The sequence below is a fragment of the Agelaius phoeniceus genome, chromosome 2 (assembly GCF_051311805.1).
Source record: "Agelaius phoeniceus isolate bAgePho1 chromosome 2, bAgePho1.hap1, whole genome shotgun sequence".
Classification (NCBI taxonomy): domain Eukaryota; kingdom Metazoa; phylum Chordata; class Aves; order Passeriformes; family Icteridae; genus Agelaius; species Agelaius phoeniceus.
The window spans coordinates 65,073,170-65,356,273 of NC_135266.1; the positions used below are offsets into that span (position 1 = coordinate 65,073,170).

A 283,104-nucleotide genomic window follows, 5' to 3' on the forward strand; every position below is an offset into this window, starting at 1 on the left:
GAAAGGTGTGTTGAGTTCAGAGACGTAAATCAGCAGAGATCTGGTCTGTAAACATTCCACCTGCCTTTAAGGGAACTGCTCTGTCAGGGAAGAGGAAAAAGATTAAGGGAGAGAAACAATACCTGTTGCAGCCTCCTTATGAGAGCTGTTGGATCAGAAATTAAATGTTAGGCCATGCTTGCTGGACCTCCCACAGACCTCTTCCAAATTACCTGCTTACATAGAGACATCCTCATAAAACCTACAATCAGTGGTACTTAGGACAGTCAAAATATTTAAATAAAAACATCAGTAAAACAACCAATAAATTTCTGAGCTTCCACATTTGCAGTTTCACCCCCCAGGGTGAGTCCTCCTAAATGGAAAACTCAATCCAGGCGGGTCAGAACCAAATAACCATCATTTAAGCTGGACTTTTCTCACTCCCATTAGAGCAGAGCCTTTGTCTCTCTGCTTCTGGTTATAGCAGTGGCCACATAAATTAGTGATTTATCATTTTCCAACCTGCACTCTTCTCATGCAGAAGACACAGGATGACTTTCACAAACATCCGTATCACCTACAAGACCTCAAAATGCACAGGTGACTAGAACATGAGTTACATCATGCTGACCTCAAAGAGGCTGAAGGATCACAGGTTCTGGAAAGGTCTTGTTTAAAGAAACAAAGTTTGAAACTCCCTCAAATTTTGGACAGCCTCAACTCTGCAAGAGACTGAAGAATTAATTATCTGGATCAAACTTCCCACATAAAGCATTTTATTATTTTAAAATGGAGAATGTGGTGGGGGGAAAAGAAGCATGTAGCAATGTCACAAAGATCAGAAATGTTTTGGATTGTTCTGTCAGAGTCCCTCCTGATCTAGAGAGTCTGGTAGTTTCACCCAACAATGGCCAGGACCTCGGAGATCAGGGTGAGTTCCTTATGTTGTTCCAAGGATGACATTTTAGGAACATGAAGTCTTGACGTGGACTAACACATCATTAGTAGTATTTCAAAAAACCAGCACCATTCAGTCTTACTGCTCCACTGACCCTCTGGTCTGTGCATATACTCTCCAATAAAGACAACATAGGCCAAAAAGCATGTAAGACAGAGATAACCTCAGTGATAACTGTCCCCATGATGGTGTTCATGGGATTCTTTTGGAGAGGGTGCCAGGCACAGCCTGTGTTGGACACCCTGCCCTCGGCCTCACAACATGAACCTGCACACAGTCACTGTCAGCTCCCTCCCCATAATGAGGGATGCATTGACAAGCAGGGCTGCAAGCCAGGACATCGGGCTCATCGAGGACATCCTCTCCTGGCCAGCGAGAAGGACCAGCATTTACACAGGCAAAACCTGGGGGAGTGTGGGACACAGAAGAAACCCCCGTGTCCCCGGGAGGCCTCCGCCTCCTCACAGCGCCCTCCCTTCCATCCTGCCCAAGGAATCCGAGGACGGCACTTGAGGAGGACGCAATGCACTGCAAGGAGCAGCACGCGTTACGTCTGACTGAACAGCGCTGGGAATGCGCTGCTCTCCGCTCTCTTCCGGCACCTCTGGGAAAAACGCCTCAACACGGGGCTCCTCCCAACAACCGACTGCACTCCACGCCTTCCACGGGCGGCAGGTTCTGTGTTTGCTGGGTGGGGCCAGGGCAAGCAGGAGGCGGAGGAGGAGGTGAAGGAGGAGGAGGAGAAGGGAGCAGCAGAAGGCAGCGGCGGCGCCGCTCCCGCCCCTCCGGGACGCTGCCAGCCGGGAGCCGCTGCCCGCCCCGCCCCGCCCCGCCGGCTGGGAACCTCCCTTTCCGCCAGGAAGGCGACGCGGCGCTGCCCAAGATGGTGGCGGGAGGGCTCTGCCTGTGTGGGCTCCTCAGGTACCGGGGCGCGGGGGCGGTGCGTCCTGGCGGCGGGCAGGGCGGGCGGAAGGCGGCCCCGGCCCGGCCCGGCCGCGCTCCTCCCGCCCCCGGGGCAGGCCCTGCCCGGCTGCGCGCTGTGCCGCGGGCTCGGATGGGTTAATGTGCTTTTCCGCCACTGCCGGCCCAAAATCAAAGTGCTTCCTTAGGTGTCAGTCGTGAGGCGTGGGTCGCTCCTTCGGTAAACGGGAGCGGCTGAGTAAACGCTGTTTGTCGCAAGGCTTAGCGGCACAGCGGGAGGAAGCAGGCGCTGTCACTGTGGGGCTCCTGCGCCAGGAAAGCTCCCGCTATTATAGGGTGAGCAGGGCTGTCAGGGAGGCGGTGCAGAGCGAAGGGAGCATCCCTGGCAGTGACTGGGAGAGCAGAGCGAACAGCTCTCTGCACAGAGAGACGGCTCTGAGCTGCTCGGAACAGCTGGCATCGCTGTTCCTGCCTCCGGAGAGTGGGAAGTGCAGGTTGGAATGGGCCATGCCTGGCCCCAGTAACCCGACACCGAAGTAGAGCAAGCCAAACAGGAGATTGGGTGGGAAAAAACTCTTTAAAAATCTCCTTGGAAGTCGTTCTGCTGGTTGTGTATTGCCAGGTTGCTAAGGGCATGCAACTTTTACAAAGTGCACGTGGAGATAGATAACACATCTAGGGCATGAATAAACAATAATAAATGATTGCAAGGTAACAGCAGGGGAAAAAGAGATCTTTGGATAAACAGTACAGAGTAGTGATTTCATTTCTGTAATTTTCAGTCATACACAGTGATGATTTCTGTGATTAGAAGAACTCCAGAAGTTGTCAAACTCCCTGTAGCTCTACTTTCAAGCCCTTCTCACTCAATGCCATACACAGTAATTCTTTAAAGCAGTTATGGATTTTGAAATTTCTGGCTTGTTTCAGATTGCTGTGCTCATTGTTACTCCCTGCATTATTTCTAAGTGGAATTTTGTGCATCTGCTTGGTGGTACTGCTGTGGGGAGTACGGCTCTGGATACAAAGGAAGAAACAGTTGAGGTCTGCAGGAAGAGATGGGAAGCGGCCACTGCTGGTGGCCTTTTTTCACCCGTACTGCAATGCAGGAGGTGGAGGGGAGAGAGTCTTGTGGTGTGCCATAAGAACGCTCCAGAAAAAGTAAGCATATGTGTTTATCAAACACACCATATTTCATTCTCAGCTTCTGTTGCTATTCTTTGTGCATATGTTGGCATTTTACATATTTAAGTAGGTGTCATTAATCTACTGGTCTTACATTTTATTTTACATCTAAGTTTCATGTGCTTGCATTTTACTTCATCCTTTTAGATTTTGATATTCCTGCTGTGGCACCACTCACTTTTTTCCTTTCTTTCCTTGAGAAAACGTCTTCTTCCTGCTCCACTAGTTTTCCACTACTGGTATGGAACTTTGTACAGTCATAACTCCTCAGTAGATAACTGATCATCTTTATACTTGCCTCTTGGTGCAGGAGGCAAAACAAATTAATACCTAAAGTGGATTTAACATGGGCACATACATTGATCTGCCACCATTTGTATTTTGCTCATGCTGTGCACTAGACAGGTATCTCCTAATGTAGAGCAAGGAGTTCTGAGGTCTGTAGAATAATACTGAGCTCCTTTTATGTTTTACTCAAATTAAAATATTCCCCAAGTTCTCAGCCATATGTTTTTCTGCAGATCAGAAGAAACCTGTGGAAGTATAAGGAAAGGTATTATTTAGTTAAAATGATTTCGGGCCAAACATTTGTTCTCACATTCTTCTTGAGTACTTTTAAGTGGATTGTGTTTTAGTTTCTTGCTGAAAAATAGGAAGAGAAGAATATATGAAATTATTTTTCTTTGTTCTTACAGGTACAGAAATGTAACATGTGTTGTTTACACTGGTGATAGAGATGCCACTGGAGAAGAAATAGTAGAAGGCGCTTTCAGAAGATTTAATATTAAATTAATCCATCCTGTGAAGTTTGTATTTCTAGAAAAACGCTTCCTTGTGGAAGCTTCTCTTTATCCTCACTTCACTTTGCTGGGACAAAGTTTAGGATCAGTGTTCCTTGGCTGGGAAGCTCTTCTAAAGTGTGCTCCTGATATTTATATTGACTCCATGGGTTATGCCTTCACAATTCCCCTCTTCAAATACCTGGGGGGTTGTCGCGTTGGATGCTACGTCCATTATCCCACTATCAGCACGGATATGCTCTCTGTCGTGAGGAACCAGGATACCAGGTTTAACAATGCTGCCTTCATTACCAGCAGCCCTCTCTTCAGCAAATTTAAACTTGTCTACTACTACTTCTTTGCTTTCATGTACGGGTTGGTTGGTTCCTGCAGTGATGTGGTCATGGTGAATTCTTCTTGGACACTGAATCACATCCTTTCCCTCTGGAGAGTTGGGGCTTGCACTAGTGTCGTGTATCCACCATGTGATGTTCAGGCTTTCCTGGATATTCCACTGGAAGTGGAAAAGAGCACCAGTGAATATTCCATTGTTTCTGTCAGCCAGTTCAGGCCTGAAAAAGATCATCCTCTGCAAATCAGAGCCTTTGCTAAATTGCTGAAAGAGAAGAGAGTGGGGCAGCAGCCATCACTGAAGCTGATCTTAATTGGCGGCTGTCGGAACCAGCAGGATGAAGAGCGTGTCAATAACCTGAAACGTCTGTGCGAAGAGCTGGAAGTTAGTGATGATGTGGTGTTCAGGATTAACATTCCCTTTGAGGAGCTGAAGAGACACCTGGCCGAGGCCACCATTGGCCTGCACACCATGTGGAATGAGCACTTTGGGATAGGTCAGTACATTTCCTCAGTGTTCAGCTGCTTGTCCCTAGGTGTCTAAGCACAGAGGTCTGCATGCCAAGCAGGTATCCAGCTCCTGTTCCCGTTGGAGGCAGTGTAGGTGCTGTAAAGTCTGCAGGACTAGTGCAGATGTGGTGCAGATGATGCACCACTAGGTGCTACTGTAGTGCAAGCTGAAGTGCTGTAGTCATAGGCTGTTAATTCTGTGCATCCTCTGGGCACCTGAGCACAGAGCTAGTCCTGTGCTGCCCAGGATGTCCTGCTGACCTCCAGGTATTGCCCTGCAAGCTCCTGGGTCACCCTGTTGTCCTTGGGTTAGGTTTGCCAACCTTCCAGAGCTTCAAGAGGCTGCAGGTGCTTCTCTTCCACACCTTAAATTGTGCCCTGATGGCTCCACTAACTGCAGGGGAGCTTAGAGACAGTTCATGTGTAGACATCCATGTTAGAGATTTTGGTTGTGTTTCACCTGCCTCAAATGCCACTTGAAATGTCCAGGGCATGTCATGGGGCTCTGGCTGCTGTTTCAGGACAGGATCTGTGAGTCTCCCACAGATCCTGTCTGGTACAAATAAGCCCTGTGTAGATGCCACCAGGTACCTTTGGTCATCTCATTGCATAAGGCACCTCTGCTGAGGCAAATGTATGAAGCCCTTAAATTGGTGGGTGTAGAATGGAGCAGAATGTCAGAGAGGAGGTGGGACCCAGAATTAAGGTATGGGGCTCCGTTTATTTAGATTAGATTAGTCCTGACCTTGAAAGGGAGTTCCAGCTTGCCCATCTGTTACAGATCTACAGCAATTTACTAACTTACTAACAAGTAAGTTAGTAGCCAAGCAGATGGATGCCATAGTCTGCTATAATGTGACTAAACTGCAGCTAATGTCTTCAGACTTCAGTAGAAAACAGCTTAAGTATCAGGAGTAGTAGTTTATGGTCTGTAGGAGCTTGATATAAAAAAAATTGACACTGAAGTGTCTCAGAAGCAACAGCAAAATATTGGAAATTATGTCTTCTCTTTTTTTTTCTCCTACAAAACAGTTTAGTTTATTTTTTTTTTAAGTGATATAATCACACTGATTTTGAATTTGAGCAGGACTTAACCCTCATCTAACAGGCTTTTTTATGTGTAAAAAAACATATTCCAAAACTTCGGAGCACTATTTATAGTAGGCAATGTTTGAGCTGAAGGAATTGATAACAATCAAATCAGAACTGAGAAGAATCAGCATTTTTGAGGTCTGTTCTGGAACCATGGAGGAGAATTGAAGTTGCTGTGTACATTATACTTTGTTCATATCCCACAGCTTTTGGCTGAGGAAAGCTTACTGATTCCCATTTCATTAAAATTTCTTCCATCAAAAATACAGATAACAATTTTTACTCATGTCTTGCTGAGTTGTCAGAAGCTATTAAGATTTGTTCATCTGCAAAATACTGAACTTTGGAATATTTTATGATTGAAATGTGCGGTCAACTATTTTCTCAGTATCTTTCCAAACATTTAAAATCAGGTATGTTACAAGACCCACAAATTAACCAGTTGTATCTGATGCCTAATTTCAATTTTATGTGTTTAAGAGAAAGTGTCATTTTGGTCTTTAGAACTGAAAAATTTAAATTTGTGTTTCTTATGGGACCATTTTCACTGTATTTTTTCCAGCTGATTTGGAATGGCAATCTGTTGTGAATTTTACTGTTGGTTTAACTTTCCAGTGTTAACTTCTGCCTTTTACAGAAGGTCAAAGCACATGATGTGCAGACTCATATCAGCATTTTCTGTCTCTCTTACAGGAGTAGTTGAATGTATGGCAGCTGGCACAGTTATCCTGGCTCACAATTCTGGTGGCCCCAAACTGGACATCGTGGTACGCCATGAAGGACGTGTTACAGGCTTCCTGGCAGAAGATGAGGACAGCTATGCTGAGACAATGGCTTACATCTTTTCTTTGCCTCCTGAGAAAAGACTGGAGATCAGAGAAAGCGCTCGTCGCTCTGTGCACAGGTTTTCTGACCAGCATTTTGAAGACACATTCCTGTTATCTGTGGAGCCGTTATTTAAATAAGTGTATAGAAGTCAAAATGAACTTGAGTAAAATTAACTTTTTATATTTGATTGTGTGGCACATGTAAATAAATATATCTAAGCTATGATCCCTTGGTTCCATTCAATAAAAAGGTTGTTTTTCTTTCTGTCAAGCTGCCTGCTTATGTAACAGAGACTTTTCTTTTTCTGGGAAAGAAATGCTTCTATGTTAACTACATGAGAGTTTGGTGCACTTAAAAACCATCTGGATTCACAACCATGATAGTGCTTTGGTAACAGAACTACATCATATTCTTTTATCTATCAGGAACCTCTTTTATTTATTGAATATTTTCAGTCTTCACCTGTTCCATGACTTTCTACCTTTCTAGCCTTTGTACCCAGAATTTTTTTCCCCAGAATCTACAGTATGCCTGTATTTGGCACTGGTGAGGCTGCACCTCAAATCTGGTGATCAGTTTTGGGCCCCTCAGTTCAGGAAGGGTGTTGAGGTGCTGGATCGTGTTCAGAGAAGGGCAATGGAGCTAGGAGAGGGTCTGGAGCACAAGTTCTGTGAGGAGCATCTGAGGGAGCTGGGGGTGTTTAGCCTGGAGAAAAGGAGGCTCAGGGGAGACCTTATCACTTTCTACACCTGCCTGAAAGGGGGGTGGAACCAGGTGGGGTCAGTCTCTTCTCCCAGGTAATGTGATAGGAGAAAATGGCCTCAAGTTGCACCAGGGGAGGTTTATATTGGATATTAGGAAAAATTTTGGCATAGAAAAGGTTGTCAAGCATTGGGACACACTGCCCTGGGAAGGGGTGGACTCACCATCCTTGGAGGTACTTAAAAGATAGGGTACATGGGGACATGGTTTAGTGGTGGACTTGGCAGTGTTAACAGTTGGACTCTAAGATAATCTTATTTTCCAAAATAAATGATTCTTTGAAAAAAAACTGCTAGAATCAGACTACAGACTGTAGTTTTCCCTTTATTTAAGATTCACTTGGGTTGTATGAAATTTTTTATGTGGAAAAATATGGTTGGAAGAACCTACATACCTACAAGTTTTATTAGAAACTGGGGAATGCACAATTCTCATGGCACTAATAAACCATTTTACTGCTACTATATAAAACTTCTGAGCAGCTGCTGTTACTACATAGGGTCAGTACTGTGTAATGAAACTAGATTACAAAGCTGTACTGGCAGTACACATTGATTATGAAAAGGTGGAAGAGATTCTTAAAACAAGGAGTTGATTTATCTAGGGCAATAAAATACACAAACTAGGAGACTCTCTTACATGATACAAAAACAGTTAAACAGAGTACACAATCAGAAATTTGCTCAAGCAAGACTTGTCAGGTATGTCCACGTTAAGAATAATGTCCAGTTAGGAATAATAGATGAAACAGCATTTCAGTCTGGATGGGGATTTTTCAATGTTCAGACATCTGAAAAGTACCCTGCTTTGTTTTTCCTTTAAAGAAAAAGAATGACAGCCTTCTTTTTCATGTGATTCAACACCAAATTACCCATGATTACTTTCTAAATCATCATCAGATTTTCCAACTTTGTCAGGTAGACTCATCTTCTCTTCATCTGTTTCACCTTTATTTATTGAAAAGATGTGATACTCTTCTGCTGGAGAAGTTGACAATTTTTCCAGAGATTCCTCCAGCTCGTGTCTGAGTTCATCTTCAGAATCTTCAAAATTTCTGCACAGTAAAACAAGAGAATTATATTAATTAAATAAATATAATTTCATAGCAAACCTTTCTCCATTCAAGGCCTCCTAGGGTTTTTTAAAACACTTTATAAATAATATACAAGTAACACACCCAATGTGAACTGTCTCTGTCAGATTGTTTACCTATTTTTAAAAGGCAAGAGAATGGAGCTGTAAGGCCATGTTAATATTTCTGCAGTAATTTTTAATGACAGCATTGGCTGTGGCAAATTCCAGAATTAAAAGTTAAATTAGCAGACTCTCTAAGTTTTCTTTATTTATGAATTTTTAAGAACACAGTAAAACTTTAGGCAATGTCCAGTTCTGGATTTTTCTCCTGATGTGCTTGACTTACGTGTCTTCACCATCTGATCTTGGCTCAAGTCTACCTTCATCAACATCAACAGCAGAGTATGTTTCTGAATCATCTTCCTTGTTTTCTTCTGGAGGCAACAGAGTTAATCTCCCTTCTGTAAAGAAAGAGAAACTTTCCTTCAGCTGTATAGTAGAAAACTATAAAAGTATATGTAAAGGAATAGCAAATAAATAAATGCTTGAAGTGTTTTGTTGTTGTTGAAATTACAACAATGTAAATGTCACACTTCTGGTGATGCAAAGTAAATGTAATTTTTAAAAAGTCTGTTACCTTAGGAAAGTGGGCTGCAGTGTAGGTGAGTTTGAATCAATTGCAGTGTCAGCTGTCTCAGCATGGACCCATGTTGTAAAGTCATCACTGTCATTTAAGTCACCATGTATGTATTTGAATAAATGCTTTTTACAGGGTTCTTCAACCTCAGCAGTTGCAGGTGCTAGCTCCAGGTTTGTGGTACCTACCAGCCTGCTGGCAGTAGTGGCTTTCCTTTGTCTACCCAAGCAAAGGTAAGAATTATATATGAAAGTAATAGCCAGTGAGTAGGGCTTGCCCCTTTCCCTGCTTTTGAAAAGATCAATGCTCTGGAAGAGGCCTCTCAGTGCTTCAGGTACAGAGCAGAGGTTCTGTCCCTGCTTTTCTAGGTTGCCAACTGCTTCAAAATGTTGTTTCTCATCACAGACGCTCTGCCAGAGGTAGAAGAAATATTACATTAAAGAAAAACATGCAGAATTTACAGGAAAAAACATCCTACCTTGGTCTTCCTCAAAACAGATAAAAGAATCATCGGATAGCTCTGCTTTTGCTAAGATGCTCAGGAGTGTCTCTGGTGGTGTCTGTTTCCACTGCTTCCTGTTTTCTGGGATGTCTTCAGGCAGAATAACATGGTGAGCTGAAGAACAGCAAGGGTCTCAGGTCACTAAAGCATGGGTGTAGCTCGGCACTGTCTTTTGTCAGATTCAGACTTTCTAGTCTCAACACTGATTTCTTCCTTTTGTGTAATTCTGGAATATTTATGGAATACTCCTGATTTTTTTATAAGTACTTGATCTGATGGATAGGGGAAAGTGGTCTGGACTACTCATCACTAAAAATGTTTTAACACAGGTTTTAAAGCTTAAGTAACTTCTTATTAAACCTGGAATAGGCAGGTGCAGCTTCCCTAAGCAGTCCTAGCTCTGAAACTTGTTGGCTTCTTGGTTTGAAAGAGCTTAAAAAAAGTTCCTGTTTCTTTTGTGCCTGGTGGCCTTTCATCTAAGGCAGCATGAGCAAAAGGCAGTGTATTAATAATATTCTGCTTTGTCTTTACTATCCATGGAAACTCTTCTGGTTATTTTTTGTCTATCTCAGTGTGTGGAGTGTGCTGGAATGCTGGAAGAGCTCCTGTTTGCAGAAACCAGTCACTGGAGATACTTGTCTGCCTGGCAATGTACACAGTGGTACTGTAAAAAGCCCAGGGATTTTCTCAAGTGGAGCATCTCCACAGCCACAGCAGGGTGAGGTGGCACTTGTGACAGTGGTGGCACCACCACTGTGTGCAGAGGGAAAACAGAACTCCACTGTCGCCATGGTATTTCCTGAAAAAATCCCTTTGCCAGGATTTTTCTCCTGAGAAGCTGAGAAGCCTCAGAGGAAAAGAAAAACAATAATTATCTGCTGCTCTGGAATGCAACAGGTGCATCTTTGATTGGTCCAGTGGTTGTTTTTAATAATTGGCCAATCACAGTCCAGCTGTCTTGGATTCTCTGGTCAGTCACAAGATTTTATTATTCATTCCTTTCTATTCTTTGCAAGCCTTCTGATGAAATCCTTTCTTCTATTCTTTCAGTAGAGTTTTAGTATATCATTTTCTTTTAATATAATATATATCATAAAATAATAAATCAGCCTTCTGAAACACGGAGTCAAGATTCTCATCTCTTCCCTCATCCTGGGAGGCCTGCAAACACCACCACACTCCACCATGCTCCAGGATGGCACTGGCACTCACTGCCCTGTTCCTGTGTGGCATCAGCTCAAGGCCTGAGAAAGTGCTGATGATTAATTGAATAGATTGGCATTTTGAGCCAGGCCACAGAGTGATTGATAAAACACAGTGCTCTTGATACGTATGAGCAACACAACGTGATTGCAGTGTGAGAGGGGAAATGCAATTAAAAGCCTGCTGGATCATGTGAACATTCAGGTATGGATGAATTCAGTCTGAATTTGAGGTGTCCACTGAAAGCCAAAACTTTCTCACCAAGTTCATTTCCAGTCATAGTAGGACATGCAGATGTGACATCAGCACCAGCTAAAAAATTCAGAAGAGTCTGAGGGGCTCCAGGTTGCCAATGTTTTCTGGGTTTTTTCATATCATGTATGGACTCTGAGGGGAAGAAAAAGAAGAGGCAAAGTTCTTTGGATTTTTTTTGTAAAGTAGACATCCATATGATTATAATATTATGTGATATAAAGAAAGAGCTCATGAGATAAACTTGCTATAGCCTGAGTTACTGAATTTACCTAACTCCTATGCAATTTTCACGATTAATACTCAGCATTGCATTTCCCCAGTAAATACCTGTTGGGTAGTCAGACAGTTTTTCCAAAGCCCTGTCTGTATCATTTTCATAAACTTCCACCGATTTCTCCTTAAGATTCTCAGCATCCACAAAAGTTAAAGTCTCATTGAGTTTATCTAATACCTGAAAAAATAATAAGTTACTCTGGAAACACTAAACAAATATGGTACAATAGCTAATCCTTTCTCATTTTACTGTGTTTTCCAGCCAACCTCAGGTATGCACAGGAAAATTGTGTAACAAAAAGTGAAGCAGCAGGACTCAGAAGCTACATTGTGATTTGTGCATCAGAGGGCTGCATGGGGCTCCACAGAGATGTGAAACAACAGAAGGACAAAACAGTGCTTTATAAATTAAAAATATATATACTAAAATAATTTTTTGTTGCTGTTTAGGAATTTTTTTTTAAATTCTAATATACAAATAAAAATCTTAATAGCTAGCTATTATATGCTGATAAGCCACAAATATAATTTTACTAAATGAAAACATATTGCCAGTAGTTGTTCTTGGTTAGTGATACAATACAATACTGCTTCATTTCTGAAAAGAAACAGAAATGTACTAAAACAATCTCCAAATTAAATTTAGCATTTGCAGAATGACTCAGTTTTGAGATAGTTCCATTTTATGAAATTTAAATATCTGCACTCCTTCATATTTTACCATGTGAAAGACTGCCCCAAGTATCACCCAATTTTCTCCAAAGCAATTATCCTCTTGTAGAAGGGCAGGCATATGCAACATGACAACAAATCCTCAATAGGAAGTTTCATTATAACAAAGACAGAGGATGATGGTAATGGAAACAAGTCTTAGATTATGGAGCTGTCATGGTTCCAGATTTCTAAATGCTGTGAATATAACTAAAACATACCTCTGCTTCTTGAATGCTGGCTTCCTCAGGAAAACACACATCTAAATTAATTTCAAATTTTACTCCTCCCTAAAGAAAATTCACATGTTATTAATTTTTTCTAATCAATAGAAGCATTTAATTAAAAGCACACAGATTACATGGAACTACGAATTTGAAAATTATTCTTCTATTGAAAATAACTTCTATTTTACAACATTTTCCTTAGGCTTAAGAAGATCAAAGTTGAACACATTGGACAAAAATAGACTTCCTTGAATATAATCCTTTTCCTTTAGTGATATTTTAAAATTACTGCATTCACTTTTGATTTTAAGGGCCTTTGATAAACATTTAATTCAAATCGTTGCAATACACAGAGTTGGTTCTTACAGCTGATTGTCATTCAGAACTAAAACTGAATACTGTACTGCTTCCATGCAACATTTCAAGAAATACTTTTAGTCCACTTCACAGTGGTCTTATGGTCAGAAACATTCCTGGTATCTTATGTGCATTTCTAATTCAATTCCCATCTCCTTCTACGATTTAAAAAGCAGTATAGGGAATCACATTTTATAACAAAATATTTTAAAATTAGCATTCTGACTTGACTTTACTTAGACTTTGAATAAACATGAGTTCCCATGCACTGCTAATGCAGTTTGATATAAGGAGGAGGAGGTAGAGATTAGTTACTAGGTGGGAATATCTAAGGGGAATAACCCTCAAATGGTTGGAAAAGTTCATTTATTTTCCTCTAATATAAACTTTTAACAAACAGAAAACCAGCACTCTTAATTGACTCTCAAATAAGTTCATTTCCAGACCTACCACACTAATACAGTAATTTGAAATGTACAGATATAATAAGAAAATTTAAAAAAATACAACAGTAAAGATGGATACTTTTGTGTTATGTCTCTTTTCTAATATTATTTGGTCTTGCCTATCCTGGAATCTGACTTGTTTAAAGTTTTCCTCCATATCCTGGAAGGAGAGAAAAAATACAGTTTGAATTGCACTCTTTGTAACTGAATATATGTATACCACATAAAGAAAGAGACTTCTTTAAGTAGCAAATATAGTCATGAATTTCATTTACAAAGATCTTTAAGAATATTCCATTCTTTATTACTAATTCTGGCTTCTCTGGCAAAAAGAAAAACAGAAATTCTTGCATAAATTGCAAGCTTCTGATTTTTCAAAAACCCATGTTAGAAAGATTCAGTACTGTGTCAAGATATAAATAATACAGATTTTTATTTTTTATGATCACATGCAAGATGACTCAGACTCATTTCATTCTGGAAAACTTTAGAAGTGATTAAAATCAAGATTTTAGTGGAAAACTGTGCCTGTAAAAAGTATAGCCCTGTTTTGCAACATCTTGTTTTCTGGCAACACCTAAAAATATTTAATTACTCCTTTTCATATTATAATGACTCCTATAAGAATGTGTCAGAGAAAAGCAAAGTAAATAATAGTATACAGCTTCCTCTGTGATCTGTAGCAATCAGTGCATGCCTTCAGCCTCAGGAGAAACCACAACAATTTACATATTTTACTTTTATTCTGTTTCTCCAAAATATGGAGAGCCCATGAAATATAGTGACACCAGGCAGGCCCAAAATCTAATGTTTCTTTATCATTATCATGCATTTCCCATTACATGACTGGGAATCCAAATTCTCTCCTAATTTGGCTGCCTATAACCCACTTAATTTCATCAAGTGGTGTGAATTCATTTTATTAAAACTCAGATCCAGGATCACTGAGGAGGATGCTACTGATATTGGCAGATTTGTCCCAGAAAATGAATCAAAGACAGTGTGGGATTCACTCAGAAATATCTATTTAGATGGAGATGGTACTGATACCTGAAGTGACTCTTCTCCTGTTCCAGATATATCTTTGTTTTCAGACAGGTGCTCAGCTTTCCCTTGCCTCACAAGATAGGTCTTATCTTGTATTTTCTGGTTCTCCTAAGGAATGTTTTTTTAAAAAGTTTATTTCATTTCCTAATAAAGTATTCTAGCATAAAAAAGTAAATATGAGTACCTACATGTCTGAGCTTTGTTACCTGTAGTACTCCTGCTCTAACTCTGAATTCTTTTATATCACTGTGGTATTCTTCCCGAATTTTCTGCAATTGTTTCAAATACTCCTGTTAAAGAACAGCAGGGTAGAATATGTTTTTAATAAACTAAAGATAGAAATTTATATATGTTCACATAAGATAGAAGTATCTGTTTTCTCTGTCATCCAAAAGCAAAACTATAGAAGTATATTGTTTCTCCATTAAAAAATGGGAAAAGAATGGAAAAGAATCAATGATGGAAAAGAGAATCTGATGAAAAAGAATTCTTATGCTAGGAACACTACTGTCAAGGGTATAAGAAGAGAGTTTTAGACAATTAAGGAAGAGATTCATTTACCTGTTCTTTCATTTCATTCTTTCTAGACATGTTTTGCTGGTGGTTTTTGAGATGCTCTTCCTTTGTTTTCTGCTGTTGCATTTGGTCATGATATGGGTCAGCAGAGGATGGTCGTAGTCCCTATGGATGTACAAAGGAATCCCAGAGCAAATGAGTTTTCATTTAGAATCCTTCCCTTCAGTGCTCACTCAATTCACTCTCCCTGTTCCACTGAAGAATGCAGTAAAGGCAAGTGTACGTTTTTGGAGGAAAAAGTCACAGTAGAATGTTACATTGTTACAGTTTTGTGTGAGGAAATAAAACCTCAGATGAACATTGCAGAGCACATCAAGGAATTTGCTAGAGCAAAACCTTCCACCTGACAGTGTTACAGTTTACTATTCAAAATACATCAATTCATCTTTGGATTTCCATTCTTCTTTTACAGATTTTTTTCAGTGGTTCAGCATTTACCTACCATCTGTTTTTCCACTTTAATCTTGTACTGCTGGGCTTCAAACCGCCTTTGAAGAAATTCTGCAGTCCTGAAAGTGATATACATATACTATGTTTTATTTCACAAACTCTGCTACCTTTGCACAAATAATTCTCTATAATTCTACCACATATGACAAACAGAGCTTTCTTTGTACTACATGAATATATAAATATGCATAAAATATGTATAAATATGGCACAACAGCAAAATAAGGAAACATTCTTTCCAGGCATTCCCTTTCTTATTACTTCAGTTACTTAAGCCTTTAGAAGAGTGCAGCAAGGCCCTTCCACCTTTTATTGGATAAATGGTATTGAAAGCATTAATTAAAACAAAATTGATTTCTCTGGTCCTCAAAATGAGTGAAAATTGTCAGAATGCAGGTTGTATATTCAACAACCCTTTTATTGTCTTTCTCCTCTGTGTCTAATTCTATCAGTCAAACTTTGTGTAGTTTGTAAACTTTTCCTTTGCTTTTTGATATAAAATAACCATCAGTCACTTGTAAGCTTCCTGTTTCCCATTTATTTCATTTCCTGCCTTGGGAATCCACTTGTGCCACAGGGAGGCAAAACTGAATTGACTCTGTCCTTAAATAAGGCACCAGAAATTCAGGTCAGGAAAGATGTTCTGAATCTGAAGATCTGTAACTGAAACATTCTAAACACGTTCTAAACATCTCAACTGTTGTTGTTGAATGAAAATTAATGATTCTGTCAACTTTAAATGAAAGCTTTGGAAGCATTCAAAATTTCCTTCTCAACATTTTCAATGTTCATCCACACCTAAAATGTCCAGTAACAGAATGGACAGGAAATCTCCTAAGGTTGTACCTCTGCTTAGTAACAGAAAAGCTTTGAAGTAAATAAACTGCTAGAGAAAGGGTCTTTATATCTGAAACAGAAATATAAGTGCTGCATGGGGAAAAAACCACTTTCATAGCCTGCTCTCAGTTCCCTTCAGTGCAGAACTGCTTCTGATCTTTGTGTTGTTCTCATCCTGGTGTGAAAGACAGGCAGTGCTTATCCTTGGTATAATCAGAGATCCTACAGAAAGCTTATGTTTTACTTTTTACCCAGTAAAAGACTGGGCTGGGACTTGGGACACATTTTGACAATGAAATGTCAAACACTAGGCCAATCCAGATGGAATTTCTAGATGAACAGGAACAGGAATTGTGTTGTTGTGCAACAAACTTATGTAAAAAAAAAAAAAAAAAAAAAAAAAAAAAAAGAAAAGTTATCAAAGACAAAGCAGAGGAAGTGGCATTCCACTAAATCAGCTATGCCAATGTTACTCAGGAAGGCTGATAGCTCAAAATACACAAGACAGACATAAACAGAGTGATGTGTTTACCAGTCAGGTGGTGGAGGTGGAGGTGCAACTCGTCCTTTTAGTTCATAGTGATCTTCAACTCTTTGGCTGACATGAGAAAGGTCATAATGTTCATTAGCTCTCCTTTGCAAGTTGTCAAGCTTCTCATAGTAGTGACCATAATGACCATGTACTCTAATGCTTCCTGGCCTTTCTGACATATTAAATCTGGAGGTTTGTGGCTGAAAATATAGTAAAGAATGTTATTTTACCTGTACTCATTTGTATCAGCACAAGTTTGAACATGACTGTCTATGGTATAGTTAGTGTAAGTTTTCCAAATCCTTTCAAATATAACCCAGAAACTTCCAAACTTGTCAGGGCTTATGTGATCTCACCACTGCGTTTTCCTTTTCCCCTGTTCCATCAGCTCCTGTCATTAAGCAGCAGCTCACATTGTTGTGAGTGAGTCAGCATTGGGCTTTGTACTCTGTAGTGTCCTGGCCCTAGAGTCACTTCATTGTCCTGGAGCCTAAACCACTGAATTATTTCCAGGAGAGCCTCATTTTGACATGTGATAGCAAGGGGAAGCTGGGATGTAGCTTTGGACAGTACAGGCATTGATGGCTGCTTTCAGGGGAGCACTGTGCTGCTTCATTTCTCATCTCTTTGATTACGCGCATGTGGGAGTTGGGCTTTCATTTCTCAAAGCCCTTCCTGTGATGAAACATCCCTGTATTCCTCCTTTGAGACAAGACTGTCATTTCCATTTCTCATAAGAACAATGGAGACAAGATGATCACCTAGCTGCCACTGCATGATATAACTGTGGTCAGACATCCACAAACTTTTCCACTGTGGGAGACTATACAGTGCATGAGAAAAATGCTAAGTTTTGCTTACTTTCTTACATAAATGGAAATGCATCTAAGTATCACTTTCACAGTTAAATACATTAACTATCCCTCCCCATTTTCCTTCATAGATACTCTGAAAATAGACTCATGTACCTGTGGTACAGTCCATATTACAGCTGAATATAAATTCCTATCTGTATAAGAAGAAAGATTCCAACTGTTAGCAAAGTTCCCAAGGAAGAAGTAACCCCAAGAAGTGTTCATCTCATTCCTCAGTGAAGTAGGTTTTACAGTATGGTTTCCAGATGGCAATCCCAAGCAGTAGGGAGAACAAATTAGGCTATCCAAATAAATGCCAGGGGACTGAGAACTGTGAGTAGTGAAGCAGGCATGCTTGACCAACTCACTAACATTCTACAATTAAATGACTGGCTTGAAAGACAAGGGGAGAGCAAGGGGACATTTCCTATCAGGCAACTGCCTTCATGCAGGCTTTTGACACTGTCTGCCATAAAATACTCATAGGGAAGCTGATGAATTGAGGGTGGGATGAGCAGGCAGTGAAATTGCTTGAAAAGTGGCCCAGAGGGTAGTGATCACAGGGTGAAGCACAGCTGAAGGCCAGAAACTAGAGTTCAACATCTTCACTGATGATTCAGATCACGGGGAAGAGGAGGGCAGGGTGCACCCTCAGCAGGTTTGCTGATAACCCAAACGGGGAGGAGTGGCTGATACACCAGAGGGTTGTGCTGCCAGCCAAAAGGACCACAAAAGGGCTGGAGAAATGGGATGACAGAAACTTCGTGGAGTTCAGCAATGGAAGTGCAAAGTCCTAAACTCTGCACCAGTATAAGCTGGGAGCCATCCAGCTGGGAAGCAGCTTGGCAGAGAAGAAGGGGGGGCTGGTGGACAACAAGTTGACCATTAGCCAACAATGTGCCCTTGCTGAAAAGGTGAATGACATCCTGGCCTGCATTAGTAAAAGTACTCCCAGCAGGTCAAGGGAGGTGATCTTTTTGCACTACTCAGCACTTGTGAGGTCACACATGAAGTGCTGTGTCTAATTCCGAGCTCTCCAGAACAAAAGAGACAGTTACAAGCTTGAAAAAATCCAATGAAAGGCCTGGAGCATTATTCCTATGAGGGGAGGCTAAAATAGCTCAGACTGTTTAGCCTGAAGGTGGGATCTTGTCAATGGTTATAGCTACCTGAAGGGAGGGTGCAAAGAGAATGGAGCCAGACTTTCCACTGGTACCTAGTGACAGAACCAGAGGCAATGGGCACAAATTGAAACACAGAAGGTTCCCTCTGAACATCACAAAACATTTTCACTGTGGGGGAGAGTGACTCAGGGTGAGGCACAGGTTGCCCAAATAGGACTTAGAGCCTCCATCTTTGGAGATATTCAGCAGCCAACTGGACATAGTCCTGGACAACTGGATCTAGAGGACCCTGCCTGAGCAGGGGTGTGGACAAGGTGATGACCAGAAGTCCTTTTCAACCTCAACAATTCTGTGATTCTGTGAATCCTGAAGCAACATCTTCAAAGCATGGCACTATGCAAGTGTCCATGAAACCCTGCACATTGTTTATTTGGATGTTGAAAGAATGTGGAAACGTTCTGGGAATGTGTTCCCAGGGTAGATCAAAAGACTGTGGACAAAATTCTGCCTTTGATTATAGCAGTGCACAGTGAAAGGAAACTATCTTTCCAACTTAATCCATCTCTGGATTTGCATTGGCACAAATGTAACTGCGAGGAAAACCAAGTTCTATGTTCCACACAGGACCAGTATTAGTCATAGTTAGTGTTAGTGATTGCATGATGGATGCAGTTCTGGGAATTCCACGTTCCCTATCAGCAGTTAAGCTCATGTAACTGCAGTGTGCACATCTGGGGGCTCCCAGATCCTAAATGTGCAGTGCTTATGGGTAAGGTACTACTGCATGCTCTTAGAGATAAACAAAAGTGTGTGCAGTGATGCTAAGAAAGGAGCTGGGCACAGCATACAGCTGATACCCTGCCTGAGGAAAGGTGGGGGTGGAAAACAAGCGAGAGACAAAGTGATTGTGAAAAACTGGGCTTGCATTTGGGAGAAAGCTGTCAGTAACAAGTATCTGAGGCAATGGCAGTGAGTGCTGGTGATTTTGCCCATGAATGAGCTGTCAGAAGGGCTGAAGTAACAGGATCAGTGTATTTGCTTCTATAGCAAAAAATGCAAACACAGAGCTTATTTGCCTTTGTGCAAACATAAATGCAAAGCATGCCTCAATCCTTTTGTTACAAAGGACCATACCAAAGCAGCCTAGATTCAGTATTTCCCATTTAGGCTTTGAAAACATGTCTTGTGAGGATTCAGGCACGTTTAACTGTCTCTGCTGTCTTAGCATAGGCATTAAGCTAAATACTTATTTTATATATATATTTATATATATATATATATATAAATATATATATAGCTAAACACATACTATGTCTTAAGCCTTTTAAAGTAACCTTTTCAAGTGCAGGCATTTGCTTTCTGAAGATTATATGTATATATGTGCGTGTGTGTGTGTGTAATAATGCATAATTCTGAAGATGATTTTGTGTGTGTGTCTGTGTATAAATTTATATATATATGAGAATGTGGATACACAGTACCTGAATAATAGGCTGTTGTACTCTTGAAGGAGGCTTCCATTCATTTCTTTGAAATAATTCTTGTTTCTTGAAAGGCATCACTATTCCAGATTCCAGAGAAACTTGGTCCTGGACTCTTGTTTTCTGAAGTTTATATGCTTTTTAACAATAAGAGATTAAAAAATTGCATTCTGTGCTCTATTCGTGATTAATGATCATGTGGTTACAAACCATAGTAGGATGCCCACACCTAACATTGACAGGTTGGGTTAATAAACATTCTTTATATCCTTTCACCATCATCACCATACCACACATAGTTTTGCAGAGCACACTGAATAAGAGGGAGACCTTAAAAACTGAAGCGTTGATTTCATGCTAGTTCCAAGAACAGAAAACAGGAGGTTTAATTCACAGGCTCTGGATGCCTCTGCTTAGGCATTCCCTTTCTAAACCCAGCCCTCCATACTCCACAAATCACTAGGCAATGTTGTAGTGCTTGTGAAATTTAAAAAGAAAGGCTAAAAAGTGAAAAATCTACCTTATCAGTTTCCCATGTAGGAGAATACAAGTATAGACCATTTCAATTTGGTCAGTCAGTATTTTGCAAGTATCTTAGATGCAGTAATGAAAAGCAGTGTCCTTTCTTGGGTTAAGTGTTTCTAAGTGATTTTTAAATCTTTCATGAGTATTGACTGTTAGAGTATCATGTTTGGGAGATAAAATGTATTAAAACTATGATTAAAATGATCAGATATTTTTTTCTAAAAGTGCCTAAGTTGTTTAGTTGTTTGGCTTCTGTCCAAATCACATTGGTTGTGCGGGCAGATAAACCTCATTTAAAGTCATTTTCAAAATAACATGGGTTCCTACACTACTGATGAATATTGTTTTGGGGGAGAGGCAGGGAGGAGGGGAGTCCAAAGTGTTGTTAAGTAATTACATAGCATATTTTCACAGAACTATGTTAACTGTTTTGATATTTCAAAGATAAATTTGAGGACTCATTGTGATAGAATGAAGAAGATAGAATTAGAACAAAGTTACACTGCTAGAAACATGCCAGATATTCAAAAGTTCATAGACATATATTTAGTCTCATTCATGTTTTCTTAGAAACTGCATACATAATCTAGTCTATCAATGGGCACCAAATCAAAATAGAGTTCACTGTCTCACAATTTAGAAAAATTTGTAAGACTTTGTAAAATTGTTTCATATTGTTTTGTAAAATACTGTGGAGGATGTTTTGCAAGATTTATGCTTTTTTCACACAGTAAGGATGTTTTTCATGTGACGGACAAAAACTAGACCAAAGCCTCTCACTTTTGGAAATTCTGTTTTTTAAAGAACTAAGATTAATGTTTCAGCACTTTCCTATGGCAGCTCTTCTAGATGACCATAGCTGATGAGCTGGTGTTAAAGCTGTCTTTCCCTGAACAGCACAGCAGTGCTTTTGCCTGGGTGAATGGTTCTGCTGTTGCAGTTCTCTCCTCTATTGACTTTTAGGTTTAGGTGAAACCCTTCATCCAAATGTGCAGTAAAGACTGCTGGAGAAAGTTACAGCCAACAGCTGTATCACAACTAACAAATGTTACTGTACAACTAATGACACATACTATTATTATCATTACCTTGTATCTGCTTGGCTCTAGAGTGAGATGCTGAAGGCCTTTTTCTATGTACCACAGTGTGACTGAGTTCTTCCCGTGCTACCTATCAGAAAAAACAGTATCTGATAGAACTGTTTATGCTACTTCCATACTTATTTTCTCTCAGCAGGCAGCAGCACAGTCACTCACCTCAGGGGGCAGATGCCTGAGAACAAGTTTCTGCAGGAAGGGCTTCTTTAGAATAGAATTGATGGATGGTCGATCTCTGGGAGATATTTTAAACAACTGGGAAATCAATATCCTCAGGTCGTAGGAATAGTTAGGAGACACTGGTTGAAAACGTCCTCTGCAAATCTTCAGCACCAGCTCATGCAAACTATTGCCTTGAAACTTAATTAGGGAAAACAATGAAAATAGGACAGTAAGTATTGCTGGTTCAGAATGATGGACTAGACACCCCAAGCTGAATATAGGTACTTGTTGACATAGTCATAGAATGGTTTGGGTTGGAAGGGAGCCCAAAGATCATCTCATTCCAACCTCCCTGCCATGGGCAGGGACATCTTCCACTAGACTGGGTTGCTCAGAGCCCCATCCAGCCTGGCCTTGGCTCAGGGGTAGGGCATCCACAGCTTCTCTGGGCAGCCTGTGCCAGTGCCTCACCACCCTCACAGCAAAGAATTTCTTCCTAATATCTATGTTTACCTTATTTCAGTTTAAAGTCATTCTCCCTTATCCTATCATTACATACCCTTGTCAAAAGTCCTTCTTCATCTCTTTCAGGCCCCCTTTAGGCACAGGAAAACTGCTTTAAGTCTCCCTGGAGCCATCTCTTCTCCAGCCTGAACAACCCCAGCTCTCTCTCAGCCTGTCTTTGTGAGAGAGGTGCTTCAGCCCTCTGATCATTTTTGTAGCCCTTCTCTGGGCTCATTGCAATAATTCCCTGTCCTTCCTTTGTTGGGGGCTGCAGAGCTGCTTGCAGCACTCCAGGTGGGGTCTCACAGAGCAGATTAGGGGAGAGAAGGCCTGTGCTGTGGAATCCCTCCACAAATCCTTCCTTGCTATCCACAGTTTGCTGCAGAAAATTAATATAACCACTCTCTGGTTGTGTTTTCTGGTTATGTTCTCCTGGTTTCAGCTGCACAACTAAAAGGTCTAATGACTTCTGTACCTGAAAGAGTTTTATTCACCCTCTGCTGTCAGACAGTAACACAGAAGCCCATCTTTCCAGAATGAAACAGGATGTGTTTTGCCAAAAGCTGTTCAACAGAGATCTACATACATATTGTCTTCACAGGGTTCACCTTCAAAACCTCACTTCACCCAACAGCCTCTGCATTCTGTGCTCCCCCCAGCATGAAGACACAATCCTGATCTTTTAACAAGTGATGCCAGCCAGATAATTCAGTCCTCTCAGTTCACTAGATCTCTTAAGAGACCAGCATCAATATAGTTTTTCAGGCCTTAGGCAAAAAAAAACCCCAAGTTCTTTCTAAAATCACACTTTTATTTATGTGGCTATTTTGAAGGTGGTAGAATTGAATTTACCTTAGCTTTGCTTGCATTTTCTGTCTACATGTGCATTGAGTTATTGCCCTCACACTGAAACAGTGGGCAGCAATACAGAATAAAACACCTAATAGTCATACAAAATAATATTTCATGTTTTGCTACTTTGTGAAATCAGCAGTTTTCCTCAGCAGTATCCCCCTTGCTCCTAGCTCAGCACAATTGCTCTGTTAGGTCTGCTCTACCTTCTCCTATATCCAAGCTCAGCAAAAAGTCAACATCTGCTGGTCTCAGGAATCTGATCCTTTTTCTTTTGTCAAGATTAGTTTCTGCTGTGTTCCCTTCTCCATGTAATAGTCACAGGCTGAGGCTCAGACCAGGCTGAGGACAATACAACTTCCAGAAGATGCTATCTCAGTTTTTTTCTAACATAAACATGCTTTCAAACAAAATATATTTCCTCTAGGAAAATTCTTCCTGGGACTCAAACCACTTTCTGGGAAAATGTGGAGTTTAGGTCCTTTAGCAAGTGTAGACTGGTATTTTCAAACAGAAATGAGTAAAATTTTATACCTAAGCCTAACCTTGAAGCTTGTCTTTAATTCTTTCCATTGTTCATCTGTCTTGAAAAAGTTTAGTAATTTTTAAAGAGCAAATATATGTTCAAAGTGTGTACACACATGCATATATGTAAGTTATAGGACTACAACATAATACTTTTTATTTTATTACACACAAAACAGATACAATATGAAAAGTTAAATACTAGCAGTCATTCTTTAATATCAATAAATAATATGAAAATAACTCTTGTAGCTGACCGTGAATACTATTACTACTACAGGTTTTGCAAGGTCACCACTATATTTTCTAATAATATGATAATGAGCTGATTGTACAGTACTTACAGGATGCTTTAGTGCACACAGCTCATAAAGCACACAGCCAAGAGACCAAATATCTCTGTGAATAAGAAGTAATTAAAGTTTCAATGAAAAGTCTATAATATTTCCAGTCATGTAATCAGTACCCCTTCTCAACTCCCAAATTTATTACCATTATTCTGTCACAGACTGGTGCAAATTTTATTTTTTCTTAAGGTGCACTAAAAAGAACAACTAGAAATTAATTTTTAGTTGTGGCACCAATGTTTCTATGGTATCTAATTAGTTTTTTTTAATTATAATTGGAAAAAGCATATTATATGGGAAGTCTGCTTAATATTTCTAGCAGGATGCAGGACAAAGCTGATTTGATAGCTGGGGAGACAGTACAGGAGTAAACTTGTCTAAATAGCAACTGACAGCTGAGATGCTACTGTGAGCTCCAGAACAGTTGGTGTTGATCATATTCCCCACAAGGAGAAGGGGGTCTAGGCCCACTCACCTCCTGACTTTGCAGTGCTTCTCATCTGGCATTTCATGGTAAGCCTCAGACCTATTCGTCTTTCCTGCAACTGGCTACTGCAAATCTCCAAAGCAGCCAAACTAGCAGCTTTCATTTTAGTGTGTTTTTATGAATAATAAATGAATGTATTAAAAAATTCATGAGCTTGGAACTGTAAAGATGCATTGGTTATTACATCTTGGAAATGAGATAAATTTGGTATTTGATGAAGAAGCAGATTAAGCAAAGGGAAAATACTGGTTTTCATTTCCCACCTCTACTAACAAGAAGTATTAAAAGGGAGTTTAAAGTATAAGCAATTTTATAAAGCCAAAACATATAATTATATTAAGCCTGTACATTAATCACATCAAAGTCATAATTTCTATATTTGGGACATTGTAAGTCAAAATACTACTGACATTGTTGTATAGTATAAGGTAGTTGTTGTGCACAATGATGCACCTAATCATTGTACACAATAATACAGAACTTCACAAAGGGTGACCAAGAGAAATTCCCATGCTCTGCACAAATACTGATTTTAATCACATTACTAAAATATTCTTTAAAATATTTCTATTATTCTTTAAAATATTCTAAGAAGTTCTTTCATGCCTTCACATCCTCACACACGTAGGAAGGAAAGACAGAGACTTACGTTTTGTTGTTGTATGGTCGATTTTCACATATCTCAGGAGAAAGGTAATAGGGGGTCCCTACACAGGTATGGGCAAACTCTGTAGTACTAATGAAACACAATGAACAGAAAGGCTTGCACACTGAAAAAGTTGACAAACAACTGAACTATGATACTGAACAAAGACTTCTCTGCCACAGGTTAAAATGGGGGACATTACTTCTGCTCTCCAAATAGCTGAATAGTGGAACACCCCACAAAAAAGTACAGCATTTCCCAGTTCTGTGTAAAACGAGCCACTATTTTAATAGTGGCGAGTTCAACAGAAAGCACAGCAATTCCCTGTCCCTATCTTGGCCCACGAGCCTTTCCTTGTATTTTCTCTCTTCTGTATAGCTGAGGAGGGGAGTGACAGAGCTTTTGTGGACACCTGGCATCCAGACAGTGTCAACTCACCACAGAAACTTAATTCACTGGTTACAGGAGGAAAAAGTACTGTCAAGGTCCAATTATATTGCTGTATAAGCCTATTACATATTTTTTAAAATGTATATCTTCAACACTCAAATTCTGAGGTTTACTTTCTGTCTGCTAGGTACTGTTCTACTGTGTAGAAGCAATCCTTACAGCAGCTATGCCCAGAACACTTCCAAAGGAAGGCACTTTGGCATCAGAAGTTTACATGCTGAGAGCTCAGTTCTGTCAAAGATAATCAAAAAGCACAAAAAGAGATCAAATCTAAGCATTTTCCTGTTGTTATCATGCCCCCGGCATGTTTTGGCCACACCTGGTCACTCTCCAGGATAGACCAACCTTGTTCCCAAAGTCACTAAAGATAAGGCCTCCCTTTTTGGGAGAACAATACAGATGCAAGGCCAGCCATGCTATGTTCTCAGGCCCAGGTGGTCATCCTGGGTATTTTTAAATAATTAACATAGGCTCTGTCTTGGGGGACACACAGCGTATGTCCAAACTCTCTTCCTTCAATCTCTCTTTAGTTTTAAATGCTCTTCACTTTTATTTTTAGGAGGTAACAGAAGCTATTGCCAGCAGCTGCATGAGCAGGAACTGTGTCTCCAGAAATAGATCTGGGGTTCCATGCAGGATGGCATGTTTTAGGATAACAGGAGAAAATGTAGTGTCAGACCCTTTGTAACCCAGACCCCTTCAACAAGTACAATCCACAAACAATTTGCACGTTCAGGCTGCATTCTGGACATTCACAAACATTCCTTTGGATGTTTGGTGCAGGGCACAGACTGATTAAAAACCATGCTTACCTGTTCAACTGTCTCGCTATGCCAAAGTCCCCAAGCTTTGCTACCTTTCCATTATTGCTAAGAAAAACGTTCTGCAAATAAACCCAAAAATAGTATGTGATAATGAAAGATGGCAGGCCTTCTCAAGCATATGCTTCACAGGACAAAATAAGCCCCTCTCTAGTACCAGTTTTACTACCTGTGCTTTTACATCTCTGTGCAAAATCTTCTTGTCATGAATATGCTTCAAGCCCAAGGAGATCTGCACAAACCAACTGAGAATCTGCAATGAAAGTTACAGAGATAGATACCTATGAATTTGTGTGACTCTAACGGGGCATCTTACTGAAATATATAAAATAAAGACAACAAAATCTAAAATATATAGAACATATACAATATGAAACAGTAAAAAAGGTATTTTTAAAGTTAATGCCATAGATTTTTCCTTTCCATTTAGTGCTGTCACTAAACTAAATGGAAATAGATACCTACCCTACTTCCCTTATCCCCATCAAGTTTTCCCTGACTGTGCCAGGACATGCACTTGAACAAGGACTGAAGAATCATGCCAAAGGAAAGTAAGAATAATAGACCTTTTTTAAGAAGTGAGGGAGTGCAAATTACTAAGACAGAATTGGGAAGTGGCTTCTTAATCCTCAGTGATGGAAGTCACACCACCCAGCTGTAGTACTTGTAGTCCTACTGAATGTGATCCAGGAACCAAAAATAAGGAAAAAAAAAAAAGAAAAAAGATGAAGGACAGAAAAGTGGTGAAAGAAGTGAGCTATAAAGAAACTTGTATAATAAGTAAGCACATGTGTTTATCCTTTATCCTTGGCCCAGTACAGCTTTTAAACATATATTTAATTTCTAATATACACGTCTTCTTAAGTAAGGGCCTTTGGACTAAATTCAGAAACAAAACTACAGCCTGCTGATATACTTCTCTATTTAGGAAAACTCATGCACACGAAAGACTTTGATTTAAGTAATAACCTTCTATTTAGCAATGCTTGACATTAAATAGATAATTTCCTGATTAGGGCTGATGCCACAAATGAGGCTTTCTCAGAAGTACATTTGAAAATATAAAGATATTTTAACATTTTTATGTTAAATTGGGAAAATTTGCTTTCATTTCTTTGATCAGCAGATGTATCTTTAGTTTCTATAACTCATTCTTCTGTCTGTATTTCTTTTGCCTTGTATTGGATATGTATTATTCTGTGACATTGTCAAGGGATTTGTGTGTTGGTTCTCTCCTTTGTGCTTTCATGATGTGTGTGTTTGTCCTCTCTTTATTTTTTTCGTGTTCTCTCTGCCTCTAGTATGACTCCCAATAGGATCCTAAAATTCATTATTACTGAACCAGTAATTCACTTTCAACTGACTTCTCCATAAAGGAGTTCCTCTTTTACTACTAAAGAAAAAGGAAAAGTCACAATACATTTTTTTCCTCAATTTTCTGCCTTAGAGTATATTTCCACCAGCAGGTTGACTACTATCTACTTGATTTCTAAGCAAAATTTTATTGTTCCTGAAAAAGTAGATTTTATTTATGACTAAATAACCCTAGAGTTCAGTCCACTAATTCCTACATAAAGAAAATTTCCTTCAGAAAGCTGAGTTAGTAAAAAAATAAGGGAATCAATAAGGAATAGTGGGAAATTCTACTTCTGTGAATTGCAACACTTATCATACTCACCTATTTACAAAATAAAATGTACATGAACATGGCCCAAAAGCAGTCATATATCTGGGCTTGTTTCTCTGTGCTGTTAAATTGCCCAACAATTTAAATGGCATCAGAGACGTTTTGACCAAAATGAAATGAATGAGATTTACCAGAGACTTCAGTACAAAGGAGGATATGCTGTGATGCAAATAGCACCAACAAATTAAGAATTTGTATATAATACATCCTCCCCATAACTGGTAGGCACTATGTCAAAGAAGGTCTTCATGGCTTAATGGGTACATTACTAACGTAAATAAAAAGTACATCTACAATGCAAGGAGCAATAGGAGGAAAGGGGCATTTAAAAAGTCATCCTCATACTGCTAAGGAATTAATTTCAGATCCTAAAGAGTGCTAAAAAACCTGCCTATACTCCAACTAAAATTACCAAAGTTTTCTTTAAAAGTTCAGTTATTACTTAATAATTCAAACCATATGTTTCACAGAATATGTTCTTCCCTCTAAAGAAAATGTATTTCACCTGGTCCTCATCAAACAGCACTCCATGCTGCATATTTATCCTCTTCATTAAATCTCCACCATCACAGTATTCCATCACAATATATAGCTTGTTCTCTTCTGAAAGGAAAAGCATAATTTTGCCTTTATTCCTGTATTATTCATTAACACAGCAACAACTTATTTTGATTTTTACGATCCTTCTTTCAAAAGGTAGCAGTTAACCTCTACCTATTCCTCCATTTCAAAGACTAACTGAGAAAAAATGGGTATTTCCAGTGAAACCTGACACAAAAATAAAATGTGAAAATATATTTAAATGGAGACTCAACAAAATATTAAATACATGATGAAATCCACAAGAGACCCCACTGATAGATGTTCTTACAGTAATGTAGCAGAATTCTTCAAAGTTCAGGGTTTTTGCTCAATAACTAAGTATGCAGTAAGGCTTAGGGAAAAAGTTAAAAGTAGACAATATTCCAAAAAGCAAAATAAAGAGCAGGGCCTGATTAATAGAAAAATTCAACCGATTCTTGCCTCTCTGGGGTTAGAAGACTATCGGATTTACATGTCCCCTAAAACATTCACAGTCCTGGTCACAGAGAACAATTTGAACAGAAGCTGCAACTATAGCTTTTATGACATAAGGCACTGCTTATGGCAGATGTCAGAGGAAAAATAAATACAGGGAATTAGTTTTCATGGTGAATAGAATTCCTTCTATCTCTTTTAGTTCTGAAGAATTCTTTATCCTTGAGTGATAATTCAAAATACATCTGAAGAAAGAAGGCTATGAGACCAGCATTATGAGATTGATATTGGATCACTGGAAAGACAGTGCTGTATCAAGGTATGAAATGTCAATACTGTTTTTTACATTCCAGATGCTGAAAGACAATTTCAGAGGTACTAACAGATTGCATTTCTATTTAATGGCCTCTTTTTGTGCTTGCCTGCTTTGTCTGTGTGTCTGTAGATGCATATATAAGTATGTGGATATGTGTGCATGCATATATGATGTATGTGACATAATCATATAATGTCATACATATGGGATGTGTATAAACAAAATATGAGGAACCCGAGGTTAGATCAGATGAAATGAACATTCTATTTCTTGCCTATTTGATCAGCCTTTTGTCCTACTTGATCACTCTATTCCTTGCTATACTCAAAAGTTCTCATCTATTGAAACTCCTAGAAAATTCCCATTAAACTCAGGACTTCCATAAAAATCAAGACTAAAGTTCAACTAGTACAGTACAGACAGCTCAGGATCTGGGATTCATGCCAAGTACCCACTCACACAGGTGAAAAAAACACACGTAAAGCCTGAATTTGATGCCTTGTGTCCATTTCTAGGAGTTGGGAACCTTTTCCCACATTTAAGTAAGGCATTAGGGACAGGGGTAAGGGTGATCAACACTAACAAGGTAGGTTTTCTGCCTTCCACTCCTTCCACCACAATGAAAACAGAAATGTTAAAAGTAAACCTTGCAAAGAAGCATAGAAAGTTACAATATTTGCATGCTTCATCTTGGCCAGCAGAATGACTTCTTTCTCAGAGGCTTCTTTTTCTTTCACAGGCATCTAAAAGAATTAAGAAACTAAATGCTAGCAGTTATATATTTAACCCTTTTCAAAAATAGTTACATCATTACCACACTATTCCCACTAATACAAAAATACAGTGTACCAAGACAATGTAGAAATATCATAAAATAAGATGTATATAGAACATTTAAAAAAAAATTTGCAGTGTATGTTTGAAAGTGTATTGGAACATTACCAAAGTCAAACGCAATTTTGACATTTTACAAACAGGCAAATGTCAACCTTTAAACTTACTTAAGTTAAAGAATTTAAACTCTAAAGTTAAAGAATTCCCATAAGAATTTGAAGAGTTTGGATGTAGATGACTCTGTAATGCAAACAGGGGTGATGTCAAAAGATCAAAGTAAAAAGAAAAAAAATCCTTCATTTTACTGGTGTTACTTGTTTTTGTAACATTTCAGGCAAACTCTTTGCCCTGTTACATCAATGGAAAACTTCTATTTAGTTTATTATGATGACACTTCCATCAATACTACTTAAAATTTCATTTCTCTGAGTATCTATCCTTCAAAATGTCCTCTTGTACTGTATAGTAAAGTTTCTTACCCTCATTCTTGAGAAATATTTTTGAAATATAATCCTTAAAGATTAAAATTCAGTAACTGAATAAAACACACTCTACTATATTAAAAAAAAAATCTTTTGACTTCAATGTAGCAATTTTCTGTCTCCAGCTTCTGATTTTTGAACAAGTGGGATTCACAGTAATATTTCATTATCAGCCATTCTTCTAGTTGTACATCAAAAATCTAAGATTAGAAATGCAGGGGGGTTATTGGTCACGAGCAGAGAGAGAAACTATTCATCTTTTCATTTAGCTGTCATTACTCATGTATCAGCTTTTCCGAGTTTGAATCTGGAAGACATACAGCTCTTTGTAGAACTCATTCTTCTACTGTAATTCTCTAATATATTAGAAATTCTCTGGGGTGGCCCAGAATAGCAACAGACCTGTCAAAAGCATGTAGGCACTCATTGAAATTGACTGTTAAAACCCTTGTATTGAAGTCACGGAGATTTTTAAGTGCCTTTATGGAACCAGATCCAGGCGTGGTATTCCCCCAGCACCCGAGCACGTGGCCCTAAGCTGCCTCTGCACTCAGTGGGAAGGAAGGCAGAAGCCTCATGGCCCAACCGAGCTCGTTCTAAATCAGAAATCTAAAACAGATGTGACCAGCAGCTTCCTAAAAAGACTTAATTCTCTTGTTCTCCTTGAAAGGCCAAACATCCCAACTGCTGACAGCAACAGAATGAAAACTTAAAATCAGACAAGATTAATCGAACTGCCATAAATATAAATGGGAATTGGAAAGATCCCATTGTGAATTACTCCTGTCTGAAAATATGGATGTGGGGAACGAGGAAATTAAAAAGCTTAGAGAAATTTACCACAGAATTGTGATTTGTTACTTTAGTAGCAGTATTTTCATTGTAGTTGAACCAACTATTACAGAATTTGAATTAGGCAGTGCCACACATTGTAGGCAGAAACAAGCTTTAGAAGGAACAAAAACACAGTAAAAAGCAAAGCATTTCATAGTATTACATCTGTGCTTTTAAAATAATAAATTAGAAAGAATACAGTCTTTGGAAAGCTTAGCTCTATATAATTGAGATGGAACTACAAAGGAGATAAAAAAAACCCTATGTTCGTACCCAGCTAAATGCAAGTAGCACAATCTGGTAAATATAAATCAGGTTTTGTTGTTTTACCTTAGTTAAATTGATCTCTTTGATAACACATGGCTCATCATCCATTTTTCCTTTTGCCAAGAATATTTTCCCAAAAGATCCTTCTCCAATTTGTTTAATGAGTTCATATTTATCCATGATGTATTTTTCTTAGAGCAGTGGCTAAAATAAAAATTCCCCAAATTAGTACTGCACATAGTCAGTGCTTTAACACCTGAGATGGTACTACTGAAATAGGCACTACCTTTTAAGACTGTACTTTTTATTACTTTTTATAACACTACTGCTGTTGATTCTTCCTAGAAATATCATGTCCTGGATATCATATCATGTATGCAAATTATTGCAGATCTTAACTTTTAATAAGCAGCAAGTTTATGAGTGTCTCATAAAGAAAAGCATAGTGCACCCTAAAGGTAATGCACGGGAAGGAAGTACAGAGTACTGCATAGGATTATGATATGATTTTGTAAAATGTGGCATTATTTCGTGAATGGAACAATACTGTAGAATTGACCTTTAATGGAAAAAAAATAATCTATTCCATATTGATTTAGTTTATACTAGTGTGATCTACAGTTGTCCATTAGATCACACTAGTACAGTGTGATCACACTATTATAGTTAGATCTCACAAGATGAGAAGCTACAGGAGACCACGGCCAAGTGAAGCTGGAGATCAGCGGTAATGCAGAAACCTCTGTGAGGAACGCTGAAGTCACTGGGTGCTTTCAGTGGTTCCACAGGCAAAGCTGCACGCCTAAATATGAGCAAACACTACAAAACCGTTCTTATTAGTTGTCTTGAGCTTTAGCAAGGGAGACTTGCTCCGATACCAGACGTTCCCTGCCAGGCAAGCTCTGCAACAGGCTCCATCGCTGGCGGGGCACAGGGGCGCGCTCCGCCCGGGCTCAGCCCCGCATCCACAGGCGACAGCCCGGCCTCCCGCGGCCCCGGAGGGCAGCGCCCGGGCACGGGGGCTCCGGGGAGGGCAGCAGTGCTTGCCCCGAGTGCGGCGGGGACAGAGCGCTGCTCGGGCCGGGCCGCACACAGCGGTGGCACTGAAGGGCCGCCCGCGGGGATGCCGCGCTCCGGCCGCCCGCGTCCCCATGGCGACGGGACGCGCCAGCGGGCGGCCCTCGCCGGGGCCTGTCTGCCCTGCGGACCGGCCCGGCCCGGCTCGGTTCGGCCCGGCTCGGTTCGGCCTGGCTCGGCTCGGCTCGGCCCAGCCCCGGCAGCGGCGGGGGAACGCGGTACCTGCGTGCGCTCAGCCGCCTCCGGAGCCCGCCCGGCCGCGGGGAGGAGCCGGCCCCGCTCCGAGCGCCGCCGGAGGAGTGGCGTTGGCAGAGCCCTGCGGGAGCGGCGGAAGCTTTATTTCCCTGACACAAACCGCCCCTCCCTCCCACGGACAGGCACCTGAGGCTTGCACGGTCAGTGGGAGGAGTGGGGTGGCCCGAAAGGAAATCTCGACTGCCTCAGGGTCTTGAATCCTTGGTAGAAAGTCACCAGGTACCAGCCTATGTGCAATGGGGGAGGTGAGGTATGACCTGGCTCCACACCAGAACTACAGATTTCCTAAAGCTTTCCTTAGGTATTATTCCTATTATTTATTACAGGGACATAGTCCGGGACCGCTTTCCCAGGAGAACTCTGCCAAGAGCATTTGTGCTCTCCTGTGTAGAACGCAAATCACTTTTTTTTTAAATTTCAGAAGTTTAATAGTAATAAAATGGTTATAAAAATAGGAATATAATTAGAGTAATAATAATTTGGACAATTTGAATTAGGACAATACGAGACAACAGGAACAAAGAGTTACGGACGTCCGGGCACCTTTGTCTGGGCAAAACAAGCCCAAAAAAGGACCCACGTTAACAGAGGATTAACCCTTAAAAGCAATAGCCTGTTGCATATTCATACACCTCATAGATGATACAGAAATTCCATTCAAACACAGGATTCTGTCTGGTCATTGTCAACTTCTTCCTCTTAATCCTGACGGCATCTTCATGGCTGAGCAAGGTGGGAAGAAGTTAGTTTCTTCTGATAAGAGAGCAATAAATTCTTTTTCTCTGAAAGATTTAGGTGTCCTGTGGCTGCTATCTCACTGCGAGTCCTTTCTTTAAAAAAAGTATCTTACATAGCATAGTTTCTATTTTAACATTTTGTTATAACCTAAAACTATATTTAACACACTACTAAAAAAATTAATACAGCATAACTTTCTTACGTAACACATATAATATTCATTTTAATATTTGCGAAAAGCCAATCATAAAATACCCATTTTTCACATCTCCCTTGCCACATTTTTCTTGTAAAGTTTCTAGTTATTACCCAGTAACCAGAACAGAGCCCAAACTTGACATTGCCCATAGCACTCTCTGCAGTAAGAGCGTGTCTCCAATCAAAGTCAGAAAATTTGTCCTTATTTATGAATACATTTGCTTCCTTCCACAAATGCAGTGGCATATAAGAAAACTCCTTTAATTGAATCAAGACAAAAGTTCAGTCTCAAAGAATTTTCAGGGGACTAATAATGGCACGAACTAAAGCCTCAACTATTTATCATAGCTAAATGTTTCCATAACATGCTCTTCAAAGATGATTTATACATATGTATGTATTGGGTTTGTGTGGCAGGGTTTTGGTAGCAGAGAGGAGCTACAGGGGTGGCATCTGCCAGAAGCTTTCCATGTTGGACAGAGCCAATGCCAGCCAGCTCCAAGACAGACCCATTGAACTGCGTCCCCATCCATGCCCCGCCCCCTCTCCTTCTCTGATCTGTTATCTCAGAGACCACCATTGCTGATGGGATCAGCCTTGACCAGTGAAGTGAAATTGAGTCCAGGAAGAAGGGAAAGTAGGAGAAAAGTGTTCTAAGGTTTGCGCTTATGTTTCATTACTCTGCTCTGATTTGGTTGGTAATAATCCATTTCCTCAAGTCAAGTCCATTTTGCCTGTGACAGTAACTGGTGAGTGATCTCTCCCTGTGCTTATCCTGACCCATGAGCCTTTCATTAAATTTTTTCTCCCCTGCTCAGTTGAGAAGGGGAGTGACAGAGAGGCTTTGGTGGCACCTGATATCCACTCAGCATCAGCCCCCCACCACAATGCTGCATTTCATTACACCTTTACACCATCTCCTTGAAATATTGCAAGAGGACAATTTGAACAATGCTATAATTTGACTGAACATTTCTGCAAAACTATTACCAACTCCAAAAATATTTAATACATGGACTTGTTTAGCTATCTGCAAGTGTTCTAAAAAAGTTTATTGTGCATTTTCCAGCCTCGGTTTTGTGATACAGAAAACATGCCCACGCAGATTTTTTTGATGGAAATTATTTAATGAATAACTAGTTATTAATAACAACTTGGACACCAGCACACCTAACTTCACTCATCACAGGTAAATTCAGGTTTTCAGTCACTCTGTTTCAATACTGTTTGCAGCTCTGACACCCAGTCTGGCTCATCTTCCTCAAAGTCCCTAAAAATAGATTTCAAAAAAAAATGTTATTTTGAAAACCAAAACACAACTTTACAAATATTTAATTGCTTTTTTCCCCAAAAGAAATTACATTGTAATTAGGATAAATTATGTTAAAAATATCAGCACAAGAGACTTACTTCCTGCCCTACTGTGATTAAAGAACCTAAATGTTTCTTTACGATTCTCTATGGAATTTACAAAAGTAAGTTTCAAAAGCAAAGACAAATTAATATATTAAGAGACTGCAAATGTGTTGATAATTGACAGCCTGCAGCTGAACTGCAGCAATACAGGCTTAGGTAGTCATCTCTAGGTGCCACAAAAATAAACAGTGACACAAATTGAGATTCTGAGAATCTGAGAACCACCCCCAAAACATACACACATCAAAAAATCACAGCATTTTTGTTCATACATTGTAAGTTATCAAATGCTAATAAATTTCAATTTCATTATGTAAGAGAGGGATGAATTTAGATGCTGAGAAAAATACTATTTTTTTTCAGGGGAATGTTGTTATGGAAAAATCTCTTTGAGGAACCAAAGAAAACGTAAATGCAAGGACATCACTTGGACTTACGTGTCATCGTCATCAGATCTAGGTTCAAGTCTCTCAGAATCTATGACAAAAGCTTCATGTTCACCATCTACTTCATCAGACACTTTGCTTTCATCAGAAAGTGGACCTCTTAATATGTTTTCAGAAGCTTTGAAAATATAAAAATTAAAATGTCATCAAAATATTTTAATTTTTAAAGTAAAACTATTAAGAATATAAATACAAAACAGTGTAATTCATCCCCAGTTTGTAGCGGATTCCAGGATAAGCTGTTATCTATTTCAGGTGAGAAGATAAACTAGTAAGGCAACTGAAGTGCAGAACAAACACTTGTGACTGTGGCTGTACACATCTGTAGACTGCAGCTGTCTTCAGCTGTGCCATCTGCCCATCCTGCCCTCAAACCAGGGCACCAGTGCCCCAGTGAGGGGGGATTTACCTGATGGGGCTACAGTGCATTTCCTGCATCTGCCTAACACACACACCACACAGCTCAGGGCAGGGAGCACATAGCAGGTGTCTGTGCTTTGTCACGACCTCATTCAGCTGTTGAGCTGCAAGTGGAAGTCCATCATGAAAAGCTGTAGTGGAGATGTACAATCACTCACGAATTCCAAACTTGGCTTTTTAAGTCCCCTTTTCATTTGGTAAACTTAAAAAAACCAAAAACTAGTCTGTTGTGATATGAACTCAAGTGAACGATCTGTATACATAGGGGCTATGTATGGGGAAAAAAGAAAAAAAAAAGTCTTTAATAAAACTGTTTGCAAAAATGTTTGCCCAGAAAATAGGGATTTACCTGGTGTATAAATTGTGTATGTTTTAAATGCTAAGCTGACATCTGCATTGCTGAGCATGTCCATCAGGGTCTGAGGGGGTTCCTTGTTCCACTGCTTCCGTGGCCTATTTTCACTGTAGTTTATAACACCACCACCTGGGTATAAAATAATTCACAAACACTATTTACAGAAAATTGCATTAGCAGTGTGGATTACATTCAAGGTCACATTCAAGAGAGAAATGAGAAACAGGAAGAAACAGAAAGAAAAGAGTCTAGATACCTCCATCTGTCACAGCACTGTTCTCTCAGAAAACAGTGAGGAAACAGTGGAACCTCCTTGTGGCCAGGGAGCCCACAGGAACTGGCTGAGGGGTGTGAGGAGGCAGTGTCTCAGCAAACTTATGTGGTGGCTCTGCAAATCTCAAAATGAAGCCTGAGGCTGCTTCTGTGCCTTTTAATAGCAGAACACTTAAATACATGCATTCCTCTGTCCACTCTCCTTGCCCAGTGCATAATTATCATATAACATTCCTACCACAGCTTGGCAATTTTCTCACTACTCATATCTTGATTATTTATTTCCACAACATTTATTCACATTTACCTAGAACACATATCCAGAATCACATTAAATAATCGTAACAATTGCATCAGTGAGGGGCATTTTGAAATTGAAACCTTTCTCAGAAGAAACCTCATTATAAGTATTTTAATCAAAAGAAAGAAAAGTCTCTGCCTCACATCAGAGGTACATCATTGATAGTTCTTGTCACTGGCCTTAACCTGTATGTTAAATCACAACAAAAGTAGAGCTGTAGATGTTTTATGCTCCCAATAGTATGCTGTACTTGAAAGACAGGTGGTTGCATTCTGCACCAAATTAATTCCTCACTGCTACCTCCACAAATGATGTATTAAAAGGAGGATTGTAGGATAATTTCTTAGAGATTATTATAATTTTAAGGTTGCTATTGTTATCTGTCAGTTTCATCACTCTTTGCAGTCTTCCTGTCACACAAAAACACATAGAAATTCTCTTCAGCACAGTGAACTTTTTGAGTGTTCATCAATGAAGTATTTTTAAATTATTTTAATGTAATTTTAAACAAGTCATGTAAAGTTTTGGCTTTTAAAATCTGTAAACAACTACTGACATTACTTGAATTAAAAGCACATTTAATTAAATCTTACTTTCAGTCTCTTCAGGTGTAAAACTGGAAGAAAGCAAGGATGCATTTTCCAGGACATCCAGCACAGTATTGGATATCCTCTTTTCCCATTGCCTTCTGTGGGCGTGTGACAGATCAGTACTTCCTGGGAGGACAGCAGAAGCTGATATTGTAATGGTAACAAAAAAAACCCCATGATAACCAGCATCTAACTTGATTCCATGTCCAGACTGCCCTGTCCAGGGAAAGTAGTACTAAGAATCACTTAACTAGCAGCAATGTTTGATTCTGTGGGTGCAAATCTCAACTTTAAAGCGTTCCCCATACATTTACTCTATTCTAAATGTTTTCAAACAACCATTTTTTATTACTTTGACAAGAGAATTTTAATTTCTTTTAATCTCAGATGAGCAGTATGAATCAATGTACTTGCAGATGTTACTGATGGTGGCATGGTTTTCTTGTCTTGAGTAACCTGAGACTAATTTGAGCCATCTATTTAAATGGCTATATCACTGACATGTAGATACCATACACAGAAGGAAGTGCATCAGCCTTAAAATTGCCAAACTTACCTTCTTGATAAGATTTCCTTTGTTCCCTTGTGTCTTCACTCAAACCCTCAGCATTTTTCCTTTCTAAGGGGCTATGCTTGCTGCTTTCATCTTTCCTTTGCTTTAAAAGAGTAAAGTCTTCATTAATTATTATCCTTGTCGTCGAGAAAGACAAAGCAGTCATATTAATGTGGCATTAATTATTTCAGTTTTGCTATAAAATACCTTGCCTAAAGACTGGAAGATTTGAAAACTAAACCAGTAACATTTTGAAGCCAACTGCAATTGCACTCTACCTGTTACTGCACTGTATTTCACACTGTGTGCCATGACAGACAACTTCAGTTTCTGAAGCTAAGCACACATAGTTATTTAATATAATATAATTTCTCTTTGGGGATTTTTTACATTTAAGAACACAAACAATATAAATTATTTACATTCCCAGGGAAAACAAGATGCACCCAAATACTAAACTTCTCAGATTGACAAGTCTATGAAAAGAAAATAAAATAAACCCCAGGGCAACATACTTTTTAAAAATATACTGAATATGGCTGAGTCAGGCTATGGTAATGTACCTATAGGGGACATCTTGGCCGCCTGTGACTTAATTCTCCTCTCCTGAAATCTCATATGGGCCCTAAAAACTGGTGAGAACTATGTCCAGACTAGACTGTTTCCACAGCAGCCAGTTCTAAATTTGTCCCAAAAGCAAAGAAAATGGATCTTTTGCAGTATAAAAAAAATGGAAAGACAAGAGAAGTTTTTTTTGGTTGGGTTTTGTTTTGACAGGGTTATAAAAAGATCCACTTTGGAACTAAACTAAACATGGAAAGAATCAAAAAGCCTGGTGGGAAACACACAGGAAAACTGCAATTTGAACACTAATAGGCTGCTTTATGGTTTAGCATAGGAATAATTTTCATTAGAAACTTTTCTATAATACAGAATATTCTAAATTACTAAAATACAAATGTTATATTTATATTTGAATACTTACTCTATTTTCTGTCTTATTGTTTGAGCTTCTCCCAGCCATGACACTACCTGACAGATTAACAAACAGATCCAAGAGTTAACAACTCTAGCAAACATTTGTAGTAAGGTGGTATTCCAGAGGAATGACAGCAATTCCACTGAACCAAGCAATGACAATTATGTGACAGCTTCTTCACACTTCTGACAGCACAGCTCATTCTCAACAGTCCTGCTACTATTCTGTTCCAAATGGGCACTAATTGTGGTGTAGCTAAATTTATGCAGAAGAAAAAAGTCCAACATTCTCTCTCTAAAAATTAAATAATGAACATAACATGCTTCACCATATTCTGGGAAAGAAAGAACTGTTGTATTTAAAATAAATGCCACTGTTAAAAGCTTTGCTGATTCTAAAACTTTATTTTTATTTCTAGCAAAGAAAAGTTTATTTCTAGCACAAGTCTTAAGACTTACAATACATATATTGCAGCTTTGCACTCCACTTATGTTGGAATATAATTTACACCCTTCAAGCATTTTTCCATGTAAGTTCAATAATATTAGATTTTGAAATAATTAAAAGTAGATTTGGACATATAATGCTAATGTTTCATAGCTGTATTTAAGATCTTATACTTCGTACTCATTTTGTCATTCCTTACATCAAAAAAATGTTACTGACTTACCCTTCTGTCTTGCTGCATTGCCCTTAGGTTTCTTGGTTTCCTTTACTATCTGCTCAAACTCATTTGCAATCTGAAATGTGTATGAAGAGATGCAAGCAATGTATCATTTTAAACTTCTTAAAATTATTGCATATACAATTTGTTAAAAATAGACTCACTATACAAGTGCACTGTTCCAGCTAACAATATCTATTTTTATCAGCATCAGGCCATTTTAATTTTCAGAAGAGACACTTTTAAAAACTCAGGTTTTCTGGTAAGTCTACAACTGTATGTATTTTAGAGTAGGACTTACACAACACTATGTTTTATAGTTATACACTAACAAACTAGAAATGAAAAGGATTTATTATCTAAAATGTAGATAGTATTGCTGAAATCTAGAGACAAAGAATACACCGTACCTCAGAAGGCAAACAATTTTTCACAAGTTTGGTTAGGCAGCCTCTTGCAAGAATAGTACTGGCTGATGGACGATTCTGGGGATTTCTCTTGAACATCTGTTTTATTAAGTAATGAAGCTCATAGGAATACTGAGATGGAAGTGGATCATAGGACCCTTTGCATATCTTGAGGATGAGATGTTTCCAGCTGTTGGCTTGAAACTGCATTTTAAATAAATTAATATTAGAGTACAGTGTTTAAGCATAAGGTAAAAAGTAGCTGTCATAATTTAAGATAACTTCTACAACTGAAAAGCAGATAGGAATTAGTCCTATAAATTTATGATTGTTTGAATTTTATTTGTATAGAAATCAAATTAATCAATTCATATACTTGAGATCAGACACGAACTGCAAGTGTGAAACAGTAAGGTCAAAAATATGAAGACTTTGATTAAAAAAAATTCGTCAAAAGTAGCCTGTAAAAGCACAAACATCCTCTTGCAAATCTAATGTCTGAGAACTTCTAGCTGCCATGCAGGAAGTTTCCTTGGATTACACCTCTCTGGCTTGGCTGCAGGGTGCCAAGCACCCATGGTGTGTCATCTTTTGTATGACCTCTCATAGATTATGCAAGAACATACATGACCATCACATCAAACCAGACACACAACTTTTCAACACTGCTAATAAGGGAAGAATACTGCCCTCCTTGGAACCCCAGCTCTGAGCTCTGCCTCAATAGCCCTGATACTGCCAAAGACTTGCCACAGATCTACTTAGGCTAACACAACCCTATGCACAGGCTCCCTTATCACTCAGTCACATCAGTGTAAGTTTCCACACTCTTGCACAGCCAGCACCTGCAGCTGTGGAGAACTGCATACACAGGTTTTTTTTGCTGATACACAGGATGTGAACAATGCTCTCAGGCATAGGTGTCGTTCTTGGGCCTGTCCTCTGCAGGGTCAGGTGCTGGGGCTTTGATGATCCTTGTGGGTCCTTTCCAACTTAGAATATTCTGTAGTTCTCTGATTTCAAGATACAGTATTAGCTCAATGAAAGGAAACTGCTGCTTATAAAAAACTAAGACAAAATGACCCTCAATTAGGATCTCATTTTGCTGCAAAACAAACATAAGAACATAAGAACATAAGAACATAAGGGTTCTTATTTTACCTATGAGTCTGTATAGAGAAGCCAGAGGATGTTAACACATACGAAACACAGCAACAACACTGTAAAAGACAGTGTCCCAGAAATGACAGAAAGACTGAATTATTGATCAAGGTCCCCACTGTTCCAAGAGGAAAATGGTGCTTGGACAGTGATTTGTTTGATTTGAAGAACAGGCATAGGTGTATCACTGATGCAAGCAATACAAAATGCCTACTGCTTACTACATTTTGCTGTACTTGCACACAATATATTTTTATTAGCAAAGATTTTGAGTGTCTTTGTCACTGTGTCCTGGGATTATCTTGATCCTGTAAAATGTAATGCTCCTGAAACTGCAGGTATCTGGAACCAGCCTGGCAGCTGCTGGATTGAATATGTCCAGATCACCCCACTAATATTGAGGAAAATTAACCAAATTAAAAAAAACAATTGTTTTCTAACAAATTTGAAAATAGAGTCTTCTACAGAATGGTCCAGTAGGTCCCAAGAACTGCTGAAACAGCAGCATATAGTGGAGGAGGCATAGGAAGGGTGGAGCAATACTTCCCTCTTTTGGAAGCAGCAGCAAGCACTTCAGTCAACTCTATTGTACAGCTAACTGCTTATTAAGTTTCAAGGAATTCCAAAACTTTTCTCATGGCAATCAAGCTGTACTTACCGGGTGTTTTAGAGTGCACAGCTCATAGAGAATACACCCCAGAGACCATATATCACTGTAGATATAGAGAGAGATGAAAAATTTTCAGCCAGAAATTGCAATCTAGTGTCTTGTTTAAAAGCATGAGATTTAATCTGTGTACATAACTGAGCTAAATAAGCTAAAAATAAATGTAAGTAACCATAAAAGACAATATAATTTTGCGTTTAACCTCTCCTGTGGAAATGTTCTTCCTTATTTTATCCTAACCTGATGTAAAAGAAGATGACTGCCATACAGTGGTAGTTGGCTTTTTATTCCTAGGATGTCTTTCAAGTAATTTGCTCCAACAATATTTATCCTTCTGCACTTGAAAGCCTTTGCATTCTATGGCCCTTAACATCAAATGGCAGCCACATAATCCTAATTCTGAGAGCTGGAATACTGGCCCTGCCCAAATGAATTCTCTTACTGAGAAAAAACTCCATTATTTTCTACCAAAAGTGAGTACTGCCATTTGCACAAGAAGCAACTGAAGCCTTTCTTGCAAGAAGAAACAACTCGAACTGTAGAAGGTTTCTTACCTCCCCTGGGAAATCAATCACAGTTCTTGCATAAGGACCAGAATAACTGGGCTCTCTAAGTAATCCATTCTGTGCCATTATCCTTACATTATCAAGACTGGCATGAAGAGGTTAAAAATCATCCATCAGCCATCATCCAAACAACCATCCCCCAAAAAATAAGATCAGCAAAAAGATACCAACACATACTTATGTTTGTGGATATGTACACACTTAAAACATACACACAAGTATGTATGTATTTACTCTCCCAAATAAACAGAGGTCTGCACACTGACTTTCAGACTTCTAGGACTAAAGATACTGTGCTCTCAGCTACCTAAGAAAAGAGGAATTTATGCACTATAATCTTAAAAAAATTGTAAATACCTCTTTGTAAATTTCCTTCGTCTCAGTATCTTCTCTGAAACAAATATGGATAAGACATATAGCCAGATTGAGATAGCAAGAAAAAAAACCCATCCATTATTTGTGACCACTGAAAAAAACAGTACCTTTTGTTGTTGTATGGCAGACTTTCCCATATTTCTGGAGGTACATAATAGGGAGTTCCCACATAGGTGCAAGCGTATGACATTGGACTATGAAACGACAAAGAGGAAATGCCAGGTGAGAAGTAATGATTTATGAACTCTGTACTGTTTGTCAATGGTAAAATAAAGCTTGACACCACTGAGATCAGTTGGGATGTCCACATACTGTGCAAGAAGGCGTGCAGATCCAAAATCTCCCAACTTGACTTTTCCGCTTTGAGTGAGGAAGACATTCTGCATTTCAAGAGCAAAGATTAACATACTTAAATATTCTTCTATGAATCATCTCTGCAGTTTGGATATACAGAAAATACAGCAATACCCACTTCTGATATTTTGTCTCCGTATTTCTTTTCACTTGCTTCTCCTAATACTTCTACCAAAACAGAAAGGTTTTGTGGGCCTAAGGCCTCAGCATCAGTAGCAGAGGAAGAACTGAACTTAGAATTGTCTTAATCTCTATGCTATACTCAAACCAAGGGTCCACTTTCTTCTGAATTTCCCTCTTTCTGACAAGGAAGAGCAAAAAAGAAAAAATTGTGAGGCAAGATATTTGCAAACTGCATAATCCATACACTTTTTTATAGTTTTGTAATTCTTTTAAGTTATATGCAGTGTCACAAGCAATTGGTGCTATCAGCAGTGTGGATATGAAGAATACAGCTATACTGAGATGATGTTTACATCCACAGTATTACACCACGCCATGCACTCAACAATTTCATTTATATTATATACTTAGGCCTAAATAAAAACCACAGAACTTAGCAGTCATGGGAAATTACAAAAGAGAGGGTTTAACTTTTGCATGCAGGAGAGTTTATTAATGGCAACAAAACTTGCTCTGTTCACCTTGGATTTTATATCCCTGTGCAGCACACGTTTATCATGGATGTGCTTCACAGCCAGGCACATCTGCACAAACCAGTGAAGGATCTGAAAAAGAGTAGCCAAGAGTTATAACACCTCAGTGCTCAATATAATGAATACTTTACTAATAGATTTAAAAACATTAAGAAAGGAAAAGCATATTCAGAACATTTGGGTGTAAAAAGTAACCCCAGCATAACAGCCTCCAACCAGCATGAAAGACTGAGTTCTTTAAAACAGATTATATTTTAACATTGCAGAAGGAATGTTTACTACCTGTGTCCAAAAAGCTCTAATAATACATAGCAATAATGAAGCTGGGAATCACTACCTGGAGCTTTAGCTCATGGTCATTTTAAAACAAGTTAACTAAAGTTACAGAGTAAATTGGCAAATAGATAAAAACCCCAAAGCACCAAATTACAAACAAAACCAAAACTCACATGGAAATAATGTACAGTTTCTAAAAGAAAATGTGCTCCTTTCCAAGTACAAAAGAAAACTCTTAAAGGTCATAGAAAATATAAATGTTCAATTAGTTGAGGTTTCTGGTCCTTTCATTTTGATGAAGGTGATGCTCCTAACTGTAGCAGGAAGTAGCTTCTATTCACTACAATGCCCCTTTGAACCTTCTCCTAAGTAATTTTATAGCTGCTCAGGTAAAAGGAGTTAGCACATACTGAATGGTTTAAACTAAATGGTTTAATTGCTACATAAAAAGCAGGCATTTATTCTCCTGGTTAGCTTTATTTATCTTACCAGAGTTGTTTGTTCACTTCCCGTTGGCAGTGCTCTTACTATGCTTTAAATCCTACCTGAACCGTTGTGTAAAATTCCTACTTAATTGCATACAAACCTGACTGGTTTTCACACAATGTGAACAATTTTCAGATACATGTAGCAATTTCTTTTTTTATTCATTTCAGTCCAATTCTTGTCCTGATCTGCTGGAAACTATAAAAGAATTAATTCCCCAATTCTATCTGTAAGTGACTTTGTTTCATCAAGATGTTAGCATATTTCTAATTTGGTTTATGCAGCATCCTACTGTTTACATGGAAAAGGATTCCCAGCCTCCTTGGTTCAAAACAATGTCTTTTCTTACCGTGCCTTCAGGGAACAAATTTCCTCCTTGGTGTTTAATCTTTTGCATTAGATCTCCATCATCACAATATTCCATCACTATATACAGATGTCCATCAGCTAAATTTTTGGTAATTTAAGAATAATTAGTATTTTCATTAGCAGGATATGTATTGATTATTTACTACATGTAATACTTTTTACTGGAAAGCTCTAACTGCATGCTATGTGTTATGTTACAATAAATATGTATTTTGTTTATAATACACACTATAAACAAAAAAAAAGAAAGTAATCTCAATCCCTGAGGAGTATGCAACTTCAAACAAATGAAGGAATTTAAATTTTTTATACTTACCTTCAAATGATTCTTTAAAGGCAACAATATTTGGATGTTTCATTTTAGCCAAAAGAACAGCTTCCTTCCTAGAATTCTCTACACCAGATGAAGACTGAAAATATAAACATACTTACTATAAATTTCACACTAACAAATGTTCAAGTATACACATAAAGTGCCTCACTTTCCAAAGAAAAATATTTTAAAGAATTGATATTCAGTTATTTCAAGTCATTTAGAAAGTTTAAAAGCTCCATCTTTTTAATCTATGGTTTATTACTAGCTGAAGACTTCTTCGGGTTTTTTGGGCATGTGGTATTTTGTTGGTTTTTTTAAAATGGAGAGAATCTTTTCCTATTTCAATTAATGACCTCTTCTATTTTAAAAGAGCAGAACTATATAACAAAGTAGCACACACTGACTTCGAAACAGCTGATAGTCTGCATGAACTCAATACAAGGCCAAGTGCCCAGGTCTTGCTGAGCTTTGGCCTCAGAAAGCCAGTGCCTCCCATTTTGTGACTTTTAGCTTAGCTGAGTGCAGAGAATGTAACCCAAAGAGCTGATTACCAGCAGTAATATGACACTAATTTCCTCATTAGACATTGAAGATGAAATTTGCATTTTAGTGAAATCAATCGAGCCAAGGGCATCAGTGGGAACAGGGAACATTCTAAGCACCTTCATACCTGCTATACTTCTAAAAATTCCAGTATCTAATAATGTACTTCACTTAGTACCAACAACATCAGCTCAAGATGTAGTTATACAGTAACCATACCACATACCTGTCTAATACACAAAACTCTCAGAAAAACTGTTCAGTGTTTCAAAAACACACCCAGAATTAGGATTTTTAAATTTTATCTTTTTTAAGTGGTGGGTGAAGCCATGTTTGTGTCACACTTACCATTGGAAGCCTTATTTCCTTCATTACATACTTTTGGTCACTGATTCTATGATGAACTAGGAGAGCTCTGCCAAAGGATCCTTCTCCTAGTACTTTCAACACGTTGTATCCTTCCATTTTTTATAAACTCAGTTCCAACACTTTTCTTCATTCACAGGATTATCTTCTAAACTTTGTCAGTACCTTAACACTTTTTAAATTTTTCTCTTAATATAACCTGCATGGAAAAAGACCCAAACAAAATACCAAGAAGGGGTGATAAATGTGGTTACCTAACTGTCCAGCATTACCATGACACAACTTCCCTGCACAGTTACCTTGATTTTACTGAAGATGAGGCCTCCAGAAAGTCAAATTTGAAATATTATAGTGCTATTTCTGCATTTTTTAATTTAAAATGCTCAATCTCTTCAAAAAATGTCAGTTATAGACTTACAACTTTGCATCTCCTTTTTGTTACCTGCACTCCTGCAGGTGGTTTCATAACACTAAAGAAAACTCACAGGCATATTATTAGAAACAAGCTTAAATCTTCCAGTGACAATTCTCACCTAAAACAGCATAAGCAAGATCAAACTGGTAAAAGTTACTGTGCAAAGACTTCAAGAACTGGCAGATAAAGAATAAAATATTTTAGTTGCAAGGAACCTACAATGGTCATCTAGTGCAACTGCCTGACCACTCCAGGGGTGAGCAAAAGTTGAACTAGCGTGACAGTGGCATCATGACAATGTTTCTTGAACACTAAGAGGTTTAGGGCATTGACCACCTCTCTAAGAATTCTGTTCCAATGTTCAACAACCCTCTCAGTAAATAGACGCTTCCTAAAGTCTAGTGTAAACCTTCCCTTGTGCACTTTTGAAATGTTCCCAGTTGTCCTGTTGCTATGTTTAGACTATATCAGGGGATCACAGAATCAATGAGGTTGGAAAAGACCTCTGAAATCATTAAGTCCAGCCCATGAACCAACACCATGTCAACTAGACCACGGCACTGAGTGCCACATCCAGTTAAACACCTCCAGGGATGGTGACTCTACCCCATACCCGAGCAGCCCATGCCAATGTCTAATCACCTTCTTCTGGGAAGAGAATCTTCCCGATATCCAACCTGCAAGTCCCATGGCAGTGTGAGGCTATGTCCTCTCCTCCAATACTGAGCTTAATCCCTGCCTTCCTGAGAGCGCACACAGATGCTGAAATTCGCACATGATCCCCTTTCCAGCCACAAACACATCTCCTGCAGGATGTCTCATGCAGCAGGGGGTTGTTATCCTTTTTTTCAAAACCTTGGTGCTTTTAAGTCATCCTCTGTGCACTGCGTGCACACACGGTGTTCTAAGGGGTTGATGAGCTCTCTGTGTCCTCCGGCTCCTTTATGCTGAAGAGGAGCAGCCCAAGCCCGCCCCAAGCCCCTCAAGGCCCGCTGGGGACTCACCTCAGCGGGCCGGGCCGAGACCTGCGGGAAGGCCCCAGCTCTCCGCCGTCGCTCGGCCCGGGATGCCCGCGCCCGCCTGGGGGGGGGGCGGGCTGGGCAAGGAGGAGGGCGGTGCTGGCTCCGAGGCTGGGGAAGGAGGAGGGCGGTGCTGGCTCCGAGGTCGGGGAAGGAGGAGGGCGGTGCTGGCTCCAAGGTTGGGGAAGGAGGGCGGTGCTGGCTCCGAGGCCGGGCGGCAGCGCTGCCCCCGCCCGGCCCTCATGGGGCTCCTGGCGCTGCTGCTCCGCTGAAGGGGCGCAGACACGGGAAATACGGCAGTGTTCTGCTTTGACAGCTCACTCTCAAGAACAGACTAAGTAGCTTTAACCTTTAAATAAAGAACAAATGTTGTACTGCACTAAATAGTTATTTAGCTGATTTGCACTAGGTTCTGTATTATTGCACAGAATGGCATGTTTGTATCCTCATGGGAGTCCCCGCTTGTAACACACGGCCTTTCCCTCCCCCAAACGGCCCCGGTGGTGCTGGTTTGTCCCAGGTTTACTCCTCCTTGGCCCCTGCTCACTGGTATCCCCGTGGGCTGTGGTCCCCTTCCTCCGCTCGCCATTCCTCCAGCTTTAATAGTCTCCCACCATGACGGATCTGGGCTCTTCTTTTTCCACCTACGGGGCCACCTGGAAATAAATTTAGGACTTTGCCCCCACGTGGAGAAGACCACTTCTTGTCTTTTGCCTTTTGTCCTGTGTAAGATTGTGTGGGCTGGGGTCCATAGCGAGCCAGATTGGACCCAACACCAGACACGAATTCGTATAAACAAACACAACTAAACTGATGACTTTAATAAGTAGAGCATAGTACAGATTAATACAAACCAACATAGAAATTGTTACATAGTATGACCTCATCTAAGATTATTTGATAAATGAAACAAACAGGGCAGGAGACATTCTCTCCTTTATAATGCTTTTAATATAAGTGATCAGCTCAAGATTGGGAATCTGACGGGTCTGCAGTCTCTGTCGTCCCTCCCTCAGCGACTCGGAGGAGAACTTGCGCAGCTTTGTCCACTAGAATAGAGCTGGGGGCCAATCCCTGTAAGTGCCTTGGACGTAACCCCAAATTCGGCAGCTGCACTCTCTTGGGTCCCCGTTCTGAGAGGATTTTTGTGCTCAAGGTGAGGGAGAACGAAGGCCCCCAGCATTTCTGCAGGCCCAGCACTCCACTCTTCACGTCCAGACATCACTCCAATTTCTCAACTCTATATTGGCTCGTTGTTTTGGGGGTCTTTCCAGTAAGTTTGGAGCAGCACCTTCTCATGGGATGCTGGTCCTGAGGTTAATTTGCATGCTCCCCCTCCCAAGTCTTTTTTCTCCTCCCTGTCTGGGGATGTCCCCTCCCTTCACTGTCTCGGAGAAGAGCCATTAACTTAGCCCTAGCCAGGGCCTTTACTGATACAAAAAAAGAACTATTAACGACAACGACTTGCAATTATCATAACAAACAGGTAGTGCTTTAGCAGCAACAACGGTCTGACTAGTTTTTGTAACCTTTTTCTCACAAAAAAATTGGCAGATTTTTTGTTTATAACAATAATGTACAAATCTCAGTAACTGAAGAGATTAAACTCTGTTTTATTGAAGCAGCCCTAAAACTAGATACAACAGTTTAAATTCAGCGCACACCTTATTAGCTGGCTTCAGTTTTCGAAGCTAAATCTTGTCAGAGTAGACATTGTATTACTGGAACAGCTACATTACTTTGTTTTCTTAAACTAAAAGATTGCACGTTTCTAAGGTATTCATAGGAATTACAACAAGTAAACAGTAGGTATTAACAATATACTACCATGAGCTAATAACATGAAGCATTATACCTACCTAGTCCTTAACTGAAAATTTAATGAAACATAGTCAACATAAAGACAACAGCGCTTAGTCTAGTACTTAACCCAGGACAGATTTGTTAAAATTTTGAAAAGGCAGAAACTTAAAAGTTTATTTAGTGACACAGGCAGTCCATAAAAATTTTAGACAGCTCCTTTCCTCAAAGCTGCATAAAACAAGTACCCTTCAACTCTCCCTAAAAAGTATCAAATCTTTAACCCCCTGCAGCAATAGCACTACTTTTACTCTTCTATTTCAGCACTTGTTTCTTGGAGGGCATTGCTCTGTTTGTGAATAAACACAGTAGCTTTAGATTCCAAGTCTCCCAGCTGCTCAAGTGAAGAGACACATGGATCTTGATCTTTAACAGCATCAGGCAGCTTGCACATCTTCTCCCGAATGCGTTGAGAATATCGCAAAGGAGTTATGATTTTCAGATCTTTAGAACTGCAGTCATTTGCCTCAGGATGCATCTTCACACTTAGGAAAAGAACACAGCAAACCAAAAACATAAACATAGTCATGCCATCATACAAGTTACCTCTGCAGCAACCAGCAGAAACAGCAAGTCATGATTCCTCTTCAACTCTTTCCCATTCCCATAGCTAAAGGAAACAGGTCCCTTTCCATTCATTCAGTTAAAACCAGATGAGAAACTCTTTTCTTAGGCAAATATTTTAACCCAGAAAATCTCCTGAAAAGAGTTTCCAAAGAAGGATTCTTTCCTATTCCATCAGGGGAAACTGTTCTTCCTGCTGCAAGGGACAGTGGACAGCTGCCAGGACTCCAACTCCATCAGATGTTAAAGCTGAGCACAACTTCCTTAAGTCTACCGTCTTAGAAAAAAATTTATGGCAAAAAAAAAAGCATCAGTTGGTTTGTATTGAGGTTACTACCCAGGTTTTGGCCTCAAGATACAATTAAAATTATCTTTACAGGCCAGTTACATCTTGTTCACTAATTCTGTGTTATGACATATAACCTTATCTACATTTGAAAAGGGGAGGAATGGAGACATCTTTCTCTTTACCCAGCTCAGTATAGAACTGCTACTGCCATGTTGGCAGTGGAAGGGAATCCTAAATCTGGAATTTACATCTGTCACAAAAGTCTGGTTACTCTGTAGTGAACCATTGAAAAAAGCAAAACAGTTTGGGTAAATAGAGAAGCTTACTTTAAAATACTTCCTACCGAAGGAAGAGGAAGCAATCCTAAAAATGTGGTTCTTGAGAGCTTTTAACTAAGTATTTATAAATGCAGTGCCTGTTTTAACAGGACACAGTTACTGCAGACACTACAGACTTTCCATGGTTACCTGAAGTAATCTTACCTTTCCAAATATGGTGTGGTAGGAGGGTTGCATCTCCTCGAATAAGATGTGTCATTCTCTTTCTCAGGAGAATTAATTGCTTGGGCTGTATTTTTTATGCCATCCTCCTTCTGTTCTCTCTCACATTTTCCTTTCTTTTTTGCCCGTTCTTTAGCCTTGTGCCTTTTATTCTTTTTTGGCAAGATCTCTCTTGGTTTTAAGTCTAAATCATCTTCTTTTTTGATAACATCACTGCTTGTCTCTGCCTTCTTATTATCACTCTCTTCTTTTTGGTCATCATCTGGGCAGAGATCTTGGAGGGTTTCCTGAACTGGTTCTACAGATGGATTTGGTTCCTTGCTGACTTCCACTACCTCGCTTAAATGAGCTTCTATCATGGTTCCCCCTAAAAATGCAACATTGAAGAGAGTACACCTGCAATTAGTTACAACTAAAGAGAATGTTTTTAGAGAGATAACTTTTATTCTCATGTAGAATTCTAAGATTTCAGGTAAGTGTGTATTGAAGTCTGAGCCACAATAATTTAAGTTGGTGATAATTTTAGCCACCTTTACAAATCTGCAACCTGAAAGCTCAGGCTAAGTACACATCCTGAGAAGTCATCCTCTTCAAGTGCAGCAGGTCTCAACAAGTATTTCAGCCAGTTTCTGAGTTCAGATACTTGTCAGGTTATGTTATATTGAAAGGAAATATTTATGGCTACTTTGCTTCCAAAATTAGAATATTTACAACCTTTAATTGACACTATGCCATAAACACAACCAGGCTTCTGGTAGTGAAGGAGTTTGAGTCAGAGGCACTGATTTTTAGCTCACAAGAGTATTTTTATTTACTCTTTGATTATCAGGCTGAAATAGCTAGATGACACAAGCTTTTATAAATTTTAATTAACAAGTCTGAATACAAGAGCACCTCCAATTATTTTAACATGCTCACTGTTGAAAAGGATTTGTTTAGCCAAGATTCAATTGGGTATAAAATGGTCACGGAAAATTTTCCATGAATTAAAATTTTATATCAGTACAAATAGTTTAAACACCTTTTGTTGGCTATCAAATCAGACATATAACTAGAACAGAGTACTCACACTTACCATTGTCAGAGTTAAAAAGACCTTCAGTATTTTTGATTGTATCTACTAGTGTGCGTCGCAATTCCTCTCTGGGCTGAAAGAAAGTTGCACTGTTTTAGAAAAATAATTCCAAAATGAATTATCATCTCAGCTTATTTGATTGGTATAATAGTTACAGGGAAAGTGAAGCAGGCCACATGATTTTCATATTACAAATCCTTTCTTTAATGCTGTTCAGTGTTAAGTCAGAACACAAGTGAATCCTGTATTTTCAGTATAAGATGTATTTGATGCCCTGAAATCTTGCTGATAGTAAAGCACAGAAATTGAGTCCATCAGTAGGTATAAAATTAAGTTCTATTTTGGGTTTCTAGTGGTACTAAGGTAATTTGATGACCCTAAACCTTTCTTCTTCAAATTAGTACCTACAGGGGCTACAGAGCAAACCATTATTTTTATGGTCAGGTAGGTCATGAGGCTCTCCTCCTACTATAAAGGTATTTAATAAAATCAGAAGCAGTTGTATTTTACAGGCCATACTTTCATGTCTTTCTTTTAATTGTTAATCTCAATTTTTAAGAAAAGTTGCTTACCGTTGCTCCTGCCAAAATGGCCTCCTCATAGACAGCAATAAGCTTTCCAAGTTGGCCCATCTGTTCAAGACGCATACAGCAGATCCAATATTTTGCAAGTTTTTTAACCCCAGGAATGCTGCGTATCAGATCCTCCAACATGGCACGTGCTTCATCACTGTGATGTCCCTAAAGTCAACACAAAAGTAGAGACTTCAATGCATTTGACACATTGAGGTGCTGTAGTTTTGCTGCTTTTGAACTAGAATGCAAAGGGTTTTTCCTTTGGCAGAATTGTTATTCACCTATTCTTCAAAATTAGAACTATTTATATGGTATTGTAAGTAGAAGAGGTAATAAGATGTTCAAGCATCTTCAGAACTTCATGAAACAGACTTTTTCAGAAGTACAGACAAGTTTCTGCAAATGCAAACTTGTTTTAGGTTAATTCCTCCTATCTACTCTCATTACATTATAGTTCAATTACTATTATTACCATTATTGCCTATACTTACTCAGTAGCTCAGTGAGTTAGTAGAGGTTAATTTCTTCAGCTGTTGGCAAAAGCTATGATATTGCTTAACTTGGGGAACACTTAGTCTCCTAATTGTTGTATTGTATCTGACTCACGTGGGTCTAACATGCCCAGAGGATTTTCGTGTTGTCAAGGCCTATATGATCAGAACTCATTAGGTAGGGGTCCAGGTACCTGTTCTGTTAACTGCAGGCATTCACTCAGAGTCTTGTTGACCTTTTCTGTATCAACAGCAGAGGATTCTTGTTCTTCACTTCTGGACTGGGGTCCCAGAAGTGCATGTATAGGAGGTCGTCTCATCACTTTTCCTCTAGATGCCCTCCATTCATCCAGGCGAGCTCTGCATTTAGGAATATTATTAGCTGAAGTGACAGATGTTTTATCAGTTTTTTTACATTGACTGACACTAATTAGGGGAGGTCATGCCAAGATATACTTTCCAGGTAGTCTGAATCTTCTTTTAATCCCAAGAGGAATAAAGCTGCCTTTTAGATCTGCACGGAAATTTCAGAACTACACGTATCTACCAGGTTAAAGCACATTATTGCTTCCTTTCCAGCTGCAACAAGAGACTTAGGTTACGGACCCTTGTTTTCAAAAGAAGGTGAAAAAAGGTTCTAAATTATTCATGTGTTACCCTCCCCATCCCATCATACTTCAAAACAGAAAACTAGAAACTAATATCATAAGACAAAGTGTGGAGAAAAGCCCAAAACAACCTTATTACACAATTTATAGAATCTGAAACTGATGTGAAGTATAATTCAGTTTTAATGTTTCATTTTAACCCCACCCCCTAGACCATAAAATTTTAGTATATGTGACCTACTACAAGGACCTCTATATGAGGAATATTAAATAACTTTTAGACTGTGAATCATATTCCCACCCATTGTCTATGCTGCACTCACCAAACTGAAAAATGTCATTGACAAGTTCTCTCCTTGAGTCTGTAAAGATGCTTCTGCCTCTATACATCCTGCCTCAGTCATTTTCTTTTTTTAATCTGTGACATGCATGTGAAATAAATTTACAGGATTATCTGTCATCCTTAAGGCTGTCACAACACTTAGACTAAAAAACCAGCTCCAGCAACATATATTTTTTAACTCTGCGGGAAAAGTTGTAAGCCTGGAAAGGTCCTGCAATCAAATCCTGATTTCTCAGTTTAAGCCTTAAATTTTAGTCTGCTGTCCTTGAGCATCAAGTTCAAACACTTGTTTCTCTGTTTTTCAGAGTCGATACAGCAACAAATAGATCAAACTAGATATTCTTGGGGAAAAAGGCATGAATAACTCGCAAGAGTAAGCCACAACAGTAATTTAGTTACCTTCTCTCTTCTACTGACTCTTTTGGCAGAATAGATTTTCTCTTTTCATCCATTTTAGAATTGTGTCCTGATTTTGTACCAGGAGGAACAAAAGTTGATCTGGCTAGAGCTTCTGGTTGTGCATCTTCGCAAAAATCTGCGCATTTCTTCACACCTCGCACTTTGCGATCAGAATTGCTAGAAGGGGCCTTCAGTGGCTGTGGTCGCCTTCCACCAACCACTTTTGGGACTGTTACTTTCTTTGGTGCCACAGCAAACGTCAGCTGTTTCTTCAGACCCGACTGTGAGTTAATAGCAGCTTTATCAGATGGTTTGCTCTGAAATGGCAGGACACCATTTGATTTTACAGATTTAGTGTTGTTTGCGACTTTGACGGTCTTCAGAACTGCATTACAGCTTTTCATGGACAAAGAATTTGCTGCTTGTTTGGTGGTAGAAGTAAAAGGCTTCTTGTCTGGCAAAGAACTCTTTTCCCCCTCATCTTTTGCTGCTTTCCAGAAAGAATTTATCTTGGATTGGATAACTTTGCCACGATATCTGCCAAGAGCTGGTTTCTTTGGTACACCGATACTTGCATTTTGTTTTTCTGCTGTCAAATGCCTCTCTTTAATTCTTTTGATTTCCAAGATGGCTTTGCTAAGTGATACATGCTGAGATTTTATATCAATTACTTTATTCTGTGGAGCTTGATTTTCAAGATTACAGTTTGTCCCTGCTATGTAACTTGTCAGTGGGACTGTAGAAGAGTTTAAAGTAACACTTGTTTCTGAGTTTACACTTGATTGGTCCCATGACTCTTTATCAGCATTCTCTTTATTTTCCTAAAATCAAAAGCAAATTCATGGAAATGTTAGAGGTATGTTCATGCTGCATATTACTTGTTTCCAAAGAGGCTTCCAATGATTCACAGGACTAAAGTGCTTAACCATAAATGCCAGTTTAAAGGTGCCTACAGAAGTTACATCTAAATATTAAGTAGATTATTTGCCAACTATTACTGCAGAATTCACATCAAAAATCACATAAAAATTGCTTAAATTCTGCCTTGGAAGTAAGAAAAAAACCTCTTAAAGCAACTGCTGGCTTTAAACTGCCCCAATTACCTCCTTAGAAGAGTTATAAAGCAGAAATTTGCTTTAGGTGTATATAATCAAGAGCAGTATCTCTGTTTGCATACCTCATCACTTAAAGGCAGCACCATTCCTCCACTTAGTGTGAATAGCCTACTAGCAGAAGGTAGTGAGTAAAGTAGTAATTAGGACACTAGGAGATGTCAACAGAAGAGAACTTTTCTTACTATGGAGATGTAGGATGCTGCAACTTGAGAATGGTTACATCGGTTTTACACAGCTTTATTGAAACTATCAGCTGTATGTTCTCAGCACAACCCCTTAGGAAAAGTGGAATCTAGTCTTTTCTTCCAAAAAAGTTGCTCTACAGCAACTAATTCAGCATTGTCCAAGCAGCAGCTTTTGAAAGAGTAAAATATCCAAAGGCAAGAAAAAAACTATGTGAATGACACACAAGTCTGCATGAGCAGACTTTAAGGAAGATGCTCCTGACCCGAAAGAAAACTCATTTCCTGGTCTGTCATTGAGACTTAGTAGTTAGATTTGACAGACTAGAGTTTGAGTGTGAGGACTGTTATTTCAGGAAATTATGTAGCTTGACTCAACTTTAAATGATACAAGACATTTATAGAGAAAGATATATGTACCTTCAGGAAATTTCTAAAAATACACTTGTTCTCGCTTCTGCAATTTTTCTCCTCAACATTCAGTTTTGAAGTTTTAAGTTTTTTACTTTTCTCCTCAAATAACTCCACATCTCAAATCTTCTGAAACCCAAACTTTAAACCATCTAACATGAACACAGCTCTTATGTCTATTTTCTCCTCACCTTTCCCTGAGAATAGGTCTGGAGAATCTCTATTTTGCCATTTCTAAGCAACACAACCATTTGCATCTTAATTCCAGGAAAGTGACATGAAATGATGCACAGAACATGTTCCCTTAAACTCTGATTAGGTATTGGCATCTACTTCTGATTACCTTAGTTTTGCCAGCACACCACTGAAAAAACATACACACTCAACAGCTTGTTTTGTTAATGGTTTGGCTTTCTTTCAAGTGACAATAAACTTCTTTACTGTGACAGAAGACCTTACTCAGATTTTAAATGACTTCTCCAAAGACTCAAAATGTATCAAAAACCCCTCTGAGATTCTTAAGAAATATTGTTAAAATGTAAGCATTATTTCAGCAATAATGGCATCCTCTTTAACTCACTCTCCCATTGGGCACAAACTGAACATCAATATAATCCATTTCCTACTGTAATATGGCAGCTTTCCAGAAAGCATATAATAAGCAGTGACTAAATAAAGTTGAAACAAACCACACCTCTGCACCTGCAAACTTCTCATGCTCTGGAAGTCATACAACATAGACTTAAGTAAGTGGAATGTTGTAGCCATAGAAACAGAGTGCCATCAGTATTTAAGTATCAGTCAAAAACTTACCATTTCTGGCTTGGGAGATGTTGAGAGCTGTAACTTCTCTTGCAGTTTACTGGTAGTTGCTCTCCTAGTTCTGCTACTGCTTAAAAAAACCAAACAAACAAACAAACAAAAACCCTTAAATCATGCAACAAAGGGATGTATTTTTAGAGGATGTTCACATGTTTCAGTTGGTAGCCTGCAGAATGTACTCATACTGAAGCAATTCTGATTAGCTTCCACTATTCCTCCAGCAAAAACAAGTGGTTAAGCAACCACTGATCAGGACCCAGGCTGGAAAACATCCTTCTTACATCATAAAGAACTAACAGATTGGAATTCACTGCAAGTGTAATTTCTCATGTTTAAGAATGAGTACCAGTTTGTCTGGTCTGATGCATCTGCTACAGAAGGTCAAGTTTCTAAACACTGCAGTTGAGAGAAAAGGGGGAGTAGCACAAGAAGCTGAAGTTCAGCTACGGCAATCATGAGAGCCCAGGCCGTCTGACACAAGTCTGAACAAGGACAAGTAGTTCCTACCACACTGACAGGTTCCAAAACCTTCAGTCAGGCACCAGAGCTGGCAGCAGACTACCCAGAAAGTTACAAAACCACCTAGAGCAGTATTGTCTCCTAGCAACTATGAAAAAATGTATTGACAACTCAGAAGAAAAACATCTCAGTTTAAAGTTACAAATCCAAATTCTTCCTCATGTGCTTTGTGACGTGTTATATAAGAGATATGACATAACTACATGTGACTGAAGATTAACATTCTAGTTAGCAAGGGGTATCTTTGCATCAGAGGACCTACAGAAGCCAGCTGAGATGAAAATGAAGGAACATTAGTGAATATGAACATAAGAGAATATAAGCCATAGCAGAAACACTACCTGATCGATGTCTGGTTTTCTTGAATGGTCACACCAGAAAAAGTCTTCTTTCTTGACAGATACTCCTCGACTTTCTGTCGTCTTTGTTCTAACAAATTTTAAGACAGACAGACTTGTTACATTTTCAGCTAAAATATTAAGCTAAACTTTCTTAGTCAAGAAGGAAATTAAGTTAGAAAAGCATCAACATATTACAAAATATAGACACTACGGATTAAGAAAGCCTTAGTTTTCACATCTCAATGGCTTACACATTCTCACATTTCTTGAGAAAGGGAGTATTCAAGGGATGGTTGAATCAACCAGCTGCACAAAATTGGCTGGTTTGCTGTATTAAGCTAAAAGAAACACAATTTTGTAACATGAAGTCAGACTTGCTATCTTCTGTATGCCTGCCCAGTATTTCACATAGTTGGTTCAGCAAGCGCACTTTTCATTTGTGGGAGTAGCATAAAAAGCATCACACACGTGAACCCAACTGACCAGTTGTAAAATCGTTTGCTTCTCTTCCACTGTCACTTGGACATCTGTGCAAATGTTAGACTACTGGGAGTGTTAATACCAGCATGAAGTGATCCTGAAAAGGCCGTAAGAACAGCTGTCACAATTCCTCCAGGGATGGCGACTCCACCATCTCCCGGGACAGTTCATTCCCATGCCTCACCACTCCTTCTGTCAAGAAATTCCTCCTAATGTCCAACTTAAACCTCCCCTGGCACAGCTTGAGACTGTCCTCTTGTCCTGGGTCACCGGGGAGAAGAGGCCGGTCCCCAGCTGGCTCCACCCTGCTTTCAGGCAGTTGCAGAGAGGGATAAGGCTTCCCCTGAGCCTCCTTTTCTCCAAGCTAAACACCCCCAGCTCCCTCAGCCGCTCCTCACAGGGCTGGTGCTCCAGACCCTTCCCCACCTCCCTGCCCTTCTGTGGGCAAAGCTCCAGAAGGCAGTGTCCATCCCGTGCTTCGGAAGGAGATAGCACAGCTCGTACAGCAGCGCTGCCCCTGCCAGCAAGCTCGGCGTGCATCCCAGAGCTTCCCAGCACCTTCTGCTTCAAACACGGCTCTCACCGCCCTCGCACGAACAGCAAAGCCCCACTAAGGCGACTCCCCTGCTTCAACTTGCAGCAGCCGAACCGGTCAGAAAGTAAATAAGCACAAGAGCGCCAGGGCTAGGTCGGCGCCGCGCTTGCTGCTTTCAAGAGGATGCGCTTAAAGCCAGGGCGTCCCGTTTGTCATGAGGGAAGGTTTCCAGCCCAGGAGCTTACCTGGGGCAGGGGATAGGATAGGATGGGATGGGGTCCGTACCGGCCCCAGCCCTGCCAAAGGAGGGTGAAGTCTCGTACGCCCACCCGCAGGCTGTAGGACCACAACAGCGAGCGCTGCCACCAAGACCTGCCCGGTCTCCGACCTCGCCTGGAGCGCCTACCCTGCCCTCCCACTGTCCGGAGGGACCGACCGGCTCCTCTCTCTCACCGCCTCTCCCGCACCCGCCACAGCCACGCGCGCGCCTACAACGGCGGCCGGTAACGTTCAGCCCCGCGCGGGCAAGCGAGCGAGCGGCCCGCGGCGGGGAGCACCTGTGCCCCGCGGTGCCCCGGTGTCCCTGTCCCCACCGGGTGTCCCGGCCTTACCGCGGAATGCAGGCTCGGACCTGCGGCTGGCCGGGAGCTGCGGAGCCGCGCGCGCCGCCATAGCCGCCGCCGCGCAACGAGCGTTTGAATCGCCCGGCGCCGCCCCGGTTGGCCCGGCCGCGGCGCTTGAACTGGCCAATGGCGGGCTGCGGCACCGCCCGCCCGCCGCCCCCCGGGGCAGAACATGGCGGCCGCTCCCCGCGCCGCCGCTAGAGGGTGCGGGTCAGCCGCGCACGGTACTTGCACGCCCAGCGGCCGCGGCTCCGTGCGGGAGGGGAAGGCGGCCATGGACAGGTTCTCGTGGACCACCGGGCTGCTGGAGCTGGGAGAGACGCTGGTGATCCAGCAGCGCGGCGTGCGCCTCAGCGACGGGGAGGAGAAGGTGACGGGAGCTGGAGCCGCTCCGCGCGCGGCCTGGCGGCGTGGCCGGGGCGGGGAGGAGGGTAAAGGACGCGGCAGCGGGCCCTAGGCAAGGGGGGAGGGCAGGGCTGTGAGTGCGGGCCGTGTTGGGTGAGAGACGCGATGCAAAGTGTGTGAAGGGCTTGGGCTGCAGGCGGAGCATCGACTGGGGGGGTGGGAGGACGTTCTGTGCTAGGGTCTGGCAGGGTTTGTCTCTTTGGGGAGATTAGGGCGGAGTTGCAGGCTTCGAGGGGCTGTGCTGGTTGACAGCTCAACGCGAACCAGCAGTGTGCCCAGGTAGCCAAGAAGGCCAATGGCATCCTAGCCTGTATCAGCCATAGTGTGGGAAGCAGGACCGAGGCAAGGATTGTCCTCCTGTGCTCCCCACTGGTGAGGCCGCGCCCCGAATCCTGTGTTCAGTTCCGGGCCCCTTAGCTCCGAACAGACATCGACAGCTGGAGCGGAGCTGGGGAAGGGTCTGGAGCACAAGACGTAGGGAGAGCAGCTGAAGGGGCTGGGATTGTTTAGCCTGGAGAAGAGTAGGCTCTGGGGGGACTTTACTGCTCTCTGCAGCTGCCTGAAAGAAGGGTGGAGCCAAGTCAGGGTCGGTCTTTTCTTCCAGGCAACAAGTGACAGGAAAAGAGGAAGTAACCTTAAGCTGTGCTAGGGAAAGTTTAGATTGGCCATTAAAGAATTTCTTGACAGAAGGGGTTATTAGGCATTGGAATGGACTGCCCTGGGAGGTGGTGGAATCACCATCCTTGGAGCTGTTTGAGGAAGGACTGGACATGGCGCTCAAGGCCATGGTCTGGTTGACACGGGGATTTTGGGTCATAGGTTGGACCCGATGATCTCAGAGAACGTTTCCAACTTAATTCATTCTGAGAGAAAGGCCTTGGACAGTGTGTGTGACATGGGGTGAGGGTTGGGACCCCCACAGGGTGTGTGTAGGCAGTGTCACTGTGCTCAGGCTGTCACTCCTGTATAGGGCTGAGCTTTGGTGTGGTACAGGGCAGGACGCACAATTCACACTTGAGCCATCCTGGGTGCTGACATACCCTCTCCTCTTTTCTGACCCGTGCTGCTCATTGCTTCACTTCACTGTGGGACTGAATCTTGGTCTCTCCTTTTTTGTACACCATGGTAATTGCATGCCCTCACAAAAAGCTGTGAACACGTGCCTCCGACTTTACAAGTAGGAAGCAATTTGCTAATGCAGATTTTTCAGGTACAGTTTTTGCTGTCTGATAAGTAAAGAGCTTTTCAACAGCAGCACAGATAGAAGCAATATTCCTGTGTGATAGGATGGAAGATTTCAGACTGTGTGCAGCATCTTTTTATTGGGTTGCTTTGCCTTTTTGCATAGCTTCTACCTTCTTTGTCAGCATACAGGGAATGTTCCACAGCCAATAGCCCTGTTTAAAATACATTTAGGAACTTTAATATATCTTGCAGATTATATGGCGGGAGGATCCCTCAGGATTTCTGGGGGGAAAGTTTATACATTTGAAGAAGGAAGTTGGTGTTTATCCATCAAATCCTTTTATACTATTTTTCTCCATTGTTTCCTAAACTTCATGTATTTTGTTTTCTGGAAAAAAGGGAGTGTTCTCAAAATACTGGCTTGTTAAATCTGATTGCTGTGTTGTGGTAAGGTGTAATGTTTCCAATACCAGTATTTATGTAACTTACTGGTTCAATGTGTTGTTGATCTGTTTTATTTTTCCTGCCCAGGTGAAATTTGATAGTGGAGTTTTACTGCTGAGCACACACAGACTGATCTGGAGGGATCAGAAGAATCATGTAAGTCCCAACCATTCAGTTGTACATTTCCTAATAAACAAGTAGCATGCAATGAAAAGCCTGTACACAGAGAGGGGATTATTCCTGCCTTTATGTGTGTTTTGTTTTACAAGTATAGTCCACTTTTTGGCTCTCAACAGAAAGGAGATTATGTAGTGTTCTTTCATCCAGTCCTGCTTTAATAAAATAATCATGCAGACATGAGGAGGGATAGGAATGTATCCTATAAATTTTTCTTTTTGACTGCACAGAAATAAAGGAGAAAAGAGCCTGGTGTCATGCACTAAAAAATACTGAGTTTGAAAAACTGAAATTGAATGTGTCAGGCAAATCATAATATGAAGTTCTCTCCTGTGCTCCTTGTCTAGTAAAGCCTTTTCTTTCTTGTTGGTTTCAAGTCCAAGCCCCATCATATATTGTGCTCCCACCATATAGTCCCGGACTATGATTTGATAACAGGATGTGTTTGGTGGTGGTGTTGTTTTGCACACATGTTGCCCTCCCAGCTGCCTGTTCCTGCCATGAGCCATCCTTTCAATCAGCCAGAACTTTTACTGCACTGCTGTGGACAGCTGGTCACCAGTTAAATGGCCCTGCCAGAACTACAGTGTGGTAACTGCAGTAAAGCTGCTGAATGCTTTGTGCCATCAACCACAGCCTGGGAGTGCAGGCTGGAAGTGGGAGAAAGAGACCACAAACACATAAAGCTCTAAGCATAGACTGTGACAATGGACACCACTACACAGATGCAATTGGAGGAGAAGTCTTTCTCAGACCAGGCTGGATTATGCTTGTTTTCGACACAATAATTGATAATTTTAACCTTGGAAGTCAAAGTTTAGATGGAGCACGTTCAGATGACAGCTTTTCAAAAGCAAATTGTATTCCAGTGGAATTGCTTTTGTGCAAGGGCAGCTGAAGCACCTCTCACATTCAAAGGCTGACCCCTAGCAGATACCACATCCTTGCTTCAAAGCAGGGAGCTACTAAGAGCACTCTGAAGACAGTGTCACCAAGGATCTTCTTAATTTGGCAGAGTAGTATGATGTTTTCTTTAGGGATTCTTTGCTGGAACTGTAGGCCTGTTTTTAATACACATTTTTTCAAAATGTTTAAAGAGCTGTTACCCATGGTGGGTTTACTGTTACACATATTGGGGCTTGATTGTCCAGACCAGGAGCTGCTCTGTATAAATTAACATGGGGCTTTTTTGCCCAGCCATCACATTATCACATGAGATAACGTGCTAAACTCTGTGTTAATCACCTTATATTTCTTCATCAGCATCACTTTTTGAGAGCTGAGCATGTACTACAGCAGCCACTCTGTCTAATCTTGTCACTTGGACTTTTTGCATGCTTGCAGTAACATTGGGCATTATGGCTTCATCAAGTCTTAGAAATCCATGCTCTCCTTTCCAACAAAAAGATTACATTGGTCTCTTTTCCCTGATTTTTCCATCTGCTCCTAGGCCATGTGATTTCTTGTATTCTTCCAAGGTCATTAAATTTGTTAAATCAGCAGAGGAAAACCTTGGAGAAGAAGAAAAATAATTTTATTTTAACTAATTTAACTCAGCAAAGATTCTGAAAAGCTCAGGCTTGATTAACACAAGGGACAGAAATGTGGCCCGGAGATGGGCAAAAATTACCCCGTTCTGGTTGGGAGATGTAATTAACTTTGTTAGTGGCGTAAATAAAGCTGATTAATTTTCAAGCTCTCAGTATTGAAACATAGGGAGCATGGTGCCCTTTTGTTGTCTTGGTAAGCTGTTGTCTAAGCTCAGCTGTGGTTTAACATCAGACTTAGAAACCTTAGCTAGCTCACCTAGAAAAAATTTGTAGAGTCCCTTTCGTTTTGTGTCAGCAATGTATAATACTTAATGGGGCCCGTGTCATTAGGTTAACATATCTTACAGAAACAGACACTTGGGTCCTATAGCTGCTGTTCTTACATGCCATCTGCAGTTAAACTGTTTAAAAAAACAAAAAAAGGAATTCTGTAAAGTTTGTTACAATGCTAGATTTGTACAAATTTTTAAATTATAAAATCATGCATAATGTGAGCATGAGGCATTGGAAAACAAAATTCAAATAAACACACAGCATATTTAACACATTTTTGGTGTCCCTTCCTGTAGCATCTCTCATCAGGAAAGGGTGATTCTTAGTTCTTGTACTTAAAATTTGTTCATAACTTTTTATCTTGGAACTAAACTAATCAGTGACTTTGACAGTGCACATACTATGTATAGTTGAACTCTTTTTGTCATTTTCAAAACCTTTTTTTAAACGGAAGTATCATCTTGCCTATCTTTTAAAGTGTCCAGAAGTTTGTGGCTGTTTTACAAACATTAGCTGTTTGTAATGGCTTTAAAAACTAGAGTCATAGAAGAGCCTAGATAGCTTGCATTAAGAGTTTTTAGAAAAGGAAGTACAACCCAGGTTGTTTCCCAATAAGAGATTTACTGAATATTTGGAGTTCCTGCATGTATACTTCCCTGCTCTCAAATTTAATGGGTATTTAATTACTCCATACAAAGAGGAACAGTTTTGGTAGTAAGGATTGAGAGGGCCCTGTAACAGTGTCTATTGTAAACTGGTGCTAGAAGTGGCAGGTGGAAGAGAGAAGTTCAGAGGGGGAATGCAACCTGTGTTTCCTGCATTCTGTCTGACTGTCACTCCCCAAGGTGTTGTGTGGGAGATGATGTTCCTCAAAGGATGTTCACCAAAACAAGACCAGGCACCTTATTAGATGTTTTGAATCATTCCCATAGCAATTTCTGTCTCAAATGCATGTAGAAAGTTTAGCCTGGGATAGGTTAGTTTCCAATAGATGGATACAGCCTTGTTTCTTGCTCTTTGTTTGGTTTAAAGCACAGTCCAATAAATGTGTGGTGAGATGCATCAACTGCTGGATTAAGCACTCCTTCACTGTAGGATGGATGGAAAAATTCCTATTGCATTCAGACAATAGTGTAGATTTTAGATATTCAGCATTTAAAAAGTATGATTGGTTTGGATATTTTTTTAGCTCCCAAAGTAACATCAGTATGAAAATGTCAAGAACACGTGAATATTGTACACCTGCAGAGATGAGGTGCAGTAGTGTGCAAATTTTAGTCTTTAAATTTTTACCTGAGACCCAAAGATTTGTTAAATCTCATAGTCCCTTCTATGAATCTAGCTTGAGGTTTTTAAAGTTGACACATTGACACTTAAATTTGTTGGGTTTTTTAATTAACTAGAACTCAGTTGTTGGGTTTTTGTGGGTTTTTTTTGTTGTTGTTGTTTTTCTACATATATTTCACTGTAATACATTGTTTCTGTTGCTACCATCATATTTCACATAGAGTGCTTCAGGCAGCACCTGTAAATATCCATACTGTTTGTGAAATGGAGAAAGAGAACACTTGGGTTTAGAGAGTGAATAAACAGGATATGGTTTAATTCACCTGTGTTTGTGGTGTTTATTGCAGGAGTGCTGCATTGCCGTACCTCTGTCTCAGATTGTGTTTATTGAAGAGCAAGCAGCTGGGATAGGAAAGAGGTATGGCCATCCTCATTGTCTTTTTCAGATGGATCCTTTCACATGCATGTTATGTGAGATGCCCAATATTGTAGATTAATCCATAATAGGTTCCGTGTGCAATCTTAAGTTTCCATCCTGACAGTCACAAGGACCACTGAGGAAGGTCAAATGTGCAAGAGAGTCATGACTGATGTAATTTGTTAACTGTCATGTAATCACTACTGATGATTTTAGAGGTCCTTTCTGACATAAACAATTCTATGATTTTAAGTTTCTAAAGAGAGAAAAAATTTTGGCTGGAGAAATACATCCACAATTAACATCCGCTTGCAGCCTACAGTCAGACTGGCAAGGTAATATGCTGGAGATATTCAGAAGAAATCAGTTTATTCATTAATGCTGGAGAAGTAAGTAAAGACCAGTGCAAAGATTATCAGTAAAATGAGATGGGAATGGAGGACTTGCAGTCATGTTGTGATAGCAGTCGGTTAATTTTCCTAAAATCATGCTCTCCCAAGGTTTGTTTTGGTAGTGGGTGTCGTTTTAGACTGTTATTTTCATGCATGTTGGCTTTGAATGTTGGTTTTAGATAAGTTCACACACAGTGTCCACAAGTGACATATAGAAGTCAAATAGGTTACATATAATATTGACACCTTTTGTTTTCCTGTGTCAAAGGTAGCTTTGACACAGGAAAAAACATATCTTGGCTTTTGACCTGCAATAACTAATGCCAAATTAAATTACAACTTGATAGTTTTTATCCTAACTAAAAGGTTTTTTTTTAATTATTGCTTGAATTTTTAAAATTTTTTATGTTCATTTCTAAAGGATTGATGGTAAGTACATTTTAAATTTGTAAAATGTTTTCGCTTTAGAGGCTGTTATAGTTTTTATGTTGTAGTTTTTAAGATCTACTTCATCAAAACATTTAAATGTTGATGCATAAATATAAGCATTCTTTGATGATCTTTAGCTCTTATGTGAGATAGTTAATAGAGATTTTGATGAAATGGCTAACTTTGATGCAGAAATAGTTTATTTATAATATTTATAAATATTACAGAAATATCTTCTCTTTCCTTCTCCATAGTGCCAAAATAGTAGTTCATCTTCATCCTGCTTCTTCAAACAAAGAGCCTGGTCCGTTTCAAAGCAGCAAATATTCCTATGTCAAGCTTTCTTTCAAGGAACATGGGCAGATTGAGGTAAGTTTGTACCATGGATGCCAAGCACAATCAGGTCTTTGGACATGCTTTTCTCCTCTTGCTGTGTTAGTGATAATTTCCCATGATCTTTCCATGTTTACTTTTGAGGTGGAGCTTTTTCAATACATCCTTTTGGGACACAAACACTATGAGCCTCCCATGTTCTATACTGTCATTAAATACTGCACATAGAGTTCCAGAAATGTCAAGAGGCATTACTGGGCTAGTCCTTATTTTAGGGTGTTTAGTATAATCATATATTTCCTTTGCTAATCTATTAAATTGAACATGGGATTTTCCAAAATGACATCTCTGAAATCTGTTAAATGTTTAACAGAGTAAAAGATATTTCTTTTTACCTAACCCTCTATTAAATAGGCATCATACAACTTACTACTAATTTTCTCTCTAATTTTATTGTTGAAACACCTTTTCTTTCCTCAGAACTTTTGTTCATTTTACACTGTATAATTTTTTTTTAACCTATACTAAATCCCAAAGGCTTTGAGCATTCTAAGAAAAATTTAATATATTCTTAAAAGAAAGCTCATCCTAAAAACCTAAGAAATTGCACTCTGTAAAGAAATTTCACAGTGGAAGATCCTCATTTGACGAGACTGAGAACTTTAACTTTGTGCTGTGGAAAAAGCTGTACCCGTTCACTGCAGAAAATAAGATTTGCAACTCAAATTAGTTAGAAATGTCTTAAAAATGCATGTGCTTGATCAAACTCACTTTCATTTCTTTGTAAGCAGTTTTCAGATTATGATGATTGTAGGTTTATGCATAGTATAAATGTGTGTTTTTCGCGATCATAATCATATTTATTTTAATGTTGTGTCTGAAAATCAAACTTACTCTGCTTACTGATTGCCTAGGACATCAATTAAACCCCAGCCTTTCTTTATGACTTCAGAATGCTTTTCTGTGAACCTGAACAATGAAAAGGGTGGAATAGATTTTCTTTCTGGATATTGGTCAGTGGGACACACTTAGTATTACCTAATGCCACCTTCTGGTATTAGCAATAAACAAATTGGTGTAATTGATCTCTGTGGTTGTTTTTATATTGTTGAATTAGCAGATCAATAGCAATTGGATTGCTCAGCTTTCCTTCCTTTAAAAACATGCCTTTGAGTATACCTCAACATTTAACATGGCTTGGGACATTTCGAATATCTGAAGAAATATTTTACAATGGAAGTACTTAGTGACTGCATGGCTCCTCTTCTAATATGAATGCTTTCAAAGGCTGGACATCAAGAATTTCCATATAATGAGTTGTGTAGGTGTTGTCATGTTTTGTCTCCATACATTGTGAAGTTCATTTCATCAGCAAGATGCTAAAAGTACACAGAGGTACTCTGCACAGTTCATGAAATGTCTGTTGTCACTAATTTAATGTCTGTTGTCACTAATTTAATGTTTGCAGTTCTACAGACGATTATCAGAAGAAATCACACAAAGGAGATGGGAGAGCATGCCCACTGGTCAGGCCATGCAAGTTAACAAGGATTCACAGGTATGTGCAGAGCTTCTGAGCAGGATCTGTGTGTAATCTCTTACTGTCACTTCTTGCCACCCCCATATAACACATCCAGCATGTAACTCTAACCAACATCATGGGCCTGTGCAGGAATTCAGCTTTTGTTTGCCTGTTTTTTCACTGGCGTAAATTAGTTTGTCCTTTGCATTTTTCACCTGATAGAACACAGTAGCCTCTCTTTCTTGAGTATGCTTAGATAATGAGCTCCTTTTTTTTTGTTTGTTTTAGTTAGGCACAAACACACATAATTGTGAAAATTCAATGTTTATTTGCACATATTTTTATTCAGCATGTGAGGTCCAATGAAGCTGGAAAATTTTTTGTCTTTATTGTGATTCCTGGTTTATTTTTTTGTGGCTGGAAGTCAAATATGTAACATGTGACTTTTATATAACTCTTTGAAACCAATATATATTTGATTTAAATGTGTATTCTAAATGGACAGTTGTTAGGGAGAATGTCATATGTTAAATAAGGTTTATCTGCCTACATACTTCTAAGTTATTAACACTGATAAACATGTAGGTGTTGTTTCTATATATTAATGTGCTGAATATATGAATATATAGTATTGTATGAGTGAAATAGGATGATTTAAAGATTGTTCAATATGAAATTATGCATGTCCCCTCTGGTAAATGTACTACCTATAGGGACAGCTGCATTTGGAGTAATGCATGAAGAATCTAATCAAAATGCTGTACCACTACTTATGTCTTAGCAACTCTTTAACACCAATGCTAAGCTTTGCAGTCAGAGGTGAGAGGCCTGGCACTGCTGCCACTTAGGTACCAGCCTTTCTAGAACACATTTGGCATCTGGTAAAAGTTTCACCATCACCCACATTCTAATACCTCTGAGGAAGGTAAATGAGACTGTACTTAGCATTATGTGTCTATGTTTCTGTTTCTTCAGACTGGATTTCTTGAAGTAATACACTCAGGCATTTCCACAGCTCTAGTATGGATGTTCACATGGACTTGAGAGGCTAGAATTGAGATGAGCTGCAATACTTAGTCTGGATATTAAGCCATATTAATAGCTTCAAATATACTATCAATATCATTACTTGTCTAGTACAGCAAATTCATACATGGTTCACATTTCTTATTTTTTAACAATGATTTTGAAAATTACTGTCAAGAAATGCATGAAATATTGTATCAATGATATCTGATGTTTGGGGGAATTTTTCTGGTCCTCTAATTTTCACAGTGAGGCAAATGAGAAAACTTGGCATTTCCTATTTTGACTCTTTCCTTGTTGTTTTTTTTTGTTTTGTTTTTGTTGTTGGTTTTTTGTTGTTGTTTTGTTTTTGTTTTTTGTTATTTTTTTTTTTTAGGCAGGAAGAATAAGGGCTGTAGGAATTGTAGGTATTGAAAGGAAATTAGAAGAAAAAAGAAAAGAGACTGACAAAAACATTTCCGAGGTAGGTACTTTTGAAGTTTCAAGGTCAACCACCTGCCTGAGCTATTTACATTCATTCACACTTTCTTTTAGGGACAGCTGAGACTATTTACTGTTCTTGTTGAGAAATCTGAATTTATTAAGAGTGTACAGTTATTTATTTCATTTAACTTGCTTACCAATATATGTAAAGGTTCTTCATTTAAACAATTCCTTTCAAGAAGATTGTTCTTTGAAACCAACAGTGTGTATTTATTAAACTAATTTTGGTTTCAATTAAAAATTTAATATATATTAAGCAGAATATGCTGATCCAAGTGTCTGCACATAACTGTGATGAAGCTAGATTTTCCTCTTATAGTCAGGTTTTTAGATGTTACATTTAGGCTTATAATTACAATGATTTGCAGTCCAGGCATCGACAAGCTGTTCTAAGTACTTTGCAAAATACCTGGCCTAGATGGAGATCATTCTTTTCCATAGAACCAGCACAATAGTTGAATTCCAGATATCAATACTAATGGACAGCAGAGGCATTTAATTTCTTCATATATACCTGAGAGCAATACCTTCAGAAATAGTCTGATTCTGTCTTGTTAGTAGAGATTAATACAAAAGTATTCATAAACTACATGCAGCAGATTTGTTCTTGTGGCAAAGCTTTGTGGGATTCAGTGTGCCACAAGAAAAAGGCATTCCCTTCTCTAATACTTATGAAAATTAGAATGCCTTTGCAGGCCACGTGCTGTTTCAGATGCTGGGAGCATTAAACTTTCTTGGTTTCTGTCTGTGAGGAATGTACTGAATGAAGTTTTGTGTGTAGTTCAAAAGGTATTGTGGTTACATGCGTGGGTATATAGTTCAAAAGGCATTGTCTGCATATTTTTTCCTTTAGTAGCTTTGTCTGAGAGTAAAAGAAATCCATTTATACATGTTGTGTGAGCAGAGGAAAACCATGACTTGTAAAATCCTGCCTTCCTCCAGCTTTAAATATTATAAATGACTTAATTTAAAAAATGGTGCCCTGGCTTCCAGGAAAAGGCTTCCTGCATCTGCTGTTCAGTGCTGATAAGAATCCAGTTCTTTAGCCTTTTGTTTATCTGAGGAAGTTCCTGTTAGGTGTGTGCACATTCCCCTTTGTTTCCAGGCCTGCCCTGGGTGAGTCAGGCAGAGGAGGAGTTAGACACAGCATACTGTTTATTTAGCTAAATCAGGGGTTCTTTTGATGAATGTTGTTTTCATGCAGGTATAGAGATTAGAAACAAGCTGGGAAAAGCCCTGTCAGAAAACTTATTGTTGATATCATATACAAGTAGAGTAGCAGGACTTTGATTTACACTAGAGATTGGGAAATCTATTGTAAATTATTCAGTTTGGCAGATTAGGGAGTAAGAAGAAGTATTCCAAATAGAAGCTTTTGTTTTCTTAGTGGTAAATTATTGTTATATAGTGACATATTTTCTTTTCTCCCTGTGGACTACCTAATTTTGGATATCTAACTCAGATACCAAGTGTTAGGGGGCTAAACTTGTCCAGTCAGTAGAGAAACCCTGGCACTATCAGGAGGTGAAAAGCAAACCTTGTCTCTTTCTAGAGGCATCTCCTTTTGGTCTTTGCATGTTGAATCTCTGACCAATAAGCTTCTACATAAGGCACCTAAAAGTATATGGGAACAATGGGGTCTTCCTGCAAAAACCCTGCTAAAGTGTGTCTTTCTAGTGGGGGATTAGTCAGAGTAAGGCAGAAATGACATAGAGGCAGTGGCTAGAAGCTGTAGGCAAGATGTCTCTCTGGCTATTTGACAGTGTAACTGAACCTACTTTACTTGAGGCTGGAGAGCTTTGGGGCTTTGGGGATGTCTCTCTGGCTATTTGACAGTGTAACTGAACCTACTTTACTTGAGGCTGGAGGGCTTTGGGGCTGCTGTAAGGCAAACTTTAGATTAAAAGGTTCAGGAATTTTTCTCATACCAAAAAAAGGTTTTTTGAAAAGGTTGATCATCTGGACATGTTGTCATGTATTTGAGAGTAGTGAGGAGGCTGAATGAATGTGTGCTGATGAGGGTGGGAGAAAAGAGGGTTGCTTTATAATACAGTTCCATTAATGGAGTTGCTAGCTCCCTTTTTTTTTAACATGATTTTTTTTAATGCTAGTTTATAATTACTAAAAGTTTGGAATTTCAGTAAACCTTCAGCTGTTTTTAAAGTATGTTTTATTTAAGCCTAAAAACCCTTTGTGGGTTGTTAGAGAGTTGTTGTATTTGAGACCATAGCATTTTATTGGAGTACTTAAATGACAAGATGTTGCCACACGTTTCCGAGGTTTTGTACCTCAGATATCCTCTTTCTTGCTCATTTGAAATGAGTGTTTCTTACTAATTAAGTAACATTCACTGATTAAAGTTGTCTTGTCAGGAGGAGTACCATCTGTAGCTTTACAGCTGTCTTGTAGCTGGCCAGAAACAACAGATCTCCTTGAGTGATGGTTAATTGTTGGAATAAACCTTCCCCCACCTTACAGAGAGCATAATAAATCTGGAGAGTTTAATCTTTTCTTCAACTCAGCATCTCATTGTCCCTTCCTATCACATGGACATCATAAATCATACTGAAATTCTGTTCATATACTGGAAAAGTATGTGGTTGTTTGATTCTCTCCTTTGTTGTTTATTTCAATTATAAGACATGCTGTAAAACAGTTGTATGAACAAATGAGGTGTGGTATCTCCTTTTGTAACATACTCATCTAAAGGGGCAGCAGCTCTTATGAATAGCTTGGTTAGGTGGACAAAAGGTGTGTCCATAAAACTGAATGATGTAATTATACTGATCTGCATTGTCTCCTTTTCATTTCAGGCTTTTGAGGACCTTAGCAAACTAATGGAGAAGGTATGGATGAATGGCATGTGTCACTTGGCCAAGTAGACTTAGGCTTGTTTTCTCAGTTTTAAGCACACTTTTTTCTCTTGTGCTGGAAGTTGACTTATCTGTGTATGTTTCTTGATAGGCTAAGGAAATGGTGGAATTATCCAAGTCAATAGCCAACAAGATTAAAGAAAAGCAAGGTGACATCACTGAGGATGAGGTAAATTAATTTAGTTTTTAAATTCTACAAAAATGTTCCTATGAAAAGCAAAAAGCTATCTGTTTAATAATGTAGTGTTAATAAAAACCCTTGCTGGTTGATTTTGTTGTGTTTAGTCCCTTATACTTGGTGTAGAGTTTACTTGCTTAGTGTTAACTTTTCTTTTAACCCTGCTTAAAAGCAATGATTTAGCTGCTTTTGTATAAATTTTTCTCTTTCTTTAACTGTGCTGGTCAAAAATAAATAGTGCAAAGTTTTGCTTTCTCTTTGCCTAGTAATTAACTTTATTTGTAGTAAACTGAGGGATTTATTCACCAAAATATTGTTATAGTAATAAAATCAAAGATTTTTAAAAACCAGAATCACTCATTAGCTGATGTACTTTTAAATTTATTTATTTGTTTGCTTGTTCAGACCATTAGGTTCAAGTCCTACCTACTGAGTATGGGTATAGCTAATCCAGTTACGAGGGAAACGTATGGATCTGGTACACAGTACCACATGCAACTAGCAAAGCAACTAGCTGGAATCCTGCAGACACCCTTAGAGGTAAAGCACCACATCTTACACCAGCATTTTCCATGTGTTGCTGAATTTTGATGTAAATGTGTTTTGGCTGTAGTAGTCTGCCTCTTTTTAAAGCAGATTTAGCAGCACAGCCTCCTATTCAATGTTAATGGGAGGAATATATATTGCCTTTTTGAATAAAAAAGTTCAGTATGAATTTTTCTTTGGACTAATGGCATCAACTTCTGATTTGCAAAATGTTGATGAGATTTAGAAAATTATTCAAGTGGTCTTTCTTGTATTTGAATAGCTCTGTATTCATCCCTTGCTGTAGAATATTTCATTTTTTTAAAGAAAGAGTGAAATGACACTGACTGAAAATAAAAGTAATGAATCTTTTTAAACTGCCTAAAATTTATATATTTTGCAAATATAGGACAGAATTATTAAATAGATTACCAGCCCATAGTAGTATCTCCTGTTTTAATTTATCTCAAGATATTATAGATTACAGGTTTCTCACCAAACAGTTAAATTTCATATTGCAACTTATAAGGCTATGTTCTTCCTAAAAAGCATATATACTACAGTATTTTTGTGAAAGGTACATGCTACCTACTGTGATCAGAATGGAAAACTGAGTTTTTTTGAAAAGTAAAAACAGTAAACTGACTGATAGATTTAATATATTGAAATTCCTTGTTCCTATGATTTATTCTCTGGCTTAAAATCAAAGTAATTCATGGTCCTTGGGTGTAGTGTCACTATTTTGCATTTTAAAATGATTAGTGAAAGGTACAACATGCCTCTTTAGTTTTTTTTCCAGTGGGGCCCATCATTTAGCCCGTCTGTTTTACCTGTTTAATCAGCACCTGCAAGTAGAGATGATGAGGTTCCTGGGCTGTTTCTCTCACCAGTCTTGTGCTCGTTAACACAGGAGCGAGGGGGGATCATGTCTCTGACAGAAGTGTACTGCCTGGTGAATCGTGCTCGAGGGCTGGAGGTGAGACACTGCTCTGGGTCCCAGTGTTAGAACAGGACTTCAGTTATAAGGACATTAAAGGGTAAAAATGTTCCCTACCAATGGCTCATTCTACTTGTCTACAACACAATGTGATCAGCTCTTTATTAAAATTAGAGGGGTTTTATCTTTCTCCTTCTCGTTTTTCTTTGTAATACTTATGTATCCTTTACAAGTAGTAATAACATATGCTGCTTTTTATGATACCCTGTAAAAGGGGAAATCCATACTTATCTGGAAAAAAAACTTAAAGGTCAGAAACTACTAAAGAATGGTGAATGTTCTGGGAATTTTTTTAACAAAATACAGCAATTCTTTCTGTGAACAAGGCAAGGAAGATTATTATAGAATACATAGCAAGGGAACAGAAAGGAGCATAGAAGCCAAGAAAATAGACTGCACAACAGAAAGGAAAAAGGATTAACAATAAGTGTAGCCTGGTGTATTTTTTAGCTTCAGCTACTAAAACTTTGTTTTGATGTTATACTATACGCCTGAAATGCAAGCTGTAAATAAATATGTTTTACTATTTTAATAGTTGCTGTCACCAGAAGATTTAGTAAATGCCTGTAAAATGCTGGAATCACTGAAATTACCACTAAGGTAAGAGCTTTACAGATTTATTTATAAAGCATGGCACTCACAGGTCAGACCATGATGATTTAATTTTTACTTGAAGTAGAATTTTTTGTCGTTGTTGTGGGTATTTTAACAAAGTCATTATTTGCTCAAAGGATGCTGCCATATGCACCAACATCCACTCTACATTAAAACATTAATTTTTAGCTAGGAAGATGTTATTTTTTTCACTTAGAATTTTTTCAGACTGGAAAAGGGTTTAACCAAGACCAGACATATGCCCTGCTCTTTTCTGTCTCTTCAGATTTTGAATATGCTGTTAAGCTTAAGTTCATCTTAGAGAGCTTGCTTGGGTTTGGGGGGATTTTTTTCCCCTTTTGTAAAGTGGTTATAGATGTGGATGCATTAGAAATGTTACCATAAGCAATGTGCACTTTGCCTCTCTTTTTTGATTTTAGGCTTCGGATATTTGATAGTGGTGTGATGGTGATTGAACTCCAGTCTCATAACGAAGAGGAAATGGTAGCTGCTGCCTTAGAGACAGTAAGTGTACTTCATTTCCTTCAGTGTTCTGACCATGCTAGGGAAATTTAAACACATTAGGTAAAAAACTTGAGGTATGGGATTTCCTCTTGAGGTTTCAAATACAAAGCATTCCGCTCCGTATCTTCTAAAAGAAATATTTAAATAGCACTCCTCAACTTCAAAGTTCTGTGCAGGCAATAATCTTAGTCACAACTTTCTCTTTAAGGAATAAATCACTTTTCTATCTCTTTTCAAACTTCATTAACCTTCAGCCTTCCTCCAAATCTTTTCCACTGTAGACTGAAATTCATGGCATTTATTGAGCACCTAATTAAACAGAAGTGGACTTCAGACACTGTACTGCTTGAAGGCAGTGGAAACAGCTCTTAAATGTTGATGTAGGTAGTTGTTTGGGTTGGGTTTATTTCATAGAGCAGTACCAAGTATGTGTACCAAGTTTGCTGCTGTGAAGAGCACTCAGTGGGAGAGCTGTGTGTATAGAATTAAGCCAGCCTCATCAGGTAAAATAATACTATGAATTGCTCAGTGTCATAAACCTTTGTGGTTGTGCTGCCTCTGGACACTATACAGTCCTGTTACCCCGTATTTTGTTACATTTTTCCATGTCTTTCTGAGTGGAATGTAATTTTTTGATGTTCATACATTTGAGAAAAGGCTGATCCAGTGTATCCAAAGTTAAAGAGGAGGCAGTTGAGAAAAAGTAGAGCTATCACAGACACCTCCTCACTTGACACAATGCATGGTTGTCACCATAAAGCTTTTGTTCACAGAAAGACTTTTAGATAAAAGAAATAGATAAGATAAATGTTTACAGTGATTTAAAAGACTCCATTCTAAATTAACAACATTAAAATGCTTAAATTTTTCACTATACATTAATATTTTCAGTTTATTTTCTTAAATGTGTAGAAAAATACTAAGACCATTTTAGGGCTTTTTTTCTCATTATTTTTGGTTTCTAATGATTTTTTTTGTCTTCAGTAAGAGTGCTTATGTCTTTGAAAAGAAAAACCTTTCTTGATAACAAAGGAAGTCAACTGCAAAAAGTAGCAGATGGTGGATTTATTACCAAGGTGCCTTTTTTCTGTTATTTCATAACATGAAACTTTGGCTCCATAGAAGAATGGAAGGGAGAGGCTTCAACTGAGGAAGACTACTTGTATGGAAAAGGGAAGATCAGACTTGTGGCCAAAAGCACACATAATTTAATGTTACTGCACATTATGCATTGAGTTCTGAGATGTGAAAGGAAGCCATAGGGTTTCAGGCAGGAGAGGGATGTGGTTTTGAATGGCTGGTGAAGACAGGAAATGACACGGACATCAAAGGAATCCAGCATCACCCTTGATGAGCGTAGTGGTTTGGGGAGGAAAGATAATTAATCACCAATTGTATAGCTGACATCCATTACTCAGATTTGATCTCTTAGCCTCCAAAAATCTCATGTTATGTCTGATTTAATCTGAGTTTCTGTAAAAGGACTACTGCTGAGAATGATGCAAAATAGACCCCTCCCCACCCAGTTATGTGGGAAGCAGGAAATGGCAACTACATCCGGATTTACAACTTTGCTTGAATCTAAAGCAATGAAGAAATAGAAGGATAATTAATTTTTAAGGAATAAACATGTTTATCTGGGAAATTCAAGGCAATAATAAATCTAGACTTCATATGTAGTATTTATATGGTATTTTGAATGTCCACATATCCAACGTGTGTGAGAAGGCTTAATTTTATTGAGTCCCAAAAATGAACTTGTCTTTTATGTCAGCTGAATGTGATGCTGGCTTTTAGTTACTCCTCTAGTATGTCATAATGTCATGTGAAGCACTAAGGTTTGGGGATTTTCCTCTAGGCAGTGGGTGTATTTTAAATGCCATAAAACTCAAATTCTTCTCTTCCACCTGAGATGAGATGACATATTTCTACACTGATGACCTGCCCTCAACAGGCCTCTTATTTCCTTGTCTAGGCTTCAGTGTTTGCAGAATCACTTAGGATAGTTCTGCTGTGTAAATACTGATGGAGACTGTATTCTGCTGTCTGAGCTATTCTGATTTTTCAGTTCATTTGATTCCAAGGCATCTTTTAAAAAAATTCCAAAGGAATGGGTACCGTGTGATTTTTTTTACAGATTTAACTCTTTTCTCTCTTGCTTTTTTATACTTAGCAATTTTCCCAGGACAGTGAAGAGATTATTTAATTTTTAAGGGGAAATAATCATAATTAGTTGTACTTTTAAAAAAGCAAACAAATTAATTCTCTTCTCAAGGGATTTTCTACCAGTTTATCACTTCATAAGGCTAGACCTGATTCAGTAGCTGAAAGAACTTTGTTGTTCTTCTAATGCCATGGTTTGTTTATTTGTGTATTTGTTTTTTTGATAGGTATCTGAAAAGGGTTCTCTCACAGCTGATGAGTTTGCTAAGCTAGTGGGGATGTCTGTTCTCTTAGCCAAAGAAAGGTAGGTAATAATTGTTGTGTTTAATACTTTAGTTACCATGTTGTCCTCAAGTAATACAGGACATCTTCTTTTGCTTTTTCTAGGCTGCTTCTTGCTGAAAAGATGGGCCATCTTTGCAGAGATGATTCAGTGGAAGGCTTGAGATTCTACCCAAATTTATTTCTGACACAAAGCTAATAGCATTTGTGTACAATTTGTTATGTAATAATTGAACAAGAGAGCAGAATCCTTCCAAGAACTGACTTTAAAATTCTTATTTCGTTAGTCAACTGCAAGAGACATGAACATTGCAATGCTTTTACAGTTCTCAGGTATTTCAAGTGCTGAATTGTCTTACGTGGAACTGAAAGGAAATAGAAATCACAAAGTCAGAAGCATGTCTATTGTCTCAAGACAACTCACTCATTTTTCAAGTTTTATTTGATGTGCTGTGTAGTTTATTTCAAGAGAAGATTCCACACCAGTGAAAGTGGAGAGAATATTGCTGCAGAGTGCTGTGAGGGTCAGCACCCAGAAGCCAGGTTACTGCATACTCCAACTCCAGTTTGCTTATGTCTGGAGCAACAAAGCAGACAGATGTATCCACAGTGATAAGAAACGGGACTCTGGTGTGTACTGAGGTATAAGGAACAAACTAGTGTAGAATAATCCCTTCTCCCAGAAGTGATTAACAGTTTTCTAAGGGAGGATCTTGGGGATCTAGAATTTGAGACAGAAAGAACCTGCTGCAAGAGAGATTGTTGTATTTCAGGCGAATCTAGAAATTACCATGTTTATTTTGTCATGTCTTACACTAATGTCTCAGATAGAAGCATTGTTAGCACAGACTTCCTCCCTTCTCTTTCCTTGCCATCTTCCTTCCTGTCCATTTATGTTGCACTTTGGGTGCCCCTTCTCTGTCCTTTCTGTAGCAGAGTGGAGCAGCCTCCTGTTACTTTACCAGACTCTGTGCTTTAATGTGCTTGTGTTTTATCTTGTACTTCTAACAAAAGATCATTTGTTTGTTTCATCAGCCTATTACATGTTTTGGGGAAACAGTTCATTTGCTTACTTCTCATATGTGAAAATTAATATGCTTTCTATATTGAAGGGAGGAAGAAGACTATCACCCTGTGTTTAATAATCACAAGGTATCATTGTTTGGTATTCTTCACCCTGTGTTCACACTGAATGCAATATAATAGCCTCGGTTTTCATAACTCCAGTGGAGTTGCTACACTACTTGAAGATCTGTCATGATAAAAACAGTTAAGTGGATGTTTATGATCCACATTACCTGAATCTTTGGCATTTTGAAGTGACTATTTTTAATAAATAAAGTTAATTTAAGGTATGGGCAAGGACATCATACAGGTAACTACACTGTGGTTGTGATGACCAGATCAATATTACAAGAAAGGGCAAAAAGGCTTTTAATATGAGCCTGAAGATATTTTCAGAACTATTTCAGTGTTACCATAGCATGAGTTAAGACATGAGTTAAGGTCCTGCCAATAGTTCAGTGCAGAGATTCCTACAGTGATCATGCCTGTGGCTTGTAGGATGTCCTTTATATCCAGGGGATTAGTAAGAGGATCCATCCTCTTACTCTTGTCACAAGCAAACTTTCATGCAGAGCTTTCTTTAAGGCAGCTTTCCTCTGCTCCACGAGGGTGCTAAAATTTTTCTCTTTGACATGGCTGAAGGAACCAGTTCCACACTATTATTACAGTTTAGTTACCTGGCGTCATCTCTTCAGGAGCCTTACAGTTGCTGCTTTCCTTCATCCTCCCCACAACCCAAAGGAGAGATCCATGCCAAGTACACTGAGCACCACATATCTAAGGAGGGACTGAAAAGTGAGAAATTTGGAAGCAAAAAGCTGTTTTGTGACAACTGTCTCTTTTGCCCAATAAAAGCCTGTCATGGAAGGCCAGTGGTTTGTGGGCCTGAACCTCTCCCCACAAGGGGGCACGTCGTGTGCAGGAAGAACAAAACCTGAGAGGAAATGCCTAGTGTAAACTGCCAGCCTCTGTTCCTCCAACCCTGAGTGTTTCATTATCTTACTTAAGCAATAATAATACAGCCTGTTTAGAATAATGGTACCTTCTCAAGCTTTTCTTTTCCAAGATGTTTCTTTGACTTTGTTTTTCTTCCAGACAAAAAGGCTAGAGGGGAAATTGTATTGCTGGTTTAGAATTTAAGCAGACACATGAGAAAATGGCTACTAGAAAGTAAGAAAAATTAAAACATTTTCTTAAACAGATTGTTCTGTTGAGTTTTTTTTTTCCCTCTGAATGTTTTAAATGCTTTAAAATGCTTTACACGTTAAAATCTTGTGGTTCCACCAGGCAGGTTTTTGAAGCACATCCTATTTTTACTGTCTCACTTTGTAACTAAAAGGGTACAATATAGTTTTGATTTAAAGGGCAGAATTAAATGTAATTAGAAGGCCTTGCTTATGTTGCTGAGTAGCCTGTTACCCATCTCAGCCAGAATAGTCAAACTGTAGGTGTCTACACAAGCACTGCTTTCATGAGATCATATTAATTTAATACAAAAGGTACATATATGAACCTTTCCTGTTTTGATTATTCCTAGGATATTTGTATCATGATATATGACAATTTTGCCAGGGCTGCCTACACAAATAGTACTTGTCTTTTTATGGAGCAGTCTTAAATGATGATGTTTTTCATTTGAAACATGGGCCTTTTTATGTCTCAGACAGGAAAACACTCCTCAGGAATCTGTACATCTTTTCCGTTTCTCCTTTGCCTTTGTTTTCAGGAAAATTACATACAGCCTATGGAAACATAGATCTAATCTGGACCATATTTCTGAAATGCAAATCTTTTTTCTTCTGAAAAGTGTATCGATGTGCATTTGGAAGTCCTCAGAAATGTATCTTTCATAATCATTTATGGGTGCATATTGATTAGCTCAGTTCTTGTAACAGGACTTCCATGGTTTGTCCGAAGAGCCTGACTGTGCTTCTAAAATTAGTGCAAGTATTGTCCCTGAATTCATGAGTACAGCAGTGGGAGACAGTAGGAGCCTGTTGCCAACAGCAGAGGTTCCTGCTTCCTGAAGCCTGGGAGACACTTATTTACAACTGGACAGGTCTTTTTGAGCTGCCTTTTCAGTAAGTATTCTCAATTATTTGTGGATTTGATAAGAAATCATTATCTCCAGGAGAAGCTCCCTCACCAATGTATTTTCTGTTGAGTTCTACTGACACATCTTACAATTTCGTTCCTTCTGCTATTCTAGCAGGCCCCGTTTCATCCTAACTCTCAGCCCTTCAGGCATTCATGTGAAATGCAAGACCCTATAGTTCCAAGTCACCTGCTGGGAGGACTTCAACTAACATTTTGTTCTCCAAAGAATGAGCTACAGGTACTCATGCTGAGAGAATATTCTAGACACGTCTCTTGGCAACATTTGGCTGCATTTTAAAGATCTATTTAAATACTTTTATTGGAGCAGAAGTTCAAATATCTGTCCTCCCAGACACCTCCCAGGTAGTTGTTCTGTCCAGCAGCCTTGAGAGTAATTTTTCTTTGTGGTTTAGAATTAAGATATTATTAAATAAAATTAAAAAAAAAAAAAACCAAACCCAAGCCCCAAACCAAAAACACACATCAAAACAAAAATTCCAGGAGTGACAGAGACATCTTAAGTTTCAGAAAACCCCACAGCCTACTAGTTAGCACACGCTCATGGAGAGGCAGGCCTGACAGAAACTGCACTACTTCATATCCTTGCTACACACCAAAGACCAGGCAGGATCTGGGGTGTCCTGCTTTCCCACTGGATTCTGAATGCTGTGACTTCAAGTTTTCTAGTGATGAAAGAGCACATTAAACCCTGCCCTGCCATGCTCACAGCAGAGATGGACAGCAGGTTCCAGGTAAAAGGGGCTGGTACTGATGGAATAGTTGATACATATCTAGTCATGCTCTGAGGACAGGGCTCAGACTAGACTTTTTGCATAAATACAATTCCAAGTATTTTACATACTTGTATTATCATCAGTATTATCTCAGGAAGTTGTAAAGGTGGGGACTGATCTAACATAAAGGCTGTTACACTGTATGTTTCAAGCCAAAGGTCAAATCAGTGTCACTTGCTCCCGTGTCACTTGCTTCATACATGCAGAGCACTCCCAGAAACTAACAGACAGGAGTTTCTATTTTAACGAAAAAAAAAAATTGTAGGAAGATACATTCTGTGTGAAGCAATCTCTTTTTACAAAGAACAAAAAAAGCCAGCACAGTTCTGTAGAATACATTTGTGTCTGTTGCTGGTATGGTGTTTTTTTGTGGCTGTATAGTGATTCACATCATGTAGGTAGAATTCTTTCTAAATTATGCCTAAATCAAACAGTACTGGACATGGGATATGAGAAACATCTGCTTTTCCAGCCAGGCTCAGCAGCTGTGTGTGTGTGTGGCATAATTCCCCTGAGTTTCACTTAGCATTGGACAGAGGATTTGAGGTGTGTTCTTAATTGCAAAGATCTGGTTTGATCCACCCATTAGATGAGAATGGCAAAACTCCCACCGACTTCAAACCCAGGCTTTGTTGTGATTATCAAATGTTGACTAGTTAGCAGCCCTGGAAATTGGTGTATTGGGTATGGCTGAACTCTGGCAGAGAGAAGCAAGAGCTTAAAACACATACTGGAATAACAAAATGTATTGGTCTTCTCAGTGGAAATATCAAACTGTTTGGCACAACTGTTTGCAAAGTGACTGTTTCTGATCTTTCTGCATTCTTACTGTTTTATCCACAGTGTTTTGAGAAAGTCCAAGATTAGGATAATTTTTTCTTTTCCACCAGGACTCTATTTATAAGTTACAAGGCCAGAAGAGACTAATGATAATCTCCCTTGACCTTGGGTAACAGAAACTGTAGGACTTCCCTCATTCAATTTGTGTTTGAGGTAGAACTCCTCTTTAGGAACAACAAGAGATTGCATGTTCTGGGAAATCCCCTTGCAGCCCTTGGCAGATTATTCCAGTGACTATTACCTGTTGGAAAAATTGTTTTGCTGTACACAATCAGAGTGTGTTTAGCTTTGTCTTCTAGCCGCTAGACCTAATATTCAATAAGTGCTTTATGAAGCATGAGTTCCTGTCATGCCCGGTCTCCTGGAATATAAGAAATTAAATATAAGAAACACTGATCATTTGGGGTCTTTTTGCCCACCTTATTGTTCTTTTTTCTGCTCTTCCACAATTACCTAATAGCCCCCATAAATTGTGAACACCAGCACTGGGCCAAGGAAAGCTACAGTAGAAGTGTTAATTGCAGAGGTAATTTGTTGCCCCAGTTTTTATTATGCCAGCCATGCCCACAGAGGGCATTCCTGCACTATCAAACACATGCCTGAGCCTGTGCTGGTGCTCAGTTCACTCCCCATGCACATAGCTCAGACTTGTCAAAGGAGGGTGACACCGTGCTCTGCTCCAAACCTGTGGGCAGCAGCAGCACGAACTCACGGATGTGACAGCGGGAGCTCAAGATTAGCTAACAACTCCATCTGATCTCCAGAGCTTTGTGAAGTAATGACTCCCCAGGAGGGAGCTGCACATCCTACAAAGTTCTACAGTCCTTGTTCCTACATGTGTCATTTTATGGGAGCTATATTAAAACAGGTATTGTTGGCTAAAGCCCAGCTTGCTCAGAGATTGGTAAATTCTGAAAACAAGTCACTATCACTGAACATTCTCCCAATCTGTGTGTTATCTGAAAAATTGAGCAGTGATGATATTATATCCTCTTTTAGGTCTCTGAAAAATTTTTAAATTGCTAAAGCCTAATCTGCATTTAAATCTTTAAATTAATATGTCCTCCATGAAAATTACACATTAAAAGGACATTTTGAAATCAATTAGTCAATGCCTAATCTTTTTAAAGCACAATGTGCTAATTCTACACAAGCATCCTTCATGGAAATATCAGGTCATACCAATCCAAGTATTTTATGGAAATGTTAAGTATTATTCCATTATAACATTACTTCCTCTACTCACCAAACTTGTACATTTATCTAAAATACATTTTCCACCAACTTCTGTCAAGTTGGTCAAGTGGTATTGGTCATGCTGCTCTCCCTTTTATTATCAGCTTTTCCATCCCTGTTTCTGGAATCAGGGCTGTTCTCTCTTTATAAACCAACTGAATCAATGAAAACCCACACATGTTAATTCATCGAGTCGTCTGAAACCTCCACAGCATCTCCAGACCAACTGATTGGGAAAATAATATTTAAAACTGTTGGATGAACATCTATCCAGAGCTGCTGATTTTGAGTTCTTTAACTAGAGCTGCTCTTATTTTACATTCTCAGGCTTGCATTGGTACAGAAAGTATTTTATTACCAATCTGGAACATGGCTTTATTGTCTGTTTTTCACCCCAAAAGAGAACAGAAATATTTATTGAACATCAGTGTTTCTTTTGCACTCCACTTGATTAGTCAAATTTTTTCACATAGCAGTAGAATAGCAACAATTCTTTTGTTTCAAATTTATATTAAAATTAGACAAATCTTTGTCACTCAGCATTGCTGACTGCAGATCTCATCTTTTACATTCTTTACCAGCTTTATGTTTCTCATTTTGAATTTCTGACAATTTTAGCACTTTTTTCCTACTTATTTTTATTAATTTACATGTCTTTGGTCATTAAATTGTTCATATTCTTGTTAGTTCTCCAACCAAGACTACAGTGCAACCTCTTTCTTTTTTTTTTTTTTCTTTTTTCCCTTTTTTTTAAAGAAATTTTCTTGAACATTGCAGAGATATAATTTCCAAAAGGACATGTTTCAGTTTCTCACTCTTTCCAGCTTTCTGAATTTTCCCCCTAAACCACCAAATATTTATATTACCGTTTTGGCCCTTACCTTGATTCTCTGTAACAGATGACTCTCTTGTATCCCAGCCAGCACTGCTTTGGGGGTTTCACAATTAAATCTCCTTTACCAGTGTGGGTGAGGGCAAACAGATTTCTCTGGCATCCCTGCTTATTATTAGTGCTCCCCTTAGGAAGTTTGAGGTCAATTTAATATCAGCAAGAGAAGGCTTTTAGCATATTTTGCACAGATAGAAATCACAAACAATGTCACATCTCTCCCCACTACACAGAGCAGAGAGGGAATTTAGTAGCTAGCCATTCTGCTTTCACACCTGGTGGTCTCTGGACAATATGTGCTACTACACGATCTTGTTTTTATGCCAGCATAAGAAAAAGACATTTTCTTCCCAGCCCAACTGTGCTGGCAGTGGGGACAGAGCCAGAAACAAACACACCACCTTATGCCCACTGAAAACCACCAACACAGCCAATCTGGTGATTGTGCCCTTCATGTAAGTACCCTTAGTCTGGTTTGGGTAAAATCAAGCAGACTGGTTTCTCTCCTGGCTGCAGTCAAGGTGGCTGCTCTGGCCTGGCTAAGCAGAGGCAGCTGCACCACCCATCACCACACGTGCAAGTGATTTCTGCCCAGCTGCCAGCAGCTGGAGAACACATAATCCCATTTTTACAGGCCATAAAGCTTTTTCCTGTTAGACCTTCCTGCCATGGCTGTCTTCAACATTTCAGCCCCATGGGCTGCCTCAGCCCAGCAGCTACCTGGGATCTGTGAGCAGGTGGGATCGTCTGCACTCCCCGCTCGCTTATCACATCGGCAGCTGGTGCTGGAGATCAGCAATTAAAGGGTACTCTCTCTTTGTATCCTTCAGTGTCCAACTTAATTTAGATCTCAACGTTTTGGTTGTGGGCTAAATGGGCACTCGTCTGCTCCCTTGCTCTCCCATCCCTTCTGTTATTAGTTTCTTGCTCTCCTGGGAGACCAACTTTAATGGCAAGGATTTTATCCGCCGCTAGCCAGATGCCTGAGAGACCAGCTCCGTTGAAGTATTTTAATGAAAAATATGTTCCTGATGAAATTTGGATGGCATGTTAACAAAGACAGATCTTAGTGCTCAGCATCACAGCAGGTGTATTATGTGCAAACATAATCCACTGTGCTTCAAAGGGTTTAATAAAGTAGCCTGTCTATTTATCCTGTGCTCATCCTCCTGTTATCTGGGGTCTTTACAATTTCCACCATACAATCATAGGGGCGACTTGTGATTTCTAATCACCATTTTTTGGACTCTGTCCCCTTTGGAAGTGTTGCCACAAAGGCGATACAGGTCTGAAAGAAGGCACTGAGGGGGAGTGCAGTGACCTGAGCTGCTGTCTTGGCTTTGTTTCTGACTTTACAGTTTGAGCATAATGTCAGCAAATCCGTTTAGAAAAAAAATAAGGCAAAGCCTTTTTCATCAGCATAGGGAAACAAAAGATCAAAGATCACTTGTAACTCATAAAATACTGCAAGGCCATTGGATCAAAGGCACTATAATAAGTGCAAAATACTGTGATACAAGTAAAACATCTTGCCATGTGTTCCAGGCTCTTTCCTGCTTGCATGGATTTCTTTACTTTCTCCTCTGCATTACAACAGGGGAAAGAGATTTTTTTCCTTAAATTTTTTTTCTACTTTTGAAGATTAAATCTTCAAAAGATTGTGCTCATAGTGGAAAAAAGCCTGGCAGTAGGTCCACCAATGTAAGATTTTTCAGATGTTAAATACAGGCAGCAGGTGAGACTGGAGTTTCAATCTGGGATTTGAGCAGACATTTCAGAGCAGACATTTCGTCCACCTCACTCTTTTTCTTCTCTGAGCTTCTCCATCATCTGGAACCTACTTACAGTATTGTTTTCTTTATTACCATGTGTGATTTATCTCCTGGTTCATTCAAACCAGACCCAGTGCCACAATGCATTCACTTGTGCCAGCTGATACCTTCCATGATCAGTGGGAAAGATGCTCCTGGCAGGAGTGCACACCTCTCACTTAGCCCCTCTACAGTGGCACTGCCTGAAGCTGAATTCTTGCTGCCAGAGTCACACAGACCAGGACCAGACATGGACACAGGAAACTTCTCAGCATTCAAAGGAAGTGTTGCCCAATGTCACCACAAGAAATGTAACAGGTTATGTTAGCTGCAAGTGTCTAGTGAAAAAATGCAGCATCCTTCATTTATTAGACCAAATACACACATGACTGTATCCTCCAGAACATCAAACAAAATCCTACCTACAATAAAAGACAGGCAAGTTAAAACCCCCAATTGTACATGCTTCTATTAAAACAAACAAGGAGAATATTTAGAATTTGGATTGTTCAAAATAAAATGTTTAAAAACAGCCCAGAAAATGTTTATGCTACACAAATAGTTCCCTTTTTGCTGTCCAGAATACAGTCTGAGTTGCTCAGCAAGGGTTTGTCTTGCTCTCCCAAAGGCTTTGTCAGTACTCCAGATGGCAGCGTGGCTGTGAAGCATTAACCACCGCAGACCTCAGCTAGCATATGGAAAAGAGGTTTAGCAGCAGGTTGATCAGAGTCCCGCCACAGTGGTGGGAAATAACCCTAAGCAGCTGCTTGGTCTCAACACTCACTTGGTGCAGAGATACCCATGTAGTGTGGAAATTGAATTTCCTCAGTCATATAGATGATACAAGTTAACTAGGAGGGACTTTTAGTCTGTTTTTAATTCTGAACACCAAAAACTGACCCTTCCTTTTGGGCCTTTATGTCATGCCCACACTTACCATAAATGAATGAGGGAAAGCAGGAGAATTCATTACATGTAACACTGTCTGATGTAAATGCTCCATAAATCCTTTCCTATCTTTGTGGGTATGTAGGTATCCACTGGTCTGCATTTAAATCACAGACTTCATGTCATGCAAATAAATTTAACAACAGTCTGAGATAAATTAGTCTGTTGTATAAAAACGGATAGAAAGGGCTTTTCTTAAAGCAGTCTCTGCACAAGGATAGATTCATCATGTAACAACAGTCCCTGAACATTATCCATGAACACTGGACATGACAAATACCCACATATATGTGGCCCTCAGCTGCAGACGGGCACATTAAGGAGCTGGTGCTGCTCTTTGCTGTTGGATGCTCCACCTCCAATGCTGCAAGCTGACTCGCTGACTCTGGAGAGCGGCCTCCTGCGTGCCCACTGCTCTCTTCTCCAGTCATCAACCAGCCTGGCTCCGACGTGCTGGCCCGTGCCTGGGCACGTTGCCCTGACCAACGCCCAGCGCGAGGGGAGTGATTTTCACGGATTATGCTGAGTTGGAAAATCCACAATGGTCCACGAGGATCGAGTCCAGCACCTGGCCCTATACAGGGCCATCCCCAAGAGTCACACCATGTGCCTGACAGCATTGTCCGAACGCTCCTCAGCTCTATCGGGCTGGTGCTGTGACCACTTCCCTGCGGAGCTGTTCCAGTGCCCAGCCACCCTCTGGATGAAGAACCTTTTCCTGACATCCTGCCTAAACCTCCCCTGCCACAACCTCAGGCCATTCCCAGGGGTCGCATCACTGGTCACCACAGAGAAGAGATCAGTGTCTGCTCCTCTGCACCCCACCCTGAGTAAGCTGTAACTGCCATGAGCTCTCTCCTCAGTCTCCTCCAGGCTGAACAGACCAAGTGACCTCGGTCGCTCCTCGTAGGGCTGCCACACGAACGGCACGGGGAGCGGGGAGCTGCAGGGCTGTCCCAGCGCCCTCACCGGGGCCGGCCCAGCCCGGGGGCGCACACGGGTCGGGCGCGCCCCTCACGGGTCTCCTCTCCCGCAAGGCCGCCCCAGCCCGGCGGGCGGGCGGGCGTGTGAGGGCGGCGCGGCCGCGGCGGGGCAGGGCTGGGCTGGGCCGGGCCGGGCCGGGCCGGGAGAGCCTCGCCGCCAGGGGCGCGGGCTGCCCTCGCTCGGCGCCCGCCGCCGCCGCCCCGCGCCCGCTGACAGCCGCCCGCAGCCGCCATTTAACCCTCCTGCCGCCGCTGCCGCCGGCGGGCAGTGAGCGCCCGCCCGCCGCCCCGGCAGCGCCGGCAGCGTCTCCTCCACGGGAAGGATCGCGCTCTATCCCCGACCCGCCGGCCGCTCCGCCCGCGGTGTGGAGGTGAGCGCGGGGCGGGAGCCGAGCCCGGGGGTCCCGGGGCGCGGGCGGGTCGCTGGGTGCCGAGGGGTGGGGCGGTGCGGAGCCCGGGCCGCCCCGGGCTCGGAGCCGGCCGGGGGTGGCTGCCGGCGCGGAGCCGGCGGGCACGGGCGGGGAGAGCCGTCGGTCGGAGCGAGCGGTGCCGCGGCGTGATCGCCGTGATCGCCGTGACGCGCCGTCCTGGAGGTGTTTTAAAACACCCTTGCGCCGGCAGGTCCGGGTTTGCCCTGCCCCGTATCCTCTGTGGTCGCCTCTGCCCCGGAGGCAGCGGCCGTCCCGCCCGGAGCCCCGGTGCTGCAGCGCTCTCGGAGTGCCGGGAGCATCGGCACGGGGAGCGGCTGCCCGGGTTCCTCGCCCAAGTCCGTAATAGGTAGGAATAATTTTAGTGTTGTTTAATATGTTTGGTGATTTCTACTTTATTTCAGTCGCTAGACCGGTCGAAGCCGTGTGAGTACACGGCAAACCCAGGGTAAAGCGTAGGAAACCTTCGCAATTCTCTTTTTAATACTGATACTTCACGGTATTTCAGACCTGCTTCTCTAACAAACTTCTGATTGTATCAGCTGTGCCATGTATGTTCTCCATACGAGGATCTTCATTATGAACTCCACCGAAAGGGGAATTCCAGTAATAGTGGTATATATATATATATATATTTTTTTTTTTTTTTTTTAAAGAAACTCTGAAGGGGAAAGGAAAGAATGGATGACTGCATTCCTTCCCTTATGCCATGAGCTCTCATCTGATGTATATAATTCTTTGCATTCTTTATTTATTATTGCTCGAACATCTTCCCAAATCTCCTTATGCTTAGTAAACTTGTTTTCATGGTACATTTTCCAAAGTAAATATAATATATCCCTGTACGCTGTTTATTGTAAGCCCTTTGGTTTCAAAGGACAGATGTTGCTGGCCAGTCTGCTCTTGAATTGCTATGTTAATATCAAAAAGAGCTGAGAAATCTCAGGATTTTGTGAGATCTGACCCCAAATATTAATGAAAATAGGCTTTACCAGCTAATTCTTTTTTTTTCTTGTACAAGGAGGATCTGGTGCTGTCAGTTTCAGCCTAGTGAATTTAGATGCATAATTTTAATAAAGTCATTATCTGATAACAATGTAAAATTGTTGGATGTGTAAATAAGAATGAAAGATGCCTTTGAGGATGTCAGCTCCAGCCCCCTGCTGTGGCACACATCACACAGACACTTTCCTGGCTAAACTAAATATCTTCCAAGAAGTGGCATATTTTTGGCCCTGACCACTCTGGCTGGTCAGCAGTGATTAGATTTTGATAAAATGTGATGAATAGTTGAGGTGTTCTCTCTTTACTGTGAAAGTGAAGAGATTATATGGAAGGTTCTGAAATTCCCAGCAGGTGGTAACACTTCAATAGCTGCCTAATCCCATTGCAATAAGCATATGATGGTTGAAAATAATTAATCTCTTTTCCAACGTACAGATAAAATATGAAGAAATCCATTTGAGGAAATGTTGCAGATACACATTTCTTTTTGCTGTTAGTGCTGCTTGTGAAATGTAGGGAGGATTTAGGGACTTTCGGGCATTTCTGTCTGTAGCCTGTTTTGCCATCAGCCTCTCATACATAGCCAGAACTGTGCAGATTTTGGGCTGCAAATACAACTGAAAAATGTTTACTAGTGAACAGCTAAAAAGGATTTTTTTTCCTCCTTAATTCTAATAAATATCCAGACTGTGACTGGTTGCTGGGTCCATCAGAGTGCCTGGGTAGGTGCTGCTGCCTGGGGCAGGTTGGTTCCAAGAGAATCACTCCTCACACCCACTCCTTTCCCAAGCCCTTCTCCCACCTTGCTCTCCCGTGTGCCCTAGGCCAGGGGGGGTTCTGTGCCATGGCTGGGTCCATCTTCTCCTGCAGCTGTGGGGCTGGTGGGACAAGGAGAGAGCAGGGCTGTGCTCAGAGGAGGGATGAGCAAGAACAGCCCTGTCACTGAAGGAGGATGGGAGCTAGGGCAGGGGAGGGCTCAGCTCTTGGTGGGGATTTGCAGAGGAGGGGGACTGAGGGTATTTGTGGGTAAGCGAAATATGGGTTCCATCAGTGGCACTTCTCTGCATGACTGAGGCTCCAGAGCACAGAGGTTTTGAGTGCCATGGATTTGTGTTCTCATTAAACTCCATGCTTGGTCATGGAGTGTCTGATTAATTCCTGATGGCCCTTTCTTAACTACAAGGCTTATTTGCCTCTCATCTCCCTAATGAAGGGGGAGTAGGCACTGAATGCTGTGCTGTTGCACTTGGTGAAGGTGGTTACTGCCAAATCAGCAGGTGACAGCTCTCAGAAGAGATGGCTGGTGTCTGAAATGTCATGTCTGTGCTGCAGCCTTGGATACTGCTGCAAAAATACCAGGAGTCCTAAATCCAGCTGGCTTGGAGTTTTTTTATTTATTTGGTTTATTTTAGGGGTGTTTTTTTTGTAAAACCAAAATGATCCCAATATATTTTATGGTTTTAACAATGTAGGGAAATAGGGATATTTTTGAATAGATTAATACATATGATTCTAATAGGCAGTATTATAGCCTATTCTGTTACTTATTTGCAAAAGATATTGCAAGTGCAATTTCAAATTTCACGTCTGGCTCTTACCTGGTTAGTGACACTGTGTGCCTGCAAACCACACAGCTGATGAGGATTTATTCTTGTAGCCCCCATACCAGATAGTGAGATACAGTCTCCAGTGGAGAGCTGTGCCACAGGAAAAGTAAGAGATGTGACCAAGATAGCACAGGAAATCTGCTGCAGAGCAGGGACTCAAAGTTTTCCTGTGTCATTTGCGTTGCACACAAGCCTCTTCGTCTTTGCTTCCAAAGCGCTTTATGGCTTATGCCCTCCTCATCTGTCATTTCAAATTCCCTTTGGAGAGGAAGTCTTCCACTTCCAATCAGACCATTACACTGTCTCTTGGAAGAAGAAAGCATCTTTTTATGTTGCTGTGCTTCTGCTGCATTTTGCACAATAGAGCCTCAGTTCATGCTTGTCCACGAGAGCAATAAATTAAAAAAGCCAATTATTTGAAGTCTGATAGCCTTCTCCGTTCCATCATTTTTCATCTCATTAAGTTAATGAACTTGAGGTAGAAGATCTGAATAGAGCAAAAACCATTTAAATGTACTGTCTGCATCAAAACCCAATTTTATAGGAGTGTGAAAAGAGGAAAAATATTTGAGCAGGGGGCAAATATATGGAGAATTTGGGAGAAGACCTAAAAATGAGGAGAAATCTAGAAAGAAATTGGCTTAGAGAAGATAGAGAGGCAAGGGGAAAATTCTGAACTGAACTTAGAGGTCAGTGTAAGGCCTTTCCAAAACTGAGATGAGGCAAAAGGAAGAAAAGTGAAGGAGGGGAGAGGAACAAACCTGTGCAGAAAGAGAGGAGTATGGGGGCACTGCTACACCAGAAATGGGCCAGCATTGCCTTTAGAGGTGCTATTGGAACTGAGCTAGCAAAGGTGCAAAAGCTCAGGGAGGCTTTGTGGAGCACTTTAACTGGAGCTTTGTTCAAAGGCAGGGCTGTACTGCAGCTGGTAGCCTGAAGTAGCTGTGTGTGTGTGAGGTGGGAGGGCTCCTGCTGCAATCCAGTGCTGCAGAGGCGTGCAGAGGGTGAAGTAGCCCTGGGCTAGGCTTCCAGAGGTACCTGATCTCACTAATTGGAAGTTAGTTTTGGTACAGTTTCAAACACTCCAGTTCTAGCCTGGGTGTTACCCGCGCTGCACACAATCTTTTCTCAAGAGAGCCAAGATAACACAGGAGGAAGGGTGAGAGGGAAGGAGATTTTGGTGTGACAAATGATTGGTGTTACCAAAACACCCAGGGGCTCTGGCGCTGGACTCCATCTCCAGCTTGGTTAGAAAGAGTCTCTGTCCTGAAAAGTCTTTCCTATAAATACAGAGTGTGAAAGATGGGGTGGAAAGGAGGGGAGCAGATTAATGCTGCAGTTGGCTGACATTATGTCTGGCAGTGGCAGGAATAGGAACAGAAGTCAGGTCTGGTCCCTGTGCCTCCCGCTGGCGTGCTGTCTCATGAACCATGCTGCTTTTTGCTTGGTTGGGCTGATGTGCAAATTAAGATGTAAGGCAGCTACCTCAAGAGTGCTCTCCTACACAGGCTTTTTTCTTTTTTCCTGAGCATTTATTCTCCTTTCCATAGCTTCATTTCCTCTGTGCAGTGTGTCGCTCATTAGACTGAGATTAGGATTATTTGAATTTCATCTGTCAATGTGTGACTTTCTGAAAGAAGTATTTGTAAAAGCCATTTGAAGAATCTGCAGCTAGGAAAACTAGGAATGGAAAGGACCAGTTAAAGTCATCCAGCACAATCGTGGTAGTGGCCCACAAAGCAATTTTCCCCCACTTTATTTCAGGGCAGTTTACAGCAATTCCACATATCTTCGAGTTTTCTTTGAGCAGTTAACTCTAGAGGCCAAGACATCCATCACAATTATTTTTTTTAAACAAAGCCTGCTTTTTCTTCTTTGGACTACTTTGATTCCTTGTTTCGACTAACTGATTAGTGATCAATAAGGATACAGGCAAGGAATGATGTTCCTGCTGTGATGCTGCGCCCGCCGCCGGCAGCTGGAGGAGCTCGGGAGCGGCTGTCCCTGGAGGCTGGCTGGCTCCCCGCCGCCCTCCGTCAGCAGCCGCCCCTCTCCTGAGGCACAAGGTTTGTCTTCCTGTAATTTACAGCGTATCAAGTGAAATTGAGGGTGGTGGCGGTATCACTGTCCCTATCTAATGCTTTCTGGAGCCCTGTCAAGTTCCTGGGCCAGATGATGATTATTCCTTTCAGATATGTGCAGCTATTATTATAATGGGCTTTTACTGAGCAAGGCTGTGCTGCTAGTCTTCTTAGAAATTATTCTCTCCAGCCACTTGGCGCAGAGAGCAGTTCAAAAAGCTTTCAAGTAACACGTCTGCTGCATCTTAGTTCAACAAGCAGAGCAGTGTAATTGCTGAAATACCTTATTTGTGATTCCTAAAGACATACATGATATTTGGTTCCTATGTTTTACCATTATCCTCCACAGTTCTGCTCATTCCTAACTTCTCCCTGCTCCAGTGCCAAATTTCTCTCATAAATTAGGTTGTAAACCTGTTCGAGACCTTTCTTGCATGTTTGTGTGAAGGTGAGCACAATGACACTGACCTACAGGTGCTCAGTGAAATGCAGGAGAGCAACTCTTATATTTTGAAATGGCCTCTGAGTAGAATTTCTCTTTTTAGAATCCCTCCTACTTACATTTCTGAAGGAAACTGTTTGGTTTTGCTGCTATCATTGTGCTTCCAACCTCTTTTATCTAATTGTTATGAGACTCATAAAGACTAGTTTAAACCACATGGACATAAAACTGGGAAGCTTGCCAAAAGAAGTCTATTTCTATTGGCTTAGCAAAGGCTCTAGTGATTGTAAACTTAAAAAATTATGGAGGAAAAAGTGGAAGTTGGCACCTTTTTCATCTGATCAGTTGGAGTGACATAAAAGGCAGTTATAGATCTCTTATAAATCTAGTAAGATCACTAAGTGTATTACTAGACCTGAATAAAAGAGGGAGTTCGATGACCAAAAGGTTGGTTTGATGACCAATCAGTTTGCTGCTGAGCTGCTTTCATACTTGAAAGTAGCTGACAGACAATATGAATTGTGCACCAGCAATAAATCTCCAATATCAGTACGTCCTGAGCTCAGAGTTATATTTTGTATAAAATACTCATTATTTTGCTATTGTGAGCCTTGGTCATAATATAAGATATCCATAGCAGCAGTTCCTGCAGTGCAAAGATAAAATTGTTGTTATCTGTCTTTGTTGTTCTGGCTCAGGAGCTGTATTTCAGGATAGAAAATTATTGTACAGTGAATTGTAGCTGTCCTTATTCAGATGCATTGATACAGTGTTAGTAGTTGTTAAGTAAATGAGAGAAATGTTAATTAATAGTTAATTAATATTTTTTTACTTATTAATGATATGTCTTTCTTCTCATATTTTATGAAGCAAAGTTGACACAGCTGTAATTTTTTAACTTTTAGGTGTTCTTGGAAAACGTGCTGGCACTTTGGAGCTGAAAAAGGACATGAGGAGTAAAAGGACCCAGGATCTCACTGGTCAGAATGAAACATATGTTGAAAGATTTTTCAAATCTATTGTTAGTAGTGCTCTGTGACTATGGTGAGTATAAGAGCTGTCAAGGGAAAGCTGTGATGTGCATTCACAAGGTGGTTTTGAATGGTGGTGTTTCCAGGTGATCTGTGGAAATGAGATGCTGTGGAAGCCACCACTGATAGGCACAGAGTTTAGTCTAGATCTTATGCAATAGTTAAATGCAACTTGCATAAACTGTCCCTTTAGATCAGTGTCAGGATTCTTTCCTGATATAAATTTGCTCAGGGAAATGAACAAGACAAATTAACAAATTTCCATGAGCATCAAGGGACTGGCTGTGCTAGAAGCAGTAACTGGAACACTGCTCTCTTTTAGACTTATATTTCATAATATTTAATGAACATCATGGAAGATAGGTCTGGTTTAGGTATCCATAGTGGGATGGGTGGAAATATGTACAGAACTACCTGTTTCTCTCCATTACTAGGAAAGGAACCTGGGTGGTTGGATCATGTGTAAGCATCTACAGTCCAGCCAACCTCCTATGGCTGAGTGAGCCCCCATCTGAGCTCCCCATCTGCCACCCAGAGACCTTTTGTGTACAACAGAAGTGTTCTTTACTCTGATTGTATAAGAAGCCAAAGGATGAGGTTCATACTCATTCAATCTTAGTCACATAAAATTAGACAGGTAGTCAGAGACAGTCAGTCTTGTTTGATTAGTCCATGCATAAATCCATACATATTGAAAGCAGCTCTTACCCATCTGCAACTGAGATGTGTAGAATGAAAAAGCCTCCTTCTCACCATCAGCTGCCAAGAAGGGAAGTTAGGCATCCTAAGTTCAAGTCAGAAACCTGCAAGATGTCTATGAGCTGAGGGGCATCATATCTATGGTGTCTTATCCTTTCCAAGAATGTACTAAGTAGGAAGTAGGTTTGCAAATTACTTTCTTATTGCAGAGTGAATTAGAAATTCTGAAAATGGGACTCTTAATTCCTAAGCAATTAATATGTTTTAGAAAATTTCATTCCTAGTTTAAAAGTCAGCATTGTTTTGACAGCTGCAGTACATTGTCAAACCATGCTGAAGGATTAAGCTGTGCACTGCAGAAATAAGTACAGCATGGAAAACATGGGAAAAGAAGTGGTTAATCCCCACTTATGGAATGAGCTGTAGCAGGTAGTTCTTGTGTCAAACAGCTGAAGATGTCTTATGAAAGAGGGAAATGGACAAAAACATATGCAGTGTGCTGTCCTTGTATAAGTGAGAAAAATGATAGTAAGTAATGACTGGTATGCTACTCATTCCTCTGTGCATACTCCATCTCTGCTGCAGAACAAAGATGTAGAGAACCTAGAATTGCTGTCTTTTAGATGAACTTGGTTCTAGTAGAAGTAAAGACTCTTGTCTATGGCTTTTAGTACAATTCCTTTTTTTAATAAGACAGCTAACCAGCCCGGGTAGAAACACTGCACTGAGTAACACAGTGAAGGTAAGTAATAAATTCACTGGAGCCAAGATGTGAGATGAATGATTACAATATCCACTGGTTCTTGGTGAGCCAGTCCTCTAGACATTCACTCAGAGGTAAAAGCTATTATTCATGAACTTTATAGAGTGTGGCACAGCAAGTAATTATGAGGTACAGTTAATGAGCTGAATCTCTGCTGCAAACTTTAGGTGCATCAACTTTCACCTTATTTTCAGTTAAAGGGCAGCCCATAATTCAGAAAATTGCTTCCAAACAGTTCTGCATATACATATTTTTGAATATTACTGTGTACATCGATTTTAGATAACTATTTCATTTATATAGTTCTCTGTTTCAGGCAAGACTATTTTTAAGTGATCCAGTATGCTCTGGAAAATTACTGAAGTGCTATAAAAAGCTCTAACATCCAACTAAACTGTATTCTCATTTCTTATCAGTTTACTGATGTTTTTGTTCTACTTAGCTCTGTGTTACCGAAGGCTGACAAGCCAACAGCGCAACCCAAGCTGGCTTAAAAACACTTAAAAATAAATAACTTCCTGATTAGCACCCTCAAGTAATTCTTCTTGCTTTTCAGTGAAATCAAGGACTTTTCTTTTAATCTTTTAAAGTGTGAATTCTTACAAAGACTCCTCTGGCAGGTTGTTGGTACCACAGCCAGACTTCTTTCAATGGGATACAATTGTAATGACAATGAAAATTATACATGTGCATTGAAGGATGCCCCTGACTGGCTGTCTGAACGATTGGGATGAAGTTTTGGCATGTAGCAGTCATGGGCACGTAGTAGGCTGGAGGGCAGCTGAAGGAGCTTGCAGTGGAAGCTGTCTCCTGACTGGTGTCTTTTGGAGCATTGTGAAAAACTCCTATGTGGGCTGTCCAAAAGTGCAAATTTCTTGTTTACCAGACTGGAGGAAAGAATGCTGTGAGCTTGGGTGCACTAGCCAGAGCTCTGCAGTGCTGGAACTGCATCCTCCAGCAGTGCTCACTTTCCTCACTTCCTGAGTGATCTGCACTTAGGGTTGGTGGACTGCTCCACAGCAGTGCCCTGCCCTCCTGTCCTTCCTCCCTACGTACAGAGTGGTGTTACTCCTCGTCTCAGCCATTCCAAATGATAAACAGTGCAAGGAGGTCAAGACAGTTGTAAAAGAGAGTAAGAACAATAAAGCAGTAGGTAGAAATATCAGTGCTTTTCATTACTATTGCTTGAATGTTTTTGTTGTAAGTTTAAAGCTTAAAATTGAAATTTTTCATGCTGGGTTTTTGCCATGGTCTGATTTCCTTTTCCTTTAATGTTTCAGCTACATTGAATCTAGCTGATTCCCATGTAGAGAAATGCATCATTTTGCCCGCTATCAAAGAAAAAATATCCCAGCAACTCACAGCCATTTCACTGGGAAACTCTAACACATCTGTGGGAACTTCATTTTTGTTAGAGATTTCACAGTGGCCTGGGACATGCTTTCTGCTGTCCTTATAAAGACCTAGATCTGGTCCAGATCTAAATCCTTGCAGATGACTTAGAGATGAGATTCTCTGAAGGGTCAAGTGTGCCCCAACTCCCCCTGGCTCCTCTTGCCAGCTTCATACAACACTGTGCATGCTGAAGCCCAGGGCAAGAATTCCCCAACATTATTGGACACAAGAGTTGATTGTCCTGTGCTCCCTTATGGAATTAGCAAGGAAGGTGGGAATGTGCTGGAGTTAATTGCAGGCCCAAGGAACAGCAGAAGATAAAAGAGCTATAAGGTAAAGAGATGAGTGCAGGAGTTTGAAGAACTGTGGTAACAATAACGGAGTTAGGCTAGTACCCAAGAGATACTGAAAGTGGATGATGGTAGAAACAGGACTGTAAAATATGGGCAGGCACACGTGACAGAGTCAAAACATGAAGAGCAAGGACAATGTGTTGCTGGTCAATTCAAAGAGACACTTTTTACATGTCTGTCTCTTACTCTCTGGCTGTCCAAGTTGAGATCAGGTTTGCTGCAGTGCCATGTGCTCACCACAGCTGTGATGAACGGGATCCTGCTTTGGATGTCTGAAGGACCATTGTACTTAAAATCAGGTCCTGGCTTTCACAGGGCACCACACTTAGTTGATACTTGACAGTTTTTACCTTCATGCCTGTGCCTTGGTTCCTAACACACTAAACAAGAATAGTGACCTCCTCTCATTTTTCAGGGATTTTAGAAGGATTAAGTCATTAATATTTCTAAAGCACTACAATAAGGGCACAATAGAAGAGTCCATGGGGGAAATGAATAATTCTGTATTATCAGGATGGATTTTGGATGGTGTGCAGTCAATAATACATAGGACCACCAACAGAAGACTGAGAACAAAAGAACCCTCTGATAATGAGCACTGTCCATCTGCCAAATGAGGCAGTGTCTTGTGGGAATGCAAATGAAAGGCTGGAGTTATAGTACATACATGGAAGAGTATATGTATGATTTATATGTGTAAGGCTGTGCGTGCCACCTTTACTCAGACTTTATGTATGTATGTATGTGGTTGGAGCTGGTTATTTAAAGGACATGTTATAGCTGGTGGCAAGTAATAGGCTCTTTTTTTCTAGTGCACACTGCACCCCACCCAGATGTAAATGTCTGTACCCAGTCAGATGAATTTCTTCCTGAAAATCTTTCCTGCTGAGAAGAAAGTGAATCCAAGGTGACTAACTCAAATTGAAGCTTAGAGTAGTAGGCGTCTAATATTATGTGAGATGAGTCCTGCTACTCCTGACTGCTAAGTGCTTGCCTTGGCAGTTGCAGTGTTTTTCCAGCAAAGCTTTCTTTGAGGTAATCTTAAGACATGTGTAACAGATTTAACAAGTCAAAGTATTGTTAGTTGATACTATGTATGAAAGGATTGCTTTAACTGAAGTTTTACACTTCCATGGCACCTTCCATCTAAGACTCAGAAGCCTTTCCCCAGACAATTAATTTAATAAAGATGTCTCACAGCACATTCTGTATCTGGAATAGATATATGCAGTTTCCATTTTTTCAGATAACCTTTCTGTGTCTGAAATCCTTAAGGTTCAGGCAGTGCAGAGAAGGTAGCTGAGCTAAGAACGGAAATGTGATCTTCCAATTTATTGCTTTAGATATCATCACTAGTTACAGCATGTCTCAGGATAATTTGGCGACTTGCACAAACATGGTCATGCAAGAAGTGAATTTGAAAAGACTGCACCATTTATAATGAAATGATGTCATTTAGACATGTTGCACCACATCTGAGACAAGAAAAGTGCTGCAGTCACCATCACTGTTATTTTCAGCTCTTTCACTCAAGTGTCTGCGATGCAAATGAGCAAAATGAAAGATTCATAAGACAGAGCAAGAGAAAAGGCTTCAAAAAGCATCATGCAGACTTCCTATTCTATTTAACTTGGGGGACATTTTTCATCTGTCTGTATAAGAAACCACTGTCCTTTTTTTGCTAAATTACAGCTGAAGCTGAAAAACAGCTGGCCTCTGGAGTTTAAAAATCTGTAAGTCAAAGAAGTTGAAAGTTTGAGAATCTATTCTGATAAATTAAGGTTTCTGTTAATCTTTTGGGTGGTTTGTGGTTCACTTTATAATAGTGGTTTTTACCTTCCTGAATGTGTTACTGCAGTGGATTTTGAGCTGCTCCAAATCACATCCCTGCACAGAACAGAGCTGTTGAGCTCTAATTGCTATTGCTAAGACCTTTTCTTTTTTTGTCATTTGGTTCACTTGAAAAAGATTGAGAACCACTTTTAATATCCATTTAAAAAATATTTATTTTCTTCCATAGGAACAATTACTTGTCTGTTTCTTAATACTGTTGTGGAACTTTTCCTTTCAGTTCTCAGCGAAGTGGAGTATCTCCTGTTGGAGCACCCGGATCATGTAGCTTTCAGCAATGACACAGTGTCTGTGGAATATCAGTACTACAGTGGTGGTAATGTGACAGCAGAGCATGTGTCCGTCCTTTTATTGGATGCCAGCACCAGTGAGATAATTGCAAGAAAACAGCTTCCTGCAAATCAGTCCCAGGGGACGGTGGTGTTTGAGTGCTTCCATTTCAAGAGTGCTGGTGATTTCTTGTTCAGAATGGTCTCTCCCAGTGACAACAGCAGTGCTGCCCAGTGGAGCACAAACAGCATGTCTACCCTCCATGTGGAATGGCCTGTATTTCACATTGATTTGAACAGGAGTTCAGAGGTGCTTGGGAGCTCCCTTCAGGTTGGACTTTTTACAAATGAGCAGTTATGTGCCATGAACAGGACTGTGATTTCACTGGATGTGATATTCACCAGCACCCTTTATGAATTCAGAAGAGTATGCTCTGATGAGACTCTGGGCATTAGAACTAGCAAAGGAATCCCCCTGTCTAGATCCCAGTGGGTAGAGTTTGATTGCCCACCTGTCAGTCAAGAAATATACATCACTGTGTTACTGAAATCATTAGAAACACATTCCATCATTGCCTCCATAGGACCTGTAGATCTCCTTCACAAATTTGGATACAGACTAGTTGTGGCTGCAGAAGACACATGCAAAACTTTGGTTCAGGTCTTTGTAATCTCTCCACCATGCACGTCTATCAGTGGAAAAATTGTTGTTTATAAAGAGGCTCTCAAGCATCCAAGTCAAAGAACAACTTGGCTGTATGAAAACATCCTTCACCCTGGAGACAACAGGACAGAATTTAACTGCACTTTGTTTGATGTGGGGAAGAACAAATACTGCTTTGACCTCCTCATCTTCTCAAACCGAAGCTATTTTCCAGCAAGAGTTAAGGAGTGTATACTGATCCAAAGGAATATGGGTTTGTACTGATTTTTTTTCTCTTTTAGCCAAAATCAGCACTCTTTCCAGCCAACATGGATAATGATTTTGGGTCTCCTGCACCAGACAAAATAGTTGTAATGTCATACTCAGGTGGGAACAAGATAGACTGTAGAGGACACAAGGACATTTGATAACAAGTGCCACTGTGGTACCTTAAGGCTGCACTAAGTTAATGCTAGGTACCAGCTAGGACCACTTAGGGCATTCTGAATGATGTACCTATCTCATCAGGCTGGAAATGAAACTTGTTCCTCTCAGTGAGGTAAGAAGCTATTGTGGTAGATGTGGCCCACTGGAGACTCTAAAGGTAGGATTAGTCTTACCTGCATTTAAGTGTGTAAAAGCCAGGGGCCCAACATTAAGTAGTTGTGTATCTTTTTAGTTGAGAAGCATCTTGCAAGGGTGATTCATGAGTGTTGAACATGCAGGGGCTGAATCCTCACATGGGTGTCTTTCTCTACCCATTTGGTGTAGAAGTTTAGTGCTCTTCCTGTTAGATGCACAAACTCTGGCAAGATGAGTCAGGATTTGGCTACAGTGAAGGGCACAGCTGTGTCACTTGGACAGCTGGCAAGTTTTCTAAAGAAGTGTTTCTAGAGATGTGTTTGCTGCTTAGAACTGAGCAGGGTGCATTTTCTGACCCATGAGGCCTTCTGGCAGATCATGGGCCATGTTCATATAGCCAAACCTTTCCTTATAGGAAAGATTAGAATAGTGCAATCTGCCAACTGTGAACAGCTGGTGGTCCATATAATCCTTTGGACCATGATCACGGATGGTCTGAGAGAGTGCTGGTTGGCAGAAGCCAAAACTGTATGTTTTACAGCCATGGTGTTAGAAGTGGCAGTCCATGATTTGACAGTCTACAAACCACAGTTGCATGGCAGAGGAAGCAGATGAGCCAGATATCCTTCTCATCACTCATCTGTGGAAGGCAGCCATATGTGCACAAGGGAATTGGGATTGGATTGGGTTGGGTTGCGTTGCCTACACCCTGGAAGGTAAATGTTCTCATTTGAAGCAGCTTGTGTCTACAGGTAATGAAGTAGTCTTTTCCAACTGCACACTTCAAAGAGTTTGGATTGAAAGGTTTAACATGTGCATCATTTTCTTTACCTTCCCACCTTGGTTGCCCTGAAAAGAAAGTGCAGTATCTCTAGCTAAAAAATGGCTGTTGAGGTTCATGGACAGGTATCTGAGAGGCATCATGAGAAGACCAGGAGTGTAGGACATGCTCCAGAGCACACCGTCTCAGACACAGCCTACATTAATGACGTTCCTAGCATCATGTGGTCTTATTTTGTGCTATTTCACAAATTCTAAAACTGTTAGCTCTTTAATTAACTCTCTGTACTAAAAATGACCTCTATTTTCAGCACATGCCAAACCCAGTGCATAGTTCTCTTCATCTTAACTTCCTATCTGCATTCTCTGTTGGCATTCCCTCTCTTCCTCTGGCATAAAATTCCCTCTTCCTTCTGTCTAAAAATGAAAACATACTATTTTCTTAATGGAGGTAATTCACAAGGAAAAAGGAAGACAGAATCCTAGTTTTTCATCTGTACCTGGGTGGTATGTTACACTGATATGATCTAGATAATTACCCTAACAGATAATTCATTAGCATATGGTATAGATATGATACTGTGCCCAATATTTAACTGGTTTAATTGATGACATCTCCATTAAGCAATGGTTCCCTCCAGTCTGCTCTGTTTCCCTGGGTTTCTCAGCAGCCCCATCCTTACAACCACATTGGAAAGAATCAGGCTATGCCTATTGAAGAGCAGAGTTAGGTCAATAGCTGCCAAGTGAAGAGTATTGCATCTACAAAGCCGATGAAAGCAAAGCCACACCATGTAGTTGTAAATAAAATGTCAACCTGAAATTAATTAGGCTGCTGCACATCTGACTTTGTGCCTGTATCTGTGCGACTTCAAAGCCTGCAGGCAGCGTTTGAAAGGAGCAGGGTGTTCTGGGAGGGGCACATCAGCCTGAAGCCATGACAGAGCAAACCTGCACTGTCTGTGATGGCCATCAGCCTTCTGGCTCCTTTGGAAGGGGCTTCCCTGAGTCCCCTCCTGCTGCTGCAGGGCACTGTGAGGTGCCCTGCTTACGGCAGACCCCCATTAGCTGTTTATGTCAAAACACACGACTGCTGCAAGTCTCCTAATTTTTGTTTTGGTCTTCCTGAAGTTTAAGGCCAGGAGAGGTGATAAATCGCAAGTCTGGGCTCCTGTACAATCTGGGCCATCATTTTTCATTCAGTTACCCTGGCGTTGAGCCCCACAGCTAGTCTTTGCCTCTGACTGCTACTTACCCTCCAGGGTGTTATCCAGTCTTCTGCTGAAGACACCACAAAACAGACTTACCTGGTAATTTGTCTCAATACTATGCTCTGATTTATTTATTCTTTTGAAAAGGGAAACTTTGTTTGTTTCATAACTAAAGTTAATCAAGCTTCATCCTCTGGTGACTGAATTTTACTCTGCTGCTTTCTGATAGCTGTTTCCTATCTACTGTCTTTGCCTCACAAAGACATTTGCACATCCAGGTCATCTCACTTCTACCAGATTTTCTCAGTATTCTTTTTAACAAACTGAAAAGATTAAGTCTTTAATTGGAAGACATTTTCTTCAAGATTTGATAAATCTACTGATTCTGTTTCGCTGCCTTTCTGTTATTTTAAACGCTCATGTTTATTTGACAGCCGGGGTACCAGCTTTGTGTGCTGCCTTCAGACATCCTTCTCACTGATGCTGCTTGATCAGTAGCACTCTCCCTACCTCTACCTCTGCTTTCATTCCACTGATTGCATTTGCAATTTTCCATAAAAAACTTTACTTTTGCCCTGTAAACTCCTCTTGAGCTGTTCAGTATGGAGTCTGCCATCCTGCAGTTGCAATTTTCATTCCTTCTTCCTACACTTCCTTTTTGCTTTGCTGATTTAGGATCTATTTCCCTTTAATTTCCTAACTTAGCAAGTACCCTATGTTGCTCCATACAACTGCACTGTCTGCTTGTGTCATTACAGGAGGGACATATTTTCTCAGTAATGGTTTATATTTATTTTCATGTCAACTAGGGAAGCACTGAGCCTTATACTGATCCCTCTGGAATCTCTCCAAATGCATTCTCACTCAGTGATGGTTTTCTGTTGACAGTTGCATATCCAATCTGTCACTCAGCCAGTTCTTACTTCATTTAGCATATGCTCTATTGTTATGAAGCAGAGATATTGTTTTGTAAATGATCAAAGTTCCTAAATCATTAAAATGATCTTCATCCAAACCACAGATGATGAGATAAAATATGATTTTGCCACATCTCTTTTCCATAAATCAGACATGAGTTATATTCCTGGTGCTTTGTCAGTCCTGCTCTTTACTCCTCATTCAGGCCAAGTTTAGTACAGCTTTTTGGAACAGGAATCTGACTCGTGCTTGGAGTAGGAAGCAGAAAGCTGCCAGTGGCCCTGGGTGGGCCAGGTCAGCAGCTCTTCGAGCCCAGGCAATCAGCTTCAGAATAAGTGTCAAAAAACTTATGCTATCCAAGACTGTGAATATGTCTATTAAAGGTGGGGAATACATCCATTAATTGTGAGACAGCACTTGTGCGGTTTTCTGTAGACCCTAACTGGAGAATCTGTGAAAGTCAGTGAAAAAATTAACAGTGAGATGTGAGTCACTTCATTCATCTTGATGGGCTCTTCATTGTTTTACAGAGGAACATGCAGCTCATTTTTTCCCCAGTGTTTGACTGGATTATTGGGATGTCTGAGGTAGGAAACTCTCTTAGATCATCTTATCCAGCAGCAGATGCATTGCAGGCTCGTGCTTTTGCATGCTTAATCCTGTGCTTTTCTCACCTGGGATTTAAGTGTTCCCAGCAGTGAGACTTCTGCTCTCCTTAGAAGGTTGTCCCATGTTCTAGTCTGTATCCTGCTTGAAACATTCAGGACAAGACTGATAATATTAATCAGTAATGATAGAGCATAGAAAAAGGTGTTTTTTCATATTTCTGGTGTTAATTAACTCTCTTTTCCAGTTCCTATTTGAACTCTGGAGACTAATTTCAACTTTGGTGTGACTTACACTGAAGTCTCTTGCAGTTGCCTACAGCACAAATGAATTTTGTTCATCTGACTTTTGCTTTTGGGATGTTGGCAGGGCATAAGAAATGCATCTATTGCCTGATAAGGGAAAGAGGAATGTGGGGAAAGACCTTCTGAAGAAAAGAGTGGTCAGTAAGGGAGGAGAGGAGCAAATGGAGCATCTGGAGATCAGGCAGGGATGTACAATTTCTGTCAAATTTTCTCTTCCTGAATAAGACTGTGTGAGTCAGATCTGCTCGTTGGTAGGAAATTCTGAGAACCAATTAGCTCTGTTGCCTGAATCCATACCTGGGTTGGGTGTTTATTTAGAAACAGGTATATGCAGGGAATTGGGTGTGCAAGGGCTGGTTTCTACCCCATCCACTTTTTCTGTGTCAGTAAATACTTCATCTCCACACATTAGGAATAAATCAAGTTTTACAGACTCACTTACAGATTCAGCTTCTGGGAAAAAAATATTTTTAGGCTGTGCCTCCCCATTTCTTAACAATGCCTGTTTGTGGGGAAAAGACTCTAATTTTGCCATAGTCTAGGATTTCTTTCTTTAAAGGATCCTTTTCCTTTTGTTGTCCAAATTAGCCTGTTGAAACATGCCACCATTTCAGTGCACCCAAGCTTCATTTCCATGGAAGGGTGAGTGGCTGTTTTCAGGACCTAAAAACTGATCTCAGCTTCCAAAAATATCCTTCAATCCCCTAGGCTAGCACAGATACTTACACGAACCTGTCAGTAATTAATAATTTGTCCCACACCACTGGGCTGGTTGAAGTGTTTAAGACTGGTCATGTGTGTCAGGCTGGAAGCATGGTGCTGAGTGTCCCTTGCTGACTGTGCTGATGGACAGTGCTGCATGCACAAAATCTTGTGAACATGGAAATCTGAGGGGAGAAATTTATGCAGAGCAATAATTAACACAGTTAATTGCATTTATCTTTCATGTTGGCAGATCTGCCAACTGTCAGCTATTTCAAAATAACTCATCAGTTAGATGTCTTCACATTGATAATTGATTCCTCAATTGTGTTTGAAGAAACCTCATGCTTATTAGAGCTAGTTTGCAGTGCATACCTTCTGGTTTTTCCCCTGGCATTTTCAATCTGTTTGTCTTAAATGGAGGTTAATAATTTCATTTCCTTGGGGGAGAATAACTGTGCTTCATTTTCTTTTACATCCTGGTAATTGCAGGGGATTGCAGAACAAGATGCAGGAGTTTAAATCTCCCATCTTTCATGGGAGCTGGAACATTTCTTGCTCTCCTGCTGTTTGAGGCACATTTCTTAGCCCCAAAGCTATGGATGCCAAGTGTTTTTGCTAAGGAACTCTCTACCTTTAGCCAAAGTCCAAGTCAGTGAAAAGTGTCCTGGAGCAATGGGCATGTCAGGTTTGACGTCAGTGTTGGGAAATTACTCATCCTAAATGTTCTTGTATGTTGAAACCCACAGGCATCAATGTGGAGTCTGTTGAGCACCCTCTACTATCACCAGTGTTAGCACTGGAGGCAACCAGAACCTTTCTGAGCTTGGCTCTGCATCTGACTTTAATTAACAGAAGTTTAGATGAGCAGGAAATGTGGAGAGAGGGAAACAAGTTATCTCATGCACTGGAAATTATGACAGGAACTCACCAAGCTGCTCACACAAAGAGTCTGTAGGTCTGCAAGGAGGTAGGTCCTTCAGCTAGCCTTTCTACCAGTGGTGAGGGACACTGCTGGAGTCCTTCATGATCCTCATATGAAGAAAACTGTTGGGAGATCCTATGATATATACGATACTATGAAGTCTTTTTGAGAAGGTATCAATGAGCCCTTTATTAACTCTTGATTATGAACATTTTTTCTTCCTGCCCTCAGTAATACCTTGGCTCGCTAACTGATGTATTTTTGCAAACTTTCCATGGTTTGTCCCTTTTTGGGACTCCTTATCCCAACAAACTTCCTCAGTTACCTGCTTGTTGGCATCCTCTGATTCTCTTTTCCCTTGACACCATACACTTGCTCCATTTTGCGCTTCTCTGGGAGCCCACATGGCTGCAAACTGAAGGAGGAGTCTGAAAGCTCAGCCTGTCTTTGGGCTCATCACCATCTCCAGAGACAGAGGGGTGAAAGCAGAGAGGTGCACAAAGAGCACAAAGTGAAATACAGCCTGGGGTCTTGGATGTTGCAGTATTGTGGTGGAGTCAGTGACAAACAGCCAGGGTGGTCACTTGATGTTGTGTGGGCTTAGAACCACAGCAGCACCAGGGTGTGTCGCCATGCCCATCTCTCCTCTGCATTAGGCCAGGCAGATGTCCTGGGGCCTGCAGGCACACAAATGTGTGTGAGTGTGCACCCACATACACTCTGCAGCTGTGGCTGGCAGCACAAGTGTTAGCTCAAACTCTGGGGTCCCATCCTGCAGTGCAGGTGAGGACCTGCACACCAGGAGGGCAGCTCCACTGCTCCTCTTAGGCTGATCACATTAACACTGACATGGTCACAAAACTGTGTAGGACAGGGCCCAAAGCAGTTACAATTTAATGTTTATTGAAACACAGCTGTATTTATTCTTGTTAGAGACATTTAAAAATAATAACACTTTAGGAACAATACAGCAACCAATAAAACGTGAGATCATAAAGCCATTTGCAGTCATGCAACATTCTCTAGTGCTTGGACATCATAACTTGGTTAAGGGCTCGGGGCATGCTAGCAGCAGTAATAAAATTAAAAATCACAGCTTGTGTTGGCAGTAGCAACACCATAAATTATCTAAAAGAGCAGAGTTTAACCTGGTCTACTTTTTAAAAAAAATTATTTAGCTGTTTTTCTACTTTATCTGTGGGCAGTGAAACGAAGTTAAGAAGTCTATTGTTCTTCTTTCCGTCAAGGTCAGCTGATCCATAGGAGCATCCCCAGGGGTTTTATCTTTTAAGATTGCACCTGCGCTCATGCATTCATTTGGAATTTAAAGTGGTGGCCCTGCCTCAGCGTCACCACTGTCACACAGGGACAGGAATGGTCCCATCTTTACCTCTCTGGGTTCTCACTGCTGTAAAGTTTGAATGTGGAGATCACTGGATGAGGATGTTGTCTAAGAAAAAGAGGGATTTTATTACACATTAAAAAATTATAATATAGTGTTAGAACCTGCGTCTGCCTCCAGTTAAATAAATGAACATGCAAAATTCCATCCATGAGTTAATTGCCTAATCATAAGCAACAAAACAATAGAGACCTATAAGTTGCCAGATGAATGATTCAATAACACGCTTATGTGCTGGAAAGAAAATAAAGAGTGAACCAATGTTGCCATTTCATTAGGCCTTGTAGGCTTATCATCCTGTCACAGTCATATAAATCAGCAGTAACTGTACTTTAGTCAATCAAATTATCCTGCTGTAAATGCACTGTTTGTCAGGCAGGAATTGGATGAATATATAAATTACCAGCCCACTTCAAAGATCTGTGGATTCATTTCCTTTTGCTGTTGTTCCAGGCAGAACCTGCCTGCCAGTTGACTGACCACTGTGTTGCAGGCTGACAACTGGGTGAAAAAAGGAAAACAGCAAGTGGAAGCTTTGGCTCATCCCTGGATGCCGCTTGCTATTTTGGTCTTGCTGTTTGCATTGTGTGGTCATTTATCGCTGTTTTTCTCAAAAAGAGGACAAATGGCTGTGTCATTAAAGGTAAGGAGGCACACACGTTCCTCATTGCTGTGAGCTTGTGTGTTTGTAGAAACGTGGAGCCGGTGGCAGCCCTGGAGCCCATGCAGCGTCACCTGTGGGGACGGAGTCCGGGAGCGCTTCCGAGAATGCCTCAGCTCCTCACCGGCAAAACCAGGCTGCGCTGGATCGCCGAGGGAGACTTCCCTATGCTCGCTGGAGGAGTGTGTGTGTATGTAGCTCTGCTCTCCTCTTCCCCCGGTGCTGTGACCGCCCTGGCAAAAGCAAAGTGTAAAATGGAAACATCCCATCTCTCTTTCAGTCATACTGATTTGGGGAGCTGTCACATTCCTGTGGTTGATGGAGTAGGGCAGGAGCCTCTGCGCGTCTGATTGTGGGACACTGGAGATAGGGCTCCAAGGCATAATATTTCTGAATGCCATGGGTGCAGTTTAAAATCCCCAGGATGATCAGAGAGTGGAGAAGTCCTGAAAGAGAGATCTTGGGGCTATCAGAACACATTCAGTAAAAGCCAAAGACTCCAGTGGAAACCTACTAGAAAGCTAAAGTCAGTTAAAAAAGGTTGCTGGTTCCAGCTGGGACCTGTGGTACGAGGTTGCTGTTCTGTTTTTGAGGTGGTAGTGCCAGATCTCCCCCTGCTCCAGCCTGCCATTGCTGCTGGCCTGTGACAGGGCAGGCTGGCTGGCACTGATAGGTAAGGCTTTATAAAGCTTTTATAAACCCTTACCTATTGGTAACAACTGGCCATGGCTGCTGAGTGGCAAGTGGGTGCAGATACAAGAGACCTGAGCCTTCTATGAGGTGGATTACAGCAGCTATGTGGCCTCCAGGGGGGCTGGATGAGGCTGTGCCAGCACCATAGTTGGGTGCTGACATCCACTGTTGAGGGCATGAGAAGTGCCCTCTTTCAGCACGGTACAGGTGCTTAATCTGTACAAAACTTTTGCTTTCTGCAAACGCCCTGCTGAAATGGAGTGTGCTGATGCCAAGAGAACAGAAAGCTGATCTACAAGATCCAGTGCCTTTGTGTCCCGCAGGTGCCACAGGGAGTGGGGATGGGGAAGGAAAGATACCTGGGAACTGTGCAGGCTGCTAGGATCTCAGACTATAGTTTAGCAGATATTTTAAGCTATTACAAAGCAACCAGCAGGCCTTACTCCTTGCTTTGGCTGCTTGCAGGCACTTCTTTCTGCTGCAAAAGTGCAGTGTGTAGAACTGGAATAGAAGCAGCTAAAAAGATGGGCAGCTTGGGGATGTGGGGAGTTGTTTAGCCTGTGGCCACTGTGGTGTTTATGCCACTGAAAAGGAAAGGACGGCAGGAGGAGAGAATCTGCAGCTGGAGCAGGAAGAAGAGAGGACTGTGTTTTTCGTGGAAGTATTGGCTTGAACCAGCTTCACGTGTTGGGGATGAAGGCCTCAGAAGTATACAGGCAGGACTGAAATGTGTTGTGGAACACTGCAGGAAATGGGTTGTATTTAACGAAAGTTTGGGTGAATGGAAAATACTAAAACTTATATTCCATCAAACCAGGTATTACATGTTGTCAGCAGTCGTGAAGCACTGGGAATGTTTTAACAGGTCTAATGTTTTTAATGACTTGAAAATGCTGGCCCTGTGGGTTTGCTTATTTAGTAAAGCTCTGAGTGAAAGCAGAGAGGAATAATTTAGATGCTTTGGGTCCCCAGTTTAAACCAGCCCTGCTCTAGTTGTCTTCTCTATGCCAGACTCTCTGAGGCTGCTGTGGGCAGCAATGCCACCGCCAAAATGCAGTGGGGTTGTTAGTGTTTTTCCAAAGCTGCTGTTGAGCTGTGCTATCCCATGCCTTCTGTCTTTCTTCTGGAGGGGTATGTCTGTAAGTATGTAATTTGGTTTGTCTCCTTACCAGCCAGTTTCATTCCCACCTCTGGAGCTCAGAACTCAGAGAGCAGTCCTTATGCAGGGAGCTTGCTGGAGGGGGTTTCCTGCTTGCAGAGCATGTGCTGGAAACACAATTTGTGTGTGGACCTTGCTTTGCCTGCATGGAGGTGACATGCCTCTGGTGCTTCTCAGAGGGGTCACTCCTCCCATGCAGGTGTGCAGCTGTAAAAGGTGTGTGATGCTCTCCAACCATCCTGTGCATACACTGTGCACACAGGTGTGGCAGTCTGGTTGGACTCAGCAGGTCTGGACAATCCCCAGGTTCCAGTGAGGTGTCTAGGTTAATAAGAAGGTTAATGCATAGAGAGCACGGGTGCAAAGGAGGCCTGCGCCTGCACCCACTGCAGTGGGATCATCCGGAGGAAATACCTCGCTTCTGTCTTGCACACGCTTTCTAATCCTCCTGCTCCCACATGGAGCAGCTGCCTCTACAGAATCACATACATGGTCACATCCCATTGAATCTCAGCTTGCTCAAGGAGGGGTTTGACACTCTGACTTTACAGTATTCATCCACTGCCTAATCTCAAGCTGGGAGTGTCACCCTCACCCTTCCCATTCCAGCTGTCTGCAGCTTTCAGGAGCAGACGGGTTCTGTTTCCAGCATAACTCTGCAGACATTAGTCCAGCAGATGGAGCAAATGGCTGAATGAGCAAGGCCTGCATGTGGTGCAGGGGCCAATGAGGTGCAGGGAGAAATGAACCACAGGGACCCAGTCCTTTTTGGAACCTCTCAGTTCCTTGCTGTTAGCTGTGTATCCCAAACAATGCAGCACAGCATGCATTACAAATAGAGAATGGAGTATTTGGAAAATATCCATAAGCAAAAACGACTGAGAGAAGGATGAAGAATGAATTAATTGGTCTGCTGCAGTGGTGCTGAATAGAGCAAATGCTGGCCCTGCCTGCTTCCCTGAGGTCAGCTTGTTCACTCCCCTCTCAGGCATCCAGAGCAGCAGTGCTCTGGGCTCTGGCACAGGGGCATTGGACTGAATGCAGATTTTAGAAATCCTCCTATAAGATTCAGCAGGCAGTGTTCTTGTTCTTTAAGTTGATTTCAAGCTCTCAGAGTGACACAAAGATCAAAGTTAATGCAATGGCAGGATTTTTTAGAGGACTTGGGATTGTTAGGTAGCCCTGAAATAGGGAAGTGGATCTCCTTCTCAGCCCAGCACCCTGCACTTTTTCTGTTCTGTAGCAGCCTGAGACCTTCTGGCCTGTGTTCATCAGTGCCTTTGTGCATCCTGCCCACCTAACAGCTGCACTACCAGCTTGCTGTTGAGTGTGTGTTCTCCTGAATTATGGGAAGTACATGGTGTCCAGTTCTTGTTATTCTGCAGTCACATTTCCTGTTCCTGGGCAGTCGCTGTGGTGCAGGCAGGTGCACCTGCCAAGTGTTACAGCTGCTTGTCTGTCAGTCTAAAGGAAGGCTTTGGGTTCTGGATAAAACTAGAGACTAGGGCAGGGTTGTTCAGTGGTTTCGTTTGAGCTCACACCTTCTTGGCCACCTCTTGTCAACTGCAACTAATCAGCCTTGTCCTCCAATAAAATCTTCATGGCTTTAGAGAGCTCATGTCTGACCAGAACAGAAGAATTTGGGCAATGCTAACAGATACTAAAATTAGCTACTGGGCCAATTAATCCACTTCTTACCATGCTGTATTCTGTTCAAGATTGCCCATGAAATACTTGAGACCTCATTCAAAACAAAGAATTACCAATTTGTCATTGGTTCAGCCATCTGTAATGTGGTGGAATGGGCAAGTGAGAGGTTTAAACAGGGCTGTGGACAGCTCTGAGATTGTCACATTATGGGTTAGAATCATAGAATATCTCAAAATAGAAGTGGCCCATAAGGATCATAGAGTCCAACTCCCTGCTCCCCCAGGACTACTAAAGCTAAACCATATGACTGAGAGCATTGTCCAGACAGTCTGTGAATTCTGGACGTGATGACTTCCCTAGGATGCCTGTCCTGGTGGCTAATTACTGTCTCAGTGAAGAAAAGTTTGCAGAGTACTCTTCACTGTTCAAAGTCCATCTCCAGTCCACAAGAGAAGGGTATCAGAATGGTAGTAGAATGCTGGAGAAAGAGCAATGGCACTTTCAGTTGAAAGCTTGCTGTGGCATGGGAAGGTTTTGTCCTCTGGAAATATGGCACCAGACAGTGATAGAAGCATCCTCAGAGGACTGCTTAGAAAAGTTGCATTGCCTCTCCTGACACTGCCTCTCTCTTCAAATTCATTTCAATTCTCACACCCACTTAAGCTCTCCTAAAAATAATTTTAAAGTGATACCTGAAGTACTTGCCTGGGTTGAATTCTTTTTACCCCTTTTCTGTCACTTTTCAACAGGGAATCTAAATGGACTCTATAAAGAAAGGCAAACAGAGTTCCGCCATTTTCCAGGTATTCAGTAATACCTTATGGAAATAGCAGAACAGGAAAAAATAACTATTACATTTAAAACGTCTGTGGCAGTCTTGGTTTAAAGTAAGTAGATGTTCATGCCAGTTTGAAGTCATCAAGTAGTAAATCATCTCCAATGAACAAATTTTAATGGCAGACAACTTCCTGTACTGTATTAATGACTTCTTTTCCTTGGTAGTGAAGTATCCATCCTCAAATACCAAAATGCTGCTGCCAGTCCAACTCTGACAGATGTGTGTGCTCTTTCTTACAGCTGTCCAGCCTCCCACCCCACCTTCTGTTCAGCCAGGAGAGGACCAGAAAGCAAATAATATAGTTACCATCACAGGTATCTCGCTGTGCTTGTTCATCATCTTTGCCACTGTTCTTATCACCCTCTGGAGGAAGCTCTGCAGAGCTCAGAAGTGCAGCACCGCTGTCCGACGAAACTCCGTCCATTCCCCCGGCTTCCGGAAAAACTCAGATGAGGAGAACATTTGCCAAGGCAACAAGCAACGGGACAGCTTTGCTGAAGGAGGGGATGCTCCTGTTAACATTCCCCTAACCTACAGGCGAAGCCTCCAATTTGCCCAAGAAGATGATGCCTCTGGAAGTGAAAACTTTCAGCCAAATGCCCAAAAAATAATCCCTCCAATTTTCAGCTACCGCCTGGCACAGCAGCAGCTGAAAGAGATGAAGAAGAAAGGCCTGACAGAGACCACTAAGGTGTACCATGTCTCTCAGAATCCTCTCACGGACACGGTTCTTGGTGCCACCACCATGCTTCCCCTGAGCGGGGAAAACCAAGAGGAGGCAGCGGCAAACAAATTTCGGATCAAATCTCCATTCCTGGACCAGCCAGCCAGTCAGCCCAAGTTCCTGGGAGAAGGCTCTCACCCTAGGCTGGATTTTCCGTTCTCACAGGCCAATCCTGCAATGAGCCCTACCCAAACCTTGGTAAGAAGAGGTCATTTCAAGCACCAGGATAACAGAGCGGACTTGCCTGAGAGGGGCTGTCACAGAAACTCGCAGTTCAGAAGAACAGCCAGTTTCCATGAAACTAAAAAGGCCAGGCCTTTCAGAGAGAGAAGCATGTCCACTCTCACACCCCGACAGACTCCTCTCTACAACTCCAGGACCAGGACATGGGACCATGGTCTGGAGGACAGGACACGGCCAAAATCAAGAAACGCTAATCCAGCTTCTGAAAAGCTGGATCAGCCCCACGGCACTGTGCTGGGGTGTGAACCACAGGGCCATGGCACAAAGCCCCACAACAGGGCAGGTCCCCCAGTGAGGAAGCTGGACCTGATCACAGATCGCCAGCCTGCTGGTCAGGAGAGGGCAGCTGAGAAGCCTGAGCCCAGCCGAAGTAAGAGGGGCCCTTCACCTAACCCCAAAGGTGTGTGGCGGAAAGAAACCGGCCCAAATGGCAAAGATAATTCCCAGAGAGGCCAAAGCATCAGCCCTTCCCAGTATCGAAGGGACAAGTGCCAGAGCTTCCCCCTGGACCCTGAGTTTGCCTTTTATGACAATTCTACTTTTGGCTTAACGGAGGCGGAGCAGCAGATGATCGACCTCCCTGGGTATTTTGGCTCAAATGAAGAAGATGAAACAAGCACTCTGAGCATTGAGAAGCTGGTGATCTGAGTGACTCATCGCAGCCCTGCAGGAGTGGCGTGCGTGGGAGAGGATCTGCAGGATCACTTGGCTTCTGGTGAAAGAAAGAGCAGGAGTCATGTTACCTCTACACACAGCAGCAGGGAGTAATGCCCCAGGTCTGGCTTGTGGGAACATATTCCTTTCTAATTACTGAAAAGTGCTTTCATATAATTATTTTTTGTATGTATGGGTGTACAAGACACACAAAGTACCCTGGGAAGGAACACATTAGTTAGGGTGTGGCTCAGGAATAGCCAATAGATTTTATTGTGTAAAGCATCATGTTTTGTGCATCATACATGAAGAGTGCCGCTGACATTTCCCACCTTGTCCACTGCGTACTGGTAGACTGTGAGATACTGAAGTATCCACTGTCCAGCACCCTCAACCATCTGCCCATATTAGTGAATCATTTCCCATCTAGAAAGCATTTCCCATCTAGAAAGCACAAAGCTCAATCTGTGGGCAGTTTTCATCATTTTTCTGATAGTCATCAGTGAACTTTGTTGATTTGTAGGTGTTGCTCAAATAACTCATATGGTGGCGGGTGTTTTAGCTGGTTGCGTGAAAGTGCAAACAATTGATGCTGAATATTTGAGTGAATTTAAAATTGAGGAGACATTTTCATCATTCAAGACTTTGATATTTTCTTACTGTCAATGTTTATATCAAGAAAACAATGTACAAATATTTGCAGGAAATTAGTACAAAAGGCATGCTACAGGGAGGGCAAAGAAAACAGGTGATCAGATTTTAGTCCTCACAGAAATGTTACCCCAGCATGTTACCCAGCATTTCAAAAGCAGTGAGAGAACTGTTGAATTATGCATCCTTTCCATAGTCATCCTTTCCTTTATTAAAATTTTTAAATGTAAATACATTGACAATAATACTATGGCAAGCTCAAAATAAATTATGAACAACACCAGAAAACAACAAAATTATTTGATTAATACCCGTTCTGGGAACAAAAAGTTAAAATGGCTTGACCAGATCTGGTGATTCACAGGGAATCTTATAGAATCATTTACATTGGAAAGACCTCTAAAATAATTAAGTCCAACCATTAACGTAACACCACTGTGTTCACCACTAAACCATACCCCTTAACTGCCACATCCACACACCTTTTGAACACCTCGAAGGACAGTGATTCCACTGCTTCCCTGGGATACCTCTTCCCATGCCTGACCACTCTTTTAGTGAAGAAATTTTCCCTCATATCAAATTTAAATCTCCCCTGGCACAACTTGAGGCCATTTCCTCTGATCCTGTCACTTTTTACCTGGGACAAGGCGCCAACTAACTCCCACCTTGCTACAACCTCCTTTCAGAGAATTGTAGAGAGCAGTAACAGTGAACTACAAAAAACATGATGGGCTTTTTTGTTGTGTTTTAAAACCAGACATCACAAATTTGCCATTAGATTTTGCTGTAAGTATTCAGACTTGGGTGGGAATTCCAATTAAAAGCAGAAGCACAGCTCAGGCCTTTGTGGATGACTAAGACTTTTCTTGCCATTTGTTAGGATAACTGTCTCTCTGGGGACTTTGCCAAGACCAGGGGAATGCTAGTGGGCAGAAACAAGAAAAAATGAGATGCTTCCCATGGAGGTTGGTGTAAGAGAAGAAAGGTTTAGGCAGTGGACTATTAGACTGAAATCAACTCTCCCCTAAGGAGCCTAACCCTGCATGCCCTTTAACCTGCCTTGTGGGTGTGAAAGCAAAATTAGCCTGTGCTCCATTGTCATGAAGTAGGCTGCTGTCTTTCTCAAAACTGGCTTTCTGAGCAGAGAGATTTCCCAATCCCACACTTCTTCCACCCCAGCCCTGTTCCCCCCAAAACCAACAGCAATATTAAAGGAAGAGCAGCTTTGCTGTGTGTAAGCGATGGCACCCTGCTGCAGTGTCCAAAGCTGGCACAGGTAGCTTGACAGGCACACGGTGTTACTTGCTGTGACAACATAGGAGGAGCAAGCCTCAGCATTTGGCCACCAGAGTCAAATCTGGCTGTTTGAATGGCCTTCCTGATGGGTAATGCTTTGCAGCTGCTGCTGGAGTGAGGGATCTGACTCGATGGGTGATGTGAGCTCCCTCTTTCCCGGGAGCCATGCCAAGATGCTGATGTTCAGCCCTTGGCCCAGCGTGGTGTTGGTACCAGCAATGCATTCCCATGAACTGTCAGCTTGAAAAGCTGTTTAAAGCATCTAAAAACATGTTCACACTTGAAGAGTTATCCAAAGGCAATCAAATGTAATGAGCCTTTAAATTGACTTTAGTGAGCTGGAAATCGCGCCTCTGAAACAATTGCTGCTCAGGTTACTTACCCTGCCTGTACTAAGGTAAGGTCTGTGGTGTGAAGTACCTTCTCCCTGAAGCAGTGATCCATCATCATTGGAGCTGCAGGGCTACAGTATCTGTTTAAGCTTTGTTGAGCCTCTCAGCATGGGAGAGAGACCCTGGAGAAATGGGAGATCAGATGTGCAGTGCAGCAACATTCAGCAAGCGTTCCCCTAGGCTTCAGCGGGAGGGATCGCAGCTTGGCGCTAGCCCTCAGATCCACTAAGTACTCAGCTAGTGCCATTCTACCCTGTTTATTAAGATTAAAGGTGGTTCTGAAATGCTTCCTGAGGTGTGCTGTGGGATTTGCAGGCTTCTGTGCAAAGCCCTGTGACCCTTGCATCTCAGAGGGGGTTTCCTTTGCCACAGGAGGGCAGAGAAGGGGCAACGTTGCTCTAAATCAGATGCTGCTTTCTGCAGAGTTGTCCCAGTGTTGGGCTGTGTTATGCATTAGATGTACTTACGTACATTTTACATCAAAGGCAGCAGGGCAAGCCCCTTCCCTCCCAGCTTGTCGTGCCTTGGCCTCCCTTTCTCTCTCAGAGACAGGAGAAACACCCTGACACTGATGTTGGCTGAAGGCAGTCCAGCTCTAATGCCTGCCCCTCCATACTGACACACAGGGAAACAGGCTCCATAGTCTGAACTTTACATCGCTCATTGCTCACTCACTGGGGAACTGGACTGGGTGCTAGTTGTCTGATTAAGCCCTGCTGACTTCATCTCCAGCTTGATAATGCATTATCAGATAGGTTACCAGATGCTTAATGAACTGCCAGACCACAAATGCTGTCCCCTAAATGCTGTAGTTTCCACAGTCTTTGCCCTACTTCCTTAGCTCTCTGCTGAAGGATGGGATTGTGCATCAACTGCCAGAAGGCATGAACTTATTTCACTCACATTTCTCTGTGTCTTCAAAACAACAAAAATTATCCTTTCTGCCCTCAGCGCTCCTCAGAGGCCACACAGTTTTAATGTGTGCAAAGTCATTCCTTATGTCCCAACATGCAGTTACAATCTTGCACTGAGATTTTACCGTATCAAAATACAGAAGCAGTGATCAGAAGGGAAAGGATAAGTGCTGCCTTTTTGCAGCCCTTTCTTCACAAGGGCAATCTCATTTCAGACATGTTGGTGAAAATTTCATCCCACATGAGCATGCTTGAGAAGAGGGCAGGGGGTCTGTCTAGCCAAGGGCACAGGCTCTAGCAGCACAGCTCCCTGGAGTGCTGCCCATTACACTGGGATGTCTAGAAAGCAGAGGAGCCAAACCAGGTTTTAAACTCAACCTTCACGTCATGCCTCTGCATTTTCTCCAGGACAGCTTGAGCCATGAAAATTAAACTTACCTTACAGACTCTTTCAACTACCCAAGACAACAGGTGAAAAAGCACCAGAGCCAACACTGAAAGAATACATTTCTCATATTATGAGCTTTCCAAGATTTTGATCCAGATTTCTGTTCACATTCTTATTGTTGAAAACAATAAAAAGTATTAAGTCCTACTCAGATGGTTTTATTTCGCTCTTTGTCGATATGTACTCAAATTACAGTATGTATGGATATAAAAGCAAGTAAATGGAAAAGAAATACCAGTTTAAAAATTATTATAAATCAGAATAAAGGGAAGCAGGTTTATTCTACAGCATGGTAGTTAAATTATTTGCATCAAGCTGATTCTGCTGTTCATTTTTAATTGTTGTTATTTAACAGCTGTAGAAAATAAATTTTCAGTATTCCATTTCTTTCAGTCATTTGTGTTGCTCTTTCATTTCACCCAGTGAGACAATGAAAGCAGTGTGCCTGGTGGTTCAACCACTTTCTGATTCCTCTTCACTAATGCAAGGTCATCTGGTAAATTACTGGAGAATGTACAGGAGAATGACTGCATTTCAGGAACTCCTAGGAATATCTGTGTTCACCTTAATTTTAGTCAAATCTTCATAATTTTAATCTGAGGTTTAAAACTGGCTGGCAGGATTGTCTTTTTCTGCTTTAATATCTTGTGGTATTCTCTAGCAGTGGATCTGCAGCAGGAAGCTGTTGGAATGGGATTCACACTGTCCACATTGTGGGTGTTTACTTTGAAGCAGCCTTCATCTGGGTGCAGATTAGCAGTTGGAGCATGTCCATCCACAGGTTTGGTTTCACACACTCCAGAAGCACTCTGCAACTGAAGTGTGGCAATTAGAACCATAAGGAAAGTTGCTTAAAAACATTCTCCTGAAGCAGATCAAAGCACTAACAAAGGCATACCAGATGAAGTCCAGTTCCCCATCCCCTTGTTCTTTCTATCCTGATGTTCTCATAACTGAAACACTGATGGTTAAAATCAAGATGAGAAATGTTTAGATCTTGAAAAGTATAGATTGATTAAAGGACATGCTTGATCCTTCGAAGTCCAGAGAACTTTAAAGAAACATTCTCCAACAAAGTCTTGAAAACTGCTGAAAAAGAAATCTCTGGTTATTCCATGACTGTGATCCAAATGTTTTTTATTAAAATGTTGTCTGGCTGTGCTCAAACAACTCGTGCTGTTAGCTTCAGGTAGCAGAAGCAGGTGCAACTCCAGCTATCAAGTGCAGGTTTGGCGATTGGCAGCAGCAGAGCACTGGCTATCAACTTACACCACTCTTTTCAGCCTGTGCTTTTCTCTTTCCAAAGCAGCAGTTTCAGCTGGCCTGACTGTTGTCACCATCTCCGCTCTCTCTGTCGATAAAGAATGGAGCCCTGATTTTCATGGCTGAGTATTTCAGTGAGTACCACATCCCGTGCCATGTAGACCAAACCAAGCCATCATCATGGGGTCCACTGTACCTCCCTCTTTTGTAGTATCGGCCATTGAGGTTTACAGCATGGCACCTTGGAGCAATGTAGGAAAGACAAGAAGGGAATTCAGTTTAGCATGAGAAGATCTGCATCATTGCAGTGAAGTACCGTTCTCACACAACAGATATCTAGATATGCCAGGGCAGGATGGTCTAAATGGTTAATGCTTTTAGTGGAACACAAGAATATGTGGGTCATCCTAAAGCATCCTAAAGCAGACACCTACACTGGTCAGATAATTCTGCCTGTTGACTCCTTCAGGTGTATTAACTACGGGCATTAGAACTGCATGGCCTGAACAAAGGGGTGTAGTGCCATTTGGTACACTCTAGCTCAAGTGTAGGCAGCTCCATATTGACACCTAAAAATGCAGATGTCTTTTCATCAAGGTAAATCCTGCTATTGATGTACATTTTTTAGCTCCACCAATTTCAAGTGGTATGTGATGAGAATCTGGTCTAAGAGGCTCCTCCTGTACTAAAGCAGAGAAAATCTGAGAGTGTTATATCCCAGATTCCAGGGCTGTTAAACATGAGTCCCTATCCATTGATGTGTGGCATATGCCCAAACAGCAAACACACCCTTATAACTGTTGTGGGGTAGCTCTGCTCTTAGACAGAGGGTCCACTCTAGGGAAATGTTCTTTGTACACACTTCACCTTACCATGGCTGCAGTTGTTTTCTTCACTGGAGCATAACACAAAGCACTTTCAGGAATTTTAACTGAGCTCTTTTCCTTCCAGGTCATTGTCCCCTGTGCATTTGTTCTGACCCATTTTCTTAAAGTGAATTCAACTTACCTGCTTTGCTCTAATAAAAGTAGTAAATTGTTTTCCTTTGAGGATCTGTAGGTCTGAACATCTAGGTTTGGCTGTGAGAGGTGGCAAGTGCACACAGCAGCCTCCAGCTGCTATAAGGCAGGCAAGTCCTCTCAGCTGTGCAGCCACCCACAAGCTACACATCCAAGAGGAATCAGCTTTTTTCCATACCTGTTAAACCACCAGCCACCCTTGTTCTCTGATGCACAGTTGCCTGCCAGGAACTGATCGTGATCCTTATCAAATGTGGTGAACTGCATCCCTCTGTGAGAAGCTGACCACTGATCTTCAAAATTGCTCCCACCAGACAGAGCGTCGCCAGCATTACCGGAATAGGTGCCAAACCATAACCTGTAATTTTCCTGCAAGAATATGTGAAACATTTATTTTATATCCATTCTTTCTGCCTTTCCTCACAGTTTTGAGGCCAAATTAGCTCTGGATATTTCATTCACAGTCAAAGGCATGACTGTTGAAGTCAAGGGTGACTTTTGTCTCCATGCTTTAATGATCCTAGTGTAGATCAATGCAGGATTTAAACTTCTAGAAGGGATTGGTAATTACTGCTGCTGCTACAAAAGGCTCCAGGTTTATTGTCATTCAACAACCATTTAATACACTTTACAGCAAGATGGAAAGCTCTTTCTAGCTGATCAAGAACAACTTAGCAAAAACTGCCAAGTGTCAAGTAATTGCCTGTAGAGAGCTTTTTGGCTGAATTGGTTAGCTGAGAAAGGACATTCTGATGTGATGCCGATGGATAAGGGTAAGAGAAACAAGCTGGGAACTGAGCAACAGGTGCCCAATTACTGACGAAGGTCACAGTGACCTTCTCTAAAACGGGAAGACGGGGGAGAAAATTGCTTGCTAGAAAATGTAGTTATCTCAAGGTAGAGAAATTAGAAGAATGTACACATAGAAGCAAAATAATTGTTAAGAAATAGAAGTAGGTGTGTTTGATTATAGTGTGCTTTAACCAATAATGAGCTCAGATTTTGCAATATGCATAAGCTTCATTAACACTAATATAAAAATGTGTAAGCTTTCAATAAACTTCGAGATTTGCTATTCATCGCATATGGTGTGTCGCATCTCTCCCGCCGTTACGACAAATGGTGACCCCGACGTGATACCTTCAGGACTAGCCACAGTCAGAAGCATAAAAGTCAAGTTCAAGTCCTATCGCAGCCGAAGACAACAATAAGCACCGCTGAAAAAGAGAAAGTGCCAGCCCCGGGCGACCTGATAGCAGGGCCCGGCTAATACGTGCTGCCGAAGCTAAAAAAAAGCTGCAAGAAACGCACAATCGTCGTTGAAATAGATAAAAACAAGCAAGCAACATATGATTTATTTACTGACTTTTTACAAGAGCGTCAAATTAGAGAGATAGATTTACAAAAAAAACTTCCTGAGTTGTTAACTTATAAGTGTGCACAAAAGTTTTTTCGTAATCCACATACAGTGCATAAGTTGTCAGAATAGCCTATGTTCAAAGATAAGCTGTAGCGTACAATCATAAATGAAAATAAGACCGCGAAAGAGTTAAAAAATTTATAGCGAGTCGTGCATACTAAATTCTTAGAATACCAGACAAGAAAAAGAGCTACCCAGCAAACTAGTGCAACCCGTGAAAGCAACAGGAGTTGCAGAAACTAGTTTAAGTCCCCGCCGATACAAACTCCTGCTCTAAAAAGCAGCTCCCTGCAACTATCAGCTGCTACCGCGAACAGTAACCCCCCTGCATGTATTCCAGCCGTGCCGTCCGCGCCGCCTACCCCGGTGTTAAACCCTGCACCGCCTCCGCCTCCTCCCGCTCCAGACCCGCACCCTCAGCCTCCCTGCCGCAGCGCACAGCCCGCATGGATATCTCCTCCACTTCAACAACATAAAACCCTTCTTCAGAAAATTGACATTTTAACTGATTTGCTCAAAAAAGGTCGTGATAGGACAGTGGAGTTAGATTCAATGCCCAAAAAGATCACTAAAGCCCTTATCGGATGCTATAACTGCTTACACAGATGCAAGAGGAAAATCCAAACAACTGTTACTCATTATATGTTTAGAAAACTGAACTGGATGTCATGTAACATTTAGAATTATAATTTAACCTGAATGTTAGTTTGCACAAAAAAAACAACTCCCTCCAAACAACAAAAACAACAAAACTTCCACTCAAAACAGATACTAAAATATATAATAGACTTCCAACCATAATATTAATATTATTATTATTATTATTGTAGACAATTTTGATAAATAATTACCAAAAAGAATATATTCATCCCTACTGTTTAAGCATCAATTGACTTTTAAAACATAAAGCATAAACACTGATGTTTGAGGCCTAGAAAACATTCATTCTATTGTTTGAATAATGATTTCAGTCTACAAGAAAACTGTTGCTTAGCTTTTCCTGTAACATCGAACAAAGAGTATTTTGTACTTAGTTGTTATCCTTTTTCTTTGTCCAAGTGAGAACACAATATGTCATTTAAAATATTCTCTCATTTAATTTACATTTTAATCTGAAAGAGAATATGAGTTTAAAAAATCATACCACAGCAGTAACGTCCCTTTGTACTCAGAAACATATTTCTTGTACCTGTTCAATTTAAAGCAAACCTGCAATACTCTAAGCACCTGACTCAACTTGTAACTTCTCCATCACTTCTTATATTTTTTTTCCCTCTGAAAATAACCAGTGTCAGCTGTAGCTTGTCTCACATGTGTTAAGTTCTTCACTAGCTTTGCATAAGGAGATTCACAAGCACATGAGTTATTCTACACTGCTTATTTTTCTTAAATATCCGATCTAAAACACATCATCTGATTTGTATTTCTTAATATTTTATAGGTGAGTTAGTTCTGGGTTATTTTTCTCTGTTTCCTGTGTTTAACCAAGATGCTGAAAGACTTTGTTGATACGTTAGACTTCACTGAAACAAAAGCTTCACACAGATCAGGCCTTGGTATTGATGGATGGCTCAAATCTTTAAACTTAGGATTATAGTTACGTTCTATTATTAAGATGAGCATTGTAGTAGCTATTGTAGTTTTGCTGTTAGTATTAGTTTTGCCTTGTTTTTGTATATGCTTGCAGAATATGGTGAGAAAGATGATAACTACTGCATTTAATCAAACTATGCTTGTTCAACAGAAAAACAGGGGAGATGTAGAGAGCTTTTTGGCTGAATTGGTTAGCTGAGAAAGGACATTCCGATGTGATGCCGATGGATAAGGGTAAGAGAAACAAGCTGGGAACTGAGCAACAGGTGCCCAATTACTGACGAAGGTCACAGTGACCTTCTCTAAAACGGGAAGACGGGGGAGAAAATTGCTTGCCAGAAAATGTAGTTATCCCAAGGTAGAGAAATTAGAAGAATGTACACATAGAAGCAAAATAATTGTTAAGAGATAGAAGTAGGTGTGTTTGATTATAGTGTGCTTTAACCAATAATGAGCTCAGATTTTGCAATATGCATAAGCTTCATTAACACTAATATAAAAATGTGTAAGCTTTCAATAAACTTCGAGATTTGCTATTCATCGCATATGGTGTGTCGCATCTCTCCCGCCGTTACGACAATTGCCTTCATAAACAGAACAGTTCTTCAGCTAGAATAAATGCTTAGGCATTTTGCTCTTCCAAGGACTAGAAGCCATCTGATTTCTATGATCTGGTCCTGCTAGGAATATTTAGAATAATAGTTCCATTGTGCACAACTAACAGGTTGAAGAGATATTAGATATTAAATGGATGGTCACATTTGTGTTGTGGGCTTTCTCCTGTCATCACTGGCCTCATTTCTTTATGAAAAATGGCAGTAAGGTATTGAAATGCAGCTGTTCAAACTTTTCATAAGAAACCTCTAATTGCAAACTGAGTTTAATGTAAACATTTCTGGAGCGGTGATGGAGTTGGAACTAGGACTGGTCCATGCAGTATCCTTGGCTATTTGGGCTAGTTACATGTGGTATTCAGGAAGGCAAGTCTGCAAAGAACAGCACCTGTATGGAGCTGGACACTGTCTACAGCTAGAAAGCACATAATGAAAATACAGGGTGTGTCTGTCTCAGGGCTTTCTGTGTCTGTAGCAGTAGGTATAGTGCTACAGGTACCTCTCTTCAAGATAGGAACTTACAACTGCTCTTTCAAAGCTTTGATTAGAATTCCCTGTTTATTTCAAAATAAAGTTGAGAGGATTTGCTCTGGCACTTGCATTTTATGTGACAGTCTGAAACACTCTCTTAGAAAGCAGGAGAACAGGGTTCCACTTAGTTGCAGAGTTTCAGACACTAAGGGTCTTCTCACTCACAGAAAACTCTTAATCATGAGGCCAGAGGCAAATATATGTGGGAATCCCTGTGCCCTGTGGCCAGGGAACTGCCCTCTGTTCAGCAGCACAGTTAGCAAGAGGGCACAAACATGTGATCCTGTCACCCTCTGACCTGGGCACTCAGTAGTCAGGAAAAAGTCCCAGATTTATGTCCCTGATCCCAGGGCTGTTTGTCAGTCAGACAAACTAGGAAGCCCAGGAAACCAGAGCAGGTAAGTTTTGCAGAGCTGTAGATACAACCCTGATACTGGTGTGATGCTGTGTATGCACTGCCCCACCCTCACAGACCAAAGCAAGCAAATCACTGCTCTCTCCATTTCTTACCTGCTCATTTGCAAGCTGGAAATTTTCATAGATTGCATAACGTCTTTCCCCATGCCAGTCCATCAGGTCAATCTTTAATGAGTTCTCTCCTAAACATAAAGTTGTGTCATGTTAGATGAATACCTAATGCAAATTAGAGAGAAATCTATGGAGAAAAAAATACTTGGACCTCTAGCAAGCAGGTCATAGATGTGGTCATTGCCCAGCCAGTATTCATCATTCTTGCCCTGGAATTTCCCAAATCCCAGTTTGTAATCATCCCATTTCCTGCACAGAAAAATTTATAGATATAAATTTCATCATGAGAGGGGATTAGACAGTTTGTGACACTTGAGAATGGTAACAATTAAAACTTAACTTGGTCTAGATACTGTTTTCTAGAAGTATCCAACTCATCTAGGAGTAAATACAACTCACAGCTTACCTTTTCCCCTGATAAACCTGTGCACACACATACATGAGGATCAGACCTTCAAACTGCTAGATGCAGTGCTTGCAGACTGATGTTTCCAGTTAAAAAGAAAGGGAAAGCAGCAGCTGTCACATTGGTCTTCAGCAAAACATCTGATATTGTTCTTCAGCAAGTCATAATTCACCTGCTCTATGTATTACCTTTGACATTCTCATATACTTCAGTGTGTGTCATCATTTCGAGTTTTAGTAATGCTGTGTTTATTCCTTCTCTCATGTTGTTATTATGGATATTCATTCTGCCTGACCTTCATACTAGTCCTCTTCAGGATGTTTTTATTTCACCTGAACCACCATGGCTGGATAGCTACCACTCTCTGGGTAAGCTGGCTTAGAGTCACTTGAGGTAGCTTTGCAATGCACTGCATAGACTTTAGAAGGCATTAGATATGCCCTGAAATTGTGTGTGCTGTGATAGTTAATTAACATTCATGAGGACGTTTCTTCCGAACTGTGCCACCAGAGCATCTCTCCTCCTATAAATTTCAGTATGAAAGTCACCTCTCTGGGATTTTGCATAGGAAAAGGACAATCTGATTTGGCATTTTTAAAAGTTATCTGAATACGATAATAAATGTTACAACATGCTGAACATAATTCCTCATATCAGAACAGATCTGTTCAACAGGTCTCAGTCTGTGCACTGGTAGCAGACACCTGCCAATTTGGAGCCTTTGCCAGTCTTCAATAATGATAAAATATGCATTCAAATGCAGAGAACCCATGGAAATTCTCACCAAGTTGCAGATCCATTTTGCAAATGGCCCCCTACTGCCAACAGGTACCACCAGATTGTCCTAATCCTAAATTATCATCACTAACATATAGTCTTGCACATCCTGTTTCTCAAGGATGGGGGTTTGCCTGGTAGCAGGACAGGGGTAGGAGCTGGTGGCCAGACTGCAAGCCCTGTTGATGCAAGAACAATGCACCCACCTGTTGAAATTCTCCCTGCCGTTACTGCGCCGCTGAATGACGGTCCAGCCCCCGCCATCGGACATGTCACAGAATGCCAGGAAGGGCTCTCGGTCTGCTCTGGGCCTGATGCGGTAGTAGCCACTCGTGGTGCTCTTCCTGCCATACACTGCAGAGCAATCTGGGCACAACAGTACCTGTCTGTTAAATGGGCTGGGGGCAAAGCCAAGGGCTGTGTGCCACCAGGAGGAGATGTCACTGAGAGGCTCTATGGGACAAGGACACTTGGCCAGCCTGTGCATAGCTCTGCAAGCCCTGTAAAGTCAAAGGAAATGGTGCAGCAATGTAGGAGCTACACCAGTTTGCAAACTGCCAGCCTGACAAAGAGCTTTAAGGCTTGAAAGCCTTTACAGCCATGACTTCTGAGGGAATAATGCCCAAATCTTTGGTGAGATGCAGGATAGCTGCAGCTTAGCCTGGGGCTATATCATGAAAGCCTGGGACTGAAACTTTAACTGTCAGCAAGATCATTTGCAGGGAAGCTAATTTCCATGTGGAAGGTAAGGTACCCTCAGCTGTACTTCTGATAAGATCAGGGAACAATATTTGTAAAATAATAGGCTAAGCTCCTGTGTCCAACTCTACCAGGAGTATCAGGAGAGAGCCTTTCAGGATCTCAGTGCTTCACACTTCCAATGTAATGCCTAAAGGCTAAAATCTTGGCTACAGGAAATGATGTCATTTATGACCATGTTCTCAAAGTACCACCACAGGACAAAGTATGCATGCCTGTTCCTGTGCCACACAGGAACTATTGGGGGAGCTGAGGAACAGGGAGACTTGGCTCATTCAAACAGCTGCAGCTGAGCCAGGCACTCTGGGCTCCCCTAAGCCACTCAGGGAATATGGGCTCTTCAAGAACAGTCCCATCTCTTTGTAAAGCAGATGCCTAAAGCAAATCTGATGGAAAACATGAGAAGTGATTGTTCCTCTCTGCAGGCAAGAAGCCCAGCTGAAGATGTCCATTTTGTACCTGGGTAATAGCTGCCTACAGCTGGAATAAGTGACTCTAGCCCCAAGGGGTATATTTTAGTGTCAGGGCAACCAGTCAGCTCTTCTCCTTCCCATGCATCTGTATTTTAAATCACAATCCACTTAAAAATTTTTAAACTTTTAGCAGACATAAAATATGACACATGGGACACTGCAGGAAGAAATAAACATTGTGGCACACTACTGTAAACTGTACCTTGGTCATACACTATCAAATTTCCACTGGTTGTGGGTAAAAGTGTCTCATGCTGCACGCTCCTGTTGCCCGAGAACAGTTCACTTTTCGTTCTGTGGTAAGTGTTCTCCAGTATGTCCTTCAGCTGCAATTCGTATAAGTAAAGCAAATCTTGAAGGTGTTTTAACCTTTGCCTTAATTTATTGTTGTCTAGGAGGCAGATATCTTTGTCCTATGGAGAAAATAAAACAAAACCCCCCACAATTCAGTCAGTGGTAGGGAGAGACACAGAGAAAGGAGTACCTGTCTCCTCTTGACCCTAGGATGTCACACTGCCTATGTGGATCAACATGATTTCATGGTGATCCCTTCCTAAGATGTCCAAATCTTGCACAGCACAAGCTGCTGAATTGAAACCAGTGGAAAAAGGGTTTCTGTAACAACCTTGGCATTGATCAGAACATGCCATAATACGATCAGATGCACAAAAAATTTGCTTTGGACAAAAATAATTTGTCTTGACCCCACTTGATGAGCTCAAGGGGAAGGTTTGCAAACTATGAAAGTGCTCAGGTTGATAAGAGAGGGAAAAACTTGGCTCTTGCACTGCAGATGGGTGAAACCAGCAAGGTTCCAGAATTAACTTTGCGTAAAACTGAAAAAGAGTTGATATTTTGGCTACAAAAATACATTTTTAAAAGAGATTTTTGTTGTTGTTTTTGTTGTTGTTTTGAATTCTTACTAATGTCAGTTCAGTCTCCCAGACAGCTGTACAGCCCTTAATGCTATGAAAATCCTCTATTATCAGCACAACATTCCTTTAGCTGCAGGCAGCCGCCTTTTTACTCTGCTCTTGCAGCTCTCCATCCCTCCTGTGGGGGAGCATCCATCTCTGCATGACTGGGATGACTGGGAATGGGGAACCATTGAGAGAGTACAGAAACAGTTAAACGATACACACCGAAAACCTGGGTGCAGGTGAGCCAAAGCTGACCAGAAGGAGCAGCAGCAACCAGTGCATCATCACACTCATTTCTTATCACCTGAAAAGAGGCATTGACAGGCTGTAATTGAAGCTTTTTTACTTCCTCTTGCAACTTAATCCCCTCTCACACTTATGTTTAATTCCCCAGGAAATGCTGCAGGATTTATTAAGGAGGTTGCTTGAAACTACAGGCAAGACAAAGTCAGGGTAAGATGCATATTAAGGAGAAGCTAAAGCACCAGTGCAGTATGCTGACAGGGATAAAGGCTCAGGTCTGCTCCTGATTCCCCACAGAAATAAATACTCTGTGTGACTTTCCAGCAACCTCTGTATTTCCTCCCAGGTGTCCACACAGGAAGTTGCTCAGCAATCGTGTCTCCTTGAGGACTTTTCATCAAAATCCCACAGAGTTTATTCAGTTCAAACTTCTCAAAGTGGAATTAAGAGGAATTTGCCTCCTGGTTAAGTGACTGTAGACATTCCCCTCCTCATCCTTGGAGTGGTCTCTGAGGATGGGATTACCTTGGAGGCCAAGTCACACATGTGACAAACTGGACATGAGATAGTTTTTCCTTGGATTTCAGGGCAAAAGATGTCTACTGCAAATCTGCTCCAACACACAGATGTGGTTTTGATTGAAGAATCTTAGCTAGAAAATATGCTAAGGGACTGCCATTGGGAACATGCAGCTGAATGTGAGTGAACAGTACAAATTGTTTTCAGTGTGCTTGCATCATGCTTTTTTAAAAAAACAACAAAATCAGAAAGAAAAAAAAATCTGAAAACTAGGCTAAACCCAACTCCCCTGCTTCACATCTGGAAGTGCTGCAGAAACTTGGCTTCCCAGCTCTGTGCTCTGAGTGATGTGCTTTGTTTCAGCTATAGCTCTATCAGCATCCCTGCAGCAGCTGATGCTAGAGCTGCTTCCAAACCACCAAAGCTGCTGCAACAGAGGAGCCCTCTGCCAAGATGGGCAGGCAGGGCTCAAAGCAAGCCAAGGGAAGAAGAGCTCCACAGAAATTGCCCATAAAAGACGACATGCAGGTGATGCCCCAGTCTGTGGCAATTTTTCAGCTCATGGAGAGAAGAGTTCAACATTGCAGCAGGGGAACCCTGCGAGCCCAGGAGCACTGGTGCTGTTCACACCACCCCACAGTGGGGCCAGTGGCTGCAGCACTGGTGCTGAGGTCAGATTCAGACCCCCCATGGATGATGGCAAAAAGCTACCAGGAAGGGTGGGATGAGTGACAGCTCCTGGAAACCAGACAGTGCAGAGCAGAGAGAAAGAAAGCAACTCCATCTACACCTTTACCAAGACACATGAAATGCACGTACCTGTAACTTGCCTTCCTTCAGACCTCCTCCCGGAAAGATTATCTCCCTTAAAAGTCAGCTGCAAAAGAAAGTGATCATAAACCTGGCTGCATTTCAAGGGGTTGATGAGATTTTCCTCTGCAGATGACCTACATCAAGAGCACAGAGGAAGAATGTTTCACAGCACTAGGCAGTTTCACAGAAAAGACACTCTCAATTCCTAGTGTGAAAGAGTTATCCAAACCCCAAGTTTTCTGTTGTTACCCAGTACTCATCTTGCTGCTTCCCAGTGAAAGTAAACAACAGGAGGCTTCTATCAGCAGTGTTCTCTAAAGGAGAGGGGAGAGGGGCTCTGCTGCTGGTGTACTATTACCTACCTTGACTAGGAAGCTCAACCAAGACTGACTTTGAGTGTTTATGTGAATCACTCAGAATAATGCTCCCTGTGGGAGTTTCAGCTCATGTTTTAACCCAGCCAAGATCATTTCAGTAAGTCCTGCAAGGTGGAAATAACACAGCTTTTCCATTCAGCATTCCTTTCGCTGTTTAATCTGTTTTATAAGAGCACAGCCGTAATGCCAAAGAAGCTGCAAATCTGAAGCAAGAAGCAAATGTGGGAGTATTAAGCAAGACTTGCTGTTAGACTGAAATCTCAGGAGGGTTGTGTAACTCTCCTGTGAGCTGGATGATTAGATTTGCTGGTTAATACAAACAAGGACATTTGTAAAAAAGAGAAAAAAACCACAAAACCAAACAGATGGGTGCCTCCCTTTGTATTTTGGCCAAGGAATTACTGATTATTTTACAGAAAACAGCAGGAATGTTCCATTTTACAGAGCTTTCTTCAGAGGAGAGACCATGGTCACAAAAGACAGGCACATAAACCCATGGTAAATGTCTGTGCTGCTCTTCAAGAAAGCAGGACAATCCAGCTACTACCAGCTACAGGAATGTGCTGTTTATTCCTTTAAAACTGCATTCCTCTTCTCCCACAAGAACCCTGATTCATTCCACTGCCAAAGGATTATGTAAGCAGTGCTTTTCTTCTCACTTGTTTTCTAGCTCCAGTTTAAGACTGGTTTTGACAGCTATGAAATTGAGTGAAATGTTTCCTCTTCTCCCTAGTGGGTACTTGGCTCTTTTTTCTGCCCCTTTGGCCAGGAACTGCTGCTGGCAGCAGGGTGTGCAGGTACCATGCACTGGAGCACAGGGAGGCTGCACATCATCCCCTGGGGCTTTCACCAGCAGCAGCAACTCTTTCTCAGCTGGACCCATCCAGACAGCGCTCAACCTGCTGTGCAACAATTTATGCTCTTGTCAAAAAGGTGGCCAAAAATCTCATTAGCCTGTGAGCATCTCCTGATCCCAGGTGGGATCAGAGACGGGGCCGAGGCTGTGGTGTCCGTGTTGGAGTCGCGGTGTGGGTGTACAATCAGTGCCTGCAGCTCTGTGCAGGGCCATAAGATAAAGGAGCATCAGGCCTCATAGCATTAAGTTCTGCTGGTCCCAGGGCAGAAGGGAGTGGTGAAACTGCAGTGCCAGTGAAACTCACATGTGTGCTCTGTCACTGCAGCTTTGCAGGAACAGGACTCAATCTCCAACTCTTGTTCAGTGGCTGCCAAAACATCTCAGAGCCAAGACATCTGGAGCACTTTCACTGCCTCTAGGCCTCTATCAATGTTCGCCTCAGCAACATCTGCATGTGAAAATTCTACTCAGCTGGAACATGGTTCTTGCATACCTGTTTCATTATTAACTTATTTTCCCAGGCTAGAGAAAGCTTTAGGAATATCTGAAGCACAAGAGAGGGGTTGCCATGAGGTTGGGTTCACATGAGGGGGGGTCTAGCAGGAGAGTGTCTTCAGGTACTGCTCCACTGGCTCAGAGCTAAAATAATCAAGTCATCATAAAGAATGTGGACACTGTGTGATCACCAATGTTTCCTCACAGATGTTGAAATCCCTAGGCAATGTGACAATAAATACTGGGTTGTGGTTTTTTTCCTGGAATACGCAAGCTTCACAAATATTCTGGAATGCAAATTCCTGTTTAGTTTCTTGGAAGGAGATCAGATTCCCTTTTCTTAAGATACTCAGTGATCTTGTCAGCAAAAAATAACAGTCTCATCAACTAAAAACTTTCCTACCTTGCTGTCCTCCACCTTCCAGCAAAAGTATGAAGGTGCTGAAAAAACTATTATTCACACATTAAATGCAATACCAGCACACGCAAACTGGTGGATAAATGTGACTGAAGAGCATGGCTCTAGGGTAGCTCTTGATATTCCAACAGTTATGGGGGAAAAATGGCTTGGAATGAACACAGGAACATGACACCTGATGGATATTAACATCTTCAGAGCCTAAAGGAACATCACTGCAGCTGGAAGACAGTAGTGGCATCTCAAAACTCTCCCAAGACCAGTTTCTTGTTGGTTGATTGATCTTAAAGGGGAAAGGCAAGAAATGAGGCAGACTGCTCCAGGCTCCAAAGGAGGTAGAGAGACCTGAGGATTTCACAGCAAGAGTCTGACTGCCTACCTGTGCTCTAGGAAAATACAGGGTAGTCTGGACCCAGCTCAAAGACAAACAGATTACTTGCAATGAATCCAGGTGCACTATGCATTTGCATTATTTTTATATTTTCCTATCACATGCCACCTTCCATGAACACCCTGCTCACTGGGAGAGACTGCAGACCAGGCTCCTGTGCAGGCACTGCAGGTGTGGAGGTACCTACCAGGGGCCTGCACGCCCTTGATGTTTGAGCTAGTGCACATCTCTGCAGGAATCTGAGCTGCCAGCTTTTTTAAAACAAAGCTAATATATGAGATCTGAAACAAATATTTATTGTTTCTTAATCTAACAATAAAGGGTTTCATCAAAAGTAAGCTGAAATTAAAAGACCAGGATGACATCAGCCACCATAGTTTCAACCTGTGAAATAACCGAAACCGGCATTTGCGCATGAAAAGCCTGTGGTTGGTAAGCCAGGAGTAACCACAGAAATCTGTGTACAAAGCAGCAGCAATGGTGGCAAGCCACGAAACATGCTAGATCTGAATATTTTGATAACATTCAAGGAGCAAATACCTAATTCAGTTTAACTAATGAGTCTGCATGCAGCCTGTATCTAATGGGTTGACACAACAAATGTAATTATTTTGTAAGTTCTTGAGGGCAAGCACAGGTCCCAGCAATCCCATGTCAGGAATAGCTGTACCAAAGGGAATTAAGACTAGAGGGGGTATGTGGATTCCATGATCTTCTACCTACTTCAGGTCAGAGAACTTCCCTGACCTAATTCACTCCCATTTGAACTGGAACACCCCTTTGATTTTGCTGCAAAATATTTAGTGCAGAAGAACCAGCCACAAACCTTAGCATGTTCTCCCACTTTTTAATTACTTGCATTGTGCTTTTTTTTTTTTTTTGCCCTGAGTTTGAATCTTCCAAGTCTCATCCTGCAGCCTTTTAATTTCATGATGCCTTACTCTGAGAAGGGGAAGAGCCCTCTGCTGCCAAAAGCCTTTTTCCCTCCTAAAGGCTAGGTCCTTTCACAGAAGCTGTGTGATTGCTCCTGGCTGGGAATCCAAACCCCCATTATCTGCTTTGGCTGAGGGTGTGTGTGCAGGAAACCCAGCAGGGTCATGGAGTGAGGAGCTGCTTTGGAGCTTTTCCTAGGCAGGGCTGAGGAACATGGCACAAGCACATCACACTTGTGAGCAGGGCACTTGGGTGGCATGGAGAGGAAAAGGAGGAACAAGTTCTGCTCCTGGAGAGATTTCATTTAATCTCTCCAGGCAGTTTAATGTAGAACAAGTAGATAGAGGTGAGAAGAGCTGTGGGTGGTGTATGACAGGGTGTGGTGGAGGTGGTCTCACTGTTGAGAGGGCTCCACGAACTGCAGTACTCTGCGTAGATTTGGGAGCCTGAACCACCTAGGCAGGGACAAGCAGCAGAGATATGTGGTCAGGACAGGAGCAGAACTGCAGGTTCTGGAGGGATCCCTGCAGCACAACAGAGAAGTGCCACATCAATTTAACTGCCTCAAAGGTTAGGCAATTCCTGAACAAACACCTTTGTAGTCATGAATGTTGATGGTGTGAGTCTGTGTACACCCCTTCTGGGGCACCTTGTCCTTTTTCCAGATCCAGCCCTGTCTGACTGTGATTAAGTCACTCACATTAAGAGCCATACAAAGAGCCCAGACAATATTTCCAAAATCTTTCCTGCTTGTGGATCCAAGGATCTGACTCCTTTTGTCTACATGCCACAATCATCTGTCACTGGCTAATCCCTGCTGCTGTTGCTCCAGGACTTTTCAGGGTTCCCTGACTTCCTCTGTCACTGATTCTCCAAGTCTGACCTGCATGGTGTTGCCTGGTGCAGTCAGGATGACTGTGATTCACAACACCTGAGAAGTTAGTCCAGAAATGCCTGCCAGCTTTTTGATGTGTGCACACACAGGCCATGCAGGTGGCAGGGAGTTAGAGGGACTGTCAGCAGACCTAGAATGTTTTTAACCTATGTTGATGGTCCTTCAGGTACCAAAGGTACCAAACATCATCCTGAGGTCTTGTGTTCTGAGATTGACAGTGGATGTAAGTCACACTTTACTCAGTGCCAGGCAGTCATTTCTATTCTATCTGACCATGGTTACAACCTCTGTGTCAGCTGCAAACTTCATCACTCAGGATCTTATCCAGGCCATGGTTTAAAACAAAACAACACAACATTTAAAAATGCAAGACAACACCCAATCCCTGCAGAATCTCTCAGGAAAATAATTGCTTAAGTATGGTTTATATTTTAGTTATTTTAAGACTAGTGTGCTGCACTTACATCAATGTAAAAAGGGTTGATTGAACCTTTTTAATCAAAGCTATTTTCTAACCAGTCAATTGCTTACAGAAGCAACAAAATATTTATATTTTAGCAGTAAAACATGCAATCTTGTTTTAGAAATATAGTGAACACAGGTATTTTCCCTAATCACCGTGTTGATTTACAATTATTATTAATATAATTATTTTTGCTTCTACTATTAAGCTTCTTTAATATTTTATTAGTCTAAACCCTCTGTCTAATCTGCTCCCACTTCTCAGGGAGCAAAGCGAAGATGAAAAGCTATCACCATCAGGTCATCTGGTCTACCTGTTTTTAATATTGGCAGAGAATTCATTTTTTACCCACTTATCTTCATATTTCTTCTATCTCAAGACTCAATAAAAATGTAATTATTTTTCTTGTCTGTCTTAAAAGAATCAGATACAGAAGAGCAATATCTTCCAATTTTAAAGTCTGTCAAGTTAAGAGATTCTGTTTACCACCTTCTCTGTTATTTTTGGAATGCAAAGTATGTCATCACCCCTCTGAGAAATGCGTACTTAATCCTGCTCTTTAGCCAGCATGTAACTGGATTATTTACTAAATATTTAAATATTTTTTGCATTTTTGACAATTCAGCTATTTTACACTGATGAAAAATTGTCAGAGGATCAGAACTGGATTCTCAAGGGTTATTAATTATCAGTATCATGACTCAACCAGCAAAATATAATAGAAATATTTACAAGTCTTGAATTTAAAAAACATAACACTTTCAATGCTTCCTTTTTATTTTGGCTTTATGAACCTTGGATCTTGTTCCTATGCTTTACCAGCTGAGAGATAGAAATTTAATTTTATCAGTAAAAATGTGGTGTTTTTAATTTAGTCATCTGAGTCCAGAAGTAAGGGTCTTAAGAAAATAGACCAACCACCAGGAAACTCATGAAACTCATGAAACTCAGTATCACTGGCAATGCAGCATCTATCCATGTGATGAAAACTGGGAAGAGCTGCTCTTCCTTTTGAAGTGCACCTTTAGCTGGCCAGCCCTGGAATTCAGCCCAGGTACCAAACTGGAAGCCTCCCACCTCCAGCCCCTCCTTTGGCTGTTTTTTACAGGTTGTCTGGTGAGAAGTCCAATACCTAAACTGGCTTCACACCTTGATGCTTCCAGAGCCTAGGACAGGGGAAACTGGACTTTTGTATTTCTACACTGTTCCCTGATGTGGGCCTGCCCTCACCACTTCCATCGTGAAGGTGCTCCACAGGTGTAAACTCCTGCCGAGAGTAACTCACAGGATCCTTGCCCGCTCCACGGGATCAAGCCTGTCCTAAGTAACCTGCACTGCAAATGCATGAGAGAAACACGGTCCCCCATCATGGTATAACCAGAGATGTTTACTAAAAGTGTACACAGCTTCTATAATATTTTCACCATTGAGTTAGAATAGTATGAGCCTGGATAGCCAAGAGTATAATAATTAATAAGCTTGCTAACAAGTAGTATTCATGATCAAGTCCCTAATAGCAACATCAGACTTTTCTCTCAAAGATAAACACTTATGGAACGGTCCTTTCTACAAACTACTGTGCACCTGCTACTTGTTACATTTTCACAAACTTTGTTACATCTTTCCTGCCTTGACTGAATAGTCTTCTCTAACGAAATGCTCTTTGTTCTCTCAAAAGTTCCCTTTGTTTTATTTCCCTACACTGCACATGTAATTTTTTAAAAATAACTAAGAAAAAAATTAATTGAATGTTTCTTCTCATCATCAAACTTAGTTTCCATCCTTGTTTAGCTGCTTCTCAAATACATAATTATCTGAATATACCAAACATACTTTGCACCAACCTCATGAAGTTTAACGAAGACAAGTTGTCAGAGTCTATGCAGGGGAGGGGTCCTGGTCGATGGCAAGCTGGATCTGAGTCAGGAGTGCCCTGGCAGCCAGGCGGGCCAACCCTGTCCTGGGTGCATCAGGCACAGCATTGCCAGCCAGGAAAGGGAAGGGATTGTCCCTCTCTGCTCTGCACTGGGGCTGCCCCACCTCGAGTGCTGGGGGCAGTTCTGGGTGCCACAAAATAAACAAGACATTAAGCTGTTAGAGAGTGTCCAAAGAAGGGCAATGAGGATGGTGAAGGTCCTTGAGCGGAAGCCACATGAGGGGTGGCTGAGGTCACTTGGTCTGTTCAGCCTGGAGGAAACTGAAGGGAGACCACAATGCTGTCTACAGCTTCCTCATGAGGGGAAGGGGAAGGGCAGGCACTGATCTCTTCTCTGTGATGCCCAGTAACCAGATCTGAGGGAATGATCTGAAGGTGTCTGAGAAGGTCTAGGCTGGATATTGGAAAATGTTTTTTCACCTAGAGGGTGGCTGGGCACTGGACAGGCTCCCTAGGGAAGTGGTCACAGCACTAAGCCTGACAGAGCTCAAGAATGTGTGGGCAACACTCTCAGGATACTTGAAATGTCAGGAGTGAGGCAGCAGCTGTACTTTGATGATCCTTCTTGATCCTTCCAACTACAGATTTTCTATGATTCTATATTTCTGTTACTTGCTACCACAGTGCTAGAAATTTATGTATTTATACATGTTTGAAAGGAAAACTTTCTCTTCAGTCTAGTGCTCAGAAATGTTCCCTATTCTCAGCATTCACCTTAAGGATTCTCTTTTGGGCAGGGAGCATCCAGGCAGGCTCCTGCCATCAGTTACCGCATTTTCACCTGCCAAGCCCCAGCAGCCCTGGGAGCAGCCGCTAAAAGCTCGCTTTGGGCTCCCTCTGGTGTCCATCGCCCTGCAGAAAGCCTCCCCAGCGCAAAGCAACCCTGGCCTCAGCAGCGACAGCAGCACTGCTGCACCGCGGGATGCCCGGGGACTCGCTCCTCACTTGCTTGTTGGTAACGAAGTAGGCGTGAAGCCTCTGCAGAGCACAGGGTAACACATCACATTCTGGAGGCTCCGATCCTGCGAAAACCTAAGTGCTCGATGCCGTGTGAAAATCCAAGCGGTCATTGCGATGCTCTGCCCTGGATGATGGCAAGAACTGCCCCAGGCTGTGGGGACTGGCTGGCCTGCAGCCCCTGCCCGACCTGCGCTGGCCCTGCCTCGAGTGCAGCCCCTCAAAGCTGTCATGCCATGGAAAAGGCATTGAGAGGCATCAAACCACAGCAGCAGAAAAGTTTACAAAAACTGCGAGGCTGGGACTCAGAAGTAGATGGTGGGGCTGACTGGGGTCTGGTGGGCTGGGGGCAATGTGGCCCCACACAGAGCTACAGAAGCAATTAGAAAATACTTGGAAAGTCTTGGAAAAGACTTCAGCAATCATCAAGCCCAACCTATGTCTGAACACCCCCATGTCAATTAGACAATGGCACCAAGGTGCCATGTCCAGCCTTTCCTTGAACACCTCCAGGGATGGTGAATCCACCAACTCCCTGGGCAGCCTGTTCCAATGTCGAATTACTCCTTCTGTGAAGAGTTTCTCCCTAATGTCCAACCTAAACCTCCCAGCTTCAGACTGTATCTTCTTGTCCTGTCCCTATTCATTTGGGAGAAGAGGCTGACCCCCACCTGGCTTCATCCTCCTTTCAGGCAGTCTTGAGAGCGATGTCTCCCTTGAGCTCCTTCTGTTCAGGCTAAATAACCCCAGTGCACCTTGTAGGACCTGTGCTCCAGACCCGTCACCACCTCTGTTGCCTTCTCTGGACACACTCCAGCACCTCAGTGTCATTCCTGAATTTAGGGGCCCAGATCTGGATGCATTACCGGAGGTGTGGCCTCACAAGTGCTGAACTCAATTCCCTTGGTCCTGCTGGCCACCCTATTGCTGGTACAGGCCAGGATGCATTGGCCTTCTTGGCCACCTGGGCACACTCTGGCTCATGTCCAGCTGCTATCATCCAGCACCCTCAGGTCCTTTTCTGCCCGGAAGCTTTCCAGCCCCTCTGCCCCCAGCCTGCAGCGCTGCCTGGGCTGGTTGCGACCCAAGGGCAGGACCTGGAATTTGGCCGTGTTGCACGTCATGCTGTTGGGTCTCAGCCCATCGTTCCAGCCTGTCCAGATGCCTCGGCAGGACCTTCCCACCCTGCAGCAGATGGGCACTCCGACCCAGCCGGGTATGGCGCACGAACGCCCCGTCGGGGGTCTGGGGAGCCCCGCTGCCCGCCCGCGGCCTGTGCGGCCTGTGCGGGCGGTGCGGGGGCGGCGCGGGCCGCCGGGGCCGTTATCATGGCAGCGGGCGGGTCCGCCCAGCCCAGCCCGGACCGGGCCGGCCCGGCCCAGGGGCAGCCGGACAGCACCGCCGAGTCCCTTGTCCGCGTCCCGGGGGCGGTGAGGCGTGTTCGAACTCCGCGCCACAGCTCGGTGGGTGAGACGGGGTGGCGGCTGGCGGCGCGACGCGGAGGCGGGAGGGAGGGACGGAGGGCCGGCCGGCCGGGATGCAGCTCTCAGGAAGTTTAACCCAACTTTCCGCTGAGTCCGCGGGGCGCCGGGGGCGGTGTCCAGGCTCGGCTTTGAGCCCGGTGGCCGCGCCGAGGTGAGGTAGGGGGAGGGCTCCGGGGGTTCTGAGCTAGCGGGATGCAGCGGGAGCAAGTGCGGGCCTCCCGTCCGGGCAGCTGGGGTGTGCCGGGAGGCAGCGCCCGGAGCGGCTCCCTGCGGCTCAGCCCGCGCCCGCAGCTCCCCCGGAGGTGCCGGCTGGGGCTCCTCTGTGTTTCAGAGCTTGAAGCAGGGCGAAATGCTTCATGGTGAGGTATAGATGCTGTTATATGTATGCTGTGGTATGTTTGGTGTAGTCAAAATCCCTTCATAAGAGGGCTGAGTGCCTTGACTCTCACCAGTGTTACAGCTGAAAGATTGAGCTTTGTCAACCATAGGGGGAAATAGTTGAAAATGAAGCAGTAGCCTGGCTGTTGGGACTGTGAGGCTACTACAGGATGCTGCTATTCACAGTTTCTTGTACTGTCTCACTTCAACTCGGTGCGCTTCTCTTCAGGTCAGCAGAACAACAACAACAGCAAGCAAAATGACAGCTGTGAGGTATGAACAAGGGACCCAGCCAAGAGAATCATCTGGGTGAGTGAAATGAACTGTGCCAGCAAGGGGGTTTGGGATTGAATATGTGGTGTGTCTTTAGGTTCTTAGTGTTTAAAATATAACAAAGGGAATAATGATGGAGTGTCTGAATGTTATGTAGTATAGTCTTTTTATCTCCCCTCTGCCACCAGTGCTGTTGTCTGAGAGGAGAGGTATCTTTGGGAGAAACACGCTGTTTTGATTCACTTCTTGTAAGTAGTTAGTAAGTGATTAGTGAGTACAAGGTCTCCATCCCTGATATAATAAGTCCATGGCATTAAAGTGTGTTCTCTTTTAGCATCCAGACTGTCAAGAGACTTATAAGAGTGTCAAGGTCTCTTGTAGAGCAAGGCTCTTTCTGTGCTTGCTTTAAAAGTTGCTAAAGGCAACCCCAATCTGAGGTTGCCTTTAGCTATGAGCAGTCAGAAAAGCTTGTGCTCTGTACGGAGTGTATGTGCGAAGGAAACAATTTCTACTATGTCCTCCTTTTGCTCTCTTCCACCCCCATAGTCAAAGCCTAAGTGTAATAGCTTGTGCCTGAACACTTGTTCTGTCTTGGGCAACAAGTAGATGTAGAATGATCAGCAAAACAAACTCCCTCTGAGGAAAGCATTATCTAGAACTGAATTTTTGTGTGGGAGCACTATGGAAACAGTGTACTTGGGCTTCTGTTTTATCTTTGTATTAAGGATTGTCTTCCTAACTGAAAACACTTTTGTTTCTCATTCTTTTTGTAGCATATTTTAATCACAGTAGAGGATAAGAAGGTAGCATTTGGTGCACTTCATGTGTCTGCAAGTATAAGCAAGTGACCTGCAGCAAAATTGCTGCAGCAGTAGTAGGCTTTAATAAGTGAAGCATTTCTGCTGTTCAGTAAGTGTAAACAACCAAGTGAATATTCTGTAAGAATACCTGGGAATCAAACCTGAATGCCTATCCATCACTAAAGCTTTGCTTCAGCTCTAGGAACAAAATGAGGCAGGTTTCACTGGAAACACTGGAGCTAGGAAATGAGGCTTGAGTGTTAAAATTGGTACATCAGAATAATTCTTCTACTGAGCCTGATACTGAGTGCAGGTGGTGAAGCATCAGTACTGGCTCCTGAAACTAGGAGCTGGGAATGATGCTAGGAGAAGCATCATTAAACTTCGTGCTTAAAAGGTGGTTAGCCCAGACTGCAGCAGCAGTGCTGGTGCATGGGTCTGTTGCAGAGGATGAAGAATATTTGAATCCTCAAAATTATTACACTAATGCTTCAAACATGCTAGGCTGCCTCAGAACAGAGTGGAAACATCAATATTGAATATGTATGTGTAGCTGTTCCTGCCCACAAAGCTGTGAAACCGGAGGCAAGGCTCCAGCAAACACTGTGGCTGTGCTATTATGCATCACAGTACTTCTGTGGAGAAGACTGAAATAAGGCTCCTGGGTTTTGATGCTGTACTTTTTCTCTGAAATTGTCATGTGGCCTTCAAAAAAAACAAAAACTTGCTCTGAAGAGACCCTTTTAAGGAAGTTATGGCAAGCAGCCACTACCCCAAAAAACTGCTGTTCTAGCACTAGCTCAGCTGCTGCTCTGGTCTTCCAGTTTCCGGTCTGGTATCCTGCTCTGTGCAAAAACATCTCTATGGTATGGCTTTTCCTGGTGAAAACATTAATTCTCTGTACAAGAAGGTCACTGTAACAGCATTAATGTCACTTGGATGCTCTGAAGCCATTTTGTATATGCATATTTCTGGCACTTCTAGAGCCTGAACTGTTGAGTCCTTAGCAGACTCGTGGATGCCCTGCTTCAAAGCCCTTTATCCTACTGCTGAACTCATCTGTCTCTTTTGGAGGGGAAAACTTTTGAGAAAGGGGCTGCTAATAGGAAATAGATCAGCACTAATCAAGGGGTTCAGCTGTGCCAATATGGGGGAAGTCTGTGCTGGGCCTGTGCTCTGGCTTAGGCTGCTGTTCACTTGACGGTTAATTCTTTTTTTTGGAACAACAAATCTTAGCAATATACAGAGTTGACACCTCTATCAGTGTGTGACTTGTATTATTTCTTTGCCAGCTCTACAACAGCTGAAGAGGCCACAGTAAAGATTGATAACGGTCGTGATGAGAGTAATGGACCAGACAGCTGTTCCAAGTAAGCTAATGATAGACTCAATTTCTTTGCTTACCCCCAGAAGTGGAATCTGATGAGGCAAAATGAGAAGGCAGGTGGCTTGTTGAAGTAGAGATAAGCCCAGTAAAATGCTTAATATTGACATTTCTTCTAGTACATAGTGAAGACAAATAAATTGTGGAAGCCTCTTTATCCCTCTAGAGATAAAAGTCCAACCCAAGAACACAAGTCCATCATATTATGGAGAATGGGTAGTCCAAACCACATTGATTACATTTTTCCAAAGGAATGAGTTTGTGGGAGCACAGAAGAACAAGTGCTAGTGAGACAATGAGGTGAATGAGTACCTGGGCATAAGAATAAACATTGTGGCACACATCAAGACTAAGTTGTCTGAACCTGCAAGTAGGTACCTCTGTTCTTGAAGCAGTTATTTCCTGACAGTGTTTACCTCACTGTTACTCTTACAGTAAACTTAGTCGAGTCAGTGGCAAGTCCTGCAGCTCAAGAACAATAAGCCTAAGCCTGTTATTTCAGTTATTCTGTGTGACAACATGTTTTTCTAGATTTCAGAATTTACAAATGTATTTCACAAAAGCTCTAAGCTAATTATGTAATCAAATGTGCCATGTTTCCTTCAACTGATTTAAGATGTTGGCAGGCCAAATTGGAGTGGTGTGTGTATATATTTTGGTCTCAAGTGTACCTAGTTAGAGGTACTTGGCCATAGTCTGTGGAAGTTGAAGTCTTGGTGTCCACACTACAACTGGAGGTTTGACTGGACAGACATAGACCAGGAAACCATTAGTGTCACTATTGCAGTGTTTCCTTAGATATTTGGCATTCATAAATAGCAGGAATACCCTTCTATATGTTAAGCTGCCTTCAGGACAAGACATGGTATTACATACTTCACTTCTGTAGGAATAGTGTGTACTTCCAGCTTAAGAATGCAAATGTTTGCTGGTTAGACCTTGTACCTTAGTTTAGAGTAAGAACCTAATAATGAAAAATGTGGGTTAATTCAGTAACCCCAGCAAGATGCTGCCTCAGCACTTCAAAGGTACCTAGCCTTGTCTTAAACTGGGTTATTGAAGTGCACCAAGTTAAATGCAATGTTTAAGTTGTTCTAAAGGAAAAAGGTATTTTGGACAGGATCACTGGGGTGCAATGCTGACAAAAACTTCTTGTAACAGTGCAAAATAAATCTATCAGTACTTTTTGTCAGTATGTTAGGACTAATGGAAGTCCTGCTGTTAGTGATATGCTTGAAAAAAGGTGTTTTCTTCTAAGTGTCTAAGAAAAGATTTGATGCTTACAGTAGTTAAGTAATCTTGGGATTTTTACTGTCAGCAATGGAGTTTTGCAGGTTCTACACCAAGAACTTCTACCTTAGTTCTTGGTGTAATCTAAAGAGGCTTTGAGCCAGAAAGAGTTACATAAAAGCTTTGTTCTAAACCAAAGGGCTTAAAGCATACCAAAAAGGCAACAAAATCTACTGTAATTGGAAACAAGAGCTGTGACCTTGCCAGGACTGAAGATAATTCTCACAATTGGAATAACTTGGCTTCAGAAACACTTTTTCTTAAAAGACTATTTGGATTTTTAATCTGAAAACCAAACTGATGTTTTTTTTTAAAGTAGAAATGAGATTTCTATTCCTCTATTCCAAAGGCATGGGAGCTGTTAACAAGTGCAGCTCTTTTCAGGCCTGGGGAAAAAAATTGGTCTGATACAATAAGCTAATATAAGGAATGAAATATATTAAGAGATGTTTGTCTTCCAATCTTCCTCTTGACCAATATAAACCCACTTCTTATAGCTTACTAAGCCAAAGTTCAAGTGTCACTGGATTTGTGACATGGAATAATGTTAGAAATAAGTACATACTGCTGTATTTCTAGGGTCTGGAAGCTGATTAATACTTTTTCTAACAGGTGATCAAAGCACTGTTTTCAAGTACTCTCTTAACCAATATAGTTCATGAATGCAACTGAGTAATCTCATTTTAGAGAAGCCACTACTATGCAGAATACTAAAACTAAAGGAATATAACAAAAAATAAAACAAACAAAAGAATATAACAGTGCCCTCATGGCTGATATCTGTAGCAAAATGTCACTTGTCTTGATGTCAGTTCTCTTCTCTTGCAGTGCAACTAGAAGAAAAATTGCACCGTTTGTGATGTCATTTGGATTCAGGTAAAAACTTGAGCTTGTACTGATGTGGGAAAGGTAAAAATAGTCCTCATTTCTGGAGTAAGAACTTAAGAACTCCTTAAACATCAGTAACTCCAGCTTGTGTGAAAGTATTGAATCCTTTGTGTGAAAGTATTGAATCCTTTGTCACCCCCAGGGAGGTAACTTCAGAAAAGTACTAGAATTGAAAAATAAGACTTAAACAGATTCTAAAACTACATTCTCCAAGAAGGGCTGAAAGTAGAGCTGTAAATGCCATTGACTTGGATAAAACCTCTTTAATGGCTTATTCTTGCTGGCAGCCTTTGAGCCAACAGTTGGTCAGTTGTGTGTAGTCTAGGTGCTGGGACAAGGCAAGCCATTAAAGACAGGTATTTTTAAGGGACTGTATTAAGTCATGAGAGGAAGGGAAGCTGAGTAAGGTGAAAGCAGAAATGATACTTGTATGTCTTAAATCATTCAAGTTTGCACTGCTTCTATGTTGATGTGAAATCATAAACTAATAACTACAGCTGTGTCTGAGATAAATGTATGGTTCCACAGAGATTATGGCATCTGTACATATCACTTAAAAATGCAGTTGGAAACCTTCAGCTTCTAATGAAGCAGGCTTCAATCTATGTCAGAGATTACACTCTTGCTGAAACAGCTTAGAAATCAGGGTTCGTGCTGTTCAGTTGATAAGCGTTCATTCCTACCTCTCAAACTCTCTTGTATTTTTCTCTTTGCAGAGTATTTGGAGTTGTACTTATCATTGTGGACATTATAGTTGTGATTCTGGATCTGGCTATCAGTGAGAGGAAGAAGGGTACAGAGATTCCTGAAGGTGTTTCCCTGGCAATAGCATTCTTCTTTCTCATTGATGTTCTCCTGAGGGTGTTTGTTGAAGGGTAAGACATAGGCAAAAATTAAGTCCATGAGGCAAGTCCTCAAGCTAGGAAGGAAGCAGAACTTCAAGCTTGAACTATGAACCTGGTGTCCTGTAGGCTAATTGTCTGGTCATGGATAATAGCCACGTCTTTTCTTGCCTGTGTATGTTGGTGGCTACCCTTCTATAAAACAACCTTTAAGTATTTTCAGTATAAGTGAGCACTTGGGAACTACACAGCTTTGCCATAACCTGTGTGTAAATCAGGGCTAAGATTGCTTTCTTAGTGAGACTTCAGTGCTTAGTGTTAAGAAAAACCGCAGGAGAGCTTGTCTCGAGCAGTAGCTCTGTATAGATTGTTCTCTTCTTGGAGATATATTTCAGTCTTTGCTACCTATAATGGCATCTATCTAAAACTCTCCTTGGTTTCAGCTTCAGGAACTATTTCCAGTCCAAACTGAATATTTTGGATGCATGTATAGTGGTGGGCACCCTGTTAATTAATTTGACATACTGCTTCTTAGATGTTGATGCAGCAAAGGAGATACCAAGGTAAGAGTTGTATGGCAGCTGGTAAGTGTGAGCTCTTTTCTTGATAATCTTCTACGAATTTTCTTGGGCACCTCTAAGCCAGATTTGTGCATTTGAGATCACAGATGGGACTGTGATAGTGTGTCATGGTACAGACCAAGGAAAGATAGACACACAGCTTTGATCTGTGGTTATGCTGTAGGCTGTCCCTGCCTTAGAGGCAGAGGGGATCTGAACATACTAGTTGAGGTAACTAAAAGGGGGGCCATCAAATGCTCTGACTCAAGCACTTTTTGGGGAAAGGTGTGCAGTAGCCCTAATAGAGAGGAGGGTCTGAAGAAGGCAGAAAGAAGAGTTGTATTATTGTAGCAAATGGAAGGGACAACAAAGGGAAGATCTCTGTCTAAAGGATCTTGCAATAGAAAGAGTTGCCAAACTGTCTTGTTTCCTTTGCTTTGCTTTCCCAAAAGCCTCATGGTAATATAATGCTGAATTTTTCAGCCATGCTCTGGGGAGAGGAGACTTGCTGTTTATGTGCATAAGCTGCTTCAAGTCCTGTTTCCTTCTGATTTCTGTATCTTGATTGGATGATAACCTGTGAGATGAATCCATTCCTGATGGAGACAGAACTGCAACTTTAAGATGAGTTTATCTGCACTAGATTTGAGTTAGAGAAACTTTCTTACATCAGCCAGGGAAAAGTTGAGCTCTTAAAAAAAAAAAAAGTCACCCCCTGCTCCAAATTCAGCTGACTAATGGGCATAAGTGGGGATCATTTCTTCTGGAACATTATTCCAGAAGAAAGCAAAAAGTTTAGTTACTGAAGAATCCAGAGTTGGACAAATATCTGTAAATAATAATTTTCTCTTAGAGTGCTTGCTAAACCTGGATATCAAGAAGTAAAACTGTCAAAGGAGTGGCTTTTGCAACCTAGTTTCCTCCTAGGTTGTCTTAAACAGTGATTGGAGTTTTTAATTATTGCTTTCCATTTCTATGGCCACATTTTTCTAAAACAGCTTTCATCTTATAGCAGCACCCAGATAAAGGAGGGGAAAAGAGCAGTGTGACAGGGTAATCTGCACTCTTACCTCTACCAGGCTATGCTAGCAGTAGGCCTGATCCTACCCTGGCTGTAGAGCTGTGTGTGCAAGTTCTTTGTATTCTGACTTGCTGAAGTTGATGGGAATGTAGTATAGGTTTTTGGCTCATATGAAGAGGACCTCACACTGCTGCTCTCAGAAGACACTCAGCTGGGGCCTACCATCTTACCCGTTCAATTTTTGAGGCCTTCTGTAAGGCTTCCCTTGTTCAAGGCTCTAAAATGCTGTTCTGACCAAAATATTGCTACCTGACAGTAGATGATACCTCAGATTTGACCAAATCCCAAATCTTGAGATGGTGGTCATCCCACCTAACACAGCAGTGGTGTCCACGAAATCCAATTAATTCCCAGTAGCCTTAATGGGGTTTATCACTTTTCTTTCCTGAGTCCTTCATTGAGAAGTAAACAGTAATCTTAAAGCATCTGATACATCTCAGAAGAATTAGAATTTGAGCAGATTTTTTGTGGATAAGAGCTTATATACAAGTGAAATTTCAGTGACAGACCATAACGTGCCCTGAGGGAGGAATATGGTTTCTCTTTCTAATCTGGTCTAGCTGGGTGTGTGTAGGGGCGAGTTAACTATTTCTTGAAGTCTGACCTATAAAAGGACTTAGAGGAATGAGAGCTGGATATCAGTCTGGGAGCTAATGCTTAACAGGCTGACTTCTTTAAGGGTCTTTTATCTTGAAGAGTTGCTTCTCAGAGTTGTGGGGAGAGGGGTTATGGAGGTTTCACCCCAGTTTTGGTTCATCTCATTTGCTGCTATCTCCAAGGAAATTCTGTTTTGAAAACAGGAGGGTGATACTGAATTTGGAAAAAGCTCAGGGAAAAACTGAAACTTTTCTCCAGGTATTCAGGACGACCTTACCTTGCTGACTTTAAGCTCCATATCAGTGGGGGGCAGACTGTGAGCAAAACTGGAGTTTCGTCTCCCTTACTGTTGGTATTCACCAGCATTTTCACACAAATGTATCAAAACCTAGAATGTGTGTGTGCTGCCTAAAATGTATGCTCATTTACCTCCTTAAGGAATGAATTGAATGTTAGTTTGTCCTGAACCAGGACAAACCCCCTAGGAGTGTGGGAAAGCAGCTGCTCCTGTTCAGTTGTTTTGATAGAACCGCTCACCTAAGCTTCTTTCCTGCTTCAAAGTTCAACAATAGTTCAAAGTTCCTCAGACCAAACCAAGTGTTCAGGTTGCTGAATGATTAAACCCAGGATATATACTGATTTGTTCTCAGATTTCTTAAATCAAGTCATGATGTACTTAGCCTGTCTAGGTTTTTTTTAGTGATTTTTCAGGTGGCTACATATGCTTTAGTGTGGCTGCGTACACTTAAATGTATAGTTGAGAATAAGCTTCAAGGAACTTGGTGATAATAACATAGGTAATGTTAATGGAATGTATTGCTTTCTAGCCAGAGGTGCCTGTGGAATTCTGTTTGAGCAAGTAGGGGATTTCCTAGTTCTGCTCGCTATTGAGAACATGTGCTCACAGAAAACCTTTAACAATAAACCCATTATATTGTATTTGTTCCAAAATCAGCCTGAGATGTCCTAGTTCAACATATGAAACAACATTTTAAACTTTGCCTGAAACAGCTTTTAAACAGCTTTAATCTTTGCCTGTAAGTTTATTTGTGTCCATTTTCTTCCATGCTGAATCTGTCCTCTAGAATGGTTATTTTCCTCCGAATCCTGAGAATTGTCATCTTGATAAGAATATTTCGTCTGGCTTCACAAAAGGAGCAACTTGAAAGGGTGACCAGGAGAATGGTAAGTTGGCATCTTAACATATCTAGACTACTTATTAGTAGTTTTCAACTCTTTATTCAGGCAGCATCAGTGGTAAGTAGCAAGACTGACCATGGCCTATTGGTGTGCTATTGCTAGTGTTGCCCAAGCAGCACATCTGTTCCATGTCCCTGACAGGGCTTTGGGGCTTTGCCTCCAGTCTCAGTAAAGCCTTGTCATTCTTGGCTTTGTTCAAGTAAGCAGCAACTTGACCTGGAAGGCTGGCATGTCAAAGTGATTGCAACACCCCGTGTGTCTCAGCTGACAGTTTCTAGCTTGTGTGGCACATAGACTCTTTTCCCTCACATGGGGGAAGGTGAGGGTTTTAACGTATCTGATGCTTTATTTTGGGTACAAACAAAGCAATCTAGCTGAAGCCCTATCCACTGTCAATGCCTCTTATTTTCATTCGGGGCATTGAAGTTGTGCTTTAAGCTTCAAATATGTCCTATTGTTTAGGAAGAAGCAATCCTTAACTTTATTCTTTTTTCCCTCAGTCTTCAAACAGTCAAATAACAATGACAGATTCATGCTGCAGTATTCACAGAATCTGCAGAGTACTAGAATAAATTTTGGTATTTAAGGGTGAAAATTCTATACAGTGCTTCTACCTAGAAGTTAATACAAGGAATTTGCTCTTGGATAATGCTGTAATGAAGTGAGGCTCTGCTACTCAAGCTTAACAGGAGAGTGTACATGGTTGAATTTTCCTAGTAAAAGGCAACAGGTGGTGATTGTTGGCATTCTTGTGGAAGATTAGCTCTCTTTTTTTTTTTTGTCAGGTCTCTGAAAACAAAAGACGTTATGTGAAAGATGGCTTTGATCTGGATCTCACTTATATTACTGGTTTGTGGAAACAAATGTCACTTCGCAGCATGTTATGTCCTGTGAAGACCTGTTTTACAGTTAATAAGAGCTTGCCATGAATTACAGACAATGTTTTAGACTCATGAAATTTAAGTATGAAGTCAAACCAGGCCTACTCCTTTTCTGTGGGATTTTGAAATATGGATTCCTGACTGACACTAGTCCCCAGAATTAGCCTTCTGGGAGAGTTGTACCTGCTGTATGTAATGATAGAAATTTATTCTAGTTCCCTAGACCTAGGGAACCGGTGTTAGGAAACTATTTACTTACAGTATTTTTGCTTCTGATTCTATGGAGACTGACACTTGATGGTGGCTGATGCTTTGGGAAGCATTATTTGTCTTGCTCTAGCTATGCTAAATGTAGAGGAAAGCCTACCAGAAGTGGTAGATTGTTCTTATAATTAGGGTAAGAATAAGACACTTCATAAGGATGTTTCTCAGTCATGTAGTTCTTATGTGCAGGGGGGCTTCCTGCTGTTCCTTGGTTTCTGCTGTTACTTGATTGCTGTCTTCTCAACAGATCGAATTATTGCAATGTCATTTCCATCTTCTGGGAAGCAGTCTTTCTACAGGAATCCCATAAAGGTAAAAATCTTACCTACCAAATTCACTGCTTCTGTAACCTGTTTCTTTTATAGGTTCCCACTAATTTATATGTGGCCTAAATCATGTCAGTCCTAGTTTTGCTGCCTTTGCTGGTTGGAATGACTGATGATCTGCACTGTGCTGCCCTGCTTCTGTTGTAGTGTCTCAGCTAAACCTAGTGGTTTTCTCTCACAGTGGGGACACACCAGTGCTTTGATGCTCCTGTTCTTTGGGAATGTTTTGAAGAATCAGGGTGCTTCTGTCCCAGGCTAGTAATGGTGATAAAATCTATTCACCTAAATAAAGTTGCTTTAAAGGTCCATATACATAATGTCCTTTTCAGAGCTCTGCTTCCTGATATTGTAGAAACATACATAGGGCCAGGAAGATAGCTGCTGCAGTACTTTTATTCCAGATGAGAATCTGAGCTGTCAGGTTGGAAAGGCCTGCTTTCCAAGTGCTGTTCATGAATGCAGTTGTTGATTCCACCTGGGGGGGTGGGGGGTTGAGGTGGCAGTGGAAATAACAAATAGAGCACTAACTACTCTAAACTCATTATTGCTTAGGAAGTTGCAAGATTTTTGGACACCAAACATCCTGGCCACTATAAAGTCTATAATCTCTGCAGTAAGTATGTTTAGCTGCTGACTATATTTGAGATAAAATTTAATGTATAAGTGAAAAGTATGAAACCAGAAGCTAAGCATGCATGGCTTTAGCCAAGTTACCTCTGTTTTTTGTTTTTTTTTCATTTTAATCTGTCTATTAACACTGCTGTATTTTAGACACTAGTACATGCTCAGACCAACCCTTGCGTGTTACAAACCACTTTCTTTGTTACAATCCTTCTCCTTCCTGGCATAACTTCAGATCTTTCCCCATAGGTGAACAAGGCTATGACCCCAAGTACTTTCACTACAGGGTGGAAAGGATCTTCATTGATGACCACAATGTCCCAGCACTACAGTAAGTCTTGTCAAGAAATACATACATTGTAATAGTTCTATGTAGGCATTTGCTTTGATCCACTAACTTTCCTCTTATTTAGGGACATGCTGAAATTCACTGCCAGTGTCCGTGAATGGATGAGTCAAGATGAGAAGAATGTCATAGCAATTCACTGTAAAGGGGGCAAAGGTAGGATTTCTCATGTGCAATCTGTGTATGCTACAAATCATGCTTCTTTGTTATTGTAGCTTCTTTGATAAAAGTTTGGCCTTAAACCATACTATGAGATAGGTTTGTGATGTAATTTGACAAATACTGCAGACACTGTGATGACTTGCACAACTACAGTACTCTGTTTAGTATAAAACAACCCCATTTTTAGGTAGTCTAAACTGGTTCTTAGTCTAAGCTGTTATTATGTCTCCTAAAATGTTCTTCAATAACTTTTTGGTGTTCCTGCAGCTGGGACAGCAGTCCCCCATGAGAGACTGGGGATAGGGAGGCTACTGAAATTGTTACTAATAAAAGTGTTAGGCTGCTGCTTTGGCTTCTGTTAGCCAGTCACCCATGCTGAATATTGTGCACTGTAACATGGCTCAAACTATCCATTGTTTAGGCTGGAAAAACACCTTTAAGATCAAGTCCAACTGTTAATCCAGAACTACCAGATCCGCCACTAAACTGTGTCTCTCAGTGCCACATCTGCACATCTCTAGGAATACCTCTGGGAGTGGTGATTCGGCCACTTTCCAGGGCACCCTATTTGACCTGAGCTTGATGACCCTGTTGGAGAAGAAATTTTTCTTAATATCCAGTCTAAATCTTCTCTGGAACAACCTGAGGCCATTTCCTCTCCTCCTATCGCTTGTTATTTGGTGGAAGAGACCAACCCCACTTCACTATGACCTTTACAGTGAAAAGATCTCCTCTGAGCCTCCTTTTCTCTACGCTAAACACTCTCAGCTCTCTCAGCTGCTCCTTGAAGACTTGTGCTCCAGACCTTTCCCCAGCTCTGTTCCCCTTCTCTGAACACACTCAATATCTTTCTTGCTGTGAGGGACCCAAAACTTAATGCAGGATTCAAGGTGCAGCCTCTCCACTGACAAGCATAGAGGGACAATCATTGCCTTGGTCCCGCTAGCCAGAATATTGCTGATACAGCCCAGGATGCCATTTGCCTTCCTGGCCACCTGGGCACACTCTGATTCATGTTCAGTTGCTGTCAACCAGTACCCCTCAAGTCTTTTTCCAGTGGGCTGCTTTTCAGCCAATATTCCCTGAGCCTGTAGCACTCTGTGGGGTTGTTGTGACCCAAGTGCAGGTACCAGCCCTTCACTTTATTGAACCTCGTACAGTTGGCCTTGGTCCATTGATCCAGCCTGTCCCTGCCCTCCAGCAGATCAACATTCCCACTCAACTTGGTATCTTCAAACTGACTGAGGATGCACTCAGTTCCCTTGTCCAGATTGTTAGTAAAGGTATTTAACAGAACTGGCCTCCATCCTGTGCCCTGGGATCACCACTAGTGACCAGCTGCCAACTGGATGTAACTGCATCCACCTCGATTCTCTGGGCCTGGCCTCCAGACAGGTTTTTACCCAGTGAAGAGTGCACCTGTCCAAGCCATGAGCAGCCAGTTTCTCCGGGAGAATGCTGTGGGAAATGGTGTCAAAGGCTTTACTAAAGCCCAAGTAGACAACATCCACAGCCTTTCCCTCATCCATTAAGTGGGTCACCATCTCATAATGGACCTGCCCTTCATAAACCCATGTTGGCTGGGCCTGATCCCTGGTTGTATGGCTGTATTTGGCTGTATTTGTTGTGTGATACGACTCAAGATGATCTGCTCCATAACTTTACCCCTCTAGAATGTTCCAGGTACTGCTGGATCTTAAGTCAAGATACACATGATACTAGGTGCTAGAGTACAATGAAATTTTATGGAAACAAGAATAGTGAAAGCTACCAAACATATGAGCTAACCTGCAGGTGCTACCTGAACCAACAGTGGTGTGGGAGCTGTTGAAATGCATAAATATCTGCAAGTAAGCCAAGTTTCCCTGCAAATATCTGCCACACCTTTAGCCACCTGTGGTTACTACTGCAGCAAATACTTGGCTTGAAGTAGGTGGTTACTTAATATTAAATAGTTGCCCCCAGGTGGAGCTCTGTCTTAAAAGGTTTTGCAAAACTGAATGTTGAAATTACCTGCAGGTCAAAACCAGCTTGAAAAACAAGTGTGGGGAGGGTGACTTGACCTCTGAGATTTTTAAATAAAGAACTGAAACTGTATAGGCATCTTCATGCTAGCAGACTTGATGACTTCTTAATAGGGTTGCAGGGAAAACAGTTGGGGCAGAGAAACAGCTCTCAACACTTACAGCATTTCACTTACAACTATAAACACTTAAAAGTTTCAGTTTATAGCCTCATTTAGTAGAGCTTGACTCTATTTCTTGCTGGAGTATGCAGATACTGACCAGCTGCCTAAGTGTCTCTAGTAATGAAAATGTGGGGACAAGGAACAAGTTGATACTGTAAACAATACTACATATTGGTGTCTTGTCTTTAACTCATTCTTCTCAGAAATACTTGACTACTTGTTTGTCACTTATAACTCTTGAAATAGATAACAGGAGATGACTTCACAAAAATAGTCCCAAATACCTTTGAACTGCTCTAATTTAACTTGCATTGTATGTCTTATACAGGCAGGACTGGAACAATGGTCTGTACTTGGCTCATAGACAGTGACCAGTTTGAGAGCGCAAAGGTAAAAACTGCTGTTTTTTTTTTTTAATTTGTTTAGTATTCAAAATGTCCTCTTAGGATTTACTGAATTGGTGAAATGCACTAATACTCTGCAAAAATTCTATACTAGAAAAAGGATTCTCTGAAAAGTCTGGTTTTAAAAAAGTTCATGAAGGTCTCGCTACAGTGTAAATTCTGATGGAGACTATTTGTGTTCTGAAAGGAGTGAGAAAATAGCATTTAACAGGTCACCAATTTGAAGGGGTTTTTTTGGAGGAATAATGTGTCAAGGGTCTTGAGCAACAACTTAAGCTGTAGATGACTTCTGAGCAAACTCTCCCAAAGATAGTATCACTAGTTTTAAGTGGTTTTAAGCAATTTTTTTCCTAGTCTCCCTCCAAGTAGTGTGAGGCATCAAGAATTGTCTTGTCTTGACAGCCAGCATTACAAAAGGAAGCTCTTCTAGGAAAAGGGAGAAAGATCAAGTCCCAGCCAGGACAGGTGCTGATGCTGCTTTAGTATCCCAGGTCTGATATGTCAGCTGGAGGCTGGGGATGCAGAAGGCCCAGGACACTCAAGGTAGTCTGGGCAGACTGTATATCCATTTAATCACTTGTTTTCCTCTGAGTTTGCTTTGTGAAGATTATGAGCTAGTGTTCAGCTTGGTCTGCCACAGACCACTTGAAAAATATAAATGATTCTAAATCAATTGCTTGAAAGTTGTATTGCTCTCCTTCACTCTTTCATGAATGACAGATTTATATGTCTGACCGCCTAATTAGTACTTTTTTCTTGTAGTTAAAAGTCTCCTTTAGAAGGTACCAAAATAATGATTGCGTATTTCCACTTGCATTCCTTGCATTCCTGGACTTGAGTAGTGTAGTTCTAGTTTACTGTCTGCTTCTCAAGAAGGAGAGTGGTGGTGGGATGGATAGCTTAACCCTTGAAATTATCATTCTGTGTAGGAAAGTTTGGACTACTTTGGGGAGAGGAGAACTGATAGAAGCACAAGTACCAAGTTTCAAGGAGTTGAAACACCCTCACAGGTAAGCTCATGCAGGTTCAGAGAAGTAGTCAAGCCAATACTAACCTTGTGAATGCTTATGCTGCCCTACCTCGCCTGCCTTGTTTCAGAGATGTAGGTTCCTATTACCTGCTTAACTCCTGAACTTTCTGTACTCTTTCTTTCAGAGTTGGAATATGAACAGCTGACAGGGTTGCCCTGCATCTTTCCCCTTCCCCTTACACGTTTCTCTGATCTGAAGTATAGTATCTAGGATAACAGAATTTTTGAGACTGGAGAGCTTTCTGTCCAGCCCTGCTATTCAAGCAGGGTGACCTGGACAGCTGTGTCTGGTCAGGTCCAGAATATGTGCACAGATATTCCACAGCATGTCTGGGCACCCTCACAGGAGTGTGACTCTGTGAGGCAATTGGACTGCTAACAAGGATGCACAGCAGCCTGGGGTGAGCCTGGGACGGGGCCATGGCGCTGATTTGGCTTGGGTGGAGAAATCCATCTTCTGCAGACTGCATTCACTGGGAAATACTACACAAATTTCTGCCTCAGACCACATTTTTGCACATCTTGATTTACTGTTCTGCGTGATGCAGAGCTGGGAAGTGAATCTTGTGATGGGTACTTGAAATTGCTGGTATAAAATAGAAGTATAGCTGTCCTTCAATAAAACAAAAATTTCTAGTATGTTTAAACATTTGGCCTCGTAAGGCTACAATATAAAATATCCTCACTTCTTGCTGAACTAAAAAGTACAGAATTCCTCTTAAAACATGAAATTTAAATGCTTTAAAAATGTAGATGTTGAATTTGTCTAGAAGATTGTTTCTGCAGGGAAAGGGGAGTAATTGTCTTTCTTCTTAGCTTTGGACTTTGAAGAGCTAAAAACTTGGAGTAAAAGAATCTATTTAAATCCTACTTCTGCCTAGAATTAATCTGTGGTGTGTACAGAAACTGCATAATGTGTCTGGGTTTTTTGCATTACAGAGTAGGTATGTTGGGTATTATGAGATCCTGAAAAACAAATATAACTTGGAACTCCCACCAGAGAGACAAGTCAAAATAAAAAACATCAAAATCCACACTATACATGGTAAGAACTCTTGTATTTGGGCATTCCTCTATCTGGTAATGGTTTCCTATTACAGGCAGCTGATAACTGTCTCTCTTGCTAAGCCCATGGTCAGAATGTAGACTTATTGGGATTTGAGAATTTAAATGACACAGAACACAATGAAGAGTATTTTGTAGTCAGTTGCTCTGTGTTGTGTCACTTTCTAGATGTCTGACCAAATGATGGCTCACATACAACCTGCCCTTTTTTGGAAGGGGAATCACTTTTTCAGTGAGACTAACTCCTGGTGTGGAACTGGATCCCCTAATGTTTCTGAGCTTTAGATACATGCCTGTTACAGTACATGTGTGCTGATAATCTTGATCAAAGGCTAGAAGTTCATCACTCCTTGTTCCAGGGGAGTTCAAACTGCTGTTATTGTTCAGTAAATGGAACTAAAACGGAACTAGATTTTACATTAACCTGTTCCCCTAGTGGGGGGAACTTCAAAATGTAATTTTCAGCCACTGAATCCTTTAGCTTACCTTTAGCTTTTGAGTTCTCTAGAGTCTTGAGCAAGGCATTCTGGAAAGAATGCAGTTTTGAATGGGATTGCACTTGGTTTTCATGACTACTTATGTTTCCATCTAATGTTTGTGCCTCTGGTATAATGCACCACTTTGTTCCTAGGAGTTGGGAAGGGCAATGGAACTGATATGAAGGTGCAGATAATAACAAGGAAGAGAATTGTACTACAATGTGTATGTGGCAATCAAAAAAACTGCAGGGTGAGTACTATGAAGTACAAGTTGAGTCACAGAAGCTAAAAGCTGATTTATAGGTTAAAAGTGTCTTAGTTTTGTCCAATATTCAATTTCTACGTAGTCTTAACTAAATGGATGGTATAAATTCTAAGAGGATGAAAAAGCTAAACTTTGCCAGATCTTAGGAAATGTAGTGGTGAGATAGTGAAAGATTTCCCTGGGAGTCCTTTAAATGCAAATAGTTCTCTCTGTCCTGAGCAGCTTAAACTGTTGTCTGTTATTCTAGCACTGCTGTTGTATTTGTGCACCATGAATGAGTAGTTAGGTCTTGTCATGAATTGGTCCTTTGTCTTGCTGCAGAAACTTTCATGAAACAAATTCTTTATTCCGTTATCCAGCTTTTCTTAGATTCTGAAAGTGACACTGTAGTCATTGGCTTGGAAGACTGCCCTGTTCTAAGTGGTGATGTGAAAGTCAGATTTGAATGCAATTCTGTAAGTACACCAGTGTGAAGACCTTCATTTGGGTATCGGTAGAGGCTGCAGTGCAAGCTGCAGTGGGTCCTGCCTGGCTGGGCAGCACAGGGCAGAACCTATTACTTCCCAGTGACTCCTGCTGTGTGTCACTGTGCAGCGAGGGATGCAGCAAGTGGTGCAATATCAGCCCAGGCAAGCAGGGGAAGCACCTGGCTGTTCAAACAGCAGTACAACCAAGGCATTTTGGTTGGGTACCTGCTGCTCCTAACCATGGGAGCACCATACAACACCTTATTGTATTGAATGACTTGGTACTGAAATAATTGCAGAGAAAATAGTGATCTGTGTATGATATGGGGCTCTTCAAGTGTACTGATTCTGACACTGTAGCTTTTTAAACCAAATTAGGGAAGAAAAGTGGGTACCCTTGCTCTACAAACAAAAGTTCTGTTGTGTAACACAGTCCTTAAACAAGGTGTTTCTGTTTAGGCTCTTCCAAAAGGCTATGATGGCTGCCCATTCTTTTTCTGGTTCAACACTTCCTTTATTGAAAATAACAGGTAAGGATATTAGTGAATGCCTTCAGATCCTAACTCCTGGTGTCTGCATAGAGCTGAAAGATCATAAGCATAGTACTGAAAGCTGAGATAGGACAGCCCTGATCAGCCAGCTAACTTTCATGTGGGTACTGGTCTTTGATCCTCAGCTGTCACTTGTGAGCTAGCAGTTTCTTGTGCTGTGACAAATATTTTAAACATATGGAAGCTTTTTATCTTAACTTACACCACTGGATTATTTCCTTGGTGCTCTCTAACCATTGTTAATGAATTTGAATTTAAAAATGTAATGCTAGCTATTCAAATCTGCCATCCTCTATAGTATGGCTGCCTGAGAAGCAGGAGCTCAGTAGCTTAGCAGGCAGACATTAAGATTGCAGTTAGAGGTATTGATGCTTGGGATCACAAAGAAAGGCCTTCTTATGGCTTCTCATACTCTTGATAAAGTTAGAAATTACTGTGATTTTGCTTGTGGAGACTGGAACTCCTGGAGAAGCTACAGCTGGTGAAAGTTGGGCTTGTCTGCCTTGCATTGGGAATGATGTAGAAATGCAGAGACCAGAGAGCCTTATCTTTGTTCTGCCTTGCTTGACAGATTTAGGTAGAGGAACAGTGAACTTGGCATAGGAGATATAATTATTGTGTTCTCCATGAGTGGAATAGAAAGAAGACAGTTTTTACTTAACTGATCCTGTTAGAGCCTGAGGAGAGGTAGCCATGAGTCTCTTTGTAACAGTTAACTTAATATGCTCAGCCAGCAATGCACCTTGCAGTCTCAATGCAGACCAATTAAACCAAGCCAGTGCCAGGAAAAATGTGTGCCAGCTGTCTGATGGCCCTGCAATGTTGCCATCTTAAAGGTTTTGCTGAAGAGCTTTGTTTCCTCCAGAACTATGGAGGATGCCCCACCAGGCTACCTTTTGAGTGCTGAATCAAATCCTTGCTTTTAGGAAGGTTGGTTATTAAATTCCTGGCACTTGCATCATATCAGGAGGCCTTGAGCTGAATGCAGTAATAATTTCTCTGTCTTGCACTGTGGGGCTCTGGGAGGGTGGTGAGGAGCCAATCCACAAACCCATCAGGTTGCCTTTGTTTCCAAGATGACTTAAGATACAAAACACTGTGCAGGCATGGCTGATGTCTGTTTAAATTCAAGGTCTGGGGCTGGATTTAATATTCTAGGGCTGAGCTAGAAGATTTTTCAACTGGCTGAAAGGAAAAGCATGTCTTAGGCTGTAAGACATGCTCCTGAATTTTGTCTTTCAGACTCTACCTTCCCAGGAATGAGCTGGATAACCCTCACAAGTCTAAAACATGGAAAATCTATAGTGAGACATTTGCTGTGGAGGTGAACTTTATTGATGCATAAGGGAAATCTGAAAGAAGGAAAACATGTAAAATTCATCTCTTTCCTGGAGAATGTCTTGCTGTTTCAGTATAAAGTGAAGCTGTGTCACTTGGATGTATCTACACAGAAACACACTAAGTACAACTCAAATAAAGCTACATGAAGTTCTGTTGCACGGGGCCAAAACACTCTGAAGAGTTACTTAATGTCAGTTGACACATCATGGGCTGTTGGATTCCTGGAGCTTAGATATCTCTGCATACAGCTAATTCTTATTAGAGTAATCAAAAACAATTACTTGTCTTTAAGCATGAGCATTACTATGATGGTGGATGAAGACCAGCAGTCTGCATGAGACTGGAAAAACCTGACATGATTCCCTCAGCACTGGGGTTTTCCACAAATCAGTAGAATATGGGAATTTTGAGGGAGAAATATTAATCTCCCTCTGTTGGATTGTTGCTTCTTGAGCAGAAGCCTTGGTATTGAACTGCTCTTCATAAGTAATCAGTGATGTAGTGCTTTGAGCAACACCTGGCCTGGGAGCTGCCTGTTGGAGACTGCACAGCTGCTTTTCTACTGCTGTACCTCCCTACAAAGTGGGGGGTACACTTGGCCACTTGCCCTAAGGCTTAAGACTCATCAGCTCCTGAGCATTCCAGCTGCCTGGGATCAGTTAGTGTGGCTGCTTTATACCTGCATATGAAGGGTTTGATCTATGCACCTGCTCATTTGAGCAAATAGTGCAAATGCTCATTGGTTCCTCTTGAGTTGTACTAAGACCTGTAATGCACAATTTTCCAGGATGCTTATTCTATTTCCAACTATTTTCAGCAGTGCAGCTCTTCTGTGGAGACTGTGCCTTCATTTGTGTGAAATGTGTTGAGGTGTTAGCTTCTTAGGCCTGCTGCTTCATTATTCTTTTTCTTCCTGGGAACCAAAAAGTGCAAGGGAAATGACATAACTTTCCAGTTAATGAAATAAGCAGAGAGGTTACATACCTCCCTGTGCTCACTTGAAGGGAGTTATGTACTATGAAGTATATCATGTGTGAGCTCAACTTCTGCTATTGCTATGTATTTACCTCAGTGTCCACATGAATGTGCCTAGGGGCTAAAAAAGGCTGCCCTTCATTGCAGCTCCAAGTGGCTGATGCCCAAGTTCATTTTGGCTTAGCTCAGGCAATTGGATATCTGTCCACTGTCCTAGGATGCCCTGTCATATAGTTGGCAGGGCACCTAAGGTGACCCATCGTCCTGCTTAGGGAGTAAGCCAGTTTGCTCAGACAGCAGCAGCAGAGGCTGTAGCAGCAAGTCAGATTTTCTCAGCTGAAGCACATGCAGTTAAGTAAAAACCAATGTGAAAGCAGCAATGAGGAACAAAATAGCTGTACAAGGGATATACTGTGTTTTCTTCTTGGGAGATCCAGGCACCACTGCTCAGAAGAGGGTAACAATAGGCCCTGCCTCCCTGCTGCACTGACCTTCACAGGGTAGTGGATATTTGTCCCTTATATTTGTGGAATTTAGGTGACCTGTGCTGGATTCCCAGCATTCTTCTGACAGAAAACCTGACAGCCTGTATCATGGTAATCTAGCAACTTGAAATTTGAGGTGAACATTAATACTAGAACTGACTTTGGTACTTACAAAGCAACAGGCCAAGTGCTGAAGTATGGGTTTCATTTTCCATAGATGTAAAATCAGCAGGTTTTTTACAGCACCTTACTCTAGCTGCCCCCCTCCCCTCAGTTTTGAGGGCTTTATGTGTTCATTGATTGTATAAAGTCTTTTTCTTTCATTCCAGAAAGGAGGTGATGCTGAATTCAACCTTTTTGTTTCTCGGCTATATGAGCTTGTTAAATAGCATAAACAATCATCAAGTACTCAGTTAATCAAATGAAACTTTATTTCTGTGAATTTTTATACCAACTTCATGAAGTTTTTAGCTGAACAACTGATACACATGTACAGCTTAAGCAGCTCTGAATGGAAAAATTACTGCTTACATCAACTTCAGAAGGTAAGCTCTCAAAAATGCCACCAGTTTCTTGCTGTAGGTTGTTTTAAATACCCTGCTTCTCTTGAAGCTTCAATTTTTGTATTAAAAACTGCAACCATGAGCTTTAAAAAATGAAAGCAAAGACAAATCTAAGAAATAGATTGAAGTATTTCACTGAGGTGGAGTCTGTCCTCACCTTTTCATAACTATTAGAAACATGTACAAATATACTATTTATCTTAGCTAGACAACTTTGAAAAGAAGGGGAAGTCTAACAACTCTTAAAGCCTCATCCTCCTACCTGAATCATTTAAACATTTGGTATAAATTCCTTTTAAAGTACTGGCAATTCAGAGTAGTGCTGCCCCTATTGTACCAGTCAGTCAAGCTGTATTGGTGCAATAGACACTGAAGAATCTTCAGCCATGCCCTGCTTTAACTGCCTTTTCTCATGGTATATGAAAGGGAGATGAATTGTTCTTTCTGCACTTGGAGGCTGGAGGAGCAAGATTTTGTGGAACTGGAGCAACCACCTTCCATCAAAGAGGCTGCAACAATGCAAGGAATGAGCCAGTTTAAGTGCACCCTGGCTCCACTGCAAGAGGCAGCAGGTATTGAGGTGATTTCATCTATGCCTAAAGCTTGTTCCTGTTTCTGGGATCTGAAAGGGAAGCTGTAACATGCAAAACTAGGTTGTTCCAGCTCTATCTCTGACAAATGTGGTTGCTGCTGTGACAAGCTGCTCATCTCCATGTAGTTGTGGTGATCTCAGTGAATTAGAGGGCTCTGTCTGTGCCCCCCACTGCCCCCACGCTGGTGGGCTGCAGTTAGAGCACCCAGGCAGCATCTCTGTACAACTTAGGACAAATTTGTGCTGTTCTAAGACCTGCTTGACTTATTCCAGGATAAGGCAGTAGCTGCTTCTTACAAAGCAGAACATGCTTACAGAAAGAGCATTCTATTTGAAGAACAAAAGGGGCATCTGGAAAGAGGTGTCACTGCTTCATTTTGGGTAGTACTGACTAACTGCATGTTTAATCAAATAACATGACCAAGCAGGCCATGCCCTCCAGGCCTGAAGGTGATACAAGCTATCCAGTCATATAGCTGAGCTCTTTCCACTGAGCTGAAGAGGCACAGCAAGTGGTAAGACTCCAGCCCCAGTAAGACTGCTATGTCAGAGACCATGGTGTCAGTTAACAACTCACTTCTGGCTTTGTGTTCCTCTTCAGCTTCCTGTCCTTCCAGCATGTGACCTTATTTATGCCAAGGTGATCTAAATGGGAGTCTGCACAAAGTTAGAATTACATACTCAGAGGCAGCAGCTATTTTCAGCAGTGTCCCTTACGTTGTTAAGTGGTGCTTAGCATACTCCAGCACTTCTTGAAAGGATTTAGGAAACAATGGAATGCAGCATAGCCTCCTTAATGTTGTTACTGTGCTTCTTTTATCAAAAATGTCGGCATATCTTGGGCTCTAAGTCCCATATAAGGTAAGGGGTGAATGTTTCCTACTTTTATAAACCCATTCACTGGGATAGAGTATGTAAGTCAGACACCCTCTTCCATGACCTTAGCAAGTCACAGAGCAGCAGGGAGACAGAGCAGAACAGGGGTGTAGCTAGGGAAGAAAAGGTCTGGGTGAGGAGTATGTCCAAGTCATCTATACTCAACAAGATTAGACAAGAATTGATGTTATTTTGAGTCAGACATCAGCAACAACTGCAAAAGGTCACAATTGCAGCACAGTTTTAAAACCAGTGCTTTGCTGTAGACAACTCACAACCTACTCTTGCATGTTACATTAGACCCCACAGGTCAATGTAAATATTTTTAGCACCAGTACGGGTCAGGAAAGACATTTATGACATGCAGTGTACCTAGTGCAGAATCTGTAAGAGGAAGATAGTTCTGCTTGTGCAATTCAAGCAATATATACACACCTCCATAAAATCACCTGATTTTAAAAGATTACAAATCTTAAACTGGAGTCGAGTTCCTAAAATTAGGTCGCTGATTTGGTTCTGCTCAGACCATCATGTGATCTATGTGTTTTTCATCATTTATTTAAATGACCCTTGAGCAATCTCTTCTTCTTCATCTGCCAGGCGGTATCAGTAAGAATCTATTTGTTTCATCAGAAGTTTCCTGCTGTACTCGTAGGCAAGGAACAGCGCCCCGTTGGCCACGAATGCACGGATCATAGTTGGTGTTAGTCCAGAATACAAGGCAAGCACGCCTAGAAATGAAACCAGAGCCAGTTAGCCATTTATTGAAGTGGCTGTCTGCATCAACCACTCTGCTCTTACCTGTGAAGGATACTGAAGCAATGCTTCTGCTTAGAGGAGCATGAACACAGAGAGCTGAACTCACTGGTGTAGCTACTGATTGCAGTGGTACTGGATATTGATATGGGAGTATCTAATGTTGTAACAGGAGTTTAGCCATGTAAGGGCTTATGCTAGATGCTTACTTCAGGTATGACAAGGTCTTGGCCAGCTGAGATAACGTGACAGTGGCTGTACCACAGCTGGCAAGGGGCCAGCAAGACTATGTTAGAGCCGTGCCCCAGGTCAGACTCCAGTTCTGATGAGTATCCTACCTAGCAATGGGGCCAGGATTCATGTCTGCTGCCGTGTATATTCTCTCATGTATATTCACCCTCTTCCAAAGTGCCTGACACAGGCCTTTTCCAGAGAGGAGATGCTGAGGTAGATGCCTCAAGTTTCCAGGCTGGATAGGGCTGTTTGATAAATCAATCCTCAACCATATATTAACTTCTAGAGGTGAAGATATCTTCTGCATGAATCTTACATAGTGCCTTCAGTTATCGTGTATAGGTTTGGTCACAAGTAATAGAGCCCATTTCTTTATCTGCTTTTAAGGCATAGTGAGCTTCTGGTAGGTTTAAGTGTGTCATCTCCTGAACCAAGAGGCAGGGAAGATGAATTAGGTCTCAGTTTCTAGAATCCAAGCTTTCCACACTACATGAGATAGATATTCGTTTGCTAGAAACAGTTATTGTATGTCTCTAATACACTATCACTGGACTAGGTTTCTTAAATGATTTTGGGTATTGGAGGGTGTAGATTTCAGTCTGAAGCCCTATAGATTGAGTTGATCTGCTTGGATACTCACCTTCAGTTCTCACAACAGTTACAAAAGTTCCCATAAAGCCTGCCTGTTTTCCAGCCATTGAAAGAACCTGAATTCTAGATTTGACACAGTCCACAGGATACACAGCAATCCACAGACAGCTGCCTCCAAAACCTCCACTTAGTAACAAAGGGATGGGACCTAAAAGTTAAGAAATACATTTTTATACACCACAATATTCACTAACACAAATATAATATTACTTCATCTACAGGATTCAAAGGGAACAGAGGAAGCTGCTTATGACAAAAGAGCAGTTGTTGTTCTCTCATTAACCTTTAAGTCAACTTCAAGCCACTGGTAAATTTCAAGTCAACTAGAAACTCAAAGATTATAAAGAGTGCCTCTTAGATTATTGGCAGTGTTAAAAAAACTATAACTCAAAATTCAATTTTGATTGTATTAACTAAATTCACTTTTTTAACACTTGTAATCACTTTCCAAGGTTAACTGTGAAATGGTTTAGAGAAACATCATATAGTGTTACTAATCATATATAGAGAATTTGGTAGAATTATTTTGTAATCAGTCATTTCTTTCATGATGCACTCTGATTTTCTATTTCTGATCAGATGTTTGTAAACGTTTTGTTACATGTCCAAAATGCATGCAGCTGAAATCCTGACTCCAAGCAAGACTGGTTCAGTCTTTTAACAGGAGACAGGCAATCTTTATTCTGGCATCACCATGGTTTTTTCCCTTCTAATTTTCAATCTCAGTGTTCTCTTACTATCATTGTAACTACATCTAATGGTCAGCATGCAGTTCAGCATATACTTGAATACACTGTTCAAGAGAATGCAGCTAAATCCTTCAAAATCACTCTGAATGGCAGCTGAAATGAAATAGTTCAGAGTTGTGTTACACTGTGGGGTCAGATATTTCAGCAGTTTTGTAGTGTTAGCTCACTGTGTTATTTCTGTATTTATGATACATCCTGCTTCATTGCAGGATGAAGCAGGATGAAAATGGTCACTTCAATAATTTATTACTGTGTATATATAAGATGCAGCCTCCCATATTTAGGAATGAAGGAAATGAGGCATATTTAGCCCTCAATATGCCTCATTTCCTTCATTTGCATGTATTTCACAACATTATTAGTATATCTTCAGAGAAGATATGCCCCCCTTTATGTCCCCCATGACAGCATGCTAAAACCCACCTGTAAAAAGGCACCATACCTAATTCATCTTTTGATCTCCCAGAGGCAAAGAATGTCCGGCTCAGTTCATACCCTCCAAAGAAGAAAAAATAGCCTGGTACTTCCCGCAGCAAAGTGCTTGACAGGCCACGATAAAATCCAAGGGGACCATCCTTTTGGATAACACCCTTCACTACTGACCAAACTGTACTGAGAGAGGTTGACCCAGTTAGTGATACTTATTAGCTAGATAATGAGAAGTTACAGACCAATAGGCAACTGCAGCAACAATTAATGGTGAGACCTATTGTGCAAACAATTGAATTCATGTAAGACTTAGAGCAAGATCCTGCTGGGAGCCCTTCACTGGCATCCAGCTTTACCATCACCCAGAAGGTCAGCAGGCTGTGACCCTCCCAGCCACAACTCTTCTCTGGTTAGCAGTGCACTATAAATGTGACACTGAGCCAGTACAGGATTTGAAGAAATAATACACAAGGAAAGATTTCAGGAATATTGAGCTGGGTATATACTTACTTGTGTCCCTGGATTATCTTTCCTGACAACTGCATTTCATGCATGGCCTGTAGCCGGCACTTCACCAGCTCTGTGGGACAGAGGACAAGGGTGGCAAAAGCAGAGGCAAAGGAGCCTGCAGCAGCATTCTGTAGATCACTGCAAGAAAGAAACTGCAGAAGGTATTTGGGCACTGACCTTCAGTGCAGTGGAGCCACTGTAACAGCAATCAGTTTCCTGCACCTGTACCCTAAATACCATCAAGAAAAACTGGCAGTCTTGGGGGAAAGATTCTTAAGGGCAAAGAGCAGTTACTCGAACCAGAGGGAGGAAAAACCTAGCTCATCCCATATTCTTATACAACTGAAAGACACCCTTTTGACACCAAAGAGATATGTTGCAACCTCTAACCTTTTTGCTATACTTCAGTAATTGGAGCAGAGTAAAAGCCAGGAAGAGAAGATTTAATAGCATTTATGAAGATTTTCACAGACTTGTTTTACTGAGAAACTTTTGGTTACTTATTACTTCCCCAAAGAGAATAGGAGCAATAATCACCTCATATAGATAGATGTCAGTATTTTCAAATTCACCTTACCAGTATTTATAAAGGCTTTCAGTGGAGGATGCTAGAAAACTGAAAGCAGGCACAATGGATCAGTGTAATCTTTGTATGGCTGTGCTGTGATGAATGCAACCATGTGAATCAGAGACAGCACAAATATAAATCACATCACCAAACAAGACAGTACTATCATCTGCAGTGACTCAGTGTTCCAAAACTGAGGCTTATTTTGTGGTGATTTTACACATACCACAGATTCTGGGCTGCTAAACTGCCAGGACTCAAAAGGCTAATACTTGAGGGCAACACTGCTTTATGATGCATTTTAACCAGGCTCCTACAGACACTGGTGTTTTGGACAGGAGCTGCATAATAGCATAGAAGTGGAGCTCCTCATTCAGAACTGGGGAGTCAGCGCAGCTGAGACTCATCTCACTGCAGCAGAGAAATTCTTTCCATCCAAGGGACATGCTTGCTTTGTGCCCAGCAGTCTGATTCATCTGTAGTATGAGAGATTAAAGCTACAATTTTTCACCTTGAAGCATCACAAAACTTAAGTTATGACATGAATCAAAGCTCATGACATTCAGATATGGCAGTAGTGAGAATTTTCAAAGTGGAAGATATCAGGAACTGCCTGCAGAGCAGCAAATGGAATTTAGCACTTCTCTTTCCAATTTGTTGTCTCACTTTAGACTTTATGATGAAATCTGTTGGTTAAACTAAGCATATGTTAAAAGATAAACAGAATTTAGCATTTCTCTCTTCATCTCTTTTCATTGTGACTTATACATTGGTGATATGTATTCCTTTAACTGAAAAATGTTTTATAGTTTGTCCTTTTCTGAAGGTGTAACAGTACAGTAACAATGGGTGGGGATGTCCTGCACAGACCACATGTTCTCATCAGGGCTCTGCTGAAGACCATGTCAATACAATTCTCTGTGCCTCATAAGGTGCCCCCACAACGATCCAGATGAAGAGAATAAGGAAACAACACCAAGGGACAATCTTCCAAGTAAACTTAAATTCTTTAATGTTTTGTCCTAGAACAGTTCTGCAGTCACACTATTTGACCTTGAATCAACAAGGCATTAAAGAGCCATCTTGGATCTGAAAAGCACCAAAACCTGACCAAGGAAATGATTGTCAGATGCCAAAGGTGCTTGCTATTGCTACATACGCACATTCCCATTCTGTATCCAACTCTAAAGACATAGTAGTACACCAATATACTGTTTCAAAGTTTCCTGCACTACCTTCCCTACATCCAGCATGACCATGGTGCCTCAGTCATGTGAGATGATCCTAGGACATCTGCACATCTGTGGTCTACTTCTCAGCATGATCACAAAAGACAGTGAAGAAGTGAAACATACAGCTGGTAGGCCTATCTCCTACATTTTAATGGGTAGGAAAAGGTAAGGGGTTTGTAGAGTGAGGAAGCTTTTGAACCTTAAATAAATACATTTTTAAAAGCAAGACAATATTAGAAAAGTGCCCTTCTCCCTTAGTATGCCTCCTTGTAAGAAAAGCCACTACCTCCCATGCAAAATCAGAACAACCTAGATATTAAAGCAATACAAACTTTCAGGTGTTGAAATGCTCCATCCTATTGGTAAAAATGTTCCAGGCCTTGAATACTCCAGTTAAGCTGTGATCATCTAAACCAGCCAGCTGCAGTGACTGATTAGTCACTGATTAGAGCAGTAGATGGCTCTGTTATATTAGACACTATATTGTCACACTAAGGCCTATATTCCAAAATTTACTACACTGTACACTGTCAGAGGAGAGCCTGGGACCTCACTTGCACCTGACAGTACAGTATTGGTAAATAGCAATTACATGAAATTTTATATACTTATTTTAAAATACAAACCAGATATTTATTACTAACCTGAGCTTTGTTTTCCTGTCTACTCCAACAATTCTTCTCACAATTTGTTGGCAAAATCCATAGCACATGAACAGAACGGAGTTCTCTGCAATGTTGGCTACAAGTGCTGGTGAGGTTCCCTTGTAGAAGCCTCGAAATCCCACTTGCTTATAGGTTTTGACAAAACAGTCAACAAGTCCTTTGTACATGTTGGGGAACGTCTGCATCTTCACCTTTGCAGTGTCAAAGGGCTGGCCAGTCACCACACAGGCTGTCCCACCTAGGCAAGCAGTGGAAGTTAACAATGGCTGAAGGTTATCACAACTGCAATACCTATGCTGGAGCACCAGTCTTAGGAAAATCACACAGAAAGCAAAGATTAATTAATTCCCTGTAGGAAACGACAAGTGCACTGATTTTAGCACAATGGCGTCAATTGTCACTGGTGAATTTAGTTATCTTAAGAAAAAAAATCCGGCAAAGGAGCAGTAACATCACGATTCTTATTAAATATTTTTTTATCTCATGAAAAGCAAGCATCTAAATGAATCAGCTCACTTCCAGAAACTTGTACTGAATTAGAGGTATTGTTCTGCAATCAAGTCACTTGTGTCAATGAGTTAAATAACATTTTCCTTTGCCCATTAATGCAGTGGTTCAGAAGGCATCTCTGATTTTACATTCCAATAATAACAAAAAAAATCTCAACTCTGAAAGATTAGTAATCAAGTGATTCCTCCAGGACAAGAGGAGCACTGCTGAGAGTGCTAAACTGATCATACATAATAAATTGATAACCAAAGATTCAAACCCTTTACTTCAAAACTCCAGGTGGCTGTTAAGCACATTTCTTTCCAGAGACTGGAAGTGTCAAGTGTAAGCTGAAAAAGGGCAAAAGGGCAAAGTTTCTCAACATGTTATCTTTTCCAAACTGAACTGCAAGGTCAATACCCTGAAAACTTGTGTGATATTTCCATCAATGTCATCAATAACCATTTATCTCACAGTGCAGTGTTCTTCTGCAAGATCTAACTCAATTCTGTAGTCTGCAGGAAGAGCTGATGTTACACTTTTTCAGTAAGAAACAGTGTACAGCGATAGCAATCTATAGAAGCAGATATTTGACAGGAAACACATGAAAGGTGTACCTTATATAGGGTTCATGGTTTTGTTTTTTAGCAAGAGAGAACTTTACTAAAACAGAAGCTGATCTTTAACCAAAGCACAATTGACATGCACATACCTTAAATTATCTGTAAATACAGATAGGAAAGCAACTGAAGTGGAAACAATTTTGTGCATCCAATTAAGATCAGTTATTTTTCTTTTAAGTGGGGAGAAGAGTAAGTATTTGTTTAACTAGTGTTATTAGCAGTCCATTTTACTCTTTGCAAACACATTTGTATAACATTGTTCTTGCTTCTCTGCAAAGAGGTACTCGAGGCCTTTGAGAGAAACTCAGGATCTAGCTGCCTTAAAACCTCCTTCCCAACCAGATGGATCATTAAGAGCTTCAGAGCAAATCATGCAAGGAAGCACGAAGAGTTTCCTGCTCTGGAAGGATAACCAAGGAGAAAAGTAGCTGGCTCAGACCAGTAACACCCATGTAAGCTTCAAATGAAAAACGGAGCTGGGAAGGCTCAGCCAGTGTTATTTGCAGGGAAGTCAGGTAGATATTAATCTACAGGACAAATGCTAGGTTCCTGTAATAAAATAATGGCTGTTGGAAGATGTCCAGGGAAACCAGGAATCTTCTTGAAAATGTAAAGCTGAAAAATTTGGAGCTGACAGAATGGCTGTTCCAAAAAGGCTGTTAATGGAGTTGGCTCAAAAAGCCTAGTAAGCGGCAACAATGAATTTTGTAAGCCTCAAGATGAAGGCCAAGAGTCCTAGTTATAATCTGAAATATTGAGAAAAAAAAATTTCCAGCCAGCAGTAAAGAGTCACAAAAAACCCAACCCAACTACAAAATTAAAACAAACCAGAAACCCAAAAATTCAAATCTGTTTGAACATTCAGACAAGTGTGGTCCTAATAATGTGGCAGTGGTGGGGAAAAGAGTCCAACTGAATCAAAGAAGGTATTAGAGGTAGCTTAGATCCTAGGCGAAGGACTGTGACCACAGACAGCCAAATGACTTATTTATTCTTGTCCAGAATTTGCTTGCCTCAGTATGTCATTGCTTATCAGCTAGTCAAGACTGTATCTGGAGAGGAAGGTAAAATCAGGTTATGCATTTTCTGGAGGAACAAGCTGTTTGCTTACTTAATTACATTTTCTAAAGAGTGCAGAGATTGCCACACTGGACCTGTGCTGTTACCCCTTCTTTCTCATTGCACTGTTAACCTCCACTCTGACAAATGACTGCAATAACTACCATGGAATGCACTTAACACCATTAATACTGCCATATTCACAGCATTAACATTGCCATGAAAGGATTGTCTGCAATATTTATTATGTGGGAAAGAAAAAAAGATCACTAACATTGTCTAAACTAGTTACAAAAGTAAATAAGACAAATCTTCCACCTTTTCCATATAACCACTGTTAGGTTAGAAGTGTCAAAAAGACCCCTTTTCCCTGGCAGAGTTCAAAATTGCATCCCTGAGCCACAGACATTACCAACATGGCAATATCAGTGAGAAAGTGCAACCATTTCCACACAACTGGTCCAGCAAAATTTTACAGCACAGAGTAGACTGAAGTGGAAGTCAGTTATGCGAATTCATCATCAGTTCTACTACTGAGCTTCACAGGTTTTAGAGATTCACACCAGGATGTTGTCTGAGCCAGAAACCCTTCAGGTAGCCTTTTGTCCCTTTCACATAGGGATGGTTCCTGTGACAAAAGCAGCACCTGAATCAACTACACACTGACTTCCTTGCAAAACTCTGCTGATACTCTGACTGATTCATAAACTCATGTAAGCAGAACTTAAACCTGCTTATAGAAAACGATTAGTCTGAGAAAAGTGTTAGGTCTTCCTCACTGTGTGGCAGGGGTTTCGCCAGGGAGGAGCAATAGTGATACAGTTACAACACTGGCTGAGGTCACTGCTTCTTCTTATACCCTTAAAACACAGAGGGTGAGGCTTTTTATAGCAAATGCAAACTGTTTTTATATTTGTCAAAGGCATTAAACCTGTCTCTCAGAAGTTTTGTGCAATTAAGCATTACCTGCAGCACCTGCTGTGAGGTCAATAGCAGCCTGAACAGCAGAGTTGATCCTCATGTTTCACACTTGTTTATCAATTATTTCAGAGCAAAGTCTCCCGTTTCCTGTTAGGTATGGAGATACTTGTCTCCTGAGGGAAGAGAAAGATAAAACATACACAGTTTACAATAACTTGACAGGCAATAGCATTACAGGAATGCCCTCAGATCCACTCTTCCATTTAGAGACAGAAAATGGTTGTGCTCACGAACGAGACTTAGCATACTTGTATTTTGACTGATTTTGCTGCATTGGGCAGATCTCCTGGAGTATCACTGCCTAGCTTCAGCTTACTTGGGCTTTTCAGCTTCTTATCTCCCTGGATCTCTCAAATGAAAGCTAAAGAGTACATCCAGGGAACAGTGCTGAAGGTTACTTTTATATTGATTATAGACGCATAGTCTTCCCTCATGTGTCTAAGGCTGGAATACTTCATGCTTGTCTCAGCTCCTCACCTATAAAGCAAAACAGAATCTGCTCTCCTCGTGGTGAAGAACAGCTAAGAAAACTCTACCCATGATGATACACTGGGTGGCTTTCAGAAGAGGAGTAGAAAGGGAATGAATATGAACATCTTGAATTGTGTCTGGCTGTCATGTTCCTAGTGCAAGTCCCCCCCACAACAGAATATTATAAATAAGAATAACACCTCATCTCTCAGGAAGGCAGCTGGAAAGCAGACAAATATGACACTTTGAAATAAAACATTCAAATGAATTCAGTTCTCAAGTTTTCATCAAGATACTTTCACTGGGCAAGCAGTTAAAACAAGCTTATTTATCTGGGGTAAAACAACTCAGCCAAAGAGCTCCCACTGTTTCAGAACTGTGCTGCTGTCTGGCAGTGCTGTCAAAAAGCTGCATGAGTCTTAAAACCCACACAAATACATATGTGAATTAGTGCCTCACTGGCTTTTAAGCCTGTCTTCAAGCACAGTACATCAGTAAACAGAACAATTTTCACTCCTCTATCTACTGTAATGCTTCTTTTGAAGCCTGTTACCTCCCAAAATATATTTTGGAATAATTTGAATGGGAAACATAATTCCCAGTAGGCTACCTTGAAAAAATCATAGAAAGACACATTGTATAAACCACATCCTTCGTACAAGAAACATAGACACTTGGATACAACCAAGGCTTTAAGAAAGCCTGTCTCTAAACAGATTTATTATTCTTGAACATTAGAAAAATTCACCAGTAGGCCAAATAGTGTCACTTAGTGCCTTCACCCATCCAATCTCTTGCATAAATTTAAATGAGTTTAAAACAAAATAAAACATTGCTCTTGCAATAAATGGCACTAACACAAGTAATTTCATAACAGATTTGAACTGTTTTGTTACTGACAGCATGGCACACCACTTGTTACTTCAACATGGAAGCTCCAAGGCCAAATTATGCTTGGTTATCCTATATGTCTCATTAGTGTTCACACTGCACTCTGAGTTTTGCTCAGAAAAAAATCATTGAGACAGACTTTGAATGAAAGGAATTACTAGAAAGCAACAATTTCCTGCGTTCAGTAAAATGTACACTGCTTTCATCATGCTGAGTGCTTATCGATTTGTGCCAGTCCTCAAAGGGAGCATATGCCAGATCACCCACAGAAAACTTGGCAGCAGAAGGAAAAAAGTATATGCCTATAAAAATATGGACCTTTTAAGAGACAAGGAAGTTTAGTTGTCTGATCCATATCAGCCCAGTGTCACTTTCAGAAGATTTAAGTCTTAGTCAAAATTAAATTAGTATTATATTAGTACATACCTTTTTTTCCTGTTTGTAATAATACTACTATATTAAAAGTTGAATGTCGGTAGAACGAGGTTGGTAGAACTCTCTGTGACTTCCAAAGCAAATCCAAACCTCAAACCTGGAAATACAGAAGCATTGGTTAGTGTAACAGGTCCTGCAGAGTCCGGATGTTATTTCAGCCCCAGATGTTTCTCTCTGCCCATGCAGTCTCCAAAGACTGAGATGCACGCAGAAGGCAGCGCTGCTCCTTGCAATAGTCGCGTGGGCAGGCCGTAGCTCGGCTCCCCAAGGTCACAGCAGGCCGGCACGGGGCGGCAGCAGCGGCAGGGCAGCGGCAGGGCTCGCCGCCGCTGTCATACGTGCTGCCGGCGGGAGCGCACGGGAGAGCTCCAGCCCTCCTCAGGGAGGAAGGCTGGGCACTCCCGCTCCGCCAACACCCGCCCGTTTGGAGCGGGAAGCCCCGGCCTGCGTTCGGCGGAGGCCCGCGCTGGCAGAGCCCGCCCGCCCCGGGCCCGGCGCCTCTCCCGGGCGGCCGCACCGCAGCCGCGGCTTCCCGGGGCCGCGCATCCCGAGCCCGCCGCGCATCCCGGCCTGTGCGCGGGGCCTGTCCGCGGGAACCGCCGGGCCGGCCGCCAACGCCCCCGCCCCGCCGGCCCCCGCCCGCTGCCCCCGCTCACCGGAGCCGCCGCCCGCCCGAGCGGCCCCGCCGCCTGTGCCCCGAAAGAGGCGGCGATGGAGGCGGCGCGGCCCCGCCGCGGCCCCAGGGAAGGCGAGGGCCGGGCAGGCGGCGGGGGGGCGGCGGGGCTGGGCTCTGTTTAAGCTGGGGCTGGGCTGTGTTTCAGCTTACTGAGCAGGATGCTACCGAATTTATGAATTAAAACCAATTTTTTTTTTATTTTCTTGGGTTTTTTTTTAGATGTATGTCTGTTTATTTTTCTTCTAGTTGGGCGATTTTGTTGTTGGGGGTTTTTTTTGTTTTGTTTTAAAGGATTTGTTTAGGAATTGTGTATCCTGAAACAGCAACAGTTTGTGTATAGAGAGGAACTGCCCTGAGTCCCAAGACACTCTCCTAAGCTGTCACTTTCATGATCCTGTCTTTTCGGGACTTTGAGGTGGCATACAATGACCTCAGCCACTATGGCGAGGCCTAATACTGCTTTTCTCAGCTGAAACTACACAGCGCTTTCTTTTTTTTTTCCTTTTGATTTTTCCCCCTTTTGATTTGCAGTTACCTGAAGTGCTTGCAATAAGGCTTATCAGGAACAATGTCTGGTTGAAAGCAGTAGGACACTGTACAGTGTGTGGCAAGGTAAATGAACAGCAGCCATTATGTGTGCCAGTGATCAATCATATTTGAGATGCTCTGCCAGACCAGGCAGTGTTTCTGGGAAGCACGATAATCCCTGTTGAGCTGCACATGTGTTTGCGTGGGTTGAGACACGCAGAACTATATATTTCATCTTAGATCCATGGTGTTTTCCACCAAATAAAACTGATGGCTCCTATTTTCACAGCTCAAACCAAGGAAAAAACAGCATAAACAAAATTATAAACTTAAATGTATCCTTTTTTTCCATCACTTTAAATTAATTGCAGGGTGCAGATTTTATTTTCCCATATGTTTATGTAACATATTGGTTGGAAGGGAGCTTAAAGACCATCTAGTTCCAAACCCCCTGCCATGGGCAGGGACACCTTTCACTAGACTGAGTTGCTCTGTTTCATCCAATCCACTCTTGAACACTTCCAGGCATGGGGCATCCACCGCTTCTCTGGGCAACCTGCTCCAGCGCCTCACCACCCTCACAGTGACCAATTTCTTTCTAAAAACTAATCTAAACCTACTCTCACTTTGAAGCCACTCTCCAGCTCTCTTGTTGGCTCCCTTCAGGTGCTGGAAGGCTGCATTTTAGTCACCCTGAAGCCTTCTCTTTTCCAGGCTGAACAATCCAAATTCTCTCCTCCTTTCCTTGACGGGGAGATGCTCCAGCCCTCTGATCAACTTGGTGTTCCTCTTCTGGACTTGTTCCAACAGGTCAATGTCCTTCCTGTGCTCATGACCCCAGAGCTGGATGCAGCACTCCAGGTGTGGCAATTGTTAAGAAAGAACAGCCTAGGTTATAAATGGTTTTAGAAATTGAATTGTAATTCCTTTAATGTAAAAAAATTGCTGTTGTAATTAGTCATTTTGAGCTAATTGTGCATCCCAAATAATCTGCAATACTAAGAGATTACTGTTTCATTGCAAAGAATTTTGACCTGTGTGCTGGCTTTTTATTTAGCAGGACTGCAGCACTGTTGGAAGATCCAGCTGGTGAAAGCCATCTAAGTCCCTAATGCAGTGAAACTTGCAATTAAGATGCCATTAAACCACCTTCTGCCTGCCATGACCGTTTGCCAGCTGGAACATCAGGCCTTGAGCATCTCAGGGTGTCCCTTCATAGCCACCTTCCTCGGGTACACCACCAGGCCTGATCTGCTCTTATCTGTAGAAAACGTGGAGACGACGACAGCGCCTGTAATGTTTCCTGGGAGATTTTATAGCCCTGGAATGCGGCACTTCCACGAGCATATCGCCACCACGCGGCTTTTTCTGCTGCCTGCACCCGCGGCTGCTCAGCCAAACCCTGCTTTTTGTCCATGCACCGAGCTGCTGTGCAACACTTGTTTTGTTTTAAGGAAGAATTTATGTAGGAATTGCATACCCTGAAGTAACAACACTTGGTGTGTGTAGGGAGACCATGGAAGAACTGCCATAACTCCCGAGACACTCTCCTAAGATGAGGTATCAATTTGTTTGGAGTTTAACTACAAGCTTCCCCTCAAAGGATTTAGGTACGGCAGAAATGGGATATGTGTGCTGAGACCTTAACTCATAAGAGCTTTGCAGGAATGTGGAAGTGCTTTCTGGCACTCAAGGGGTCTGGCTTGGGGTATGTGTGATTGGCTTTGAGACGTGATGTGTGACAGAGTGGCACAACTCCTCTTCAACATAGCATTTTGGCATAGAGGGATGGGTAACCTCTGGGAAGCTGACAGGGGGATGCCATGGAAACTTGTCTGATGTGGGAGAGCAAAGGGCTCCCTTGCAGGCTGTGTTTCTGTCCATTCTGCAGTCCAAAGCTATCTCCTGAGCCCTACACCATCTCCAGCCAACCACAGGCAAAACATTTTTGCCTGTAAGCCAGTTGGCATTTCCTAAATCTCACAGAAATCCTCATTGTCCAGGAGCATGAACGGCAGTTCTTGGCAAGTGTTGTCCCAGAAGAGCAGCCAGAGCTGCAGGAACATCAGAACTCCCCCAGCACCTTGCAGTGGATGCTGTTCACACTGTTTGGAGAGGTGGGTCAGGCAGGACAGCTCCACATGGAGGGAAAGTGAGGTGGCTTCTGCAGGTCAGGCCTTCCACAGGTGACACTGGTGTGTGAAGTACTGCAGTCAGCTGCAGGAGATGGGACAGTGCTCACCTTTCCAGGTGTGAAAAATGCATATTTTATGATTGGCTTTTCGCAAATATTAAAATGAATATTATATGTGTTATGTTAGAAAGTTATGCTGTATTATTTTTTTTAGTAGTGTGTTAAATACAATTTTAGGTTATAACATAATGTTAAAATAGAAACTATGCTATGTAAGATACTTTTTTTAAAGAAAGGACTCGCACCGAGATAGCAGCCACAGGACACCTAAATCTTTCAGAGAAAAAGAATTTATTGTTCTCTTATCAGAAGAAATGAACTTCTTCCCACCTTGCTCACCCATGAAGAATCCATTAGGATTAAGAGGAAGAAGTTGACACTGACCATCCTTTGTTTGAATGGAATTTCTGCATCATGTATGAGGTGTATGAATATGCAGCAGGCTATTGCTTTTAAGGGTTAATCCTCTGTTAACGGGTGTCCTTTTTTGGGCTTATTTTGCCCAGAAAGAGGTACCCGGATGTCCGTAACTCTTTGTTTCTATTGCCTCATATTGTCCTAATCCAAATCGTCCAAAATTTTTATTATTCTAATTATATTGCTATTTTTACTACCATTTTATTACTATTAAACTTTTAAAATTTTAAAAACAGGTGATTGGCGTTTTTCACACGGGGTAGATGAAGTGAAGGCTTGGGGACATTTTTGAAGCATGTTTCAGAAAGATGTGAGCTGTGAGCCTTAATGTCTCTCTGGGCACAGAGGAGCCCAGAGCTGTGCACGGCACTCCACATGTGGTGGCCTCAGCAGTCCTGAGCAGAGCAGAATCACTTCCCCTGGCCTGCTGGCAGTGCTGCCCTACGACCCAGCCTCCCGGCGCCGAGGGCCAGGCCGTGAGGGAGCGTGCGGCCGGGCCGGGCCGGCTGTGCCGGGAGCGGGGCGGGGCGGGCCGGAACGCTGCTGCGCGGAACGCCCGTGCGCGGCGGCTGTTGCCGGCCGGCCGGCGGGCGGGGAGCGCGGGCCGCAGGCGGCGGTGGCGGTGCGGAATGTGGGGCTGCGTGCGGGCCGGCGGCGGCGGCGGCCTGGCGGCAAGGCTGCTCGGCACGGCCCACGGCAGGGCCCGCAGGTACCGGCCTCCCCTGCACCTTCACCTGGCGGACGGGGCCGGCGCCAGCCGGGCATTGCCGTGAGGCCGGGCCGTGCCTCGGGGCGCGGCCTTCGGAGGGACGGGGCTCACCTGTCCTGCCGGGGCTGGGTGGTCGTGACACCGGTGGGCAGAAGGCAGCGGGGAGTGGAGGCGGGTGGAGGGGAGTGGCGTGGGCCGTGTTTGTCGTGGTGCTGTCCTTGCCGTCCTTCCCATCTTGGAACAGTGTGAATGATCCGCATGTGTGCCCTGACTGTAGCTTTGCGCCCGGTATCAGCAGAGTGGCGCTGCCTGCTGGGTGGTGTTGTTTCTGCACAAAGTACGGGCTAAGAGCTGTGTTTGGGAGTTCTTCGTTTTTACTAAAATATTTTAAGCTGCTTTTAATGACAGCTCAGTTGTGCATTCATTTATTTTTTTTAATTTCAAAACTCCTCCATATTTTTGAACAAGCACCGGTGCTGTGATGACCTCGTGTACAAAGCAGCTCGGGTTCTTTGGTAGCTGTGTTTGCTTTCCGAGGCCAAGCTCCCCAGCAGAAGGGAAACTGGATGGTAGGTGAATAACAGGGATGCGAACTGCAGTGTGCTGCTGGCTTTGAGTTCCTGAGGCTTTCAGCCTTGCTGTGCTTTGCTGCTGCTGTAGGCTAAGGTAAGGCTGAGAAGGTTGGAGCTGTTCAGCCTGGAGGAGAGAAGGTTGCATGGAGACCTCATAGCAACCTTCCAGTGTCTGAAGGAGGCCTACAGGGAAGCTGGAGAGAGACTTTTCTTCAGGAATATGAGTACAAATTACATCAGGAGTAAAGGGTACAAATGGAAAGAGGGGAAATTTAGGTTTGGTATTACAAAGAAATGCTTGTGCTTGAGGGTTGTGAGATGCTGGAACAGGTTGCCCAGGGAGGTTGTGGATGCCCCAGCCCTGGCAGTGTTCAAGGCCTTGAGTGACCCAGTCTAGTGGGAGGTGACCTTGCCTATGGCAGGGAATGTTAGGCCTAGGGGATCTTTAAGGTGCCTTCCAACCCTTTAACATTCTATAATTTCTGAATGGTTACATAGTTTTAAGGAGCATGCAGCCTGAATTAACAAAAAAGGAGTTTGTCAAGGACCTGTGGGGAACAGTGCAGTGTAAAACAGCAGGGCTCGTACCATCTTCTCAGTAATAAGGTTCTGAAGCTTTCCTTAAATTTTCCTGTTGCTTCTCAGCATTGAAATTTAGGTTTTAATGCTGACAATTTATGAAGTGCAGAATGACCTAAGTGTCATCCAGTGCCTGCTGAAACTGGCAGATTTTCCTTTTTTAGCCAGAGAGAGATGTGTGTGAGGAGAGGTATGCCACAATTCTTTCAGATTTGTGGAGGTGTTTTAAGATATATTGAAGTTTTTTATTTTGAATCAGAATAAATATTAATTTTTTCATTTCTGTAACTTGAGGGTGATTTTTTAAACAAAGTTAGTAGGTGTGAATGTAAAGGTTTAAGCACTGCACTTTAGAATGTTATAGAGAACAGCTCTTGAATTTTATGGTAGTTTTTCTAGAGAATGCAGCTGTGTCTGTATTGCAGAATCTCCTGAGCAGCTCCTTGCTGTCCCTGGCTTCACATCCTCAGCTGCACTGTGTCAGTTTCAGCTTCCTTGCAGTGATGTGCTAAACTAAGCAGAGGAGCTATAACCCAAATAATTTTCCTGTTTGTTTCTGGGTTAACTTGCAGCAGAATCCATGTTGCAGAGTAGGAGAATATGATCTGTAGTAGTGCCACAAGTGTGAAAACATGTGAAGTTTGTGAAACGTGTGTGTGTACAGTCTTTTTTTCAGGGAGTGATTTCTTTATTGACCCATATTAAGAATTTTGGTGAGTTTTCTATAGTACCAATGAATTTAAGTATCAGGTACCAGTAAATTCAAACTCTGTATTATTTCCTCCACAAATAAATGGTGTGTAAAGTTGTTTACTTCGTGTTTGTGATGAGGAAATCAGAAGTAATCAAGAGTTTGAAATGGTGTCTCAGCCCTTCTCGAAAGTCAAAAGGTACATGTTCGACATGTACTGAACATACTCAGGTTACACTCAGCTGGGCCTAGACAGTTGTAACTGTTGTTTTGGGGTTTTTGGTAAGTTTACAAAATTCAGCCTTGGACCCTATTTTTAACTTCTGCTTCCTAACTTTGTGTATCATCTAGCAAACAGGAACTCTTCAGCACAAGCAGCGTGATTTCTAAAGACAAAGATAAATCTGCTGCTTCCAAAGACAGCACACCTGAAGGGGCAGCAAAGAGGCAGGAGGATGGACCAGAAACACCAAAGCAGCAGCTACTAGACATTATTGGTAATATGAAGGTGGAGGTGAGCTACAGGAAGAAACTCCAACAATTAAAAGCCAGTGAGAGCAAGAAGCAAGCCGTGAACAAGCTGGAAGGCCCGGACAGTGAAGGTTCTGTGCCTCAGGGAATTACAGAAGACACCCAACGGTAAAGTATAAGAAACTTCTCTTAGCCTGTTTTATCCTTATTTCAACTTTCTTTTTTTGTTATTTAGGACAAATAAACCATTTCCAACAGTAGAAAAGATTTTTGTAATGGAATGTGGTGCAGAGATGTAGACTGGAGTAAATCACAGGGGAGAATCTGAGCGAAAGGTGCTGTATGCTGTCAACCTTATGCTGCCTTTTTCTACAGTGAGATTGTGGAAAGGTAGCACTAGCACCTGCCTGTGGAGAGTTATTTTAATGGGAGAAGGGAAATACTGTTCAGATAAAATACAGCAAAAATGAGGAAAAAGAAAAAAAATTAAGAATGGCATAATGATTGTTGAGTCTTTGGAGCTGCTCCTGTCCACAGTGTGTTACATCATATTTATCATCCCACAGGTCTGTGCTGCCAGTGGTCTCCAGGCTGTGCAGTGGCACAGGGCTGCCATTTCACCAGGCTGGGGAGCAGGAGCTTGTCAGAGTCCTTCAGCATTTGATAATTAGGGCAATATAGGGCAAACCTGCCTGTCCCACTGGCCACTCCCATTTGGGAAAATACCTGACGAGCTTCTGAGTTATTAAGATATAAAATGGCAGCACAGAAATGACAATTTAAATATATTAAAGGCTTTTGTTTTGTTTTGTTTCTGTATCTGTTGTGTCTGTTTACAGTTTAAATCCAGAACTGGTGAAGGCTGCTTCTGCAGTTGCATCTTCCCTTCCACGCAACAAGAAACAGACAGAATCAGAACTCCTTGCACAGCTAAGAAGACATGAAGAAACCACAGATAAACAGAAGAAGGGGGGAACTATTAACATACGGTCTGTGTATTGATTGTTTTTCTCAATTATGTCAGAAATTCCTATTTTGCAATGTCATCCTGAAGGTGACTGCCTTCTCTGTTGGGAAGGTGCCCCTGAAAGATACCTTAGGACAGTATATCCTTAGGATTAATGAATATTGGTAACATTATTGATCTGGTTATACCAAACTCTCTAAATTTTGCCATCGTCCTTCTAAAGCGGTTTTGCAGAAACAGAATTGCTTTCATGCCCAGGATCATTGCTTTCTTGGACAGGCTAGCAAAATAACAGCTCTTTTTGTGAGTTTGGTGTGGGTTTTTTGCCACAAGCTTCCAGAATTCTCACACAATGGATGGATTTGTAGATGTTTCAGACGTTCTGTCTGGACTGGTGAATTTTCATGACAGCTCTGCAGAACTGAACTAGAGCAGCTCTGTTTATAGCCCCACCCTTCCTTTCAAAACTTTCCAGTCAACGCATGAAACTCATCTCTTGGCTTAACTCTGTTTCCAGTGTGGCTTTCAAACAGATGAGAAACATTTGTTTGGAAACTCAAACACTTGTGCATACAGCTCTTTTGGATGATGGTTAAAGGCAAATTTTTTTTCTTTTTTTTTTTTCAGCTAGTATTCAAATACCTGCTCAGAAAATAAGGCATTAAATCCAGGTGAAATGCTGAACAACAGAAAATTGGATCTTTACCAAAATATGAACGTGAAACCTTTCTTTATGTCTGTTTGCAGTGCAGACTGCAAGCTGCTTATCTTAGTTTTATTCCATGAAAATGAATTTGCCTCAACCGAGTGTCTAAGCTTGACCCATCTATTATCATCTGTAGGTTACATGTATTTCTACTTGTAGGTATCAGTAAAGGATCTGCTGGAATGATTGTCAATGTTCTGCAAAAAGAGCTAATGGTGTCTGTGGCTGATGTCTGCCTGAGTGGAAATTAAGGAAGAGAGAAATAGATGCTTGCAAACAGGTTGAGTTAGGTGATTGCACAGACTGGGGTGTACAATGCTCAGTGAATGACTTCATTAAGCAAAATATCTGTTCTTCAGATATAAGGACTGTTTATATAGAGGATATGTTCATTAAACTGTTAATTACCAGGGAGTTTGTTCACTCTCTATCACTGAGTTCTTTAGAAGGGCAGAGTACACAAATGTCTTTAACAGTGCCATGGGCTGTGGGTGGCCAACTTAAATCTAATTCAAACCTTCTTGAGTACCCAGGATGCTGGAGGAGCACAGAAATACGGGGTGAGCTAACACATGCAGTGCCCAGCCTGGAATGTGCCGGTCTCCCTTCCTTAGGGTGCACATGCTCTTGTCTAGGTGTGGTTTCTCTGCCTGCTGGCACCACAGGCTCTCTTTCTCTCCTCACCTACAGCACTTTTCCTGAAGCACTGACCCACTCTGGCTGCAGTGGAAGAAAGACAGTGACTAAGGAAGTCGTTGTCAAAGCAAAAATGTTTTTTTCTCTTGAAAGAGAGTTTAAATTCTTCAGAAATTTAAAAGCTGCAGCTATATAGTGCCTCTTTATTTTTGATCGGTGGGTTAAGATGTGGTATTACAATGTTTTATGACATGCTTGTGGATGAAGCACTATCATTAGAAAAATGCATTTTCCTCAGCCAGAACCAGCCTTTTTGGAATGTCATGGCTGGCTTGCTGTTCTCTGAGTTGGCAAGTTCTATTCCCTGAGGCAGCTTTGTGACCTAGCTTGTTTCTCCCAGCAAATACACTCCTCCTGCTGCCGCCATTTGCTGAAAAGTTTTAGTTTTCTTATTCAAGAGTTAGGTAGCAGAAACTCTTTATCAGTGGGTGAGTTTTCAAGAAAGACCAGCAATTTGTGCTGATTTTCATGACAAAAAACTTGCTTATAACTTTTAGAATTACTATGGACCTCATAGTTCTATGAGATAAATACAGTACTCTCGGGTTTCTGACTAGTGTTTAAAAATGTTGTTTTTACAAAGCCCAGCAGCCTCAGACCTGATTTGGTGTGATTTATGCTCCATGCTACTTCAACCCACTCAATGTGTGAAGATGTTTTTAATATATTAGAAAGCATTCACTTTTGTTCATGCATGATTATTTTGTGTTGAGTTTTATTTGACAGTAAGAGAATACATGCAATTTAACTTCCTCTTTTTTCTGTAAAGGTTTTGCATTCAACATACTTACATATTTTAAAAGTCAATATATATTTCTCAGTTATTTACAATATTTAAAAGCAAATACTTTCACAAGCAGTAGAGCTACATAGTGCTGAGCTGCAAAAAACTGAATACTGCTATTGTGATTTATTATATGAAATTTCTTGAATGTTGTCCAGATCTTTTGTACAAATTTTTTTTTACCAGGATTGTGGCAAGACCGCCAGAGGTCACTGTTGTATGCAGTCATAGCCTTGTAGAAAGCACAGGGACAGGGCATTCACTAGGAGGGGAAAATATTAACGATAGAGGAATTTATTTTTCTCAGTGTGGGCTGAAGTTTCACTAAATGGAAATCACAACAGCACTGCACCAAAATAAAATCTGCAGCTCTACGATTTCAGCTCCTGTTTTGGATGAGCAAGAGTAGTAATTCAGAGCTTTGGCTAGAATATATCCAAAGCTCCTCGGGTCTCTGTTTTAAGTATTATAATTATTGGCTGATAATGAGGAAAGAGAGAGATTCTGTGGTTGTTACAAAAGTCCTACCACTTCCCATTTCTGGAAGGCAGGTGTATGTAGGAACTTCAGTTTTTAATGTGTTGGAATGAGGGAATACATAATATCTAACCACTATCGGTACACTGGGGTTGGAGTGTGACTTTTTAAACCAATATTTTTTGTTTCAAAAGGCATTAAAAAAATCTTTGTGGTTCTACTTTTGTTAGTACAGTGCACTTTTCATGATGGAGCGATGAATGCTGCTGCCAGAAATGTTCATATGCCGATGGTGGGGTGACATTAGGATTTCCTAGCATGGAACATGATACCACTGACTGTGTCTTCTGATAGCTCAATAGTGTAGTCTTTCCACATCTACAGGGCAAAACTGCAAGTAATTCAGGAAAGAGAGCAGCTCTGAGCAATCCTGACTTCCCTGAAGCACGGGAAAACACCAGTCTTTTAGGTCACAGCTGAGTCAAGCTGTTGGGCTGGGCTGTGTGTGGCTGACCTTAGGAATTATGTCCCTTTGACCCTTGTAAGTGTGTCAAGCTTCTGGCCCAACACCAGCTCACTAATGCCAGTAGCCACTTCACAGAGTAATTTCTAATGTGAGATATGCAACTAATCTGAAATTGCTTTTTATTTAAAATGAAAATGAAATTATTTCAAACTTGTTTTTAGATGCCTTTATTTCAGAGTAGGTACTGGAAGAGCTATGCTTTTTCTGCCATTTGAAACCACATCTAAGACTGAAGAGAAATCATGCTGTGTTTCTGTGGCAATTAGCTTTTACAATTTTCCAGAAGTATTTCTTTCTTGTCAGTAAAATCTCTTTTGACTTAAGCTGCCAAGAGCATAGTTTGAATTTCATTTGGATTTTCATAAAATGGGTAATGCAGTATTTTTGCCTTGGCCTATTTTTATTTTTTGAGCCCATATTTATGTCTTGAAACTTAAGTGCTGCAATTTGGGATGACTGTGTATGACTGGAAGTGGTTGGGTGGAGAGGAGGCTGTGAGGAAGAGTTACGAGCACGGCCTTTCCCAGCCACTGGAGTTGCCTATGAAGGGAGCTCATGGGCAGGGGCAGAAGAGGCTGTGATTTGCCCTTTGTGATCAGAACGAGCTGTGTATGCTGCTGGAGGAGATCAGAGCATTTGCTCTTCACGTATGATTTTCACTCCAGAATGACGAAGGAAGATGTGGTCTGTTAATGCTGTAATATGATTATGCAATGCAACAGATTGCAGTGGATCAGGAAAGGTGACCTACTTATTAGGGTGGCATGATTGGCCCATGTCAGCTGATGTGTGAAGGCAAGCTTCCTTTTGGTCTGCAGCAGCACAGCTCTGTCCCTGGGCAGTATTGGTTCCTGTCCAAAAAAATGGTGATTTTTATCTGCCTATTTAAACCTATTTTTTGTATCCCCATTTGCTTAAACAAAACATGCCTAGTACACTCTGTGAATATTAGTATACAGATATATGATTTTTTTAGTTGAAAACGAAATAATTTTAAGTGTTCACTGTAGATTTAATAGGCTAAAGTAGCACTTTTATACATAAATGTAACAAATGGTTTAAAACAACAGCCTTGAATGTTTGATGGATTAAAGATGGGTGTCTTTTGTGAGGAACGTAAAATTCTGTCTCATAGAAACTTATGAAACCAATTGAGAATATTGAGAATAGAGTTTCTAGTTAACACATATGACAAACTTCCTTACTTTGTCGATCTGTTGAGTTTTTACATTTAATGTTTTTCATTTCAGCAACGTTATTTCAGAAATGACAGTTAAAAGGCAGTCCCCAGAGCAGTGGGGTGCAAGGATAACCGGTCGCATTTCCTTGCAGTTGGAGGAGGATGGTCAAAGAACAAGGCCTGAAAGGTCATCAGCTCAGATGGACTCCAGAAGGTACTTTTGTGCTGTTCACCTCCAATAGAAGGAGCATGCAGTTACTAATGGATAATACTTCAAATTTACTTGTACATATTAGTGTTACAATACTTCAGAGCTTAAAGAAATTACTTAAATATTTTTCAAGATAAGTACTGTTAACATTGAAATAAATTGTGAGAACAAGATAGTTAATGGCAACCAGCTAATCAAATAATGTGCATTTTCTTAATATTACATTTTATAATTAAACATACTTGGTGTTGAAATGTAATTGTTCTTGTTTTAACTAGTTTAAATTATTTTCACCTATGCATAATACAATATTTTGTCATTTTCTTAACTTCTTGGTAAATGGAGGTTTTGAAAGCTTGCTTTCCTCCTCTACAAAACTTGACCATGTTGTGTGTTTAGAAAAGTTTCATCCATTCTGTTGGGATTTTAAAGATATATTAAAGTTGGTCTATTTTTTTATTTATTTACCACTTCATTCTCTAATTGATTTCTTTGTTATCTGTGATAATTGTTTATGAAATTAACTTTATAATTTACATGTGATTTCAGGGTACTCCTTAACTTTATTTTGCTGCTGTATTATGTGGCCACTCTGGTGAATTAAGGAGTGCTCTCATATTTTTGGTTTATTCCTGTAAGCTGGGCTTTTTTTGCCTGTAATCTTTGGATTTTCCCATGGCAGCTCATCATTGCATTCCTTCTCCATGTATTCTTTCCATAGCAGTTTTTTAGTAAGATTAACTTCTCTTGTAGCTAATTTACTTTGTAAATTAATCTCTGCTTTTGGGGGTTAGGGCCTGAAAATGGAGGGAATAATTTGTTTTTAGGTAGATCATGTTGATGACAGAATTTGGGTAACAAAGGAAAAGAAAAGCGTGAGTTCATGGGTGAGTAGATGTACAGTATTCTCTGTGTGGTGGAACTGTGCTTGGTATATAACTTCAGAAACAGCACCTTAAAATAATTTTTTAAATCCCTGTAGTGAGTAAACTGTCTCCAGTTTCAGGCCAGAGTTCCCTCCTGCATACCTGAATATCTCATGTATTTGCTTATCAACTGATAGTAGGAAAATAATGGGTTAGGAAGAATACCTAAATTTAAGTCAAGTTAGTACATTGCAATGAAACGAGTGATGTTGCTTTATAGTAATTTAAACTTGTAATTTAAAAAAAAACTTTCTTCCAACACATGCAATGTATCTTTGGCCAATGTCATTGGGAGTTACACACAGATTGGAAAATATAATCCTGAATCAACATTCTTTCAAGGCTCTGTAACTAGATTGTTGTGTGCTGAAATAGCTCCAGGGTAGTTTCATCACTAAAAAGTAATATGACAAGAGCAGGTTTGCAGAAGTAGTTGAGGCCATTAGAAATCTCCAGTAAATCCAGAAGGGTAGAATTTTAAGGTCAGAAAGGATAAATCTTGCCAGGGTAACAGTGGATATGTAATAACAAAATGAAAGAACTGTTAGAATTTCAGTGGAAACCTGGAAGATAATATGATTAAAAACATAGTTGATACTAAAGACATTGGGGTTTTTTTGTTTTCATCTATAAGAATTTGACTACATGTTGAACTCTTGTAATTTTTTTTTTTTTTATATAAGCTCATGGTAAGGATAAATGTGATTGAAAATAGATGGTCAGAGTGAAATATTTGTATATTCAGAAGAGTGAGCACCAGGGTGATTCTATTGAAAACATATCATATGGTTATACTCTGACTGTTTGCCCTGTGGCAGAGAAGGTGGCTGTGTGATCTTCCAAAAGGGCTATTTATGTCATAAAGCAGGAATTATTTGATTTAGCTGTTGCCTTTTCTGTTCCTGAATTGTGCAATATTTTTTTTACAGGGAAAAAACCCAAGTCTTCAGATAGTCGCAACTTTGTAAAATCACTTAAGTACTGTGGTTTGATGCTGTTTACCTTTTTTCAGATTCCTAAATATTCCAGTTAAAATTGACTGCAAATATAGTGCTTGATTTATGCTCCTTCTTTCACATGGAAATGTTTTGAGAAGCTCTGTTTAATAGTAAAGAGAATGTTTTGAGAAGCTCTGTTACAAATAGTAAAGCCATAAACACTGTCTGATTAAAAGCCTGAAGATTTAGTGAGAATCACTATCTTTTTTTTTTGTCTCCAGAGATCTGTTAGTTCATGAAAATATTTTGTGCTTTTTAATTTGTTATCTGGCAATGTTGTAAGGTGTTGTGAAATACTAAATATCGGTTTTCTTTTTTTGTTTATAGAAGTCTCAAAGCAGGAAAGAGGCTTAATATATTCACTAAGGCTTCTACAGAACCAGAGCATGCACTGAAAACAGGTTAGTGGAAATTCAGTAATGAAATATGCAGTGAGGCTAAATTCTGCATTTTTAAAATATCAAGAGATTTGTTTTTATGAGGAGACATGACCTGCTCGCTTTCTGCTTTCAGCCTGATGAAAAGAAATGACTACTTTGATGTAGCTCAGATTTTTACCAAGTGAAACTTCCATGCAGTGTAATGAAATGTTTTCTGTGCTGATCAGGGCACTGTGTTAGTGAACGTGAAGGGTATAACTGGCTTTTTGTCACAAAGGTCAGTCTTAATTCTGTGAGTGTAAAGCCAGCCTGGAGGATGGGTATGTTGGCTCCAGCTTATTTGGTCAAGTTGCAAGGAAACGTGAGGCCGTGATCCCAAGGAAACAAGCATGCCCTGCAGGTGACTAAGTATAAGCAGAGTAGTAGCAACCCAAGATTACACACTGGATTGCTGTGTGGCCTTCTTTTGTTTAGTGTTCCAGATGGAGCTGGAAAGATCCCATTTGGCAGCTGACAAATTACACCTTGCTTCACCTATTGTAAAGTTCTTCATATCTGTTTAGAATCATAGAAAGTTTGGGTTGGAAGGGATCTTTAGAGGTTATCTGGTTCCAACCCCCCTGCAATGAGCAGGTACTTCTTCCACTAGATCAGGTTGCTCAGAGCCCCACCCAACCTGACCTTGAACGTTTCCAGAATGGGGCATCTACCACCCTTCTGGACAGCCTGTTTCACCACCCTCATTGGAAACAATTTATTCCTTTTGTCTAGTCTAAATCTCCCTCTTCTGGTTTAAAGCCACTACTCCTTGTCCTGTTGCAATGGGCCCTACAAAAAATTTTGTCTTCATCTTTCTTTCAAGCTCCCCTTAAGTATTGAAAAGATTGAATAAAGTCAGCCCAGAGCCTTCTGTTCTCCATGAGGAACAACCTCAGCTCTCTCAGCCTTTCCTCTTAGGAGCGATGTTCCATCCCTCTAATCATCTTTATGGCCTTCCTGTGGACCTGCTCCAAGAGGTCCACGTCCCTCTTGCGATGAGGACCCCGGAGCTGGTTGCAGCTTTCTAGTTCCTAGCTTTCTGTCTCAGGAGAGCAGAGGGGAAGAATCTCTTCTCTCAACCTGTTGGCCATGCTTTGTTTTATGATTCTAGTTGGCTTTCTGGGCTGTGAATGCACGTTGCTGGCTCATGTCCAGTTTTTTATCCACCAGTATCCTTAAATTTTTCTTGGTGGGACTGCTCTCTGTCCATTCATGAGCCTGTGTAGATGCTGGAGGTTGCCTCAAGCCAGGTGCAGCACCTTGCACTTGGCCTTGTTGAACCTCATGAGGTTTCCATGAGGTCACTTCCTTGAATTTGCCCTCTGGATGGCATCCTGTCCTTCACGTGTGTCAGCTGCACCACTCAGCTTGGCGTCACCTGCAAATGTGCTGAGGGTGCACTCAACCCCACTGTGTGTGGTGTTGATGAAGACACTGAGCAACACTGGTCTCAGTGTGGACTCCTGAGCAACACCACTTCATCACTGATCTCCATCCAGGCGTTGAGCTTTTGACCATTGAATGCATGGCCTGGATTGACCCCATGAGCCCTGGACCATCTGGATGTGACCACCCAACCAGTTCCTTATCCACTATACATGCAAAAACTCATGTGAGATAAAAGATACCAAAACTAAATTCAAAACAGGTGTGACACACCTTCATATTCACTGCATGACACAGATGTGCAGGAACAGTCTTAACAGGGATAGCTTCCACTCATAAGGACTTGGCTTTAGTACAGGCTGGGTTTGGCCAAGAGTGTGTGAATATGGGCAAGTCACATAAAGAACTTTGTCCCTCGCTTTTCTTTGTGAACGGTGAGACTGCATTGTTAGTATTGATCTTTAAAATGCTGGTTTTCCTCAGCTATTCTGAGGCCCTTTTAAAAAACAGACTTTATTCCATTGTAGTGACTTAGACCTTTATGTAAAGTTAGTAGCCGCAGAAGAAATAGTACTCCTGTCTAAAATCTTACAAAATTATGAGTATTTGTTTCTGTTTCAAGAGTAGAACTGTAAGTTTTTTGCCAGACTCTAGCTGAGTAGTTTTTAATCTTTTTTTTACACTTGAAACTACAGGGAGATATTAATTTGATTACTTAATTTTTTTAGTAAAATGTCAAATAGTGCCATTTGCATATTTTCAAGCAGCTGTGAACTTTCTGAATACAGCCACCTCTATGAAAGCTGTTTATTAGAATGGGTTTCAGTTTGCTGTGTTTCGAGACTGCCAATATGATTAAAATCGGTCCATTTTACATGTAAAAGCCACAATGAATGATGTAGTGTTTGTTTTTAGTGTCTTAACAAAAGTGGTGTTGAAAAAAATGGATTTTGAGTTGAATCAAATTTGCTCAGGTAAAAGAGTGAGAATATGAGATTTCTTTTTCTCATGAGCAGAATGCAGACACAGTGGCTCATCATAGTCACCCCAGGTAAAAGCTGAGATGCACTTTTTTTTGTTGAGCATAAAATTGGAATGTGTACAAATTGTTTCAGGGAGCAAGTGGACTTTATTGTATTTGTAATTAGAAGTTAGTAAGCTTCTTTCAGCTTTTTGTTTGGTGTTTCCTGTTTGATTCCAGGTAGCCTTGAGGAACTCTACAGTATATTCTAGACCAGGAAGCTGATTACTTGGCTTACTGACTAAGCCTGATGACAAACATTTTTTTGGGCATTAACCTCGGGAAATACCAGTGTGATACTTGATACCTTGATTCATTTGTTTTCACTGTCTTGGTTCATATTTCAGGAGATAATGGGTTAAATTTTTTTTATATATAACAGAAAAGCAAGTTTTGTTTTAAGTATTGAATATTGACTTTGAAAACTTGAATGTTAACTGGAAATTGTCATCCTGAAAATACTCTTCATAACTGTTAATGTAAAATGCCAGTATTATTTTCTGCTTCGTGAGGTGAAATTATAATCTTTATCACCTCTACTGCAAGCTTGAAAAATGAGGTACTGCTTTCCTCTGTTAGAGGATTTATTAGTTTCTTTATGATGTGGACAACAATTTCATTCTGGTATGGTTTCTCATGTTGTCTTGTAGCTGTATTTTATTCCTGTCTCCTGCCCTCAAATCAAAGTACTCAGCCTGGTAATATAGTTCTGGAAATTTCCCTCTTAAGGAATAATTTGAATAATTATATTCTGATTTAACACAAAAAAACCTCTGAAAACACTTCTTTGTATGTAAAAATACTGTTTGCCCTTTGATTGTGTTTTCTCTTAAAGGAGGGGGGGATTTTTTTTTAAGTTCAGTTGATTTGTAAGCCACTGAGCCGAAGATGAAATTATATCTTAGCCTCAAGTACTTAGACTCAGAAGTAGTAAAATAATAGGTTATTGGCTATAATCCACTCCAAGTGGACTGTAATGCTCGAATTCGCATGAAGATCTGTGTTCCAAGGATCTTAGGATGAATTGATAACAGAGGGAGGCAGGAAAACAAAGGGGAATGCAGCTTAGGCCAGCTCACTCGACAGCAGCCCAGGGCACTCCCAGAGGTCCCTCCCTGTCCTGCGGTAACAGCTTGTTCCCTTCAGTTCAGCGAAGCGGTTCAGTCTGGGCTCGTGACCAGCTCTCCTGGGTGGAGGGACAGGAACTCCTTATGGAGAGTAACTGCTGCAATATGAGTGCACTTTGATTTAAAAAAAAAAAAAAGGCATCAGAAAAGATATATCCCTAAAGGAACTGTTTAGCTTTGTGAAAAGAATAAGAAATCCTGGTTTCTCAGCTTGAGAAACAAAAACTGGCACACTTAGGAGCATTGGGAAAGGAATTGCTATCCCTTGTAGATTTGAGTTGTTTCCCTAACGGAGAATGTAGTTGTGAAGAACCTGAAAACTCCTGTAGAAGTAAGGGTTCTTTAGCACAGCGCACCAGTCAAGTTCAGAATTTGCTGTGTCCACATTTTTTGAAAGACAGAACTAAAGAATGATTGTGGAAAAATTAAATTATTGCTTTATGTGAAAGACAAAAAAATAAATATTCGCCTAGGTGTTCAGAATAGATTTTCATCAGACATTTGAGAACTTAATGAACTTTCATGTCAACAGAGAATTCTCATTTGAGAAAGGCGATGCTGGTATCTAAGGTAGAAAAATTTGCATGGCTGAAGTTATTAGTCTCTGTAAAGATTGATGTTAAAGGACTTTGTCTTAGCTAGTGAGAAGTCTTTGGTTGCTTACAGATCTTAACAAAATTTATTTTTTAGTATCTTCACCAACAATTTGGGATCTGGAGTTTGCAAAGGAGGTTGCAGCAGTAACTGCACAGCCTCCCCGAAATGGTTTTGAGGAGATGATCCAGTGGACAAAAGAAGGAATACTGTGGGAGTTCCCAATTGACAATGAAGTTGGTATGTGCACCATGAGCTTTTATTATTTGTCTCAGTTTATCTTTTCTGAAATTTAGAGCATGTTTGACCTTTGACTATTTTAACATAATGTTTCAGCTGTGAGTCATGCTTTTGATAGTAAACAAACATAACTCCCTGACTGTCCCAGATCAAAGATGCTTCAGATGAACTCATTCTGGCACTCTTCAGGTGAAGTCTCGCAGGTGGTTTGGCTGATCTGAGGAGTCTTGCAGGTGGTTTGGCTGATCTGAGGACTGGCTGCTGCCAAAAGGGGACGACTCCTTCCCTCCCCCCCTCCTCCCCCCCTGATGTGTTTAACACCAAAAGGCTGTTCAAGTCTCTTACATAATACCTTTTACTCTGCATCTTCTCTAAATTAAGCTCCTAGCAGAACTTGAGGAATCTTAAAACTGCTGTGTGTGTTTTATAATGCTGATTGTGTTCTTTGGTGTGGCTCTTGGACCAAGTGTCTCACCAGATCCCAACCAGCTATCTGCCAGTTCTGTATCTGGGCAGGCTGAGTGTTAAACAGTTGTTTGCTCCCTTTGTTCTGTCTGTTTCATAAGAATAAACAGTCACAATATTCACTCACCCTGGGCATCTATGTTAATTAGGCATCTTTGTGCACAGTATTTTCTTTTATTACCATAAAAAAAGAGAAAGCTCCGTGTGAAGTTATGCCAGCAGAGAGAGTGAATGTTAAGGAAGTGAAGAACAACTACACAAAGTGTGCAGTATAGGAAAGGGGACTTCATAACTTCAGGGAGAGCTTGGCTGTGGGTTTTGGGGTTTTTTTAAAGACTTTAAAGACATCAAACAAAACTGCTTTGTAATGATTCAGTCACTGAGAGCAAAACAGGTTAGTATCTGAAGCTGGGAGTCTTTGAAAATCTGTCCTATACTGAGTTGCAAATTGAATAATGTGCTTCATTGTTTCTTAATGTTTATTCTCATCCTATTTGGCAGTTTCTTCACAGAATTTAATCACTGCTCCCAGGATTGATCTGTTCCATCATGTAGAATTCCAAGTATACTCTAGTCATGTTTTTGCAAGCTTAAAACCACTGTGGCCAATGGTTTTTGTGTTGTTGTAATGTGGCTGGAACCCTGCTGTCTGGGGCCCTCAGCTGACAGTGTGTCTTTGGCGGGCCGTGGTTTCCCTGTGGCAGCCGTGCCGCTGGAACCGCGCTGTCTGGGATGGGGTGGCCAGCGGACAAAGAGTCTTTACATATAGTTAAAACAAGAATCTTGATTGATTTGTCCACAAAGACTAGTCATGTGGAAAATTCCAGTGGAGCCTTCCAAAACCTGTCACCTCTCAGGCTGAAATACCAAGTCAGTAAGATCCGTCCTATCAGACTGCCAGCCACAGGCTGTTAACCACCTCAGGTGTGTCAAAGCACAGTTAAAAGCTCGAGAACCTTGCTCTGAGTATATCAACATGCTGTAATTTCAGTTTCTCTGCAAAAGAAAGATGCTCCTTTCTGCTGTTAATTTTGCAGTTTTGTTACAGCCATTTCCCTCAATAGGAGGAGATTACTTCAGCTTGTTCTATATCCAGAAATGTGTGATTATTCTTCTATGCCAAAAACATGTGGTTTTAAAAATATAAGTGCAATTAAATTTTCTGTTGAGGAAGCACGTATACTCAACTTTCAGCATTATGAAATCTTTTAAGGTTTTAAACCAAATACAAAAAAGAAAGACAACCTCTTATGACTCTTTTCCTTGGCTCCAGAGCATCTCTGGTGTTCTCATTAGAGTGCTTCACCTGGGCACTGTACTGTGCTGTGTGGCACCAGGGCGAGGTCATGGTTTTTTAAATGATTTTTATCTGAACATCTGGAGATGTGGCTGGACATACTGGCTTGCTACAGTGGCCAGCAGCAGTCTTCCCCCCCATACCTTACTGCCCTGTGTTTGCTTTTACCTGCGTGCCCTTGCCCTTGTCCAATGCAGTTGAAGTCACTGTTAGGCAGAAAATTGCCTTTTTTTTCCCTCTCCATCTCTCCATCCTCTGATTAATTTTTACCAGTTTAGCAAACCATTAGTATAGCTTGCGTAATATTGTTCTCACCAGTCCTTCTTTCTGCTTGTCTCTCCTGCTTTTAAGTAGCTTTAATGCTGCTCCATGATTGCCATGGTAAAAAGTTGGGAAAGACAATTATTTGTGCCTCATTTATTATTTCTGTGCATTTATACCATAATGACTCTAAAAGCTACAAAGGACAGCGCAGATTATAGGTGAGAATTTGCCTTAGCACCTTGTTATGAGGAGCAAATGCTTTTGGTGGGCCAGAAATTGTTACTGCACAAGTGATAGGAAGGTCTCAGAAAATTAATTCCTCAGTTGCCTCTGCTGGCTTCTGCAGGCAAAAGTTCACCAAGTCCTGTTCTAGTTGCTGGTTAGCTGAGCTGCTGTTCCCAACAGAGAAATGTTGGATCATCTAGCCAAGGGAGTTGGCAGAGTTACACAACCATTGCATCGGGGTTTCTTTACTATCTCTGTTCTAGGGACCTTCTAAAGAGCATGATTGGTGTCATTCTAAAAATCCTAAAAGGATGGAATACTTTGTGTTGAGAGGGACCTTTAAGATCATTTAGTCCAAACCCTTTGCCATGGACAGGGACGTTTTTTCACTATATCTGAATACTCAGTCATCTTTATAGCATGTCAGTAATGCTCGCTATAAGGGATGGACATCTGTGTCTGGATTGACATCTTTAAGACAAGGTTGGTCATGTCTTGGAAGGATTAGTGTTTTAGCTAGAGGAATTCCCCAGACTTTCTGTTTTGTGGCATGTAGGGGGTTGGAAATAGGAGATTGAGGGTAGGTGTCTTGTTTTGATGTTGAAAAAGAAAATTCTCTAATTTAGACTTCTGCCATGTATATTGTTTCAAATTATGTTTCTGAGGACAATGCAAGAGAGGCTGAGGGACAAGCTGGCAGCAGGAGTCAGGGCTTGCTAGGGGTGAGGGAAGTCATTATCTCATCTAATCTGTTCCCACCAGAGGCTTCAGCCTCTGATGCTTTGGACAGTTGTGGTCTCCTTTTCTGTGATACACACTTGACTTTTTTGAGGACTGAAATACATGGTCTAACTGAAATATTTGGACTTAACACTTCATCCACAAACCGTGTACAGAATACATAATGTAATGTTTACTTATGACCTGTATTTTTGTGAGATTCTAAATTATTTTGGGTTAAAGATGAAAATTAGTGAAATTATTTATTAGACAAAATCTTTCCTGATACCCTGTATCTATCCCCAGAAGAAGAGCATTCAGAAGGTCAAATTTTACTGTCAGCATTATTCAGATTCTTTAAGTAGTGATTTTGTTTGGTTTAGTTATCTTAGATTTTTGAGACCAGTGAAAGTAAGGAAGTCTGGAAAGGTTGTTTGTTTGAAAAAGCAACCAGTAGCATCTAGGTACAGTAAGATTCTACCTCCCCTTGGTGGGGGAAAGCCAGCATGGGTGGGTAGTGGAAGGATCATCACTGCTTCTGTGTGTGGACATAGTTTTCCAACCACAGCAGAAATACACCTTCTGAAACTGACATTACCTGGTTTTTGTTATTTTAACTTGCAATGTAAAGGAACAAGGAGAGAGCTTCTGAAGATGGAAACGTGCTTTTTTTTTTCCCACGGAGAAAAATGTGGTGTGCAACTGTGGTATTGATACACTCACACATTTCTAGGAAAAATACAGGTATTTCTCAACTCCTTCAGCTATTGCAATACCTTAAGTTTAAAGCAGGAAAAAAGAAATGCAAGTGACTTTTTAGTGACTTCTCCATCGCAGGGATATACATAATTTCTTCTGAAACTGTAGAAGCTCCACCAAAGAAGGAAGCCTAGAACTTACGTGGCTTAATTACCTCAATTTTAATACCCCTGATTTAATTTTATCAAATAATTTTGAAAAACATGTACACCTTGCTCATGTGTGTGGTATAAGCTTCTCATTTTTGTCATCTTGAAGTAGTGCAATATTTTTCTCTAATAACAGATTTTTATTTAAGGGTGCAAGCCAATTGGTATCAAATAAAAGTTTTCATGTATATCTAACTGAAGAAAAATCTTTCATTACAAATCCCAGATTGCCTTTTGGTTTTTTGCCCCTTAAAATTAGGAACAGCAAAAGCAGCCTTTTTTCTATATGTAGGAATTTGTGTTCTGAGTCTCTACCATCATAGCATGAACAACAGCAAAAAAATCCACAGGATGAAGAACAAATGTTTGCCCTATCTCCAGTAATCCCTTGTACTGTGTCCTGTGGAGGCTTTTGAGTGCATCATCTTTGGTGATGGCTATGACTTAAAAGCAGCTGGTGAGATACACAACACTTTTGCATCATCATACACTCACATATTCAGAAAATGTCAGAAAACAAATTTCTGTGCCCATTTGATAGCAATAGGATGTTAAAAGCATGGCTTACAAGGACATGTGTTTGTTAGCTGTTCATTAGATACTTTATGAGGTTTGCCTTATTTGTTCAAGACTAGTTTGTATTCTTTAATCCTCTGCAGAATTTTAAGCAATCAGTGTTCTCTTTAAAAATTTATGAAGAAAGTGCCTGCAATCTAAAAGGTGGTACCAATGATGAATCAAAATTTTCAAGTATTGAACAAACCGGATTTTAGCAAGAAGATTGATTTATGGTTATAATTATTCCTCCTACTTCCACCCCAGCATCAGGCTTTCATCAAGAATTCAAGCCAGAAATTTGATTTAAATATTACATATTCTTAGAAATGTGAGCAGAACCATTAATTTTACTAATTTAAGATTATTTACAAACTATATTATTTTTACTTTGTTAAACTTGCTATTATATTATGGTAACAACTTTGTCTTTCTTGCTTTGTCTTTCTGTTAGGGATGGAGGATGATGCTGAATTTCATGAACATATCTTTCTGGACAAACACCTCGAAGGCTTTCCCAAGGAAGGACCTATCCGCCACTTCATGGAACTAGTCATCTGTGGGCTTTCAAAAAACCCATACCTCAGTGTTAAGCAGAAGGTTGAACATATTGAGTGGTTTCAGAAGTATTTTGAGGAAAAGAAGGAACTTCTTCAAGAGATTTGAGATTTGGGAAAGTGGTTACCCTTGAAATGAAGAATCGTTATATGTCAGTGCATAGTGATCATGTGGCCTGAAAGTTGTATTTTGAACAATAAACTCAAAGGTCGTCTTTTGTTACATGTGTGTCCGTGTGTGTGTGTGTGGATACTTCTGGCAGCAAAAGAAGGAGCTGAAAAGTATGGCTTTTGTAGAATGCGCATTTAAAATTTAGTTTATTGGAACTGTTGTTTTCTAAATTTGAAACTAGTCTTTCAGCAGTACAAAATCCTAGGTCTAATTCCACTTCCTCCACCCTTCACAGTTGGACTGTATCTTGACAGGTTGGATCTTTCCCATTTTGAAAAGCTTGAAATGTTTTCATTTTGCTTATTTATGAGCCACACTGGTGTTTGGATGGTATTAATCCTTTCTTCCCCCTTTCACTCACTATAATTATTGGTTCATTTTGAAGTTTTTGGTAATGACAAAGTGATTTGAATGGTATGCTTTTTGGTTCATGTGCTCAGTGAAAGGCTGTTGTATTCCTGAAATGCATGCACAGCATAACACTGGTGAGTTACAGAAAATAACAAGGGAGTGATGTTCCTTAGGGTTTGCTGTTGGGACTGGCACCACCAACAATGGCTTTAAACTCTGAGAGGTATGGTTGACATTAGATGTAAGGGAGAAATTCTTTGCCTTGGGAGTGGTGAGGCACTGGCACAGGTTTCCCAGAGAAGCTGTGGATGCCCTGTCCCTGGAAGTGTTCAAGGCCTAGATAGGATGGGATTTGGAGCAGCCTGGTCTGGTGAAAGATGTCCCTGCCCATGGAAGAGGGGTTGGAACTAGATAATTTCTCAGGTCCCCTCCAACCCAAACCATTCTATGATTCTAAAGTTATCCTTCTGCCATCCATACATCCATTCTGAGGCTTTTGGCTAACTTTGCATCAGTATTGTTTAAAAAAAGAGTCTGAATGTCAAGTAATCCATAAAGTGCTGTTTCATTAGAGCAAGCAGTTTTTTGATGACTTGGCTTGGAGCTGAGACCTTAACTTCTGCATCTGCAGGACTAGAAAGAGTTCTTAGCATTCCTGACAAGGAGAGTTGTTGCCTACAGATTGCATGATGCCACTGCTATTTTCTGTCTAGTCCTGTGATGCTGCTGAAGCAGCTTCATATTTTCTAGATAATCCTTTATTCCAATTAAATGTGTATGGATTGAACTATTGCAAAATATTTTACTTCAGTTATCCCTTGCTAAATTTTCATCCAGAACTATTCACTCATAATTCAGGATTCTGAGTGATCATCTTGCTGCTTAAATTTGCTGAGCATTTCCAGCCCTGCATACTGTGTTCTTCCTTGTTCTCCCCAATCACATTAGCAACTATTGGCCCTATAAATACACTCCTGTCTGTTTCTCACATTTCCTTGTAACTCAAGCAGGAAGGAGGATTAATACAAAATTTGTTATAGATTGAAGGTAGAACACCAGCGTTGTATGCAAATTGATTTTTAAAATGAGAATTACATGAAAGAGAATGAAAAATGAAGAGTTGGCCTTTTTCTATGAGTTGGAGTATTGTTGCTGTGTTCTGCTCATCTCCAGGATGGGAGTTTGCCCTTCTGGCAAAGGGAAAGGCTCAGGTTCTGGAAAGGAAAAGTAACTTTTTGACTTTCTGACTGTAAGAACAGCAAGATTCAAGTTTTGCAGAAATTTTTAGAGGCTTCCTGGCTTTGGAATGGAGAGAGTGAGAATTATATCAAAATATCTCCATTTGGTACTATGATACTATAATAGTTTTAATTTTTGGTTCAATGCCCAGATATGTTTTGCTTAAAAAACACTGTTCCCAAATTTCTACCAAACTGTAGCACACAGCCTGAGTCCTCCTGTTTTCAAGCCTTTTCTAAAACAAGGTGCAGTGACTTTGAAGTCAGTGGAGGATTTTAGAAATAGCTCCTCTTGTGTATTTGCCTGTAGTCTGTGTTTTGATGTGAAAGACAGGACACTCACAAGCTCAGCTCTTACTGGAGGAGGTTCAGGAGTGCATGAACGTACTGAATTTCACCGCACTAGGAACGAGGTGAATGTTATCGTTTAGACAGATTCATTAGGAGGTCAGTACTTGGGTAAGCTCTTAACAAGAGCTCTTGATGCTTAGGGTCTTTAGAAAGCTGTAGTTATTCTTACTTAGGTGCTTAAATATAGATTTGAGTGTTAATACTAGGCAACAGGATTTGAATAATCAGACCTAGCTCCCCATATGTATCGAGGCTTCTGGGACTGCTCAAGGCAAATTATGAGAGCCCAAGTGGCAGGACTTTTATGTGTGGGGATTTTTGGGGTGTACACTGCTTGGTAATAGGCTTTGCTGCCTTTTCAAGCATTGCTTACAGATTAGTCACTTTCAAGCATGAAAATTCCCCATTTCTTTTGGATCCCAAAGGATAAAAGCTGTCTGCTGTTCAGAGTGGAGCCAGTGTTGCAGCTGGTGATTCCCACTCTGGAGTCATTTGGGCTTTTCTTGGGGTGATTGGTTTTCCCCTCTCTTGTAACTGGTTAGGTGGTAACTTAATGTGTTCAAGCATTAGCATCTGTGCCAGGTAAAATAGCATTTGTTACATTCTGCACTCTTCCATTTCCATCTTTATGCATGAAGCTGAAGTCTTGTAATGTGCTGCTAATGCTGTGCCTCCTTGGAAAGGAAAGTTGTCTGGCTTTGGTGGGGAGCTGGGGTTAATGCTGCCCTGAGAAGAGCAAGAAGACGGAGCAGACTGGCCCAGAGCCATAATTGTGGGGAACATTGTCCATGTGCAATTTTGGGGTGACAGTTCTTCCTCTGAGGTGACTCAATGGGTGCATAGCAGGAGGATTTTTGTTGAGTGGAGATGGCTGCGTTACTGGGAAGTTGTAGGCAAAGGCTTAAGAAGTTCATTGCTGGAGTGGCTGTTGTCAGAACTGTGAATGACAGTCATGGCTTCCCCAGCCTGCATGCTGCACTGTGAGAAGTCTTTTTCCCTGCTTTCTGTTATGTCCAAATAGTCTCCATTTTCCGCCTGTGTGGTGCTACCCCAGCAATTCCAGAGGGCCTCTGGCCGTCTTGGAGGAGATGGAGCATTTGCTATTAGATGGTAGTAAGAAAAAGCTGGAGGAACAGTTGTGTGGTTGGATTGTGAGATTATCTGTGCTGGGATTCTAGCTCTTGGTGTTAACCCCGCTAAGGAATTTCACTGCAGCATTACTGAGGCCTGTGCCTAACAGGAGGCTTGTACTCCTTCAACACTTACCTGAGCACTGGAAGAAAGTGGGCAGTGGCTTAATTAAACCCTTTGGACTTGGCAAGAGGGGATAAAATGAACGGGGTGAATATGGGGGGAAATCTTGCACAGGTTCCCAAACTGCAGGCAGTTTTTTCTTTACCCATGCATGTATTTTTAGATGAAGAAGAGCATCAAAGGAGTCCTTGAGTGCTGCTTAGGTCCACTTTTTTTCAGCACTTACAGCGATAATAAAATTTCAGCACGAAAATAAGTCTTCATCAGAAGCTTGTGCTTTGAGAATCCTGAAGCAGCAGTTATGTAAGAATGGCCACAATATTGCTTTTAGTGGGGTTTTAAGAGTAAATAGTCTTGGTTTAGTTGAGCTTGTGAGGATCACTTAAAATTATGTTTGTGAACAGAGAACAATGACTTCTGAGGCTGCAGGATCTGGTTTTCACTGCAGGCACAGCTGCAGCTGCTTTGGAAAGTCCAGCTGCCTCTGTGCTAGTGTCCTGCAGGACATGGCGAGGGTGTAAATCCCACCCTGCCCAGTGGCTGTGGCATTTTGGTCTCAGGATCTCCACAAGATGTCAGTGTAGATTTATTGGATTAGATATAAAAATCCTTGTGCTGTTCCCTCTAACAGATTAAAGCAAAATCTGTTCTAAAGCTGCACAATAGGTTTGATTGTGCTCTGGAACGTGTTGCCTGTGGAAGATTGAAGCGGCCAGCGCTGGCGTCGAGGGAGGAGGGTGAGTGTCACCCTGAAATGGGAGCAGAGCTCTTGGCTGAAACTGGCAACGCTTTGCTCACATCGGCGTGCCCTTATTCCCTTGGGGACAAGCTGCAGATGCACTCGTGCAATAAAGTGCTCTATATTGTACTCAGAGAAGAGCTGCAAGCCTGAAGAAAATCTAGAAGGGCCATCCAGGGTGGCAGGAAGGATGTGAGGATGGTTGGATCAAGTCACATATTGGAGAAGTGTAACTGCTGCCTGGGTGGTATCCAAAGCTTACTTGCTTTCTTTCCATAGGAAAAGCAGACTTGCAATGTCCAACGAGCTGTGATCCTGCCAGAGACTGGTACACAGCATCCAGCCGAAGGGAGTTCCCCTTGACCTTCTACCTCTTCTGCACAGCCGTCCCAGGTGTAGCATAGGGGTGTTTGAGAGCCAGCCAGCTCTTCTCCGTTGAGTGCCTGGTGTTTTGTTCCCATTTTCCCGATGAAAGCTAAATGCAATGCAGCCCGCCCGCCTGTCCTTGCAGCTGGAGCTGCGGTCCCCCGCCCCAGAGCCAGGGCTGGCGTGGGTGGCCCCGCTGTCCCCGGAGGGCTCGGGAGCCGCCGGGCGATGGATGATTCATTGCGGTCCCGGGCGCTGCACCCTGTCACCCGCCGGGGAGGGAGCGAAAGGTGACGGTGTTTGTCAGCGGTGGCAGAAATAGCCACGTTTCAGATTTCACTGGGGAAGTGGGGAGGCAGGGAGGGAGATCACTATGGCGCTCAGCCCCTGTCCCAGAGTGCCTCGTAACCAGGTGGTGGCGAAAGCAGAGCTTCATCTTCCGTGTGGGCAAGCATTCGCCCTCCTAAATCTGAGTGGGATGCCAGCCACTCCTAGCATTTGTGTTGTGCAGATCAGGTAGGGATGGAGATGCAAACTCCCTCTTTCCTTGGTGTGTCCTCTCAGCTCACCCTGGGGGTGACTGAGATGACTCTCTGGGGTCAGGGGCCTCCTGAGGAGACACTCGTGATTTCCTGCCTTCTATGCTGCAGCACCTGTGGGGCTCCACTTGACCCTTGGCCTCACTGGAGAATTATTCTTATTTTTTTGATGGCCAAGGAATTTTGCCTGTTCAAGGGCTGGACTCTGCCTGCTGCTTGTTCCTGGCAGGCATGGGCTCTTGGGCTGCCCAGGATGCTCTGCAAAGCTGGGCAGTTTTCAAAGATGGGATAATCTTATCTTTTGAGATAATTTTAAAAGTAGAATGGATCCTGTTGCTCAGAACCACAGCAGCCACACTGGATAAGGGAAAAAGGTGCGAACAGAACAGCCACTGAGATTTAAGTGAATCTTAAAAAAATCACAGCAAAGCTGTGATTTTGTTCCTCAGGTTGGTGATTACCCCCTGAAATCAATGGAATTGCTCAAGCAAGTTGTCATTTTAAACCTGACAAGGCTTTACTCTGAACTCACCATAAGCCTGTCTGGTGTGGAGATGTTTTCTTAGTGCCTTCCAGTGGGAAGAATGGAACTGGAGACACACACCAACAGCTGCTCCTAAAAGCCTCCCAGCCTCTTAGACTAGGGCTTAGTCCTTTATATATATATTACATATGGTAGCAGCAGGTGCAAAATTATTTTATAAAACTGGATTTAAAATCCCACAAGTTATAAAAAGAAAAGTGAGAAAATAATAGGAAAAGGTGGAAAATAAAATATAAGGCATTTTTTAAATTTAGCCTAATTTTAAGTTGAAAATCAACATTTCTCCAATGCTGTTATCAGTGTGATCTGCTCAAAAGGCCATTATCATTGAACTTAATACCCTGGGAAACATTGTTCTAATGAAATTACTTGAAGTTACTTTCCTCCCCTTTCTCTCTTGTAAGCAACTTAATGTTGCTTGCTTTTTTTTTTTTTTTTTTTTTTTTTTTTTTTTTTTTTTTTTTGAGAAAGGTTGTTTTAGGATATTCACAAGATATCCAGGCCTGAGTGTGGCAGTGCTCTAACAGATTGGCAGCGATACCGAGCGGCGATATCCAGACATGGATTGTGCCGGTGTCACGGGGGTGTAAATCCGAGTTTCCGATTGCTTCAAAACCAGGAGCAGCTGCCAGGCACGGGCAAGGTGCCTGCCTGAATCCAGGGCTGCAGCCGAACTGGTTCCTGTGTCACTGCAAGCTGTGGCACTCACGGGGTGGCAGAGAGGGATGGAGGCTTCCTAAGGCTGCTCAAGGCTCCCCTGTGGCTGGTGGCTGCCATGGGTCCTGCTGGGATACAGCAGGAAGAAGAGGGACTACCCGGTGCTCTGCAGTGGCCAGCTGTCTGCTTCCCTCTGCTCCAGACCTGGAACATCTCCTGCTCATCGCTAAGCGCCTTCTGCAGGTGCTTCAAAAGCCGCTGTTAAGTTTCCCAGCTTCTGTTCTCCCCCTCCACAAAGAAAGGATCATAATCCCATGGGTGTTTGCAAACGTGAAAAATGAAGCTAAGGCTGCTTCCCCTGCCTAATAATTTTTTAAAATTTGGTGAAACAAGCTTGGCTGTTCCTCTAGGTTCCTGCTGTGCCTCTTCTGCTTGCCTAGAGTGCAGTGCTGCTGGTTATCCCTCCCTGATGGAAGCCAAGGAGTGACCCTGCCTGCTGGCTGCCACAGGAGCTTTGCTGTTAATGTTACTGCACCAGCAATGATGCCAGCACCAACTCCCATGGAAGACAAGGCCAGTACCCTTGTTTGGAACCTCAGGCTGGGCCCCCCTGCAGGCAGATCCCTACTGGAGGAGACCCTGTGGCCGTGCATCTGCCAAGGAGAGATGTTGGATGGGCTGTGCCTTCTCCCAGGCTGCACTGAGTCCCTGGGTACGTGTGTACCCTGCAATCTGTGGCTTTGGTGCCAACCTAACCGACACCCCAGGCAGTTTTTCTGCAACGTGGTGATAATAGGACTGACCAAAACTGTAGCTTAAACACCCAGCTGGGATGTTTGGCCTCTGTGAACCAAGGGGCTGGGAATGGCTGGCTTTCCAAAGCCTTGGCCTGGGCTGTGTCAGATCATTTTCATAATGGAAAAGTGATGGATAAAGAGGGGAGGGAGCAGGCCCTGTGCTTTTGAGGGGGCTCATTTCAGTTTGTCATCAGATAGCCAGGGAGGTGGGCTTGGTTGGCTGATGCTCAGCCCACAGCCCCTGATCCCTGAGCCATGGTGTGCCCAGCTGCACTCCCACAGGCTCAGGGCTGAAGTTCCTGCAGCTCCTTGTGCCCCAAATGTCCCAAAATTTTAAAAGAAACTTGGATTTCTGTCTTGGCAGTAGTATTATTTGGAGTTTGAATGAGTTTGCAAGGCTCATTCCCAAGTCTCCATGGACATTAGCAATAACTTGTTCTTTGTCTCTTTTTCTGCAGCACATCCTCCAAGTGGGTGTTTATCAGAATCCAAGGTAGGGAGCAGACAGGTTTCACCTCTTTAATCACCACCACTGAAGTATTTCCATCATACTGCAGTGCAAGGGGGGATTCTTTATCCCTCCTGGAGCCATCCCACATCTCCTTCAGTTGCCAAAGCACTGTGTTGGTAACAGGAGCAGACTTGGGCATGGCTGAGGAGGCCAAAACTGAGCTATTACCTGGTCAGGAGGCTGAGGGGCACATCCCTGCTCTTCTCCAGGATACCCAGTGCCTTGAGACCCAGCAGCATCATCTCTGGCCATCATGCAGAGCTGGGGGTGAATGCTGCAGTTTTCCCTCTCACCCAGCCCTGGGAAAAGCACTGAGACCTGTAAGTCCTCTCACCAGATGGAAATGGGGAAGGAAAAACCTTCATTCCTCCTCTCCTGGACACAATGGGAAAGAGAAGCTGTCTTTACTTTCCACTGCCTTGCAGCTGAAAGGAGGAGGAGAAAAGTGAGTGTGGAAAGGGAGAAAGGAGAGGCTTGGGGCATGGAGATTCCCCTCAGTGGCCCCTCTGGAGTCTGCTGAAGCCTGAAATGGGCACGCTGGGGGGGCAGTGTGCAGTGTGGCACCCACACCTGCAGGGACAGCTGTTCCTGACTCACACAGTAACAGTACAGGACAAACTGGGAGGGCAACCCAGAGAAAAATCTGTCCCACCTGTGGTTGTGTCAGGGGTGTTGCTGGGTGTTATTTATAACATTTAATTTTTATTTTTTTTTACTTGTCACAGTTCTTCCCAGGCAGAGAAGGTCGCTTTGGCCATTCTCAGGAAAGAAGATGGTGTTAAACTGGTAAGAAAGAGCTAAATTCTTGTGGGTTTATTTTTTGTTTGTTTTGGGTTTTTTTCATGGTTTTGCCAGTCTCACTTTCATGAGCAGTCCTACATGCCTCACACAAACGAGAGTTGAGCTTGGTGTTTAAAAAAACAAAGGGTGGAGCAGCACAGAAAAATGGAGGTGAGCCTGTGTTAATGCTTGGCAAATAAAAACCCAAACATTAAACCAATTTCTTGGCAAAAAGCACCAGGAGCATGTGCCAGGGCGGTGGGCAGAGGGGGCAGGCAGCTGGGCAAGAGTGAACCTGGCAGAGGGAATACAGCCCCTGCCTGTTTTTGTGTGACGTCTGGTGTGGGATGAGAGCTTTTTGGAGAAGGAAAATCAGCCTTTGCTTACAGATGGGATGAGTCTGGGCACCAAACAGGATGTGCTGGTCCTGGAGAGGGTCACCTGTGGCAGCAGCTCCAGGGTAATGGCCATGACTTGCATCTGCAGTGTGTGGGAATGGTCAGGGGCACTGAATGAGCGCACCTGTGTCCTGTCTGTGGCCTGAGGTTGTCACCATCATGTACCCAAGCTGGGAGGAGTGGTTACTACTGTGAAAGGATGCAGAATCAGGCATAAAATGGGAAGAAATTACAATCCTGTGGCAAGTTTGCCCTACTTCTTTTGCTCTCTCTATGGTTAAAAAGAAGAAGTTGAGGGGCTTGGGGCCTTCCACAAGTGTTCACCTCAGGCTGTGGGCTCACAACCTGCCCTATTTAGAATGTAATCTCCTTACTTTGCTGTGGTCTAGTATAACTGTGATGTGGGATGAACACACTCCTCTGCCCTGGCAGCATGACCCTGCCCAGGAGTAAATGACTGTGGTGACTGTCAAGTAAATGCAATAAAAAAATTAAATGTAGCTGTTAACCCACCCCTCCTCTCTTTGACTCTTATAATTAGGTCAGACAGAGCAGCTACTAATTTAAGTAGTTTCTGTGGCTCCCCTCAGACAGCCTTTTTAGCAGCAGTCCCTGATTTTTAATTGGGCTTTGGAAAGGCATTGCCCTTTTGTGAACCATTTTCTAGACCTGCTCACCTCCACAGACAGTGACACATGATTTTAGTGCACAGAAGCCAAAACCAACAAATCAACAACTAACTCGTGGTCCCTGATAATCCAGGTGACGTGGGTGATTAATTGCTGAGACACTTACAGGAAGACACTTGCATGCTGGGTTTTGGTCGTGACAAACGAGCTGTGACTGTCAGGGTGCATGCTCTGCCTTCTCACAGCAGTGCAGATAAAGATTTGAATCTAGGACATCCAGGGCTAGGTCAGTTCAAAGGTCCCTGACAAGGATTTGTCTCTGGGATGAGTGTGTGTCCCTTCTCATCAAAATGGTCCAGCACAGAGGTAGCTGTGTTGCACCAAGATGCTTGCAGGGCAGTAAGGCTGCCTGTGCCATGCCATGCCACCCTGGAGCTCCTGAATCTCCCAGGTGAACAAGACCCACGATTCATGCATCACGAAATCAAAGGGAGGCAACATAACTCTCTAATCTGATATGTGTGCAGTGCAAGCTGGGTGGTTTATTAATTTCAACTAGAGAATTTTTTTCCCTTTTTCTTTCTTTCAGAAAAAAACCCAAGTAAACAAGCCAAAAATTTGTGACTTAATGGTTTCCAGTGATGGAGAGTCCACAGCATGACTAAGTAAATTGTTGCAGGGCTTAATTGTGCTGATGAAGTCAATGGAGTTACTGTAAACTGAAGTTATGCTGGTGTGACTGAATAAAAAAATTTGGCCTAGTTACCCAAAAGGAGCAGCACTTTAAAGTCTCTCTATGTCTTTAAATAAAATTATTCTCCAGCAGAATACGTGGAAATGCAAGACTTGTCTTCCAAAGCATACTACAGCAGCCAATCGGTCTCCAGCATACTACTGGAACATTAATGCCAAATCCAAGTTGCACCCATGTTTAAGACAGTTAATTGGACTTATATCATACATCAGTCTGTCTGCTGTCGTTAGGGCTATATTGCTGCTGGCTGTGATAACATTTTTATCTGTTAACTTCCAAGCTGCTACGAGTAACACCAGCTACTCACTAAATGAGTCAGCTAACTTTCCTTTTAACTGTTTCTTCTGCTCCCCGAAGGTGTTATGAATGTTGTGGTATAACAAGCTGGTCAGCACTCATTCCTTTAAAGCTTATGTATCAATTTTATTGTCACAGTAGGCTTTCTAAAAAATGGAACCAGTCTTCAGCAGCTGGGCAAGATATATTTGCCAGTTCAGTGCAAAGACCTGAGTGCAAACAATTGTTTTGATTTATTTAAAAAGCATCTTATGATGGAAATTGGTGTTATGATATCCAGGCTTTTACACCCACAGGAACAATTCTTACAGGCTATCTGAATTATCCAGAAAGTTGCAAGGCAGATTTATACTTAAACTGGATTATAAGGAAATACACTGCAAACCACCACAACAAATCATTGCTAATCACAATCAATAGGAGTGATTAAAGCTCTGGAATCTCTCCCGACGTTGTGTTGATGGATGTGAAATTGCACACAAGTGGCACTGCAGTTCCCAGTGCCAGCCCAGCACTGTGCCTCTCATCCCCCCTCTCACCCAGCATGTTGCAAGGTTTTCCCTTGAACCAGTGTCCTGATAAATGGCTTTTCCATCCTGGATGATATTTTCACAGGAGAACTGTAGACCTTTATCCCAGAGAAAGAAGGAACACTGTAGGTTGTTACACCCTACAGATTAGTCACACCCTTATTCAGGTAAAATACAGACTAGTTAACTTTTCACAAGAAAAAATGTCTGTGGTATTCTTCTTCACTTCCTGTGCTTAACTGCTGGGGCTATGGTTGCTAGATACATCAAGAAGCTACACTTTCCCACCCGAAATGTGAGCTCCAGCTTAATGCTTTTTAACATACATTGCAGAAATATTTTGAAGTTTAAGAAGTCTCTTGGACAGTGTTCAGTGTTTCAATAGCCTCCTCTGAAAATACAAAGGATAATTATTTTTTCTAGTCCACAATATTTTACTTGTTCCTCAACTCAATGTTTGCTTCATGCTGTTTATAAGGGTCATAACTCCATGGCACTCAAATGCATAATTTCCAGAGGTCATTTGCTCTCTTTTTTGGAAGAAAAGAAGGAATTACACCCCAGAGGGTGTTTCCCGGTTGCAGGGTGGAGATGGCTCTCCTGGGACTGCAGAGGGGGGTGACAAGATGTGCTGTGCCAGAAGCCCACTGTCACCATCACTGTCTGGGAGCAGAGGGTGATGGATGTCCCCGAGCATGTTGCTGACAAATGATGCTGACAGCATCTGAGGAAGGCCCCTAAAATGTAATCCTTAATCTGTCTCCTCAGTAGCCCAGAAAGGCTGGTGTAGTTGGTGGGATATAAGAGAAATTGAGCACTTCAAAGCCAGAACAGGACATCTTCCATGCCCACTGCACTGGTGTGACCTTGGCCTGTACAAGAGAAGACTTTTATAATATCCCTGCGTTTTACCCTCATCAGGACCGACCAAAAGAGAGAAAATTAAGTCCCAGCTGACCCATCCCCCAGCTGCCATGCCCCCTGGGACACAGATGGGAATGTCTCCCACCTGCTCTGGGTGGGAGGCAGAAGATGTGCCCAGAGACAGCGGCACCTGGGAGAGCAGTGGTGTAATTGCTGAGCGGTGAATACCTGTTTGTCGTGTTCTGGAATCCTCCCCACCTACACCCACTTTGTGCCTCTTTCCTGTTTGGAGGGGAGATTATCCTGGCCCATGAACACCCTGGCAGCATGACAGCTTTGTGCAGCTCTCCCTATGTGGCAGAGCTGATGGTGAGGATGGTGCCCATTGTAAGGAAAGCTGTGCACCACAGGAGCTGCCCCCCAAATGCCCTTTTGGAGTCACCATCCTCTCCAGCTCCTGTGCTGCAATAAATGGCACCCACGCTGTGTGTGCAGCACTGAGAGCACCACCAGCTCGTGTGGGTTTGCAGCCACTGAAAGAGACCCTGAAGAGGTGCCAACACCTGCTTAGGATGTTCCTGTATCCCAGCACAGGCTAGGGGAGGTGACCCAGATCCAGTGCACCCTATCTCCCCAAAGGGTGTAGCTGCAAAGCAAAGCAGCATTTCTTGATGCAATTGCTGCTTCGTGACAGGAATTAGGGAGGTGTGCTTTAATGAAGAGTGGCTTTGGCTTCATCCTGAGTCCCTGTGTGGGAGGATTGCTCTGCTGTGGGCCAGCGCTCTGGGTGGGTTCACCCTGCTCCTCCACTCAGCCAGTGGCTCCAGGCATTACATGCCAGCCCTGTGGCTCTGGCCAAAAGCCACCTGAAACCACTCCTTGCTGGTGGTGCTGGTGAAGGAGGCAATGGTGACCTGGACTGATCATTGTGCCTTCTGCAGAACAATGGCTAAGGAAACATTTGAGAAGGAAGGAAGTAGTGAGAGGAGAAAAGGACCCCTGTATTTCTGTCCTATTTTTTGTGGTGATTTCTCATGGTATCAGGATACTTGGACTGACAGGCCAACATGGGCTGCAGCTGATTCAAGACAGAAGATTTTAACAAGGCAAAAGGGTTAGCTGGCCATGGAGGCTGTTCATCTTCCTCCTATTGTAAGTCCTTGGGATGTCTCCCTAGTAGGTCTGCTTGGATTTGATACTCCCTGAGAGCACTCAGGACTGCCTCCACAAGCACTTAATGAGCTCAATGTTTCTGGAGCCTACAGTCCATCCCTACAAATGTGTACAAGGTTCTGCATGTACCAGAGTCACAGCTCATGGGGTATCACAGAGCCTGCTCCTGCTCTGTTTCATTTTTTTTCATAGTTTTTGTAAGTATTCCCCCATTTTTACCCTCAGCTGGCACTTATTAGGTTGCAGAGGATACTCATCCCTGGCTTTCATCCCAGGTTACCTGGATGGCTGCCTGAGAGGCTTCAGGTTTGTTCTTACCTTCACAAGCTTTGTCCCAGCATATCCCTTCCCTGGGAGAAACCTGGCATGTGACCTTAGCACTGCTCCTCTGCTCCTGTGACCATTTCCACAGTTTGCATGTACAAGGCTGTGTTCTGCTTTTCTAACCAGTAGCTCACTGCTGGAATGATCCTGTAACTCTCAGCTGAGCGCGAGAAGCTGTGTTCAGCAAACTCAGGTCTGTTCTTCAAGTCCTTTCATGCTGCCCCTCAGTCAAGCATTGCTTTCCAAGTAAGTGTCTCACTTCTAATGGTGAAGAGTCCCATTCCTAGTCAAGGTGATATTTGTGGCACAGGACATAGCTGTCTCCTGAAAAGTCTCTGCTGCTGCTGTGTAATATTTCTCTTTCTGGCTGTGCAGGCTGTACATGCTCTGCTTCTCAGTAAGTACTAGAAACCCTGGTCTGAAGACTCTTGTGAAAAGGTTTTCTCTCTTCTAAGTGCAACAGATCTTTGGAGAGTCAGACACTGATAATGTGTGTGTGTCTTTCCATGCCTTTGACAGACTTCCATGCTGTTTTCTGTAAGGTCATCCTCGGTGCCTCTTGCTGGTTTCTCCCTAGACTCTCAGTATCCCATTTCTGCACACATTGCCTTAAATTAGTTCTTCCTACCTTCAAGAAAAGACAAAAATCCTCTCACATTCCCAAGGTGCTTCAACACCCTGGAATCCCTGGTTCCTGCCACAGGGTTCCCTCTCTATCCCTTGCCCTGCCTCACCGTTGCTCTTTGCCCTGCCTCCACTTCCGATGTGAAATCAGCATTCCCTGCTGCTAGGTAAGGTGAGCCCTGCAGAATGGCTGATGAAAACAATTCTTTGTTAAAATAACAGGTTATCAGGCAAAGGGAGCAATCTGAGAGGGAGGAAACCTACCTCTAGCAGGGCCAATACCAGCTGACTCCATCTGCAGCTCTTCCAAACAAGAATATTCTGGTGTTCTAGAGGCCATTGGTAATTCTGACTATAATCCATGCAGGCTTTAAAGTCCTTATTAGTCTTCTCTCCCTTTCCCAGCCCATTTTCAGGTCAACATACTCATTTTTAAGTTGCTATTAAGACTTCAACACTGGCATGGCATTTTAAAGTAAATTTAGTAGCAGAGGTTGAACAACACTAACAGATTACTAATTTATGTAGCTTTTATCAAAGTGAAACACAAAGATGGCTTTAAAATATAGAATCATAGATTGGTTTGCATTGAAAGGGACCTTAAAGATCCTGTAAAGTCACATTAAATGTAAATTTGTATGTTTGATAGTACTGTGTAATAATAGTAATGATGATATTATTTAAAATACTATTTTCAGTCTTTTATTATAGGTCAAGGGAGGTGATTCTGCCCCTCTACTTCACTCTCAGGAGACCCTACCTGGAGCGCTGCATCCAGCTCTGGGGTCCTCAGCCCAAGTAGGATGTGGATCTGTTGGAGTGAGTCCAGAGGAGGGCCATGAAGGTGATTAGAGCAGGAGCACCTCTCCTAAGCAGACAGGCTGAGAGTGGGGGCTGTTCAGCCTGGAGAAGAGAAGGCTTCAGGGAGACTCTAAAACACCTTCCAGTACCTGAAGGGGGCTACAGGAGAGCTGGAAAGGGACACTGAACAGGGGCATGGAATGGTAGGAGAAGAGGTAATGCCTTTAAAATGAAAGGGGGTAGATTTGGATTGGGTATTAGGAAGAAATTTTTTACTGTGAAGGTGGTGAGGCACTGAAACAGGTTGTCCAGAGAAGCTGTGAATGCCTTGTCCCTGGATGTGCTCAAGACCAGCTTGGATGGGGTTTAGAGCAACCTGGTCTGGTGGAAGGTGTCCTTCCTTGCCCACAGCAGGGGAGGTGGAACTAGATGACATCTAATGTCCGGACCTATCCATACCATTCCACGATTCTGTGAAAACAAAACGGAGGACTACTCAGCTCTCATGTCTCCCAGGCCAGGCTTGGGATAAATGAATTTTCTCTGTGTGTTTTTCTTCCTCAGCTACAAATGGAGTTAAAGGTGATTGGCAAGGACTAAAACTGTAAGTTTTCAATGCTTGAGTCATGGCAGCTGAGCCTTACCCACTGCTAAATAAAGCCACACACAGCTTCTTAAATGCCCATCTCCCCAGAAGCCTTGGACAGCAGAAAAAGAACTTGAAAGATGCTCTTCCACCTTATGACTGGGAAGATTGCAGGTACTTTCCCCTTTGCCTGGAGATATTGTTAGAAGGCAGCAGAGGCCCATTTTAATGCCATAAAAAGTTAATTAACTCCATTTTCCCCCCAGCTTAGCTGAGCAAAGGTTTTGTGTAAGCCACATGCACTATACTGAGAAACAGGGCTTTTCTCCCACGTTCTTGCTGTGCCGCAGTGATACGGCTAGCAAAAGCTGCTGTCTTCTCAAAAGGAAAATCTCACATCTGAATTGTTTCCAATGGCCTGGGTTGCTCTTTTGGTTTCTAGCTAAACACACTGCATTAGAAGAAATTCCTGTCACGATTTGCCTGCTTCCCCCACCAGGCCCTTGTGAATCATCCACAAGGGAACAACGCGGCTCCGCTGCCGTGCTGAGCGTGGCAGCTGCCAGGCTGCTCCCCTCGTCTGCTGCAAGGCGATGCCCAACGTGAGCATTCAGCAGCTCTCTAATGGGGGTCCATAATACGAAACCATATTCAAAATTTTTGACCTGTTTTTCACCCCAGCTGATTCAAACAAGATATGCCACCATGGTGGTTGCAGAAGAGGTTTCCAGAAACTTTCTCACAGCAGGGCTGCCTATGACAAGAAGTGCAAAAAAGTCTCTGCAAATCAGGGAGCTTATTCCGTGGTGCAATCTGTGTAGGAAAAAGTTCACTCGCCACTTTTTGCTTGGCTCTGCCAGTGCAGATTCAACATCTCGCAGCTTCCATTTCCGCGAAGCACTCTCAAAATATTTGTCACAGTCTGCTTTTGCTTGAAACCTACGGAGCAGAGCAAGCTGTGCAGCACAGCGTGCCAGCACGCCTGTGAAAAATCCCTTCTGGATGCCTGTCACTGCTCTGCTTAGCACTTTGCACTCTGTCTCTAGCCATTTTCTTGACCTTGTGTTTACCTCCATGGCATTACCCACTTCCTCGCTCAGCTGCAGATCTCCTTGGCTGGCTCAGACGCCGCTGCACACGCAGCAATCTGTCAGCTAGGCCGTAACCCCGCTGAGGAAGAGATGCGCTGATTTCATCTGACATTGGCACACGAGTTGGATTAAAATATCAAAGGAAAGATCTAGTGGTGTAGGTGTTTTTGTAGACCCGTTTGCATGACTTCACAGTTGTTGCTCAAATAGATGTTTTTTTTTTCTGACCACTGTAAGAAAACCTTGATGGTGGAGGAGGAGCACTACCCATGGTGTAACAGTGGTGTGTGGGATGAGGAGTTGGGTAACCAGTGTGCCGGTGATCCCCAGCTCCTGTTTTGCAAACCACCCATCTGGCCACTGAGCTACCCTGGCTGCTGATTTCACACCCCCAGCAACCACTGAGTCTTCTTTCTCGCCTGCAGCTGGATCAAGCTGAGGACAAAGAGGGGATGAAAATGATCTGGGTGACTCTTTCTGCAGAGGCTTTTTTCTGGGCTATGTTGGGCCACAGAATACTGTCTTGTCTCTGAAGAAACAAGAATTGTTGAAATGAAAGGTTATAATGCAAATCTGTAATGCTGCAAAACTGCAGGAGGATAAAGACACATTCCTGAAGACCTGTCAGAAAAGCAAATAAAACTAAGCTGTTCTGGTGAGTCAGAAATATTTGGTCATGACTGTCTTCAAACTACAACCCTTGATAAGCAGTCAGCTGCAGAGAAATTCAGTGTACTCAGTTGTGAGTTTTACAATTGTAATTTTTTTTCCCACTCAGCTACCACATTTTGGTACATGATGACATTGTTTTGAGCTTCTTTGCCATTGTCCTCTCTCTTTCTTGTCTTCTCCTTTTCTTGTCCTTGCCACCCTTCACAGAGACTTCTACAAGATGACAGAAAACCACCTTCTTCACTCTTTCTCCAGGTCTTCAAGCCACCAGCTCACTGGTTGAAGTTGATGTCCTGAAAGGTTCTGGATGATGTACCATAACAGAAGAGGTGTAAGACACAGTTATTGCCCATTGGTCAGTCTTCAGGATGAAAAACCTGGAAACTGTTGGTGACAATCCAAGTCATCTCCCAGCCTTGAGCTTCTGCCTCTGCAGCTTCCTTCTCCACAGCTTTGGAGCTCTATAAGTCCTTTCCTTTCCTCTGTGCTTTCCAGCAGGCTGAGGCTTGGAGTCCTGCTGGTTTGGGGAACTGACTTTCAGTGGGTTACACACTGCTGGCTGGGATTTTGGGTGTTTCTCTGGAGGAGGCTGGACATCTGCTTCGTGATCTGGGTGCCCCTCTGCTAACGGGTTTGGGGAGGAAGGGTCCAGACACAGTCAGACTGGTGCCTGTGTTTGCACTCCTGATTTAGTTCCAATGTCAAAAAACCCCACTCATTAGATTCACATGATGGAGCAGCAAAGAAAGTGTCTATTTATGGAGGCTGAGGAAAATCCACAGAGATGTGGGTTGCAGTTATTTGTCTGAATGGCGCCTCTGACATCACGAGTGGCTGGAAAGGCTTGCTCAGGAGCAGCGGAGAAGACAGCTCTGCCTGGCTCTGTTAAAGCCTAAACACCTTCAGCACCTAGAATTGCATTTCTTGTTTTTCATTATAGAGGTCTGATTTTGCAGGAAACATGATGTGTAGAGAGGACAATGCTTTTTGAGGCTTGTGAGAAAAGTGTCCTTCTCGCTTGTTTGCGAAGTGACTGCGTCACAGACATTTTACAGAGAGTAAGATGAGGAGTGCAAGTAGGAAAAATGGAAAAGGTTTCACTTAAAAAAAATTGTAGGAATTTATCATCTGAAAGGAAAACACATCTCACAGGTCTGGGAAGTAAAAAAGGAGTCCTGCTTTTCTGCACTCATTTCCTGTAATGTAAAAATTCATTGTACAACAGAACTATGAAAGGCTCAAGTTTTTAACAAATGCATATGTGTTAAGAAATTCTTAAAAATTCAGTTTCATCCCTTGTCTATTTTTATTTTGACTCTTGAGTTCTTTTTCAAGTGTGTATCCGCATACAGTGACCATCTCTGCTGGGTCCTGGGTGGATGGATTGCAAGAATTGTTGAGGGTGCCTCGGCATTTATTCAGGTGGGTCAAGGAGGGAGCAGCTGGCTGCCTGATACAACACTTCATCAAGAGCTGTCAGTCCCTGAGACCCCCTGGTTGAAGAGCTGTGCCCTGTGCCTAAGATGGAGCCTCTCTGGGCAAGGACTCCTTTGTCAGCTCCAGATCTTGCCTCTTCTTGCTGCACTGTCTGACTTTGCTGGAACACCACAGGGAATTGTAGCCTGGGGGTGCTTACTCCAGACTTGTGAGTGCTGCAGGGCGATGGCAGCCATGCCTCAGGATTAAAAGGACAGGAAATGCTGACTGGCTCTTGCATGGCAGAAAGAGAGGCAGGGCCAGCTTCCCAGCACACACTCGACCAAGTGAACTTCACTGCAGTGTAGACTTTGGAAAAGAAAAATTACTTCTGACTGTACCAAGGGCAGAAGCTCTGGTTCCATTTGCCCACTAAGTCATAATGTACGCCGTGGTGGGGACATGAAGGTGGCTTGGGAGAGCCCTCTGTGGGACACCCATGCAGACCTGCCCTGGACACCTAGGGAGGCTGTCTATCGTCCCTTGGAGTTCTGGAATGACAGCACTTCAGTGTCTTTTAAGTGGTCTTTTAAGTGGGCTTTTTGTTTTGCAAAAGTTTCAATTTGTGGTGCTCTGATACACATCCTCTTTCTTCATACAATGGACATTTCTCTCCTTGTTCCATGCTCATTTTCATCCTATTTTTTCCTTTTCTTTTTTGATAGTTTTTTCCTTCATTGTGACTTAGTTTTGTGATTTTCTTATCTTCCTCCACCCTTTCCTTCTTCCCTTTTCCCTCTGTTCTCACTCTTTCCCTTCATTATATTTCCTGTTCTCCAGGAGCTCTGGTAAGCTCTGGTACCCATTGGAAAGTGTATTCCCTGTGAATGCCTCAATTAAGAGATCCTCACCCTAGCAAAATCATGCTAGAGAGTCCAGCTTCTGTCTTAGACTCATTTTTTTGTTTGCTTATGCATTTTGGGGTTTTTTTTTGTTTGGTTGGTTTTTTTTGTGTGGTTTTTTTTGGTTTTTTTTGAGGTTTTGGATGAATTTTTTGTTGCAAGATGCTTCATCAGCCAGCAAGGTTCATAGCCACAATGGGAGCGAAGAGTGAATGGGAGCCACTGCACTGCAGAGTTCTGTGCAGCTGGATTAGTGTTTCTGTAATGTGTGGGTGGATGGATCTGAATAGCCCCACCATTTTCTCCTCTGCACCCCATGCCTTTCTCTGCCTCAATCCCCCTCCTAAATCTTATTGGAGATCCCCATCTGCTCTAGGGATAAAAAGAGACACCACCAAACTGCTGTCCAGCATGTGTCTTCCCATTATTGATCTTGTGGCAGGAACTTCTCTGGTCGTGGTTGAGGTTCACTCTTTGGGGCCTGGCAGATGTACCTGTAAAATTGAAACTACTGCTTGCTGCTGTTATCTGTGCGCAGGCCGGCGTGGTGTGCCTCTGCCTCTAGGCAGAACCTGCCGCTGCTGGGACCACGCTGGTTTCGGTTTCATCAGTGTGCTCTCCTCCCTCACAGGCCAGGCACAAGCAAAGGTTGTGTTTGCAGCAGCAGATCTCAGGGCACTCAGTTAACCATCAGGGCTGCAATGGGTAGACATTTTTTACACCTGTTTTATGGAGAGGTGGAAGAGTGAAGCTGCCTGGGTTGCCATCCATGGGCTGTGGGTATTTACCTTATGGACAGGATTTGCTCACTACCGACCTTAACCCCTGAGTGTCCTCCCCAAGATTTGCCTTCTGTGGTGTGCTAATCACCAGCAGTGTAGGAACATATGCATATATGTCAAAATACTGTCTTCCTATCATTGTCTAGGCAAGTTTGCATCTATATAAATCTAGCATAAAATGCATATAATGTTGTCATGCATATGTATTTGTGTAGCATATACATAATCACCTCTTTGTATGCAAATATAGTTTTATCCATAAGTAAATACACTTTTCGAGCCCGAATTCAACAATGGAAAAAATATTTGCTTTTAAAAGTAAGCTTTTATTATGCCTTCATGCTGATTCTGCCTATGAATTATTTTTCTTGTTGATAACAGGTAGCTATCAGTTTTCCAGGGAAACAAAAGAAGAGAAGATGAAATAGTTGTCAAGCTTTGCATTGTACCATGCCATGAATTTTCCTTCCTACAGGCTGAAAAGAAACCACTGAATTATATCGTAACTGTCAAGCATCCTGTTTTTAGTTTGTTGCTCAAACACAATAAAATTATTTAATATACAAAAGCTATCATGCAGAGCCAGTCCGTCTTTCCTTCAGCAATATATGGAGGAAAACAAGGAGTGAGAAACACACCTGAAAATGGTGAAACATTGACAGTAGAACGTTGGAGAATATTGTAATAGATCATATTTACGACAAAACAGAAACTCAACACCCTGGAAAACACACAGAGCACTTGAACTGTGTTTACTTCCAGGCACATTGGCCTTTGCATAGGGGTGGGCCGGGTGATTCAGCTGAATCTGAAACCTGATAAACTCTTGCCTTCTGTTTTTACATCACAGCCAGTGATTGCACATGACACATTGGGAGCAGATACCGCTATGCAGGCACTACCTTTGGTATTTTTTGTATCAGTCAAGGATCATTCCTTGGCCATGCTGCACTTCAGTCTTTCACTTATGGGTGTGTGTGTATGTGTGGTGCCAGAGGATATATGTTTAAATGGGAGGTCTTGTGCCTGGATTGGGAGTTGAGAGAAGAGCTTGTGGGAAATATTTTCTTCTGTTTAGCTTCTGTTTACAAACTGTGACAGCAGACTCTGGTTCCCAGTAACTTATGCCTCATTTGAGCTCATTCCGCGAATATGCTTTTGTCCAAATATTAAGAATCACGCCTAGAAGGAATTTGAGCTGCATTAATTGCACCAACCAGTAAAGTTGTCATATTATTTCTTTTCTTTGATTGGAAAAGCATGCAAGTACTTCTGGCATAAGTGCTGGCATGAGAGAATTTAAAATTAAATTATGATTCCTTATAAAGTTGCCACTTAGAAATGGTTCCATGAAACCTTGCCCTCAAATCTTTTTTGTTTACATTTTTGCAGATATTGAGAACAAATGAGGTATGAACAACAACAAAGGAAACTGTTCAAAAACACACAGTAAATATTTATTGCAGCACTTCTTTTAAGCCAGGGTGGTCCAACGTCAGCAGCCTTTAGATTTTGGTAGCCCAACACCCAGCAGCTCCATCTCCTAGCCTGGGAAGCACAACCCCACCTTTGTCCCACTTGACAAGTCCTTTTTACCCTTCCTCCTGGCAGCAGTGCCTGGCAAGCCCTCTGGCCACTCTCTGCCACCAAAGCTGCTACAGAGAAACTGGGGGAGGAAATTGTCTGTGTCTTGTGGCTGTCTGGTTTGAAGAGCCACTGTCAGTTGCTGTTGGTGAAGAAGAGGAAGAGGAGGAGGAGGAGAAGGAGGGTGAGGAGAAGAAGGAGCAGGAGGATGCAGCCATGGCTGTGTGAACCACTCCTGCTCCCTGCAGCAGTCCATGGGGAGATGAAGGGTGAAGCGTTGGCTGTTTGGGCAGCTCTGCCATCACCAACCACAGCTCCCCATCTCCTCTGAAAAGAGGGGGTGGGCTGCCTGAAGGCTTTCTGGAGGCTGGAGTTGCACCACATTGTGCGAAGATCTGTCGGCTCTCAACTCTGAAGTATGTCCAGAGGGGTGGGCAAGCAGTGCAGTCAGCACATGGCCCCAGTTCCAGCCACATGGATGTAAATCCAGAAGAGCCTTGCTGCCTCTATGGGAGCATTCAGGATTTTTCCCTATGTGTAGAAGGAGATGGACCTAAACCAAGATAACCTCAAACCCTTCACCAGCAAGAACCCTGACACCTCTGTGGTGTGAATTTTTTTATTTTAAGGACCTGGACCAAAGTTGGCCCCTGCCTATGCCTCACCCATGAGGTCCTCTGCACATCATGTGAATTCATAGTGGGCAGCTTTCCCCCCTGCAAAGAAGGACAAGCCATTTTCCCTTTGTTTTGCCATCTCTCTGCAGCACCTTGTTAGCCTGTGAGCCATTGTGTGCACAGCCTTTTTCTCACTGTTGATGCAATGGCAGAGGGGTCAAAGATTGTGTATTTCCATGCACTATAAAGTGGGATGAGTGGGATTTGCTGGCCTAAAGTCAGCTGTCTGAAAGTGTGAACCACCTGGAGTAAGAGCTTGGCACCTCAATGTCTGATCAGCTCCACCATCTGGGGTGGTGAATCACCCATGGGAAGAACACATTTCTCCCCACTGACCACGGGGTGACCCTAAATGTGACACCCACCTCTCCCTGGGCCAGACAGACCCTGACTTGCTTGTGGGTGCTGCTGTCTGAGGTGGGAGGCAAAGGGCAGGTGGAAAGGGAGTGGGCTCACCAAGCTGTGGTGAGGGATCAGCAGATCTTTAAATTCCATCTGTGGTTTGTGCGGTCGGTGGGGAAAGATGCGCAGCCCCAGGAAATAACTCACAGCAGTAAAGCTCCTGCCATGAAATGCCGTGCAAGAGAGACTGCCTTTCTCCAGTGGCTCTGGAAGAAGTCTCAGACCCTTTGAACTCCCTTGGCAGGGCAGTGTGAATGCCTTGTTCAGCCAGGCTGTGTCCAAACCCTTCTGTGTGGGGCAGCCCTCAGCTGCCCTGGCTGGGAGGGGAGGTGGCTGAGGTGCCGTGCCAGCCTTCCGGTACCTTAGGCTGCTCAGAAACATGCACTGCAAATCATGGCCCCTCTGAGGCTCAGGGGAGGAAACTGAGGGTGCTGAACTTCCTCATTCTTCCTCAGAAAATAGGATTTCTCCCAGCTCTGGGTGAAAATGGGATTTCTCCCAGTTAAACTGGGTGTTTCACTGTTGCTTTTTATGCTGTAGAAACATTTGTACTCTCTCACTATGCACATACGTGTAGAAAAAAAGAGCTGTACATAGAGTACGAGTGCTTTCAACTTCATGTAATCTCCTGCTGAATTTGATCAAAACCTCAGAACGTGAATTATACAGACAGTAGTAAAAAGACAGCACAGATCCTTTATTTTGGCTGCTTCAAACCCAGAATATGAATAGAAGGCTGTGCTTTATTTCAGTGATGATAAAAGGCAATCTTCAGGCCTTAAATTTGAAAAAAAATACAAGCTGATGCTAAGGTTGATAGGAGATATTGTATTGTAGAGGAGTAGAAAATGGGAGCAGGAGTAGGAGTAGAGAAATGAAAAGGTGGAGTGTAGGAGGAGGTGGGAGTAGAAAATGAATTGTGGTGCATCCATCAGCATTTCAGCATTGTGGGAGATGAGATAAACCTAATGCTATCATTTGTAGATGCAGTAAAATTTCTTGTACTGAGCCATCACTGTGCTGAGCTGTTTGAGGAGCAGGAAGCTCCCCTCAGCAGCTGAATGGGTGGGTTTGTCCACATGACATTGCCTAAGGGTGGTCAGCAGTGCTGGAGTGCACTAGGAGAGCAGTGCAGACAGGGTTAGACACTTTCATTGGGCATGGCATGTGTTGCTTTGACTCTAAAGTCTGTTGATTCAATCCCCAAGTTCTTGACGGAGAGAGTAAATTCTAAAAAGAAAAGTGGTAGATCACATGTGTGTGGACTGCGGCCCTACAGAAGAACTCACTCACCTGGGTGGCTCTGCCAAAGTCAGAGCAGACTACCCCAATTACTCATCCCAGGAAAGTGCACAGCATTGTCTCATTGGCCTTCATCCTTCCTCCAACCTTCAGCAGACCTGTTGGCATGCAATAGCCAAAATCTCTGCAGCTCAGCTCTGCCTGTTGCGTTGTGAGTCACAGGGCCCCGCTTGCTGAGCAAATGTAGCATTTGGAAGGTTCTGGTATTATCTTTTCCACCTGCATGTCCCTCACATCTCACTGCAAACTACTGTCTGCACTCTCTGTATGCACTGCTAACTTTTGAGCTGCAAGAACATCAGTGACATGGGGCACAATGGTGGCAGAGCCCTGCCGAGAAGGTGAAGGGAGCGACAGAAATGTCATGTAGGGCCAAGGAAGGGGAATACAGCCTCTATCCTGCAGAATGGCCTGAGCTGAACTACAAATACACCAGGGCTTCCTAAAATCCCCCAACAGTAGCTTTCTTCCCAGTTTTCACAGTTGGCATCTGACAAAGTGAGGCTTTCTTTTTTTCAACATCTGCATATACCAATAGAGTTCAGGGAATAGCATCCCTACTTTGGACAAAATAGAAGAGCAAGGACTGCAAGATTTAAAAAAACTCCTTAGAAGAAAGCCTGGGTAATAAATCCACTTCCTTTAGCAGGATGGGTGCCAATCTGGCTCTTAGACCCCCCTTTTATTTTTTTTCAGACACCAAGGAAAGAAAAAGAAAATGTTTCTGTGTTCTCAAGCACTTCTTTTGTTTTGGCTCCCATTTAAACACATCCATTCGCTGCGCGTCCCTGGCTGCGTCTCACCATTATATAACCTCTGCTTCTCCAAGGCAGGGTGCTCTCCCTTATTGCAGGGCAACTACTGCAGCTGAGTTGTGTAACACTGCCACATAAAGCTGTTCCAAGCTGAAACGTGGCATGCAAGTTATTAGGTTGAACTGGGACTACTTTACTTTCTTTTATTTTCTTTTTTTTTTTTTCTTAAACTGGAAAAAAAAAAAGCCTGAAAAAGAAAGGTGTTTTCTAAAACCGTGGGCTAAACTTTATAAATTTGTGGGTTGAATCCTTTAAAGGATTGACAAAACATAGAAATGACTTAAAGGCAAAGCAAGTCTGAAATCTGATGAGCAGCCAACCTATAATAAGGTAAAATCACCTTTGGCATTTGATAAAATGAACATGACAAAACCAGTGCTTTAAAATGTGATCAGTTACTCTGCACTTATGTATATTTTGCACAAACTGTATAGTGAGGTGTCACCACGTATCTTGAAAAGCGTTTTCATAATAGACAGTGTGAGTATCTAGATGTATGAGCCGACACTAAATTCCATACCATGGCCTAGATCCAGCCTTGTATTCTCTCCCCTTCATTATTGTTATTCATTTTCAGAAAATATTTTTATAGGAACAATGAACTGCATTTAAATAACATTAACACTTTCTGCCTTGATGCAGAGAGGAGGGGAGGGTAACAGGTTTTCTGGCTCAGCTTTGACAGTTACCCAGCTCGGGTGGTTCATTGACATGCAACGTCAAATGCCATGGCTGGTTGTGAATTTTGTGACTTACGAAGCCATGTCTGAAGTATGTTTTTTAAAAGCACTCCTCCTACCGAAAACAAAACAGATTTTCTAAAATGTAGGGTTTGCCAGTATGAGCAAGGTGTTGAGTCGTGTCTCATTCTTGGGATTATTTCCCTAGCTTAAGCAAATGTCCTCTTTTTAGATTTAAACAGAATAACACTTCTGTGTTAAGTCAAACACATATATATGTGTGTGTGTGTGTGTGTGTGTATGTATGTATCTTTGTATGTTGATGGGCAGGGGAGGCAGAGGCGATGTGTCCTGTGACTGCTGCCTCATTGAAAGGGGAGAATACAAACCTTAATGAATAGAGTAGCCCTAGGGTTTGCCGGGAAAAATATAAAGTATGTTCAATAGTTGATTTAGGATGAAATCATCCCGTGCTCCGTGCACGCTCGCGGAATAAAACACACGCTCACGGTATCAAAAACATGCTCAGCCGAAGGGGAGATTCATCACTTCGGGAGGTGCAGACACTTTTTGGCGAGGAGCCGGCCAGGGAAGGAGGAGGGCGGGGGGAGCGAGGCAGGGCAGCTGTCGCACCCCCGGTCCGGCATGCGGGGCTGCCAGGGCCCCCGCGGGGCGGGCAGCCGGCGGCAGCAGCGCCCGCACGGAGATGCCGGTGGGAGCGGGGAGACGCCCCCCGCTCCCGCAGCCGCCCCGCTGCAGCCGAGGGATGCTCCCGGCTCCCCGCTCATCCCCGGCACCGGGCCCGTCGATGCGGGAGGCAGGACCCCGCCGGCAGCGACTGAGGCAGAAACACTCGCGGGGGAATTTTGCGTGACCACCCCCCCCCCGCGGCTCGCCGTGCGAGCACTTACTGCCTTCGGGCAGCCCCGGCCGCGGGGGGCACCGCCGCCTGCCCGCTCGCCCCTTCTCTCCCCGCTGCGCCGCCGGGAAACAAAAACCACCCAGAAGCAGCACGGGGGGCACGGGCACCCTCCTGCCGGAGCAGCCCCGCGGCGGGAGGCGGGCGGCGGCGCGGCGCTGCCATTGGCGCGGCGGGGCCGTCCCTCCCCGCCGGGAGGAGGAGGAGGAGGAGGGAGGCTGGAGGCGGGCCCGCGCGGGGCGGTCGCTCCAGTCGGTGCGCGCCGGGCGGCCGGGTCGCTGCAGTTGCAGTTGCCGCGGAGGGCAGGGATCAGGGAGCCGGGCAGGGGCAGGGTTTAGGGCGGCGGGGCCGGGAGGTCAGGCCGGAGGTCTAGGGCGGCGGGGCCAGGAGAGCTGGCGATCGCGCCGTCGGTGCCGCGCCGATCCGCGCCCGGAGCCTGCATGGGGCGGCGGCGCTGAGCCCAAGCCGCCCCGCTCCCGCCGCGCTCCCGCCCCGGCCCCGCCATGGCCGAAGCACCGCAGCTGGTGGACATCGACCCCGACTTCGAGCCGCTGCCGCGGCCCCGCTCCTGCACCTGGCCTCTGCCGCGGCCGGAGTTCAACCCCCCCAGCTCGGCCACTTCCAGCCCGGCGCCGTCGTGCGGCGGGCAGCCCGATGGGGCGGCCGGAGCCGCGGCCGGGGCCGGGGCCGCCGCCTCTGGAGCGCTGAGCGCCGACTTCATCAGCAACCTCAGCCTGCTAGAGGAGAGCGAGGACTTCGCGCCGCTGCCCCCCGCCGCCGCCCCGCCGGAGGCTGCCGCCTGCCGCTGCGGGGACTTCCCGGCGCCCGAGGCCGGCTGCCGCCTCCACCCGCCGGGACCGCCGCCGGTGCCGCCGGTGCCCCCGCCTGTGGCCGGTCTGTCACCGGGCCCCGTGCCCGGACAGCCCCGCAAGAGCAGCTCGTCGCGGCGCAACGCGTGGGGCAACCTGTCCTACGCAGACCTCATCACCAAGGCCATTGAGAGCTCCCCCGAGAAGCGGCTCACCCTCTCCCAGATCTACGAGTGGATGGTCAAGAGCGTCCCCTATTTCAAGGATAAGGGCGACAGCAACAGCTCGGCCGGCTGGAAGGTAAGCGGAGGGTGGTGGGGGACGCCCCGTCGGAGGGGGGTCCCGGGAGGCTCCGCCGCCCCTGGGCACAGCCGCGGCGCTGCAGGCGGCTGGGCACGCCGCCCTCCCCGGCTGCACGATGCCCGCTGCGCAGCCTGCAGTGCTCCGGCTCCGCGCTTTCAGTTTGACCTCACATTTCTACTTTTTTTCACCTTTCCAAAGGGAGAACTCCTGAGGGAGAAAAGCGTTCCAGCCCTCCCGCTAGAACGCGGGCGCTGGGACGCTGGAGGGACCGGGGCCGCCCCCCCGCTCTCCGCCTCCCCCAGCCCTGCCCCGCCGAAAGCAAAAGTTCACGCGGTGTCACGGCGCCGTCCCCGGGCAAAGCCGGCAGGAGCGGCGCCGCCTCCTGCTGCCCGGGGGCGGCCGGCGGGGCCCGGGGAGAGCCCCCGTGTGCCAGGGGTGCCGCGGCAGCTCCGGCGCTGCCCAGCCCCGGGACGCGGCCGGTCCGTGCCGCCGTCCGCCCTGGCGCTGCAGGGCTTTGCCGTCGGGCGGTGGAGCGGGGACAGAGGCAAACAGGGATGGGGGAAGAGCGGCGGCAGAACAAGAGTTGCAGAAATACCGTGTGTTTAATGAGTAAGCCGCAGTATTTGATCTGATGGCTTTGTTAAAGTTGAGGTGCGGGAGCGCTTTTCTTGTGTTACGTGGTGGGACGGAGCTCCCTCCTTCCCTCTCTCCCGCAGCGCAGTCCCTGCCGTCTGATCGGAGCGCTGGGAGCAACCTGTTGGGATTTGTGCTCAGCCCCGCGCCGGCCGGAGCCGCAGCCGGTGCTGCCCGCATCCCACGGTGGGATCTCCGAGGGACCCGCTCGCCAGGTCCTGCGGGACCCTCGGGCACCGGCTGCCCCCCGGCCAGCTGCGGGGCGAGCCAGCGAAGCTGCGCTTGGGGCTGTGCGGCCCCGGTGGCAGCGCCGGGCGCATGGTACCCTCCAGCTTTGCCTCCCCGTGGGTGATAAAGGCTTAGCGCTGCTGCCAGTGAATCCTCCCTCTCCGGGGCTTCCGTCGAGAAAGTGTCACCCACCCGTGTCCCCGTGCGCGGCGGAGGCAGCGCCGAGTTTTGTGACACTGTTGCGTTGGGAGCCTTGTCAGGACGAGCTTGTGCCGTCTGCGTACGGGCAGAGCCTCCTCCGCCCTGCGAGGGATTAAATGATGGCAGAAAATTTATGTGTGAGGTGCGAGCACCTAGCACGGCATCAGCGCACTCTGGTGTGTTCGGGACTTAGTTCCACTTAGGGCCAATCAAGCTCTCTGCTTCACTTTCTAGTTTTTGCATTATTTATCTCTTTTTTTAAAAAAAGTGTCAACTTAAATCCTGCATTTATGTATTTTTAATTGCGCCGCTAGGAATGTTTGTTACATCGGCTTTTCGTAAATTTCTATTTTTTAGCAGTAAGTTTTCGTAAATTTCTGGTTTTTAGCAGTAAGTTTCCTGCTAAGGAAATGCAGATTAATCTGTAATTCAGTTTTAGCTGAAAGTTTTTAGGGCTTTTGAAAGTAGTTTGTTAGTTTCTATTGATGTGTTTGACTAAAAAATTTAAAGGATAATTGTCTGAAGACATCTGTCATGAAAAACTTTAATAGGAGTGAAGTGATTGATAGTTGACAGCTTTTAAATAAGGTAACTTGTCACTTGAAAGTGCTGCTTTTTTTCCAGTGGTATTTTAGTCTCCTTAAGTGCCTTTTCAGAATTGAGTAGAAGAGAACTAAAAGCCAAACAAACCAAAATAAAACCAAATAGCTCCCAAGTTCAGGCGAGCAAGTAAGAAACACTGCTAGCTGTGTAACTTACTCGGCGCTTCCTATTTTATTGCTGCTTGTCCCGTGGTGCTGCAGCAGGGAAGAAGTCTCACACACCTCCCTCTAACAGATTGAGCACATCCTATGCCCACATACCTCTGCTGTGGCAGGGAAAGCTGCTCCTGGTAGGATTTTTGGCTGCAGTACCCTCTGGTAGAGTGCAGTATATAGCCTGCCACTGCTGGTGGGTAAATACACATGGGCTCTCCTTCCATAATTAAATAGTCACCGTGTTATGCATGGGACACGTGTTGCCCCCATCCCTTTGGCTGCATAACTGCCAGGCTGCTCTGAAAGTTGCATGCTTGCAGGTTTTACCACTTAAGCCAAGGAAATGCAGAGTTTCTTAAACACACTTTCAAGTTGAGTTACCAGCAGCCACTGGGTGTCAACTCTGTAACTGGCCTGGCTGAGGCGTGCAGCTCGTTTGCCTTGTTTATCACCAATTCTCCACGGCTCAGCGTGACTGAGGATTGCTTTTATGTTTTTCCACTTTGGGAGCCGTTGGTTTGCCCGTGGTCTGGGGACCTGCTGTAGGCGTGGGGCTGGGAGCGGAGCCTGACTCAGCCGAGGGCCCTGCAGAGGAGGAGCATCGCTCCAGAGATGAGCACAGATTAGCGACTGACTTTTCTGCTGACAGAGGGAGCGCGGGTTCGCCTCAGAGCCTGGCACTGACCGAGGGCTGGGAGTACATTGTGCACTGCTGACGCAGGCTGGGAAGTGGGGGGTGGTTTTTTTCCCCCCCTTAAGTAAAACTTGGAGATGCTTTGTCTTGTTGGGGTTTGCGTGTTTGTGAGTGCACTAAAGCACCTTTCAAATTCTTCACAAAATGTATGAACACACAAGGAACGAAAAAGAATGTGCACTTTCTGCATAGAGGCAAGGTGGTGTTTCTCAGGCAGAAGTTGAAGGCTGACTGCTCTAGTGCTTGTGAATATGTACTGCCCCGATTTAATACATGATGTCCGGCTTCTTCTTAGTTTTTCACTGAAGAAAGTTCAGAGGTGTCAGCATTATCTCGTAGCAGCTCAAAACAGCATCCAGGCTCTTCTGAAGAAAAACATTAAAATAAAAATGCCTTTTTAAATAAGGGGGTATAAGCCAAAATAATATATTAACATAAAATTATCAGTAACATAAAATTATTTAAGTAGGTAAATTGTTCTCCATTATACATACACAGTAGTTTATTCCTGATTTTCTTGTCATAAACTCTGCTTTATAAACAAATCCCCTGTTGAGCTCTAAGGGAGCAAAGTCTTCATGGGGTGGCTGCCTTGAATGAAGCACTTGGGATGTGCTCTGCCAGACTTGCTGCATTGTTGGTTGTGAATGTGTGCTGATAGTGACCTGTGTTGCTCAGAGAAAGCCAAGCAAGAACAAGATCTGCTGCAGAGATAACAAGGAAATTGTTGTGAAAGTTACATGGAAGAAGGAGACTTTTCTCCTAGTGTAGTACTTAAGTAAAAGCAACATTATGCCTTGCCTGTGATAGTGGAAGACACAAGGCTTAAAACAGAAGAGGCAAGAATTCTACTGCAGCTGTAGATAACTATTTTTTGACACAAATATGATAGCTTTTTGGCTAATCATCATACATAAAATATAAAAAAAAATCTCTGTGATGTGCATATTTCATGTCTTTGCTTTATGGCAAGTGTTGAGATTTATTGTAAAGGAGCTGTCGCAGTTAAGCTTCCTTGAATGGTCTCATCCCTTCAGTCTGCTTTTGAAAATGGGTTCAAATAAAACCCTGTAATGTTTTTGAACAGGAAACACGGAATTTTGGTTCGCTCATCTGGAGGCGGATGTGTTGTTGATTTTTCTTGGTGGCAAGTGTTAAGGTCCCACAGGCACATACACCTTCTTGACTTCTAGTCCCAAGGGAGTTTGTTCACCTAAATTCATTTGCTGCCGTTGTTGAAGGAATGAGGATAGATATCTAGCTGCAGAGGGATGAATGGTTGTAAGCCTGAAAGCCTGAGGACCAAACAGGGATGGGACAGGTGCTTTGGGTGGCCTTATCATAGGAGCTCTCTATGGTCAGCACTATTCTGTAGTGATTTGGTCTCCATGCAGAATGAATTCTGGGTTGTTCTGGTTCTGTTGTATTTGGTTTGAAAATCACAGGGAGTAAAAAATATTAGAAGGACTGAAAAAGCAAGAATAATTTTCACTGAATTTTTTCAAAGCTTTTGAACCTAGATCAGCAAACAGTTTAAATTGTGGACATTTAGATGATTTATTTAAATTGAGTACATAGAATCATAGAGTCACAGAATAGTTTGGATTGGAAGGGACCTTAAAGATCATTTTTGTGAGGTTTTTCTTATGATTTTTTTTTTGTGGGAAAAATCACAATTTAAGATTGCCTTTAACTCAGGCTGTGTATTCCCTCAGTACTGTGGGCTTTTACCTCTGTCCCTTAAGATGCTTCCCCAGGTGATCTGTGGCCCCCCCCAGCATGATGTACTATACATTAACTGAGCACACACAGGCATATGCAGATAGAGGTGTGTATGTTTGGCTCTCTGTTTGTGGATTCTGTCAAGGTCGATGCTATACAGTCACACCTTTTACAATACATGTGGCAAATAGCCTCAAGAGCTGGCAGCTGCAGTTGGGTCTGCTCTGCCATGACCTGGCCTCAGCCCACCCTGTTGTGAGAAAATTCTTTGGTGTCTTGCATACCTGCTCACTGCCTCGTGTAGCAGCCTATTGTCTGTCAGTCACCAGCTTGCATTTTGCTTAGTTCCAGGTGTGAAAGTTCAGCTTAATTTTTGCAAGTGCAAGGTGCTCTCGTCACCTGTGTCTGAATAACTCCTGGCTGAGCGGTGTCAGTGCTTTTGAGCTTCCCATCAGGGCCTTGATTAATGCTTTAATTTTCTCTTAATTTTCTTTGCCCGTTTTGTGTTTGCTGTGGTATCTCTTCAGTTACTTGTATGATTATAGGTAAGACTAAACACCAAAGTGAAATGTGTGAGTGGCTTTGTGTAGTGACATAATGAACTAAATTTTCCTTAAGTGCCTTTAAAGAACTTCAATACAAAGACAAAGTAACAGCTCTTTGCCACTGTATTTTTTATGACACCCTCAGCTGCTTCCTTATTATCATTATTTTTGTATCACGTGGTTTTACAAGTAGTTGGTGAAGTTGTTTGGGGAACTGGAGCCTTTGCTGCTTGTGATGGAAAGGGGAAGCAGTGTGGTGCAAGGAGATAAAGATTTTTAGGTGAGGTATGTGAGGTTGTTTTCTTTTTCTCTTTTTCCTTATTTCTTTTTAATCAAGTAGGCAATACTTTTGGTGGTTGGGTTTTTCAGTAAGGCACCAGGAATTGTGTAGTCCTGAGGTGTCTGCTCATATCTTTTTGGTTTCCAAAGCATGATGCTGCCTAAATACGCGCGTCTCTGTTTACTCAACTGGTGAATCATTTTGTAAAATAAGTGCTTGGCTTCTGGAATAAAAATGCAGATATATTTTGCAGCCACGGATTTGTGAAATATGTAGGGCTGTGGCTACAGAAATTCAATTCTCAGCCCCTTCTGTTTTGGGAAGAAGTTCACATATGAAACAAGGATTTCTGATGGAAATGATTTTAAAACCTTGAGTAATGAATAATAAACTAAGTGAAGATAACCTGAAATACAGTTTACTGTTTTCCTCTTTCAGAAATATGTAAAAGATGGATATATTTACTTCATTGTCAACTCTTGTGAGAAAGGAACTTCAAATTCACTGGTGCTGGCTGCAGATACTTATAGTTAAGCATATGGTAGTGCATACTAATATTTTAATGAATTTTGTAGCATTTTGTTTGTCAGTCTGGTTGCTAAAATGGGTTTTAAATATTGGGGAAACACTGCTCTTGGTGATGATAGGTTGTGCTTTAGAAATTAAGTGCATTGGAAAGAGTCACATTTTGAAGAACAGCATTTCTGCTGCTCCATAGTGAGCTTCAGCATGAGTTGAATTGATCTGTGAAGAAATGTTTAAGTATGCTATTCATGTTTAAGTATTATTTCTAAATATACTTAGTAAACGTTAATCATGTGTGTTTATCAAACAGAGGTGCATCATTCCTGCACTGTCATTTGTGATATGCAGATGTCTTAAGTGAGCAGTGCAGCATCATGAGGTTTCTTGGTAGGTCTCCATTCCTAACGGAGGAGGGATAAAAAGAATTAAGGTACTTTTACAGGATTGGTTATCATCTTCTAAGATCTTCATTAAGCCTCATTCTTGCTCTAGATTTTGATAGTGGACACTGGTCTTTACTAGATTGCTTAAAATGATGCCTACAGAGGCACGTGTTAAGTTTTGAAACACTTCTGTAATGAATGGTGAAGGCTTAGCAATGCTTTGGTTTGCGGTAGATGGGACCAGAAGTGGCTCTATCTTTATAAATGTAGTCACTCAAAACCTCCTGGGACTCTGACAGCTTCTGCATCAGACAGAGATTAGGAATTACTGGAGGAGTGGAGGGCAGCACTCAGTTTGCTCAGATGACTTACTGAGCTGTTAAAGGCACCTTGCATCAGTATCAATGATGTTCTAGTTCTGTTTGAACATATGTCTTATTCTAGAGTTAATTAAACTTAAAGGTACCCATCTTCTTTTGTTCTAGTCTTAGAAACCTAGTTTTTGGGAATTCTGAGAACCCATGCAGTGGGAAGTGTGTTCGGTTCTGTTGCCGCTTCAAGAGAGCGTGCCAGGGATGGCTGTGATTGCATTTCTAAGCAGCCTGTGTTTCTCCAAGTGCTTTGCTGGTGTGTCCAATGTAGGCTCATGTTGATGTGAGAATGTGGGACTCCTTTATAGCTTTTTCAGGGCTATTGCTATGTAGGTCTGTGGGGTGTAGCTTCTGGGGCCTGGCACATGTGTAGTTGAGAGAATGTGCTGGGAACGTGGTCTCTGAAATAGTTTACATTCAGATTTAAATTTGGACTGAGTACCAGAAACGTGCTTGCAAGTAAAGGTGCCTTTAATCATAATATTTGCTGACTAAATTATATCTTCTGTCTGTGCTCTGTAATATGTGAGAATTCTTATTTTATTAGCATCTTAATTTTTTTTTTGGTGTTTCTTTCTCAGAGGCCACTTAGTGCCAGGCCTCTGTGGTGCTTCTGCACCACGATGTAAAATGATGAAGTGGGCTAGGTTCTGCTTCTTGCATGTTGGTGTCTCTCTTTAGAAAATGTTAGAAATGCCCCTCCTTTAATTTAGCTGCTACCAGAATGAAATTTCATCACATACAGAAATCAGGAAATTAAACCCTTTTTTTAATGAAATGAGTGGTGTGCATACGTGTAGGAGTGATGTGTGTGAGCAGCCTTTGTGCTGTCCATGGAAACTGTGGTTCTGGAGAAAGTTGAAAGTGCATAAGGCTGCTTTAGTGCTGCAGTGCTTTGTGCCTCCCAGGATTTGTTTATATGTGACCTGTTCAAATTTACACAGCAGAGAAGGTCTTTGCACTTTTTTGGAAGGGGAACTCTGGAGCACTAGAGTATGGCCATTAATTTTTCCCTTCCTGAATAAGGGGTATACACATAATTCAGAATGTGGACTCTAACTGTCAATTTGCTGTTGGCAGTCTCACTTGCAATGGCAAGGTGGCAACTTCTTCAGTTTTCTTGTGCTTAACTCCAGAAACTGCGACGTGGGTGGGGTTTCACTTACCCATCACTGACTTTTCAAACTGTGCAGTTAGATAAGACTGAAGCAACTTGCTATAAATGTGGTGACTTGTTAAACCGCATTTATTGTGCAAATGAGCTTACATCCTGCAAGATCAGCAGAAATGCTTGGTGTTTGCCTGGATGGAAATTAATTAAAATTTGGCGACTGAAATTAAAGGAATAGATTTGTTGCCCATTGTGTTATATGAATCTGCCTTTCAGTTCCCACAGTGGGAATTAGCACAGTTGCAAATGTTTTTTGGCATATGTGAGTTCTAAGTCAGTGCTAAGTTCTGGCATCCGTAGCCTTCTTAGATTTTTACTGCCCTTTAATATGTGTTTAATATATGTGAAGTCGCTAATGGCAGTGAGGATACTAGCAATCCAAAAATATACTGTTGTGGTGGTGGTGGTGTAGGCTCATTTGCTTGTAGCTTGCATTTGCTTAAAACTGATATGAGTTAATCTGCTAATTTGATTGTAATTGTTAGAATTAAAAAAAAAGGTACCGGTGCCATACATATCTTGGATATATATCCAGATTTGAATTTTGATTGCCAAAAGCATACTTACAGACTGAGATCTTTAGTGTTTGCCAACTAAATTATATCTTATAGCAATGCTTTGCAATATATAGAAACTCCTAATTAGATATTCAAAAAATGAAGATGCTGTTATTCAGACATGCTTCATAGCAGGCCTCCGCAGTTCTACCCTGTCAGGATGTGAAAGGATTGTGCTCTGTGCTCCTGCTCACTGTTAAACGTGTTGATTTCTCTTTCCAAAAATATGCTCCTCAAATCTGAACCTTCAGATTAAATGTAATTATTTGCCAGCCCCCAACCCCTTCTCCCAGAAAACCTGGCTCTCTGAAGGCATGCTGGTGGTGCTCTGGGGCAAGAGAGATTATATGTCCTGTTGTTGTCTACAAGTGGGAAAGTGCAGTACGCAGGTGTAATTCATGCCTGTTTGGTTGGACCCTCTCTTTCCTCGCCCCTTGGCTCTGTTCCCCTGCAGGACTGCGCTGCCAGGCTCCAGTGTCCCAGCACTGTGGGGCTGAGGGCTGCTCCCAGTGCCCCTGGCTGTGGGTACGGGTGTGGGGAGGTGTGAGCACAGGGCTGCGTGGGAGAGCCCGGAGCCTGGCTTTGCCCCAGTGCTGGCAGGGTGCTGCTGTGCGCATTTCAGGGAGTGTTCCAGCCGTGACCGGGCAGCCGCCTGGCGCAGGAGCAGAGCCCACCAGTGTAGTCCTGCCAAAAGGCTTTGTCTGCCCCTGTGTGAGTACTCTGCTGCTTACTGCTCAGGTGTGCAGAGAGGTCAGGGAAAGTAATCCTCTCTCCTCTTTGCAGTTCCCAGGGAAGTCTGCAGTGATTCACTGAGTAGATTTGTCACTACTTAGATCAGTTAAGGTACATCCCTTGGCGTCTCCAGAGGATACCATGCTGCTGCCTTTGCTCCTCAGTAAGATCTTTCAATGTCTCTGCAGGTGCAGGTGAGGGAAGAAATGCTTGTGCTAACTTGGAAGATTTAAACTGAAAGAGAGTACCTTTAGATAACTGTGACAGATAACTGGGAAGAAATTTTGTACTGTGAGGATGGTGAGGCACTGGCACAGTTTGCCAAGAGAAGTTGTGGGTGCCCCATCCTTGGAAGTGTTCAAGGCCAGGGACTTTGAGCGACATGGTTGAGTGGAAAGTGTCCCTGCCTGTGGTGCTGGGGTTGGAACCTGATTATTTTGAAGGTCCCTTCCAACCCAAACCATTTTATGAATCTATGAGATGTTGTTTCAAGGTAAATAATGTTTATTGATTAGATTAATTATTTTTACTACTAATTTTTTTTAGATTGATTATTACTACTATTGATATTTTTAAATGATGTGGTGGTAAAGGTGGTTAAGTAACCAGAATCAGGTCAGGCTTAGATATTTGCAGTTGCTGCTATACTTGTCCTGCTTCACCCCTGCTTCTTTGAGATGAGCTGATGGATCTGCAGCTCAAACCAGAAGCTATTTGAAATTCAGGATGAGGATGCAGCCTCATGTATGATCTAATCAAATTGTAGTACATAAGTTAAACATAAATAAAAATGCTCTACACACTTCTATGTAGCTAGACATATTTAGATTTTGATTAATATCTAGAAATCTATAGTGGAGAAGAACAAAAAAAACCCCACAACTTTTTCTTTTTTCTTTCCCTATGTGAAAACCCAGAGTGGCTGCATGTTTAACTTAGAGCAGCTTTAATTTTTCATAGTTTTTATGGTGTCTTGGCCCTGGCATCATTGGGATGGTATTAAGGCAGACCCGGAAGGCAGTTCAGTGTTTTAAATGCTTGGAAACCTCAGAGATGGATGGAGAGGGCTGAACCAGGAGCTTTCTCTTTTGGCTTAAATTGGGGGAGCAATTTTATTGCCTTTTTCTCCTTTTTCCTTGATCAATATGTGCAGCCTCCGAGTAAAGCTATGGTGTCAGGTTTTTATGGCTGAGGGCTTACCTTTGTGGCAAGAGCTGAGCAGCTCTCCTGAGATTGTGTGAGTGTATATTCTGGCTGGTGGGCTTTTAATGCTGATCTAATGTCTGGTCCCCAGTAGTGTTTGTGTTTTGTGCCCTCCTTATGCAGAAATGTAGTAAATCCACTCAATACTGCCTTGAAATACAAACAAGGACGGGAGTTTAAAGCAGTATTTTTAAGTACAGCCTGTTGCAATTGATTTTGGGAAAAATCAAGAGATGCTATCTTAATGCAGACTTCTCTGTGCTCGTTAGGAACTTGAGTCACTCTTGAATAATCCAGTTTGTACAGTCTATGAAAACCTGATACTGCACTCTTGCTGATTTCTGCTTTACAGTTCTGTGGCAATGACATAGTCATAAGCATTTAAAGGAGAAACCATAATCTTCCCTGCTTGCAGCCCAAGCCAACGCTAGTCATCCCCTGATGCTATGAAGTCATTCTTTGCTTTGAGGTTTCCAGCTAAAACTCTGTTCCAAATGTCTGCTCTAGTGAGCAGTAGAGGCATTAGGGATGGAGTCCTGCTGCCCTCCCCACTACCATTGACCTCTCTTCAGACCATCCTCATGTGGCCAAGGAGACCACTCCTGCAAAATCAACATTTTCCCTTGACAGCAATCCCTCCTTCCCACTTCTGGAGCGCTGGAACAGAAGATGTAAATGAATTTGCAATGATTGCACAACCTGGTTATGCAACGAGGCTGACGTGGTAGCGTATACATATGTAGAAAGTGCCTTTTTGAAGGTACTACGTTGAGCACAGTTTCACCACCTTCTCCCCAAAGATGAGGGTAACTGCATTACTGGCTTCACCTGGTTAACCTGCATATATAACACACACCAAATACTCAGCTTCTGTTGACTGAGGATTATTGTTGATGGAGCAAAAAAATCAGTTCTTGTGGACTGTTTATTTGGGAAGGAATTTTTTAGCTTGGGGCACAGAACCCGGGCAATTAGACTACTTGGGCCTGGGGCAGTGGGCTGCACTGTAGTGAGTTTTTTACTGTCAGCATAATCTGAACCACCTAAGAATGTGTTTCATTTCTTATTTTCAAATGAGTGATGGTGTTTCACTTGGAGGCATCCTGTGGTAGTCCAGGAGGTCACTGAGCGAGTGCTCAGCATTGCTTACATCTGGCAACCCAATTCCTTGCTTCCTATACTTTTTAATTTCTCTGGAAGAAGACATGCTGCACTGCTGACTCCTGTCTTTTATGTGAAGCAGGGGGACTCATGGCATGGTGCTTTTCCTGCATTTTTGAGTCAGGCTGCTTGGTATGGCTGCCCTAATGCTGAATGTGATGCAGGCATTCATTTTGTCACTTCCCTGGCAAGTTACTCTGTATGCCATGTGGGCTGATGGGTGTAATTACTGCTATCTTGGGGCAAGGACAGACTTCCTGAGGTCCCTTCTTCTGTGTTTTCCACTGAGCAGATTTGCATTCAGCTACTGGGCATGTGGAAAGTTGTTCTTCCAGCTAAGATGTGCAGTCTCTAAGAAGCTGAATCTCTCCCATCTCACCCGAAGTAGCTGAGGCCATTGTTAACATGATGTCCTGTCACTCTTGGCCTGGCTGTGGCTGCTACATTTTTACTTAGGTGTGGGAAAATAAACCTTTTTGTGTCCCAGTTGCTTCTCTTCTGCAATAATTCCTTGTAGGTAGAACAAGTAAGTGATGTTATCTTCATGTGTAGTGCTTCTTGCTGATTGAAAGGAAAATTCTGCAAACTAAGCAAGTAGACTGACCTGATGACTCCTCATGACAACTGCTTACTTTTAGTTAACATTCAGTATATTTTTATCCTAGTTTACTCCTTAGAGGCTAATAGAGTGCTGCTAGAGTAATTTTCAGATGAATCATGCCATCTGCCATGCATACTTTGCTGTTTCAGCAGTAGGGGAGGAGAGGGAATACATACATACAGTGGTTTGAAACAGTATGTTTGTATTCTCTGTAAAACTCATTTAAGTTTCAGAGGTTTTTTTTTTTTTTTCCTTTCTTTTAAATTATTTATTTGGATTTTTTGGTTGTGTTTTTTTTTTTTTTTTTTTTTTTGTTTTGTTTTGTTTGTTTTGTTTTGTTTTGTTGTTTTTTTTTTTTCCCTACCAGGCATTCTATATTTCTTGCTTTGGCTATGAGTTTAACATTGGGCTCTAGCACTGATACTGATCTGTTGGGTGCTCTCTGCTAAACTTTGCAGAAGCACTCTGGACATGATCTGAATTGCTAGTGAGTTAATGTGGACCATTGCAAAGTCCTTCTCTGAAAACACAGCTCAAATGTTGAGCATTTGGGTTGCCAAAATGGACCAGCTGGAATTTGCACCCCTCTAAAAATAAAAGATAATAATATAAAATCTGTAGAGCGGTAGAACTGGGGAGTTTAGCCTGAGAGTTTGGAAGGAAAGGTTGCTTGTGGAATGAGTTCTGTATGGCTCGTGTTCAAGATTTCTTCTGTAGGAGCTGTTCTGAGCCAGTGGAGGATTGTCCCCAGTTTGCACATTCTCACAGGCAGCTGTCCTACCTGTGAGAATGTGCAAACTGGTGCTTGAAACAAAAAGTTCATAACCACATTGGATGTGTCACTGTGTTCTGTGTTGTGTTTTGTCCAGAAGCAATTATTTGGGAGACTAGCCAATCTGTTAGTAAGGTTCATGGGTTTGGGTTTGGAGAGGGCTGGGATCATAATCTTGAGGAGTTTGTGTGTCAACTCTATTCCATCTTTGAGAACCAGGCTGTGATATTAGATAATGCTTTAACTATTACCAGGCAGGGTAAATTCTTCTGTTCTAATATGTTAAAAATCTTCCCTTGCTGGCAGTCCCAAAGATCTTATTTTCTCATAAAATGATTTGGCTGATGAACCATTTCCAAAGTACGAATAGATTGCGTGCTTTGTTCATGTCTTTAAGCTTTTTCCAAAAGTTTCAACTCATGTGCTTGGTATTAGTGCCCTGACAACTGTATTTAAAGAAACTGAGAGCAGAATATTGAAATGTGGAGCAATTAAACTGTTTTCTTCCCTTTTCAAACATTTCACCCCCGCTCCTCAAGGGAATGATACGTCTGGTAAACTCCTCTTAATTATGTGAGGTCACTTGAAGGCTTGAGCAATAGCATGCTCTCTTTTTCAGGCAAGAAAGACAATTTTAAAATGCCAGGAATCAAAAGCAAGGACTGCTTGCCAATGGAGAGGAGTTGTTGCACCAGATATCGAGCTGACATGCAAGCAGATCTCTGCTACCCTTAGATGAGGATTAGTTTATGCCCTGAAGCAAACAGATTATTAACTCTTGTAATTTTATTTTAGTATGTTTAACAACAGATACTGTTGCTTATAAAACCCATTTAATCCTTTTTTAATCACTGCTAGTCATTTTTCCAACAGTTATCCTGCAGGCATGGGTTCCAATGGTTAGTTATTTATTGAGCAAAACAGTGAATATCTGTTTGCCCATATACTTAAGTCATTCTTGAATGCCTTGGATTCAAGTTTAAAATAAAAAAGGAAAAGAAAAAAAGTTGGGCCTCTACTTCTGTTGTCTTCCTTCCATCTTTAATCCCCAACTCTTCAAATACCTGCAGCATCCCCTTTCTTTTGCTCTTTGTATGCTCTCTGCCACATCCTTAATTCCCCTTCAGTTTTCCCTGGCCCCTGTGCTGCTGATGTGAAACACCAGCAGATAATCCCAGCAGATTTTTATTAGCTTGGGCTTTGCTCTGCACCTCAAGGCATTTATTGATAAATAGCCTTGTATTATGGGATGTATAAACAGAAGCATGTGACTGCCCTCTGTGTTGGATTTGAGAACATAGGGAATAGGGGTGGTGGTGGTGGCCTGATGATGCTCTTCAAGGAGGCAGTGCCTTTTCTTAGAGCCATGGGAAAAAGGCTGGCAAACTTTCAGGTGTGCAGGAAGCTCTTCCTGTGTGAAATAAAAGCTGTCAACATCAAAAACTGTATGGTTGAGAAGAAATAGTTCCATTTTCAAAGATGATGAGAGCAAGAACATCATTGGCAGGTGTAGAGCAGGGGCACCAGGGGGGTAGGAGCCTGAATGGCTCTCCTAAGTGAGAGGGATGAAAGCTGTTGGAGTTTAGGGAGGTTGGTAGAAGCAGAGGAAAAGAAAAACCTGCATAGTTACTGGTATAATTGCTTATCTTTTACCCATGTTTCCTGTCTACTCCTGGGACAGGAGCTGGTATTTCCTGTACTTTCCATTGCCAGCTAGCTGCCATGCTGTGCTGTGTAGGTGCTGCAGCCTGTCCTTCAGTAACCAGGCTGGAATGAAAGTGCACCGAACCTCTTCATTATCAAGTTATCATCCAGGGTGAGACAGAGGTAAGAAATAACTGACACCAAAAATCTTACCAGGTTAGGCATCTTTAGCTAGGCATGATGTGTGAAAGTACCAGCACCTGATGGATGCATGGCATACAACTCCCCCAGAAAGAGGGATGGAAAACCTCAAGCCTTTTCAAGTTTGTTTCTCAGTACTGGGATCTTTCAGCATCTTGCAAAGCTCAGTCCTCTCTATGCCAGCCACTGGGATGCAATGTAGCAGTGCTGCTTTGTGAGGGTAATTTTGTGTTCTGTCTAATGTGTGTCTGAAATGAGGGTGCGTGCCATAGAAACACAGAATTGTTCAGCTGGAAAAGACCTTTATGAATCTGTGTAGAAGCCACTTCCCAGCACAGCGTGAAAGGTTACGAGCGAGAAGGAGACAGTGGTAACATTTATGTGTTTCAGACTGTAGGAGCTTTGTCTTTTGGCTTTGATTAAGCCAGTGTTTAGCCTGTGAAAGTATTTTTTCCTCTAACGTTGGGAGATCTGCTATTGCAAGCAATTTTGCCATCGGGGCCGGATGGCATAAAATGAATACCTGACTGACTTGAAATAATTTGATTAGTCTGTCTTTTGCTGGAGGAATCCCTTGCTCAGGCTTATCCCAGGGATAAATGAATCATGCAGAGCAGAAGCTGAAATTGCCAATAAAGGCTTTAAGTTTGTTGCTGGTAAGTGACTGTTAAATTACCTTTGCTGTAGGATATGTGCCTTTTCCTAGAAATGTCTTGAACATGGACTGAATTATACAGAAATATTGAACCTTCCAAATTTAAGGAAAAAACCTAGAGGCTGGAATGCTTTTATAGTCAGAAACTTCTGACCAGGTGTATTGCTAATGCTGATGATTTGCTTGAGTACCACTTAAACTAAATTTTGTTACACGAGGATGAGAAATAGAGTAGCAAAGAATATCTCTACTTAATATTCCCTCTCCTCATTAACACCTGTTTTCCTCTGCCATGTAAATCCTGTGTTAATGTTCACACAGGCAACACCAGTAAGAAAAATAGATCTTGCTTACTGTTTAAGGTTTTACTTCATCTTGTACTGGTAACCTAAAGGTCAAGCGTGTAACTGCTGATGCAAACCAGTTGTGAGAGAGTCCAGTAAGGTTCTGAAGTTTCCCTGCAGCAGCAAAGCTTCCCTGGCTGATTAGCTGGTGTGGAAAGCACAGTCCTCTTCTGAAATTATGTGAGATTTCCTGCAGGTTCCTTCCTATCTCAGAGGAACCTTTATTCAAGCCTGGTGGTTCCTATCCATTTGTTGACTTTTGTGATTCAAAGAACCTGTTGATGTTGCAGGGAAAGCCCTTGGGTAGCTGTATAAGGGATAGAAGATAGATATGAAGAGGGTTACATAGTGTGCTTTTAGCTTAGAAGGCTGGTCTGTATGGGATTGGTACTTGGTGGAGAGGAATAGGTTCCTGTTCTAAGTGTTCACAAGGAAAAACTTCATCAGTTCACAAGGAAGAACTTCATCAGGCACAGTAATTCCTGAGAAAGGAGGCAGCCCTTGTGACCTTCCATAGAGGTCTTTTTAGACTCAAATTATTAGTTTAGGGGAGAGGCCAAGGGACAGCTTCAAGTGTTGACAAAATAACCTCATCAAATTCAGGCCTGTCGTTCCAAGTGCATGGAACTAAGATGATAATCTTGGACCATGTTGTTTCTACCTCATGTGAAGACTTCGCATTTTGACTCCACAGGGGACTGGTCCAATTTGCCATGTTTTCCAGACACTGAGAGTTCAGGAACCTCTGAGGTTTTTTCTGTACAGGCTATAGTTTGGCCAACTGATTTGGAAACCAAGATCTGAGTATCTTCTTGCCCATACCACAGTGGCCGCTAAAGGACTGGAAAAAAGGTTCTGTAAGAAGGAGTAAAACAAGCAAGTATTTTCAAGTCTGTAGAGAAATCACAGATTTCACTTGTGGTAGTAACTACCTGCTCCTCCAAGGAGGTAGAAAGGTGAGAGCCATACATGGGTTTAGCCCACACCTAGCTCCCTGCCCTCCAGCACTGGGAAGTCTTAACTCTGGTCTCCTAAATACTGAGCACAACCACACAATTTACACACAGAAGAGGTATCTCTTTTCAGATAAACAGCATGACTTACATGCATGTGCAGTCCAAGAGGATTGTCACCCTTTTCCCTTTTGAAAAAGACCAGGGGTACTCAGCAGTGTGATGTGTCTGGGTTGCATATGATGAGATATGTTCTTTGAGCCAGAGATGGCCATGACATCCATCAGTCAGGGGGCTTGCCCCCTCCCAGGACAGATGTAGGGCATGTCTGAACTACAAGTTGTTCTGTGCTTTCTAGAAAGTCTGCAAAGGCTGCATGGTCTTCATATGGGAACAAAAGCTGTAACGTGCTGGTAAGCTCAGTGGGTTGCAGAGAAATTTTCTTGTCTTTGGAAACAGTAGAGTTTTGAAAATCAAAGCAAACAAATTGTTTTGGTTGTGGTGTTTGTAAGAAAAGGCAAGAGAGGAAATGAGAAAGTCTTTGAAATGTGAGTTAAATCGCGAGTACAATGAGTTGTTGTGTTTTTATGGTTTTTTTCTCTGTAAAATCCTAGTTTCTGTCATTGAGGCTTAGTTAGGAAAGTTTTACTTTCTAAAGAGAAGACAATATGTGTCACAAAGAAAAGGAATATCTTTAAGGTATGAAATCTCCAACGTAATGGAAGGGTTTGTTATGGAGAAAAACTGCAACCGTAAGACCTTATAGGGTTTCCTATCAGTTAAAAAAACAATCTTTACCTGGAAGCATGAACTCTTCATTAACATTGTAAATACAGATGAGAATAAAAGAAAAAGATACAAAATTAAATGAGTGTCAAAAAGAAGCTGCAATTAATAAGGAAGATAACGTGCTAAGAGTTGTATGTTAGGAAGTAAATATACCCATTCAAAAAATTAATAAAAAGAGTTAAAGGAAGAGCTTGTTGAATACAAAGCTTGTGTGCTTTGTCCAACTTTGCTGTTCAGTGCAAGGTATGACAACTGTCTGCAAATCTTGTCTTTAGACAAATATATTCTTTTCTGTGATCTTTGTGTCAGAAGGACGAAATTTTTTCTCTCTTACTGATGTAGGATAGAAAAGAGCAGACTTTTGCTTTCTGAAGCACTGCTGTATAATGTCACGGAACAGATCTGTTCACATCACAAGCCAAAACAGAAATGAAATTAAAGGAAAAAAGTCCAGAAGCTTAAAATGAACCATTCTTCCTGTACTTTAAGGGGCTGTAGTCCAAAGGGTGAAAGGGATTAATAAGTCTAAATTTATCTGGGGGATATATATAAATCCCAATTTCTTGCCATTCCAAATGCTGAGTGTTTTGTTCTTCTTTGTAGTGTTGTCATTGAAGTTGTTTTGATTTGTAACACTTCCTTGCAGTGTACCTCTCATGTGAGATGTGGCCCAAAAAATATGGAAACTTTGCTCAGTTTAGAAAAAACCCTTAATGAGTCACAAGGCAATAATGAGTCCAGCTCATCACTGGAATATTCATTATTATGGATATCATAAAACATTATTTAAAAAAAAGGTTCAGTTCAAGAGTTAAGTAACCATGCTTGGGACTGCCATTTTCTTCCTGGTGGGTAGCAGCTTGCTGGCCAGTCCGAGCTCTTTTATGGACCTGGTGGATGCTCTAAGGAGGGTTGTTTAGGAGGAGCTGAAGGATGCTGTGGAGTTTGAAGGCCTTTCACTGGGGCTTGTGGTATTTGGGCCTGCTAAAGATAAAGGAGTGAAAGTAGTGAAGTTGGAGAGGGGGTGCAGATTGTGGGATTAAGATTATGCCCATGGGAAGTTGTGGAATATGTGGTAGGGGAGGTGACGGTGTGGGTTAATTTGCAGGAGAGCGTGACATGGTTTGTTGTGCTCGCATAGCTTCAGTGTATCCACCTTTCACACGCCAATATTTTCACTCACTTTGGCATGCATTTTTGTTGAGGGCAGTGGAGAGGAGAGGAGAGGATGCAAGGGGCACAACCTTGAACGTATCAGAAGCTGTCACAAAATCCTGTGGAGCCTAGAGACAGGCCCAGGAGGAGAAAGAGGCGTTCCTGTGTCCTCGCTGGCCATGGTGGGGCAGCTGAGGAGGAGCACGGGCCTGGAGCCCTGTGGGGGCTGGTGGTGGAACCTGGAGCTGGGGCTGGGACCATGACTCAAAGTCCCATGACTCCATTGCAAGATCATTAGCCCTTTTAAGTAGCTGCCAAGAATTAGGGCTGATGGATAGCACCAGAACAGAACTCAAATTATTCGGGGTTTTCAGCTAGAAAACAGCGTGGGGTGGAACCCAGCACGGCAGTGTCTCACAGGCGAGCTCTGGCGTGGCAAAACGTGCGCAGGGTGAAAATGCCTGCCCTGCTGCAGTCATAGCTCTGAGCCCTGGCCACTGCTACTGCCCATAGGATGCTGATGTTTTAAAGGTCATCATAAAATTGAGTTGCCAAAGCGTGCACAAGAAGCTGCAGAAAGGATACGCAAGAAATGGAAATAGTTCATCTGTACATTTAAACTGTACATTTAAAAAACTTTCAGTAAAGGGACACCACTCGAACATTAATTTTGTACTTTAATTTGCATTTTTGGTATATTATGGATATAAACCGTATAAATAAATGGATATCATAAAACATATCAATAAATAACATCGTTATTTGTTGGTCATAAATAACTTAGTTATCGATTACCAGCTTATTAGCAGTAGTACTCTGGGAATTAACATTTGTTTTTTCATGCTCCAGTCCAAATTATTAATTTATAATTTTTTATTCAACATATAATGCAGAAAAATGTGAGGATATTTTTTTCCTACAATAAAATATTGGAGAAATTTTATTTTCTTTGTGCATGTTATTTTAATTCAAAGAATTTTGTATTCTTTGTAAGCCTAATATAAATTATTGTGTCTTTCAAATATGCAGAGTCATAGAACTTGAAATCCTTTTGGACAGATAGTTCTCTGAAAACAACTGGGGCTGTCTTTGTGATATTTACTCACTTTTTTTTCCTTAATTATTTCTGAAAATGCTCTCTATTTGTATTTTCTACTGTTTTAGGTACTTTCATTTCTTTTTTTGAGAATGGATGTTATTAAAAATTTAAAAATTTGCTTATACATTTTTCTGTATTGTTCTGGATTTTATATATTTTTCTGTTTTTTAAGTATTCTACATATTTAAGCCACTCTGTGTGTGTATAAAAATACATGTCCTCCAAATTTGAGCTTGAAATAATCATCTTAATATATCTGTACTCTTTGTCTAAGTCCATAAAATAATGATGCTTATTTTCTTCCACTTGTTACTGTTCTTTCAGTTTGCAAACAGTGTGGAGGACTGACTGCACCTTGCTTACAATGATCCTTCTGTTATATATATCTGTGCTAAGTAAAGGATGAGTTTTTTTGAGTTGCTGGGGTTTCATGGGTCTCTTAAGAGCTTCCAAGGGGGACATTTTGTGTGGTTTATGTGTGGTGTTGGGGCAGACATGACAGAAGTAGGGCACTGTTTGCTTGCCAGCAATGTGCGAAGCAAGAGATGGCACCTTTCTTCTGGAGCTCACAGCTAGAGGTCCTGAGTGTGCAAACACACCAGTTGAGTTGTCATCATGTTGTGAACACAGGGACCTGACTAAAGACAGCTTTTTGGGAGCAGAAGTGCCTCAGGGTTACAGCCTAGACCTTCACCTCAGCTCAGGCAACCTGTTGTTTACAGGAGCCAAGTGCTGGAATCACTTTGGCAAAGAGACTATTTGTCACAAATTTTGTGTTCTTCAGCTGTTTGTGCAGTATTTTTCATCGGTATTTTTTCCTAAGGTATTGTTTTTGCAGGCCATATTGAAAACACACTGTTTTTTCTTTTCTAATTTGATTGTAATAAGGGCCTTGTTAATCAAAAATAAGTGCAATAAGGCAGAATGAGTTGGTTATTTTTACATTTTCCTGTTTGAAAAAAAAATGCCTCAGTTAGTGAGCCACAATGAGCCATGATGTATTTCCTCCATCAGGATGGAGAATAAGCCATTTATTATTTCAGCTCTGACTCACAGTGAACCTGCTGACACCGAGACGTTTTATAATCATAAGGAACAGGTTAGGGCAGTAACTTGGACGCCAGGCTGGGGATTACCTACTTATTACACTGTTTTACAACCTGGATACTTTAAGTTTTCTGGCAGAATGTCCTAAACCTCACACTAAACATCACGTTGTTATTGTACAATTACTGCTTGCAGGTCTTGCTGTAGGTGGTGCCAGCTAGACAGATGCCTTCATTATAATTATCCTTTTTGCTATATATAAAGATTTCATCCCTTTAATCCATGTAAAATTTACTGCTCTTGAAAGTGACACTAATAGTTACACTTCTCACCCTTCCTCCTTGTCCTACGTTGTTCCCAAACTGACTCGGGCTGGGCTTGTTCAATCCAGAAATGGGAGCTTTCCAAGGAGAACCTGGGTTCTGTGGGAAGCAGCATTGATGACAATAGACAGTGCTGGTGGTCACTGCACACTCCCCTGACACAGTCTTTGAGAGCAGCAGTGCTAACTCCAGCGTCCTGGCCAAACTCCAGCTGAATAATTACTTTCTGGCTGCCTTGAATTCCTCTGCAGCTTCACCTGGAGAAGTTGACTTCATTTCCCTTCTTGTAAGCAATCTTGTGGTGTTGAAGTGAAGTCGCTGCTTCATCACACCTTAGAGGTAACTGTATTTTGCAATGGGGTGAGTGGCTTTAACCTTGCACTTGTGCATAGCCTGAGAAATGCTTGGGTTCATTTTTGGATTGTAAGTTCTGGCTTTCATTCTTTGCGTTTGTAAATGTTCTTTGTCTTTGATGCTTGTGTATGGCCTGAGAATAAAAACAACCAGAATTTGGGTGTTTGATTGGCCGAGCCAACTCCTACAATGCTCCTTTTACTATGATGTGTGACATCATCTTGTACTCTACTTTTTCAGTAAGAGCCTATTTATTGCATTTACTGATAAATGAGGGCATCTGTGAAATTCAGAGCCATGTAAGGTAGCTGGGTGTTGAAAAATGACTGGGAAGGGAATATTGAGATCTTCTTTAGTGGATGAGCTGAGACTCCTCCCATGTAGCTATTTAAGCACAATGGTCTCTTGCTCTTTGATAAGCAACACAGAAGGCAACCCATGGCTGGATGTCTCCAGTCTGCTCAAACCCACAAATGTACAGAGTAAATCAGAGAAGCAGGAAGCTAGGTCAGAAAATCATGTCTGCTTTGACAGTCTTAAAAAATAGGAGCGTAGGCAGTGCCCTGCTCTCTGGGGCATTGGTGTTCAGATGGCCTTATCTCCCCACTCTGGGAGGAAAGCTGGCCTACTCAATGCGAGGAGCTGCAGTCCTGCTTGCAGGTGAGGACTGCAGCTCCTTCCACACACAGGAGCTCTGACAGTATTTCATTGCTGTTTCCACCAACAGCAGAGGTCTTGTGCTCCTGAGAGTGGAGGTCACTGGTGATTCTATAGGTTGGTTTGTGCTGGTGATTTAGTTTATTCTGAAATCTGGCTAAATAGAGCTGCATAACTCTTACTTATCAGTTGCATAGCTGATAGACCCTTGTGTTGACTTGATTTTTGTCAGAGGGTGACAAATGGAGTGTGATTCAGATGTGCCCCTTCACATTTAACACACGCAAAAGTTACTTGGAAGAATCAAAGGCGGAACGGCTGAAGATCTTGGCCTCTTGATTTTCTGTGGGGTGCAAAAGAGTTGAATTGCTTTTTTATGAGGAAGATGGAGAAGTTAACCTCAGAGTTAAACTTATGCTGAGGTTTGCTGTTGAGTTAATCTTTTGTATAATATATATAATCTTTTTGTTGCCAGATACTGAGTACATATTTAAGTACAAATACTAAGTCAAGATTCCATTACTCTTGCTATTCATACAAGATCTAGCTTTTTGCCATTTATACTCCCAAAGAAGTTAGCATGATCCACTCTTAAACTGCCCTTTAGATTCATATACCCACCTCTTCTTGCTAAGGGGACTACTCATCATTGTCTTCTTGAAGCCTGCTCCTCTATTCAACATATATTTCATTGTTTTCATTTCTCCCTGGTTGCTCAGAAAGTACACCAGTGTTGTGTCATTTCTGTCTTGCAATATTGCATCTTTTCAAAATCTGATACTTGATAAGAGTTGGAATAATCGGTTTCTTTACCCCAGTGCAGGTTGCTGACTTAGCTGTGCAGAGTGATTTGAGCAAGGGATCACAAAAACTGTTTCTAAAAACTGTTTGCATAGCAAATTTTGCTTGGTGGTTTTTTTTTTTAATCACCTTTAGGGAGTGTGTGTTGCTTAATGTGTTGTCATAGTCAGGATGTAAGAAAGCATGGTTTAAAACTTAGTAGAGAGAGTCTCATGGCTTCAGGCTCCTTGGAAATGGCAAAATTTGGCTTACAAGCAGTTCATTGTAGGAGCCCAGGAACTTCACCAGCTGTGCTGAAGCTCCAGGGTGTGCACAGAATGTATGATGGCTGAAGGCATAGACCTTCTGGGAAAAAAACCTGATGGTGAACATGCAGTTTTGTTAATAAGTAAATGTTAATGCCAGGCTTTGTAACTTGCTGTCTATATGTTAACCTGCATCTTCATAAATCTTTGCATATTTGCATTTAGAAAAAACTGAAGTATTCAACCAGTGTAGTTCTCCTTAAATCATTCAAGGATTCAGAACTGTACCTGGTTTTCTGTAGGCTTGTCAGCTCTCATAGGTCTGCACAGCTCTTCCAAGATGCAGAGGAAATAAAAGATTTTGGGCTAAATACAGACATATCTAATCTGAAAAGTAACAGTAGGTAAAAAAGTTGCGCAAAATATGGAAGTTAAAAGACAATGTAAGTCCAAGGGTAAATTTGTATTATGAACCCCTTATTTATCATATAGAGCATGTTCCTTTAATGACTGGTTTTTGTTTTGTTTTTGTTCTCAATCTGGCCTGAACTTGTGTTCAAAGGAAAACTGGAAGGCACAGGTTTTGAACAGACTTTGACTATGTTGTTTGCAGAACCGGAGAGCTTCTCCCAGAACAGGCTTAACGTGTGAATGGCCCTGGAGCTCCTGGGGCGAGATGGGTAGCAGGTTTGGAGATAGGACTGGAGTCGATCGCTGCTTTCACTGGGGCCATGTGACTGTGTAAGTAGGAAAAGCTGCCTGGTAATTTAAAGTAGAAATTGCCTTTATATGTCTATGAACAGAGAAGGTATAAGTAGCTGTTCCTTGGGAGTTAGAAGGTGGCTTTTTAAAGTGAGATTTTTGTGTTGTCAAAGTGCTGTGTATTTTCTCTGCTGTCGTTACTTGGTCTGGTGGTAGCACTGCATTAGGTTGTAGTTAACACAAGCCTTTTTCTAGGCAAGCCAGGTCTCCAGCTGAGAGAGTTTTCTGCTTCATCCTTTATACTTAAAAAGTCTCAGGCAAATAATTATTTATGGAATAGAAAAGATGTAACTGCACATGGGAGAAAAAGTGATGAAATAAAAGTGAGAATTGCAGGACTAAATTCTAGGTACTTACATCCAGGTTAGTAAAGAAACATAGAGTGGTTGCATGTCCCCTTAGATGCACAATGCTGGATAATGAGCATCTTTGTAATCATAAACCAGGAATGTACAGGTGATTACCTCTACACATGCCAAGCATCTTTCTACTACAGTTATTTAGTATTATTAGCTTCACACTTATTATCAAAGAATGGTTTAAGGCTAAGAATGAGTTACTAACTCATAAATCCTACTAACCCCCTATTTCCATCAATTTATCAAGCTAGATTTCTATTAAGCTCAAGTATGTGTGTCTCCCTCATCATTTGCTCTACAATGAGAATTTTTGTTGAAAAACTGCAGCTGGATATATGTCTATATTTTATTCTAAATTTCTGAGAAAAAATTGAGAACATGCACTAGTAAAAATTGGAGTTTTTCCTTGAAGACCAAGTACTTATAATTGGACAACTGCTAAATTTGCTCTACATACATAGACACTAAAAAACTTTTGTGAGAAGTATTCTACTAGAGCCTATTTGTGGTAGTTAACCCAAATATTTAATAGCAGGGGTCTTTCTAGGAAGCATGTTATTTCATTTAAAAGATGATAGTAAGCTCACAGTGCAGAGAAAACCTATTCCATAGCATGTCACAAACCATGGTGTGATCCTTAGTGCCTTTGGGTCTCTGCTCATCTCATTTCTTTGAGCCATTGCTGCCTTTGTGAACCTACCACTAAGTATCTGGCCAAGAAGCCTCTGTGTCCCAAGGTAATAACCATGGAAAATCAGAGAAGGCAACAAAGAAGTTTTAAGCTGTTGCATTGTCGGAAGTATTTAGGTGTGGTTTTGAGTCTTTTTAGTTTCTGAGAGGTGGAAACAATGCTTTTTTTAAAGTGCATTACCTGCACACACAGTTTCTTGCTCTCCATTGGTTTGTACAACTGGGTTCCATGCCTTTTGGTTTTTACATTTTAAAATGGTTTATTCTTCCGTTTTACAGTTCCCTCTATTACAAAATAGCTGCTCCCAGGAAGGTGTTCTGCATGGCATCTAGTGGCTTTTTCTTTACACCTATGGGGAACAGACCTTCTGAGGATGGTTTCTGTAGAGCTGGGGTGAGCACATCTCCCTGCATCCTTGAGCTCCAGCCTTTGTGCATGTCATGTGAAGGTGTTGAGGAATTTTATGGTGTGTGTGAAGCTGTCAGGGTGATGGCTGCCAGTGCTGCTGGGACCAGAGGCTGAGAGGACTGATGTGGTACCCACATGGCTTCCCCTTCATACAGCTCTCTGCTGCACTGGGAGGAGCAGTCCACATTTTTGTGGGAGGGAAGCCCCTTCAGCAGCATCAGTCATCACTCTAGCTTTGTAGGACTGTGGTGAAAGAAGAAAGCCCAACTCTCCTTCTGTGTACTTTTGCCCCATTCCACTGCCTCTCCCCAAGGCAAAGAAAACCCCTACCTGGTTTCTTCCCTTTTGCAGCAGCCTGGAATTTGCCTGACCATGATTAAGGATTGCAGCACAACAAGGTGGAGGATTAATAGCTTTTGTAGAAGGAATGAGGCTTGGATGGATCTGGTTAGTTGAGTCTGAGTTTGAGAAGATAGAGGATGGGTGTGCTGCAGTGGGAGTGTGTATGAGGTAGATGGATGGAGGAGGTCACGCTGCAGGGAGTGGGAAACAACTTTTTGGGGCTGTTCTCAGCTTCCCACTTACAAACCTGGTAATGCCACCAGATTCAGTTTTGCCTACGCTGTTGAGAAACCTTGAGCTGGTCCTAGGCAAGTATCAGTCACACGTATTTTGTCTGGGTGAGGATTTGGTGCCAGAATTGCTAATCGGATCAGGACGTCTGGGTATGCTTTTTTCTCCAGCAGTGTGTGGGCAGAATGCTGTGCCTCATGCTCCCGTGGGTGATTGAACTTGCCGGGTTTTATAGCTCTGAGACTTTGGCCTCTATCACATGCATCAGCATGAAACTGGTGCCAGGCTAGAGCTTCTAAAAGAGGCATTTATGTGGGGAGGCTGAGTTCAAAAAACAGCCCTGGAGTCACTGGCTGCAGTAACACACTAGTGGGGCTGTGAAATATAAGGGAAGCTGTATGAGAATATGCACAGCCGAAGCCCAGTGTTTCTGCTGTGAATGGCCAAATGGGAATTTTGACTGAAATGGGGTAGAGAAACACAAGTGGAAGTTTTATTTTTATTCAGTATATATATCTAGGTAAACAAATTAGAAAATCTGCTATTGCCAGAACAGGCAGCTTTTAGGGGATCTTAAACTTGTGTTTATATTGGAATTTCAAAACATAAATAAATGGCATGAAGTTACAAACATGGAAAACAGGATAGACACATGACCGAGTGTTTATGAACATCTATCCTGTCCCAGACCTGCAGTGCAGCATGTGATGTTGTTTCCACTCCAGCAGAAGGTGAGGGGGGAGCCACTAGAAAGAAGGGAGTATAACTTGGTTTAGTGTAATCTGAAGTCCTTTCACAGGGAGTTTTTTAACTTAGAGCACACAATACTCTGAATCATCTAAAATATTTTTCAAAGACATGTTTTAGCTCCTTAACACTTAATTTCTGTTGTAGCAGTGTTTAATGGAAGCTGCAGCAGCTCTCAAATGCAAACGAGTCCCTTGGAAGCCTCAAGTCTGTGCTTTGGTTTGGCAGATGCTTTTCTTTAACAGAATAACTTGTTGCCACTGTTGGAAGGCAACTTGGGATCCAGAGAAGTCCTTCTTCTCTGGGAGGAGATGCTGAAATTTTTCCCAACTTGAGTGAGAGAGATGCTTGAATTCCTTGCACGGTGCTCAAATGCTGCGGCGTGTGCTGCAGTGCAGAGCGGGCTTCCCTAAGTGCAAATCCTTGAGATCTTCTGTAAATGCAAACATCCTGCAGCCTGTACTGTACAGTGGCACTTTAAAATGGTAAAGAGCAAAATACATTTCCTTCTCCCAGAGCTAGCCCTGGGAGGCCTGTTGGCAGCTGGGGCAGGGTCCTGGTCTCGGCATCGTTTCCTGTGTGAACCTTTGCCCTCCCGTCTCGGGGCACCATAACTCTGCGGCCAGGCTGTCACAAACCCTCTTCCTGTGATTGTTATCCCGACATCTCCCTTCCAGTTTGTTTTACAGCACAATGATAGTGAAGGCAGGGAGGAAGGAGTGGGGAGGAGCTCCAGTTGTAAAAGGATTTCTCCCCCCTTAGTGTTGCTGTCTGTCCAGGGAAATCTGTGCGTTCTTACCCTCTGGGGAAGGAGGATGGACTGGGAGGAAGCAGGCAGTACCCCATGGCAGGGGATCCATGAGATGTAGCTGGCAAGAACAGGGGATATTTGACCTGTCAGGCCTAATGTCAGGATTAAAACCAATTAATATGAATGTGCTTAGCACTGCCTGCAGGCTCTTTTCATTACCCGGCCGCAGTCAAATGATGTTTTAAAAGTGAATTTCAGAATATAAAAGTGGCCTTTTGGGAGTAAGGCCCAAGATCCTTCTGCTCCAGTCTTTTTTCTGCCTGGGATCTGTTCTAATTGAAGTGCAAGAAGGCATGTACCCATCCAGTTCAAGCAAGGGTTTTGAATTAATTTTGTTGAAAGCGTGTAGCTGTGACTTAAAGTAGATTGATAACTGGAACACTGAATGTTCAAGTTGTGCATATATCTTCATAAACACTACATTTTTATTTTTCTAATTTGTCATGTTAAATTATAAAGAAATAATGTTGTTGTTGTCACATCAGCTCCTAAAATACGATGTAGTATTACTGTTAATTGTGTCCATAAAATACTTGTTAAATTTTGCAAGCTCAGAATTGTCATCAAGAAGGTACTTACTGTTGAAGTTTTTGGTCATATTTCGTGCTAGGAGACAAACAAACAAGTTACTAAATAAAAATGTGAATCTTATTGACTGCCCTAGAAAAATGTAGTGAGACTCTCTGGTCTTTTTGAACAACTTTCATTAAAATCATTGTGAGCCTTCTTGGAAATGTCTTTTGCATACTACCCCAAGTCCTAGAAGTTAGAAGGCAGAGTGAGGCTGCCTGGCATGTACAGACATGTCTGAAAATAGCAGTTAGGACAGAGTTCACTGTCAGCTGTGAATGGGGCTTGTAAAGACACATTAAAATACTAGGGGTTATTTAAGTTAAACCTCTGCTTAAATCTGAAGTCAGGGCAAATGTGATACACAAAAAGCAATTGAAAACACATGCCCGGCAAAATTATTCAAGAATCTGTGTGTTGGTATGAGCCTTGAATGAAAGTTATGTGAGCCTGCCTCACTTATTCCTTTGGGAGTGGAGCTGTGGAAAAGGAGGTGTTACCAGCTGTTGTGCAACGTAAGACTGCCTCATCTTACATTACATTTACATGAGGGTTGCCTCATCTTAACATGTAAGGATTATAAATATACGAATATATATATATATATATATATATATTATACCTACCTTTAAAATTAGCTATTTAAAAAGTAGTGTTTCTGTTGCTGATTTATGTATGATGTGTCTATATTTAAAAAAACCAGAACCATGTAAAATGGCCAAAACACAAATAATGGTGCTGCTGCAAAGGAAGATGCACCTATGTGCTCAAATCCTATTTCTGCAGCACTTGTTTTCATGAGGTGGTTTGGAAGCTGAAGCAAATGTGTTGTGCCATTGTCCAAAGATTAAGGTGACTCAGACATGAGACATTTCTGATTGTAATGAGGTCTTCCATTGTTGTAGTCTTACTTGAATTGGCCTGCTCTATATACAGTTTATTTTTTAAAAGAAACTTCTGTTTCTCTCATTTTCTCTGTACCACGGGTCATAGTTATTTTGATTCTCCCAGCACATACATGGCACATAAAGCCCATTTAGTATAGGAAGTAGCTGCGTAGGAAATATTGGTTGAAGGATAAGATTTAAACAGCTGTGGCATACAGGGGATTTCTCTCTGTTTTTGCCACTAGGTTTAATGTGCACCCTGCAGAAACTTCTTCTGGTAATGTCTGCATAACTATCTCAACTTTAGCAGTGAATGGAGTGAAGGTACCCCAAGACCTGATTTTGTGCATAATCCATTTCCTCTATTCACTTGGTTGTTAAGGATAGAAGATATTCTGAAAACAACAAAAAAAGCATACATGGAATTGTAGGTAGGAAGAGGATTTTAGCTGGATGGCAGGTAAGAGTAAGCTATGAATTTTGCAGATGGAATCATCTGCAATAGGACAGCAATGTTTACATGCTGCTCTTTGAAGGAAACTACGTGGGGAGCAAAACTTCAGTGCGCAGTGCTGTTAATGAAGCCTTTAGCTGTTATGTCCAGAAAACTAATGCACACTTGGATTTTGCCTCAAAATCCTGGTTTTTGCAAATAAACAAGTCCTCTCCCCAATGAATGTCACTGTGGTTTCCCAGCATGGTGGAAAGTTGCTGCAGAGTAGATCTTCCCAATTTGAGGAGGATCAATGATGACTTGTGGGAGAAGCATTAGCAGGTAGGTGTAGGTGAATTTGGGAGGAGGACTTGTTTCCAGCGTAGTGCATGTGGCCCATGCTCAGCTCAGTCTCTTTTTGCAGCCTGGTTGTGCTGGGTTGTCAGCTCTGTGGGTCACTGACTCGGTTACCTCTGCTCCTGGCACAATGAGGCCCTTTCTGCTCAAGGTCTCCGGGTGCTACTGCAGTACAAATATTTAATGATAAAACATGCTTATCTCCCGCCAAAAATCTGGCAGTGTCCTTATCAAGATATTATTAAATTGTCAGCTCAACCATATGCCGAGCGTTTTAGGCGAACAAATGTTCGCGCTGGCTCTCGCGCGGTGCGTGAAGGCTCTGGGGAGAGACAGGTGGCTGTGTTTGCACCATCGAGTACTGCCCGGTGCCTTACAAACAGAAACTTGCATTAAGTGCCTCTTGCTTTATAGCAGAATCAAAATTTATGGACTTGATATGCTTGAGACCGTGTTAATTTGATTACACTTAAAAACGTTTCGTGTAGGTCAGTGGAACCTGCGTAGTTTGCATATTAAAGATGTCTCTGCATTGACCATGGGGAAAAAACAATATGGGAGAAGTAAACTTATCAGAGCCTTCCCACAACAAAAAAAAATGCTTGGCAACAAAATGATGGTTTAAAGTTTATCAGTACTTTTTCTCTCAGTAATTAACAGAAAAATGCCTTTACCAATAAATTTGACTACTTCTAGCATTTGCCCCCGATACACACTCAGGAAAATCCTGGTGCTTTTTTAGGCATTTTTTTTCATCTTTTCGTCCCCTTTCTCCAGATGACATCACTTACTATCACACCTTGGTTCCTGGAATACTTGAGCTTTAAGATCCACCAAGTAGTTGTCAATCTTTTCATTTTGTCTTCAGATTGTCTCTTTTTCGGGAGTGAGAAGTAAGGATATTTTTCTGTCACTGTACTAGCATTTTTTCCCAGACTTTTATTCTTGGAAGGTAGCCTGTTTGGCAAAAAATCAAAATAGTCTGATTTTTGTGTACATGCTTGGAATTTTATTTCAGAATAAAAAAAGAATTCTGCAGCAATACTGCACAGTCTTAGCTGTGGTTCATCAAAATGATATATAGATTAATTTCATGGCTGAATTTTTTTCCTCTCCTATGCTCTTGTTTTAAGAATAAATTAATAAATTAGTCCCCTGTGAAAGCTGTCCACTAGGGCAGCTATTTGTATTCTTTTCATTAAGAATTGTATTATGTTCTGGGGGACTGCTACAGCTTGTGGAGTTTGATTCCCCTTTTTTCTTCCCCTGTCCCTTTTTTTTTTTTATTTCTGTAAGGACAGACTTTGTACCAAACTTCCATAATGATAAATGAGAGAAGAGAGAGATGATATTTCTTCTTGTATCATGTTCTGGGGGACTGCTACAGCTTGTGGAGTTTGATTCCCCTTTTTTCTTCCCCCCTCCTTTTTTTTTATTTTATTTCTGTAAGGACAGACTTTGTACCAAACTTCCATAATGATAAATGAGAGAAGAGAGAGATGATATTTCTTCTCTTACGTCTTTATTTGTCGATGGCATTTGGATGCATCAGGAGGTAATGAGCTGAAAATGAATTAGAATTTATACTGAACATTTTCTTCAGTAAAAGAAATGCTTTTGGAATGCTTAATGCAAATTAATTTCAAGAAAACTGCTTAGCTGTCTTTATTGATGGATATTACTTTGTAATAATTGTGTTTGTTCTGCATGTGTAATTTTTTCAGGAGAGAGAATTTCACAGGCCAATAGAAGTTTAAAAGTATAGATATCAAGAAAATTAATACTTGCAATCTTTGATGCAGTTTAAGGTGACCTTCCCTTACTCAAAGCACTAGTTGCTTTGCCAATGACTTAAAAATCTCTTTGACCTGTGTATTCCTTTCTCTGCAGCCTTTTTTTTGCCAGAATGAGAGCCTCTGACCATAAAGCTGCCCTGCAGCTCCAGAGTACCATGAGCATTGTCACCCAGCCTCCAGGTACCTCCCAACACCATTCATGCAGGGTGAAGCTGGAAGAGTTGGACGCCACAGATCCTTTCAGAGTAGCCTTACAGCTGATGGCTGTCCCTGGGGCACCAAGGCAGTGAGGAGAGGCTTGCTGCTGGTTGGAGCAGAGCTCCTCAGATGCGTGCTCTGGGCGTGCTAAGGCTGATTTAAACATACAGCAGCTGAAATACAGCTTGCAGTGACTGCGTCTGAACTTTGTTCTCCAAAGCAGAGAAGCACTGATATCTCCTTAACCCATCTGTTCTTCCATCCATCCTGTTCTCTAGAGAGACATTCATTATTTCTATTTCTTTATTTCTATAATGAAGAGAAATCATTATTTCTATACTATATTCTACAGGGAAATTCCACTGTCTCACCAAAATCTCCACTGCTCCAGAGCAGTGTAAACCAAAGTTTTGCTGTGCCAGCTCTGTTTCAAGGGATGGATAGAGTACAATGGAGCAGCAGTGACCTGGTTTTGGAAACCTCCAGCAGTGATGAGTCAGTGTCCAAGGTGGTTTGGGAACATGAGGCTGCTTGTAATCTTCCATTTAATATTTGAAAATATTTTATGCTTTTTGTAAAATACAGAGAGTGCAATTCCTTTGGTATTGCTGTGGACCAAGTTGTCAAAAGAGCAGAAAGGCAGTGTGGATCCAAGTGATGTTTAAGACAGGGGAAATGGCCCTCCCTCCTGTGGCAGTGTAGGGCCTCCAGGCTGTATAAGATGACCAGCAGTGGAAACAGGCTAAGAGAGAGAGCAAAGAATTAAAGGGTAGTGGAGGCAGGAAGGTACCTCTGGAAGATTGTCTAGTTCAGGCCCTTGTCCACAACTGGATCTGCCAAGGCTGTGCTCAGGACCAGATCCAGCTGGGTTCTGAATATCTCCAAGGGTGGAGGCTCCACAGCCTCTCTGAGCAGCTTTTGCCACTGCTTGACCACCATCACAGTAAAGGTGTTTCTTACAGCATGGAAATGATCATCCCCTAGGGAAAATTGGAGATACTGCTGGAGACCTAGTGAGGTGCTGTTATGAAAGCAGATGACTGCTTTCTATTTTGCGAAGGGATATGAAGCATATTTCAATCAAATTGGAGATCACTGTTGAGAAGTAAGAAGCTGTTTTTTGTTTGAACTCTGCCTCTGACCATGAGAAAAGCACCATGCTTGTATCCATTCACAGTGTGGTTGCAGAGTTAACACCCCATATCCCTAACTGGGCCATGCCGCATCCTTCGTAACCACCTCCTCAACCCTCCCCTGTCACATCTGATCTCAATGGTTCATATTCACTTTCAGGGCCTCATTAAACCCACTGTTGTTTTCCTTTCCACTTTTACTCACTCCTGTAATGTTCACACCAGCCTCTAGTGTGCCTGCAATATCTGTTTCCATTGCCTACTTGATGTACCTGTACAAAACCTATTTCAGTGGTCTCCTGTTGGAGAGAAACCTTCTACAGCACTGCTTCATTATCCTCATTCAAAAGCCTATTTCAGCTCTTTGTAGTGTTTTAAAGACCTTGGTGATGGGCAGGGCTGCTTATGTGCTCAAGCTATTCCATTGCAGATGGATGTTCCCTTACTGGTTCAGTGTTATACTTCTCCCATATCACTGCTTGTCTGTTCCTTTATTCTGCTCTGTTAGATTGTAGCATCATGACTGAGAGGCTGCTGGTTTTCCCCTTCTGCAGAAGGCCTACTAGAATGGGATGCAATCCCTGGGTTGACAGGATAATCCACAACACAAGAAAATGATAGTGGATCTATGAGGTTGAGATCTGATTTGTTATGTAGGTGAACTTGGATGAACAGCTCCCTTGTACAGGGAACTCTGTGGTCCAAAAGGTGCAGTCAGGTTTAAGTACTAAAATGAAAACATAAAAGGAGATAACAGAAAAATCTTAAGTAGTCTTGTAAGATGAGCTTTGTTAGATGAAGAGGTCTGAACTCTTAAATAGCCTGGGCTTGGTTTGTGTGTGGGGATAATGGTTGTGTGGCAATTTCTTTTTTGCAAAGCTGCTGTGCATCAGTTTAGGCAGGGTTATTGAGAAAGATCAGCCCCAGATGAAGCCCAAAGAAAATAAACTGGAACAAGTTTGGTTCCTGAGAATTTTGGCGTAACTCCCCGTGTCTCTATTCCAGTGTACTCCATCCCTGGTTTTTGGGCAATACACTGCCCAAATCATCCTTGTGCTTGTGGTGGCAAGAAGCTGCTGGTGGTTGGGTTGGAGGCAGAGAGAAGTGATGTAGTTGCTGGTGGGTTGGTGTGGTCCTGTTGGCTTTGGTGACATGACCAGCCTAATCTGGGCACCACTGCTGTTACCCTGTCCTGTTTGTGGTTGTGTTTGTAATGCAAAGAAGCCACCAGTGGGCAAGATTTGGTGGCTGTAAGTCCAGTGACTGCTGTTATAAAGTTTCTAGAACATGCTTTTTCCCCCTTTTGAGATGTTATATATGTTATATAGGTAACATCACTACATAGAAAAAAGTGAGAGGTCTTGATGCATTAATACAGAAAATTACTTTTCATTCTTATAATGTGACATCTGTCTGTGGCCTAAAGCAGAAGCATGTTTTTGCCACGATTGAAATAGTAGAGAAGTAAATGACACCAAAGTTAAATGAATCCATTTAAAAATAAGATTATCTTTATAATTGGATGCAGAAAGTTGTCTCATCACAGCTGTGCTTGATTTTTACAAGCAGTAAATCAAACTTTGGGATACATTAGCAGTCATAGGGACACAGCAACAGTTAAATGCTGGCTTTGAATATCTGAGCCCTTTTTTAAGGGGTGTTCACCAAAATGGAATAACTGAACTGACAATTAGTAGTATTTCATCATTGAGATTACTGTTACACTGATGGCTCTGAAATTCTAGTTTTAATATACTTAGTATTTGTAAAAAGCTGGAATTTCTGAGAACTGTGTTTGTTCTTATTATTTTTTATTCTTATTACAATGCCTAGGTGCCCTGTGATTTGGCCTACTCAAAACAAATATATATTGGATGAGTATTAATTCAAGCCTTCTTGTTTGTGTCTTTTTTTAAGATACATTTTCACCATGGCTTAGAAAAGTCTTAAATGTGTTGAAGCAACAAAAATGGCACATGACTGTCCAACACAAGTAAACGTATTTGGTTGAAGTAAGACGAATATGATGGAGAGCAAGTTAAATGTGGGAAAGTGATTGAATTTCGAAAGTCATCAGCTTGATGGCTTATTTTCTGACCCCCAAAAAGCAAACAAGTTATGGTGTAATTGCCATTTCAACTAATTATATGTTGAGAACTGTGTATACTCTATATAGCTGCTCTGGTAACACCAGCATCTTTGATTTTTCTGGAAAACTCAAGATTGTCAGTTGGAAGTTTATGCTATGTCAGAGAATGAACAAAGTTCAATGTGTGGCTTTGTAATTATTAAAAATATATATGTGTACTGTATCTGCTGATGTTATGAGGTTCTAAGTTTGTTTTCTATTCCCCTTATCATATTCCTTTGGACTATTGTGATTGACTGAGCTTTAAGTTTAAGCTCTGATTTTTATGCTTAAAGAAAGTTTCGTTAATTTCATACATAGAGAGAAATGCGGAAGGGAAGAAAGGAAAGGAAGGACACTGTTTTCTTACATGCACCGGACTGTAATGCTCTCTGTTATCATGAAATGTCATTATCCCATTCTTGTTTCACTTCTCCTTCCCCCATATCCATATTACATTTCTTATAGCCTTTTATGCAAATCACTTCAAACCAGTTATTTAGTCACCTTAACGGAAAAGTTTGGTCTCAGATGGGTGCCAAATTTCAAAAAAATTATATTAGCTTTTTCTTCTCAGGCTAGAACTGTTAATGTGTGCCTGTCTCCTGCCAAACACCACTAGTTTTGCATAGCCTTTATGAACAGCAGTTAATCTGTATGAAGTTGGCCATTGCTAGGGAAGATGAGTTATGGTGAAAAGTTTGTTGAAGGCTCTAGATTGCAGGGATTGGAAATATATTGACTAAATTTGTCTTTTAAATCAAGGACCTGTTTTCTTTCTCAGTGCAGAATATCCTGGGATTCCCTGTCAGGTCAGTATGTATTGACCATAAAAACAACAAAAAAATACAGTAAGCATGGATGTCTAGCTGAGTAAGATTATCAAAATAAAAAAAGCAGTGTGGAAGCAGTGTGTCCCAAAGCCCAGGAATCACTTTAGAAAAGGTCACTACCGTCCAATGAACTTTGCTTTTGATTCCCCTTATAAAAGGCGAGGTGGAGCAATAGCGTGCAGGTTTCAAGTTTCTCCATGGCTGTTTATGGGAGCAGTGTCAGACATCTGTTTCTGCTGTGGTATGGTCATGCTCCGGTGCCCCCCGCTGAAGCTTGACGCGTCTCTGTGCCTCCGCACACATGGGCTCCCCCCGGGGAGGGTCACGTCTGAGCTGTGCCTTGGCAGCCCAAGAGACCCAACCAGCGTGCCCACATTCCAGCTGCAGGCAGAGATGTTCCTGGCCCTGCATGATCAGATGATCCTTCTCCTGCTGCAGCTCAGACACCCACGGATGGTGGCCGTGGATTTCGGGGCTGCCCCAGTACTCCGGTCAAAGTCCTTTGGCAGTGGGGTGGCTGACCGTGTAATTTCTGGCTTGTGCATCCAGGACGTTGGCCTTGGTTGCGTTTCCCCAGCCTCGTGTGTTTAGCTGAAGTTCAGACTTCAGAGGCTTGTGGTTAACAAGTGTCTAGTGTGTGGCAAGGGTGGGACCCTGGAGAGGGCCTGCAGTACCCTGCAAAGTGAACATCCAGTTTTTGTTTGAATTTAACTCTTATTTTTGGAACCATGGGTGACTTATTCTTGGAACCCCATTTTTCAGAAACCCATCTGCATGCAACATTGCCAGGATTTCTGGTACAAATATTTTGTCATTTGCTCTTGAGACAATCTGTTGTTTCAGTCCTGGATGAAGTTTTGTAATATGTTGCTTGAGATACCATGGAAAAATATCTAAGTGGTGGTGTAATCTTCTAGGTGAAAACACAAGGTTAAGAATTTTTTCCTTTTTTTAAGGAAAAAATTGATTATTCAGGTTTATCAATTCTTAAAGTCTGTAAATGAAACAACAAAATAAAACACAACCCAAGAGATTAGTGCATCTATTTTTTCTGTCTATGAAGTGATTGAGTTAGAAGTGAGCCATCTTTACTTTTCTGAGAAATATTTGGAGTTCTCACATTTGATGCTCATTTGGCTCCATCCCTTCTCACCTATTTCACATACTCAGAGCATTCATTGTGCTTGGATGCCTGTGTGTTTTCATTTGATTTTTTTCCTCTAGCAACAGAGCTCCTTCCCTTCACTAATACCTCCTTTAGTGTGTGTAAAAAATCCTGCTTTTTGCTAGACAGTGAGGTAGCAGAAGAGTTGTTGGAACTTCTAGATGTTGGAGATTTGAAAACAAAGTTTGATCTTTACTTTTTAATGGCAGTTCTTATTCTTGATCAGATTTGTGTGATGCTGCACAAATTTCTTAATGTATACAGAGATAGATGGTACTTTGGTGTGCTGTGTCAATAACAAATGGCAGTATGCTACACATGTTTCCTAGGTTACCCATTCAGAGTCATAGAATGGTTTGCGTTGGAAGGACCATAAAGATCATCCAGTTCCAAAGCACTTGCCATGGTCAGGGACACTTTCCACAAGACCAAGTTGCTGAGAGCCTCATCCAACCTGGCCTTGAGCACTGCCAGGGATGGGGCTTCTACAACTTCTCTGAGCAATGTGTTCCAGTGCCACACCACCATCACAGTCAGGAATTTCTTCCTAATAACGAATGTAAACCTACTTTTAGTCAATTTGAAGCTGTTCCTCTTTGTCCTGTCACTACATAGCCTTGTAAATCATCTTTCCCCATCTTTCTTGTAGGCTCCCATGAATACTGAGTCTTACAGTCAAGTGTTTGGCATTGGTATTTTCCCCTTCTGGTGTTGCCAGCACTGTGATATCCCTGTGGGTGATGATATAGGAGGCACAGGAGGATGTTGTAGACTAGTTGTTCTTGCCACCACCATGAGTAACTAATCAAAGGGGTAACTGCTGTAATTCCGTTTACTGGAATTACTTTTTGTCTTGCTTTTCAGTCTTTGGTGAATCTCATGAACCCTGCTTACAGATGGATCCAAAAACTGGAAGCAGCTCCAAGATGCTATGGGAGAAAACTGTAATTGAGTTAGGTCAGCTTTGTGCACCTGGGAAAGCTGTTGCAGATGAGGCTTCTAACTGTAAAGAGAGAATAATCTCCTCCCACTCCAAAACTGGAGCATGAGTCGTGTGGTTGCCAGGTTTATTTTGGCAAAATAAGCATTGTAGGTGGTGGCTGATGCTAAAGGTGTGTTAAGAAAAGCACTTTCCTGTGATGAGCAACTTTCAGCTTGAGAAGGCTTTGCATAACCAAAAAAATTCACGTGGAGACCTTATGAACAGTGCTCCTTTTGGCACTTGCCCTTCTTCCCATTCCTCTAACTCTGCCTAGGAGCAGGCAAGTGGTGCTCCTTTCTCAGTCACTGGCAAGGAATTAATTCTCCTAGTGCTTTGCTTCCTCTTGTTTTGCTCTCTGGATACCTTGCTCCTGGCGAGCTTTCAAGTGCTTGTAGCTCCTTTGTGCAGGAGAGGTGGGCAGGTCTGACCGCACGTAGCTCTGCTGGTGTGCTTAACTTTCACTTGTCTTCTCCTTGCAAAAGAAATAAATAATTGACGAGTGAACGGGAAAAGCGTGGGAGGAAAAATGTCAGGAAATTCAAAGGTGAAGCTATTTCCTCCCTCAGTAATATTTTTCTTCTACGTGTTGTTTCTTCTCTTCAAACAATGGGGTGAGTTAAGAATGGATTCAAACTATCAGCCTTGCCATTGTTTATTTAAAGCCTTTCATGTGTGTGACGGACCTCAGGAAAAGCCCACACTTCCACTGCGAGCCCTCTGGGCAGCCTCTCTGTAGTGCAGTGCCAGTACAGCAGGGCTCCAGAGTTCTTTGGTCCCCAAGTGCCAGTGAGTTAAAATCAATGGTGAAACATTGGTAAGGTGTGTGATTTAAAGGTGTTGACTGTGAAATCTGATAGCTCTGACAAAGCCTAGTTTTTTTTTAAAAGCAATTACATAGCCCACACACTCAGAACAAGGATTTCAGATGTTAACTACTTAAGCATAAAGTGTTTGTGAACTTTTTGTGTGTGTTCATGTGTGTATGTGTGCACACGTGTGTATGTGTGCACACTTCCATTTGGGGGAAGGGGTGTTTTGCTGAAACAGGTGAAAGTCAGTTCTGTAGTATAAAACAGGAAGCAGATGGGTACTAATTAAAGCCTTGTTGATAAAAGCGTGACTGAGCTTTTGAAGCAGCTGCTTTCCTTACTTTATATATAGCCAGTGTGTGCTTCATATGAGAGCCAGGCTCCCCACACTTCATTGTTTTCGCCAAGCCGCAGGAAATGCGTGTGCATGTGCGTGCGTGCTGCCATGGCTGAGGGATGGCGCTTGCTGTTTGCTTCCTTCTCTGCCCCAGAGAAAACGGGGCTTTCCCAACCTCAAACAAAGGTGCCATGCACCATTGTCTCCCTCCTCTTCTCCTTCAAGCTTTCCAGCCTCAAGGAGGCACCAGGCTGGTGGGACTGCCTGTTTCTAGTGGTGCTGTAGATAAGAGAGGGCAACTTACTTTGTCTCACAGGTTTTTGTGTTTCAACTCATCGTGGTGAGCTGCAGCTGGGAGGGAAACCAAAACACCAGTGAGGGTGTCAGCCTTCTCTGTGTGTGTGACTTCCCATTGTCATTATGGTCTTTAATCTTCACAGGTACTCTTTATATTGCTTTTACTGCCTTTTCTCTTACCTTGGGGTTTGTAGAATGGATAATAAACTAATTTTCAGGAAAAAAAAAGGAAACAAGAAGATTTCAACATAATGTAGACAAAGGAAAAATTGCACCAAAGCAGAGAAGATCTTTGTATGGAAGAGCTATCATAGAATAGTTGGCAGGGACCTTAATGATCCTATAGTTCCAGCCACCCCTGCCATCAGCAGGAGTGCTTCTCACTGGATCAGGTTGCCCAGGACACCATTCAGTCTGGCCTTGAACACTTCAGGGATGGGCATCCACAATTTTCCTGAGCTACCTGTTCTAGAGCCTTACCACCCTCTGGGTAAAGAATTTCTTCCTAACATCTAATCTAAATCTCTCCTCTTAGTTTAAAACTGTTCCCCCTTGTTTTACCACTATCTGCTTGCGTAGAATGTCACTCTCCACCTTTTTTTAAAAGCTCCCTTTAAGTACTGAAAGGCTTCAGTGAGGCCTCCCTAGAGCCTTTTCTAACTAGCAGTGTAATTTTAGTATTTTAATGCCATCAATAGAAAAATGTGTGTCAAACATAGAGAAATGTTAAGTTTCTTTTGACTTGAGTCGGGTAAGTTTTGTCTGTATATTGTGTCATTGAAGCCTGTTTACTGGTAGCTTTTTGGTGTGGGGAAATTTGTTCTTTCACTGAGGAAAGTGCCAGTGTTCACTCTTCATGTTGGGGCTGTCATCATTCCAGTAGAAATAAGGTAAATTTGGTATGGGCAGGAGGAGAAAGAGGAGGAAAATTTTTGTCAGTGATGAGATTGAGTCAAGTAGTGTGCAGATTCAGGGGATGGCCTTTGTGGTGTGGGGCAGTATCTTGTGTATGGGGAAACTGTCCTTGCATTGGCTGAGTTCCTTAGTGGGTGGTGCTTGGGAATTGGGGTTGTGTTGGGCTGAAGTACTCATGGGCTACTCTCTGGTCATCTGTTGGAAGCTGTAGCTTTCCTATTTTCAGGCAGCTCCTGAGGTTACAAGTTCCTTATTGCATCTGGAGCAGAAGCAGCTTAACTTGAGCATCAGACCCCCTACCAGGGGCAGGTGCTCCTATTACCCTGTAAACCTATGACTGCCTCAGAGGAGCTGGATGACCCAGAGTGCTCAGGGAAGCATTTCCAGGTCTGGCAGCCAATACTCCTTCCCACCAAGAGTGACTGGTATCTGCTGTGGCTTGTCAAGCAGCTGTGGTGAAACCGCTGCACAACACAAGCCATGGTCTTTAAAGCCCTGGTCTTCTCTGTTGACAGTGTTAGTGGAGACTATTTTCATCATGTCTTTTCAGTCTTTTGGAAAGACAACCACAAACTGGTAGAGCTTCTAGACCTGTGACCTGTTCTTGTTTTGTCCCTCAGTGTGAGGAGCTGATAGGTTTTTTATAGAAGTAATTCCAAAAGCCTTTTGCCCCTCATAGCAGGAGTGAGAGGAGGCAGCCAAAGCATCTGTCTCTTTCCCCTATACCTTGCTAATATTGCTAATGGAAGAACTGTGCACTTCTTTGCTACTGCATCTCTCCCTAACTGCTGTCAGATGAAAGGAAAAATGACTGGTCCCATAGGGCAAGGAAGAATGGCAGTGTCACCTTCTCCCTTGGACAGTGTGTCTCTTTCAGAGGATTTTTGTACTCTGAAGTCATCTGGGTTGTCTGTATTTCTGGTTATGGACTCAGTGAGTTGTGCTGCATCATTACAGCCAGAACCATTTGCTGGAGTTTACCAGGAGCCAGAACTTGGACTGGGAGAACTTTCCTTCAGGCACAGACTGCAGGGTTATGAATCCTCCTCTTAAATGTTCTGGTTTTTACAACCCCTCAGTGTTTGTCAAGAAGTTGTTGCTGTTTGAGTGTACTTTGACATCGTACTTGAGTTAATCTTCTTTAGCCTTATCCTTTAAGTCAGCCTTTTGACGAAGTCTGGGGGCCAGGTTTAATCTTAGATGGTTCTTGCTCTTTTTTCTAGAGTCAGCAACTTAAAATTGTCTGTTTTCTTCCTGTGGTGCACGTGTGTTTAAGCCAGGATTACAGGAAAGCCCAGTGCAAACAGACAGAGGACATTTGACTGCCACTACCTCCCCTGGCTGCCTTCTGAGGGATTTTCGAAGTATTTTGGAGCCCTAAGAGTATGTGGGCTACAAGCTGAGAACAGCTACAATAGAAAGGCTGTGAGTTTATCAGTAGACTTTGATTAAAAAAAATTAGAAATCCACATGGTTAGGGCTATTTGAGTTGTGGGCAGCCTCTGTGGCAGTGTAGAGGAATCAAGCAAGCTGATGCAAAAGTTGTGGTGTGCCCTTAGCTGTGCCAGGAAGCAAGTGCCTTGTCACTCACTGCTGCTCTCTGGCAAGTTCTTTCTTAAGGTAAAAACGCCTTTAAATCTGCTTTTCACAGATTTCTCTGGTGTTTGTTAGCCAGCTATACTGCACAGAAAACACTGCAGCCAGGGGATTTGTACAAATCACAGGCTTCTCTTCAGTTCTCCTTAGAGGTGAATATGTATCTTAATATTTTGCTTGATAATGTTTTTTTCTTGAATGTTTTCATGCTTAAAATCTTAACACAAAAATAGAAAGAAGTAAAAATTAGGAAAAGCCCCAATCTTTCAAGTTTGAAATATTACTTCTTTTTTTTAAAGAGCTGTGGAACACAGAGATTTTTACTTTTTTTTGTCAAAATTAGCTACTACTCTCCTTGAAAAATGAGTCAAATATGTTGACTATATTAATGTGTGTGTGTGGGATAGCTGCTGTTGTTACAAAAACTTTGAGCAAGATAATGCTGCACTTCCTTATCAGATGCCCCAGAAATGCTTGGCAGTGAAGGAAGTAGACAGCAGTGGATGAGTGAATGTGGGGTCCTTGAATAATTGACAGAGGAGGAAAAAGGAGGATTAAGCCCATGGCTGCTTTGCCGGATTCCATTATTTGAGGAATGTGTTTTGAAATGGTAGGTCCTAAACTTCTCTGATGCCTTGGGAATTGTATTCAAAAGAGTGTCCAAGAGCTGATAAACGTTCTTAAAATTGCAGTTGGTATGTAGATATCTTCAAGGTACTACATCCAGATCCTTCACTCATTGCTCCAAAACTGAGTTTTGAAGTATTTTTTACAAAGCCAGTCTTGGAAGAAATGTTCTTTTCTTCATCTCCCTCTCCTTCTTAGGTAAACGACAAATTCTTAAGACTTAGCTAACAGAGGAGAGATGGAAATCTTCTCCATGATAACTGACTACTTGAAATACAATGTTCAACTTAAACCCATAGAAAAAAAATCCTTGAGAAACTTTTGATATGTAGCTCTGTTATTTCTACTTTGTCACACAGATTGTTTTGTGTGAACTGTGTGGTGTTTGGAACGTTGCCTCTCTTTTTTCTAATCCATAGGGCATTTTCTAGGGGTCACGATGGGTTTGGTAATCGCATCCACTGCGGGCCGTGATCCTGCTGAGCAGCAGTGATGGCACGTAGTTCAAAGTCTCTTTCCCAACTCTCTGCCTTGGTGTCAGGGTGAATGTAGGCAAACAGTGCCTTGCTCGGGCTCTGCCTCGTCCAACTGTGTCACCTGGGTGCATGTGAGCTGACTTCAGAAGAGCTTTGTTGGCTTTCCTATGATTTCAAAACCAGCCTTCAGCAAATATGTTTGCTTTATATTCTGCCCCTCTTTTTTTCTTTTTCTTTTTTTCTTTATGTCCTATTTCTTGCTCCTTTTTGTGTTTTGTTCTGAGCATGCTTGTGAACCTTGTGTCTTACAGGTTGCAAAACTGTAAAATTGTGAATTATCTTGCTGTTGTAAGGCGGCAGCGGACAGGAAGAAAGTGGAAAATACTGAATAGGCAGCATATTGCTGCGTAGGCATTTAATGTTGTTACAGTGTGATATAAGTTAAAATATTGCTTATTTCCTCTTTGCTGTTCAAAACAACCTGGAGCATGTTATGACCGGGATCTAAACAATAACTGAAAAAGTAAAAACAAATGTTTTAACAGAGAAAGGCATGGCCTGCCAAATACTCTGCGTAATTTATGATTGCATGAATAATAAATGAACAGAATACTTGATAACACCTGACTTTCTGGGGGAAGACCTTAATTTCTTTTTAAAACCAAATGAAAATGTGCAAAAATTCCCTGCAATATCTTCAAAACTGAAAAATATCCAAAAATTAAGCATGAGCAGCAAGGGCTTCAGTGTTTCCTGCAGTGGCCAGCAGTTTAACAGATCTGTGGACATAAACCCAAATATATATCAATGACAAATCATTATAAAATTTCATAAACAATGTTGGCTAGCTAATATTGGAAAACAGGCTTCAGTAAACATGTTTTCTTTTTTTCTTGTTTCATCCTTGTTTTTAAAGAGGGCTTTTTGTGACCTGCAGAATAAATAACTTCCTGTTTCTTGATAGCTATTACAAATGACAGCTCCTACTGCTGACATTCCTGCTATTTTTAATCAGATGTAAGTTAATGTCCTGTAAATTTTATTTATTTATTTATTTATTTATTTATTTATTTATTTATTTATTTGAAACAAGTGTCCCATTCTGACGAGCTCAGTTAAAGAGTCTGCACATCTTTGGAGCTGCACAGGGGGCTGTGTTGCTTCTCTGTCTGCAAGAGGCAGAAGTACTTGAAAGAAGCAAAAGCTGTCAGGATACCAATACTGAGCACATCCCTCTAGAGTAACTTAAAACTTCTTTCTTGCACCCCTTTGAATTGATTTATGGCGTTTTAGCTCCCAGGGTCAGCTGTGCTTTTGCCTTAATATGCGTCAACACATGTGTGGGGAAAGCTGGAGGGAAGTTCCACTGCTTTCTTCATCTTTGGGCAAAAGGATGGGAGGCCCCTGGCAGGCTGTGTGATTGGGAATGTGACTGTTGCAGCCCTTAAATCTGAATATCGAGGCTGGCAGGCTCGGGCCGCCCAGTTACACGTGGGCTTTTCTTTGAGGGTGATTGTGGTGATGATGGTGAAGCTTGCACCATGTGAAGACTGTGACCTCTAGGAGAAGGAAGCTTAATCTGGAAGTTGATAAGAGCTTTTTGGGTTTGAGGGATTACCACAGAGGAGAGGAGGCTTAATGTTTTCTTTTCTGAACTGATAAGAGTGATACAATGTCCTCCCTGGGACATCTCCTGTTCCACCTGGTAAAAGGCACCTTGTGCCCAGAGCTGCCCTGTGTCAGGCTCTGTCCAGGGGAATGGGAGACTGAATGAGGTCTGATCTCTGAGCAGCCGTGGTAAGGCCAGTTTCCTTGTGTATTTCAAATGGAAAGATATAGTAATGAGGGCTAATTTATTAGACCTAGTTGGTAGTAGAAATCTAGCACCCAAAATGTCTAACAAAGCTCGTTTTTGCACAAGTGTCGCACTCTGGAAGCTGTCTTATTTTGTGTCCACCTCTTATTTGGGGTCCTGCACCTCTAGCAGCAGGCGTGTACGTAAAAGATCTCAAGCCACAATGGTGCTGCTAATCTTCCTTTTCATTGTCCTCACTGTAATATTTTACTGCTTAAAAAAAAAAGAAAGAAAGGACGTTTGGGTATAGCGATGAGTGCTGGTGCTTCAGAGCTCTTGGGCTTTACTCTGTTAATTCCATTCTTGTCATTTAAAACATGGCTTTTTCTTAGCCTTTTTACTTTTCTTGTTTGTGAAGGAGGAAGGCAAATAAATACAGAGCTGATGATTTAAGTCACTGTTGCCAGATGACATTCTATGGGAATGTGGACTTGCCAGTATGTAGATTGTAAATAGTTCTTTGATTTAATAAGGGTCTCTTAAGTACAGAGCACAGCCTACTGTAGTGAGGGACTAGGAATGCTTCCAAAATGGGTGTGAGGGAAGAAATTGGCCTTTAGATTTCTCTCCTCTGAGTGCCCATCTTGTTCTGAGAAATACTGCTCTGCCATAGCCCACTGAAAATTTTGAGCCTGTCTGGGGGTAACTGTTCAGAGTTGGTGGTACATGTTTTGCAAGATTGGATGACTCTGGCTTTATAATACTGAGCAGATGTCATAAAAACCCAGTGAGGAGTGCCAGCGATTCTTGAACTGCAGCCCGAAGAACATCACAGAAAGCAGCATCTGAGAGGAAGACACTGGCATGAACACTGCAGCCACCCAGCAGGAGTCCTCTGTGTCCCAAGGAAATCAGCTAAAATCTCTTTGAAGTATTAACCTCACCTTTTGCAAGAGGGTGGCTGCAAGTGGCCAGACAGTGAGAGGGGCAGTGCACGCTGGATTATAGCCAAAGGCTGCCCTGAAATTCGGATGAGAGCGTTTTGCTGGCTTTGGAGTAGTAAATTGTGTTATATAAAATCTGCTAGGCTGTGGGAGCAAACTTCAATTGGAAAGAGCTCTCCTGTAGAGAGTGTGCTGGTGGTCTGACCTGCTTCTGTGGTGGGGGAAAATAAGTATCAAGGCAAACTGTGTTCTAAGAAGCTGAGGAGAAACATAATACCTAGTTCATGTGGTGCCTCTTTGGGATGTAGAAAGAGGAGTAGTTGAAGATATATAATTGCTTCTTGTGTATTTGGGGTATAAAAACACAAAGAGAAATGAACAAATATTGACTGTATAAAGCAATATCCTTTACATATTTGCAGATATGCTGGAGTTTAAAGAGAACTTAAATATGAACCTATTTAAGCTATTTTAACAAAAATGTAAGAAATCAATTATTTTCTGCTACTGCTTTGTTATCAGGAAAATTGTATTATATTTTCATGTATAAGACAGATAAAGGGTAAATTGACTGGAGGAAACATAAATAGTAAAACAGTGACTATGTACTTGACTGCATTCAGATGCAAAAGAAACTAAGGGAAAGATAAATGTCACTTTCTTCTTTCCAAAGTTTTTCCTGTTTACTACATCAGCATCAGATATTTACAGCACTAGGTGAAATTCATGGTGTGGTTGCTGTTTTTAAGCTGACACTGTCCCCTTACAAATTCAGCATCTTAGCCATTAGATGCACTAAATAGTTTCTGAAGATGACCTAAGCCAAACAAAAAATTCCACTTAACTTTGTTTTAATTTTCTTTTAGTAGTCTGTAAGGGACTGTATAAGTCTGTGTAGGGACTGTATAAAATTTTGCTAGTATATCTTTGCACTTGTTATAGTCAAAATAAAGATCAAATGCATGGTGAGATGTAGCCTAAGATATCATTCAGCCTGTAAATAAAAGGTTTTGCCCTTCTTTTCACAAGCCTTGCAGCTTCCTCAGGCCAGGGATTTCCTGTGGGGCACAGCTAACCCTGCTGCAGAGGAAGCTTGCTGCTTTCATTGACTCTGTTTCTGAAAAACTGATACTCAGTGACATCCATGACCACAGAATGTGAGTCCTGTAGTCCTTTGCTTGCTAAATGAAAAGACTGCCTCTGCTATGCTAATGCAGATATAATTAGGAGATATATTTAATTTTTTGTATTCTACGCAAAGGCTCAGTCAACAGAACTTTTTATACTGTTGGATCTCTACATCCCTTTAATATGTTGCTTCTCAAGGTAAGAAGTACAGACAGCCCTCGAGCTTGTCCAGGCATGGCCAGCCCATGGGCAGCACTGTGGATGGGGCAAGTGTCCTGAACTTAGCCCGTGTCCCCAGTACATCCTGCTTTGCGTTACCTGCCTCAATTTTAACACCTTTTCAGCTGTTTGCTTGTAAATCCATCAGGTCTTGACAATAATTCCAACCTTTTAGGCTCTCAGTGGTTTTGTGGAAGCAAATAGCCTTAATTAATGAAAATGAAGATCTGTGGCTCCCTAGCAAAGTATCCAGCTGAAACCAAACATACAGGTCTAGGTTTGCTTGTGCCTTTACCTAGACAACTGGCAGAGATCTGCTTTGATAATGAAGAGACTTTAGTCTGTAAAACTTACGTGGCTTCTCAAGCAGGGATCTTTACAGTTGTTTCACTTAACCAGTTAAAGCTTTTTGAGTAGTCCTATCTGGGGTTTTTGACTGTGCTTTTTTTCTTGGAAGTTCTCTGTGTCCTCTCAAAGGCCAATGCAAAAAATCAACCCTATTTTCTACTACGTGTTTTCACCTCTGTAGTTTGCATTTAAGACCTTGGCCCACTTCTGACCTTATTGCTTCTAATTGGTGAGAGCATATTTCCAGTGTTGCTTTTAAGATGATCTGCTAGTCTAATTAGCATTGATATATTTAGCATGTATACACTTTTGTACCTCTTCATTAGAGCTAACAAATGTCAATAAAAGACACTTTAGTTTGAGAAAGAAAAAGAGCTGGGGGGAAAGATTTCTATAAAGAGTGCTGTAGTCTTTGTGATGAATTGGGTATAACAGTGGAGAGTGGCAGAGGTGAAACAGGCTGTCTGTTAAACAGGAAACGAGTGATTAACATTTTTTGTCCTACTGATCATAATTATTCCCACTGGCTAAAAAAAAAATAAACACTGCTTAGTCTCTCTTTACTATAGCTGCAGATCAAAATTTTGAGCTATTAGTCATTCTGACATTGTATGGATGAACTGCTATATTATTACTTTTTTTTTTTTTTTCAGTTCAGTGAACTTTGCCTATAACTGTGATTTCATGTTTGCCTTTCAATAACCTGCTTTTACTCTGCATTTGAGGACAGCTTTTCCTCAGACCGCTATGGCTGTGTGTTGCCTGTGTCCCTGCAGAGTCACATTGCTGGTCACTGCATTAGAGCCCACCGTGAATAATTGTGAAAGGGCTATCTGCCCACCACGGATCACAGCAGCCTTCCTCAGGGCTTGATGGACTACAGGTGATTCCAATGCTTTTAACCCCTTTGAAGGGCAGGGCACACCTTAGCAGTGGTGCATGGTGCTCACCTAGACTGCACTGTTGTTCATTCCATCTGGTGTTGGCATAATGCAGGTGTTTGTTCCCTCACCTTTCCTGAACAAAAGATGCAGGCTTTTGTACGTGCAATGGCAATATTTTGTGGGACTGGTTTGAAAGACTGATTATTTCCCTGACCTCTGATGTTTTATTAATTGAGTCCTTTACCAGCTTTTGTGTGATAGAGCCTGGTCTCTCAGGTTATTCACAAGTCCTCCTGCTTTGCTGGTTTTGTGTTACTGATGTAATTGCACAGGCTGCTTGTGAAGGCCTGAGAGTGCTTAAGGAGAGCAGAGAAGAAGCTCTAGTTTGATGGGCATTCTGACTTTGAAATATTCCTCTTCAGTGAGGTCTCCTTGTTGGCCTCCTGTCTCACTGGTGAACTTGCTTCATCATGAGCTGTACATATCCATATATATGTTTCATATTTGTGGAAAAATAGAAATGTTTATTTACAAATATGGAACCCTTATATTTGTCAAACACTTGTTTTCCATCTGTTGGAATAGAAAGCTTGCAGCATCAGTTTTGTAAAGGCAGTATTAGAATTTGTCTGAATCACCAAAAATAGTTATCCTTGCTATCTTTGAATTTTTTAATCTGATACTTATTTTTCTACACTTAACAACTTTTAATGCTATGATAAATGAAATCGATAAATGAAACCATCATTTATCCTGATGGCTATTTGCTTTTTTTTTTTTGTAATGACACTGTGGTGCCTTCTTATTGTTGGTTTTCTTTCATCTTTGAAAGTGGATAGATTTTAGACAAACCTGTGGGTTGTCTTGGTTCCCCAGATGATTTTACCAGAGGGATGAAGGTGCATTCAACAAAATTCATTTAAAAATCTCATTTTCTGTACTTTTCTCTCTCTTGGAGGTACAGAAAACATAGGAGTGATTAAAAGTTTTGGTTGGGGTCATCATGTGTGGAACAGTATCCAGGTGTGTGCTTGCCCTGTGTGCACACTTGGCATAATGTGAACCTTGCTTGTGGTTTTTACTTTCATTCTTCCTAAATGCCTGTGTAGGGAGAGTAGGCAGTGTTATCATCTCATTAGAAATGTCCAAGCTGCCATTATGGTAAAGTGCTTTCAAGGAGTCTACCTAGGATGAGGAATACACAGGGTGTATTGGGAAATACTCAAATATGTGTCAACAGAGTTGCCTGCTCTGACATGTAGGCATGGACAGCCGAGTCTTAAACATCAATGTCTGAAGCTGGGTATGCATTTTCTGTTCCTACATGTTACCATGATCCAGAGAAGAACACTCTAGTGGTTGAGAAATCCCCTCCAGTCCCCGGTGGCAGCAGGATGCCACCACCTTCAGTGTTCAAGGTTTTTTAGTCGTTGACAGCTATGAGAAGGAATCACAGGATAGTATAAATCTGTGAACTTGAATGCAGAATGTGCAGGACTTAGATTAATGCCACTGACATGTGGCCACAGGAAGCCCCTTTGTGTTCAGGACACATGGATAACAACCATATAGCAGTAACACACACTCCCTCCTGTTCTTGTACATTCATTCATGGAAAAAGGGATGCATTGCTGAAATCTTACCACATGGAACAGTTTATGGAAGTGTCTCCATGTTTGGAGGTGGTGTTTCATAGGTAGGGGTCTGGGAAAGACTCTCACTATGCTACCACATGTAATGGAAAGCACAGAGAAACAGTGCAAGGTCCCCCTAGGAAGAGAGAAGTATTTCCTCACTTTTTCCAGCTGATATTTCTTAACTGTTTAACAGTGCAGGAGGAAAAAAGAAGTCAAACAAAAGCACCTCCCCAGGAACAAAGGATCCAAAAAAGCATGACCTGTTTGGGAGGAAATCCTGCCCTTCCACCTTCATGCAGCTGCAGGTGGCAAGTTTCCAGCATCTTCTAAATATGACTCTTTGACCTGAGGCTAAGTGACATGCTTTCTGTCCATACTTTTATTGGACACCAGAAAAGGTTTCTGAGCTGTAATAAAAAAACACCACAATTGGGTGGCAAAATTAGCTGTTTCACTAGTGTTTGAGGCCTCTGACACTGCAGTGTGGTTGTGTTGGTGAACATTGTAGGGTCAGAAAATGTCTGCTGTCTGTAGACCAAGTGCTTATAACTAGCAGCACTAGCTCTGAGGCAAATCCAAGCTCCTTGTGTAGCATCGTCATCTGAACTTTTTGTATCTCATAGTTACTAGGTAAGACAAACAGGATTGCCTTACACCAGGCTGTTGTACCAAAGGAAATTCTGGTAGGTCTGGAGTTACCAATGTTTTCTTTCCTCCTTGGGCTCTTCATCCAAGTGCCATAAGCCTGGCAGCGCGATTGGAAACCACAGAAAAATGGGTGCAGGTGGTGTAGCTATTGCAGGCAAACCTGCCTGTTTTGCCAGGCATGATCTAACTTAGCCTTGGAGAGATGCCACATGGTGCCACTTGCCATGGTCAGCCCCTGCTGCTGCTGTCCGGCTGTTAATGCTGGCTGAGCTGTGAGCAAGTGTGCTGGAGAACTTCCTGGCCTCTGCACACTTTTGTAGGAGTGTTAATGACTTCTTCTTAGAGTGGCGCTTGCCACTGAGGCTCCAGGAGGAGGGTGATGTGAACATCTGGACCTGCTGTAGAGCTCCTATACAAAGACCTAGAGAGACAGGTTGAATGTCTTCTGTAAAAGCATATGGAAATCCTGGGGGGATGGGTTCTCCACTTCTTTGCTGCAAAACTTTTGCTTTGGTGTTGTCACCACAAGGAGATTGTGCTGGCTCAGAAACCTGCTGTAAGCTGTCATTAATAGGATGTGGTACCACAGCTGATGGTAGAACAAGCTGGCAACTGGTGCAGACCATCCCCTTGGAAGAAGTGTAGAAAGCAGTGGACTCCTGGGATGTCGTCTGAATGAAAACTTAGTGGGCAGTCATTAGAGTGTTAATTTTAATGGAAATCCTAGACCTATGTGTGATAGAAGCAGTGCTGCTCCTGTGGCCTCCCAGTTTGTTATGACTGCATCTTCCAGAGGCCAACTCCTTCCTACCTTTGTTACATGTTGTTACATCTCCCTGAGATGCCATGGCATGCCTTATCGCAGTGTTGTCAGCATATGCACTTTGATAGCCAATGCACTTGTTTTTGTAAAGTGTATTGACTCTCCATTCCTCACTCTCCCTTTTGGTCGCTCTCATGACACTCTGGTGGGATGTGAGCTGCCTGTGCCCATGGATGAAAGTATGAGGGTGGGAGAGACCATGATCACTTGTAGGTGCTTTTACAAATTTGGGGTCTTGAAGCACCCCAGATAATCACAAATCCACAGCTAGGTCCTGCTTGGAGAGGTTTGCAGCTGGGTTAAAAAGGAGCTCTGCTTCCCTCTGCTTTTGGTGCTCCAAGGTCTGGGGTGGAAGAAAGATGGCCAATAGTCACTATATGATCTCACTTCAGTAAGCACAATGTTGTCAAGTTTAACAGAGCAACTGAGTTTTCAGGTATTTAGTGAAACACCAACACAATTTACTGAAAAATTTAAATACCTCAACTTCAGTTGGGATAGGGACATAATTTTTCTCAGCAATTAGTCAAGTTTAACTTAAGTTGCATGTTTTGCTATTTATATCTTGTGTTTAAATGCAGTATTGGATATTGGTAGTGCTGTTGGAAATGTCAGAAGTACAGCTGAATTATATAAATATGTAGATTCAAGGGAATAATTATCTTGGGCTTCATGAGTTTTATTAGCTGGGATGTGCTCTTCACATGGCACGTAGCTGATACTGGTTTTGCATATTTTGAGTCTTAAATCAGAAAGTAGCAATAAGCATATCCACAGTTCCTGGTCTGAATGCTGAAGTAAGATTACTTTGTCTCAGAGGCAAAAACTCAATCCCAGGAAGCTCTCCACAGGTGGCAGCAGCCCTGCTGCCATCCTGACCCAGATTTTGATAAAATTCCAGTGCAGTTACGCTCAGCGCGATCTGGCGTGAACTGCTGCTGTGCAAAGACCCGCTTCAAAATGCAGACACTTGCTTTTGGCGTCATTCAGGCCAGGTTTTGGGAGGCTTTGCTTCAACGTCCAGGTGAAGCCCATGGCTGAAGGCATCTCCCCTGCGTGCTGGAGCTGGTGGTGCCGCCACACGCCCCAGCCACTAACAGCTGCGCCATTCCTCCAGCAGCCAAGATCCACTGCTGAAACTATACTTTTTTATCAGGTCATGTTTGCATCTGGCAAGGATTTGTAGACACAACATCATTAACAGCAGTGCATATTTTCACAAGAATTACCTCTTCAACACTTTTTCCAAGTTAGTAAATCATAGCTTCTTTAATGTCCTGCTGGCTGCGTGAAAAACAGGAATTTATGTAACAAGCTCTGGGCCGCAAACCTTTTCCTGTTAGGAAAATTTTTTTTTCATTGCTGGCAGAGTTAGGAGACAGCTCTGTTACTCAAAGAGCGACCTCAAATGTCCTCGGTATAATAATACCAGATTATAACATTTTTGATGACTAAGGAATAGCAGCGATTTCTTAAATATTTAACACTTGTGTAGCAGAGAAGAGGGAACTGAGACTTATCACGGTGTTTTCCCTGCCCGATGTTTTGTGTGTTTGGTATGACTATTTTGATAGTAAACAGTGATCCTGAGCCAACTGGGTATGTTTACAAAATACAGTAAAAAAAATGAACCGGTGCAGGAGGTTTTTTAATCAACAGAGCAACTTTCTTGCGACATTTGTAGAGCTGGACTTGTGTCAGCCACAGATTGGTCTGTGGCCCTTGAGTGAAAACAAGGGGCTGCGCCAGGCCGGCCTCACAAGGCTTCCCGGCCAGCCCCTGGGGTGCAGGCAAGTCCAAAGATGGACTTCCAGGCTTTCCCTCCCTATGTGTTAGCTGCACCTGGTGCAAATAAAATTCCAAGGCCTTCCCTAGCACCCTGTTGCTAGATCAGAGATAGTATTTTGGTTGTAAGATGACCTGAAGTGAAGAAATATGGTCTTACTTTACAGTTTCTAGAAGGGCTTCCTTTTGAAATTGAGTAAGGAAACACTCAAATCAGAGTCGTCATAGAATGCTTTGGGTTGAAGGAGGCCTTAAAGACCATTTAATTCCAACCCTCCTGCCATGGGCAGGGTACCTTCTACTAGACCAGGTGGCTCCAAGCCCCATCCAGCCTGGCCTCAAATACTGCCAGGGATGGGGAGTTTTTGATGGTGTCTGTTTAACTGGGATAACTTGTAAAGATGGTTCTTTGGAGGAGAGGTTGGAAAGGCTTCTGAGTTCAGGCATGTAGTTTGACTCAGCGCTGTGCTGGTTGAACAGTCAGTGCCTTGAGGCCATGCTCTGCCATCTTCTGGTGTTAGGGAGTGACTTGTGCCCCTGTTTGGGGTGAAGCTGTGCTATGGGGGCATAGTCTCAAATCAGTAGCATCTGTAAGGTGTTGGAGGACTGTAACACCTCCTTGCTGCCCTCGTCTACTGAAAGTCTCCTCTGTGATCCCAGAGTAACCACTTCTGCTGAGCTCAGCAGAAAGCCAGTCCTGCTTTGTCTGTTCTGCTTTCCATGGTCCAAAGCATATCAAGGCTCTTTCAGGGAATTTGACCTGTTGTCTCTGGTTTAAGCCGTGAGATGACTGTTCGTGCGTGGAATGCCTACTTAAGATCTTTAGACAAGTTGCTGAAAATTACTCTGAATGGAAGGCAAATAGTGAATTACTGATTTCTCTGCCATTGAGGTCTATCCTGGTTTTAAACATTTATTTCATGTCTTGTTTTGTGGTTCCCTTCTCCTTGTTCTGGATGAATTGCAGTCCTTGCATAGACCATAGTACTGTCTTACCCTTCTATTAACATCTATGGCTGCCTATTTCAGCACTCTTTGAACTTGTGGCCTTTTGTTAGCAATTGTGTCAAGATGCAGGAAAACTTTTCTGTTGATACAATGTTTTTTACATGTGCTCAGCAGAAAATTATAGGAGCAAAATAAGTTTTTTTACAGCTTGGTAGTGCAAAGATTAGTCTCTTGTTAACAGGTCAGCCTGTGGCCTTCCATTTTGGATTTTTTTAAATTTTATTTGTCTGTATTTAAGAACAAAACATGAAACATGACTCATGGCTGAGGAGGTCAAAAAAAGGTCCAGTACCTCCAGCCGTTCTTGGCGCAAGATATCTGGTGCCCTCAGGTATTTGAAGAGTCAATTTTCCATATTAAAATGTTGATTTTGAAAGAGAACGATGATTTTAAGACTAAGGGTTTCATTACAAATTTGTCTATGTTCTTTACATGCCTTTATCTTCTATGATTTCTTAGGTAATTAATGATGTTTACTTATAAAAATTAGAACTTAATCCTCAACTGGTTTTCTATATGTATTTTCCTATATAACACAAGCTATATAAACCTCACTAATGCTCAGTGGCAATAGTGACAGTTTGTGTGTTTCATGTCTGTAGGGTTTCGGGATGTGCAGGATGAAAATCCATTACAAGGACCATACAACAGGATCTAACATTCCTGAACTTTGCATAAAATAATAATTTTAAAAAAATCCATAAATACAGTTAAGTTCACTCATTAGATGACTCACTTCAGTCATCTTCTTGATCTTCTGGCTTATTTTTTCTCCTTTACGTAGAATTTTTATTTCAGAACGGTTCCTGCAGTTTTATTGAACCTTTTATAATGTCAGATGCAATGGAGGCAGATGACAGACAAATTGACATGGCGACTCTTTGCAAGCTTGTTTCAGCCAGTTCAGAGCGATGAGGAGATAAAAGAGGTTTCCAGGCTGGCATGTTTTCTTATTTAATGATTACCCCAGTGTTTTCTAACAAAATGAGAGTATGCTTACAAAAGCAGGTGTTAGTATGCCATAAAAGATGCATGTCTTCTCCATTTCTTACATGCTATTCTGTTTTTCAGAATTCAATCCGTCACAACCTGTCTCTGCACAGCAAGTTCATCAGAGTGCAGAATGAAGGAACAGGGAAGAGTTCCTGGTGGATGCTCAATCCTGAAGGAGGGAAGAGTGGTAAATCTCCTAGGAGGCGAGCAGCATCCATGGATAACAACAGCAAGTTTGCCAAAAGCCGAGGCAGAGCTGCCAAGAAAAAAGCATCCCTTCAGTCTGGTCAAGAAGGAAATGGTGACAGCCCCGGATCACAGTTCTCAAAGTGGCCTGCGAGTCCCAGCTCTCACAGTAACGATGACTTTGATAACTGGAGTACATTTCGACCTAGAACGAGCTCTAATGCTAGCACAATTAGTGGAAGACTTTCTCCTATTTTGCCAGAGCAAGATGACCTTGGAGATGGGGATGTGCACTCCATGGTATACCCATCATCAACCACCAAAATGACTTCTACTCTACCAAGCCTTTCAGAGATGAGTAATTCTGAGAATATGGAAAATCTTTTGGATAATCTCAATCTCTTATCACCTAATACATCAATGACTGTGTCAACCCAGTCTTCATCTGCCACCCTGATGCAGCAAACACCAGGTTACTCATTTGCATCCTCAACCACAAGTATAGGTTCACCAAATCCTGACTACAGGAAATTCACTTACGCTCAAGCTAGCATGAGCTCCTTGTCCCAGATTCCTATGCAGACTCTCCAAGACAGTAAGTCAAGCTACGGATCGATGAGCCAATACAACTGTCCTGCAGGACTTCTGAAGGAGTTACTGACCTCCGACTCTCCGCCGCACAATGATATCCTGGCATCGGTGGACACTGGTGTTTCCCAGGCTGGCGGCAGGGCGCTGGGCCAAAGCGTGCTGATGGTCGCCAACTCGGTGGTGCCCAACTACGGCAGCCAGCCACCCCACAACAAAATGATGAACCCCAACGCCCGCCCTCACCAGGGGCATAACCAGCCAGCAGTCAATGGCCGTGCCTTGTCACACACAGTGAACACCATGTCGCACACGTCGGGGCTAAACCGCCTGTCGACGGTGAAGACTTCGCTACAAGTGCCTATGAGTCACCCGATGCAGATGAATGCCATGAATCCATATGCCCCTGTTAACAGTTGCAATGGCTACGGGAGGGTGGGAATTGTTTCCCTCCACCAGGAGAAGCTTCCCAGTGACTTAGATGACATGTTAATTGAACGGTTGGACTGTGACATGGAGTCGATTATCCGTAATGACCTTATGGATGGAGAAACGTTAGATTTTAACTTTGACAGTGTATTGCCTAACCAAAGTTTTCAGCACAGCGTAAAGACAACCACACACAGTTGGGTGTCAGGCTAGGATGTAGTAGGAGGTAAGCTGTGCTTTTCATAATAAATCTGCAAAACAGCTAAAGGGAAAAGAAAGAAATGTCAAGATGCTTAAAATCTGGGAGTTCTTCTGTGTTGGCATGTGAACTCCCTCCGTAACAGTCAGTCACTTTCCAGTCCTTTGTTAGTTTGAGAGTCAGGTTTGCACTGGTGCATTAGGACTGTCAAGTACCAACTTCTCTTACTTCATGTGGAACGCTGATGTTTTGTCATCGATGTTCTAAACAAAAAACTGGTTACTAGCCAGTAATGAATATTTTTTCCCCCCATTTAAATATCTTAAAGCTAGCTTGAGCATATTTTAATAGATTTATTCATCTGTTGTGAATGTTAATTTGTTCTTTTTTGTTGTTTTTTTCTTTCTTCCTAGGCTATGGTTAAATTCTCCAGACTTGTCTGACAGCAGGAACTGAGAAAAGCAGTACAAAGATGTCCTTCACCTTTCTTTTTAATTTTCTTGACAAAGCTGTGCGCATGCACTAACTTTTTTGGTTTTTTGGTTTTTTTTTTTTCCTTTTGCCTTCCTTTCGTCAGAGTTGGCAGCAGAGAGAGTATTTTCCTGTACAGGATGTTTGCCCAAGGTTTGCAGGTTATGTGCTGCTGTAGATAAGAACTGTGCCATTGGAAATTTCGTTACTCTGAAGTGCCAAATTCACTACACCATATAATCACAGCAAAGACTCTTACTTACATCATGTTGTGCTTTCGGTTTTGTACAGTATGATCTGTAGAAGAAGAATTGTTTTTTAAGACTATCTGTTTTGGTCTAAGAAAAGTTTATAAACTTTTGTAAGAATACTGTGATGATCTCATGCCCTAAGTAAGTTTAACCTTCGTTGATGTTACCTGTGTTTTGATGAATTGAGATGACTGTGGACTTGCCTTGCAGCAGTATGAACTGCTTTATTTTACTCAAAATTGCCACACATTTCATATGGGAATAGAATAACCTGTTAAATATGATCCTACTAAACTCACTGACTATTCCAAGCAACCAGTAGGTTAAATGCCATTTGATAATTTACCTGTATTTGTGTAAATTTATGCAAGAATATATCTGGATTTCATTGTCAGATTAATCACTTTATTGTTGGGCTTAAGATAATTTTTGGAATACTTTCCAAGTTATTTTTCTTATAATTAAATTCTACTTTTGTTACATAGGCAACTTTACAAAAAATAAATCTGAGATCTGGCAGCATTCAT

At 42.0% G+C, this 283,104-nt stretch overlaps 11 protein-coding genes and 1 long non-coding RNA gene across 32 annotated transcripts in view; 7 read left to right on the forward strand and 5 right to left on the reverse strand.

The window, feature by feature from the left end:
- The first annotated feature begins 1,650 nt into the window (after positions 1–1,650).
- On the forward strand, positions 1,651–6,876 carry ALG11 (ALG11 alpha-1,2-mannosyltransferase). Its single transcript, XM_054655121.2, has 4 exons — positions 1,651–1,861; positions 2,792–3,022; positions 3,742–4,673; positions 6,472–6,876. The coding sequence occupies exons 1-4, from the start codon at positions 1,824–1,826 to the stop codon at positions 6,741–6,743; spliced, it is 1,473 nt and encodes a 490-aa protein (XP_054511096.1). The 5' UTR covers positions 1,651–1,823; the 3' UTR covers positions 6,744–6,876.
- Positions 6,877–7,672: 796 nt separating this feature from the next.
- On the reverse strand, positions 7,673–33,226 carry NEK5 (NIMA related kinase 5). 6 transcript variants are annotated; one of them, XM_054654565.2, is made up of 23 exons: positions 33,107–33,226; positions 31,871–32,011; positions 30,037–30,133; positions 28,563–28,660; positions 26,540–26,623; positions 26,362–26,432; positions 25,103–25,189; positions 23,964–24,018; positions 21,736–21,936; positions 21,568–21,649; positions 19,955–20,091; positions 16,496–16,695; positions 15,119–15,185; positions 14,662–14,781; positions 14,307–14,390; positions 14,104–14,208; positions 13,133–13,213; positions 12,245–12,313; positions 11,367–11,490; positions 11,046–11,171; positions 9,558–9,695; positions 8,789–8,903; positions 7,673–8,422 (listed from the first exon to the last, which is right to left on the reverse strand). In XM_054654565.2, the coding sequence occupies exons 2-23, from the start codon at positions 31,985–31,987 to the stop codon at positions 8,236–8,238; spliced, it is 2,445 nt and encodes an 814-aa protein (XP_054510540.2). In that variant the 5' UTR covers positions 31,988–32,011; positions 33,107–33,226; the 3' UTR covers positions 7,673–8,235. The 6 variants fall into 6 exon arrangements, with proteins under 6 accessions (XP_054510540.2, XP_077029842.1, XP_077029841.1 ...); XM_077173727.1 differs by lacking the exon at positions 28,563–28,660 and having other exon boundaries at positions 30,062–30,133; XM_077173726.1 differs by lacking the exon at positions 13,133–13,213.
- A 720-nt stretch (positions 33,227–33,946) lies between these two features.
- NEK3 (NIMA related kinase 3) lies at positions 33,947–48,244 on the reverse strand. Of its 4 annotated transcripts, none has more exons than XM_077173731.1 (16): positions 48,034–48,232; positions 46,597–46,813; positions 45,706–45,799; positions 45,370–45,467; positions 44,247–44,330; positions 43,561–43,628; positions 43,356–43,442; positions 42,299–42,353; positions 40,483–40,683; positions 40,079–40,148; positions 39,415–39,461; positions 38,433–38,532; positions 37,880–38,020; positions 36,707–36,841; positions 35,929–36,055; positions 33,947–35,345 (listed from the first exon to the last, which is right to left on the reverse strand). In XM_077173731.1, the coding sequence occupies exons 2-16, from the start codon at positions 46,711–46,713 to the stop codon at positions 35,279–35,281; spliced, it is 1,491 nt and encodes a 496-aa protein (XP_077029846.1). In that variant the 5' UTR covers positions 46,714–46,813; positions 48,034–48,232; the 3' UTR covers positions 33,947–35,278. The 4 variants fall into 4 exon arrangements, with proteins under 4 accessions (XP_077029846.1, XP_054510535.2, XP_077029847.1 ...); XM_054654560.2 differs by having other exon boundaries at positions 37,880–38,002; positions 48,034–48,226; XM_077173732.1 differs by lacking the exons at positions 33,947–35,345; positions 35,929–36,055 and adding an exon at positions 36,969–37,108 and having other exon boundaries at positions 48,034–48,244.
- Positions 48,245–49,641: 1,397 nt separating this feature from the next.
- On the reverse strand, positions 49,642–59,918 carry CKAP2 (cytoskeleton associated protein 2). 5 transcript variants are annotated; one of them, XM_077173736.1, is made up of 9 exons: positions 59,769–59,918; positions 58,143–58,230; positions 57,274–57,349; positions 54,753–55,573; positions 53,597–53,762; positions 52,909–53,076; positions 52,337–52,409; positions 51,244–51,628; positions 49,642–50,393 (listed from the first exon to the last, which is right to left on the reverse strand). In XM_077173736.1, the coding sequence occupies exons 1-9, from the start codon at positions 59,827–59,829 to the stop codon at positions 50,156–50,158; spliced, it is 2,076 nt and encodes a 691-aa protein (XP_077029851.1). In that variant the 5' UTR covers positions 59,830–59,918; the 3' UTR covers positions 49,642–50,155. The 5 variants fall into 5 exon arrangements, with proteins under 5 accessions (XP_077029851.1, XP_077029849.1, XP_077029852.1 ...); XM_077173734.1 differs by having other exon boundaries at positions 57,274–57,352; XM_077173737.1 differs by lacking the exons at positions 58,143–58,230; positions 59,769–59,918 and adding an exon at positions 57,790–57,884.
- A 24-nt stretch (positions 59,919–59,942) lies between these two features.
- VPS36 (vacuolar protein sorting 36 homolog) lies at positions 59,943–80,108 on the forward strand. Its single transcript, XM_054654561.2, has 14 exons — positions 59,943–60,150; positions 61,902–61,970; positions 65,449–65,519; positions 66,595–66,709; positions 68,142–68,231; positions 69,598–69,684; positions 72,518–72,550; positions 72,669–72,746; positions 73,161–73,295; positions 74,191–74,256; positions 74,813–74,877; positions 75,312–75,396; positions 77,787–77,863; positions 77,947–80,108. The coding sequence occupies exons 1-14, from the start codon at positions 59,953–59,955 to the stop codon at positions 78,038–78,040; spliced, it is 1,263 nt and encodes a 420-aa protein (XP_054510536.2). The 5' UTR covers positions 59,943–59,952; the 3' UTR covers positions 78,041–80,108.
- An 8,520-nt stretch (positions 80,109–88,628) lies between these two features.
- THSD1 (thrombospondin type 1 domain containing 1) lies at positions 88,629–119,220 on the forward strand. Of its 2 annotated transcripts, none has more exons than XM_054654558.2 (5): positions 88,629–88,875; positions 94,973–95,111; positions 100,380–101,345; positions 109,195–109,353; positions 113,743–119,220. In XM_054654558.2, the coding sequence occupies exons 2-5, from the start codon at positions 95,054–95,056 to the stop codon at positions 115,116–115,118; spliced, it is 2,559 nt and encodes an 852-aa protein (XP_054510533.2). In that variant the 5' UTR covers positions 88,629–88,875; positions 94,973–95,053; the 3' UTR covers positions 115,119–119,220. The 2 variants fall into 2 exon arrangements, with proteins under 2 accessions (XP_054510533.2, XP_077029855.1); XM_077173740.1 differs by lacking the exon at positions 88,629–88,875 and adding an exon at positions 89,107–89,281.
- Positions 118,971–131,287, reverse strand: LOC129134849 (fibrinogen-like protein 1). Of its 2 annotated transcripts, none has more exons than XM_054654562.2 (9): positions 131,069–131,287; positions 130,713–130,770; positions 129,354–129,435; positions 128,414–128,624; positions 127,186–127,345; positions 125,948–126,045; positions 125,779–125,867; positions 121,289–121,479; positions 118,971–120,332 (listed from the first exon to the last, which is right to left on the reverse strand). In XM_054654562.2, exons 3-9 carry the CDS (start codon positions 129,423–129,425, stop codon positions 120,143–120,145), a joined length of 1,011 nt encoding a protein of 336 aa, XP_054510537.2. In that variant the 5' UTR covers positions 129,426–129,435; positions 130,713–130,770; positions 131,069–131,287; the 3' UTR covers positions 118,971–120,142. The 2 variants fall into 2 exon arrangements, with proteins under 2 accessions (XP_054510537.2, XP_077029856.1); XM_077173741.1 differs by lacking the exon at positions 131,069–131,287 and adding an exon at positions 130,956–131,056.
- Positions 131,288–139,517: 8,230 nt separating this feature from the next.
- Positions 139,518–159,763, forward strand: LOC129135212 (phosphatidylinositol 3,4,5-trisphosphate 3-phosphatase TPTE2-like). Of its 5 annotated transcripts, none has more exons than XM_077173745.1 (19): positions 139,518–139,643; positions 140,519–140,598; positions 142,655–142,732; positions 144,865–144,912; positions 145,641–145,799; positions 146,210–146,329; positions 149,090–149,189; positions 149,990–150,053; positions 150,597–150,661; positions 151,228–151,288; positions 151,546–151,627; positions 151,710–151,798; positions 154,321–154,382; positions 155,326–155,406; positions 156,366–156,471; positions 157,123–157,220; positions 157,595–157,690; positions 158,162–158,232; positions 159,496–159,763. In XM_077173745.1, exons 2-19 carry the CDS (start codon positions 140,549–140,551, stop codon positions 159,596–159,598), a joined length of 1,533 nt encoding a protein of 510 aa, XP_077029860.1. In that variant the 5' UTR covers positions 139,518–139,643; positions 140,519–140,548; the 3' UTR covers positions 159,599–159,763. The 5 variants fall into 5 exon arrangements, with proteins under 5 accessions (XP_077029860.1, XP_054511128.2, XP_077029858.1 ...); XM_054655153.2 differs by lacking the exon at positions 139,518–139,643 and adding an exon at positions 139,731–139,890; XM_077173743.1 differs by lacking the exon at positions 139,518–139,643 and adding an exon at positions 139,942–140,062.
- A 1,700-nt stretch (positions 159,764–161,463) lies between these two features.
- SLC25A15 (solute carrier family 25 member 15) lies at positions 161,464–174,621 on the reverse strand. Of its 3 annotated transcripts, none has more exons than XM_077173746.1 (8): positions 174,485–174,621; positions 173,820–173,925; positions 172,017–172,144; positions 168,859–169,117; positions 166,415–166,552; positions 165,918–166,087; positions 164,716–164,874; positions 161,464–163,816 (listed from the first exon to the last, which is right to left on the reverse strand). In XM_077173746.1, the coding sequence occupies exons 3-8, from the start codon at positions 172,069–172,071 to the stop codon at positions 163,692–163,694; spliced, it is 906 nt and encodes a 301-aa protein (XP_077029861.1). In that variant the 5' UTR covers positions 172,072–172,144; positions 173,820–173,925; positions 174,485–174,621; the 3' UTR covers positions 161,464–163,691. The 3 variants fall into 3 exon arrangements, with proteins under 3 accessions (XP_077029861.1, XP_077029862.1, XP_054510945.2); XM_077173747.1 differs by lacking the exon at positions 174,485–174,621 and adding an exon at positions 174,346–174,449; XM_054654970.2 differs by lacking the exon at positions 174,485–174,621 and having other exon boundaries at positions 173,820–174,229.
- On the forward strand, positions 174,329–177,872 carry LOC143693357 (uncharacterized). Its single transcript, XR_013180940.1, has 3 exons — positions 174,329–175,116; positions 175,747–175,893; positions 176,090–177,872. It is a non-coding gene; the product is annotated as an uncharacterized LOC143693357 (long non-coding RNA).
- An 87-nt stretch (positions 177,873–177,959) lies between these two features.
- On the forward strand, positions 177,960–198,137 carry MRPS31 (mitochondrial ribosomal protein S31). Its single transcript, XM_054627697.2, has 7 exons — positions 177,960–178,352; positions 180,546–180,833; positions 181,505–181,654; positions 186,072–186,215; positions 188,464–188,537; positions 192,780–192,923; positions 197,812–198,137. The coding sequence occupies exons 1-7, from the start codon at positions 178,273–178,275 to the stop codon at positions 198,021–198,023; spliced, it is 1,092 nt and encodes a 363-aa protein (XP_054483672.2). The 5' UTR covers positions 177,960–178,272; the 3' UTR covers positions 198,024–198,137.
- A 26,526-nt stretch (positions 198,138–224,663) lies between these two features.
- The window catches only part of FOXO1 (forkhead box O1), a 61,250-nt gene continuing 2,809 nt past the window's right edge, over positions 224,664–283,104 (forward strand). The window contains exons 1-3 of the mRNA XM_054627909.2: positions 224,664–225,544; positions 280,532–281,882; positions 282,269–283,104. The exon at positions 282,269–283,104 is cut by the window's right edge and continues 2,809 nt beyond it. Of these exons, the coding sequence (XP_054483884.1) occupies positions 224,939–225,544; positions 280,532–281,869 (1,944 nt within the window). The 5' untranslated portion in view covers positions 224,664–224,938 and the 3' untranslated portion in view covers positions 281,870–281,882; positions 282,269–283,104. The remainder of the gene's footprint in view (positions 225,545–280,531; positions 281,883–282,268) is intronic.

Excerpts from the sequence above, each read along its gene's own strand:
- ALG11 (XM_054655121.2), top strand. The coding sequence starts at position 1,824 with ATGGTGGCGGGAGGGCTCTGCCTGTGTGGGCTCCTCAG. Across the intron at positions 1,862-2,791 it reads TGCCTGTGTGGGCTCCTCAG|ATTGCTGTGCTCATTGTTAC; the intron begins GTACCGGGGCGC and ends GGCTTGTTTCAG. Across the intron at positions 4,674-6,471 it reads GAATGAGCACTTTGGGATAG|GAGTAGTTGAATGTATGGCA; the intron begins GTCAGTACATTT and ends TCTCTCTTACAG.
- NEK5 (XM_054654565.2), bottom strand. The coding sequence starts at position 31,987 with ATGGATAAATATGAACTCATTAAACAAATTGGAGAAGGATCTTTTGGG. Across the intron at positions 21,650-21,735 it reads TCAGGCATCTGCCCCCTGAG|GTAGCACGGGAAGAACTCAG; the intron begins GTGAGTGACTGT and ends TTTTTCTGATAG. Across the intron at positions 14,782-15,118 it reads TTAAAGTGGAAAAACAGATG|GGACTACGACCATCCTCTGC; the intron begins GTAGGTAAATGC and ends GTACATCCATAG.
- NEK3 (XM_077173731.1), bottom strand. The coding sequence starts at position 46,713 with ATGGAAGGATACAACGTGTTGAAAGTACTAGGAGAAGGATCCTTTGGC. Across the intron at positions 43,443-43,560 it reads TCTGCACGCCTTCTTGCACA|TCCAATGTCATACGCTTGCA; the intron begins GTATGTGGACAT and ends GTCGTTTCATAG. Across the intron at positions 35,346-35,928 it reads AGATCTGATGACGATGACAC|GGACTTTGAGGAAGATGAGC; the intron begins GTAAGTCCAAGT and ends ATCTATTTTTAG.
- CKAP2 (XM_077173734.1), bottom strand. The coding sequence starts at position 59,829 with ATGGCGGCGCGCGCGGCTCCGCAGCTCCCGGCCAGCCGCAGGTCCGAG. Across the intron at positions 53,077-53,596 it reads GCCTGCAGTTAACAGAACAG|GGACATCACAGTGATGAAGC; the intron begins GTACCTGGACCC and ends TGTTGACTTTAG. Across the intron at positions 52,410-52,908 it reads CCATTTTGGCAGGAGCAACG|CCCAGAGAGGAATTGCGACG; the intron begins GTAAGCAACTTT and ends ACTTTCTTTCAG.
- VPS36 (XM_054654561.2), top strand. The coding sequence starts at position 59,953 with ATGGCGGCCGCTCCCCGCGCCGCCGCTAGAGGGTGCGGGTCAGCCGCG. Across the intron at positions 61,971-65,448 it reads GGAGGGATCAGAAGAATCAT|GAGTGCTGCATTGCCGTACC; the intron begins GTAAGTCCCAAC and ends TGTTTATTGCAG. Across the intron at positions 74,878-75,311 it reads TCACTGAAATTACCACTAAG|GCTTCGGATATTTGATAGTG; the intron begins GTAAGAGCTTTA and ends TTTTGATTTTAG.
- THSD1 (XM_054654558.2), top strand. The coding sequence starts at position 95,054 with ATGAAACATATGTTGAAAGATTTTTCAAATCTATTGTTAGTAGTGCTC. Across the intron at positions 95,112-100,379 it reads AGTAGTGCTCTGTGACTATG|TTCTCAGCGAAGTGGAGTAT; the intron begins GTGAGTATAAGA and ends TTTTCCTTTCAG. Across the intron at positions 109,354-113,742 it reads CTCGCTGGAGGAGTGTGTGT|CTGTCCAGCCTCCCACCCCA; the intron begins GTATGTAGCTCT and ends TCTTTCTTACAG.
- LOC129134849 (XM_054654562.2), bottom strand. The coding sequence starts at position 129,425 with ATGAGTGTGATGATGCACTGGTTGCTGCTGCTCCTTCTGGTCAGCTTT. Across the intron at positions 128,625-129,353 it reads CACCTGCACCCAGGTTTTCG|GACAAAGATATCTGCCTCCT; the intron begins GTGTGTATCGTT and ends TTTTCTCCATAG. Across the intron at positions 121,480-125,778 it reads TCCAGCTTGCAAATGAGCAG|GAAAATTACAGGTTATGGTT; the intron begins GTAAGAAATGGA and ends ATATTCTTGCAG.
- LOC129135212 (XM_054655153.2), top strand. The coding sequence starts at position 139,756 with ATGGCAGCGGGCGGGTCCGCCCAGCCCAGCCCGGACCGGGCCGGCCCG. Across the intron at positions 139,891-140,518 it reads GAACTCCGCGCCACAGCTCG|GTCAGCAGAACAACAACAAC; the intron begins GTGGGTGAGACG and ends GCTTCTCTTCAG. Across the intron at positions 151,799-154,320 it reads TCACTGTAAAGGGGGCAAAG|GCAGGACTGGAACAATGGTC; the intron begins GTAGGATTTCTC and ends TGTCTTATACAG.
- SLC25A15 (XM_077173746.1), bottom strand. The coding sequence starts at position 172,071 with ATGAGGATCAACTCTGCTGTTCAGGCTGCTATTGACCTCACAGCAGGT. Across the intron at positions 169,118-172,016 it reads CCTCACAGCAGGTGCTGCAG|GTGGGACAGCCTGTGTGGTG; the intron begins GTAATGCTTAAT and ends CTGCTTGCCTAG. Across the intron at positions 166,088-166,414 it reads AAGATAATCCAGGGACACAA|TACAGTTTGGTCAGTAGTGA; the intron begins GTAAGTATATAC and ends AACCTCTCTCAG.
- MRPS31 (XM_054627697.2), top strand. The coding sequence starts at position 178,273 with ATGTGGGGCTGCGTGCGGGCCGGCGGCGGCGGCGGCCTGGCGGCAAGG. Across the intron at positions 186,216-188,463 it reads GCTCAGATGGACTCCAGAAG|AAGTCTCAAAGCAGGAAAGA; the intron begins GTACTTTTGTGC and ends TTTTGTTTATAG. Across the intron at positions 192,924-197,811 it reads CCCAATTGACAATGAAGTTG|GGATGGAGGATGATGCTGAA; the intron begins GTATGTGCACCA and ends TCTTTCTGTTAG.